The 237,776-nt window shown below is 41.1% G+C and overlaps 4 protein-coding genes and 2 long non-coding RNA genes across 19 annotated transcripts; 4 read left to right on the top strand and 2 right to left on the bottom strand.

Moving 5' to 3' along the window:
• Positions 1-1,314: 1,314 nt before the first annotated feature.
• Ppid (peptidylprolyl isomerase D) lies at positions 1,315-13,417 on the top strand. 2 transcript variants are annotated; one of them, XM_087627065.1, is made up of 11 exons: positions 1,315-1,500; positions 3,270-3,410; positions 5,336-5,442; positions 6,222-6,328; positions 7,860-8,048; positions 8,930-9,052; positions 9,219-9,325; positions 10,410-10,551; positions 12,271-12,357; positions 12,439-12,481; positions 13,171-13,417. In XM_087627065.1, the coding sequence occupies exons 4-11, from the start codon at positions 6,278-6,280 to the stop codon at positions 13,257-13,259; spliced, it is 831 nt and encodes a 276-aa protein (XP_087483191.1). In that variant the 5' UTR covers positions 1,315-1,500; positions 3,270-3,410; positions 5,336-5,442; positions 6,222-6,277; the 3' UTR covers positions 13,260-13,417.
• Positions 13,418-13,885: 468 nt separating this feature from the next.
• Positions 13,886-36,187, bottom strand: Etfdh (electron transfer flavoprotein dehydrogenase). Of its 4 annotated transcripts, XM_087619512.1 has the most exons (14): positions 35,967-36,187; positions 35,664-35,850; positions 31,820-31,957; positions 31,008-31,237; positions 28,669-28,750; positions 28,141-28,259; positions 25,964-26,041; positions 23,107-23,253; positions 21,744-21,884; positions 20,055-20,198; positions 18,214-18,382; positions 15,676-15,858; positions 14,931-15,152; positions 13,886-14,243 (listed from the first exon to the last, which is right to left on the bottom strand). In XM_087619512.1, the coding sequence occupies exons 4-14, from the start codon at positions 31,227-31,229 to the stop codon at positions 14,080-14,082; spliced, it is 1,671 nt and encodes a 556-aa protein (XP_087475638.1). In that variant the 5' UTR covers positions 31,230-31,237; positions 31,820-31,957; positions 35,664-35,850; positions 35,967-36,187; the 3' UTR covers positions 13,886-14,079.
• LOC148006709 (uncharacterized) lies at positions 18,112-20,198 on the top strand. The gene is made up of 2 exons (XR_015675899.1): positions 18,112-19,325; positions 19,441-20,198. It is a non-coding gene; the product is annotated as an uncharacterized LOC148006709 (long non-coding RNA).
• Positions 36,188-36,556: 369 nt separating the features above from the next.
• C2h4orf46 (similar to human chromosome 4 open reading frame 46) lies at positions 36,557-39,690 on the top strand. Its single transcript, NM_001107685.1, is given in 2 exon segments — positions 36,557-36,814; positions 38,194-39,690. Coding segments are annotated over 2 exon segments (336 nt in total). The 5' UTR covers positions 36,557-36,634; the 3' UTR covers positions 38,350-39,690.
• Positions 39,691-45,818: 6,128 nt separating this feature from the next.
• Rxfp1 (relaxin family peptide receptor 1) lies at positions 45,819-166,826 on the bottom strand. 6 transcript variants are annotated; one of them, NM_201417.2, is given in 18 exon segments: positions 45,819-49,847; positions 52,970-53,188; positions 55,360-55,770; positions 58,669-58,898; positions 63,620-63,691; positions 64,772-64,843; positions 67,703-67,774; positions 69,018-69,089; positions 75,769-75,840; positions 79,129-79,203; positions 80,378-80,449; positions 80,537-80,608; positions 83,498-83,569; positions 91,079-91,150; positions 94,941-95,046; positions 99,334-99,432; positions 125,764-125,901; positions 166,532-166,666. In NM_201417.2, coding segments are annotated over 18 exon segments (2,277 nt in total). In that variant the 5' UTR covers positions 166,581-166,666; the 3' UTR covers positions 45,819-49,545.
• LOC108350043 (uncharacterized) lies at positions 166,642-206,358 on the top strand. Of its 5 annotated transcripts, XR_015675901.1 has the most exons (6): positions 166,765-167,060; positions 167,361-167,512; positions 180,202-180,307; positions 182,129-182,266; positions 185,936-186,002; positions 205,185-206,358. It is a non-coding gene; the product is annotated as an uncharacterized LOC108350043 (long non-coding RNA). The 5 variants fall into 5 exon arrangements; XR_015675903.1 differs by lacking the exon at positions 180,202-180,307; XR_015675900.1 differs by lacking the exons at positions 185,936-186,002; positions 205,185-206,358 and having other exon boundaries at positions 166,642-167,060; positions 182,129-182,383.
• Positions 206,359-237,776: the final 31,418 nt, after the last annotated feature.

A 237,776-nucleotide genomic window follows, 5' to 3' on the forward strand; every position in this document is an offset into this window, starting at 1 on the left:
TACCATGACCAAGATAACTCTAAAAAAGATAACATTTAATTGGAGCTGCCTTACAAGTTCAGAGACATGGCATCATCTAGGCAGGCATGGTGCAGGAGGAACTGAGAGTTCTACATTTTCATCTGAAGGCTGTCAACAGAATACTGGCTTCCAGGCAGCTAGAATGAGGGTCTTAAATCCACACCCACAGTGACACACCTACTCCAAAAGGGCCATACATTCTCGTAGTGCTACTCCCTGGGCCAAGCATATATAACCATCACACTGGAAAAAACTAGATGGTAGGAGAGTAACATTTGGATTAGTTTTTACACTCAGACTTTTGTACAACAAAAGAATCATCCTGTCCACCAAAGCTACTCGTTCTAAATATACCTTTTTATTCTTTGAAACAAGGTCTTACTTGCATAGCTCAGGCTGGCCTGGAACTCACGTGGATCCTCCTGCCTCTACCTCCTCAGGACTGAATAAGCACATTCAGCTTTAAGACGTATATTTTACACCAAGCTCATTTGGAAAAAAAAAATAATAATAGCGTGTCCTGGGGTTGGGGATTTAGCTCAGCGGTAAAGCCCTTGCCTAGGGAGCGCAAGGCCCTGGGTTCGGTCCCCAGCTCCGAAAAAAAAAAAAAAAATAGCGTGTCCAGTTTTAACAGAAGTCAAAATCCTCTCAATATCGGCGCATTTGGAGCCTTTGCTGTAGACTGGGTCACTAACAACGTGATGGCCAAATGACAATAACATTGTAATAGTAACAGGACAGTTGTTATTAGGAGCCACAAGTTTATGTCAGACATAACTTTAATCTTTAATCTCTAAAACGCCTTCTCGAAGTGGGCATTAAGAAAAAGAAGAAACCAATTAATTTATACATGTGCTCTCCTGTGTGTATGCTACCACATACTTGTGGAGATCAGATGGCAACTGGGTGCTAACACTTTTTCCTTCCACCGTGTGAATTCCGGGGATCAGACTCAGGTCAAGCACTGTTAGGTGCCGCTGAACCATCTTGTCTACTCAGATTAGGCATTTTTACCCCCATTTTACAGACTTTAAACTAAGTTTTGGAACAGTTACTGGTATAAGTTTCAGTTATTGGCAGTTCGTGGCGGCGCCGAGGCTAGGATGGTTTCTAAATTGTCCACCCAGCGATGCAGCAAAGACCGCGAAACGGCGCAGGGACTTTAAAAAAAACAATCGACCGTCACTCTAGCCACTAGAGGAGTAAACGATTAGGGGACAGGCGCAGAAACCGGAAGGTGAAGACGTCACCGGAAACTAGAGCGCAGCTTCCGGTCGTGCGCAGGAAGTGGGTCTTCAGCGTGTCGCCAGCTTATAACGTAGACGTGCGGTAGAGTTTGAGCCCCTCTCGTGCACGAGGCACTTGTGTCCTGCTTTCCAGCGCCTGCAGTGAAGATGTCCCACCCATCCCCAGCAGGCAAGCCCTCCAATTCCAAGAACCCGCGAGTCTTCTTTGACGTGGACATCGGCGGGGAGCGAGGTGAGCGGCGCGGGTCGGCTCAGCCCTTCTAGCGCTTGGGGCCGCCCTGCTGGGGTTCTTCTTGGCCTGCTGGCTGTTCGGCGGCTCGGGGCCTGTGATGAGAAGGGAGATAGCACCCTGAAACTCACCCAGAGCAAGACCTGGCGTCCACGAGTTCAGATTGAGTCCTCTCCCTTGTAGGCGATGGTCGTAGTTCCGGTGGAAGTTTCTGGAAATTTCTACTTAAGGAATCGTGGCGTCCCTTATGTTTGTCTCTTTATTTGGTCGCATTTCCCTGCAACCTTTGCGTTACCACTTACTATAAAATAAAATGATTTGACGAGTGTGGTGGATAGTTCGGTCCGCTTCTTGGATATGTGCCTGCAGGGTTCTAGTCACGCCATGTGCCTCCTGGTACCTGAAATGCATCGGGAGCTACCAGGTCATTTACATATTAAAGTGACTTATTTGCTTAGTGCTTTTTCCTCATTACTGATTATAGTAGCAGTTTAGGTAGGCTATTTTGCCATCATGGAATTGAGCGCCATGTCTGTATTCAGAGCCAAGAAGCCCAAAGCCAGTGGCTTAATCGGTGGGTCGAGACTCTTTGGAGGGAGGTTGTTAAACGACCCTTTTACACGGTTGCATATCAGATTAGGAGTCGTAACAGTAGCAAAATTAGTTATGTTGAGGAACTGTATTAGAGGGTCGAAACATTGAGAAGGTTAAAGAATAGTCATAAGCTCCTGTGTACTGGGTGAGAACATGTTGCTTGGTAACTTGAGTTGGGCTTGTTCTGAAACATGTCGGAGTTGTAGGCCAGACCTACTGGGATGGGTTCACACACGTTTACACGTGAACTAACTCACTTTGTTTTGTAACAGATTTTATTACAGTTTTGGATTGTTGAGAAGGGAACTGTTTCAGAGGTTACAAGAGGCAGTTTCCATAGAGCAATGAGAGTGGCTTAAGACCTTTCCTGGACTATGTGTTCTGTTAGTTACTTAGAGATTAGAAATTCTGAGTACAGGGCCCTTGAGATGGCTCAGCAGGTAAAGGTGCCTGACCACCAACCCTGAATGCCAGAGATTGTCCCATGATCTCCACCTGCATTCCTCAGCCTCACACACAGAATAAATATTTTTTTAAGTCTGAAAATTATTTCAGTGATTCAGGACTTTAAGCCATTTGTACATTAAATTGTGGTGTCCTTCCTATGCTGCTAATCACCTGGATGCTATAATTGTAATCTTAAGTGTGATGTTTCAAATTTAGATAGTCGAAGCTTTCCTTAGACTAAATAGGAATATTAGAAAAATGACAAGGAGATCCAGCAGTTCCGTGGTTGGGAGATGGAGTTTGTATGTATTCCTGTGGCACTATTCACAGCAGCCAACATACAGCACCCATCTAGTGTCACTCAAAGCATGAAAACATAGTGTGCTGTATACATAGAATATAGCACTGCCTTTTAAAAGAAGGAAATCTTAATTTATAATTTTGTAGTTGAATTTAGAGGATGGTATGCTGAGTGAAATAAGATTACTATAGGATCTCACTTTTGTGGACTCTTTAAAAAGTTGAACTCCGAGAAGTAGCATGATAGGTACCATCGCCAGGGTAGATGTCAGTCAAAGGATGCACAATTTCATTTAAAGACAGGTAAGCAATTCCATTTAAAGAAGACCTGTCACACATTGTGACTACAGTTAATAACATGTGGTTAAAACAAGAACTAAATGACTTTGCAAGAAACTAAACTGACAAGATGTCCTTTTCTTTTCCTTCAGCTGGACGAATTGTTTTAGAATTGTTTGCAGATATTGTTCCTAAAACTGCAGAAAATTTTCGTGCATTGTGTACAGGAGAAAAGGGCACTGGACCGACAACTGGGAAACCTCTGCATTTTAAAGGATGCCCTTTCCACCGAAGTATGTATATGAACTTCCTCTGTCCAATATCGATGCAGATATTAGTACTGCTCTTAGGAATGGAGGAAGAATGTCAATTTCCTGATGGACACTTGGACAAAGTGGTAGCTCAGTGTCATAAAGGCTTGGCGGTGTGCAGCAGGATGGATTGTGGGAGCATACTAAAGTTTCTCTGGGCAGCTCTGCTAACTCTCCTCTTCAAACCATTTCACTGGGAAAGAGAAAATATGACAGATAAATAAGCCGACCTTAAATCATTTGACAGCCCGGGCAGAGTTGTTTGCGAAGTATTGGACGTTTGGTGTCTGGGATACCTTGGAAATGTGTGCTTAAACTATTACCTTACATACATTACTCGCCTGTTGGCCTAGTGGTTAGGTTCAGTAGAGTTCAGGAGCCACATACAGTCATCATTTTGTTTTATTAACTAATGAAAGTCAAGTAAATTCAGTAAATATTTATGAATAAACAAGTAAATGACAGAGTTAGTAATTTTCCGATATTGCAGGGAATTGAATCCAGCTTTTCAATTTTCTTTAAAATACTATTTATTAAGAAAAATGAACCAGGTGGTGGTTATGCATGCCTTTAATCCTAGCACTTGGAAGGCAAAGGCAGGCGGATCATGAGTTCCAGAACAACCAGGACTGTTACACAGAGAAACCCTGTTTTGAGAAAACCAAAAGAAAAAGAAAAAATGAACACTGATTTTTAAAATGTTTTAAACTTGACTTACTTTTGTATTTCATAATGTATTAAAGTATGCTAATAAAAATGTATCTAGAAAACAGTTAACATGGGAAGGGAGGAATGGTAGAACAGTTAAGAACACTTACTGCTTTTCTAAGAGGACCCAAGTTGGGTGCTCTGTGTCCACGTTTGTTGGTTCACAACCTCTTGTAACTATACTTTCAGGGAATCAAACACCTGCCCCCTACAGGCACTGCACATACATGGCATACACATACACAGACTCACATATACACATAAGTAATGCTAAGGAAATAGTTTATACAGTGGATTTAGCATTGCTTATAAAATATAAAAGTTGGCTTAGCTATTCTTATAAAAATCAGTTGGCAACTAGTCACTTGAACCATTTCTTAAATCTAAGGTTAATGATTGGTCTGCACTGTTTTTACAAATGTAATTTATATGAAACATCTGCTTTTTAGTCTTGAATTTTGGAACATGTTAGGCAGAGTATACTGTTACGATTTTTATAAATTTATATATAATATTTTGGGGGTGTTGGGATTCTGCCTGGACTTCTTGGGCAGTTTTATCCCAGGCCTCTCTGTATTTTTGTTGCCATGAGAAATGTAAGCTCTGTACCACTTTGAGAAGGAGAGAGCCCAAGGAGGCTGCACATGTCTACCTCCCGACTCTGTTTCCTTGTCTCTTGGCTAGCTGTGTGCATTATTGCAGTGTACTCCAGTGCTCAGGCCGCTGAACCTGGGGTTCTTTGAACATGGGTGGGCAGTCTAGTCCTCATGAGGGATATTTAGTGTTTATTTAGCAGGCATTACTCAGTAGGTATGTATTTTTTTTCAAGGAATAAGGTGATATTTAAGGAACTCATTGTTGGAAAAGACAAGATTATTACATGTAATAAAATGGTAGTAGAGTTAGCGTAATGATGGAAGCTAAGTCTGTCTCCTGTGTTTCAGTTTAACAGATATAGGGACTACCTTTGATTTAGCTCAGAAAACTAGTTTCTTGAGAGTTGGTGGGGAGTCATTAGTAAGAAGTAACTTGGAGTTAGGCTGTGAGAAATCTTCAAGTAGAGCTGTTAGCTGGGAGCAGGGGAGGAGGTCGGGGCACTACTAAAGTTGAACTTAGGAAGTTATCTTTTTTATTCCTTCATTAGTTAGCATCTGCTTCAGCTACTAATGGTCATATTCCTTTTTTCTTTTTTTTTGCAGTTATTAAGAAATTTATGATTCAGGGTGGAGACTTCTCAAATCAGAATGGGACAGGTGGAGAAAGTATTTATGGTGAAAAATTTGAAGATGAGAATTTTCATTATAAGGTAAAGAAAAAATCTTAGTTTTGCTAATATAAAGACTGTATTTGAAATATACTTGGATTAACATTTAAAATAACTTTGGATGTGGCTAGATTGCTGTCATCCCCGCCCCCTTCTGGTACTAGGACCTCTTATGACAGCCAAATGGTTCATCACTAAGCTCCCCTTTGCCATTTTCTATTTTGAGCCTGGGTCTTGCCTATTGCTCAGGTTAGCCTTAAACTCATCCTAGCTGAGCCATGCCTTGGACTCCCAGTCCCTTTTACTTACCCTTCTTAGGCACTGGGATTACAAACCTGTGTCAGCAGCCTGGTACGGATTGTACTTTTCTTATAAAAGAGACAAATACATAAGCATTTCTAAGGATGTGTAGTACTGGGGCTGAGCTCAGGGTCCTGTGCATGCTAGGCAAAGTCCTCTACTACTTGCACCACATGCCAGTTCAGTATGCATCTTTGATATGAAAAGGATTTAATCCAGTAACAGTTTGCTTTTTGAGATAAGGTTTTATTGTGTAGTCCAGGTGACCTTGAATTTACCATCCTTCTGCATTTTGCCTCCCAAATACTGAATGGCAGATAAGCAGCAGTTTATCCAGTTTATGCCTGGCCAGTATGATATTTTGGCAAAAATAGCATACTTAACTTCACTACAATTAATTTTTATATGCTTCAGTTAAGCCAATGAGTTTTAAGCTTCCATATGGCACAATTGATCCCAGGAAAAATGTTCTCATTATTGTAAGGATGGTAACTTGTGCATCTTTATCCTTGAATTTGAAGAACAACAAAACCATCGCTAATATCCAGGATGTCAGGGGATTTTCCACCTAGCGGATATGGTTAATGTTCGGGGTGTATTGCACCATTCCCGTTTTAAGAACAGACATGTAAGTACAAAAGTAAAGTGATGTCTTTGGCAATGAGGAATATAAACAAGGTAATTAGGGTGATTTGGAAAGAGAATTTCTATTGGTCGGTTCTGTCATTACACCAGAGAGAGCTTGTAAAAAAGAACTTGAGAGGCTGTTTATAATCGTACCTCAGAGTCAAGATTAAAGTACAAGGCGCTGTGAAGGATAATATACAGTTTACCACATGCAAATGCTAAGTATGACTTCGATACAAGTTGAGTATCCTCTACATGAAATACTCCATGTTAGAAATATGCCCATATTATTTGTATTTTGAAATATTTGCATAGATTTTATAGGTTGAGCATTCCTTATCTAAATGTGAAAGTTGTGATTCAGATTTTGTAACACGTTCGAATTTGGTTTTTGGATTATAGATGTTCAACTTTTAGGTTGGCACTAGCTGTGCAGAACAAATTGGCCTAAAACTCTCAGAGATCACTAGTCTGCTTCCTGAGTGCTGGGATTTAAAAGCACATGGACCACAGCTAGCCAGTGTGATAGGAGAAAGATTTAGATAGTTCAAGTCTGTAGGTAGGAGAGGCAATGAGGTTTAAACACTTAAGCTAGGCAAACTGGGCCTTCAGGTGGCAGAAATTTTGCCAGGCTGGACTAGAAATACAGATTTCAAAATGAAGTGGTGGTAGCAATAGGGGAGACAGTGAAGGCCAAGGAAAGAAAGCTTTCTGTCTACTGAGTAGTTAAAGGAAAACACCAGGAAGGCTGTCAGGGATAACAGCTTGTTCCACCACTGCATTGATTAAAAGAAAGGATGCAAAAGGAACAAAACAAAAAAACACAACTTGCTGTGGCATTGTGAAAATTTGGTGACCTTGAAAGCAGAGTCAGATTTGGGTCGATGGGTAGAGGGACACAGGTGGGAGAGTTCTGAGGCACGCACTGGAGGTATGCCTTTCAAAGCCTAAGCTATGTGAAGCAGAAGAGCAGGGACACTGGCTTGACTGGAACAGACTGAGTACAGGCTATTCCTCTGCATTGTCTCTGGATCATTGATTCACCTGAATGAAACCCATAGATTGGAATTATTTTCAATACTTAATCTGAATAACTTGTCTCAATTCAATAGGACATTACTTTCTCAGTTTGGTGAAAAATTAGAATCATAATATAGGCCTATTTCTGATGGTGGGAAGACTATAGGGGTTCTCAGAAAAATAGTAACTGTCACAGAAAGAGCACAGTTAACTACTAGATGTCCTTAGTGTGGCATCTTCATCTTTAAGAGTGATGTGTAAGCATCTCTTGCAGATGGCCAGTTTAGAAACGACCTGCTTCTTGTTAAACTGACATTTAAAGAGTTTTGTTCATTTAAGGTGGTAGTTCTTCACGTAAAACCAGAGCAAAAGGTACTTAACATTTATAAGCAAAGTTGATGTAAAAATAAAGTTTAGTATACACCCCATCTATTTTAGGTGAAAAGCCAAGTAAAGGAAATTCATACTAGGCCTCTAACTTGTTTTTCTTTTAATGATTTTTATCTCTGCAGCATGATCGGGAGGGTTTGCTGAGCATGGCAAATGCAGGCCCCAATACAAATGGTTCTCAGTTCTTTATCACAACAGTTCCAACTCCTCATTTGGATGGGAAACATGTGGTATTTGGTCAAGTAATAAAAGGACTAGGTGTGGCAAGGATGCTTGAAAATGTAGAAGTGAATGGTGAAAAACCTGCCAAAGTAAGTAAAAAGTTACAGTAAAATGAACAGACCAGCTTAGTTACCTGTCAGAGAAATGCATAATTGTTGCCTCAGAAAAGTAGGAAAGAGGTTAGGATACTTTTGCTATACTGGCAATAGGACCTAGATTGGCAACTTTTCTTGAAACTATTTTTTTTTCTTTGAGATCTGGCTTTCCTTGAATTGTCTATTAGTCTCAATCCTTTTGTCTGTGCTAACTTTACTCTAGTGCCAGGATTTAACGACTATGCCCAACAAAGCGATTTTAAGACTTACCAGCTTCAGTGGGATCTAATGAAGTGATCTATGTTAGATTGTTTAAGTCTTCCCATAACCATGAGACTTGTGTGTCAGTAGTAATTAACTATAATACATACCAGAAAGAAGGTAGTGCACTGTTGTTTAACTGGAAGTTTGACATAGAACTTGTTACTTTTCTTGATCTGCTTTTATAGCTTGCATACATTGCTTAATGGTTTCAGGTTATATTGTATTCTAAATGCCCATGCAGCAAGGTGACTATGAAAGACCCATAATGCAACCAGACAGTGCACAGGAATTAGAAATCCAGCTGTTTGTAGGAAGTGTGCCAACCAGTAATACAGGACAGACTGTATCACCCGAGACAGCTTCATGCATAGTGATGTAGTTCTCAACCCACTGTGCTCATAGCACAGTCCCTAACAGTGAAACGCTGTGAAGAGTGACATTGTTGTGTTAGCTGGAATGTACAAGAAAGGAAGTTGCTGTAATTTAGCAGATAGATGTGTCCCTGACAAGTCTGCCACATGAGTAGTAATGTATGTAACTGTGAGCTATGCAGCCTGCAAAGGTAGACTCTAAGATCTCTAGATACTCACTTCAGCTTACTGCTTTTTCAGCTCTGTGTTATTGCAGAATGTGGAGAATTGAAGGAAGGGGATGAATGGGGAATATTCCCCAAAGATGGCTCTGGGGATAGTCATCCAGATTTCCCTGAGGATGCAGACATAGACTTAAAGGATGTGAGTATTTTCAGATGGATACATTTTAATTACTTAAGTGAACTAAAATATTTAGTACTAAAAGCTTGGTTAGCCTATCATGTATATATATCATATATGTTTCATACATAGTGTTAAAGTCACATTATTTACTAATACCCAACATTATTTATGTCCTTTTATACAGGTAGATAAAATTTTATTAATATCTGAAGACTTAAAAAACATTGGAAATACTTTTTTCAAGTCTCAAAACTGGGAGATGGCTATTAAAAAATATGCAAAGGTTTTAAGGTAACAGCATTTTTAACAAGTTTAATAAGTTTAACATTTTTAATAAGTTACTTTTAGAATGTATAAACTGAATTATTATGAACTAAACTCAGAATCGCTCACATTTAGCAAGTTACTTACGTAATGACAGTTGTTTTGAAAGAGTAACATTTCTTGGTGGTGTGGTGCTGGGGAGGCAGAAGCAGGCAGACTTTGGATTGTAGGAGGCTAGCCTGGTCTACAGAGCTAGCTCCAGGATAGCCCCAGGGGGCTACACAGAGAAACCTTGTCTCAAAACAACAACAAAGAGTGTGTCATCGATTTCATGTCCCTCCATGTTCTCGTGGTCCCAGGCCCCTGGCAGGTTAGATAAGCACGCTGAGCTACACTCCCAGCCTGGTTTTGACATGTTGTATCAATACCTTAGCCCCTGCTTTAGGATGCTCTTATAACTACTTCCCCCCCCTTTTTTTTTTTTTTAATCTGGAATAAGCAGTTTCTTTAAGTTGATTCCTTTTAGAGAAAGGAAACTAAAAACTAAGTTCTAGGGAACAGATCCTCAGCTCAACTTCCAGGATCTTTAAACAGTTCTAAATCAGTGTTACATAGCTGACAAAATAACTCCGTGAGTAAAAGCACTTACTAATCAAACCTGGGACCTAAACTTCCTGGAATCCATAGTAAAAGTTAAGTAACTGACTCCCCAAATTTGTTCTCTGACCTACACACACACCACATAGCATTACATAGTTCTTTGCCTCTTTCCATTGAATTCCCTAATATAGGAATATGGGTTCTGTACATAATTATATTGGAAAGCGTGTAATATGAACCTGAGTTGTACATAACTGGTATGGGGGTTAATATTAGTTGTTAGCTTTGGGGGAAAGTTGATGTAAAAAAGTGACCTGGAGAAATAGGGCTAGGAATGTAGCTCAGTGATGGGAAGGTAGGCCTAGCAGGCTCTGGGTTTAATTTCTTGCATCTGAAGGAAAAGCGACATGAAAAAGTTGTGATCTTCAAGGGTGAGATGGACTGTTAATATTAGACACAATGTTGAAGAAGCAGTGTGGAGTTAACTGTTACTTTTATTAATGTTTTCTAGGTACTTGGATAGTTCAAAGGCTGTTATTGAGAAAGCAGATGTATCCAGACTGCAACCCATAGCCTTAAGTTGTGTGCTGAATATTGGTGCTTGTAAATTGAAGATGTCAAATTGGCAGGGGGCAATTGACAGTTGCTTGGAGGTAAGTCTGCATGATTTATTTATATTTTTGTCTTATCAAGTTAGAAAAAGTCCTTAATGTATTTTTATTGCCTAGCACCAAAATGAGACTTGACAAAATGTGACATAAGTCATCCTGTCTCTAGTTTGGATTGCTAGTTCTTTCTGTAAATTCATTAATTTTGCTTTTAATATTGTCACCTGATATGTACTTTGCTTTTATTTATCAAAACATGATTATCTGCTTATTTATTGGTATTTATGAGCTAGGCATGTGAACACAAAGCCTGGAATGATTAAGAATATAGGTATGCGTGTGACCTGTGCCTGTAATTCCAGTGCTGGGGAGGTAGAGGTAGGAAAGTCAGGAAGTCAGAGCTATCATTTGCTGTGGGGGAGACCCTGTTCTCAAAAGCAAGACTAAAGCATGTGTGTGTAGACATGCTTTCTCTTCTGCCTGTGCAGGGTTTTCTGCTTTGCTTTATAACTTGAGACTTAAGTCTTGGCTTTTTTGAAACAGGGTCTTATGTCCTTTAGGCTCACTTGATATTAGGTATTCCTGCCTGGCCTTTCAAGTGCTGGGGTCAAGCACGTTCCCACCATGCTGGGCTTAGCTTATCTTCATTTTGTACCTATTATGTCTATGGCCATGGTGCATGTCCAAGGGTCAGAAGATAACATTTGTGGAGTTGGTTTTCTTTCTGCCCTTAGGAAGAGTCCAGAGATTGGAGGTTCAGGCTTGCATGGAAAGTGCCTTTATCCATTGAGCCATTTTGCTGGCCAATTTTATTTACTTTTTAAAAGCCTGCATCATCAAAAAGCTATGGATAGGACACAGTGGGCAGTTTCTATTTGGCATCCAGACTAGTTACTATTAGAATACATAGACACTGTCCTAATGTAGGCCATCCAGAAAAATTTCCAGACTAAATGTTTTTTGCACATTATTCTTAGAGCATGTATCAGTGCTCAGCAAGAACTAAAGACCTGGATGTGTAGCCTTGTGGAATAGCAGTACTTGTGTAGATTACAAGGCTACCCTGGGGTCCCAGCCATCCCATATCCCTTGCTTAAGTAGGTGGGATAAATGATAAGAAATGTATACACGTATATTTAAAGGGGAACATGAAATAAGGAAAGTACAAAAGAGAAGGTCCACTCTGGATCTCTACTTCTTTAAGGCAGGTAATATTCCGTCCCAAAAAATTCTCACTATTTGCTCTCTTAAGAGCTGTCATGCCAACAGAATATATTGCTTTAAAAATGTTTAGGGGAGATGCCTATTAAAGGTTGTTCATGTTACAGTATAATTGTCCCCTCTTCCCCAGTGTCCTTGGGCTCTCAGATAAACACGTAAGCTTGTTTTCCTCATTACCTATAAACCTAGCTGGACACATACTTACATGGCATTCATGTGATTTGCATACCCCTGGATTTTGGTTTTCAGGAAGTGGTGGACTGTCCTTGAACCAGTCACAGGATTCCAGAAAAATGACTATATTTAAGCTTTTATTTAATTTTTTTTCTTCAGTAGTCTGGGTCCACTTGGGCTAGAAACAGTGCTGAGAACAGCACTCTGGAGACTGATAAGAACCCTATCCCTTTCCACGTCCACTCATAGCTCTCTTCTCATAAACTCTACCTCGTGCTGGCTGGCACAGGTCCTCTAGCTCCAGAGAGTTGGAGTCAGTTGATAACAGGTCTTTTAGATACAAATACTGATGGTCTAATTCTTTCATAGGCTCTTGAAATGGACCCTTCAAACACTAAAGCACTATACCGAAAAGCACAAGGATGGCAAGGATTGAAAGAATATGATCAAGCATTGGTAAATTTTGTTATTGTTTTATAATAATCACCTTAAAAGTCTTAATGTTTAATGATTCTTACATTCTCTCCCCTATTTTAGGCTGATCTTAAGAAGGCGCAGGAGATAGCCCCAGGAGATAAAGGTAAATTGCAGGATTTTGTAGTGACACTTCATTTTGTTTTTCAAAGGTGGATACTCATGTACATTTAACCTTGACAGATATTTTTGTCCACAAAGAGTGCCTCTTGGGGTTGGGGATTTAGCTCAGTGGTAGAGCGCTTGCCTAGCAAGCGCAAGGCCCTGGGTTCGGTCCCCAGCTCCGAAAAAAAGAAAAAAGAAAAAAGAAAAAAAAAAAAAAGAAAAAAAAAAGAAAAAAAAAAAGAGTGCCTCTTACTGGGTTAGGCACCGACTATAGTAAACAGACAAATACCCCAGGTCCCTGCCTTTTGCAGAGCGGACATTCTAATTCTGCTCAGCAACATCCTCGACTTCTAACATGGCTTCGTCCTGCTTCTGGGAACGCTGTTTAGGTGCAGGTTCTACTCCATCAGTGCTAGTCAGAAGGTCAACAGTAAGAAAGGATTCATTGTGATTCTAAAGTTTGGGACATGCCTTCCTTCCTCAAGCTGAATGTGGCTGTGACCAAACATTCTCTGTATTGGGTGTGCTGCAGAGTAGCTAAAACAGATAATGCAGACAAAAGTGACACCAGGTCTAAATAGTACTGCGAAGAGATGCCCAGGATGCCTATTGTCACTACTAGGTTGTTGGTCTTCTTTCCAATCCTTTAGATGCTTTGAAAAGTAATTGTTTCCCTTTTTTCCTCCCCAGCTATCCAGGCAGAATTGCTTAAAGTCAAACAAATGATAAAGGCACAGAAAGATAAAGAGAAGGCAGTGTATGCAAAAATGTTTGCTTAATAAGGATTAAAGTTTCCTTAACTATTATACATTGATTATATAAAGGACAATGTATATTACTGTCTACATAATCCCTGATGTGTTTCCCTTGATCTTTGTCATTGTTTACATAGCAGTGCTGACATCGGTTCCTTAATAAAGTTACGAATTACAGTGAATCTCATTATAAAGTGTTTCTGTCTGCATTTTCACCAAGAGTGGTATCTGGCCAATGTTTAGATTCTAAGAGGACCTTCTAGCCCAGTAGTCCTCAATCTGTGGGTCCACTGGAAAACACAGATATTTTTACTTACGGTTCAGAACAGTAGCAAAATCACAGTTCCAAAGTAGCAAAAGAATAAATTTATGTTTGGGGTCATGAATGGCACTAAAAGGTTGTAGCACTCAGAAGGTTGAGAAGGATGTAACCTGTCACAATTATGTGTATAAACCAGCAGGTATGGCTCTGTCTCAATAAAATTGCTTGTAAGTGTTGAGCTCTGGATCTTCTTTCGTGGTCTACAATAAACATTTGTTTTTATACTTAAAGATTTTAAGTTTTGCAAGACAAATATATTGTAGGAGCTTAGTAGCACAAGTTTCTGTTGGTACTGGAAGGACTTGAAAAGTAAGTAGATGCTCTATTATTTATTTATAAAGTTTTATTAATGACAAATATTTCATGATTTTATGGGACGTTAGATACAAAGTTTTTTACTTCAGTGTTTGAAGGACACTTGTTCAGAAGTTATCCAAACATATGGGAGGTTAGTTTGGCATACATTTACAGTATTCTAGAAACTGGCTGTCAAATGTGCCAGTAAGTGGAGGCACTTGGGCTTTACATGCCATTGTAAGCAGGTCCTCCTCCACCTTCTGGGACCACCCAGTTAATATTTTGACTTGGGTCTTTGATATCACATGTTTTACAATGCACACAGTTCTGAGCATTTATCTGTAACCGAAATCCATCACCTTGTTCCAGAGGAACAAATTCATAAACTCCTGTAAAAAAAATTATATATATATTTAGCTATGCAACAAAAGGCAAATAATGAAAAAGTGAGTGGGTATAAACTAATCACATAAAAGAAGTGCAGCAGTATTCTCTGGGTTAGTTAACAAGCTAAAGAAATTGACTCCAGCCCTTCCTTCTGACAGACAAGTCAAAGATAGGAGCTTATTCTTGAATATTTATCTTCCAATCTCACTTGAGCATACAGTGATTTTCATAAATCTGAGTACTGTTTATTCTACCATATTACTTATCTTGTTTTCATTAATTTTAACTGAAAGCTCTTAGCACTTAAGGGATTCAGTACTTGGGATGAATTTAGTGTCAGTCACTGGACTCGGTGTGGTCATGTCTATACATGTACACGTGAACCATCATTTCAGAACAGCGTTTAAAAAGACCCGAGAACAGGTATTTCTTTTCTGTAGTCCATTTGTATGAGGGCAGACATGAAAGCATTTTGGAGATAGGTCATCCAAAGTGAACCTAACCAAAATCCCTACTATTTTATCATTGTGATTCAGGACATTCAAGAAATGGGTTTCATTTAGGGTGCTGAGCATAGAGTGTTGTGTGCACATGTGTGTGTGTTTTAATGGTCTCTTTGCAATAGGAAGGGAGCATCTTGAACTGGGAAATTGTTAAATGTTTAGGAACAGAAAGAAATTGTTACTCACCTGCAGGGCAGAATCGCTGCTCAGGCCCATCATATATTGACAGATTTCTATTAACAGGTATGCTGTCATCCTTCAAGGTTAAATGTGCTGGCTGGTCATGTTCATGATTAGTACCACTCAGAGCCACAGAGGATAAGAGGTCAAAACTGATCTGTCCGTCAGGTTTTGGATACTCAATGGGTGTACAGTCCTTGGCTGGTTTGAGCTGTTCAGAGTCTGAGCCTTAAGCAATTTTGAGGAAGATGTTTAATAAAGTAACATCATTTTCCAGGACTCACTCTGTGTGTGTGTGTGTGTGTGTGTGTGTGTGTGTGTGTGTGTGTTGGTGATACAGGCAGCTCATGCTGATAGGCTTTTACAATTGAACTTCATCCTCAGTTTCTCAATCAGTCTTGTTATGTGGTCCAGAACTTGGCCTTGAACTTAACTGTCTTGCCTTTACCACTCCATGTCTGGCTTGTCCCCCCACCCCCTGAACCCCAACCCCCAGCATCCAAACAGAACCATATTTACCATGGCTCTGACAAGCAAGTTTAAAATGTGAAGAGGGTGGGTGGAGATGAGCTTAATGAAAGTGTTTGCTACTGAGCAGTGCAGCCTGGGCCCCCAACACTACCAAGAAGGGGTGGGGGGAACAACCCTACAACAAGGTTATATTCTCTTATTAAAAGTACACCTCACACATACATTTTTTCCATATATAGGTACTTAATATCAATACTAGCATTAAGTATATTTGAATTACCTTTATGTTTTAGAGTCCATGGCTCCATTCCTCTCAATATCCAGTAAAATATTCCAGTGTAAATCATCCCTCCATATACCCCCAGGATCCCGTGGCAGGATGGCCTTATATTTCTGACAGCATGTAGCTCTTTCCACACCCAGGATTGCTTCAAATTGTCCTCATACTCAGTTACGTGGAGTCCTTTTATGAAAAACAAATATTAAGTGAAAGATAGATAGTGAGGCTTAGTTTTTAAAAACGTCATGTGGACCCATGCAGAATCATGTCTGAGTATAACAGAATGGTTACAGACATAATTGGGGTCTTGTGGAATAGAGTGAGTCCCTAATCTATTAGACATGCCCACTTTACAAGAGACAGACAGATGATGGTGAGGTGAAGACAGGCAGAAAAGGGAGGAAAGAATGTGTAAATCTAAGATGAGGAAAATTAGAAACTTCAGAGAGCATGCTCCTTGATTTTGAACCTCCTACTGAACTTGTAAAGAACTTGTTTAAAGTCATCTAGTTTGTTAAGAATACTACTAAGAAATCAATCTTTTGGGGGATGGGGGTGCAGATGGTAGGGATTAAATCTAGTGCTTCATGAACACTGGGCAAGTGCTATATCTAGTATGGTACATTTAATCTTTAAGGGGAACAATTGTTTATTAACTGACTTGCATCTTTAGTTAATGGTTTTCTGTTAAAAATTTCAAGGGATTGTATTCCTTTCTTATAACTCTAAATTCCAGGGTCATCTGGTACTATGTATGCATGGTACAGCTACAGCAGGGCTTATGGTCCCATAGGGAATAGTACTTGATGAAAAATTAAGAGAACACTCTATCTACCGTCTGTACTTCATCTTGTCTATCCTGCCTTGTCTAGGTATCTCCTTGGCTTTTATTGGTTTTCTTACCTCTTAACAAGCCCATGTGCTAGATCTTCATTCTTAAGATACTTGAAGGCATAACCAAGCTGTGCTTAACACTGGTTTGGTTTTTTTTTCTCTCTCCAGAGCTTGGGAACAATCAAACCCAGAGGCTTGTTCATGTTAGGCAATCTTTCAGCCATTGAGCTATACCTCAAGTCCCTGACCTGCTAATTCTTAGTTATGTGTAATTCTAAGGACTAGGCTTATATTCACTGTTTGGAACTGAAAATGAACAATCTTTGCTAGAGTTTTTTTCCAGGTGCCAGGATAAATTAAGATAAATTAAGCCAAATATGTAGTGTGTCACATGATGGCGCGTGATAATGAACAGTGCTAAGTAGGAGGCCATCCATGTGCATCCCAATTGGCTGTTTGAACAGAGGCAGAGACCATGAGAGAAGAGGATGTGTGACATAGATGTTCAAGAAGTGGACAACACCAGTGACTGCAATGCGGACTGTGGAAATGAGGTCAACAGCAGGGGGGTGTAGTTTAATTGTAGAACCCTAGGTTCAATACCCAGTACTGGCAAAGAGAAATAAAACAACAAAACAAGCCCCCAAAAAGCAAACAAACCCCAAACTGGCAACCATGGAGCTGAGTTCCCAGCTCCTGGGGGGGGGGGGTCTCAGCAGGAACTTGTACGCATGTGCAGAGACCTACGTACACAAGTGAACAATGATAGTTGATTTTTTTTGAAAGTTTCCTGACCTTTAAATGTGTACTATGGCTTATGCATGCCTAACTCCTACACATTACATATACTGTAATAACAGTAAAAATAAATAGCAAATATTAATAGTAAAAAACTAGTAAACAGTAATAACAGTGAAAATAGTTAATATTTATACATAGTATATAATGTATAAATGTATATAACATATATACTATTTTATAATATATAGGCAAATGATTCAAAGTGAATATAGTATATATTAATTTATAAATTATATCTATTTATATATAAAAGTATATATAATAATAAATACATAACTTACAAATAATAAGGAAAAATGAAATCAAAGAGAAAACTGGGTTTCAGAATAAGAAACTTGCTAGGGGTCATTTTATAATTAATTGATTTAGAGACAGTCTCATTACATAGTCTGGACTGGCATGGAACTCGGAGACCTGCCTGTCTCTCTTTGATTAACAATGTGTGCCACCAGGTCCAGTCAGACGGCCTCTTACTTTACTATGGTGGTCGTAGTTGTTTTCTGTCATAGCAGAGTTGTGATTATGCTTACAATATACTAAGAATAGGTGGCTGATTTTGCCACCTATACTTGGGAATTTGTGTGATACCTTTTTGAATCATCCCATAAGGTGCAGGTGTACCATGTGCTGAAAGGGGACATCACTGGTGCTCTACTTTGGATGTGAAGAAAATGACAGTTAAAATTTCTGACTGTAGGGGCTGTAGAGATGGTTCAGTGGTTAAGAGCACTTGACTGCTCTTCCAAAGGTCCTGAGCTCACAACCATCTATAATGGTATCCAATGCCCTCTTCTGGTGTGTGAAGGTAGCTACAGTGTACTTATATAGATTAAATAAATAAATAAATCTTTAGAAGAAAATGTCTGCCTGTCTTAGTATTTCTTTCATATAGGAGTTTCTCACCTGCTGTCTTTGATTGGAGATTTTCACTAGTTAGTTGCTTAAAAATTGCTTCTGCTGCCAAGCTTCCACTTTTCATTGCTGTGTGGGTACCTTTGATCTTGGGAACATTCATGAATCCAGGACTGCAACCAATTAGTAAGCCACCAGGAAAAGTGAGTTTTGGTATGGACTGAAAAGAAGATGAAGAATAATACATTCGTCAGCTCAAATGAGACAAAACAAACACAAATATTTCAAACCTAAAGTTGTAGGGCAAAGAAGAGTAAACGCCTGGAAAAGGGGTGTCGCAAGGAAGGGGAACAGTCGGCGCGTGTAGGGTTAGGACTGTGGCTTGCTTTCTATTTTTTTTTCCCTCTTCCTATCCCATGCCTGTCTTGTATGGGACAATTAACAAAACAATATGTTTAAAATAACATGCTTTTATTTATGTGTATCTGTCACAGTTCAAACATTTTCTAAGTTTTGGTGAAAATTGTAATTTTCTTTACATGTATTTTGGGAAATGAGTCCATGTCTATTTCAGTCTGGTATGTGGAGGTAAAGAATGTACTCTAATGGCATTACAACGTCTAGGTGCTGCTCTAAGCAACTGGAGCTTTCAACTTCTGATAAAACAACCAGAGTAATAAAGGTATTGGCCAAAAAAGGTGCCACTGTTTTCAGCTTAGCCAACAAAAGTACACTGTCTAGGGAGTAGGAACTGAAGTAAGGACTGCATGGAACATGTACTCAGTTTGAAAAGGATTCAAAGCTTTATTTTAAAGTCATGTGACCTCCATGTTACTTTTCTAATAGATTAAAGGAAACCAAACACCAATTTCTAAAACAGTTTGAGAATCTAGACTATTAGAGGCAGAAGTGATCATGTTTTAAATACAATCCTGAAAGCAGAGATGCTATCTCCTTCCAAGTCATTTGGGCTAGCCTTTAGAGCTGCTTTTCAGATTATCTTATCTGTCTGACTGATACTCTTCATAACAGTACTAACAACTTTTATCTGGCCATTTAGTTCTTATTTCATCATTTCACATATACCCAACAAACATTTCAAAATATTTACTTTTAACAGAATAACCAGAGATAGAATCATAACAGGCCACCTGAAACACTTAGTTGGGATAAACGATTTTTTTTTTTTTTTTTGGTTCTTTTTTTTCGGAGCTGGGGACCGAACCCAGGGCCTTGTGCTTCCTAGGTAAGCGCTCTACCACTGAGCTAAATCCCCAGCCCCTGGGATAAACGATTTTTAAAAGAAAAATTTCCTTTTCAGTTTCCTGGTGTAAGTAAAACAATAAAAGGAAAGCATGAATCACACAGGTTTTTTCTAGTAAAAAGTAAACAAAAGGCCCATGAAAATATCTCTAGAAATATATATTTTGGACACAGGGTCTCACCATTCTTGTCTGGCTTCAAGTTCAAGAAATCCACCGGCCTTAGCCAACCAAGTGCTGAGGTTAAAGTCGTGCACCACCACCCCAATCAAATCAATATAACCCTTTTCCTTTTTATGTGTATGAGTGTTTTGCTGTATGCCTGTGTACCATGTGTGGGCCTGATGTCTGAGAAGGTCAGAAGCAAGTATCAGATGCCTTGGAACTGGAGCTGTGGATGTTGTGAGCTGTGCTACAGATGCTGGAAACAGAACCTCAGTCTTCTGCAGGAACAAGTGTTCTTAACCACTGGGCCATCTCTCCAGCTCTCAATATATTCTTGAAACTAAATTCATGGTATACTGTAATCACTGTGTTTATGCATAATTTATAAGTATTTGTTAAGCTCCTTAAAGTTTTGTCCTATGAAATAAAAATTATGTTCTTAATTTGAGAAGTGCTGGAGGCTACCTGCAAGCCACCTTCATTGAGAGCTCGGGCTCCATAGGCTATCCTTTTCCCACCTTCCAGGGTTGGTCGGATGCTGGGGTGATGCTTCCACCTCTGGAACTCTCTGAATGGACTCAGGTATGGATTCTGATAGTCCAGGCCAACCTTAAAGCAAAACAAAAATTAAAGCAGAGATAAACTACACTGAGGGTAAGAAAGTAAGCAAAAGGATAATTGGCATTTATAACTACAAAAACTTTAAAGATTAAGAAGATCTCAAGAAGCCACTGTGCTTTGGAAATTAAGGTCCAAATTAAAAAAATGATTCTCAATGCATTTGTAAATAAGTATCCACAAGTGGAGTTGTAATTACATAACTTACCAATACCAACTCTACAAGTAAGATAGTAATCCAGCCCGGGCAGTGGTGGTACACACCTTTAATCCTAGGACTTCGGAGGCAGAGGCAGGTGGTTCTTGGTTGGAGGCCAGCCTGGTCTACAGAGAATTGCAGGATAGCCAGAGCTACACACAGAAGCCTGCCTTAAAAACAAAACAAAACAAAAACAAGCAACGAAAAGAGTAATCTATGTTACAGTCGTACTAGGGCAGAATTAAAGTGGTGTAAAAACAGTGGAGGAAGTACAGCTTTTACAGCTGTGTCAGTGCTCAAATTAATAGCTACACCTTTCTCTTTTCATAAGCCTGAGTCACTAGGATAAGTACCACAGGGTGACACACCAAAGCCTGACAACTGGGGTTAAATTATGTACTGAGTGCAGAGATTTAATGATGAATCATGTAAAAGGGTCATGACACTAACCCTTGACATTGCTGTTAGCTATAAGATGTCGAAACTTGATTGTTCAAAATGTTTAAGATATAATTTATTGCTATAGCAATGAAGAGGAAATTGTGATTTGTTTTTGTTTGTTTGTTTGTTTGTTTGATTTCTTTTTTTAAATGGTAGGTTCAGACTGTGGGCCAACTTATTTTTAGTAGCAGCATGCCATAGTGGAAGTGGGCTCTAAAGTCATCAGGCATGAATCCCACCTCTATCATTATGGTAATTTGAATGGAAATGGCTCCTTCAGGCTCATATGTTTGAATGCTTTGTTCTCAGTTAGTTGAACTGTTTGGGAAGGATAGGAGGTGTGGCCTTGTTGGAGGAAGGTTGCAACTGGAGATGGGTTTGGTGATGTTAAGACTAGACCAGGCCCATTCTCTCTCTGGCTTCAGATTAGGGTATAAAGCTCTCAGCTACTGCTCTGGCACCACTGATGTCATGGACTAACCCTCTGAAACTGTAAGGAAGCCTCCAATAAAATGCTTTCTTTTATAAGAGTTGCTTTGGTCATGGTGTCTTCACAGCAACAGAACAGCAACTAAGACAAGGAGTTCCTGTGGCATTTGGATAGACTTATTTAATTTGCTCATAATAAGGATATGCTTCATAGCACACAGGATGGCTACAAAATTGACTGACCAATCTCCACTAACCTTCTAGAACAGTGCCTAGAGTGTGGGAGCTACTAGTATTACAGCTAAGCAAGTTGATGAATGTCTACAGTAGCCATAGAGATTTTACATGCTGGTAAGTTCAAAAGTCAGCTTTCTAATAGAAAAGTATTCTCTCTATATAAAGCTCTACTTTCCACATGGATCACCCTATACCTCTAGTAAAACTTTTTGCAATGGGAGAAAACTTACCACAAAACCAACAGCTACTAGAGGTTCACCTTCATTTAAGTGATAGAGGAAAGAGCCTCCATAAGTATGTCTGTCCAAGGGCCAGCCAACAGTGTGATCTACTCTCCCAGGTTTCCACTTCTTCTCATCAATAACCCATAACTAAAAACAAAACACAGTCCTTGAAGTCTTACAGTATTAATTACATTAATATTATGTAACATGTAATATTGTGTAATATTAATTACATGAAAGCAGCACAAAATTATTTTGGACAAAAATATAATTAAATGATTGTAAGCCAACATAAAGAAATGGTTCATGAAAGTGATGAACCCATTAGCACTTCAAATTAAGTATTTCTTTTGTGACTATAGAAAAGATTATTGAAAAATTTCTGGAGTACTGGCTACTCAAGCATGCCTACTGTTGCGGGAGAGGGGAAAATCAATGGAGTAGCAAACTTCAGAGCTGCCATTTTATCATTCTTCAGCCATCTTACAATAAGATCATTGTTCATTGCCAGCTTTTATTCACAAATATTTATTTACTTATTTTTTCAGTGCTGGACACTGAAATCAGGCTGTCATACATTTTAGGCAAGCACTCTGACATCCCAAGCCCTTTAAAAAATATGCTGGTCATGGTGGTGAGGCCTTTGGGAGTCAGGAAGGAAGATTTTGTAAAGTTCTTAAACTAGCTCGGGATGCAGCTCTGGTAGAAGGTTTGCCTAACACAGTCAAGGTCCTGAGTTTAATTCCTAGCACTGCAGAACAAAACAAAAAACAAGTTTAAAGGGTTAATAGAGTGTAGAATAAATTAAGAAAATATGCATTTGGGCTGGGGATATGGCTCAGAGGTTAAGAGTACTGACTGCTCTTCCAGAGGTTCTGAGTTCAATTCCCAGCAACCACATAGTGGCTCACAACCATCTGTAATGGGATCCGATGCCCTCTTCTGTTGCGTCTGAAGTCAGCTACAGTGTACTCGTATGCATAAAATAAATAAATCTTTAAAAAAAAAAGAAAGAAAATATGCATTTAACTTTATTAAATTATAGATTAATATACAATGAGTATTTCTTGAAATATTTTCACATAATTTTGAATAAATAATTCTTTGTAGGATTTGGCCATTCTATAAGTAGCACATGAGAAAGCCATCGAAGGGAATGTTATGGGAAATATTAAGGTTCAAATATTTTCAAGTTTATGAGGTGCTGTAGACATAATTTAGGCAATCATTTGACCTGTTTTAGTTATAAAGAAACCATTTAAATTAATGAAAAAATTAGAGTAAAATTAAATCAATATTATAAACTACATGATAATACAAATTAAATTCCATCACTTAAGGTTAAAATTGCACAAGCAAACCAGGATACCTCCTTCAAACCAATTCCGTAAGTCTGGGCATCACAGCTGGCCCTCAAATCAAACTTTTTATAAAGCTGCTTGGCTAGGTGTCCATGGCAGCCTTCTGCAAAGATTGTGACTTTGGCATGCAACTCCAGGCCTCTCTCAAATGTTGTCTGAAAAGCAAAAACTTGTTAAAAAACAGTATTTGATAAAATAAGCTAACAACGATTTAGGTACACAAAACATAGTAGACCTATGTACTGGAAGGAAAACTATCAGGACTATTTATTATAAGTGAGTCTAAATTTCCCATCTCTGTACATTCCTGAGTTTGCTTTTACCATCAGAAGCAAAGCAGTAGATTTCTTATGAGTTATGAAAAGAAAATATGCATTAAACACCATATACAATCTAGTTACATCATTTTTTTTTTAAAGAGTGGAAGTGCTGTCTGCATGTACACCTACATGCCAGAAGAGGGCTTCAAATCACCATGAAGTTCTAGGAATTGAACTCAGGACCTCTAGAAGAGCAAACAGCCAGTGCTCTTAAGTGCTGAGCCATCTCACCAGCCTAGTTACATCCTTTTAAGCATTCGACTGCACTCAACACACTCTGCATCTACTTGCTTTATTTACTTTAACCTTTTCCCTACTGTCAACATACAGTATTGCAAAACAAATTTCCCTCTCACTAAAAAATTAATCAAATATGTATGTAGGTATGTTTGTATGTATGTATGTATGCATGCATACATGTATATAAAGGCCAAACATGTTGCATACTTCTGTAATCCCAGACCTTAAGAGGCCAAGGTAGGAGGATTATGAATTTGAGATCAGCTTAGGCCACAATGAAGAGACTACGTCTCAAAATAAAACAAAAACAGGTTACAATTAGAGACTTTTTTCTAACTGCATTTACATCTGGCAGGTGACAGTTACTTAAGAACAATAATTAAGGAAATCCATTATAAAATATATTTTTTTGAGGTGTATGTGTATATAGATATATTATTTATATAATTAATAGGTTTATACCAAAGTAATGCTTCATAGTTATTTGCACATCATAAGTGTATGTATATTATATGCATTATACCAGAAATGAAACATTCATATTTTTTGAAACATTCATATTTTAATGGTCAAATAGATTAAGTTTTTGTTTCTGTCTTGCAGTGAAGGCCAAGCTGCCAGTGAACCCAGAATTCTTCAGTCTCAATAGTCAGAACTACCTCAGTGCTAGGCACACTCAGAGAACCAGCCCGCTTTTCACTTTGATTGGTAAATTGGTTTTTTCTTGAGGGGTGTCTATTTGTGCCATATAATCATATCACAGATAAGCATATACCAATAGACAAGACCGAGTTGACCACCAGACTGAAAAGCTGGAGCTGTTTCAAAATGTCACAGGCGAAAATCAAGCTAAGTAGGATAAAAAATGAGTGGAGCACAGCAGAAACCACCTCTGCTTTTCCCCATGGCAAACATGGAGCAGGAGACCCCACCACATTCTTCTATGGTGTTTTTGGTTTTCTTCTTCTCTCACGGTTTTTCAGTATGTTGACCAGGCAACTTTTGAGCGCTGGGTATCAGCTTATCCTCCTGATTATAGGTATGTGCGACCATGCCTGGCTTCTTTTATACATTACATTCATGTAATATATACATATGTATGTGTGTATTCAGAGAGGAACATGTGTGGTCTTTGTTGTGATGTTGTAACGTTACTATTTGTTATATGTAAATTTCTTTACAAATTTGTAATTAGGTTGTCATAATGTATAGAGAATAATTGCACAGGCAAGCAGCATGGCATGGCTTGTGTGCTTGCCACTGGCTTTCTAAGCAGAAAAACTTACTGGAGGAGACTAGATTCCTAATTCTGTTCAAGAATAGGAGAAAGGGGTTAAGCAATAAGCAATCACCAGGTCTAGGGTAACTGTATGTTACCTCTGTCCTCAAGAAGCCGACCATGTAGTTGGGAGATTAGGTAGTAAACACAGACGGACAATGTATTGTGATGGGAATTTGTGTTTATTCTTATGGTAGGAAAAGAACCTGACAGTTGCAAGCTCTGTAATTCTTTTCTTTTGAAGCTCCAATCTATTTAGGCTTACATAAAACATTCTTTTTTAATCTTGGTTTTCTACCCCACCCCCCCACTTTTAAAACAGAGTCCACAGCCATCCCTCTGCCTCAACCTCCCAAATAGTAGGATAACAGGTACGTGCTCCCATGCCTGGTGCTAGCTATGCCTGTTAAGTTATATGTAGTTTCATTACTGATCTACGTAGTGACTCCTGTGAGTCTGAGCGACTTTTCAGGCTTTGTAGTATGGATTGTACATAGCAGCGGCTGCAGCTAACGTGCACCTGTGTTCACCTGTCAGACCGACGTCGTGGAGGAGAGGAGGGAACCAGTTTTAGGTTTCCCGAAAGATGGCTGCTGTGAACAGAGTGAATGAGACTAAAGGAGTGCCGATGCAGATGACTGTGCTAGTTGCCACAACTTACTAAGTCTCTCATTGAGTGAATGGAATCAAAGCTTTCATGTTTGTTCCACAGGTATATGACTCAGATTTTATCTTTTAAAAATTATTCTTAAACATGTTATACTTGTGTTGAGCTCAAACGTGTCTCTTGTTTTTAAACAATTGTTAAAAATACTACTAAGTATATTCTAAAACCTCCATACTGTGCAGTTTGTAGGAAGACCTAAATACCACGCTTGAGTTGGTTCTTTTTGTTGAGAAAGGATCTCGTATGTAGCTAGCTTAGGCTGGCCTTGAGCCTCAGCCTCGGCCTCCCAAGTACTGGGCCTGCGGATGTGCTCCATGCCCTGCCCTGCCTCAGCACATAGCTGTTGTTCGTAGGCATACCTTTGGTGCACCATCCTTCTGTATTCCCACATCGTTAGTGGCGATTCCTTTCACACTACCATCTTCATGATAAAGGACCTAAAAATGACAAAAACAAACTTAGTATTACCTCAGATTCATATTAACTTTGACATATTTGAAATGATGATGATTACAGTTTATTTTTGAAGCAAGAAGGGTGGGGGAATGTAAATAATCATGAAGCATAATCAAGAAGATGAGAAACTACTGTGACACCCCACTCCTGTTTCCTCTAGAGAAAAATGCTCTCTGGACAGTCAATGCAACTGCACCCTGGAATCATGGGAGTGTATGAACAAAGGAGAGCGGGTCAGGTGGGTGCTGACCCAAGGAGAGCAGCAATGGAGAACGGGGTAGACATGGAACTGAGGTCTGGTTCCGAGCACTAAAGCAAACAATAAAGCCTGCTAACCGTTGGGGATTGGTTCTAATGCGTTGAATTAATTCGGCCCCAAAGTTGGGAGTCTGCATGTCCAAATACTGAAGGTCCTTTCCCCAAATGCTTTTCGATCAATCAATAAAGAGCCAACAGCTAATGACTGGGCAGATAGACTTAAGGTGGGACCTTTGGATTTGTGTGGGCTAGAAATGGGAAGAGAGGAAGGAAGAGTCACCAGGATTGAGGGGAGAGAGTGGCAGGATCGGGGAGAAGGATGGGACATAATGCAAGAGAGAAAGTCAACCAGTCATGTAAGAATTCTGGTAGGTGGCCTTCCCCGATTGGACCTGGAGTAATAGGGGAAGGTGTGGGAGTCTCAGGAGTACTGGACGGGAGCATTTGCTAGCAGAGGACTGTTTAGGCTCAAAGCCCAGCCTTTGAGCTAGCCACAGCATGTAAAAATTAACTCTGTGTGTGTGTGTGTGTGTGTGTGTGTGTGTGTGTGTGTGTGTGTGTGTGTGTGGCGTGGTACCTACGGCCTAGGGGACCATTGGGAGAGGGTGGCTTGTGTGGCAGAGTCACAGCTGGAGCGAGAGGATCCGGCTCACAGGAACTGATTGAAAAAGTTCTTTTTAATTTTTACCACAACACTTCTTACCTCTCACTCTTCTTTCATTATTTCTTCAAAAAAATTTATGTATGTTTCATTTTATGTCTATATTTTATGTTTTGCCTGAATGTTCATGCTGTGCCTTCAGAGGCCAGAGGAAGGTGGCAGATCTCCTGGACTAAAAGACAGTTGTGTGTGCTGGCATGTGGGTGCTAGGAATTACACCGGGGTCCTCTGGAGAAGCAGCCAGTGCTCTTAACTGCTTCATCCTCCCAGCCCTTTCCTTTCTGTTATAGAGACAGAGTCTCACTATATAGGCCTGGCTAGCCTAATGTAGACCAGGCTGGCCTCAGATTCACAGTGATCTGCCTGTCTCTGCCTCATGAATGCTGGGGATTAAAGGCACACCATCATGCCCAGGTGCCTGGCTTTTTAAAAGGATATTTCTTTCTCAGCCTGTGAAAGTAGGGGGATTTTTGGTTTATTGTTCATTGAATATTAAATTGATTTAAACAAATTGTTTACAAGTTCTTTAATGTCTTGAAGACATTGAAGGTTCTTTTGGATTTTCAAATTTAATTCCTTGGGGTCAACAGTTTGAAATGGTTCCCAAAAACTATCACTCTGTGGGAACTAATAGAAGAAGTTTTTGGAATGGAGAATAATCTACACAGGTTTGAACTAGTTCATTCATCATGGTGCCACTTTTGAAAAGGGAAAGAAATGTGTTTGGTGGAGCACGACAATAGTGAGGGAGGTCAAATAACACAGCATGGTGGTTGAAAGAAATGAGAATATTAGCCTGGGAAAGTAAAACCTGGTGAGTAAAGGTGGGGAAAGAGTGAAAAAGACAAGAAGAGTGTCCTTGGAAGGGGGCATAGACTTGTTTTGCAAAGCCACACAGCAGATGATTTCCACTGAATACATGAAAAGATGACCAGGAGTCCACAGAGAGATTCATATCCCCATGGCGTTCAATCACATGACGGGAGCAATAGAAGAAATTCAATTCCTCTTTGGATTAGCATTTTTAGTATTTTCCCCAATTTTGCTATTCTAAAATGCTAAGATTTTTCTAAACAATTTACCTCTGTAAAATTATTGGTTTACTTTTGTAAGAAAGAGATTGTTTTCTATAAATGTTAAAAAAAACAAAACTACACAGACCTCAGCAGCAGCATATCCAGGGTACACTTCAACTCCCAGAGCCTCTGCCTGTTCTCCCATCCAGCTCACGAGGTGTCCGAGGCGTACGATGTAATTGCCATGATTGTTCATCGGAAGACCTGCAATTTTTATGCAATTTAAAACCTGACATTTTATTGCTAAGGCACTCTGATAATCTAATATACTTAATTTAAAAAATCTAACCAGTGTGTACTGCTGCATAAATATACACATTATCTTTTTGGCTATCATGACATTTTTTAAAAGTTTGGGTATAGTTCTAGCTTATTAAAATAAAGTCAATATTAAAGCCTGAAATAAAAAATTCCTCGCTGGCTTTCAAGGCTCTTTTAGAGAGGAAGACAAAAGAACTGCACCCTAGTCTGGCCTTCTCATTAGCTTGCTTAGCCATCTCTGGGCAAGTCCTCCACATTTCGGCTTCTGTGTTCTCATCTGAGGGTTTTCCTCACCGAGATGCAGCCCCTCCAGCCGTGCAAGCCCATGCTTTCGCGACTGTGCATACTCTACCTGGAAGAATTGGCACAGGAATTCTGTGTTTCTCTGTTAAAATCGCAAACCTGTCTTCTGTTACAGGAGTGTTAAGTGGAGCCTGGGAACAAATGAGAACAGGAAGGAGATGATGTTACTTGTATGTTGGGTGAATATGCCTCTGAAAGAGAAGAGAGAAAAGGAACTCCTCCTTTGCTTTGAAAACCTTGTAACTAAATTGTTTTGTGTCTGTTGGAAACAGAAATCCTTTTTCCTTAGAAATGTGTAAGAGTGTCTAAGAGTGTTTAGCCTGCATGTACAGCTGTGTACCTTTATGTGCCTGGGGCCCACAGAGGCCAGAGGTGGCTCTGGAGTTACAGATGGTTGTAAGCTGCCACGTGGATGCTGGGAATTGAACTTTGGTCCTCTGGAAAAGTAATCAGTACGCTTAATCACAGACCATCTCTCTGGTCTGAAGATGGGAATCTGAAAAGCCAACCCATAGCTCTTGGTGGTTTTGAGAGGCCTCTTGAAACATGTCTGAACTGTGTACATCATGCCTCCCTCTCTGTGGGCCTCGGTGCCTGCTGCAAGTTAAAACTCTGCCTAGTTGGAGGAAAAATTAGAAAAGTTGTCCTTTTGGGGATAAAGACATTCGACATGTATGTAGAACTGACAGCTGTGGTGTAGAGGTCTCAAGACAATAAAGGGCTTTGACATTAGAGCTGACACTGCCAATCTAATGATTCCGGTTTCTGATAACCTGAAGACAGAGTAAGTCCCTTTTTAGGGTTTTTGGTTTTTTGTTTTGGTCTTTTTTTTTTTTTTTTTCTTTTGGTTGTGAGCCTAGCCTTTAACGGCTGAGCCATCTCTCCAGCCGGGTCTTTTTTTTTTTTTTTTTTTTTGGTTCTTTTTTTTTCGGAGCTGGGGACCGAACCCAGGGCCTTGCGCTTCCTAAGTAAGCGCTCTACCACTGAGCTAAATCCCCAGCCCCTCGGTCTTTTTTTTTTAAACCATGCTATTTTGGGAAGGAGTGCACAAATCAAGTTTTCACATTATAGTTTATTCCACAAAAAATGAGTGCAAATAACATTTATATACTTATTCAACCTTTATTAAAGGATATTCACAAATATTCTAACTTTGGATGGAGGACAAATATAACTCATCCTACAAAAGAAAAAGTTGAAGTAAGATTTTAACCAATTTCATATTAATTTTGAAAGCAATGAAAACTAACAGAGTCTTCTGGATGGTCATACTTGTACCCTTTTCTGCTGATATTAGAAGAAACCACATTAATTATTTCTTTAGAAAATTGATTTCAGGTGCCAGAGAGTTGGCTCAGTGGTTAAGAGTGCTAGCTTATATAGAGGACCTGAGTTCAATTCCTAGCACCCACAACTATGTGTAATTCAAGTTCCAAGGAGATGCAATGCCCTCTTCTAACCTCTGTGGGCATCAGGCATTTTCATGATACACACACTTACATGCAGGCAAATACTCATACATATAAAATAAAAATCTAAAATAAATTTTAAAAGAAGAAAATTAAACTTTCCTCTTTGGTTTTAGATATTGCATTATCCCAGAAAAGTCTACATAATACTTTACTAGGCAAACATTTAGAACAACAAAGTGTTATATTAGGTAAATTGTTCAAAGAAATTCTCAAGATCATGGCTTCTCATATGTTCAGTATATAAATGAGACATATAGGCAGCGTTATATAAAATAGGAGTTACGTGTTGGAGCGATGGCTCAGAGGTTAAAAAGCACTGGCTGCTCTTCCAGAGGACCTGGGTTTGATTCCCAGAACCCACATGGTGGCTCTCAATTGTTTATAACTCCAGTTCCTAGGGGACGAAGTTCTCTTGTGATCTTCACAGGCACCAGGCATACAGGTGGTGTACAACCATATATGCAGGCAAGACTTTCATATACATAATAAAATAAGTAAATACATACAATTTAAAAAATATGAGTTACTATGTCAAGATATAATTCTGTTTCTTCTTTCTTGTTTTAGATTAGGTCTTGCTATGGAGCTATGCTGGCCTTGAATTCATCAACCTCCTGACTCTGCTTCCTCCATGGTAGAAGTACAAGAGCAATCAACTATATTTAGCTTTCCAGCTATTGTTCATTTGTGTGTGGTGCTGGAAACTGAACCCAGGTCTTGCCATGCTTGCTATACTACTTAGCTATAGGCTCAGGTTCCTTTTCTTTGGTTCTATTTAAGTTTAAAAAAATTAAAAATATATATATTTACCTAACAATTTAAAATTTAGATTTACATGATAAGTGTTTTCTTTATTTTACTAATTTGAAAGTAGAGACAGCATAGATTAGACCTTGTGTAAGAATCATTGTCCTACCCCCTTCTCCTTCCAGTCTGGGAAGAGCTCTTTAAAAGCAGCTGGATCAAGGCAAGCCCCTGAGAGCGTATGAGCTCCTATCTGAGCAGCTTTCTCCACCAGACACACACGGATGTCCTTTTCCTGTTCAGCAGCCAGCTGCTTTAGCCGAATAGCTGCAGAGAGCCCTGCTGGGCCGGCACCAACTATTACCACATCTGCTTCTTCTGCAAATCTCTCCATATTCACTCCTGGGAGGAAAACAGGTTAAAGATAAAGAACAACTCTGGGATTAATAGAACCACATAAGTCTTATGCTGGTTTAGGATACATTAAGATGTGTTTTAGTGTGTTTACCATGCTTAATAGTATAATTTATAGATATTCTCTCTGGGCTGTGCATAATAATTATAGTAAGTATATAATTTGATGAGTTTCAGGTTCTCTTAGGTTCAGTATGTATCTTATTTTGCTTCTCATGAACAGACTTTTGGCTTTGAAATCCACTATTATAAATTTAGAAGGCATGGTGGTTCACACTTATAATCACGACAACTGGGCGGTAAGAGCAGGAGAATCAGGAGTTGAAGGTCATCCTGTTACATTCAGGAGTTCAAGGTCAGGCCACTACATGAAGTCCTGTTCTAAAAGAAACAAATGAACAACAACAACAAGTTTTTACTTATCTAAGCCGTAAGATGTGACACATTTGATAAATCTGGGATATATATTGGATGCTTTTAAATTATCATGAAAAATAAAATATTAATACCAACAAGATAATATAAAATATCTAGGGAAGTCTCAAGAATATTATGAAAACTATGGCCTACCTTCCCATCTTTTGTCTTTTTCCCGGGGATGAATAGTGTAGTGAGTGGTAATCTGAGGTACAGCAGAGGTTGAAGAGCATCTTGGAGCACACAGAGGTAGGCACTTTTTAATTTTTAAGGCATGAAACCACTGATATGCTGCATAAAAATGAAAACAGTATCTTTTTAAAAATTAGTTTCCATCTGTCGTATACTGAAAAGTCTCTCAGCTGAACGAATATTTTAAATAATTGACACAAATCTAAATGGAATGTTTTTTCTTATATGAATGATACAGCTAACTTTTGCTCATGAAGCAAAATTTCAAATCTTAAAATGAGTAAGAGAATAAAATGAATGGCTGATAGTATAATAAAAATGAATGGTTTGGAATTTGAGAGGGATAGTTACTCATTAAATGGTACAAAAATAGAAAAAAACATATGTTTTTTTCTATTTTTGTTTTGTTTTTCCAAAAACATTTGGAAAGAATATATACATTGTTCTTTATGTCAAATGAATTCCATTCAATCCACTGTTTTTGATTGTTTGTTTGAGACATGGTCTTAGATCACCCAGGCTGGCTTGGAACTTGTTAAATAGATGATGCTGGGTTTGAAGTACAGAAATCCACCTGCCTCTGCCTCCCAAAGGCTGAAATTAAATGTGCTTATCACTATACCAAGCTTAATCACACGTTTTTATTAAAAATCTCATAATATTATATAATATACATAATAATTATATATTCACATATTCTTTGATTCTTCCCCTATTGAGTGTGGACTGGACCTTAATAGTTTCTAATAAGTGGAATATTAAAAGAGAAAAACTGGAACTTTATAGTAAAAAATACAGTACTTATAATTTGAATAAAGTGAATCAAATGGTATTTGAATCACATACCATTTGAATATGACCAGCAGAACACTGATGTCACATGCTATTGATATGATGTAATGAGAAAGATTCTTTTTCTTTTTTTTTTTTTCAGAGCTGGGGACCGAACCCAGGGTCTTGCGCTCGCTAGGCAAGCACTCTACCGCTGAGCTAAATCCCCAACCCCATGAGAAAGATTCTTAACCTGTGTGGTACATACCCTCAAAATCCTTACTCTTCAGTCTAACCAGGAAATCATGAGAAACCACCAAATAAGTTTAGATTAAGAAGCATTCACTAAAATGCTTGTATCAAGATCACAAATGACAAGAAGCAGAGGAACTGTCCCATTGAAATAGATGGAGGTATGCTAACTAAAAGCTGCATGGACTAGATCCTGGACCAGAAAATGGCAACCTCAATAATTTTGTAGTATAATAACATTTCATCAATGTCAGTTTCTTAGTCTCGATATTCACCATGATTATATATGATGTTAAGGTGGGAAAGACACGTGGGGACTCTGTATTTGCTCTGCAACTCATCGGAAAGCCTAAAGCAAGTTCAAAATAAAAAGTTAAAGAATGGGGCTGGAGAGATGGCTCAGTGGTTAAGAGCCCCGACTGCTCTTCCAGAGGTCCTGAGTTCAATTCCCAGCAACCACATGGTGGCCCACAACCATCTGTAAAGAGATCTGATGCCCTCTTCTGGTGTATCTGAAGACAGCTACAGTGTACTTATATATAATAAATGAGTAAATCTTAAAAAAAAAAAAGTTAAAGAATACAGTGATAGGTAGATCAAAGACTGAAATACAAGAGCTACAGCTATTCAGATGGGCATGGTGACATGCCTTTAATCCCAGCACCTAGAGGCAGAGGCAGAAATAGGGGATCTCTGTGACTATGAGGCTAGTCTGGACTGCACAGGGACTTCCAGCCAGCTGAGGCAACACAACAAGACCAATTATGCCCTTCTTAACAGGATCAGGACCTTCCTAGTAACAATTTCAATGGTTATATACAAAAAACCTGTGAAATTGTTCGATTTCTATCACAATAGTGAGGTCTTTTCTAACTCGGATTGTATCTTATGATAGTAAGATAGTTAAATAGTAAAGACAACGAGTTTTGTTTTGACCATATAATTTACACTTTCCTGGACATGATGACTGGTTAAGAATTTTCCATGTTAATATTATGTCTTGGTTGGGGTTGTGGCTCAGTTGGTAGAGTGTTTGTCCAGTTGGATCATCAGTACCTCATGAACCAGGTAAAGCAATGCACACTGGGAAGATCAGAAGTTCAAGGTTATCTTCAGCTACATAATATCATAACCAACCTGTGCTATATGTGAACTTGTTCCAAACAAAATGCCCCTCATAACTTTCTGAGACGTGGAGTAGCTGCAATCCCTATTTACAGCAGGTAAATAGAAATTCAGATAGTTTCTTCTAATACCTGTCAAATTTTGAAATAGTAATTATCTCTGAAGTCCTGGAACCTGAGGCCATGGTACATTTTTTCTTTCAATTAAACAGAAAGAAGAAATCTTTCAAATAAAAATTAACCTTATATAAACTAATTTTATCTTTTGGCACCACTTACATGGTTAATATTTTTAAATATTTCAACAAATAGTTTCTCAAGTGATTCCTAGCATCAAGGCAATAAGTACTAAGTTGAATGAAGTGGGAAAAACAGTTGGAGTAGAAGTCTAATGTCTTGTAAGTACTATATACATTTCTTTTGATAATTTTAAAGTAGAAGGGAAACAGATCTCTAGCTTGTTTTGCACGCTAAAAATTATAATATTGCTGGGCAGTGGTGGTGCATGCCTTTATCTCAGCACAGGAATCTCTGTGGATCTCTGTGAGACTGAGGCCAGCCTGGTCTACAGAGCCAGTTCCAGGGCAGCCTGGACCACACATAGAAATCCTATTTCGAAAAATCAATCAATCAATCAATCAATCACGCTGGAATACTTTATTAAGACCAAGATTAAAGCTTTATTTACCCCAAATCATGGGGGGAAAGATATCAATAAGTAATTCAGTTTGAGTTCAAACATACGAACATCATTTTAAACAGTATTTATTATATACTGTAGTTTACCATATACAAGTTATCACTTACATCTGAAAATTAGTAAGTGGAATATGACAAACTTTAATTCTATTATTTATACATCTACTAATTGAATCTGTGGTCTCTGATTTCCACCAGAGACATTTAAAAAGGCATAAATACTTAAATGAGCATGGTGTCTCTCTTGAGACATCTGAACATTTAGGAATAGAGACAGGGTTATGGTAGGGAAGCAAAGTCAGAGTCCACTGAACACAGATCAGCCATACATATTACATACTTAAGCACACTTAGTGTCAACACTAGCAGTAACACTGAGTTATGAAAATGTATCAAACCAGCATTCAAAGAAAAGTCACTGACTGGATCCAAGACTGCATCTAAATTAGGCTGTAAATAGCTCTAAAAGTATAACATATCCTGTGTAATAGATACTTGGTTTGAATATAAAACATATTGTTTAAACAAATATATATATATATACACATACATATATATATACACACACACACATATATATATATTCATTCATTCGTTTAAAAATCCTACAGCCAAATTTACTTCAGTAGTGATTTATATTAAGCCAATTACAAAAGAATTCAAGATCCTCTAAACTTGTTTGAATTAGGGGGTTGTTTTTAAGTAAAAACTTAAAACTGTCATGAAACTGCTTTTAGAAGCACCCTTAACAGAAAACGCCTGGAGTTAACAGGATAATGCAGAAAAATTTCCGACTCCAGACATAATTGTTGATACATGAGTTACACGATATGACAGGCCAGACTTCAATTAAGATTGGACTATCATGGCTGCAAAGATGAAAGTCAGGTCAGAACCAAGGAGACAACCCACACAAGTTTTTCTTTCTTTCCCATTTCTAATAAGGCTGCAGATAATACCTGAGCCTTGGGGTAAGGATTAGGACCGGCATTGGGGGGGAACTCCACCGAGGGGGCAATGTTGACATTTTCCTCTTCTCATGACCTTTAACCTAGATGTTAATTCTGCCAACTGGGGCAACTCCAAGGTCGGCAAGCCAGGGTCCGCCAACAGGCGCTGACGGCATTGACCTTTGCCCTAGTTTAGCTTAAGAAAACAGACAAGGAGAGAGGTGTTTGCAGTACCCCAGGTGTGGCCCCAGTCTCTTTTGTCCCAACTTATCCACCATGCTCCATCTGTCCCCACCAGGAGTTTCATCTCACCAGGGCAGGACAGCTTGGTTAGTCGCACCAACATGTTCAAAGTGACCCGGAGACTTGATCAGATACAACAGAGAGAGGCGGGTCTGTGGCTTGAGGACGGCGCTGGACTTCTAGGCCACGAGGGGCGCCATCACCTGCCAAGAAGCCCCTACTGCTCAGCTTCTGTCAGCCTCTGGGATCTGCTGATCGCCCTTGCTTCGCGGCGTACCCGCCCCTCTTCTGCTTTGCGCCGGCGCCACAGAGGACACGATACCCAGTAAGGTTTCCGGGTCACGTACAAGCGAGGAGAAGGCAGAAGACTCCATCTCCCAGTCATCCTCATCCAGGAACCTAGTGTACGGAAGAGGCCCACACGGTCTCGCATGTGCGCGTGCGCACTAGAAGCATAGCGGGGATGAGTCGCTCAGCATTCTGGGAGTTGTAGTGTTCAGCTCCAGTGTCTCCCGATCCGGACCCGAGGTGTGCGCAAGGAGTGCCTGACTTGATATCTGATTGGCTGTCTGGGAAAATGAAAAGTACTTGTGGTCCAGGGCAGAAACAAACGAGAAGATGGGGCGGGACTCCGTGTGGGAGGAGGCGGAGCCTGTGGGCTTTGGGCGCGAGCGGTCGAAAGGCAGTTGGTGAGGGTTCGGTTGCTCGGTCCTGTCCGGCGGTACCAGCTCAGTCCCATGGCTGATTCTGAGGAGTTTCGGGCTTCTTCGCCACCGCCGCCGCCTCCCTCGTCTCCGTCGTCAGGCGCCTCTTCGTCGTCCCTCAGCATGCCAGTGAGTTTGGGCTGGCGGGGTCCGAGCCGGAGCCACGGTCCAACGGTGGACCCGCTGGAGCAAGTGGAGCTGCAGATCGGAGACGTGAGTGTGGCCGCTGCGGCCGGGAGCTGCTTGCAGCTAGGGTGCTCCTGCCTGCAGTTCTTGGAGTTGAGGGCTAGCCTCGGCTCTCTCCGTCCGCATCTTTCTTTCCTTCTTCTGCTTGCAGTCACCCACAGCACCGCTACCGGGATCCTCTCTCCGCCTCCTTCCATCCTTCGGAACATTTTGAGCAGGGACTTGAGCCTGCGCTTCTTGGTCATCAGCCCAGGGCTAGCTGGTGATGCTATTTATTGTGTGTCGCATACTTGCTCTGTGTTGGACTTGAGTGGACCAGGGCTAATCACAGCCGGCAGCCGAGGTCATTGGTTTCACTGATGGTTAGACAGAACAGATTAGACATCCCTGTAATGCAAAAATTACGGGATTTTTTTTTCAATCTCGAATTCCCAAAAATCACTTCCTGACTCCCAACACATATGACACTGAGGTGGTTGGAGGGTCACAGCGTCACTTTATAAGGACTCTTGAGAGGGAGAGAGGAATGAAGTATGTAGCGGACAAACTTTCTGGGAGAGCGTTGTGGAATAACCACACTAAAGATTGGAAACTAGAACTGGTTGACAGGTTTTTACTGTTTCATCAAAAGAGATGGCTAAAGTGCTGGTCCAGGTTTTTAATTTTTTTTCCCAAAACAATACTGGTTGCAGATAAATGTGTAGAATAAATGCTGATGTGATATAAAAAAGTATTACTTTATATATTTTTGGTGAGGAAAACATTTGATTTAAAAGTGAGTTTTTCATAGCTGTGTGTGATGTTAGATGTTCTGTCAGCTCAGCTCAGAATATCAGTTCTCTGATTTTTTTTTTTTTTTTTGTAGTTCAAAAATAAATGTTCATGGGTGAAAATAGTGGAACAGAGCTATTCTTACCCAGTTGCCAGCAAAAGTGGTTTATGAGGAAGTCCTTTGGATGGCTCTGTTACTTTTAGTCAAGAGGTTTCCAGATTGCCTTGGTGAAGTATACAGGAATTGGGGGGTGTTTTCTGTTAAAAATACTGACTTGTCATATTTAGTGGGTGTTTTTATGGCAGGTATGTTTCCTCAATATGAAATTTTGTTTCCTTGCATAATGAAAAAAATTTAGAGGTTCTGCGTGTAGGTCAGGTAGAGCTATGTGTCTCCCATGTTCTGAGACTTTGGGTTAAAGAAAGAACCAGTGTTTCTTTGAAAATTCCTTCTTTTAAAGAAAAACATGTGGGCCTTTGATTGAAGGTTTTAAGCTATATTTAGACTATGAAGTTAGACGAGATTTTAAAAAAATAAGCGTGTATGAGGTCCAGAGCGTGGCTCAGTGCTAGAGGTTCTGGGTCCTCATACCATAAACAAACCCATTTGACTTTTTTCTTTCATTAAATTTCAGGCGGCATTTTCATTAACTAAACTCCTCGAAGCCACATCTGCAGTATCAGCTCAAGTGGAAGAACTTGCCCTGAAGTGTACAGAAAATGCACGTTTCCTTAAAACGTGGCGAGACCTCCTGAAAGAAGGCTATGACTCGCTGAAACCCGACAACTAATGACTGGCCCAGAAGATGCTGGCACATGGACCGCATGTGTGGGGCTGCCCGACTCCAGACATTTATACTGAGAATGAAACTCTTCTTAGTATTCTTGCTCTGTGAAAGCAGAATACTGAACTCCTCTTATTTGCTTATGCGTTTTCCCTGATATGACAGTGTTTGCCTTAAGTGCTTTCTGCCCTCTAAGCTTCTGTAGTCTTCCTTTATGAGAGCTAATTCCATCAGTAAGTAACTGTCATACTAGAGAGAAGATGACAAAATGCTTGAGTTGGGAGTTGACCCCGGTGTGTCTCTTGAGGCAGGCGATGAAGATTTCAGGAGCATGGTCCAGCCCCACAGACTTCCCTTATCCCAAATCCCACAGCCACCCCCACAGCACTCACTATCTGTGAATAAGACTCGATGAGTATAATTGAAGGAAAAATACTCTTTTTTTTTTTTTTTTTATGGGAATTTGACATTTTTTTTGCCTTGAAGCAGTCTCCCTGTGAAGGCTTCTGTCTTAGTCTCTTGAGGGCCAGGACTTCTGGTGTGCAACACCTTGCCCAGTAGAAAGTTTTGAATTTTGATGATGATTTTAAAATATATTTTTACTCATTCTATGACTATTTTTAAAAAAGCTTTTACTTCATAAAATGAAAACTTTTATAGAATGCATGCTTTTTTTTCCTATTTATTTTTATACTTAACTGCTTCCATAGTTGATATTTCTCTTGTTGGTGTTCTATATGTTCCATTGCTGTCTTTGAAATATCAAATTTATGGCTGTATGCTAGGTATTATTAAATGGAGCTTTGCAAGTTATTTATGTAATTCTAAAGTTGGTTTCCAGTGTCTAACGTTTAACCGTTTGTATGGGTTTGCTGTCAGTTGACCTTAGTGTTAAGGTTCCAGTTTATCTGTACTGTGTTTTATGTATTTAGTGCCATCTGTCTTCAAGCCATGTACTACTTTGATACATAGGAGTTTGAAGTATCTTTGATGTGATGTCTGTGTCGATACATTGCTGTGACTAGAACTCTCACTGGGAGCTGTGGTAGGGGACAAATGGATGGGCAAAGACTAGTTTTGACATAGTCAAAGTGATTTTATTTCTTTAAGATCACACAACATGGGGTTGGGGATTTAGCTCAGTGGTAGAGCGCTTGCCTAGCAAGCGGAAGGCCCTGGGTTCAGTCCCCAGCTCCAAAAAAAAGAAAAAAGAAAAAAGATCACACAACATGTATAGTGTGATTTCTGTACCAAAGAATGCAGAATGCTTATTTCTGTATGAGAAATACTTATATATTCTGAAAATTGCAATTTAAAAAATATATAAAAATAAATGTATTACAAGTAAATTTGTTTATTTTTATTATTATTTAAAATTTTATGAGATAGTTCAATCATACATAAAAGATGAATGATTCAAAGAGTCCCATATATTCCCATGCAGGGTTAAGTTTGTATTTTTATATTTTCAGCTATCCCCTCACCCCCAAGTGTTTGACTCATTGGAACTTTACGTTGCCACCTCTTACACCCTTCCCCTTGTTTTTCTCACCATAGCCACTGTCTCAGAAATGTTAAGTTTTTGTTAATTTTGGATTAAATGGTATTAAGCAGTTGGTGATTTATATCCCGTACCACTCCCAACCCTGCTGAGGACTGAGTGCAGGGCCTTGTGTGTGCTAAGCAGGCACTCCTTGGGCCCTTAATTTGTGTTTTGAAATTTCCTATACCTACAGGTGCTTTGTTTTTGAGACATGGCCTTTTAATGTAGACTGGACTGACCTTGAAGTTGCCACGTAGCCAAAAATGACCTTAAATTCCTACCTTGCCTCCACTTCCAAAGCGCTGGGATTAGAAATTGTCCCCTTTTATATAATATGTGCTTTATTTGGTGAGAAAGCTTCAGGATAATCATTTTCTTAAAGAACTACAATGTTTTTTGTTTGTTTTGTGAGATGGGGTAGCCCTGGCTCCTGGAACTAGCTCTACAGACCGGGCTAACCTTGAACTCAGAGAGCCACCTGCCTCTCCCTCCTGAGTGCTGAGATTAAAGGCATCGCCACTACTGTCCTGAGAGAAACTTTGATTTGGCAATAATTTCATTACAAACTTCAGAGGAAAATTTAATAGTCTCGGTGATGTGAAGTGAACTGTGTCACGGGCACTGTGTTAGAATGTGTGAGCATTATTTTATATAAACTCTTCTGCTCTGAGGACAGTGACATCTGTTCATAGAGCAGGGCATGGAAACTGAGAGAAAACAATTTCCCAGGGCTGGAGAGATGTCTCAGTGGTTGAGAACACTTGCTGCTCTTGTGAGAGGATGCAGATTTTGTTCCTAGCACCCCCATGGTGCCTCATAAGCATCTGTAGCTCAGGTTCCAGATGACCTGACTTACTTTTCTGGCCTCTTTGGACAGCAGAGATAAATGTGCGCATGCACGTGTGCAGAAGAGCTCTTCCTTAGGTCCCTTAAAACCCTCAGTATCCTGTGACATCACATTATTGATGCTTGCTTGTATTACACCCGAGCAGACTGGAGAGAAGTTAAAGTTCAGGTCTGTCAGTTTAGTCTCCTCATGTGGTGGTGTTACAGGTGCTCAGATATTTGGTCTGATTCTGGGCTTTGTTTGGCCCCCCCACACCCCCATCAGGGTATGGTTAAGGTTTAAGGATATTCCTGCCCCCTTTTGTGTGTATATACGTGTATGTATGTGTACAAATGTGAAACAGAGATCAAACCTAAGGATCTGCATACACTGTTAACCCTAGACCCCGAGATTTTTTTTTTCTTTTTTTTTTAAAAGCAGGGTCTCATATATACCAGTTAGCTTCAAACTCTGTATGTAGCCACAGTCAGTCACGGACTCCTCATCCTGATTCTGCTTCTCAAGCGCTGGTGTGATAGGCTGAGTTAAATTTTTAAAAATTAAGCAAATTATATTCAAAGTAAAGTGAACTTCATCCAAACAGGAGAAGACCAAGTAGAGGAAAAGGCCCTCAGGAGGGTTCTGACAGCCTTTGAATTGGACACTGATGACTTCTGGTTTTGCAGTAGCCTGTCAGCTTTCAGACTTGACAGAGCTATGAGTCAGTTCCTTGTAAGTATCTCTTACATGTGTATGTGTTTTTGCATGTGTATATATATACACACATACATGTGTACATGTGTCTTTGGAGAGCTGAGTTACTATCTACAAGTAGAGCTAATATTTGTACAACATTCACTCCCCAGATACTTTTTTGCGAACTTTAAAAACCCATAATGATCGGCTGCTGGATTAGAACTGAGGCTACAGACATGTTTGCTTATTGCAATTTCCATGTTGACATGGATGACCCAAACTATGGCACTGGGTATTGGGGCAAAGAGAAGACCAAGTAGAGGATCTACTTGGTTCCCAGAAACCTTTATGAGATAGAATTAAGAAAATTTGCTGGGATCTTTTTACACAAGAATAGGGACCCCCAAAGCAATTATGTGGTCATGGTGGTGGTATGTGTATGTGAGTTGCCCCATCCGGGGCTTCTGTCTGTACCACCAGGGCTTTTTCGCCACCTCCCCACAGCCACCTAGGGCTTCTGCCCTCCTTTCATCACCAGGGCGATCATCTTTCTCCAGCACCAGAGCTGTGTCTCTATGGGTAAATCTTCTGGGGTCTACAGACTTCCCATCCATCTGTCATGAAAATCTTAGTGCTAGGTCGAGGGACTGCTGGCTTACGTCTGTTCTTTTTTAAATATTATTTATTTTATGTATATGAATACACTGTAGCTGTCTTCAGACATAGAAGAAGAGGGCATCGAATGGTTGTGAGCCACCATGTGGTTGCTGGGAATTGAGCTCAGGACCTCTGGAAGAGCAGTCAGAGCTCTTAACCGCTGAGCCATCTCTCCAGCCCAGGTCTGTTCTTTTTTACAGACTTCAGATTGCTGGGAAGCCAAGAGTTTGGTTTCAGACTCTCAATTTTGAAAGGGAGCCCTAAGATCATCAAGAAGCTTTTCTCCCCTGACCGCCCCATTCATCATATACCCTAACTCACCAGACCAGAAAATGGGCACTGAGATTGCTGGCCTAGAGATTCTTGCCCTGACTGCCCTTAGCAGCAGTCGGTGGTCTACGGCAGCACGGTGGCAAATGCTCTGAGGGCCTTACACTTTAGGTCTTCGTTTTTAGCTTCTCGCCTCCTTCAGGCCTGCTTTGCTCTGCTGCTTGAGCTTAACCTTAAGGACACCCATGACAACTAAAAACTACCTTCATTCTATGATGCCTTCCACCACTGCCTCTTCTAACCTGTTTTATAAATCAGCTCTTCCAAATACCCTTCAGGAAGCTGATCCAATAGAACCTGAGTGCTGCTAGCACTCCTTCCTCTGATGGCGGCTGTTCTGTCCTTATTAAATCTTATTATATATGTATTATGATGAGACAGAGACAGAGATAGATAGATAGATAGATAGATAGATAGATAGATAGATAGACAGACAGATAGATATCTAGACTCAAGGCATGTGAGAAACACACTCAAACCCCCTTACTGAGGGGCTTCACTAAGGATGAAGGCAGTGTGAATTGCTGTCACATTGCATGGCTGACATGTGACCCAAGTTCCACTTCCCTACCTTACACAGAGACTGAGTGATCCTGTCACATATACCCGGCCTCCCTGCCTCTGATATGTTGCATAGGTCATGTTTCCGATAAGCTTGCTTTGTAGTGGTGCAAGGCCTCCCTTCCCTCAGAAACCTTTTTTTTTTTTTTTTAGATCCAATATAATTGCCCACTTAAACATACAAAGCCTGGTACTATCCATCCCTTGAGAACATTAATAACCACCTGTAAATACACAGAGCAGAATCTTAACATCACCTGCCATCTTGTCCTGCCACGGCTTCTTCCCTCTCTCCGTCTCTCCTGTCTCTGTTCTAGTCTCCTCCTCTTCCTTCAAACTTCTCTCCCGCCTGTCCTTCCTTCTCCTCCAATAACAGGCCTCTTTCTATCCTGTACCTGCTCCTCACCTGTACTTTACAAATTCAATGAGAGGTGGTTCTGGTGAAGTCACCTGTCCTTGGGGCAGTGGAATTAGCATCAAAATACAGATAACTTTAGGGCAAACCACAACATTTCTCCCTTTTCCTCCAGTTAAAAAGCCTTTTCACTTACATATAAATTGAGTACAATTTTAGCCATTCTACAATTTATAAAGCATATCACATTCTCAACACCCAGTCCATCACTATATCAGAAAAATAGAACATTTAGTTATCCATTCCAGCTTAAGAAAGGCTTAAAATATATATCTTGGCTAGCTTGTATAGTATCTGATAACTATCCAATAAAATATGTATAGTCAGAATTAAACAGCCTGATAGGCTATGAGACTGTAATCAGTCTTCAACCCCGTCAGAAATCTGAGAATGACCAAATATCTATACACATAGGAAGCCTAACATGGCTTCCAGAACTGAGAGGTTGTAGAGACAAATCTCCACTAGCACAGTCCCCTGTTAGCAACTTGTGAGCTCAAGTCTTCAGCCTTCTGGTCCAAAATCAACTGACAGACTCTTGAAATGCAGATTTTGAAGGGCTGATCACCCTGTCTTGGCAGAGTTTATCAGTCAACTATTCTGCATCATTTGTCCTTTTCTGGACAGTATTAGTCTGCAGATGAAACAGGCAGTTTTGTGTAGTGGCTGCCTAGCCACAAAGTATTACCTCACCTGGAGGTCGAGATGTTCACATTCTTCATTAAATCCACCAAAGGGGAACCGTTAGGAGCAGATATGTCTCAAGCGGAAACCTTTAAGGGGAGACATTTTGCTTTGGCTGATGAGAGTGAAGCTTCCTGCTTCAGACTCAGGCTGTATCATCTGCTGTGGCATTGCAGCTGCTGCCTAAAGGAAAATTCTACTTGGTGTCTCTCTGCCTTGACCCCCTTTTCTCTCCCTTTCTCAAGCCTTTCTCTCAGTTTCCCAAGAGTTTAGTACGGAACTCTTTCTAGAACTGAGTTCCCAAACCAACAACTTTCTTCTTTCAGTGGCCAGGTTGAGGGAGATACAATCATAACCGTACTAGAGAGTCCACCCGTCTAACGTGCAGTTCACTGGCTTTTACTGCAGTGTCCAAGTTCGTTCTCACCTACATTTCAGATTATGTAAACCCAGGAAGATACGTTCAGTTCCACTGCTGCCCCTATGACTAGTGATCTCTACATTACTGCCCATCTCTAAGAATCTACTTATGCTAGGTATGCTATATAAGTGCGACCGACCACTCAGTATTTGTCCTTTAGTCCCTGGCTTCCATTACATCTTCATGCTATAGCACTCATCACACCACCCTTCCCTTCAATGGTAGAGTAACATTCTGCTGAAGTGGGTGCGTCCTGCACTTTGTTCTCCCATTCCTCAGTTGTTGGCACTTGGCTTTCCGTATTCTGGCTCTCATAAAAAATACCGCAAGAAATAGTACGTGAAAAGTACTTGTCTGAGTCCCATTCTTAATTCCTTTGGGTTTGTATCTTGAGGTGAAATAGGTCATATAGTAATATTATTTTAAATTTGTTTTTTTGTGGAAAGGCCAAAATTTTCCACAGTGATTGTCATTTTGCATAGGTATGTATCCGAGTGTGCATATGAGTGTGGTGTCCAAAGAAGCCACAAGAGGGTGTCAGGTCCTCTGGAGCTGGGGTTACAGGTTATGATGAGCTGACCAGTGAGCGTACTGGAAATGAAATCAGGGTCCCCTGGAAACCCAACCTCTCTCCCTCCCTCCCTCTCTCCCTCCCTCCCTCTCTCCCTCCCTCCCTCTCTCCCTCCCTCCCTCCCTCCCTCCCTCTCTCCCTCCCTCTCTCTTTCTTTCTATCATTGGATGCTGATGGCATACTTCCAAGAGCAGGTTCACAAGATCTTTATGGGCACGTATTAGTAACATCTAATTTCTAAACAAGTCAATAATTTTTTTCTCTCAACCTTCTTGATGCCTTAAGGTCTGAACTTAGATGAAGCGGTTTTTCTCCTTTTGTTGTTTTCAGTTTTGCATCGCTAGGAATCCATCACCAAATCCAAAATCTCAAGGAATTATCCCCGTGTTTCCTTCTAAGAGCTTTGGAAGTTATTTTTAGATTAACATACAAAATGATGACTTTAGATATCATTTTCATACATGTGTGTACTTTGTTCTCACCTCTCAACCTGCCAGCCTTAGTGCCTTTGACCCCTCCACACAAATGCTACCTTCTTCCCCAACTCCCCTCCCCATCCTTCTCAGTGCCTCCCAATACTCTTCCCTCTCATGGTTCCCTTTGTAGCTTCATATCACATACATTTGCATGCTCATACATATGCACGTACACATACATACACACACACACATACACACACACACACACACACGGGAGAGAGAGAGAGAGAGAGAGAGAGAGAGAGAGAGAGAGAAAGAAAGAGAGAGAATGAACATATAGTAGTCTGTCTTATTTCATTTAACATAAGCATAATGAAACTTTATTCAGCCACTGAGAGAAAAAAAAAGACATTTTCAGGAAGATGGATGTAACTGGTGATTTCAATGTTAAAAAATGTTAAATAGGATGCAAAACAAACACAAAAATCAGTAGTATTTCTATATACATGTGATGAAGTTACTTTGAATGAAGATTTATACAAAGGCTACTGAATTTTTTGTAAATATATAAATTCTCCTTTTCTTTCAATGAATGTCTAAGCTGTTCCCTTTTTCTTTTTTTGTTTTCTTTCCTTTTTTGGTGAACATTACAATAAATATGGATATACAAGTATCTCTGTGCTATGTTAACAGAGTGCTTTGGGCGTATACCCATGAGTTGACGTATACCCATGAGTTGACGTATACCCATGAGTTGACTAGCTAGATCACAGACTAGTTCTATTTTTAGAAACACTATAGGGAAAATGTCGAGGTCCACGAACTTTCTAATAGAATCTTTATGGTCTTTTAAATGTAGCTTTGGGTTGTCTATATTAATTTCTTCCTGTCATATTTGTGTCCATTTTATTTCTTTTTATTTTTTTTCTCAAGCTGAGACTTTGAAAGATAAATTGAATAAGAATTCTGTAAGTGGGCACTTGTAGGAGGCACAGCTTAGAAACAGGAACGTAGGCACAGGAGAAAGCGTGAAGGAACCAGACTTGTTAGACAGGCGGGCCTATTTTCTTCAAAGGAAGCAAATACCTGGTCACCCAGAAAGCTGGGTTAGGTGTTGTCTGACAACTTGGTGATCTTTTTGTGATTCCATGGAGCCGGCCTTCCTGAATTCCCTGACCCCCACCATATCCTGAGCATTGTGTAGGCCCTAATCCTGAGCCTTGTCTCTCAATGAGTAGAACTCAACTTACAAAGGAGGGTCAATGTACTTTGCATCCTCCATCAATAATCTATCATTACTACAAATCCTTCCTCCTTTGGCCCTGAGCACCGTTTATCAGCCGACCCAATTCATCCTTATCGTAAGGGTCACCGACACTTTGCTACTGCACTAGGGAGCTTCTATGTCTAAATGCCTAAAGCTTCATCGTGATAACTGTCACATGGAAACTTACCCCAAAGTTTTACTGTGCTTAAGTGTGTAAGAAGGATAAACTCCAAGGTCAGGTTCTGGAAGTTTTGACCCAGCACCAGCAAAATTGTTGCTGATTCGCGTCTCACTCTTCTCCTCACATGGATGGTTTACCTGCTGGCCATGATGCTGTTATCTCATTCCCTGCTTTAGAGGAAATGCCTTCATTCATTTCCCACTTAGTTCAGTCACTTACTTATGTGACCTTTATTATGCTAACTTTGGCTCCTTCTATTCTTAGTTTCAACAGGGCTTTTATCATGAAGGATATTGAAATTTGTGAAAGTCTCTGTGTGTGTGTGTATGTGTGTGTGTGTGTGTGTGTGTGTGTGTTAGTGTTTGTTTGTGTGTGTGTGTTTGTCTTGAAATAATCACACCATATCTATCCTCTTCTATTTTTGTGTTATATTAGATTTATTGATTTGTGTATGATGGATTAACAAAGTTACATCCCGAATAAAACAAACTTGGTCATGGTGTGCAATCTTCCCAATCTGTAATCTGTTCTTGACTTTGACTCGTTGGTGTTTCTTGAGAATCATTACATCTATGCTCATCGAGGAATTGACCAATATTTTTTCTTTTATCGTTCTGTCCTCTGGTTTTGGTCAGGGCTGTGCTGGGTTCGTAGAGTATGTTTGCTAGCGCTCCTTCACTTTTCATCTGAGGAACACTTTGAGTAGCATTAGTGTTAGCTTTTCTTCAAAGGTTTGTTTGCTGTGTGGATATAAATTGTTTATACCCTCTTGATTTCATTTTGTTAGGTTACTTTACATATGTCTCGCGACCCATTTAAACAATCAATTGATTGAAACCCAAAGGTTTATTTCTGGACTCTGAATTTGATTTCATTGATCTAAATGCTCTCAGTCCTGCTTCTCTGTCTCACCCCTTTGAGATATTCTGCCTACTGTCCTGTTTCCTCACGATGGCAATAACTTAAAGCAAAGCCACTAGAAAGCTCGGTAGGGAGTGACAGAATAATGTTGGTTCTGAGTTTATAACAAAGCTTGCCTCTCTCTCTCTCTCTCTCTCTCTCTCTCTCTCTCTCTGTGTGTGTGTCTGTGTGTGTGTCTGTGTCTGTGTCTGTGTCTGTGTGTGACATCCATACATGTGTATGGAAGTCAGAGGTTGACATTAGGTGTCTTCCCCAATAGCTGGTCAACAAGCTTTCAGGTTCCTCCAGTCTCTGCCTCCCCAGCACTGGGATTATACATATGCTCTACCACAGCTGGCATTTTTAATGTTCATGCCAAGAATTCAAAGTCAGTTGGCTGTGTATGTGTGCAACAAGCACTTTAGCAATTGAACCATATCATAAGATTTACTTTTACATGTTAGAGACTGGATCATTCTAGATTGCTGAGGCTGGCCTCAAACTTGTTAACCTTCTGCATTTTATTTTTAAGATTTATTTATTTATTTATTATATATAAGTACACTGTAGCTGTCTTCAGACACACCAGAAGATCTCATTACAAATGGTTGTAAGCCGCCATGTGGTTGCTGGGATTTGAACTCAGGACCTCTGGAAGAGCAGTCGGTGCTCTTAACCACTGAGTAATCTCTCCAGCCCCCTTCTGCTTTTCCCACTCCAATGTTAGGACTACAGGTTTGTCTACCACAGTTGGTGACAAAGCTTCCCTTTAATAAATATGTTGTGTTGACTCTCAAGTGTGAAGACTCATGAAGAATGCAAAGGATTCGTTAAATAGCAACGTTTCTATTTTGCAAAAAAAAACACATTTAAAATTGTGTGTGTGTGTGTGTGTGTATGTGTGTGTGTGTGTGAGAGAGAGATGAGCATGTGTGCACACACAACATGCCATGGTGCACAAGTGGAGGTCAGGGGGCAATTTTCTGGAGTGTATTTTCTTTTCTTTTCTTTTTTATTTTATGTGTATGAGTGCTCTATCTGCATATACGCCTGTGTGCTAGAAGAGGGCCTCAGATCCCATTACAGATGGTTGTGAGCCACCATGTGGTTGCTGGGAATTGAACTCAGGACCTCTGGAAGAGCAGCCAGTGCTCTTAACTGCTGAGCCACCTCTCCAGCCTCCAGAGTGTATTTTCTTCTTATACCCTTCCATGGGTTCCAGATATAGAGCTCAGGTCAGCACACTTATATAGTAATCACTTTTATCCACTGAGCATCTCACCGGCCCCTTACATTTTATCTGATGCTGTTATCTTTGAGTATTATAAAACTTTAGACTTCAAAGGTGTTTGTGGGGCTTATGTTTGCTGATATGCACAACAGAAGTCTAGGAGCTGTGGGTAGAATTTGTGGTGTTAATAGTTGAACACAATATGTAGATTAAAAAGACTCTATGTTGTGTGCTCAGCACTTTACCTCCATGCAGTGTGCATAAATGCATGCCAGAAATAGATTTCCTTTCATCTGCTATGCAAATATGTACTAATATACATGCACACATTGTCAGTATGATTACTTCTCTTTGTATGGACACCAGCTACCTTTCTCTCCCTCGTGCCACTATAAGCTAACTTGTCTTAGATACATATTTTGTGGTATTTGCTTCATATCAGCAAACCCCTTTAGAAGCACTTCACAGTATTCTTGAGAATAAGTGGTTTCCAAAGCCAGTTATGAATAAGAATTGAGTCTAGATGACCGAGAAACTAGCGACAGATCACAGGGGTCTGTGAAAGCATCCGGCTTCATGAACTCAGTGGACATCTCCTGCAAGGGCCACATTTCCACCCAGATGAATGATGGAGTGTATGCTTTCTGAGTCCCTTTCCTGTCAACAGACCTCCTTTGTCTGTAGTTGTACCAGAGTTGATGGATCATTTCCTTGAAAGGTCTAGTGGTCAACGTGTAGATAATTGGGTTCAAAGCACTGTTGATAGGCAGGATAAAAATCACCACCCAAGAGGTAATAGTATCTGGAAGAGAAAGATGAAACATTTGAGCATGGTGGCATGCTGTAAGGCATATCTTGCCTCTTCATCTTCAGCCTCTCTTTCCTTTAGTTTAAAATTTTAAATTTTCTCTCCATTTAAAGACAAACCATGTTACTTAGCATTTATCACATTTGCATATGTCTTAACCAGTAGTATTTCTCAGAATATGTAGATTCGTCTTGAATGAATTTCCTGTTTGTTATGTATCTGATTTAATTGTGTTTTTCTTTACGGCACTGCTAGGGATTGAACCAAGGGTGTTGTAAATGCCAGACGAGTACTCAGCTGGCTTCCAGGCCTATTCATTTAAAAAATAGACACATATTTTAAGTCTTGCACACATGTGTGTCTGCATGTGTATGTGTGAGTGATACATGCAGGGACATGTGCACATGTGTGCCAATGCATGTGGAGGCCAGAGGTCAATGTTCGACTTTTCCCCCCCATTTTTCTCCACATTATTTTTTGAAACAGGACCTCTCAGTGAACCTAGAACTCGCCAAATGGGAAAGGCTGGCTGGCCAGTTATTCCTGGGATTCCCTCATCTCTGTCTACTCCCAGTGCTGGGGTTATAGATGTGCTACTAAATGCTTTTCTTTTCAAGCATCTTCTAAACTGAGCCATCTCCTCAGCCTGCAGCATTTTTAGGCTTTCGACCAAATATTTATTTCACTGAAATTTTATTGAGTAGATAGTAAGACCAGCCTAAAACCCCAACTAGTAAGAGCCTGAGACAAGCTAGGTGTGATGGTGGACATCTTTAATCTTGGCACTCGAGGCACAGGCAGGCAGATCTCTGTGAGTTCGAGGCCAGCCTGGTCTACAGAATGAGTTCCAGGACAGCCAAAGCCACAGGAAGAAACCCTGTCTTAAACACCGCCCCCCTAACTCCAAAAGAGGACGAGAACAGTACATGGCCATTCTGGGCTACAAGATGAATGAAGCAACTTAACAGGATGATGCCTCAACATAAAAAATGGGGGAAAAGAGCTAGAGATATATTTTGGTGGTAGAGTTCTTGCCTAGTGTTATGGGCCCTAGGTTCAATCCCTAGAACCACAAATGAACAACCCAAAACATAAACAAACAAACACACACAAACACATACACATACACAAACAAAATCTCCAAACATTTAACTAAATCCATCTTTTTTGGAAGAATAATTCGGATTTGTATGTGTATGTATGTCTGTGGGTACCCGAGGAGATCAGAGGAGGGAGTAGGATACCCAGGAGCTGGGGCTGCAGTTGGTCGTGGCACTGGGAACTGAGCATCTGTTCCCTGGAAGGAGAGCCTAATACTCTCAACTGCTGAGCCAGCTCTGCCACTTTCTGAACCTATCTGAAAAATCACCTTTGCATACATATGGAACTACCAAATACTCAGGTTCTAGTTGTGATATACTTGATACTATTGTCCCTCTTATTCTTCATAAATTGTCAGATTCTATTATCATCACCTGTGGGATCAAACAAAACTAAATTATGCATATATAGATGTCAAAAATGTGAATAAACACTGGACCACATCTGCAGTCAGCAGGGGATACTTGTATATTTTCTGTGATAAAATATGCATAACATAAACTTTGCACGTTAACCTTTTTAAATGTGCGTTTCTGTGGTACTAAGTACATCTATGTTGTAGAGAATTTCTCACCACGGCGGGCCTCAGAGTGTTCTCATCTTCCCAGAGGAAACTGTTCCTGTTAAATGGGGCCTCCTGCCCTCCCACCCTCTAGCAACTGCTAGTCTGTGTCCGCCTATAAATTCGACTATTCCAGGAGTGTCACGTAAGGACATGTGGCCCTTTTCTGTCAGGGACATTTACTCAACACAACATCTTCATGTATAATGCAACACATGCCAGAATTTCCTTCTAAGGGCTGAGGAGAAGGCTCGGTGGGGAAAGGTTCTTGCTACCAAGTCTGACAACCTGAGTTTGATGCCCAGAATATAGATGGTGAAAGAGGAGAGTTGACTCCAGCAGATTGTCCCCTGACTTTCACATGTGTGTCATGGCATGCGTGTGCATGCGTATGTACACACACACACGCACACACACACACACACACACACACACACACACACACACGAGATAATAAATGTAAAGAATCTTTTTTTTTTTCCTTTTTTTCGGAGCTGGGGACTGAACCCAGGGCCTTGCGCTTGCTAGGCAAGTGCTCTACCGCTGAGCTAAATCCCCAACCCCCATGTAAAGAATCTTTAAAAAGACCTTCCTTTCTTTATGGACCTGAATAGAGATCCATGTATACGTTTGCTACATTTCGCTTGTCCATCAGTAGACACTAGATGATCGGTGTACATGTTTGCTACAGTTTATTTGTCCATCGATCTGTAGACACCGCACTGCTTCTGCCTACTAATGCTGCTGTCAACACAGGGGTGCTGATACCTATTTTAGTTCTGGCTCTCAATTCCCTTGTGCGTTTATCCAGAAGTGGAATGGCCGGATTGTACGGCAACTCTATAGCTAATATTTTGCGGTCTCCAGCACACTCTTCCACAGTAGCTGCGCCATGTTCAAATCCTACTGTCAACGCACAAGGTGTCACCCACATATCCATATTCTGTTGCTCAATGTCACAGCCACTGTGATGCCTGTGAAGAACGTTATTTCACAACGCTGTGTTGTTTCTGTTACGTCACACTCGGGTGCAGTGTCCTCTATCATATGTATTGTAGGGAGAAACATTTCTCACATTCTAAAAAGTAAATTCACGATTGGCTAAGTATTGTGTTGTTTTTAGCTGTGGTCGTTTTAAGCGGGCAGCCAATTTAAGCACTGTATATCCTTTGTTTGATCTCTTTGTTTTCATGAGAACGGTGGCACCAGGCATTTATGGAAAGAACTCAGTAAGCACTGCATCAACAATGGAGCCAGAGCCGACATTCCTCTGACTAATAATTCTTTTTTTTTTTTTTTTTTTGGTTCTTTTTTTCGGAGCTGGGGACCGAACCCAGGGCCTTGCGCTTCCTAGGCAAGCGCTCTACCACTGAGCTAAACCCCCAACCCCAGGAGTATTTTTTTTTAAAGAAGAGCACTGTATAGATTTATTCTTCCCAGGAAAAGGTTGTACCTGGTATTTCCACCCGAATCAGTGAGAGAAATTTCAGTATAAAAATGGGAATCCAGCACAATGCATCGGTGAACACAATAAAGAAAAAGCGTTTGGCGAGGATCATCTCCTTCTTCACCTGCTTCTGTATTTCGGTGGCTGTTATGGTGCTTTGATGAACACTGTAAAACATGCTTCCATAGGAGAACACAATGATGATAAACGCCACCAGGTTAATACCTGTTTAGACCATGAAGAATATTAGTAGTGTATGCTAGCATTCTCTTAAGACAAACATGGCTTAGATGTCACTATTAAAGATCACAGAGCCCATAAAGTGGTATTCATTTATTCGTTTATTTACTCTGTGACAAGGTCTTATTGTAGAGTTCAGATGAGCCTTCAACTTGACTAGGTAGCCTAGGCTGGACACCAACATGCAGTCCTCCTGCCTCAGATTACAAATGTGTACCAGATCTTCCTGATCTCCATTTCCAACCACACAGTCTTATCCCCATCACTGTCTCAGATAGCGTCTCAAAGGGCCTTGTCTTTCCTCCATTTGCTGGGGATTCTGCAGATCCTCTGGACCCAGGCTTCCTCTCTTACCCCATCCCTTTGTGTCAGTCACCAATACCAGAGGCACTCTCTACCTAGGCACATGCTGGCCAGTGAGAATCAAATAGGCAATCTTCACTCTCCTTCCTCTTTTGGTTCCAGTTCCCCATTCTCATCCCCAGCCCAGTGCAGACCACCTGCAAGGGCCTGTCTCTCTCTGACTCCACTCTTTGCAAACACTAACAAACCTTGCAGCAGACCCAGCTCCCCTCTTTCCTCTAGTCCCTTTCAGCTCCATCTTCCTTACAGCCCATCCCTGTTCCTTCACATTAGCTCCCCAAACCTAGAAACACATTCAACCTGGGACTCCCAGTGGCCACACTAGGGAGGGAATCAAAAGCACTTCTTACCAGGCAACCCATAGCTGCCACCCCCTTCCAAGATCCAGAAAGGACAATGGAAACCAATGAGTGGAGCTCTCAGTCAACAAAGACAAGACCTGACATCAGTGCATAGAACCATAATGATCTCAAGCCCCGATGTCTAGATGCCAGTTCGAACACGACCCCACAGTCATTAGCAGCCAAGGCACTGTTTCTCCACCAAAACCCAATCACCCTGCTGCAGCAAGTCCTAAAAATAAAGCAATATAGTTGCAGCCAAAACAAGCTGCAATAAAATAGCTATTATGATATGCTCAAAGATTTCAAAAAGGGTGTGACTAAATCTACTAATCAGTCTGTGAGAACACAAAGTAGCAGTAGACGAAATGATGAGAATGGGTCAAGACGTGAAGTAACAAGAGAATCACTGTAGAAAACTGATGTTCAGGTAAAACTGGAAATGAAAAATTTAGGAAGTCAAGCAAAAACTTCAGAGATAAATGTCACCAACAGAGTTGAAGACATGGAAGAGGAAATTTAGGGAATTCGAGACAAGGCAGAAAAAAATGAATATGCTGATCAAAGAAAATATTAACTCTAAAAAAAGTCTAAGCACAAAACATTCAGGAAATCTGGGACATCATGAAAAGACAAATCAATGACTGGTAGGAGTAGAGGAAGGAACAGAAACCCAGGCCAAAGACACAGAAAATGTTTTAAACAAAATCATAGAAGAAAATTTCCCTAACCTGAAGAAGAAAGGGCCTATCAAGGTACAAGAAGCATACAAAACACCAAATAGACTGAACCAGAAAAGAAAGTCCCTATGTCATATAATCAAAACATTAAACAGGAGACCAACTAACATAAACACAGACCTATAGAATAACCCCTGATTTCTCTTAGCAGAGACCAACAGCCAGAAGGGCCTAAATGGATGTTTATAAACTCCAAGAGACAAGTACAGATGCCATTTTGAATTACTATAGCCAGCAAAACTTTCCAGTCAGAATAGATGGAGAAAGGAAAACATCACCCCAATAAAAACCAAATTTATCTATGAAATCCTCCAGAGAAGTCACTAAAAGAGCATTTCTCAACACAAGGGTAGCTACTCCCTTCAGCCTTGAGGATGAACATCCCTTTCACAGGGAGTGGCCTAAGATCATTGGAAAACACACACACACACACACACACACACACACACACACACACACACACACACACACACACACACCCACACACACTGATTTATTACAGCAGCAGCAAAATTATAGTTATGAGGTAGCAATGAAAATGATTCTATGATTGGGGTCGCCACACATGAGGAACTGTCTTAAGGGTCATAGCATTAGGAAGTTGAGAAACACTGAAGTTTGTAAACAATGGAAGTCCTAACTGAGTTTCATACTGCCAGATACTCTGGCAAGAGCTGGAACACAGGAGGGCTTGCAATGCAGGGTTTCTTACCAAGAAAAATTACCACTGAATAAATCTGGGCTCCAGTACTCCCCGTGTCTTCTGAATGAAGAGGAAAACATACTCCATTCGTGCCGTAGTAGTTTTTGAAAAATTCCTTATTGCCAAGTGGAGCGAACGCCACTATAAACCCAGTAATCCAAATGAAAATCAGAACCGCGACTGTTCTGCATTTTCGAGGCCTTAAACACCGAAAAGGATACACGATGCAGATGTACTTTTCCAGTGTCAGAAATGTTAAAAGTAGAACGGACACTTCTGTGGACAGAACGGCCAATGAGCCCATGAACTGACAATGAACACTCTCCATCCACGGCTGTGCGTGCTTCCTGTACTCTCCCCGAAACTTGAGGTCAAAGGCGCCGATCACAAATAAATAAACTCCCATGAGGCAGTCGGCACCTACAAGGATCCGAAGGTTATAGGTTCAGAGAAACACACAGTATGCGTATCTTTACACAAGACATTTTAAATGATCCACTTCTCGATAGGACCAAGGGATTTTCTCCACTTAAGAATTCACAGACTGGTTATATAGCTTGTCAGTAGAGTGCTTGCTTAGCATGAGTAAGAACGGCCAGAGTTCTTACCCTCTGAGTCATCTCTCCAGCCTCCTGAGAGCCGTTTTTTTATTGAAAAATTTTTTTTCGTACCCTAGATTCTAATTATGCTTTTCTCTCCCCTAACTCTTCCCAGATCCTAACCCACCCCATCCACCCAACTCCACACCCTTTCTGTCTTTTTAAATAAATAAAAAAAACCCAAAACACGCACAGAACTAAAAAAAAAAAATCCAAAATATACTAGCAAAAGAATAATAAGACAAAAAAAAATCCAAACTAAAGCCATATGAGACAAAAATCTATAAAAAGACCATTGACTTTGCTGTGTTGCCCAACTATTCCTGCCTGGGGCTCCCCCTGGGGCCTGCCCTGAAGTGTGGTTAATATACCCAAATAAGATTCCACTGGAAAAAGCTAATTTTTCTCCATTGTGAGTATTGACTCTAATTATTTTTTTTTAAACAGTGTAGTTACTCCTTCGGTCTTGCATAGGGAAATTGAATTTGACTCAGAATTTTATAGCTAACCATACAGAGTGGTAGACATTTTGATTCTTCTGATTCTCACATTGCTTGCAAAGAAAATAAATTAGAACTCAGACTTTGCACAGTGTCTGCAAACATTCGGAAACGTGGCCGCTCACAAAATGGTGGACATTGTGTGGAGGACCGCTTTACTTACTTGAGGGGCTACAGATGTAGCCTCAGTTTTGGGACCCAGGCTGTAAATACCCTGAAGTCTGATTTTTTGTTTGTTTTTCTTTGTAGCCCTCATTTAACATAACCTTTTTTACAATCATATTTTAAAAACTTAAAAAAATCAATGCCACTTGGAAGACATTTCCCTACTTACATATTTTAAGCTGTGAGTGAAAGTTATTCTAGTAGCTCAGACTACTAGAATGTTTTAATCTGAACGATTTTACTACAAGTGCGATTGTTGCCTTCCTCCTCTGAATCAACTAAGCAAAGCACATTATGGGCTCACAGAAGCGGAAGCCCCAAACACAGGGCCTGCACAGGTCTGCACCAGGTCCTCTGTGTATACCTTAGTGTATAAATACATCTGCATCGTGTATCCTTTTCGGTGTTTAAGGCCTTGAAAATGCAGAACAGTCGCGGTTCTGATTTTCATTTGGATTACTGGGTTTATAGTGGCGTTCGCTCCACTTAGCAATAAGAAAAATTGTCAAAAACGACTACGGCACCAACAGAGTGTGCTTTCCTCTTCATTCAGAAGACACGGGGAGTACAGGGGCCCAGTACTGAAAAGCGTCCAGCTGTAAAGTCAGTGTTGATGAACTGGACGTACAAACCAATCAGCGGTGCCGCTCTGGGTGTGATGATGTGACCACGGAAAGCGACAGTTTCTTTTTCCTTTAAAATTTTTTCTTTTCTTGAAAATAGATTCTTTTCTCATGCAGTATATCCTGTCATGGTTTCCCCTCCTTCTATTTCTCCCAGGCCCTCTCCACTGCTCCACCCGTCTGGGTCCACTCCCTTTCTGTCTCTCATTAGAAAAGAACAGACTTCTAAGAGATAACAAGCAAACATGACAAAATGAAGCATAATAAGATAAAGCAAAAATTATCATATCGAAGTTGAACATGGCAATCCAACAGGAGGAAGAGTCCCAAGAACAAGCACAAGCATCAGAGCCCCACTCGTGTTCACAGTCCTTAAAATACAGGAGTCCCATAAAAATACTAAGTTGATAGCTGTAATACATACACAGAGGACCTGGTGCAGACCTGTGCAGGCCCTGTGTTTGTGACTTCCACTTCTGTGAGCCCATATGTGCTTTGCTTAGTTGATTCAGAGGGGGAAGGCAACAATTGCATTTGTAGTAAAAACATTCAGATTAAAAAAATATTTATTTATTCTATATTTGTGTGTGTGTGTGTGTGTGTGTGTGTGTGTGTGTGTGTGTGTGTGTGTGTGTGTGTGTGTATCTGTCCATATGTGTAGAGACTGGATGAAAATATTGGATCCCGTGGAACTAGAATTACAGGTGGTTGTGAAGAAACCACTCTGAATTGCCGAGCCATTTCTCCCGCCTCTATGCTTTCTTACTTTAAAAACTGATTTTCTTATGACTAAAGTGATTTGTGCTTTTAATAATAGAAAATGCAGAAATACCATATAAACAAAAAGAAGAAAGATTTTTATATCTCATAATTCTAATACTCATGGAAATTGCTTTCCCTCTTAAATTTTCTTTTAAAATTTATTTATTTATTTATTTATTTATTTATTTATTTATTTATTTATTTATTTTGAGTATGGGTGTGTTTGCTTGCATGTAAGAATGTGTATCATATGGGTAGGCACAGAGGTGTGGACAGAGGTCAGAAGAGGGGGTTGGATCCCCTGGATAGTTGTAAACTACCATGTGGGTGCTGGGATTTGAACCTGAGTCCTCTGTGAGAACTACATGTACTCTTAACTGCTGATTCATCTCCTAGACTCTAGCCTCTTCCTCTCTCAAACTGTGGGCCATGGCTGTCTGTCTGTCTGCCTGCCTGCCTGCCTCTTAGGTGTTGGAGTCTGTGGAGCTGAAGTTATAAGCTGTTGTCAGCCACCTCATGTGGGTGCTGGGGACCCAGCTTGGGTCCTCTGGAAGAGCGGTATGGCTCTCAACCACTGCACCTCCCCTCCAGCCCCGCAGAATTTATTTTCTAGTAGCGACAATTCTGTACAGTTCGAGCCGAGCTGCTCTTTAGCCAGGAAATACTCACAGCAGAGAGACATGATGGACATGGCGTGCAGCTTGTTCTCAGACCTGATGTATGGTCGCATACAAATAACGAAGATGTTTCCAAAGCAGGTGATGGCAGACACGACCCAGACAAAGACTCTCTGGATGATGCTTGCCAAGAGGTTCTCAAGAGAGGAGATCCCATCCGTGTTGGGCTTGCAGCTGCGCACGTGTGGTGCATAGCCACAGTACTGAAATTTCTTAAAGTATCTGGTTACAACGACAAAATCATAACATATACTTAATATCATCCTTGACATAGGTTTTCAACATTTTCTCAGTAGGAAAAGTGTTCATATAAGATCCAGTGGAGGGGTTGGGGATTTAGCTCAATGGTAGAGCGCTTGCCTAGCAAGCGCAAGGCCCTGGGTTCGGTCCCCAGCTCCGAAAAAAAGAAGAAAAAAGAAAAAAAAAAGATCCAGTGGAATAGAAAACATTTCCTTACCAATCATAATTCTTTGTTTTTTTTCCGGAGCTGGGGACCAAACCCAGGGCCTTGTGCTTGCTAGGCAAGCGCTCTACCACTGAGCTAAATCCCCAACCCCACCAATCATAATTCTTTTTTTTTTTTTTCTTTTTTTCCAGAGCTGGGGACCGAACCCAGGGCCTTGCGCTCCCTAGGCAAGCGCTCTTCCGCTGAGCTAAATCCCCAACCCCTACCAATCATAATTCTTAAGTTCAAAATTTATCTCTTAATCACTTGACTTCGTAGTAAAAGAGTGTGTGGGTAAGAACTGCAAGCAGGCATGGTGAATGTATGTTAGACCTGTCTTAGCATAGGCATAAATGCTTAGCTTCTTTATCCAAAGAAGCTCTCTATGGCTATTTCCAGATTTCAGTCCATACAAACCAGTGGTTCTCAAACAGTGGGTTGTGACCCTTTTGAGAGTTGAATGACCCTTCCACAGGGGTCACCTAAGACATCAGAAAATACAGATATTTACATTACAATTTATAACAGTAGCAAAACTACAATTATAAAGTAGTACCGAAAATAATTTTGTGGTTGGGGGTCACCACAACCTAAGAATTGTGTTAAAGGGTATTAGTGGTATAAACACATGGTTATGAAGCTCATATCGCCATAGCTTTGCCACAGCTGATCTTACTAAGCTGCTCTTAGGGGAAAAATTAAATTCTTTCTATTTGCTGCTCCCATGGCTTTTCTGTTACAAAAGTTATTACATTACATTATTATCTATAACTACTAACCACCTCTATCCCTCACACTAGATTTGAAAACATGATGAAGAGTTAAATGTTGAGTGAATTTTTTCATCTATAGACATAATTGCTTGGATAAAGACATCACCTGGATAAAAAAGAATTGCTCTCGTGTCAGTAGCAACACGAACACCACTTCCTGGGCATGTTTTAAATACCAGGAATAAGGCTGGAGAGATGGCTCAGTGGTTAAGAGCACTGACTGCTCTTCCAGAGGCCCTGAGTTCAATTCCCAGCAGCCATAAGTCTAACACAGGGCATTGTTTCTGTTTCCCGGGATTCCTCAGAGACAAGGCTTTCATAAGGTCCTCTGCTTGCTCACCACAGAACAGCCTGGCCAAGAACTGTGTTTATTGAAAAAGATCCTCATAGCTCACATGACCCAGAAATAAGTAAAAGAAGAGCCAGGTGTGGGCAGGAATCATGGGAACAAGAGTTGAATAGTAGGGGTTGGGGATTTAGCTCAGTGGTAGAGTGCTTGCCTAGCAAGCACAAGGCCCTGGGTTCGGTCCCCAGCTCCGAAAAAAAGAAAAAAGAAAAAAAAAAAAAGAGTTGAATAGTGGTCTTAGCCAAGATGCTGAAATAAGCCATTTGCATGCCATCAACAAGGTTCAGGGTTTCCTCTTAGGGTATTTGATTACCCTGAGCCACATGGTGGCTCACAACCATCTGTAATGAGATCTGATGCCTTCTTCTAGTGTGTCTGAAGAGAGCAACAGTGTACTCTTATAAACGAAAATAAATACATCTTTAAAAAAAGTTTTGTAAAAAAATAATAACTACCAGGAATAAGTTCTCCAATGAACTCCATGAGATCAGTGTTAGCAATACCCTAAGAGGAGGTAAATCTTCAAGGGAGGAGAATTGTTTGACAGGAATTTTTCTAGTGATAGTAGAGACTGGAATTCAAACTGTGTCCATCTGCCTTACGGGCAAAGAGTGGTGGCAAAACGTAGACATGACCTCCCTAATGCAAACAGTTGCAGTAGTAAACGATACAAGGTGGAGGCCATTTTGTGTCTTGCACAAGGGCAGGGCAGTTTCTGCTATGCCCATCTGGTTGTTTGCATGTCTCTATGAGCTGTGATGGAGAGTATAAGGAGGGGTGTGCTGCTGCTTCTTGTTTTAAGGGTCTGAGGCTGAATCTCTTTCACCAACAGAACCTCAGTGGGGACTTGTTTGCTAGGTAAGCTGCTTAGCACAGACTCATCTTTTAGCAGTAGTGTCTTTGTTTCTTCTGAGGGAAGCTGTTCTCCAGCCACAGGAATCGTGGTGGGTGTTTCTGTGGAAGCCCTCCCTAGCTCAGGGTAATCAAATACCGTAAGAGGAAACCCTGAACCTTGTTGACGGCATGCAAATGGCTTATTTCAGCAGCTTGGCTAAGACCACTATTCAACTCTTTTTTTTTTTTTCTTTTTTCTTTTTTTCGGAGCTGGGGACCGAACCCAGGGCCTTGTGCTTGCTAGGCAAGCACTCTACCACTGAGCTAAATCCCCCACCCCTACTATTCAACTCTTGTTCCCATGATTCCTGCCCACACCTGGCTCTTCTTTTACTTATTTCTGGGTCATGTGAGCTATGAGGATCTTTTTCAATAAACACAGTTCTTGGCCAGGCTGTTCTGTGGTGAGCAAGCAGAGGACCTTATGAAAGCCTTGTCTCTGAGGAATCCTGGGAAACAGAGACAATGCCCTGTGTTAGACTTATGGTGCAAGGAAGAGTACAGAGTGGTTAAGACACTTCTCAAGTATTGAAAAATTACCACAGTGTGAAGAACAGTCTAGTGCTTGCTATGATAGTAACTCAACCCAAAGTACTTATGAGGCCTATGATCAATGCAAAGCCAGACGCAATGCAAAGAATTCACAAAGGCTATCATTTCACCCACACACTTCCTCCAATCACACTCTGATACTAGGGACAAGATTCCCTGGGGAGGAGTTCTCCCACCATTAATTTGTAACAACTATTTATATCTATTTTAAATACGTGTTCATATATTATATGTTTATTTATTATACATTTACATGATATGTAAACACATAAGAAATAATGATATGTAAAAATAAGAAATAATTGCTACAAATTAATGCACATGTTGTGTAGTATGAGATGTGTGCATAGACCTGACTCCTGTGTCCCATGCATGGTCAGAAAATGGCTTCAGATGTTGATCCTGCCCTTCTACCTTCTACCTTGTTCATTGCTGCACTTTATAGTCCAGGTTATGAGGCTCCTGAGCTTCAGGTTGGATGGTCCTGTCCCTGTGTCCCAGCTGAGATGTCACATACACCACTTGTGCTGGGTTCTACCTGGGTTCCAGGCGTCTGAACTCAGGCACCCCCTCCCCAGCCTTGTTTGTAATTCTTTTATATTACTTAGATACATTCCTGTTTCCTCATCTGGTGGCACTCACACAAAGTGTGTACATCACTATCTTGTCAGGTAAATATCAGCATCTGTGACTGGTATCAGAGATGTGTATGTTTTGTAAGACTGAGTAGACCCCTCTTACATTTGTGTTTCTTGGTATTTGAAATTTTTCCCATAAAATTTTTCCAGAGGGTGGAAAACTAAAATCTGTCCAGATAATGACAAACTTTAGGAGTTAATTATCGAATACTGATGTCTGAGACTATCTAGGCTGCTGAAAAATTCCATAGCCTGGGAGTTTAAACAATAAACATTTATTTCTCAGTTCCCCATGCTGGGAAGTCCAAGGTCAAGGTGTCAGCTTATTAGGTACCTGGTAAAGTGCTGCTTCCTGGCACATTTTTACTATGTATGCTCACAGAGTGGATGGTGCAAGAGAGAGCCTCCCTCCTTCCTTCCCTCCTTCCTTCCTTCCCTCCCTCCTTGCGTTCCCTCCTCCCTCCTTCCTTCCTTCTTTTCTCTCCTGAAGTTTGATACTTTTAACTTTCTTATTTCCGCTTTTTTGTGTAATTCATGGTAGAGGCTTACATGGCTATAGACTCACATGACTATAGGTTCACATGGTACTAGGGTCACATGGATGGTGGTAAACTTGGGTTCTCATGTTTTCATAGCACTTTTCTCAAATGAGCTATCTCTCCACCTAGGATGCCTCCCTCTTCCTCTTTCTCTCCCCGCTTGTGGGAATCCATCAAACCTAGAGCTTTGATGTACTAGCTCAAGCCTTTCTTAAATTCATTTTTGTTTTTTGTTTTTTTTTTGGTTCTTTTTTTTCGGAGCTGGGGACCGAACCCAGGGCCTTGCGCTTCCTAGGCAAGCGCTCTACCACTGAGCTAAATCCCCAGCCCCATTTTTGTTTTGAGACAGGACATCACTATGATGCCATGACTGGCTTTGAATTCTTCATATAGACCAGTCTCACTCCCATCATCTGTCTCCAAGTTCATTAAGGGCGGGATTAAAGGTGGTGTGCTGGGATTAAAGGTGGTGTGCCACCACCCTGGATTTCAATTCTCTTTAAAAGTGGTATTGATGCTGTTCATGAAGGTTCTGCACTGAGGAACTAATCAGATTTTCAAGGCTTCACCTTTTAATAATACCTTCACTTTGGGGTTAAGATCACAACATATGCTTTGGAAGAGGGACACCAATACTAACTATACAGAGAAAAATTAGTAGAAATTGTTAATATTTTATTTATATTTGGTATGGGTGTATTACGTGGGGACATAAAAATTAAAACCAAGGTGAACAACAAGAAAACATCTACTTACATGTGAGAGAGATTTATGAGAGGTCTAAACATCCTTTGTTGGATATTTGAAATTTCTATTCCTTCAAGGCTGCTAAAAATACCAAGTAATAGTCAAAAGAACATATGTTACTCACAGTATAAGAAAACAATTATTTTTGTGAAAGACAATGTAGTAAGATGCCTTTAGTTAACATTATTCTAAGTGAAATGCTCAGACTTAGCTATCTAGACACTTTTATGATTTATAGACATGTATATCCTTTAAAAAATCTTCATAGTTCATGATACAACGCCTAATGCATGCTAACTAGTCAATCAATGTTTGTTGAATAAGAGCATACACAGTATATTCTGGACATCTTTAATTTTTCCAATACCTTTTAAGTCATACTTTTTTCCTGATAAAGTGCTATTTTACTGTAGAATAGTTAGGTAAGATGAACTGAGGCTTATCTTTTAAAGGCAATTAGACATTAAAGAACTTTTGGCCTGTGTGTTTGTGTGTGTGTGTGTGTGTGTGTGTGTGTGTGTGTGTGTGTGTGTGTTTGGAAGTCATGATTTACATAGTCTAGAAAATTCCATTTTATGGTAAACATGCTAATCTTTGTTGTCAACTTGACACACTTGGGAAGAGAGAACCTCAAACGTGGAAACTGCCTCCATCATTTTGGTTAGTGGGTATCTGTGGGGCATTTTGATTATGATTGATGTTGGAGGGCAAGCAAGCCAGAAAGCATCATTCCTCCATGGTTTTTGAGTTCCTGCTTTGACTTTCCTCAGTGGTGGATCGAAACCTATAGGATAAATAAACTCTTTTCTCCACAAGTTGATTTTAGTCATTGTTTTATTACTGCAATGGAGAAGCAAACTAGGAGAGATCCTCTAGTAAATCTTAACCACCCACAATCAATGGAGCAGTGAATATGCACCATACATTCAGAGAACATAAACGCATAATTCAATATCTTAATCTTGGTGCCACAGAGAGAGATAGAGGTTCATTATCATTTAATTTTTATCTTATTAACACATGATATAGGAGCAATAACTATATGTCTACAGTTCATTAAGGACTCATATTTTTGTGGAGCTGGAAATAAAACATAATTAAAAGACACAAGAGCATGTCTGCTATTAGTGTTGAAGTAAAACTGAATATTCATATACTTACAGAGACTTGAGTTTGGCAAGATAATCAAATTGATTTACTTCAATTTTCTGGATCGGGTTATAAGAAATATTCCTGAGTTTAAAAAAGACAGCCATAAGTCATTCCTAAAAATTGCTTGGGCAAAGAAAATATATTTGTTGACTTTGAATGAATTTGAGACATTTACCAAAAAAATTATAGTACGACTCCCAAGTATATTGAAAAATTAAATGTGAACCCTGAGACCATAGAAAAAGACCTCAGGACACTGGCCTGGCAGTGATTTCTTTGGATGTAATTTCCAAAATACAAACAGTAAAAGCAACAGGAGTCAACGAGGGCCGTATCAAACCCAAAAGCTCCACAGCATGAAAGACGCCTACGGCATGGAAAAATGACGTGCAAAGCACTCTCTTCCTTTTCCTCTCTTCCTCTACTTCTTTTTTTTTTCTTTTTTTCGGAGCTGGGGACCGAACCCAGGGCCTTGTGCTTGCTAGGCAAGCGCTCTACCACTGAGCTAAATCCCCAGCCCCCTACTTCTTTGTTTTGTTCTGCATGCACTGTGTTAAGCACAGACTCCACCACTGAGCCACATCCTTACCCCTGCAGGGCATCTATTGAGGATGGATTAACAGCTAAAAAAATAGGGAACTCAATGCAGTAGAAAAAAGACAAATAATCTGATAAAGAAATAGACAAAGAACATGAGTAGATATTTACTAAAAGAAGACACACAGATATATAAAGAAAACTCAGAATCAGTATTCATCAGAAAAATGCTAATTTATTTATTAGAGACAGAGTTTAGCTGAGGATGACATTGTACTTCACTAGATTTGGCCTTGACTTTTGAACTTCTTAACCTCAAGAACAGGGAGCCATGTAAAATTCGATTGGTTACAAATTAGGCAGGCTGCTGTATTTTGTTATAGTAGCAGAAAATGAATGAAATCAGCAGCAGTGAAGGGAAAGATACTCTTGTTCATGGTGTTGGAAGACTCAGTCCATATTGAAGTTTATGACATCGGAGGAGCCCAAGTAGCAAAAGTAGTATTGGAAAAAAGAACAGCGTCAGGGTTTGCACAGTAATCTACAGCTGTGCAGACCAAAGGGATCAACTACAGAGCCCAGGAACAGCCTCACTTAGACAGAATCAGATAACTTTTGACATAGGAGCCAAAGGCATTCAACAATGAAAGGACATCTTTTTAACAGTGTTGGGAAAATTGGATAATCTCTGCAAGAGAATAGAATTAGACCCTTACTGGACAACATACCCAAGCTTACTCAAAAAGGATCATGTGCCTAATGGTAAAGCTATCAAACTAGAAGAAAATACAGGAAGAAAATTCCATCGAGCGGATTTGACAGTGTCTTAGATGTGAAACTGAAAGTAAAGACAATAAAGTAAAAGATACAAAAACAGCAGCGTATTAAAATGAAGGAACGGGGCTGGGGATTTAGCTCAGTGGTAGAGAGCTTACCTAGGAAGCGCAAGGCCCTGGGTTCGGTCCCCAGCTCCGAAAAAAAAAGAACCAAAAAAGAAAAAAAATGAAGGAACACTGTGATAGAGGGAAATGTCAGTCATAACAGAGGGGAAAACACACGTAAGTCCTCTGCCTGTAGGACATAGGACTGTAGGATACACAGGATATGTAAAGAATTAAAACTCAACAACTGCAAAAGGAGCTCACATAAAAATGAATGTAGTGCTTGAGTTCTTTCCCTTAGAAGACAGGCAAGTGACTAAACACGTGGGAAAACACTCAACACTACAGTTTTCAGAGAAGTGAAAATCAGATCCTGAAGGATTCTCAGCTAAGATGGCTGTAAGCCAGAGAAATGAAAACAACAGGTGTTGGAAGGTTGTAGACACCGGGGCCCTGTGCACACACAGAGAGATGTACAATGGGGCAGTTCTAGTGGGAAATACAATTAAACAGAGAGAAGCCAGAACTACCTTGTGACCCAGTCACCTAATTTCTGGGGGCGTGCAGGTGGTCTCTGGTTCAGGATTTTTTTCACCTTACAGCAGTGAAAAAGCAATATACCTCTAGTGGAAGCTGTACTTTAAGGCTGGTTGTATGGTTTAGTGGTAGAGCGCTTGCCTAATATAAATTATTCATCCCTGATTACCGTATTACTGTCTTGATACAGCACTATTGGGAAAGGGAGGTATAAAGGGGTAAATAAAAAGGGAAGTTCCTCGAAGGTCTTTTCTTGGGCTTGCAGAATGTGGTATAGTATAGTGGGTGCTGCAGCTCCCAAGCTATAGACACGCAAGAGCACAGAGTAGATACTCTACAGCGCACTGGCTCCTAATTGACAATGTTGAGAGAGTATTAATATTAAATGAGATTTAAAGATAGTAGTTCTGATTTATGATGCCTTCATTAGGTATATTTAAGACTGCTGTGAGTTAAGAAGGAGCATAGAACCCAAATAACTGAATGTGGACATGTGTTCACAATAGCGTTACTCAAACTAGCCAAAAGGTGGAAGCACTCCAAGTGTCCACGCACTGGAGGATGATTGTACACAGTGTACGAGGTTTTATTATTCAGCCTTAAAAGCAAAGAGAACTCTGGCACATACTATAATACTGATGTACCTTGTTGGTATGGTAAGAGAAAGAAGCCAGTCACAAAATAGCAGCTACGGACATGCGAGAGCAAGAAGGATGGTGGTTGCCAGGGCTGGGGCTGGATGGAGGTGGAGCTCGAGCTTGATGGTTACAGGGCTTCAGAGTTGTACTAAGTTTAAAAAACCAAACCAGACCAAACCAGAAACCTATGGAGGGGAATGTCAGTGAGAGTTGAACAGCAAAGTGGAATATCTTGATGTAACCCAGTGATACAGAAACAGATGGGTAACCCAAGGCTATGTCTATTTTACCACAATTGAAAAAAAAAAACCAAGATAAAGAAACGAAGAAGTAAGTTAATGTCTTACAATTGTGACAGCTCCTTCAGATCCTTAAATATGTTTGGCGGTAGATTTTCAATCTTATTACTTCCTAAATCCCTAGGGAAACAATTGCAAACATGTCATATTGTTTTCTGAAGACTTCCATCACTGGTAGAAGAATCGTTTGAAAACCATTTATTTACAACTTTCCAATAGTGTCATTGGGGAGTTGGGTTAAATACCAGGAGAACTAACTCCTTGGTGTGGGGATTGAACTCACAGCCTTGCTCCTGCTCAGTGTGTGCCCTACTCCTGAGCTCTGCCTCCACACCCATGAAGTCAAAAGGCTTTAAAAGAGGGAGTGAAATAAAAATATTTTATCACGAGCCAGGCCTGGTAGTACATATCCCTAATGCAAACGTTTGAGAGGTAGGAGCAGGAGGGTCAGAAGCTCACGGACATCTTCAGCACTTAAAATGTATTCAAAGCCAGCATGGGCCTAAAAAGCATCTCTCTCAATTTTTAACTTCTATTCCATATTTCATCCTTTTTCTTCCCCTTTCTCCTTTTTTTGTTGGAGTAAGAACACAATCTGAAGCCCCGGGTTTTTTTTTTTCTTCCCGGTTTCTTACAGTTACCTCAAAGCATGCATTTTGAGGTTTCTTTCAGAGGGACACACAGGCTTATACTTTCCTGGGTAGGACATGTCTGTGCAGAGGGGGAGCCTAACATGATGTCACCTTGGAGTTACAAGGGGCTTTCAGCAGCAGTGCCTGTGGAGTGAGAAAGGCTCAAGCTTCTTGTAAACAAGAAAAACTCTCAGTGAGCTTGAATTAGGAGATTATGAGTTATAACAGCAAAAGTAACTTCCCCTACCTACCTCCAGGGGTCAGGCAGGAGAAAAAACGGATGGGAAAGTTAGAAACAGGTATCCTGCCTCTTTGAAGCAATAAAACAGAACAGAGTAGGTTGTATTTTTTTTTTTTTTAGTTCTTTTTTTTTTTTTTTTTTTCCGGAGCTGGGGACCGAACCCAGGGCCTTGCGCTTCCTAGGCAAGCGCTCTACCACTGAGCTAAATCCCCAACCCCGAGTAGGTTGTATTTTATTTATTAACTTTACCCTGGTTTTATTCTTTGTCTAAAGCTACATTTTCTTATCTAGCTTATCTCAAGTATTTGTTTCATATTTTATTTTGTATTTACTTTGGCAAGCTATCTGAATTATTTTGTGATCCATGGGTACATATAATACTGTTTGGAAAAAGGAAATTAATATTTTTAATGCATAAACATTACATGTGTAACTAACATGAAGTAAAACTGGAAAAGAACACTCTTAATGCATAGTTGGTTAGACTTACAATTCATCTAGTTTCTGGAGGTGTGTAAATGCATGTTCATTTAAGTGATTAATTTTGTTTTTCCTCATTACCCTGAAAATTAAAAAAAATACATGTTATTTTGTGGACATAATTATAATACAATTACTAAATGTAGCTTCTGAAAGATATCATAAAATCATGAATATAGAGTGCATTTTCATCTCAAGCTATTTCAAATAGTATGATTGATTGTCCAGTTTATTTATTTAGAAAACAAGGTCTCAACTATGCAGCTCTGACTAGCCTCAAACTCACCATCTTTCTGCATCAGCCTCTTCGGTGTTGCAACTATAGGTGTTTGCCACCATGCCCACCTTCTGTCTGGGTTTATTCTTAAATTTCTCAAATCTTCTAATAGGGACAATATGAAAATGTAATTCAAATTTATACTTAAAAATGGAGAAGGACCTCTTCAGAACAAAAAGTGAGTGTCTTGCAGCTATGAGCACAGGCATTGTTTCAGACTTGCTTCCTCAGCCTGCAAAGTATGTCTTATCTAACAGAACGTTCCGTGCACCACAGACATCTGATTTGCTAGTATATGGAGTTAGGATGGAGCCGCCTAAGAGACTGGCCTGAGGGGACCAACTCAGTCTCATTAGTTTCCCCAAATATGAGTATTTGGAAAACAATATAAATCAGAATGTAGCCATTGCTCTTGACTGCTCATTCCTCTCTCTCTCTCTCTCTCTCTCTCTCTCTCTGTGTGTGTGTGTGTGTGTGTGTGTGTGTGTGTGTGTGAGAGAGAGAGAGAGAGAGAGAGAGAGAGAGAGAGAGAGAGAGAGAGAGAGGCCTAGGGCCTTATATGTGTTGGTCACTTGCTTTACTGCTGATTCACACCCCATCCCCCATCCCAATCTTCACTGATCTCTGTGCTATTCACTAGTATAAATGACTAATTTTGGACATTTAAAAGGGATTCTGGTTGTCTTTGAATCTATTCTTTTAATTTTCTTTTAGCTCAGCATGTAGGATAACGAATTCCTTATGGCATTTCCATATACCACAATACTTCATTTTTATTCATACCATGAGCCCTTTGTCCGCCTCCATCTCACTTGCTTCACTGTTTGTAGTTTCCTCCTTTACCCAAATGGTCCTCCATTTGGCTTTGGTATCACATATCACATGTGTGCTATTACAGTCTTTGCCCTCCTCCTCATCCCTAGATCTCTCTCTCTCTCTCTCTCTCTCTCTCTCTCTGATGTGATTTGTGATTCTGTAGGTTTTTTTGGGAGCTCTCCTGGTCTTAGAGAATTTTCTCATTGGTCAACTTACTCTTGAGGGTTCAACCTCCAGTACCACTTTCTATGAGCAGTGACATCAATCTGTATATGATAGGAATCCACTGAAGATCAACTGAAGACCATTAATGATCATGAAAGACAAAGTGATAAAACTACTTTAAAATTTGCCTTGAAGCTAAACATTATTTATAGTAAATGTGGAAATAGTAAGTGAGATTAAGGAAGGAGTCAGGCAAAGGTGACATAAAGGAGACCCAGGCTAAATACATTTATAGAGGGGGAGGAGAGAACACGACAGTTATGGGGGGGGCAGGGCATTTGGGTGGCTTTTGTGAATGATATAAACTAGGGCCATGTTGGACTCTAAAATGCCTCTTTCAGACTGGCCCATAGACAACTCTCTGGGGACATTTTCTTGATTAATGAATAATGATTGATGTGGCAGGGCCCAGCTCACTGTGGATGGGGCCACCCCTGGACAGGTAGGTGGTCTTGAGTGGTAGAAAATAATGTAGCTGAATTTGAGGCTGAGGAACAAACCAGTAGGAGTGTTCATTCACGGTCTCTGCCTCAGTTCCTGCCTTGGTTTCCCTCAGTGACGGACTGTGACCCTGGAACGTAAGCCAAATGAAAGCTTTCTTTGGGCCTGGTGTTTATCACAGCAACAGAAGAGAAAGTAGGACAGAAGGGGAAGAGAATGAGCAAGAGATTAGATGAGATGAAAAGAAAAGGAAAAAAGGAAAGAACACAAATCAATTTCCAGTAACGTGAAAGCATGACAGCAACAAAGTTAGATAAATGTAAAGAATGTGAATAAAAAGTAATTTAATTAATTAATTAATTAATTAATTAATAGAAATAAAAAAGTTTTGGAAACAGAAAAAGCATCAACAACTTCTCCCAAAAGTATAGAAGAGAGGATAAAAGAGAGGGCAAGGTAGGAGGTGAAAAGAGAAGAAAAGAAAAGTGGACACAGTGAGGTGAATATACAAAAAGGAAGGAAAATAAGTCTCTAACTTATAAAATCAAGTAAAGTGAAAAGAAAAGAATTGGGAAGCATGGGGTGGTGGTGAAGAGAGACAGCCATCAAATGCTAGCTCTGCTTCAGTTTGTGCTGGTGAAGGTGACCCCGGTCCGAGGCATGATGTGTGTGTGACTTAGGCATTGGGCGGGCTGAGTTTGTGCACCATGTTGCTTGTGATTCCCATGGCTTATACAGGTGCTAAGTCTCTATTGGACGAACGTCTGGATGGCTATCAGAACTGTCTTCATTTTGGTCTCTTCCCTTCTTTGCCCACCCAAGCTCTCTGCTGGACACATTTAGCTTTGCAGCTTAGGGGCTATGCGTCTTCTCTCATCCTTCTGAGACTGTTCAGATCATATCCCTGAGAAGCTAATGTTCTAGCAGGAGATGTCTTCCAGGAAAGTTGAAGGCAGAGGAAGCAACTGCAGTGCTGAGGTATGCATGAACTGAGGATAGATACTGCTCCATTTTCTAACCCTCTAAGTATCAGTCTGATGGAGCAATGCAGTTATACACTAAATAATTTTTCTGGAGCTTCAGCATTCTTGACTCTACAACAGGGGACAGTTCCAAATATTGATCTACCAGAAGCCTCCAAGATTCAGGGATGAATACTCCATGCCGAGTCTCTGTTGGTGAGATCTTCTCAGACTCTGTGGGCGGGGCTACCTTTCCCTATCCACATTGCTACCAGAGCTGAAGCTCCTGCTGCCTACCTCTCTCCCTGTCTTGTGGTTGCTATTCCCAGACTTCAGCAATGCCAGACTGTAGGTGATCTTTTAAGATGGTGCCTTACCCACTGCCTCTGAATCATAAAGAACAAGAGAAGAACCTTTCCCTGTTGCTGGCCCATTTGTCAGAAGAATTATGGTCTCACTAAAACCCACAGCTGCTTTTGAGGCTTGTGAGAGCGATGGGCTTGTCATTAGGGTAGAGCTCCCAGACTCTCTGTAGTAAGTTCACCCCGCTTCACTGCCTCCTGCCAGTGATCTGTGCTTCTGAAGCTGTGCTCTGTTGTCTTTCTTCTTTTTGGCATGTTGTATCTTCTCCTCCATTTTCCCTAGCTGTTCAGTCACTGTCTCTGTGGATTTCTGAAGCCCTTCCTTTTTGTGATTGAAATAACTCATTTTTTCTTATATTGATTCTTCTCTTTTACTTAACCCTATGGGGACAGCTTCTAATCTAACTTGACACAATGTAGAATCACCTGGGAAGGAGTTGCAGTGAGGAATTATTTTGATTGTTGTCTTAGTTAGGATTCTCCTCAGATACTCCACACCTCCAAATACTGCCATTCCCTGGCTCAAACATATTTGAACCATGACATTCCACTCCCTGGCCCCCATAGGCTTGTTCAAACATGTGAGTTTATGGTGGCCATACCTAAACATAGTGTAATGCAAAATATATTTAGTATATTATATAATATATAATGCTATATATTTATAGCAGTCTAAACAATATTAAAAGTGCAAAGTTCAAAGTCTCTTCTGAGATTCATCCAATCACTTAACTGTAATCCCCAAAGCAGGACAGGAAACCAGCTAGGCAAACACCCAAAACCTCCATGTCTGATGTGAAGTCTTCAGATCTGCAGTCCTTTTTCATCTTTGTTGACTATAACAAATTTCTTCTGGCCTGGTTCCACTCCCTTGGCAGGTATTCCATGGCTCTGGCATCTTTAGCATCTTGGGTCTCCAAGTGAACCTTAGTTTTACAGTTTTTTATTCCAATGTCTGGGATCGACACATGATCTTTTGTGCTCCCCAAAGAGCTGGTGTCACTTCTCTAGCTCTGCTCTCGGTGGCACTCTAGGTTCTAGTTGACTCCATCCCACTGCCACTGCTGTTCTTGGTGATCATCCCATAGTACTGGCATACACTGGGGTCACTGCAACTAGGTTTCACCAATAGCCTCTCATAGGCTCTCTTCATGGTACTAAGCCTCAACTCCTTTGCATGACCCCTTCAGACCTGGGCTGTCAACTGCAACTGAGGCTGCACCTTCACCAATGGCCCTCCATGGCCTCTCAGTGCCAAGCCTCAGTTGTTCTCCATGCCCCCTTCATACCTTCAAACTCAGTACTGCCTGGGTAATTACTACACATTACCAAGTCCAGCTGCAGCATGAGGTACAACCATGGCTATCTCTGGAATACAACTTCTTTGTACTCTCAGAAAACACTTCCCAGAAGATTTGACCTCAGTGATGCTGGTCTCTTCTTAATCACTGCTCATTTCTTAGTTCTGGCTAACCAATGGTCTCAGTAGTCCTATTTTTGACTCTAAAGACTGAGCCACAAGATCAAAGCTGCCAAGTTCTGCTACTTGGTGATGGAACATACCACCTCCCTTTATTTTGCTACCAGTTCTCTATTTTCCAATTCCTTCACTGCCTAAGCTTGGCTGTCCTGGAACTTGCTCTGTAGATCTCTGGTATTCAGAGATCTGCATGGCTTTGTCTCCTGAGATTAAAGGTGTCCGAACACTCTGAACCTAAACTTAGCTGGATGGGATCTTTTCCCAAAGTCCCTCTCTCTAAATTTGTTATTTTCTAGAACACAGGATTCAGTTCCATTCTACTTCCTGGTGCCCTTTAATACCTGAACCATATATTTTGCATTTTTCCTTTCTCAGCTTGCTTCTTTTCATTAAAACACTTGTCGTAAGAGTGAATTTTAGTAACCACACAACATAATTCATACCAGGCTGTCTTGAGACTTCTTTTTTAAAGCAATTAATCTAAATCTCTTTGCATTAGCCCTAGGCAGACTCTTCATCCAATGGCAAAAAGCAGCCACATTCTTCACCAAAATTCCACAAAATAGTCTCTTGGCCACATATTAAAATTCTTCTCTTCTTAAACATCCAGAGCCAGGCTTCCACAGTTCAAACCACTCTCAGCAACAAAGTCTTCCATATTCCTTCTAGGATGGCCCAGTAAGCTCCACTTAAAGCTTTCTACTGCTTTCCACATCCAAAGTCCTAAATCTATATTCTTCCAAACAAAAGCATGGTCAGGTCTATCATAGCAATACCCATTTCTGGTACCAACTTCTGTCTTAGGGTTTTACTGCTGCGAGCAGGCACCATGACTAAGGCAACTCTTATAAGGACAACACTTAATAGAGGCCGGCTTACAGGTTCAGAGGTTCAGTACATTATCATCAAGGCAGGAGCTTGGCAGCATCCAGATAGGCATGGTGCAGGAGGAGCTGAGAATTCTACCTCTTGTTCTGGAGGCAGCTAGGAGATGACTGGCTTCCAGGCAGCTAGATGAGAGTCTTACAGTCCATGACCACAATGACACACCTACTCCAAAGCTATACCTACTCCAACAAGGCTATACATTCAAATAGTGCCACTCCCTGGGACAAGCATTTTCAAACCACCATGACTGCCTTAGTTAATATAAGAAGACCCATCCTGAAAGTGGGCAGCACCATTCCTTTGGTGTCCTGGGCTGTATAGACATAGAGAGATCCAGCAGAATATTAAGCACACATGCATTATTTTCTCTGCTTTTGAGCAAGGAGGTGATGTGACAAGCTGCCTCAAGTCCTGCCACTATGAATTCTCTGTAATGATGAACTACAATCTGGAATTATAAGCTAGAATAAACACTGTGTCCCCCAAGTTGGTTTTGTGTTTTACTTTATCACAGTAGAAATGAGAAATGGACATCTACCTTCTTTCCTTGAAGTTTAATCTATTATTTGCAGTTACTTAAATACTGTCTTCAATACATGTCTTCAAATACATGTCTTCAAGCAGCCATGTGCTATCTCTACTTATTTAACTCCTTCTATCACTACAGAACATTGCCACCTTCTCCTAGTAACTTTGGACCTAAACTGTAGACACCTACCAAAGAGAAACCCAAATGATATTTTCCATAAAACAGTCAATGCCAATGTCAAATGGTCATTCCTGAAACATATTATGTATGAATAAGATTACATTGACTGAGCAGGTTATATTTATGAGTGGGCTATATATTTATACTAAACAAGATCTATCTCTCTATCTCTATCTCTCTATCTCTCTATCTCTATCTATCTATCTATCTATCTATCTATCTATCTATCTATCTATCTATCTACATCTGTCTAGCTTGGAAATCACTATATAGACCAGGATATCCTCAAACTCTTTGAGATATTCCTCTCCCTGTGGAGTACTAAGACTAAAGTTATTGACTTGTTTTTCTTTTATTCTTGAGATTAGAATGATATCATTTCTCCCTTCCCTTTCCTTCCTCATACCCCTTCTTGTTCTTTTCCAAATTCATATTCTCTTTTTCTACTGATTGTTTCATATATATATATAGTTTCATTATGTATAGATATTTTTACTATTTATCATCTATCTATCTATCTGACTATTATCTAAGTTTCACATAAAGGATTCATTTGGCTTGTAAGGAGAGTCACTATTACTTTAAAAAAGATAGTACTTACAAAACAGTTAAATTATTGCAGGAAATAAAAGTCAAATTTCTTAAATTATGGATTCGGTTGCCTTCAAAGTCCCTAGAACATAAAAATAAAACACAAATTAAATTCATAGACATAAATAAATTGGCTAGGAATTATTTGCTATCAAATAAAATATCATTTCTTTACATTCTGTTTACGATTTGCATAGCAGCTGGGTATACATATATAATATATCCATGCTATATACATGTAGTATTATTGTCTGTCTTCTGTAGCAAGAGTAAAGTGATATGAGGGTCATCATGTTCCCCTTCCTTTTCTTCCTAATCTCTTCCATCTTTCCTTAGTCCCTCCCTGTCAAATTGCTGGTTTCTTTTTCTTTGATTTTTACTGCTACACACACACATATACATACATAAATGTATAAATATGCTCACTGGGGGAGACTAATTCTCCCTCTCTCTCAGAAGGCAATAGCTGCCTGTACTTCTCTGCGGGTGGGACCCTGTGAGAGTTTCCCCTTTGACTTTAGCATGTTTATTAGTGTTATCGTTGAGTGTTGTTTAGGTGGCCATAATAGTGTGGTGTTGAGAGTATAGCTTCCTGTCTATTCTGGGAGACACAGTCTCATGACTGGTCCTTTTGTTTTGGAACTCTTTCTGGTCCCCCGCCCCCTTGTGATATGTTTTTTTTGTGGAAGTTGTGTTGGGCCCGGGCATGCCATGACCAGTTAGTTGTTTTCTGCATTTTGACGGTTGTGTTTTTTTGTGATAGTCTCCCAAAGAAAATATTTAGTTCCTGTCTCCCCAACTTAAGTGTCCTAGAAACGATTCTTAACAGTCTGCCACTGCTGGGAGCCATTTTATTTGCCCTTTCAGACAGTCATATGAGCTTCCCTTGTTCTGCACTTCATGCTGGGGAGCTGCCTAGATATTCCCCTCAAGTGCTTGTACTGTGTGGAGCTGACATCACACGGAGTCTCTTCACAGCATCAGAAGCTACCTGTGTTTTCTTCCACTGCTGGGGACCAAGTGCAAGGCTTTGCATGTAGGAGACTACTGCCCTATCATTGATATATATATATCAATGATATATATATATCAATGATATATATATATAAATGATATATATATCAATGATAGATATATATATATATCAATGATATATATATATAAATGATACATATATTAATGATATATATATCAATGATATATATATCAATGATATATATATCAATGATATATATATATACATATATATATATATATATATTCCTAGCTGGGGTTGTTTTCACATAGCACCTCTCCTTTGACCCCAGCAGTAGGTGGATGGTAGAACTTTGCAGAGCACAAGGAGGAAGTTCCTTCCCTGAACACTGCCTTTAGGTCCAAGGGCATCACACACTTAGTTTAATTGCCAACGACATAAAGTTACTCAGAAGCAACAGTGATTCTTGTAGGGTAAAAGTGGGAGAGCTACTAACACCTCCAAGGAAAACTTGGAAAGCTCTAGAGAAAAACTAGTGTCTCATCAGCACCAAGGGCACTGTTCCTTGCTTTGGGAATCACACTGAAGTTGACAGTGACATAGTGAAATATATCCAAAAGATTGGGAAGATCAAGAATTAAGGGACCTAAACACTGAATACATTGAAGAGGGTGTGTTTATAATGGAGAGTAACTAAGAGGAACATATTTGAAGTCAGGCTGTAGAGTGAACATCAGATTGCCCTTCTGAAGGAAGTGTTCCTCACTCTGTGGCTGCTAAATGCTTAGAGTCGTGCTTCTTTAGTCTTAGTTCAGGCTTTTGGTCTGTTCTTGTTCCTTTTTTAACTAATGGTTATTCATGAATCTACCACCAGGTGGCAGTGTTCTACGACAAATCAAAGTTTACTTTATTAAAAGTTGCCTGCAGCCGCTCCCACCTATAATCTCAACAATAGGAAGACTGGGACAGGAGGATACCTGCTAGTGAGTTTAAGGCCAGCCTGGGCTACATAACGAAAGTTTGTTTAAAAAAATAGTCTCAATTCACATTTTTTTGGGGGAGGGGGGTGGTTTGCTTAGGATTCAACTCAGGACCGTTAGAACTAAGTTAGAACTCAATCCTCAAGCTGTGTCTCCAGTCTCACAGAGCAAACAGTTTTAACCGTTGGCTGCTTCTGTGAGTACTGCTAGATTGTGTCTAGTTACTAAGTTTCTCCTTATTTTCCTGAGTTCATTACTCAGCATGTCTAATTTGCTGTAAACTTGGATACCAAACAATCAACCTTGGAAATTTTCTTACAAAACAGGAGGTAAAGGGAGTTTTGTTGATTTCAGTAGGCAGTTTGTTGATTGAACTTTTAAACAGTAATTTTGGACATTTCTTTAGAAAAACAACAACAACAAAAAAAGTAAAGCAAAAGACAAAACAAAACAAAAACAACAAAAAATCCCCCAGAAACCCAACTAGAACCTAAAACTCACAAAACGCAAAAAACCAAAATACCAAAACCAGATGCCAAACAAACAAACAAATGAACGAAACCCTGGTGGTTTATTTATTTATGTTGTTAACAGGACCCCACTCTGCTCCCCAGGCTGGCCTTGGGCTTGTAGTGACCCTCCTTCCTCAGCCTCTTGCTTTAGCCTCCTAAGATTGCAGGTGTGGGCCACCGCACCAGGCCAGACCCACATCCTGAACAGGCACATTCACTGATTGGTAGAACTCCAATTAGTGGGATGATACTTGTTACTAGGCAATGCCACCATGTTAACCTATTACACAGAACAAGTAAGGGACTTTCTCAAAACATCCCACAGACCACGCTGTATCGTGATTGGTGCTAAGCAGTGCACTCATGACTCAGAATTTAGGGATAAAACTAAATGACTTAGCTTTCTGTATCAATTTAATAGGTGAGTGGTGACAGCAGGGAGAGCAAGTGTGACACACACCATGTGACGTCCCTTCCTTCTGTCTTCCTTCTTCCAGGTTTTAAAACACTTTTCTCTTTCACATATTGCATTTTGATAAAAGTTTAGAGAAGTTAGCCAAAGAGGGTGTTTAATATAAAAATAAAGTAATGTGAGGAAACTTGATACACTAGCTAGCTGTGACAGAAGACCCATAGATAGATGGATAGGTAGGTAGATAGATAAATAGATAGATGATAGATAGATAGATAGATAGATAGGTGGATAGATAGGTAGATAGGTAGATGGATAGGTGGATAGATGAATGGCTAGGTGGATAGATGGATGGATAGATGGATGTACAGGTGGATAGATGGATGGATAGGTGGATAGATGGATGGATACGTGGATAGATGATAGATAGATAGATAGATAGATAGATAGATAGATAGATAGATAGAGGGAGGGAGGGAAACTGACTTACAGCCAGTGCAGCCGGGGCATGTGCTGACAGAGGGGTTTGTCAGGCAAACGGGTGAGGGCATTATTCATCAGCACTCTAAAAAGTAAAGAAACCACGAAAAGTCACATTTTCTGGTTCTTTCCTGTCTCCAGGCAAATACAGTGTTATCATTGCTGTTCAGAAATCTCAAGAGCCCCATGCTACATGTCTTGCCCCCCACCTTTTCTCTGCACGCCCTGCAGTACTGAAGTGCTTTGGTAGTAAGACCATTTCTACATACATTGGTTCTCCCACAAGGAATAGCAATATTAGTCTCCGAACAGAAGCCTGTGCCCATTGGCAGCAGTTGTAGGAGGCTTTTCTTTTGCTGAGGTTGCTGCATGGGAGGGCTGGTGCCTAAGCACACTTCAGTACAGTACTATGGTAGCCTGTGCTGGGTTCTGGTGGACTGGCAGAACATTGTTACAGCAGTCAGACCTATAAGTTGCCTTAGAGAATGTGGTCAAGGTGGTTTTTAGTCAAGAAAGCTTCTTTTAGGCTTTAATAACTATAAATTCATGCTGCTATACTTAAAGTTTTAATGTTTTATTTCTGTCTCTTTCTTCAGTTGGAAAACTTTAAATTGTTTTATTACAATAATTTACTTATTTATTGGCGCGCGCGTGTGTGTGTGTGTCTGTGGTGGTTTGAATAGATATGACCCCCATAGTTGCATGTGTTTGAATCTTTGGGCCATAGGAGGTGTGGCCTTGATGGACCTTGATGGAGGAAGTGTTTCACTATGGGGTTGGGCTTGGTGTCTCAGAAGTTCAAGCCATTTCTCCCTGATGTCTGCCAATCAAGATGTAGAACTCACAGCTCCATCTCCAGCACCTGTCTGCCTGCATACTACCACGTTCCCTGCCATTGCCAGTCCCAGTGAAGTGTTTTCCTTTCTTTTTTTTTTTCTTTTTTCTTTTTCTTTTTCGGAGCTGGGGACCAAACCCAGGGCCTTGCGCTTGCTAGGCAAGTGCTCTACCGCTGAGCTAAATCCCCAACCCCAAGTGTTTTCCTTTCTAAGAGTTGCTGTGGTCAGGGTGTGTCTTCATAGCAAGAGAAACCCTAACTAAGACAGCATGCCTCAGTTCATAAGTAGAGTAGAGAGCCTGTAGGAATGGATCTTTCCACTGTGTAGGTCCTGGGGATTGAACTCAGGTCATCAGGCTTGCTGGCAATCACCTTCTCTCTCTGAGCCATCTCCCCTCCCTGTTTGTCTTAACTGAGTACTTACAACAGAATGAGAGAATTTAGTCCGTAAAATGTGAGTGGGGAAATTCGACTGAGGTGATTGTCTTCAATTATCCTGCCAGCAACAAAAGAACAGAGTTTTGTGTGTGTTTTTAGAACCTTAAAAAGCAGTACAAGGAAACACCACACAAATGAAACATACAGCCATTCCAGTCTGTGGAGATCTTCAAAAACCCCTGGCTTTAGGAAGGTTATTCTGTTGTGACTGAGGTACCTGGAGAGGAGACATAATAGCAGGAGTTTATTCTTTTTGATGTTTTACAAGAAGGAAAGTCACACCTGCCATTGCCTCTCCTATACCAGCTCACTACACACAGCACTTCCTGCCTTTGGACTTCTAAGGGCCCTTATCATTTATTATGTCATTTCTAGCTTTAAATTTCCCACAGTTAGCTAATGAATTGGTCTATACTTTAGTGACCTGCTCTGCTGTCATCTGGATGGGTATCAGCCTGTGATCACTGCTTTGTCTGCAGTGTTGGGGGGGTGGTGAGGACCTTAGGAAGGAGGACTCTGTGTGTCTCCTCTGGTCATTCAGGATGTGCTCTTGTGAGGTGCGATTAATGATGTCTTTCTCTTCCTTACATCGCTGCTTGAGGTGGGTGAGTGTTATGCCATGAGTTCTCACCCCCTTGAGCTGCCTCATCATCGGACAGACCTCAAAAGTGACAGCCAAGATCTTTCTTCTTTATCAGGTAATTATCTCGAGGATTTTGTTATAGTGACTGAGAACTAAAAATGGGATAGTTTTTGGAAGTATATCAGCCTATTCGCTGAAGGACATTGAATCCCAAGAAGCAGACAGGATATGAAAAGAAAACTAGGCAACATGTAAAACCCAGAGGGAAGTGTACAACATGTGGTCACTCATTTGCAGAAGGCACCTGATCTGTAAAGATTAGAAACTGAGGAACAGGAGTGGAGGGTGGGGGAAGGAGGCACAGTTGAGAAGCATCTTGGGTGAAGACATGGTGTTCACAAAGCACAGAATGGGCAAAGTAGACAGAGTATGCAGAAGCAAGAGCCATAAGAATATGAGGCATTCTATCGACTATTAACAGTGTGACCTTGAACATTTACTTCTGGTGAGCTTTAGCTCCTTCCTTTCTAAGACGTGCATAACACTTCCTCCCTCATAGTGTTTGTAGTCACATCTGACACAGATCACGTCATCTGCACTCTGCATATATCACTATGAGAACACTATTTCTGCCCACATCCCTGCTTATGGTTCATTTGCAAGCTGTTCACTTGCCCAGATAAATGGAATACACTGGCACCTCTCCATTATTTATTCTTTTGGGAGGAATTGTTTAGAAAGTCAGGCTCATCTAGCCAAGGCTGACCTCTGACTTCTGAGGCTTGCTTTGAAATTTTTTTAAAAGAATTTTTTTTTATGTATATGAGTACACTGTAGCTGTTTTCAGACACACCAGTAGAGGGCACTGGATCCCATTACAGCCACCATGTGGTTGCTGGGAATTGAACTCAGGACCTCTGGAAGAGCAGTCAGTGCTCCTAATCACTGAGCCATCTCTCCAGCCCCTTGCTTTGAACTCTTGATCCACACACCCCTGCCCGCCAAGTGCTTGAACTATAGGAATGTACAATTATACCTGGTTCTAAGTGGTAGTGGTGATCAAGACCAGAGCTTTGTGTATGCTAGGCAAGCACTATGTCATCCCCGGCTCCCCATTTAAAAAAAAATTCCCTTTTCTTTGATTTTCTCACACCTTGTAGCTGACAACTTGCAAAAATTCCCCAACCAGAAATCTGCCCTTTCTGTCAGGTTTGACTTTGGCCTGTTTGTCTCATATTTTAAGCCACCTCTCTGCAGGCCTGGATGCCATGCAGGCCGAGAAGGACTAAGACCTAGCTTTAGCCATCCATGAACATGGTAGGGCTCTCTCATGAATGCACCATGATTGTGAACATCCATCCCTTCCAGTACAAGATAACCGATCTACCCTTGCACCTCATGCACATCTGTCCTATCCCATCATCTTCGTGTCTCAGAGCCATTCATTGCTCTAGACCAGAAACGACCACTTCTCACAGAGTACCTGTCACTTTGATCCTGACCATCATCAACTGCAGGAGATCAGTAAAATACACTGTCTGTGACGGGCCTCACAGGGAGGTCAGTGGGGACTTCCCAGGGATGGTGTACCAGGCTGTCTGCAGTGATGGACTTCTGAAGCCACACACCACGCTAAGTCTCTTTCCCTTTAAGTTGTTTGTGTGAGGGTGAGGGCAAGGGTGAGGGCAACGAGAACTCTAATGTGGGAGATTAAAATGGTGCGGCTGCCAAAGAAGGGGTGTAGAAGATAGTGCTATAATGGAATAATAGAGAAACTAGAACACGGGGGTGGGGTGAAGGGGTGGAGATGGGAGGGTAGGAGGAATAGAGGGGTAGAGTTGGAGGTCAAGGTACAGGAGGGAGTGTGGGGAGGAGTAACTAATCCGAAGGCCCTTTGAAAATCCATGTGGGAACATATTACTGGAGAAGCCTTCTAAGGTGTACGCATGAAAAGAGTTTGAATGCACTCACCATAGGACGGAGGAAGACAATGTCCTGAGGGGACATCATACACTACCATGTCCCCTGACCCCCGTTCCCAGTACCAGGAATGAGTTACATTTTGGGGGCACTCTGGCCAAAGAGGTTCCATAGACATTACCAAACACCACAGGCTATTGACAATGCTATTAGGTGGGCTCCACTACCTGACACTGAGCCCTTACTGATGAAGACACCACGCCAATGGCATAGAACATGAAGAAATCTAGCTACTCAACCAGAAACCTCACCTGTCCTGGCATTTCCTGTGAGGTTTTAAAATGTATTCCCACAATAGCCCGGAGTCTGAACTATTAGAAGAAAGTGGAGGGAGCCGGTGCCCGAGGCCTCACCTGACAAGTGAAATCAAGGCTCAACCTGAATACCATGTGCTCCCAATCCCACCGTCCCAGGCCCCCTACCACATTGTCCCTTCAGCACTTGCAGGTCCCCTGCTCCTGAGTGGGAGAACTGGTTTGGACTGGAATGGATTAGCCTGACCGAAAGCAGTTGCTCCAGGGAGCCAATTAACCCCAGACTTACAGTTTAGTGAGGCTGTGCAGTCCTCTGAAGGCAGAGACGCTGACGGAGCGAATCTTATTGTTTTGCAGGCACCTGTGACCACCGAGAGTCATCAAAGAGAAAACAATACAATAGTGTCAACTTCACAAGATAAAAGACCCTGGCAATATAATCGGAGGTGATGGTGGCACGCGCTTGTGCCAACAGCCCTGTCCCTGGCGCAGCTGAGATGGTCATTCTCCTTGAGTGTACTTTACTGAAAGAAATTGACCTGAGAGGAAAGGGAAACACAGTGGAATAACTGGCCAAAACTGGTATTTTGCTGTTAAATTCATGTGTGCTTGGGTCAGAGCGTATTTGCAAGTTGAAGCTAGAAACGGAAGTAGCATCAAACTGCCCGCCGAGCCTGTATCTCTACTCACAGGTTAGCGCAGCTGTCAGACCTCACCAGGGAAGTTTCTTTTTGCAGTGGATACTTAAAACTGGTAAAAGTTCCGAGAACATGTGTAGTGGAGCGCTCGGTTGACTGGGATGTCTCCATTACAGCCCAGCCCAAGGCTCAGGGAGCATTGTGGAGGAGGAGCCAGAGGTCTGGAGGACAGGAGTGAAGCAGTGTGTTTGGTACTGGACAAGAAGCTGCTGCTTTGCACAAGACCAAGTCAGACCGTGTTCTAGCGCGGGGAGGGGAAATGAGGGGATCATGAATCCCTGCCCTTAAATGGTAAGGTACTGGCAGGTGATGGCTTCTAGTGGGAGGGAGATGCAGTTTTCTTTAAGAGTGTGGGCCCTGGTAGGCTGACTCTGCTCCAGTGGTTGCCCCCTCCCCCAAGTGTATGGGCAACACAAATTGGACTCAGTGGGTCATTAAAAATAAAAACCACAGAAAGAAGTCACATAGCTGGGAGAGGTATGGAGGTGGAGGTAGACCTGGGAGGACTGTGGGATGAATATGATAAAAAATACATTGCATGAAATTCTCAATTCGTAAAACTACTACAAAAATTTGAAGTTGCAAAGGTACACCGATAGGAGTTAAAGCTTGCCATCTAGAATTTTCTAGACAAGAACTAATGCAGAGAAAAGTACTCACTGATCACATGGTTCCAAAAGCCAGGCTTTTAAAACTTCCTGTTACAGTTATTCAGATTTATATGTGCTCACATAGAACCAGACCAAAAAAAAAAAATGTCCGTTACTCATGATAACACAAATCTTATCGCAACCCTAAATCCTAATAAATCAAATTTAGTTTGAGTACTCTGACACCCTAAACCTTGTTCGCAAAAGCTCTTGAGACAACCTATAAGGAGTTTAAATGTCCAGCAAACTATTGGAATGTCAAGACAAAAACACAGGCTTGCAACTTGACAGCGCATTAGAAGGACTAGGACCCAGGGCTAAGCTCTCCCATTCCGTGCACCGGTGTACAGGGTTGCAGCCCTGTGGTTGTGAGAGACGATGAAACAAAGATGGCGGGCCTATAATCGCGACTACCAATGTTCCGGAGAATGTCTTAAATTTACATATGACTTGTTAGGAGAAAAGAGAGAAATCAATAGGAATGGATGTCAGTTAGTTTGATATTTGATTCAAAGGCATCCCTTTGATTCTACCTGAAAAAATGCAGCTATGGAATTGTTTCACGTGACATGCTGTGGCCTGGTCACGTGGTAGGTAACGCATCTTCTTTACTGATACACAAGGAGCCTTGAAGACGGAGTGCCGTGTTTTCACCTGTACTGAGCGTCTAGTAAGCAGCAGATCGCAGTGTCTGTACGTGGAGTCAAGCTGTGCCTCTAGAAACTGGACGGAATGTTTTATCATTAAGCTCTTTGGATCGTTGTTGCTTGGAGTGATTTTCAAAAATTCAAGAGTTAGGAGTGGAGGCTTAGCCTGTAATCCGAGTACTTGGAACACTGGGCGGGAGGATTTCTCTTAGTTCTAGGCTAGCTGGATCTACAGAGTGAGACTTGTCTAAAACATAAGCAGGGTATGGAGACATGGCTCAGCAGTTGAGGACACTGGCCTGCACAGGTACTAGGCACGCATGTGGTGCACAGATAGATATGCTGGTAAAGCCCCCTTAAAAACAACCAACCAACCAAAACCGTTACCGATGCCATTTAAATGTGTGGCCACAAGGGGGTGCTAGATATCAGGATGAGCTTTTGGACGCCGGAGGATTCAGGGAGTTGTCCTGAAAAGCTTTTTTGTTTTTTAAGCTGAGAAATTCTGAAATGGATTGTCATTTTATTTTCAAACACGAAATACATCTTTCTTCAAGCTATCTGGAGCTTTAGAATAGTTTTGCTTGTATGAAAAAACTAATTTTTTTTAACTTGGTTTCCCTCTGTTTCTCTTTATATTATTAAAAAAAAACAACTTTATTACACAGTTTAAACTATCAGAAAGACAGACAAATCTCTGACAAGGCGAGGCAGGGCCTTGGCCTTTTGAGGATTGCGCCTTTCTTTTTATTTTGCTATGGAAAGATAAAACTGAAGAATTATGTCTGTCATGAGCACATGATGTCAGAAACACAGACGGACATATTTGTGTCTTCTCACCCAGTCAGAACTTACTGAATAACAACAAATTTGTAAGATTTATTGCTTTTGTTGGCTGGCGTTTATAAAATAGTTCTGATAGTTCTTTACAGCAGTAGTTCTCAACCTGTGGTTCACACACCAGATATTTATATTATGATTCATAACAGTAGCAAAATTACAGTTATGAAGTAGCAATGAAATAACTTTATTTTTGGAAGTACCAAACATGAGGAGCTTTATCAAAGGGTTGTAGCGTCAAGAAGGTTGAGAACCACTTCTTTACAACATAACCATGGCAATCACAGGTTCTTCTATTATCAATATTAACTCTTAGGTAAATCCCCAACCCCAACACACACACACACACACACACACACACACACACACACACACACACACACACACACACAAACTCACTAGTGGTGTGTTACAGGGTTGTGAAAAGGTTATAGAGGCTGCAATTCAAGAGGGCTTTACTGAAGGCAGAAACAGAGCTGATGCAGACGCTTAGATGAAACAGTAAATATAGTTGGAGACTTGCACAGTCACAGAGCTGAACTGCTGAGGCGTAGGACAGAGAAGGTGAAACACTAGATTTGGATGGATGGATGGACAGCAATCTGAGTGAATTGTGTCACCTGTTGGTGACTGTGTTGAGCTGAAGTCCTTGGGAATTCTCTGTGTGCAAGTCCCTTGACGTAGCACTGGATGGTCAGACAACAGGTGTAGCTGACTCACTCTCTATTGGTCTGGTGGTTCAGAAAGTTCATGGGTCTTGGCTTCATGCTGCGGTCTGAATATACCACGCACCCACAAATTCCCAAACAACTTAGATAAATTGATGGGTGGTATTCTTTCACTCGCAGAAGTTAAGTTGCTTATCAGTCAGTATCTTGTGGTTTGTGCTTGGCAGGCAGTGGCGTGTATGCACACAGACATGATAGGATTAGTTACCTTCGTTTTTGATGCTGTGACAAAACACCTGACAAAGAACAACTTAGTAGAGGATGAGTTTATCCTGGTTTGCAGTTTGAGGGGTACAGCCCCTCAAGCCAGGGAAGGCAGGGCAGGAAAAGCAGGCGACAAGTTGCCAGCTGTATCTTCAGTCAAGAAAGCTGAGGCAGAACAGGAAATGGGCTACAAAATCCCAGTCATCCATTTCCTCCAGTGAGGCTCCACCCGCTAAAGCTCTATAAATTTCCACTACAGTGCCACCAGCTGGACACCAGTTATTTAAGCACTTGAGCCTAAGGAGGACAATTCATATTCAAACCCCAACCCTGAGGCAGAGTAATCCTGCCTCTGCTTCTGTACTCAAAATGGAACCAACTGCTGCCTTGTAAATCTGCCCTACCAAGGGCAAGGAGTAGTCCAAGGAGCAGTGCAGTGACTTGTATTCTTTCCCTTGGCAAGAGGAGGTATGGAGTTGGGAGTGTGGCCAACCTGTCTTCAATCCTGTAGACGGAGCTATCACCTGGATGCTTGTAGGTGAGGGGTTTGGAGCCCTCTATCCTTCAGTCCTGATCAAGGGAAGTGATACAAATCCATTCAGAACCATTTTCTTCTAGCCAGATGCCTTTCTTGATGGTGATGATCCCAACCTGTCTCATGGTGTCTCTCATGCGCTGGTTTCTTTGGAAATAGGGGATCTTAATTTTGAGCAACATGAACAGATCTGAGCGCTGGTTGCTGCTGTCCTGGGCTGGTTGGCTGACCTCTCCTGGACTGAGGTCTTTTCCTGGAAGCGCTCCCACTGTTTCTGAGGAATGGTTGGGCTCGGTTCACTTTCTCTTCATTAAAAACTTTTCCTGGAAAGAGCTCCAACAATTCATGGATAAACTTTTCAGAGGGCACTCCCACTTCAGCATCTCCTTAGACAGGCCATTTGCTTGATTCTCTGCACATTTCAACTCTCTTATCAGAGACTCTCACAGAGCAAAGAGCCCTGATTAGCCGCAATGTGGTGAGTCATCCACATTGTGATGAGGACATCTAGAGTACACCCTGAAATCTCATCCACAGACAACCCTCCAGGAGAAGCTGCTCACATGGATTGCCATGAGCAGAATCACAGGTGTTTTGCTTGGGAGAAGGTCCTTGCAAGCGGGAGGAGGTAGCTCATGGCTGATGCTTGGTCATCTGAGGACTATGAGATGCCAGCATGTCCTCTTAGAGGCCAATTTGATGTATATTGTTGTATATGTCCTGGCTGAACTCTTTACTATCATGTGTATGTGTCAATCAAGTCCACAGTTTTTCTGACATGACTTTGGAAATGAAGTCTCAAATCCAGAGGATGGACAGAATAAGAAAGTGCTACCCCTTCCTGCCTTAGTGCTGGACTCAGTCCTCTTCAGGTTCAGTCTGTTCCAGGCTGTGCAGCTTGGCTTACTGGGGATATGCTGATGTTTGTAATGTGTTTATACTAACTCCATCTATTATCTTAAGAAAGTACACATCTGTATTAATACACCAAAATGAAATCAAGGTGTCCCTAGGCAGGAAGAAGTTCCAAGATGTTTTCTTAACAGTATGCTTCAGGGACAGAACATCTAAGTTCAATATGTCAATAATTATTTATGACTAAATCATAAAGTTGATCTAAATCATATGGAGATCACCTTGGCTAATGTGGATTTTGAGAATGCATTCATGAAGCTCACCTGAAGAGAGTCAAGCATGTACAATGCTGATCAAGATCAAGATAAAGAATGAACTTGCTGAACTGAACTTCCTAACATATGGGAAAATCCTGTGGCTGTTTGAATGGTAATGTACCCCATAGGCTCACAATATTTGAATGTTTGGTCATTAGGGAGTGGAGACAGGGTTTAAGAGGTGTGGCCTTAGTGGAGGAAGTATGTCATTGCAGGTTGGCTTTGTGGCTTTAAAAGCTCAAACCAGGTCCAGTTTCCCTTTTGCTGCCTGTGGATCTGGATGTGGAACTCTTAGCAACTTATCCAGCATCAAGTCTGCCATGCTTCCTGCCATGATGATAATGGACTAAACCTCTGAACAGAAAGGCAGCCCCTAATTAAATGATTTCCTTTATAAGAGTTGCTGTGGTCATGGTGTCCCTTCACAGCAATAGAACACTAAGACAAATTCTCCACAATTTAAACTTTTTTCCCTTAAACCTGTGGTGCTGCTTAAAGCCAGTGTCTTGCACATACTGAGCAAGTGTTCTCCCCCAGAGATACATCCCTTGCTCATTATTTAATAGTGATAGTGGATCTTGCTGAAGATCATCACATCTTTTAAAATTCTTTTAAAAGATTGATTTTATTTTTAGTTATGCATAGGTGTTTGTGTTCATATGTGCATACAAGTGGGTCTCCCTAGAGGCCAGAAGTGATGGATGACCTAGATCTAGAGTTATAGACAGTTGTGAGTGGCCATCTTGAGCTAGGATCTGAACTCTGGTCCTCTGAAAAAGCAAAACTCACTCTTAACTCACTCATATCTACAGTCCCTAACTCTCCTTATTTTCTTCTTCTCTTCCCTTCTTCTTCCTCTTCCTCTTCTTCCTCTTCCTCTTCCTTCACCTCCTCCTCTCCCTCTCCCTCTCCATCTCCCCCTTCTCCTCCTCCACCTTCTTCTTCTTCTTTCTACTTTTTATTTCTGTGTGAATGCACACACACACACACACACACACACACACACACACACACACACACACACCATGCGGTATATACAGGTGTCAGAGGATGACCAGGGTTGCTGTCAGATCATCAGACTCGGTGCCTTGCTGGGTAGTTTTATTTTAATAAATCTCATTTATCTCTCTATCTCTCTGTCTCTCTATATCTATCTATCTATCTATCTATCTATCTATCTATCTATCTATCTATCTATCATCTACCTATCATCTATCTATACTCTAGAGAACCCTGACCTGTTGGGGTACAGAAATCACCTCACAAACCACATGAACACCGATCTCAGTCAGACTGGGATAGTTTATTGAGCATATGCCCCAGGACTGATTGTCCAGGGCCAGGGTCCAGATTCAGGAACTGAACTGTGACCCTGAGTTAAGGTTCTACAGGGCTTTTTAAGCCTCAGATCTATAAACGTTTGTGCCACATTATTCCACCAATCAAGATTTAGGGATAGGAGGATTTCCTTGGGAAGATGTCTTTGTTGTACACTTATCCTGCTCCCATTGGTTGGGATATTTGACTGTGGCCTACCTTGTCTAACATTCATGTCTTAACTTGACAATCAGAATGTCAGTTACATGTACATGTTTCTTTCGGCCAAGTAGAATGTTGGTTCCCAGGAAGTTCTTGGGAACTTAAACTTTACTTGACCACTACACAAAATGAAAGTCTTATTCTAAATAATTTCTTATATTGATTCAGATGCCTCACATATTGGGGTCTATCCTAGGGGCAGCTTATACCATTAAAGCTTATACATAGGTTCAGGAAGTGCTTTTGGGTTCAGGTCCATGCTTACTGTGGGTAACTATACAAAACACTTCTATTTACTTCTATCATGATTGGTTTTCAAGGGCACAAAACATAACAATATATAATCAACTTGGCATTATATATTCTACTGTTTTCTAATAACAGTAGAAACATATGAGAAAGTTTCTTTATAATGGCAGGCTAGCCAGGTAACAGTTAACTAGACCTTAGCATTCCATCTAGGCCTTGATGTTTTACCTAGGCTGATATGACCAACACACACTGAGCCATCTTGATTGCCTTAAGTTCAGCACACCTTTCTTTGAGATGATCATTGAGCTGACCCATGACAGGAGGAGGCAGAAATAAATACTTACTTCCAGTCTGTGAGGCATGGTGGAGGAACCACGGCACACATACTCCTGTTTGACTAGGGATAGTTATCTGAGGTTTTTCTAGACTGTCTCTTAAGAAACACTCAGAATTTTTACTTGCAAGTCTTTAGCTAAGGGATAAATACTTTCTCCAGGTGGGATTGTTAGACTTAATATGTAGTATGATGCTGTTACAGAAGTAACAAGAAACAGGTACACAAGACTGAAGGTTCACGGTAAGCCCAGAGTTAGAGTTTTCCTTACAGCTTTTGGAGGTCATGGTACTTCCTGAAGCTGTTGGGAGGGAGCGTTCTTATGAAGTTCCATTGCAGGGACCTGAAACACAGACACAGTTCAGTCTTGCTGAGTGGCTTTTCACGTTAACGTCTTACTTCTAATTATAATACTGACGCTCTTGGGCTGGAGTCTGAGCTGGATGCACTGTTTTAATGCACTGATATTGGTTTAATGATGTATTTTAAATGAGTGACTCAGAAAGCCTGACTAGTCACGCTTTCTCCAAGTCAGTCTGGGAGGCTGAGCCACCACTAAATTCTCTCTCCTCTCTCTCCTAGCTTACCGAGACTCACTTTTCTACCAGTGTTCTGATTTAGCTTCCAAACCAAAGTCATTCAGTGTTTATATTGTAGAAAGATAAATTGTTAAATACTTGAATTGGTTTAATTACCTAGGTGAAAGTTTGGTTTGCTCTTAAACGAGTGTTTATTCATCCATCCATCTGTTCCTTCCCTCCTTCATATATCCATTCTCTCAATAAATGCCTGTTAAGCTCCCACCATGTACTTCTGTAAGAAAAACAGTATCTCTACCCTTTATGTGGATGACTAATGATATCTCTTGTCTATAAATTAGAGGATTCTCTCAGAGAATCCCCTAGGGATAAGGGGGAAATTTGTTGTCTGTTGTTATTTGTACATGGCTGTTTCAAAGTGATTATTTCAGTGTGTTGGAAATTTTGGAGGAAATCTAGGAAAATATGGAGCTGGTACGTTTTCCCTTTTCATGTGAGGGTAGGACTCCAAAAACTGTGCAAGGAATTACATTTAATATTCCTAAAAAGGGGTACAAGTGAGATTCTATGAGAACCTCCACACACTCTTAAGTGGAATGGTTTGAATACAGGTAGGAAGGTTCTTTAGGAACTTTCAAGAAAGCTGGATCCTTATTAACACATGCCCAGGGCTTCTAAACAAATTCTTTCTAAATGATACAAGTGAAGAGGGGTGGATATTATTTTCATTGGTTAAGAAAACCCCACATACTTTCATCTTGCCGGATATCTTTATATTTTGAATTTGGATGTCCTGTTTGGTTCTTCGCAAAGCACTCATATACAGTGTGTGCACGATGTATGGAGGAAGCACGAGCCAGAGCTCTGCCTTTTACTGGTTATGTTCGGGGATCTAAAAGTCAGCTCTCAAACAGAGTTAACATTTATTGAGCTGGAACAATGTATAAATATTTATAGCTATCTGTGTTTGTTCACCTCACTCTTTAGCATTTATGTGAAATGTCTTTAAAAAGGCACGACTTCCACAAACACTCATTGGACAATTAGTTTCTTTGATACTTTACTTACACATGACTTAGGCCATTTCTGACACTTCACTACAATAGTTGCAGCTCAAGATCTGGAAAAACTACCTTATTAGTGAAACGTGTGATATTTAGTCTTGTAATGCGTTTGCAGTAAAGCTCAGAGCTTACCCCCTTCTGGAACAGAACAGACAGACTGGGGCAAGGTATGAAGGTGAGCCAGGGATCTGCGAGAAAAGTCTATGTGATGACTGGAATCAAGGGGTTTAGTCAAAAGTACAAGGCAATGCTGTCTGGCTATGTCTACCAGTATATATAGAGTCAGAGCTGCAGTGATGTGCGTGCATGCGTGCGTGTGTGTATGTCTATCGGTATATATAGAGTCAGAGCTGCAGTGGTGTGTGTGTGTGTGTGTGTGTGTGTGTGTGTGTGTGTGTGTGTATGTCTATCGGTATATATAGAGTCAGAGCTGCAGTGGTGTGTGTGTGTGTTTGTGTGTGTGTATGTCTATTGGTATATATAGAGTCAGAGCTGCAGTGGTGTGTGTGTGTGTGTGTGTGTGTGTGTGTGTGTGTGTGTGTGTGTGTGTACAGTCTTGATATGAATTCAGAGCCTTGTATATGTTAAGCAAGTACAATATTACTGAGTCAATACTTCCAATCTGATAATACTGTTTTCTTTTCTCTTTTCTTTCTTTCTTCCTTTTTCTTTCTTTCTTTCTTTCTTTCTTTCTTTCTTTCTTTCTTTCTTTTTCTTTCTTTCCTACTTTCCTTTTTTCTTTAAAAATAGCCAAATGCTATAGATTTTAAACCTCTGAGCATTATACCTACATCTACAAATGCCTGTTGAATATCTACCGAGTCACCCAGTAAAGTTAAATTGGAATAAGCAATGTAACGTTGGTGTCTTGATCACTCACATTCCCTGGGACCTAGCCCCCCCCCCCGACCCCCAATCTTCCATCTGGAACCCAAGGCAGATGCCCGGAAGCCACTTTACAGTGTCTCCACCTGTCTTCTTGTAGAATATGATCTTAGGTTTAGTTTTTAACTCTCCCTCCCTCCCTCCCTCCTTCCACCTCCCCTCCCTTCTTCCTTTCCTTCTTGGGTTAAAGCTGGCTGGTACATATCTATTTTTGTGTATATGTTATACATATGTGGCCGGAACATTTCTTTTTAAATTGAATCATAATTTATCTACGGCATTTACTCTGTGTCCCCCACCACCATCCCTCTAGCGTTCTTCCTCTGTTCCTTTCTTTCATAAAGATTAGTTGGATTGTGGGCAAATAAAGTCCAGTATTACTTGTGGGAAAATGAAAAACTGAAGTTGGCTTCATCAGACTTTCCTTTGGCTTTTCCAGTAACTCGATGCAAGCAGTGGCGGTGATAATTATCTCTCTCGAATTAGAAATGAATTCAGAGAAGCTCTTCCTAGGACCTCTGTCGGTTTCTTTATGGGAACCATTATTTTTTCCCTAGCAGGACTAATTACTATGATAAGCTTGGGAGGTGAGGAAGGAAGGCCACTAAAGGAGGCTTCCTCTTCATCTAGGAAATGTCATTTCCTTCAGAGAGCAAGCTTTTGTGGATGTCTATCCCCAGGTTCTCAGTTTCTGTTCCCAGACTGAGATTCACTGGGGACACCCAGATTCTGTGAACTTGATGGGCTCTGCTATAGCTCCTTTACCTGTGTGCCAAGCATCTGAGGTGCCGTGTAGGTTGTTTGAGAAAGGCAAGCCTTGCCAACACCTGTATACTCAAGGGTTACGCTTACTGTGTCTGTGTGAACCAAAAAGCCAGAGTCACAAGATATTAAAACACACGGATAAAGAACCCATACACAAAAAACCCAAAGCCCAACCAACGCAATAAAAATGCACTGAAGCTTCTATATTCCATTGAGTTCTTTAAAAAAAAAAACTGGATCAAAATATGTGTTTGTGTGCTGCTGAAGTCTGGTTCAGTCAAAGAACCATGACTAGAAACTTGGCATCCAAAATGCTGAACTCAGCAGGACATTTTTTATTCAACTCTTTCTTTTCTTTCCTATAGGTAAGTTTGAATTGCTTAGGAAAAGACCACAACATCAATATGCCTGCATCAAAATGTGATTTAGAAGTTAATTTAAATGTGAAGTTCTGGGAATGTTTTTCCAATTTATTTTATTTGTTTCTCTTTATTTGTACACAAGATTACACAAAAACTTCTTTGCTTGTAATAAATTCTAAAACAGCTCTTGCAGTAAGCATCAAATAAAAATTCTGCGTAATGAGAAAGCTGTGAGTAGTATTTACTTAGCCTTTTTCCCACCCAGTGGCAGTTGAAATGGATGGCGTCTTTTGCTTAGATGAAATACTGTGAGTAGTCAACACGTCACAGAGTTGTTTATGCAGTAATTTAAGGTGAGGTCCAATATTTAAAAGTATTTCTAGCCATGTGTGAAAAATTCATTATAATTGATTAGGGATGAAACCATCTTTGAACCAAAGTGCACTCTTAGTGATGACCCAGTGTTAGTCCACGAGGTTCACCGCAGCCTTAAGGACGAGCCAATTTTTGCTACTTACATTACAGTCACATTGGAAGAAACTGATGGGACAGCTCGTAAATTGGCTTCGTCACAGTCAAGTTCTAGATCTCGGCACAAACAATGCATGGGCACAGAGCCAACCACTGAACAGAGAGGAAGCGGGAAGGAGTAATGAAGTGAGGGGCCAGGGGGAAGAGGGGACGAAGAGAAAGAAAGGCAAAGCCATGAGAATATTGCCTACTATGAAAGTATATCATGCTTTACCTAAGCACTTGGGTGAATGCTTTAAATTAAGGTTCCACAGTTTGCTCTGAATTTAAGGTCAAGACCAGGCCAGCCTAGCATTAACCTTAGATAATATACACAGTGAGGATCTCATTTTTCTTTCCTTTTTTCCTGTTTTAAAGATTTTTTATTTGTGTTTGTGTTTGTGTGTATGTGTGTGTGTGTGTGTGTCCATGGGTGCCCCAGAGAACATCAGATTCCTTGCAGCTGGTGGTTACAGGTTACACACAGTTGTGAGCCTCTGCTGATGCGGGCTGGGGAACCAGACTCTAGTCCTTTGCAGGAGAAGCAAGTGCTCTTAACCACTGAGAAATCTTCCAACCCTCATCTCATATCTTTGTTCAGATAATGGAATGCTGACTAACATGGGGGTAGGGAAAGAAGGGAGTTTCCTGGACAGAATTGCTCACCATCTTTTAAGTTTTCTCTAGATATAGGAGATAATGAAATGGCTTGCATAGTGAGGACTAGTGATCAAAGCAGGAACAGAGAAGCCCTATTCCAGGGCCCACCCATAGTTTTTTTTTTTAATAGAGGATTGACACTTTATATGTTGCAAAATGGGTGGAATCTGCTTCTCTCACCAAAGGGAGAAGTGATTGCATATGCACATGCGTGTATGCATGTGTGGCTGCGTGCGCACGTGTGCGTGTGTTCGTGCGTTCGTGCGTGTCTTTCTGTGGAGGAGGAAGCTTTATGTCCATTTGAAAGCTTCTGTTTGATAAGTATTGAAAGTAATAAATAAAACCTTTGGTGGAAACTAAGTAATTTTAACCAGAAGCTAGCAAGAAGGAGACATAAGCACTGATAGGCTTTCATCCTTTTTAAATGGTTTTTCTGTGTAGTTCAAGGCTGAGAGCACAGAATCCTGGCAGCAGCTCCTGTTTGACCTGCTTAAATGAGCTATTATTGTTTATAAATAAGCAAGTGTATGTAAAGCATTGCATTTTTACTGTCTTTGAAAACGTTGGCAGACATGGATACACATATTCCTGGTTGACAACAGTTAGAAGTGGTTTCTCCCATGCATAGCAGCAGCACTGAATATTTATAGCTGTAGCTGCTGCTATGTAGTTCCCAGGAGTCAATAGATGCAGAGCGCAACGCTCACTGTCTTGGTAGTGTCCATTCCACAGCAAGCAGAAACCACACTGTAGGAGTTACACAGCTTCTTACAAAAGCCGTTAGACTACTAAGCTATGTGAACGGCGGGGCTCTAGTAGATTTTAGACCTTTTGAATCACATCCTTAAGATGTTCCAGCACCACAAGGTGGCCAAAAGTATACATCCCATTCTTCATCTTCCCAACACCCAATATCAGAGAAGATGGGATGTGCAGAGAAGTATTCGTCCCACAAATGAAGTTTTGGGAATTATTCAGCCTATTTATGACAAAACCACGCATCTCAATATTTTAAAAGTATCTTTTGAATAACTCCTAGATTCTGCTATGCTCCAAAGTTGTACCTGTTCTGTAGAATGTGGTGACACTCATGCATTTGAGAGGCTGAGGCAGGAGGATTGTGGGTTCAAAACCATCCTGCTAGTTTAAAATTGTATTAAAAATGTTCATTTGAAAATTATAACTGGGTTAAAAAAGATTACTCCATGAACAGGTCAATGCTTATAGCCAATGGATAAACAATTTCTCCCTTCAAATCCTTCGAAGTTAAACTTTTATTATGCATTGCTATAATGCTCTCCACTGCATTTCTCTGAAGAGGTAACTTTAAAATATAAATTGCTCACATACTTTCAAGTATTCAAAATGTTTTTGAGCTGATCTTGGGTTCATTTCTAGCAAGACTCTGACATGAGAAAAGTGTTAAAACAGGAACCTTAATTTAAGTTTCACCCCACTGTTATTTCATGTACTGCTTGAAAATATGTTTAATTCAGCAATTGTAATCCCCACTCTCTCTAAGGAAATCTAATTAAAAATTGAGCTTTTTGATGTCTTCTAAGCATCAATAAAAAATTACCTTTGTATTGATCTCGGCCTATCATTTATTGTGCAGTGCCATGCTTCTTGAATAATTACTTGTGATAAATCCCTTCCATAGTGACAGGGTAGGCAAAACAGGGTTCTTTCGCTGACTCTCTCTGCTTTGCCCTACTGTTTTTGCTTTGCAAACTATAGCATGAGCTCTGAAAGCTGGCATTTCTCTCCTTGACCTGAATGGTGTGAGCTTTGGATGCAGCTGCTGAGTTCTCTTCAGCAGGAGTCCTCTCCCTCTCCCTCTCCCTCTCCCTCTCCCTCTCCCTCTTCCTCTCCCTCTCCCTCTCCCTCTCCCTCTCCCTCTCCCTCTCCCTCTCCCTCTCCCTCTCCCTCTCCCTCTCCCTCTCCCTCTCCCTCTCCCTTTCCCTCTCCTTCTCCCTTTCCCTCTTCCTTTCCCTCTTCCTCTCCTCCTTCTCTCTCTCTTTTCCCTCTCCCTTTCCTCCCTCTCCCTCTCCCTCTTCTCCTCCCTCTCCCTCTTCCTCTCCTCCCTCTCCCTCTTCCTCTCCCTCTCTCTTTCCTTCCTCCTCCCTCCCTTTCTCTCCCTCTTTCATTTCCTTTCCTTCTTTCCTTCTTCCTTTCCCCTCTTTCTTTCCAGTGTTTTTTGAGACAGTCTCCACTGTGTGGTCCAGGATGGCCTTGAACATCAGATCTGCTGCCCATGCTTCTGGTGCTGCTCACATTACACCATTATATCATTGAAATTTTTATGTTTGACATATGTGCAGGTGTGCACTATTAGATCAAACTGAGCAATTTCTTATGAATCTTTTATTTTTGCTATTACCCTTTCTTTTGCCACGTACACTTGCCTTTTATAACTTGTTAATGTGTTAATAACTTAATTCTGCTAATAACTATACTTTAAATTGATAAAATATTTTTGGAATATGGTAAGATATAAGATTCAATTCAATTTTTTTGAATAGGGTGAGATGAAATTTTAATTTAAGTATAAGAAATGAAAACTAATATATAAAATACAAATATGAAATTACATTTTAAGATAGTATATTTAATTTATGTTTTTGTATTATATTAATAACAGTGCTATGCCTTTTACATTTTAAAAAAGATTTTAGTATATTCTTTCAGCAATATTAGGAATTAAACCTAGAATCTCATACATGCTAGGCAAGTGCTCTGCCAGAGAGCTACATCGCCAGCTGAACTACTGCTTTCTGATGATCAAATTATTTGGTTTCCCACCTTTGAGAGGCTGGTGTGATGCGGACAAAGGTTTCTGGGCAGCTGTATGATTTACAGGAGAGATGTGCACACCATTACATTGGGCATTGTTGGTAGCCTTTTAATCTCATTTGAGTAGTGAAGACAAAAGCATATTATCAACATGAAAATCTAAACTTTAAATTTTTGGCAGAACAACAAATTAAAGAATACAGCAAAAGAGCCGCCCCTCCTCAGCCCTTGGCTTATGAGTATAGTTTTGAAAATTATAGGTCCAAGGCACGCATGTATATTTGCAAAATTTATTAACTGGACACACTTTATTTAAAAGGAATTACTTTAGTACATATTCCTGATTGAAATCATAATGAAGCTACTCTCCAGACTTCCTCCCTTCCACACCCCAGGCAGTATCTGCAAGTGTTCAGCAGAGATTGCAATAGTGAGAGCTGCAGTCAACAAGGCTTTCAAAGGGCTGCAGCTTGGCGCCATGGCTGGAGACCAGGCACTTTTTCACTTGTAGACATTAGGACCTGGGCAACTGGTCTGCGCCTCCACTTCCTTGCTTTCCCTCACTGCACCCCGATACCATCCATTTCCCAGCCCTTCCATATCCACTTTCCACCCTTGTAACCTCCCCCATGAAAAGAAAATTAAAAAAATAAAATTAAAATTAAAAAAATAGAAAAAGGAAAAAAAATAGACCGGGATGGCAAAAAGGACATTATATAAATTAGCAACCCTGACTACTGACATTGACTTTGTTTGCAATACCTGATTTGATTGATTCCTGGTACGCTTAAAAACAGCATTCCAAATTGAAGTTTCCTTTCTTAAGAGGCCTGCAACTTGAAAATCATAATTGACTTTCAAAAACAAAATGTTGTATCCAAAAGGTAGAAGAATGGCGTCTTACCACGACCTCATCAAAGGGGAGACTCAGCTGCTGTGGTTACTTACAGCATTCGGAAGTTTCTGCCTCAATGGAATTTGTGGAAGTCAGTTTGTAGTAATTAGCAAAATATTTGTCCAGTTGTAGAGACCACCCATTGTTGTCTCCTGAAATGAAAAACCCGATAGAGAAGAGGTTAAAAAAGAAACGCACCGATATATTTTGTTATCTTGGCAAAAATTGCTCCTCTGAAATAAGGCAGTGAATCTCGAAGGTAGTTTGTTAATTATCCTCAGGGACTTTCTACAGGTGTGCATTTCTGTCCCCGGTCGGAGGCCTAGGGTGGCCCCAATCTCCATGTTTATCAAGCTCTGTAGTAGCTTCCTGCAAAGTTTACCACACCTGAGCCAGCAATAGTCAGATATGCTGCAGTGCGGTACACCATTCTTCATGTCGTTTTATGTTTCCCTAAACCACCTTCATTAATTGAAAATGATTCTCGGAATGTACAGACATATCATCTTCATTCGTCTAGACTGGTTTTGGAGATGTATAGACAGGGATAGGTGGCTGTGGTGGTTTGAATAAGAACGGCTCCCAACCATTCATGCTTAGTCTCTAGTTGGTAGGTGGTTTAGTGGCCTTGTTGGAGTAGGTGTGGCCTTGTTGGAGTAGGTGTGGCCTAGTTGGAGTAGGTGTGGCCTAGTTGGGGTAGGTGTGGCCTAGTTGGAGTAGGTGTGGCCTAGTTGGAGTAGGTGTGGCTTCATTGGTAAGCAGTTTAGTGGCCTTGTTGGGGTAGGTATGGCCTTGTTAGAGGAAGAGTGTCACTGGGGGTGGTCTTTGAAGTTTCAAAAGTCTCTTTATCTTTGCCTACTGACTTCAAATCGGGATGTAAAGTCCTTAGCACTGTGCCTGTCTGCTTCCCACCACGGTGATCATAGACAAATTCTATGAAACTGTAAGAAAGCCCCTAATTAAATACTTTTATAAAAGTCGCCTTGGTCATGATGTCCCTTTATAATATTAGAAAACCAAGATGGGCAGGATGAGTATATTTAACACAAGAAGCAGCAGGCCGGAGAGGGGTCTCAATTGGAAAAGTGCGTGTGTATAGACACGACGAAGGGCCTGAGTTTAGTTTCCGGAATCCACACTAAAACACCAAAACCAAAACCAAGATTAAACAAAACAAATGGTGACATATTCTTGTAATCCCAGTGCTGGGGAAGTGAAGACAGAAAAGCTGGCTATAAGGAATAGAACCGACTCAAGAGAAGACTGTACTGCAGGCAGCAGAGCTGGAGGAAGCCACCACGGGAGTCCTTCGGAGCCCAGACTGCTCTATCAAGAGCTCCAGAGGCTGACATGGAACTGTATGCTTTGGCATTTGGCCTGTTGGTCTTTGTCTTGCTCTGGTCTGATCTTTTCCTGTCATGCACCTTCTCTGTGGAGTGGGAACAGTTATTCTGTGCCATTGTGCATTAGAACTCATCTGTAACTTTATAGAAGTTCATCTTTAAGGCATTGGCTCTAGCTTAGGAAGACTGGACTTTTAAATGATGTTGAAACCGTTAAAGCCTGTGTTAGGGTGAAGTTGGGATGGGAGCATTCTGTATTATGAGATGGCCACGGGTCTACAGGGCCTAACAGATATAATTAGGTGTCAAACTGATAAGGTGTAAACTTGTGATAGTTTATGCTGTCAACTTGACAGATCCCTCCAGCACTAAAGACACAAGCTTCTGGGCACGTTTGTGCGGGATTATTGGATTGAGTTAGTTGAGGTGGGAGGACCCCCACTAGAAGTTCACAGAGCTACTACAGAACTAGGTTAGGGCTCCAGACTGAATAAAAAGAAGTAAGCTAAGTATAATAATTTATCCCCCTTTGGGCGCTCCTTTTCTCCAGCATTGAGGACTGAATCTATTCCTGCCTAAGGGGTGAATGTTCTACTAGTCTCAACTCTATGCTTCTTGTCTATGGATGCAATATGAGGCTGCCTCAAGCCTCTGGCCACTGGGACTCCCTCCCCTTCTCTAACGAACTGTACCCTTGATGTGTGTCAGCAATAAACCTGTGTTCTGTTAGTCACATTTGCCAGGCATTTTATTGAAACAAGAAGACCCTCCTAAGACTTGAGCGTCCTCTCACTGAGTCCTCTGAAGCTGTGTTAGGAAAGGCAACCTTGGTTATATGAACAAGCAGACTGGGGTAGAGGACTAGCTTGGTGTGTGTGTGTGTGTGTGTGTGTGTGTGTGTGTGTGTGTGTGAGCGCGTGTGTGAGTCTTTGGGTTGAATCTATAGTACACATGTGTCTGTCAGGTTTTGAGGTCTGTGTGGCACTAGCATTTCCTTTTTTCTAGGCTTGGCGGTTTGTTGACTCCTTTGAAAACATTTAATTGAGTAGCACTGAAACATTTAGGAATTGAAGTTTAAGTTTATTACTATTAGACTTGAGGGAAGTATTGAAATTTATGAAGTGCTAGCAAACATTTTCAAAATAAATTCATTTTTCAGAGTACCAGTGAAAAGCATTGAGGTGTTATTATGTATTTATGAATAAAATGTGGAAATAGGTGGCTTACTGGTCTCTGCTGATATTAAGGGGCTGCTGTTTCCTCCTCTTTTTCCTCTTCTTACCCCCTCTTCTTTGCCCTTTCTTCCCCTCTCTCCTGACTCTCCCTCTTTCTTCTTTTGATGGGGTACTATAGACCAATCCAGGGACACACACACACACACACACACACACACACACACACACAGTAGTCTGCTTGTTCTAAGAGCCAAGGCTGTTTGCCTGTCACAGCTGCAGAGGTCTCAGTGAGAGGATGACCGTGTCTTAGGAGGGTCTGCAGTCCTGACCTTTCAGGCTGCAGGGCCTTGTGAACAGTGGACTGGGGCGCTGCAGCTCACCTGGTCAGATATTCCCATTCAGAAGTGGTGTAGGGGTGGGGCTGAGGGAAGGCAGGTGACAAGACAGCTCTCTGGAACAAGGGGCTGTTTAGTAGGTGACATTTCCTTGCTGCCGAGAGTGATAGGCACGGCAGTGACTGACACAATGTTATTTGCAGCACTTCTTTAGCAGGTCCTATATTTAACTTGGTGTTTTAACAAGCGGACTATTTTAAGTTGTCACATTTTTACTATACACTGTGGAGTGACTTAGCATCATGGGCTTGGTGCCCTTTCCTGGTTATGCGTCTCGCATGACTGCCCTCTTGCCCTTCTTCTGTTTTAAGGAATGCCGCGTATGTGATTATCTTAGTTTCCTTACTGTAGCTGTGTGATAAACTATGCCAACAAAAGCTAATTAAAGAGAGAGCTTAGTTTAGCTGACAGATTACAGTCCATGGCTTTTGGGGGAAGTCATAACCACACAGGAACTTAGACATCCTTGTCACACTGCACTGAATTTGTCCATGTCACTACCGGCCAGCTCTCTTTCTATGTCTTTACAAGACCCAGAATACTTTGCTAAGGGTATGGTGTCACTCCTGTTAGTCTAGTCTAATAACCCCCTATGATCATGCCCAGAGAACTATGTATCAGACAGCTCTAAATTTTGTCCCAGTGACAATTAGCATTGGCCATTACTGCAGGCTTTGCTGCAGCAATTTTGTCAAACAAGTTCAAATGGTGCAGTTACTCAACTCTTGTTTGTTCAATCTTTCTTCTTTCTTTTCTGTTGTAAAAACGACCTCAATGGGGCTTTTGCCAAGACACCATCTTGTACCAGGTGAACTGTTGGGGGCAAGGGTGGTGTCATAGACAATATTGACCCTGTAGCAGGTGGTGCTGAAATGTATGGTCCCCATGAAACCCACCACATGCTGTCTGCCTCATAATCAGTAAAAAAAAAGTCTTAAATAGTTACACTCTTTTCATACTTCTTTATGGAGCCATGGGGATGGGTGAGCGTAGAGCCAGCCATCTGGAAAGGGATGGCAATGCCATCTATTATTGTCACGATTACCATGAGTGGTATGGGGAGAGGGGTGGAGTCCATGGATTTAGAGATGGGGAAGCCTGCAGCCCGAATAGTGGTGGGAGAACTGGATACAGATGGGCTGCTCAGTGAGATACAATAGTTAACCATGGTGTTGGTGGCCCCATGTTCATTTCACTGAGGATTCTTCCCTTTCAGCAAGAGTGACTGTCATGCTGGTGACCTTCTCAAAGGTGACATTCTGGGCAGCATGCACCATTGTGGAGGGGAACCCCTGCATGCCTTCTGATCACTTTGAACTCCTTACTGTCATTTTTAGTGACTCCTGCAGCTGAGCTGCTGTAATGATAAATCCATGATAAGCTCATGAATAAAGAGTTTTGCCTTTAAACCAACTGCTGTGTCTGGGGCAGAATCCTTGACACACTGAGTGGATGCTTGAGGTTGGAATGGAGCCACTCCTACTCTTTCTCGTTCTCATTCTTACTTCTTTTCACTCTTTTCCACCTCCCCCCACCCCCCAGGCACACACACATACAGAGAGCAGCGGGAAAAACAAAAACAGGTGAAAGTGAGGTCAGACCAGCTGCAAGGAATTTTTGACTAGCAGAAGCAGTGCAAACCTACTTATTCTTCTTGAGGTCAGAACATGTATTTTGTAGAAAGTTATTTTTTAAATAATGAAATATTCACAGAACCAAGCCTCTTGGTAATTAGTTTTTACCTTCTCTTGCTTGCCAAAGCATTTTCTCCTTCCTAGCCTTTACTTCCTCCCAGCAGAAGGCAGGCACACAGAACACGAGACATGTGGCCAGAATTGCAAAGTTGGAGTTAGCATTTTTAAGAGAACAGCTTTTTAGTATTATGTATTTCTATATTTCAACTCATATATGCTTGATATTTTAAGGATACACTGTTTTTCATACATTAGTAAGTATTGCAGGAATTTAATTTGCTGCTTTTTTGAGAGGAGATCTAGGGTAATCTACAGAGTACTTTATATTGAAAAAGGAGTTTGGGAGAATACTCACTGAATGGATGGAGTACTTACACCAGTGAAAGAAAACCCAGTCTTCTTTATGCTAACAGAGCTTGGAAATCAAGACACTTACCAAGAACATTGATTCCTTTTTACAGTTCTCATCTATTTTGCCAGTGTGGGCCCTGGGAACCTGCATTTTCTATAACCTGGCTGAGTTTTGGGTCAAGTCCTTGGGAAACAATTTGATATTAACGTATTTACAAAGTGAGTCAATCCTTTGATAATGATTGCCTTTGCAGATAGTATTCTTCTCACAGGGTCATAATGGGGAGTAAGGCTGATGCCCTGCATAACAGTCCAACAGGGGAAAAGGAAATCTCGATGTTATTACAACCTAGTCCTCCTTGAAGTTTGCAAATACTTCTACTGAAAGAAGTGTAGTAAAAAATAAAACCCCCAAACCAACCAACCAAGCAATAACAACAAAACCCAACCAGCCACCCATTGACCTGTTTCATGTCTAAATGCAGTGGACGGGAAGCATGAGCACCAACCTCCACCTCCAATGAGAGGGAACCAGACAGTCTCAAAGAGTTAAAAAGAACGAGAATGAGTTGTACAAGGAAATGAAAGAGGAACAAACTCTTGAGTGAATTCCAAGAGAATACAATCCCTTGAATGACAAAAGAAAGTCAGCATTAGGATACGAAACAAGAGGTAGAAACACCAAAGAAAAACTGAACTGTAACACTGAAGAATACTATGAGCCAAGTGAAAAAACTCAAAAGAAAAACCTCATCTGAGCTGGAGAGATAGCTCAGTGGTTAAGAGTGCGTGCTGCTCTTCCAGAGGACCGGAGTTTGACTTCTAGTCAGGTGGCTTACAACCATTGGTAAATCCAGTTCTAAGGCATCCAATCTTTATAACATTCTGAAAAGAGAGGATTTTAGAATCATGAACATAGAAGAATGATGAGAATTTATTGCAAAAGGCATGAGAAAATAGTTTTAATAAAATTGTAACAGAAATTTCCCCAAATCCAGAGAAAGAATGCTCATCTAGGTACAAAAGGCGTTGAAGACACCAATGAAGCAAGATCAGAAAAGAATTTTCCCACATCATATTAGGTGAAGGACTAAATATACAGAATAAAGAAATAATGTTGAAACTTGTGAGAGGAACACAGAACCACATATAAAGTCAGGACCATCCTAATGGCAGCAGATTTCTCAAACAAAACAAAGCAAAACAAATCAAACCTTTAAAGTTAAGGGGGCTTTGAATGATGTTATTTCAAGCTCTAAAACACAAAAGCCAACCCAGACTATTATATTCAGAAAAAGTAGCCATCTTAATTGAATGCAAGAGAGAAAGTTGCCCACTAATGATAGTCTGCTATACTCAGATAGGCGCCTAACCTAATTGTCACCAGAGAGGCTTCATCTAGCAACTGATGAGACCAGATGCATAGCTCCATAGTCAAATGCTAGGTGGAGGCAGGGGAACCCTGCAGAAGAGGAGCAGGAAGAAAGGGCTCCAAGAGGCTCCAAGAGGCTGAAGTAACAAATATGGAGTCAGTATGGTTCTGAGCTAGATCCTCTACATTTACCTTAGAGCTGTGTAACTTTGTGTTCTTGTGGGACTCTCAAAAATGGGAACAGGGATGTCTCTGACTTTTTTTCTGTGCTTGAGAACCTTTTTCTCCTGCTGGTGGCCTCTTTCAGGCACCTTTTTCGATATGAGGGTTAACAAGTCTTATTAGATCTTGTTATGCCACAATCAGTTGATGTCTCTGAGAGGCCTGTTCTTTGTTTTTGATTTTTTTTAAGGAAAATGGAAGAGGAGTGGATCTTGGAGTGAGGGGAGTGAGTGGAGTGGGTGGAGAGGGACTGGGAGGAGTGGAAGAGGGAAACCATTTAGAATATAATATATGAAAGAGTTAAAAAAAAGAGATCAGGGAAGAAATGAATGAAATGGAAAGGAAAAAGACAAAACAAAGAATCAGTGGGACTAAGACTTACTTCTTTGGAAAAGACAAGTTAAGATTAACAAATCCTTAGTTAAACCTAAAGAGAAAGGGAAGATTGAAAATAATAAAATTAAATATGAAATGGGAGATGTATCTTAAAAATGTATATACCACAAATAGGAAAACCTAAAAGAAATAGACAGATTTCTAGACACATATGACACATTAAATTAATCCGAGACAATTTAAAGTGAATCTGCAAGCAGCAAGACTAGGATATGAATAAAAAATTTCACAAGCGAGAAAAGCCCAGGTCCAGATGGATTCCCTGCTGAATTCCACCAGATCTTTCCATAACTAACATATTTGCTTATCATTCTAGTCTTGACTAGAATAGGAAAGCTACCAAACTGCATTCAGTGAAACCAGTGTTATGCTGATATCCCCCTAAAGAAACAAGAAAAAGGAAGAAATGATAGACCAACCCTGTCTGATGAGCACAGATGCAAAGATTCTCAACAAAGAAATACTTGCACATTCGATTCCAGAGCACATGGAAAGGTTCTTCACCACGACCAAGTTGTTTTTAACCAATTAACAGTCTTCAAAAGATAAAATACAAATGTCCAATAAATATTTGGAAAAATTTCCACCTCACCAGCCATCAGAGAATGTACACATCAAAACTGCTTTGAGGTTCCATAGCACACACCCAGTTAGAATAGCAGTCATTAAGAAAACAAATTAACGGGTTGGGGATTTAGCTCAGTGGTAGAGCGCTTGCCTAGGAAGTGCAAGGCCCTGCGTTCGGTCCCCAGCTCCGAAAAAAAAAAAAAACCAAAAAAAAAAAAAAAAGAAAACAAATTAACAACAAGTGCTGGTGAGGATGTGAACAGAAGGATACATTTCTACTCTGCTGGGGAGGGGGGATGAAAAGTCATCTGTCTATTATGGAAAGTACTATGAGGTCTCTCAAATCAAGAGAGCTACCATATGCCTCAGTTACACCATCTTGGACGAGTAGCAGAAGGACCTCAAGTCAACATAACAGAGATGCTTGTACATCACTGTTTACTGCAGCACTACTCACAATCACTGAGTTATAGCACCAAGGTTAGGTGTCTATTCACAGAGGACTATATAAGGAGACGTGGTTTATGTACACACTGGAACTTTTTTAACCACAAAGGAGAAATGTGTCACGTGCAAGAAAATGAAGACACATTTTTTTTCAGATAACATTAATGAATTAAGTCACTTGCAGAAAGACAAATATCAAGACTTTCTTTCACATTTGGTTCCTAGAATTTATATAGATACATGAAATCACACTTGTATTTTTGCTGTGAAAGTGGAAGTGAAACTGTCTAGGGAAAAAGAGTAAGGAGACAGTTGAGAAAACACAGCATGGGAGTTTGGGGAGATGTGTTCAGCACACAATATACACTGGTATGAAAATGTCCTTCTACAACACAGTTCCACCTACAATCAATATACATAAAACAATGAAACATATATTAAAAGCATATAATATATAATATAATATATATAATCTCCTGGACATCACAGGTCAGCATATAGAACACTCGAGCATACTGGAGTTTTCCCTCCAGGTGTGTGGCTTGACATCAAACCAAGGCTTACTGCTTCTGCACAATATCATAAGATAATATATGATATGCCACTAGCTTGTGAAATGAGCAAAATTCAGAATTCAATGTGATTTTTTAAACCAAATGTAAATCACTTTCACACTGTTGTAAAGTTGAAAAGTTGTAGCGAACTGTTGTACTACTTGTGTGGGCTCCTATATACTTCGGAAGTCTCCCCTACATACTTCAGAGGTTGCTTCTGGGTTCTCTGATGTTTGGATTTCTATTTAGACATGATGAGGCTGGAACCCTGAACCTTGGGTACATGGTAAGTGCTTTATAGTTTTGGAGCACCCAACTCTTAATTTTGAATAATCAAAAATTGAAAGACATATTCCCACTGGAGAGGAACCTAGAACAAAGCAGGGCGTGATGCTGTCTCATGTTAAATGGTCTGCTCCTTCATTAAGATGGTGGAGTACATCTGATCGTCTACAAAGTGTCCACCATACTGGCTGATGAGCAGGTAGGGGTTCACCAGTAAGGTCTGGACTTAGGCAAACCAGAGCGTTCTCGGTGCTCGCATAGTCATTCAACATTCAGCACACATTCATGGAAAAGAGTGGAGCATCATTTGCTAAAAAAACCTGATTATCCTTAAAAAGAGAGATGCTCCAAACTACTGGAAGGAGCCTGGGGTTGTAGAGTGCCTGAGTTCAGCTGTTTGTCAAAGCCGCTGTGTGGAGTCTCTTTGAATTTTAACAAGAACAGTAGTTTGTTGTATGGGATGAACATGCTTCTGTCTGTGGTCTTGGTGCCACCAGAGGCAAATATTTGAAGACGGCAAGGAGTGTGCCATTATCCTGGGTAGCTTTTAATGCAAACTAAGGTCACAGAAAAGAACTACCGCCCCTCACTTCTTATCTAGTAAGATGTGTTCTGAGAGGAAAACTCCGTGGGGATAGCCTAACCTGATCTTACGTATTATGTTTAAATACTTTCTCTTGATATAGGTTTCATTTTGTTGCCTACACTGGCCTCAAATGTCTGGGTTCAAGTTATCTTCCTTCTTAGTTTTTCGGGTATCTGAGACAATAGCTGGGGGCCCCTGTTACATAAACACAAACATACCGGAAGTGAAAATCGGGCCGATAATTCTAAGCCAGGGGTTCTGCCACTTATACTTTCGAAACTACTGAATATAAAACCAATTAGTTTTGAACATAAAATACATGAATATATGGTAGGCATGGTGGTGCAGGACTATAATTCTAGCTACGTAGGAGGCCAAGTTAGTGGAGACCAAGTTTAAGGCAGCATAGGATGCAGAGTGAGGTCACAGCCAGTCTGGGAAACTTAGGGGGTCAGGTCTCAAGACAAAAATAAAGGCTGGGTCATAGCTCAGTGAGAACGCTCACTCGTATTAGTCCACAAAGATCAAGTCTCAGTCCCACAGAAGATTCAAACACCCAAGCACAAATGTACATTAATACCAGAATCATGACAAATGTCACTTACCCTCCTTTCCTTTTAACATTAAAAAAGACAAACTACTAACTTTAGCGTAGGACCCAGAAATGGGAACTGACTCCTGCTCACACTGCTGGGCACAGCTGTCCTCCCGAGAGCAGCATTAAGAGGCTTATTTAAAAAGTTATGGAATATTTAGTGTTTCTGAATTTTAAATCCAGGACAAATTAACATTAAGAGTCCTTGAATATACTTCTGTTTTCTAATCCTATTAAAAATATATATCATCACCATCACACCCCAAAATAGACGCTGTTTATCTAGTTCTCATAGATTAGTAAATGCCAAGCCAGCATCAGAAATACACTCTGTGGTGTTAAAAGTTTTTCTTCTCTAAGATTCCTTGCTCTCTACCCCTTTCCTGTTTTAAGGAGCTAGACTTTCACACTTCTATTATCTGAAAAAGGATGATACAGAAGCTCAAAGGTTCACAAAGGAATTAAATTCCTGGAAATTTATTTTCAAATGCTTAAGTCTGACCTTTGACAATGACTTTGCAAGTACATTAAAGAGAAGCATTGGGATTTTCTGGTCACAAAGTAGACAACAAACCTAGGCCAGAAAAGGACAGTTTAAGGGACCCCCATTTCTGGGATCATATTTTCCCTACAGGATTCTGGAGCAGGGTGCCCTGGGATCATTGCACAATTGTTGAAGAGCCTGGCTTGACCTTGGAGCCGCAGAGTAGAAATGGCGACAAGGACTGCGGCAGGTGAGCACCAACAGGACCACAAAAGTTCTCTAGGGGCACAGCTGTCTCAGTGACAATGAAATGTTTCCCTTCATCCCTGGAGGGCTGAGGATGTCGGCGAAGGAGGCTGGTGTGATGGTGTCTGTGACAGGGTAGTGACTATTCAGAGGTGTTTATGGCAGAGGACCAGATTGATTCTTGCATATCTTGGGGGAGGGGTCTGTGGTTTCCCATGATGACAGCCAGTCAGACCTCTGTCCCTGTGGACTCCGGTAGAGTATCTTGGCACCACAGAGATTCATGAGCTCAGCTGGAGTCCCAGTAGAGGGGAAACGGATGAGACTTTTAAGTGGTTTCTGTCTCTCGGAAGGGTGGAAGCTTGTACAACCTTTGCACAGAGAAAGGTTTGCATGAATAAAGATTATTATTCGTTTGGGAATGTGAGCCGACTTTCCCAGTTCATGCATAGTACAGGCTTCAGCTTCCCCACTTGAGAGGTACCGAAAAAGTTCCTTTCTCAAAGATCGTCAAGAGGATTAAGTGAGGCAAAATACAGACTTAGAATCGCATTTTATATTTAGTAACTATGGCAAAAACGTCAACTCATTCTTGCCATTTTAAATTTGGAGGTATAGCGAATTTCTCATGTATTACTTTTCTAAGAAGAAACCTAAAATACTTTCCTTTGAAAAAATTTTAAAATGTTTTATGTATCATGCAAGGGGAGGCTCCATCATCCAATTTAAATTGTATGGGCAGGAGATTTGTTTGAAGGCACATTCACATATGATTATCATATAATGAATAACGCGTGGGTATTGTTCTTCCACCCAGGCAAAAGCAGAATGTGGGAAGCTTCTATGTTTGGATAAGTGACCCTCAAAGGTCCACGTGCTAATAGAATCTTGGTCCTTAGCCCATGACGTTACTGAGAGGTAATGGAACTCTTAGAACTGGACTGATGGGGAATTCTAGGCCATGTGGAATGGTCCTTGAAGGGGACCCTCGCCCATTGGGTTCTTGACCATGAGCAATTTCCTGACCACATGCCTCTGCCATTACATTCTACCTTGCTGTAGGCTAAAAGCAATAAGGGCCAAGTGATCATGAACTGAAACCCCCCAAGCTCTGGTCCCAAACGAGTCACTTTCTGTTAGCAGACTGATTATCTAAAGTGTGTGTTAGAGTGATGAGAAGCGATCACACAAGCCAAACAGTTGGGATGGGATTCTGACGAAACTGTGTTACCAGGGGACTTACATAATCTTTCTGCATTTTTAATTTTCTTTATTTATAGAATGGATATATTCCAATATGTCTAATTACAGTGCGGATGGAATGCAAGGAGTCACATGAAGAACTTATATTGTGTCTGGCACACGAAAATACTCAGACATAGAAGATAATTTAGTTATATCTCTTATTAGATAAAATCAAGTACTGCCAAGAGAGTAAGAAGAAAGATAAGAAAGCTATTCAAATATGAGATCTCCAGAGCATAGAGATATTTCCAAATAAAGTGTGTTATTAAAAACTGATGTGTAGAGGGAGGCGGAAAGGAGAAGGAGTTGAGGTAAAATCATCCAAGAGCTTGCTGAGGTCCAAGTGTTGACTGTCACCCAAAGTTCTGTGTGTTAAAATCTTGGTTCGAATAGTGCTGCTAGTGGGGTTTTTATGTGGTGGAGCTTAGTTGGAAGTCTACAGATCCTTGGGTATGTAGCCAGGAAGAGGACTGTCATCTCTTTTTATATTTTACTTTCTGGACATGAAGTGAAGAGTTCTACTCTGCTATGTGCCTCTCTGCCCAGTCCATCAGTCATGGACCAGAACCCGGGAGCTGTGCTAGGACTGGTATGTGAACCATTTTTGAGTCAAAGTAAACCTCTCCTCTTTGTAGCTTAGTAATGACTTTTCTTAGGAACTGGTTATAGGGCCAGGAAGCTAACACACAACTACAATAGAAGTTCCATAAACAATCATCCCTTTGTGTGGAGCTTCCCCGGGAAACACAGTGCAGTTTTCTCTCTGGTGTCAAAGCTGACTTCTGCTTACCGATAACTTGTTACTTCACTTTTGTGTGTATGCTTGTGAGCAGGAAGGAAGAGAATTCACAAGTGAACTCACAAAGATCTGTTGTACTACATATTAATTTTTGCATGCGTGTGCCCAGTAATGTTATGCTGCTAACCTTTCTGGCTGGGGACAGCTGGCTATCCAGGGCCCAGACAGTTCTCAGAGAGAACAAAGAACACAGCTGTGAGAAAGGCTCACGACCGTCTAATAATGAGAAGTATACTTTGCCCAATTACGTGTGGAACAACCAGTCTGGAGCCAAAGTTGCTCATCTATTTGGTCCACGGATAAAGGAGACAACTTTCTCTGCCTGAAACATCCAAGCCTAGGTACAAGGAGACCAGAGACCACCTGGTAGGCCTTGTGGAGTCCTTTGAAGTTATCCAACCTTAGCTTGTTCAGTTTGCTTTTCCTTTCCAATGGAGCTCTCATCAAAGACTCTGGTCTAAGGCTTTCCCTTTCTCCTGTCTGTCCCCTAATCACCTTGATGTCTTTCCTGGGTGCTCTGTGTGGGGACCTCTGCTTCTTGTTTCTATGAATGTAAGGAATATTCTTCTTTATTCCTAGCCTGTGCCTCCCTTGTGGCTATGTATGACTAATCATCTCATAAAACAATGTAGAGTATCCAGAAAAAAGTTTCTCAAGTATAGGGCAGCTATGCATGAAGAGAACTTATCTTCAGAGAGATTATGCCATGTGCAGTAAGGTATACAGTTGACTCATTGGAAATAGTGTCTAGACTACAGATTGTGTTCATCTGGACTGGGATTCAGTTCCACAGAAGGACTATCTTTTCCACTTTGTGTCTCCTGCTTTGATTGCTGTAGTAAATTTCTGCAGTTTGATGGCTTGAAACAATAGAAATGTAATATCTCATGGTTTTAGAGGCCAACGTCTAAATTCATGGTGCTAGCAGGGTTACTCAGTCTCCCCAGCCTCTAGATTTTCTCATGCCCCTTTGGGCTGTGACTTATTTTTGATGTGCTGGCAAAACTCTAGCCTTTGCCTCTTTCTGCCCATGGCTACTATACTTCTCTAGTCATTTTCTCTTTTTTGCAAGGGCGCTCTTATTGGCTTAGGGTTCTAGCCTAATGATTAAATCTGAGCATGGTCTTGATCCTTGTCTTTATTGTCTTTTCAGAGACTGCCTCTGTGTAAGGTCACATTCTTAGGTTCCAGGAGGACAGACAATTTTGTTGGATACTGTCTCCCTACTGTACACCATTACAGATATATTGGAAGAGTTTTCATCCCATTTCTTCTATGGCTTACAGAAATGCTAGCGTGGAAACACACCAAAAATGCCTTCATTCCCTTTCCGTGGATGGCTGAATGGCTGTAGAGGTGTAGACAAGGCAAGTGATGTTCAAAGAGCAAATCTAGCAAGGACAGGCATGATGATTTTGGCCTGGAGAAGAACTGGTCTCCACAGTGGAGGGAGCAGCCTATCTTGGAATGAGATGGTGTAGCTGAAGTGGGAGGGTAGTGCTTAGTGTATTGGCTCAGCTTGTAAAACATGAGGAAATGTTGGAAATGCAGAGCTCTTTCAAGTGGAAATGTAGTTGTGGTGAATTGATCACACACACACACAGACACATACATACACACACACATAGACACATATATACATACATCATATACATATACATACATACCTATATACAAATATGAGATTTGATACACACACACACACACACACACACACACACACACACACACACACACACTTGCCATGTGGGCCTTGCATGTGTTAGGCAACTGATAGGTATTTGATGCTATTTTAACTTTAAACATGTACTACTTATTTGGCACGCTGTTTGAAATGAACATAACATGATTTCTACATGAGAACCATCAACGAGAACCATCAACATTTTGTAATTAAATTCCTTTGGTGTTTACCCAGGCATGACCTCCCAAATGTCTGATCCTCCTGTCTCAAAAAAGGAAAGGTTTCCCTGCTTTGCAACTGACACACCAAATTCCTGCTCTGATGACTTTGGAAGTTTGCTTGGCTTGTACTCAGAATGTGTTTATAAAAAGTCTCAGGAGAGATGAAACTGTATTAAGTGGCACATGGTAAAAAGTACAGAAACTATATGGAAACCATGTTAAATACGTGAACTTGGAGAAGCATGTTTTTCTATCTGAATAAATAAATTATGTTTACTTGTAATTAGACATTAATTATATAATTAGACAATAATTGTCTAAGTACATTACATATGTAATATCCATATTCCTTAAATGTTTAGAAAGATGGGATTCTTTTCCATCTTTAACCTCAACTAAAAGGTTATAAATGTATTATTATTATTATTATTATTATTATTATTATTATTATTATTATTATTGGCTTGAATCATGCCCATGAAAATGTTCAATGGTTTAATGTTTTAATAATTTTTGTATCAGGCGCTTTATTCTTGAGACTTGGTTATTGTTTTTGTTACTCTTTTTATTGTTGGGATGAAATTCCTGATAAAAATAGCCTAAAGAAGGGAGAGTGCATTTTGTCTCACAGTTCAAGGGAGTGACTCATGGCTTGGGTGTCATGGCAGAAGACTGAAGGCGCTGGTCACCTTGCATCTACGGTGAGAAAGCAGACAAAGATGAACATTGGTGCTTAGTTTCCTTTCTCCATTGTATTCAGTTTGAGGCCCCAGTCCATGTTACGGTATCCACACAGTTGGGGTATATCATCCTCCCTCAGTTAGCTCAGTCAAGAAGCTGCCTCACAGATGTGTCTAGAAATTGCCCTCTTGGTGATACTAGATTCTTTCAGGTTGACAATCAGGATAAACCACTGCAAATCTATCTCTTGTAAGCTTGACACACAAATATAACACTTTGAAGCCACTCCTGCTTTTTGTACTCATAGGTTCATGAAAAAATACATCTAGTCCAATTACAAAAGTCTCCCACAGTTTTTAAACAGTTCCAACATGGTTTAAAAGACCAAATTCCAAGTCTTGTCTGAGACTCAAGACAATCTCTTAGCTATGACCTCCTATTATAAAAAACGAACAACAATGCACACATTTAATATGCAGTGGTACAGACTAAACATTTCCATTCCAACAGGGAAGAATGGGGACATGGAAAGGGAAGGTGTCGTGGTTTGTATATGCTTGGCCCAGGGAGTGGCACTACTAGGAGGTGTGGCCTTGTTAGAGTGGGTGTGTCACTGTGGGTGTGGGCTTACAACCCTCATCCTAGCTGCCTGAAAGTCAGTCTTCACTAGCAGCCTTCAGATGAAGATGTAGAATTCTCAGCTCCTCCTGCACTAGGCCTGTCTGGATGCTGCCATGCTCCTGCCTTGATGATAATGAACTGAATCTTTGAATCTGTAAGCAGCCCCAATTAAATGTTATCTTTATAAGAGTTGCCTTGGTCATGGTGTCTGTTCACAGCAGTAAAACCCTAACTAAGACAGAAGGGCAAACCAAATTAGATCAAAACCCAGGAGGCAAAACTTCAACTCCTGCAACTTACTCTTTGGCAACTAGGACTTTTGACCAAATCACCTGGGCTCCAAAGGGGTTTATTAGCCCTGTCTCTCCAGCCACCTGCAGCATACATATTCTTTCTTGTGCTGGCTCTACTCTCTGCCTGTAGCTTTTCTTGGTAGCATCTCCAACATCCTGGAGTCTCTGCTGCAATGTAGGCTTTACCTTTCCAGCTTCATGCGACTACTTTTCAGAGTCTCCTTACAGGGATTCCAACCCTGGCTCATGTTGGATGGCTGGGTCCACTTTTAGGATCTTGCTGCAAGCCTACATGACTCCTTATTCTTGCAGCTGTCATGCCTATAAAATCAGTACCACACAGATGCTGCTGCCAAATTCTGCTGCCAGCTCCAGGTGTAGTCTGGCTCCCTTCAACTATAGCTGTAGCCATGGCTGCTGACTCTGAGGTAATTCTTTTTTAGGGGATTATTTTGGAACAAAGAATTAAGTATTCTTAGTTTATGCTCTCTCCTTCCAGATTTGTGTTTTACAAGTTGGAAGCTTTACTGGGTAGGATCTTGTCCAGGGCACATTTCCCATTTTTCCATTGCAGAACATGATGTTTATCTTGTTTGGTGCCAATCAATTTACATACTAAAGTGCATCTGCTATACTTTGTCCATAGCCTCAAATGTGCTGACACTCCTTTCCTTGACAGATTCAGTTTCTGTGTCTTTCTTCTCTCTTTCCCTGTAGATTTGGGCAAGGGAGTGAGGAGTAGTCATGCCACAGCCTGATCTGATCCTTTGCTCACCCAAAAGTCCATTACTGTGGAGTTCAGCAGAGCTCTGAGTGTTTTTATCATAGAGGTTTGAGAAGAGTTAAGACTGGGACACAGGCAGAATGAAGTCAAAATCTCTTCCAAAACTACTTCTAACCTTGTCCTTTTGAAAAACTTAGGAACTGGGTCTCCACTGTTCGCCTTACCCTTGGCATTCTGGTCTCTTAGCCTCCCATCAGATTGGCCCCTCAAGATCTGCTCACAGTGGTCCATGACTTCCTAACCCTGCACTTGCACACTGTTCTGCATTCCTCCACAAAACTTTTTAAAGCCTATAAACCACGGGTCATGTTAATCACAGCAAAGATGCCACTTCCTGGCACCTATTTTCTGTATTAGTTACTTTTAAAAAAGTAGAGAGAGAGAGAGAGAGAGAGAGAGAGAGAGAGAGAGAGAGAGAGAGAGAGAGAGAGAGAGTGTGTGTGTGTATGTGCCCAGAAGGAAAAGCAGATCTCCTGAAGCTGGAATTACAGGCCGTTGTTAGACTCCTGGTGTAGGAGCTAGGATCAAACTCTGGTCCTCTGGAAGACAGAGCAAGTGCTCTCAATTGTTAAGCCAATCTCGATAGAGCCTGTATTAGTTATCGTTAAAGTTCATTGCTATGACAACATGTCTAACAAAAGGGGCTTAAAGAAGGAAGGGTTTCTTTTGGGTCACAATTTGAGGGTATAATCCAACTTGATGTGACAGGAATCACAGCAGGGGTCTGAGCAGCGGGGTCATGTTGTACTTATGTTCAGGGAAGAGAGAGATCGGCACTCGCGCACACCTCACTCCCTGCTTATTCAGTCGGAGCTTCAGACATGAAAAGGTAATTTACATGTTTAGGATGGGTGATCTCTCCTCAGTTAACCCCATCTAGAAACTCTCTCATAGGTGTTCCCAGATGTTTGTCTCCCAGATGATTCTGGATCCTGTCAAACAGGCAATTTTAGTCAGTCATTACAATTACAGACCAAGCTGGATCCCATCTCACTGAGACCTGCCTGCCTCTGCCTCCTGAATGCAGGAATTTTACATGATATATATGCATGTGCATAATAATATATATTATTTTGCACAGTTGGAAATATATCTAATATGGCTTCATCAAATATGCATGGAGTTTATATATTCCAAAAAGACCAAATTTCTGGTTTAATTTAATTAGCATTAGCAAGAATTTAAATATGGACATCTTAAAAATGAGCAGCCTTGGGAGCCTAAATTATCCAGATACCCGAAAAAGAAGAAAAAGAAAAAAAAAGCCACAGCCAGCCAAGGAAATTAGAACAACGGGAGTCAGAAATAACTCAAGTTCCTAGTTTTCTCACCTGACTGTACAGATGGTAACGAAATTCCACTGCACTTCCTGAGCATCCCTGTCTACTCCAGCCCGGACAGATAGCAGCAATACATACTGGGACGGCTCAGAGGTGTGACCAGAGTTAGCATTTTGACATGACACAGGGTAGCATTAACTTGGGGGTAGGGCAAATGTTTTGTATTTATCTTATGCTAAACATCTCCCATATGACATCTCATTTAATCCTCTTTAAAAAATTGTCTCCCCCCCTCGTGTGTGTGTGTGTGTGTGTGTGTGTGTGTGTGTGTGTGTGTGTGTGTGTGTTTTACTCTTAGAGGAAGTCAGATCCTCAGGAGCTGGAGTTAGAGATCTTTCTGAGTCATCTGCTGTGGGTACTGGGAATTGAACCTGAACTTGGGTCCTCTGCAAGAGTAGTCAGTGCTCTTAACTGCTAAGCCACGCTTCCAGCCTTCATCAAACTCTTTCTGCAACCTGTGGCCACAGGCATTCTTTTATTGCCTTTATCCAAAGAAGAGAAGAAGGGTCGCTCACCACCCATCATATCATCATGAAGTAGAAATCTTGGAGACTGAGTCAGCTGTATGGAATACCTTATTGTCTTTGAGCTACTGCCTGGGGAATCTGAGGAAAGCACCTGACTAAGGGTTATTACCATAAGGACTGTTACTTATTGTTATTATTTTCCAATATGGTCTCTTTAAGGTTACCACCAAAGTTGGAGCTCCCTTTATGCTGAGGATCTGTTTTTATTGGTGTATTTGAGCCAGCCACCAAGCTTCTGCTTCCTGAAAGCATTCCACTTCATGGGACTTTACCTAGGACTGTGTCTCAATAACGCACAGGTGCAGGGAGAAGTGGCTGGCAGCCTGCAGACCACCTCTACATTTTTTCAATCTTTATTAAATTGGGTATTTCTTATTTACATTTCAAATGTTACTCCTTTTCCCGATTTCCAGGCCAACATGCCACATCCCCTCCACCTCCCCTCCTTCTATATGGGTGTTCCCCTCCTCATCCTCCCCCCATTACTGCCCTCCTCCCAGCAATCACGTTCACTGGGGGTCCAGCCTTGGCAGGACCAAGGACTTCCCCTTCCACTGGTGCTCTTACTAGGCTATTCACTGCTACCTATGAGGTTGGAGCCCAGGGTCAGTCCATATATAGTCTTTGGGTAGTGGCTTAGTCCCTGGAAGCTCTGGTTGGTTGGCATTGTTGTTCATATGGGGTCTCAAGCCCCTTCAGCTCTTTCAGTCCATTCTCTGATTCCTTCAACAGGGGTCCCATTCTCAGTTCAGTGGTTTGCTGCTGGCATTCACCTATGTATTTGCAATATTCTGGCTGTGTCTCTCAGGAGAGATCTACATCCGGTTCCTGTCAGCCTGCACTTCTTTGCTTCATCCATCTTGTCTAATTGGGTGACTGTATATGTAAGGGCCACATGTGGGGCAGGCTCTGAATGGGCGTTCCTTCAGCCTCTGTTCTAAACTTTACCTCCCTATTCCCTCCTAAGGGTATTCTTGTTCCCCTTTTAAAGAAGGAGTGAAGCATCTGCATTTTGGTCATCCTTCTTGAGTTTCATGGGTTCTGTGCATCTAGGGTAATTCGAGCATTTGGGCTAATATCCACTTATCAATGAGTGCATACCATGTGTGCTTTTCTGTGATTGGGTTACCTCACTCAGGATGATATTTTCCAGTTCCATCCATTTGCCTATGAATTTCATGAGCTCATTGTTTTTGATAGCTGAATAGTATTCCATTGTGTAGATGTACCACATTTTCTGTATCCATTCCTCTGTTGAAGGGCATCTGGGTTCTTTCCAGCTTCTGGCTATTATAAATAAGGCTGCTATGAACATAGTGGAGCATGTGTCTTTGTTATACGTTGGAGCATCTTTTGGGTATATGCCGAGAGAGGTATAGCTGGGTCCTCAGGTAGTTCAATGTCCAATTTTCTGAGGAACCTCCAGACTGATTTCCAGAATGGTTGTACCAGTCTGCAATCCCACCAACAATGGAGGAGTGTTCCTCTTTCTCCACATCCTCACCAGCATCTGCTATCACCTGAGTTTTTGATCTTAGCCATTCTCACTGGTGTGAGGTGGAATCTCAGGGTTGTTTTGATTTGCATTTCCCTTATGATTAAAGATGTTGAACATTTCTTTAGGTGTTTCTCAGCCATTCGAAATTCCTCAGCTGTGAATTCTTTGTTTAGCTCTGAACCCCATTTTTAATAGGGTTATTTGTTTCCCTGCGGTCTAACTTCTTGAGTTCTTTGTATATTTTGGATATAAGCCCTCTATCTGTTGTAGGATTGGTAAAGATCTTTTCCCAATCTGTTGGTTGCCATTTTGTCCTAACAACAGTGTCCTTTGCCTTACAGAAGCTTTGTAGTTTTATGAGATCCCATTTGTCGATTCTTGATCTTAGAGCATAAGCCACTGGTGTTTTGTTCAGGAAATTTTTTCCAGTACCCATGTGTTCGAGATTCTTCCCCACTTTTTCTTCTATTAGTTTGAATGTATCTGGTTTGATGTGGAGGTCCTTGATCCATTTGGACTTAAGCTTTGTACAGGGTGATAAGAATGGATCGATCTGCATTCTTCTACATGCTGACCTCCAGTTGACCCAGCACCATTTGCTAAAAATGCTATCTTTTTTCCATTGGATGATTTTGGCTCCTTTGTCAAAAATCAAGTGACCATAAGTGTGTGGGTTCATTTCTGGGTCTTCAGTTCTATTCCACTGGTCTATCTGCCTGTCTCTGTACCAATACCATACCGTTTTTATCACTATTGCTCTGTAATACTGCTTGAGTTCAGGGATAGTGATTCCCTCAGAAGTTCTTTTATTGTTGAGGATAGTTTTAGCTATCCTGGATTTTTTGTTATTCCGGATGAATTTGCAAATTGTTCTGTCTAATTCTCTGAAGAATTGGATTGGAATTTTGATGGGGATTGCATTGAATCTGTAGATTGCTTTTGGCAAAATGGCCATTTTTACTATATTAATCCTGCCAATCCATGAGCATGAGAGATCTTTCCATCTTCTGAGATCTTCAATTTCTTTCAGAGGCTTGAAGTTCTTATCATACAGATCTTTCACTTGCTTGGTTAAAGTCACACTGAGGTATTTTATATTATTTGGAACTATTATGAAGGGCATTGTTTTCCTAATTTCTTTCTCGGCTTGTTTCTGTTTTGTGTAGAGGAAGGTTACTGATTTATTTGAGTTAATTTTATACCCAGCCACTTTGCTTAAGGTGTTTATCAGTTTTAGTAATTCTCTGGTGGAGCTTTTGGGATCACTTAAATATACTATCATATCATCTGCAAATAGTGATATTTTGACTTCTTCCTTTTCAATCTGTATCCCTTTAATCTCCTTTTGTTGTCTGATTGCTCTGGCTAGGACTTCGAAAACTATATTGAATAAGTAGGGATAGAGTGGGCAGCCTCATGTAGTCCCTGATTTTAGTGGGATTGCTTCAAGTTTCTCTACATTTAGTTTAATGTTAGCTACTGGTTTGCTCTATATCGCTTTTACTATGTTTAGGTCTGGGCCTTGAATTCCTGTTCTTTTATCATGAAGGGATGTTGAATTTTGTCAAATACTTTCTTAGTATATAATGCAATGATCGTGTGTTTTTTATCTTTCAGTTTGTTTATATAGTGGATTACGTTGATGTTTTTCTGTATATTAAACCATCCCTGCATCCCTGGGATGAAACCTACTTGATCATGATGGATGATTGTTTTGATGTGTTCTTGGATTCGGTTTGCCAGAATTTTATTGAGTATTTTTGCGTCGATATTCATAAGGGAAATTGGTCTGAAGTTCTCTTTCTTTGTTGTATCTTTGTGTGGTTTAGGTATAAGAGTAATTGTGGCTTCATAGAAGGAATTCAGTAGCGCTCCATCTGTATCTGGAATAGTTTGGATAGTATTGGTATGAGGTCTTCTATGAAGGTTTGATTGAATTCTGCACTGAACCCGTCTGGACCTGGACTCTCTTTGGTTGGGAAACCTTTAATGACTGCTTGTATTTTGTTAGGAGTTATGGGGTTGTTTAACTGGTTTATCTGTTCCTGATTTAACTTCGGTACCTGGTATCTGTCTAAGAAGTTGTCCATTTCCTCCAGATTTTCAAGTTTTGTTGAATATAGGCTTTTGTAGTAGGATCTGATAATTTTTTTGGAATTCCTCTGATTCTGTTGTTATGTCTCCCTTTTCATTTCTGATTTTGTTAATTTGGATACACTCTCTGTGTCCTGTCGTTAGTCTGGCTAAGGGTTTACCTATCTTGTTGATTTTCTCAAAGAACCAGCTTTTGGTTCTGTTGATTCTTTGTATAGTCCTTTTTGTTTCTACTTGGTTGATTTCAGCTCTGAGTTTGGTTATTTCCTGCCTTCTACTCCTCCTGAGTGTATTTGCTTCTTTTTGTTCTAGAGATTTTAGGTGTGCTGTCAAGCTGCTGATATATGCTCTCTCCTGCTTCTTTCTGCAGACACTCAGAACTATGAGTTTTCCTCTTAGCACAGCTTTCATTGTGTCCCATAAGTTTGGGTATGTTGTACCTTCATTTTCATTAAATTCTAAGAAGTCTTTAATTTCTTTCTTTATTTCTTCCTTGACCAAGGTTATCATTGAGTAGAGCATTATTCAACTTCCATATATATGTGGGTGTTCTTTCCTTATTGTTATTGAAGACCAGCTTTAGCCCATGGTGGTCTGATAGCATGCATGGGATTATTTCTATCTTTCTGTATCTGTTGAGGCCTGCTTTTTGCAATTGGTCAATTTTGGAGAAAATACCATGAGGTGGTGAGAAGAAGGTGTATCCTTTTGTGTTAGGATACAATGTTCTATAAATATCTTTTAAGTTCATTTGATTCATAAGTTCTGTTAGTCTGTCTATGTCTCTGTTTAATTTCTGTTTCCATGGTCTGTCCATTGATTAGAGTGGGGTGTTGAAATCTCCTACTATTACTGTGTGAGGTGCAATGTGTGCTTTGAGGTTTAGTAAGGTTTCTTTTATTTATATAGATGGCTTTGTATTTGGAGCATAGATATTTAGGATTGAGAGTTCATGTTGGTGGATTTTTCCTTTGATGAATATGAAGTGTTCTTCCTTATCTTTTTTGATGACTTTTAGTTGAAAATTGATTTTATTTGATATTAGAATGGCTACTCCAGCTTGCTTCTTCTGACCATTTGCTTGGAAAGTTGTTTTCCAGCCTTTCACTCTGAGGTAGTGTCTCTCTTTGTCTCTGAGGTGTGTTTCCTGTAGGCAGCAAAATGCTGGGTTCTCATTACATATCCAGTTTGTTAATCTGTGTCTTTTTATTGGGGGAATTGAGGCCATTGATGTTGAGAGATATTAAGGAATAGTGATTATTGCTTCCTGTTACATTCATATTTGGATGTGAGATTATGTTTGTGTGCTTGTCTTCTCTTTGTTTTATTGCAAAACGATTAGTTTCTTGCTTTTTCTAGGGTGTAGCTTGCCTCCTTGAGTTGGGCTTTACTATTTATTTTCCTTTGTAGTGCTGGATTTGTAGAAAGATATTGTGTAAATTTGGTTTTGTCATGGAATATCTTGGTTTCTCCATCTATGTTAATTGAGAGTTTTGCTGGATACAATAACCTGGGCTTGCATTTGTGTTCTCTTAGGGTCTGTATGACATCTGTCCAGGATCTTCTGGCTTTTATAGTCTTTGGTGAGAAGTCTGGTGTAATTCTGATAGGTCTGCCTTTCTATGTTACTTGACCTTTTTCCCTTACTGCTTTTAATATTCTTTCTTTGTTTTTTGTATTTGGTGTTTTGAATATTATGTGACGGGAGGAGTTTCTTTTCTGGTCCAATCTATTTGGAGTTCTGTAGGCTTCTTGTATGTTTATGGGCATCTCTTTCTTTAGGTTAGGGAAGTTTTCTTCTATGATTTGGTTGAAGATATATACTGGTCCTTTGAGTTGGGAATCTTCGCTCTTTTATACTTATTATCCTTAGGTTTAATCTTCTCATTGTGTCCTGGATTTCTTGTATGTTTTGGACCAGTAGCTTTTTGCGTTTTACATTATCTTTGACAGTTGAGTCGATGATTTCTATGGAATCTTCTGCTCCTGAGATTCTCTCTTCTATCTCTTCTATTCTGTTGGTGATGCTTATATCTTTGGCTACTTGTCTCTTCCTTTGGTTTTCTACATCCAGAGTTGTTGCCCTTTGTGTTTTCTTTATTGTTTCTATTTCCCTTTTCAATTCCTTCACCCGTTTGATTGTGTTTTCCTGTAATTCTTTCAGGGATTTTTGTGTTTCCTCTTTAAGGGCTTCTACTTGTTTACTTGTGTTTTCCTGCATTTCTCTAAGGGAGTTCTTTATGTCTTTTTAAAGTCCTCCATCATCATGATCAAATGTGATTTTAAATCTAGATCTTGCTTTTCTGGTGTGTTTGGATATTCAGTGTTTTCTTTGGTGGAGAATTGGGCTCTGATGATGCCATGTAGTTTTGGTTTCTGTTGCTTGGGTTCCTGTGCTTGCCTCTTGCCATTAGGTTGTCTCTGGTATTACCTTCTTCTGCTATTTCTGACAATGGCTTGACCGTCCTATAGGCCTGTGTGTCAGGAGTGCTGTAGACCTGTTTTCCTGTTTTCTTTCAGTCAGTTATGGGAACAGAGTGTTCTGCTTTAGGCATACAGTTGTTCCTGTCCACTGGCTTTCAGCTGTTCCTGTGGGCGTGTGTCCCGAGTCCACCCTTCTGGGTCCCTGTGCACTGGGGACCCTGATGGCACTAGTTGTTTTCCTCTAGAGTCAGAAATGTGGGCAGAGCACAGTCTCCTCTGGTTTCCCAGGCGTGTCTGCCCTTCTGAAGATCTAGCTCTCCCTTTCACGGGATTTGGGTGCAGGGAGCTTTTGACCGGGTCCATTCAGATCTGGGTGCAGTCTGGGCTGCAGGGCTCCTTGCCTGCCCATATCTTCCTGTTCCTAGAGTCCCTATACAGTTTCCTCTTGGGCCAGGGATCTGGGCAAGGGTGGGCAGTACTGGCGGTCTCTCCTGCCCTGCAGTCTCAGGAGTGCCCACTTGTCTAGGCGATGAGCTCTCTCTCCTATGGGATTTGGGAGTGGGGAGCTGTGGGCTGGGATTTCCAGGGTTCGGGAGCCAGCTAGAAATCGGAAGGGTCTGGTCCCAGAGGAATTTTGCCTTTGTGTGTCTTGCGTCTACCAGGCAGGTCACATGAAGCAGAAAAGTTTGTCTTATCTCTGGTCTTGGGCCTGAAGTCACTCCTCCGGGCTGGGTTTCAGCTCTCTGTGAGGGCAGCAACCAGAATGGCCTGCCCCTACTTCTGGGTCCCTGTGTGCAGGGGGCACCTCTAAATTTTAATCTCTAAGAACTGAACAGTATTTGGGTCTTTTAGCAAATGCTGTTGTTTAAAATGTTTGCTGCCCTCTAACTCAAAGAGAAGAGTAGCTCTCACTTGTCAGTTTAAGTGTCTACCAATGTAGATGGAGTGTTCCAAGCTGAGTTCTGAAAATACAACCAGAATGTATTAAAACAAAACAAAACAAAACAAAACAAAACCATCAAAGCCTGAGGCTGGAGGGTGTGGTCCTCTAGCTGACTGCTTGCCTTAATCAGACCTTCAGTTGCATCCACTTGGCAAGTAATCAAACAGAGGGTAACTGTCACAAAGTAAGAGAAAGTGCAGCTTGCTATTGGCACCTTAGCCCAGGCAAGAAACTCAGTCAGAGGAGGCTTAGGAAAGGAAGGTGAGGCCGTTGTTAGCACTCTATGGACTTGGCTATTGCCCTGGGAATCCCCACATGCAGAGGTTAGGTGAAAATAGTTACTTTGTACCCTCTTAGGAAGATGACTTAGTTTTGTTTATGATTATAGGATTCACTGACAAGAATTGACCTGTTGATCCTGGGCTCACCCTGAGTTTCTTAGTGAGCTCCAGATCAGCGTAGGCTTTAAGGTGGACCTTACTTCAAAACAACAAACAGGCAAAAGCAAATAGAGCAGCTATTGAAGCAAATCAACTCTCAACATGTCCTCTGACTCCAGTTCTCCTCCTGGTTAGAGCAGCCCGGCCTTGCTGGCTGGGACTCAGCTCCTCACTTACCACAGTTGTCCTCATCAGCTTGGTTCCCACAGTCGTCCACGCCATTGCAGTGAAGCAGCTGAGGCAGGCACTTACTGATGTTCCCGCAGGGGAAGGAGCCAAGGGGACAACTGACATCCTGTGCATTTCCAAGTGTGACTGGGGAAAGAGAGAGAAAAATGACAGCTGGAAAGGTTAATACAAATGCAGCACCCAAGGTAGGTCCCATCACAGCTCCCACACATTTGTCCCCTGGTCTGGTTAGTGTAGAAACCTGGCATTGCCATCAGCAGGGACATAGCTGCTTTCCAGAGCCTCTGCCTCACTTAGAAACTCTTACCAGCTTCTTTTCCTAGGATCTTCAAGTGCTAAAGTGGTGAGGATTGAACCTATGACCTACTGCATGCGAGGCAAGCATTCTACCACTAAACTTCCAACTCCCAACTCCGGCAATGTTTTCTTAGCTCCCCTTTTATCTACAGAATGTTCATACTTTGACTTCAGTTCTATTCCTCTATTCTATAGAAAACTTTGTTTTGTTTTGTTTAAATCAAGAATTTACTGTATCTTCCCTATGGACTCAGAATCAAGGCTGTTCTGGTTTGAGGGCATTGAGAGGCATGCGCCCTCTGCTCATTTTTATAGTGAATATTCCTAAGTGTGAGACCCTGGCAAGACTGTGCCTGGGTGTTGGCTAACTCCCAGCTGCTGCCCTGGCAAGGGCTGGTCTCCGTTGGAAGGACACAACTGAACAAGTCAATAAACGATGCCCAACTGAGAGGTACACCAAGAAATGAAACCTGAGCTCTCATGGGCATAGCTGCTGGGATATGTATTTTGGGCCTCTGAGAAATGGGTCTGAGTAAACTGACAGGAAAACAAAGAGGAGAACCAGCACTGCAGGAGGAGGTAGGGGTGTGGGGAGAGATGAGCAGGTGTGTGTGTGTGTGTGTGTGTGTGTATGTAGGTGAGTAGGTTTAGGCTAAGGACCAGGTACCTTAACAAAGGTTCTGAGGAGCACAGTGAGCAGACATGTGTGGCCTAAGCTGACACTGAGGAGGCAGACAAGGGAGAAGACTTTGGGCTTTATTTAAAATGCAACAGAAACAGAAGGTGGACCTTGCCCTTCAGCTAGGGAGGGCATGAACTTTCCTAGCATTCTTTTGGCTGCTAGAGCTCAGTCATGGGTCTCAGAGGGTGAGTATGGGCTCTAGACTGCTGCTGAGGAGACAGTGGTGATCCAACTAAAGGATGACGGAGTTATAGCCTAGGCCAGAGTCACATTTCACACACACAGGTAGAAGGGACAGTGGAAGTAGCTGGAACAGCTAGGGGCCAGGCTGCACCTTTGTTCAGTCTCCTGGAACATGATGGACTGCGGCGAGACATGTGGCACATTCCCTCTCAGTTCTGTCCTTCACCTGAGCCTCGACATGTGACTGCGGCTTTCTTACTCAGCATCACTTTTTAGAGACGCAGAGACTCAGGGCTCACCAACTGTCCTGCTTCCCAGTCTCATCCCTTCTCTAGGTCCTGGGACTGCCCTGCCTCCCTGGCACCATCTTCTCTCTTAACCCTTTCCTTGGAGAGCTAGAGTCCAGTCTTGGTGAAATTCCTGCCTCAGACTATACTGTCTTGCTTCTTGGTGAGAATCTGCTCTTACTAGGTAAGTATTTATTTATCGAATGGTAGAAAATTAGTTACTATTTGAAATCATGTTTTTGGAGATAATACGTTCTGAATAATCCAAACCAATTTAAAATTAAATGACATATACCTCTATGAGCACATAATAAAACAAAGAGGACTATGGGAACTTTGGAATTTCAAAGAGATGGGCATATTAATTTGCCCCGATAGACCCTAACTTAAGCCAAAAGGAGTTAACTCAAATCCTCTTATGAATTTTTTCATCTTATGATGACTCAAGGAAGAGAGAGGTACACTGTAACAAAGTCCCTGACATTGTTTGCCCTTTGAGTGGTTTGGAAAGGGGCATGCTGGGTAAGAACATTAGAGATGGAGACATAAGGAGCAACATCTGTCCATAGATACTTGGAAGAGAGTGTATGGAGTAAACAGGGAAACTCAGTGCCTTTGTCTCGAAGCTGGTGAAAGAATAGAATAGAAAAGGTCCAGATACTTAAGAACATTTGTTTACCCTATTCCGACTTTGAAGGGTAACCACATAAGTGGGTAAAGTAGATTTTATTCTTTAGAGCCGTTTCCATTGTACGCAAACTAGAGTGGAGGGATACCTTTCCTGTAGGCTTCCACGTCCACACAAGCAGAGCCTCTTCCACCATCAAAGTCCTCCACTAGAGTGGTGCATTTGTTAGACAAGATGAACAGACACACATTGCCTGTCGTTTGCACCATGGTTCATTACTGGTCTTGACAAATGGGATTTTGGCAAACGTGTAAATGTGTATTTACCATAATTGTAACGCTGTGACATAAAACTAGACTCCAGGACCTCGCGTCTGGAGAGATGGCTTTGTGGCTATAAGCACATTGCTCTTACAGAGGACCTGAGTTTGGTTCCAGGCAGCCATGTTGGGTGACTCACAACTGCTTTTAACGCCAGCTGCAGGGAGATCCAACTTGCCTCTGTGGGCACCTGCACTCATGTGCGTTCTCCCAGACGACGTACACACATGCGCGGGCAGCCTCCACCCCCATTCCCCAGAAGAAATCTGGCAGAGGAATCGTAATGCCTGGGTCATATACTGTGCTGTGAATAGCGCTCTCACAGGCAGTTATCTTAAAATTCATCAGCCCATTATTCCCCCAACTATTAATTAAACCACATTAGAAACTTAGGACTGTATATCCCAGAGCAGAGATATCAAACGCACATTTGTGTTGACATTGATTTTTAATAACTTCTTAATTAAACTTTAAAAACTGAACTTTAAAGATCAAGATTAAAAAAAAAAACAACTCCTTTGACAACAAATCATCAATCTCCAACCCTGGCAACTGCTTAAAGTTTTAGCTGCATGAACGTAGCTGTAAGTTCATGCTGCTGTTTTGAATATTCCGGGTCACTGGCTTTGGCGACTACTATTTTTTTCTTTTTTCTTTTTTCACTTTTCCATCTTTTGTATTTCTTTTCTTTTCTTTTTTTTTTTATTAACTTGAGTATTTCTTATTTACATTTCGAGTGTTATTCCCTTTCCCAGTTTCCGGGCAAACATCCCCCTAATCCCTCCCCCTCCCCTTCTTTATGGGTGTTCTCCTCCCCATCCTCCCCCCATTGCCGCCCTCCCCCCAACAATCTAGTTCACTGGGGGTTCAGTCTTAGCAGGACCCAGGGCTTCCCCTTCCACTGGTGCTCTTACTAGGATATTCATTGCTTCCTATGAGGTCAGAGTCCAGGGTCAGTCCATGTATAGTCTTTAGGTATTGGCTTAGTCCCTGGAAGCTCTGGTTGCTTGGCATTGTTATTCATAAGGGGTCTCAAGCCCCTTCGAGCTCTTCCAGTTCTTTCTCTGATTCCTTCAACGGGGGTCCTATTCTCAGTTCAGTGGTTTGCTGCTGGCATTCGCCTCTGTGTTTGCTGTATTCTGGCTGTGTCTCTCAGGAGCGATCTACATCTGGCTCCTGTCGGCCTGCACTTCTTTGCTTCATCCATCTTGTCTAATTGGATGGCTGTATATGTATGGGCCACATGTGGGGCAGGCTCTGAATGGGTGTTCCTTCTGTGTCTGTTTTAATCTTTGCCTCTCTATTCCCTGCCAAGGGTATTCTTGTTCCCCTTTTAAAGAAGGAGTGAAGCATTCACATTTTGATCATCCGTCTTGAGTTTCATTTGTTCTAGGCATCTAGGGTAATTCAAGCATTTGGGCTAATAGCCACTTATCAATGAGTGCATACCATGTGTGTTTTTCTGTGATTGGGTTACCTTACTCAGGATGTTATTTTCCAGTTCCAACCATTTGCCTACGGAATTTCATAAAGTCATTGTTTTTGATAGCTGAGTAATATTCCATTGTGTAGATCTACCACTATTTTTTTCTTTTATGATCTTTTTGTTGTTGAAAGTGCCAAGGTTAAGCCCAGGGCCTCTGGATGGCTGAGCATGAGCTCTGCTGCTGAGACAAACTCACAGCTCACATCTTATCCCTTAAATTTATATTCATTGACGAATACAGAGTTTTCATGACAGTGCCATGAAATTAGTCTATTTCCTTAACATTATGATTCAAGAGATACACTAGAAGCCTTAGATATTACGTTACAAATAGAATGTAATTAATATTTTATTAGATTGATGCTAACTCAGAATTTTAATTTGTCAAACTCACAGAGGACTTGCAAATTTAGGATAAAAATCTTTTTATTTCCCTGAGTGTAAAGCGCTCACCTGACATTACCTTTAGACACTTTGATGAATATTCCCTCCAAGCAAAGACATCCGCCCACGGCATGACTCAACCATCAAAATCAGATTAACACTGATTTACTGTTCCCCAAGAATCTTCAGTTTCTGTTCAAACTGTGGCTTCCAAATATCTGTTAAGCAAAGGGGTCTAATGTGGACTCATACCTTGAAATTATTTATGTCTTTAGTTTTATCTGGAACCACTCTTGTTGCTTTTAAAAATCATCTCTGTGTGTGTGTGTGTGTGTGTGTGTGTGTGTGTGTGTGTGTAATGTGGCTATGAGTGGGCATGAGTACCACAGCACATGTATGAAGGTCGGCAGACAACTCTGTGGACTCACTAAGTAGGTTCCAGGAACTCATCTGGTGACAAGTGCCTTAACCTGCTGAGCTGGCTTACTGCCTCCCCCAACTCAAAATTCGCCATGTCTGGCCCTGGTAACAACCTCAAGCTGTCTTTGATCCTCTCAAGCCTCAGCAGAACTCACTGTTCTCAGAGGACTTCCATATTTTCAAACACTGAATGATATTTCAGAATCATCTATTTTCCTTGCGGCAGCTCTATAATCCACCTCGTCTCTGAGTTCTGGCTTCTCCCAGGGTTGGATTATATTTAGAAGCCAAGACAAAGACTCTGGGTGTACAAACTGCTACTGGGATGTCGCTGCTGCCAGTGTCCTCAGCAGACAGACTGGGACTGTGTGGTTAGTAAGACCTGCGCACACAAGCACCTGCATTCACTTATCAGTACGTCTCTCAATAATGAACTATGTGCACCTCTCCTACTCGCCCTGACTCCTGTGAAGTAAGACTAAGTCTAGTTTCCTCCTCTTAAGTTTCTCTCCCCACTTTTCTAACAGTGAGGAAACGGCTTTCTATTACTTCAGTATAATTATCCTGACAACTTCCCTCCTCTCTGATATATAAAAATGCAAATAACCATTGTCCTTAGAAACACAGATTTTCTGTGGTAGAAATGAGATGGTGAGATACATTAATTATTGTCCCACGATACTGATTGATTTTGCATGCTTTTATTCCACCGTTTTTTATTAACTAAGCTCACCCATCCCCCGCAGTCTCCTGAATTACCTTGGTTCTCTTATCAGTAAAGGTCTTCCAGACAATTTTGAAGCTATATCGTATGACTCATGAGTTTCATCTCTTATTCCCCCCAGTTCTTGTTAAAGTATCCTTTAACAGGTCTGGGGACTTCCTTGGAGTTCCAAAGTTGATATTTTGAGCTGAAGGCATTTGGGACTCAGCAGATGGAGAGATATGACATCTCAGAGCTCATTTATCTGACTAACGGCAGAATCTGGGAAATAAAGCTGGGGTTGACTCTTTCTTTGGGGCCAGTCTACTTCCAGGAGAGAGGACAAAGGTAAACCTCCCATTAAGTTCATTTCCTAGGGGTGTTCACAGCCCCTTAGTGGTTTGAATAAGAATGGCCCTCAAAGCTCATCTATTTGAATGTTACCAGGAGAGGAACTGTTTGAGAAGGACTAGGAAGTGTGGCCTTGTTGGAGGAGTGTGTCACTGGGGGTAGGCTCTGAGTTTCCAAAAGTCTCTGCCAGGCCCAACGTTTTCCCCCAGCCCCCTGGCAGCTACTACTCTGCCTTTCTGCTCCCCACCATGATGATAACGGACCAACCCTCTAAACTGTAAGCAAACTCCAATTAAATGTTTTTTTTTTTTAATAAGAGCTTCATTGGCCATGGTGTCTTTTCATAGCAATAGCGCAGTAACAGAAATAGTCCCAAGCAATGGATAGAGACCCACATCAAATCCACACGCATAGAGATATCACAGACTTTCCTATTTACTATTTGTTCTCTTAAAGACTTCTTTGGGAAACCAGTTAGAAGGACAGGTGAATGAGGCCCTGCCCGCTGAATTGCCTAGCTCCCTGGATTTGGTCCTCCAAGACCCATTCTATTACATATTCTTCAACCTCTCAAACAAATAAAAGACCTGTATGACAAGAACTTCAAGTCTCTGAAAAAAGAAATTAAAGAAGGTATTAGAAGATTTGAGGAGTTCCCATGCTCACGGATCAGTAGGATTAACATAGTAAAATGGCCTTCTTACCAAAAGCACACAACAGATTCAATGCAATTCCTATAAAAATTCCAACACAATTATTTTAGAACTTGAAAGAACAATCCTCAATATCATATGGAAAAACAAAAAGCCTATGATAACTTAAAAAAATCCTGTATAATAAAAGAACTTCTGGAGGTATTACCGTCTCTGATTTTGAACTGTACTATAAAGCAGTAGTAATAACCACATGGTATTGGCATAAAAACACACAGGCTGATCAATGGAATCAAATCAAAGACCATGAAGTAAATCTGCATATCTATTGACACCTGATTTTTGATAAAGAAGCTAGACAGATACAATGGAAAAAAGGAAGCATCTTCAACAAACAGTGCTGGTCTAACTAGATGTCAGCATGTGGAAGAATACAAATAGACCCATATCTTTCACCCTGAACAAAATTCAAGTCCAAGTGGATCAAAGACCTCAACATAAAGCCAGATACACTGACCCTGATAAAAAGAAAAAGTGGGGAATGATCTTGAACACATTGGCACGGGAGATATCTTCCTGAACAGAACAGCAATTGGGCGGGCGCTAGGATCAACAACTAATAAATGGGACAAAGATGAAATGCGTCTGTAAGGCAAAGCACACCATCAAAGGACAGAATGGCAGTCGACAGAATGGGAAAAGTTCTTTATCAGATCCACATCTGACAGGGGGCTGATATCAAAAATATATAAAGAACTCAAGAAACTAGACATCAACAAACCAAATAATACAATTAAAAATGGCGTACAGACCTAAATGGTTAACAGAAGAATGTCAAATGGCCAAGAGCACTTAAAGAAATGTCCAACATCCTTAGTCATCGGAGAAATGCAAACCAAAACAATTCTGAGAGGCCATCTTACATCTGTCAGAATGGCTAAGATTAAAGATACAAGCGACAGCTCGTGCTGGTGAGGATAGAGCAAGGGGAGCACTCCTCCATTGCTGGTGAAGAGCAAAACCTGCATAGTCACTTTGGAAAGCAATATGGCAATTTCTCAGAAAATTGGAAATTAATCAAGAGCCAGCTATACCACTCCTGGGTATATTCCCAAAGCATGCTCCACCGCACTACAAGGCTATTTATCCAACTATGTCCAGAGCAACTTTATTCATAATAGCCAGAAATTGGAAGCAACCTAGATTTTCCTCAACTGAAGAATGGATAAAGAAAATATGATGTATTTACACAATGGAGTATTAAAGCTATTAAAAACATCATGAAGTTTTCTGGCAAATGGATGGAACTATAAAAGATTATCCTAAATGAGGTTACTCAGATCCAGAGAAACATGGTATATACTTATCTATAAGTGAATACTAGCCATAAAGTAAAGAATTACCATGCTACAATATAGAGACCCAGAGAAGCTAAATAAAAAGGAGGGCTCAGGGATAGCAGGGGCACCCATGAATCTCACTGAGAAGAGGAAACAGAAGAGACATCGTGGGTGGATGGGGGGGAGGGGGTGTATGGAGTAGGGGACCGAGTAAGAGATCAGGAGGGATCAGATGTGGGAAGAATGGAGGGAGAGAGTACTGGGAGAGAAAATGGAAATTGCAGAGTATGTCTGGGACAAGCTAGAAATCTGGGCCAATGGAAACTCCAAGGAATCGAGGGTTACCCTAGCTAAGACTCCTCAAAATGGGGACTATGGAACCTGAACCAGCCATCTCCTATTACCAGTCAAGACCTAGCCTCAAAAGTCTCAACCTACAATTTGTCCTGCCTGTAAGATATGCTGGGGTAGAGGTGGAGCAGAAATTTTGGGAGTGGCTAACCAATGACTGGTCCAGCTTCAGACCCATGCCATGAGAAGCCCACTCTTACACTGACCGCCCAGAGGACCAGAAGCCAGAGGTTGGATAGCCCAGTGATCTATGATAGAACCAAACAAATGTAAAAAAAAGCCAGTGAAGTGATTTCTAATAATATTTTACTATACTCATAGATTGATATTTAGCATAATTGTTATCAGAGAGGCTTCATCCAACAACTGATGGAAACAGATATAGAGACCCACAGCCAGACATTATTTAGAACTTGGAGAATCCTTTGGAGCAGGGGCAGGAGCAGGAGGAGGAAGAGCAGCAACAGCAGCAGCAGCAGCAGCAGCAGCAGCAGCAGCAGCAGCAGGAAAAGGAGGAGGAGGAGGAGGAGGAAGAGGAGGAAGAGGAGGAGGAAGAGGAGGAGGAGAAGGAAGTATTGTAGAAGTTAGAGAGGTCAAGGACACCACAAGATCCTGAACCACCAACCAGGGAGCCTGCATGGGACTGACATAGGCCCTCCACACATATATTACAATTGTGTAGCTTGATCTTGTAGGATTCCTAACAGTGGGAGTAAGAGCTATCTCTCAATCTTTTGCCTGCCTTTCGGACCCTTTGTCCTTACCAGGCTGTCTTGTCTAGCTTTAATAGAAGAAGAGGTGCCTAGTCTTTCTGCAACTTAATATGTTATGGCTGGTTGATATGCATCTATGCCAACCTTCTGAAGAGAAATGAAGGATGAGTGGATGGGGAGGTGGGAGATGTGGAGGAGTGACTGGGGTGGGGGGAGGGGCACTGTGGTCTGATGTAAAATAAATAAATAGTATGTATAATATATAAAAATAATATATAAGGGGCTGGGGATTTAGCTCAGTGGTAGAGCACTTACCTAGGAAGCGCAAGGCCCTGGGTTCGGTCCTCAGCTCCGAAAAAAAGAACCAAAAAAAAATAATAATATATAAAAGATCTTTTCGGGCAAGTGAGCTGGCTTAGTGTGTAAGACACTTGCCATCAAGCAGGATGACCTAGCTTCTATCCTGGAACCCACAAAGGAGTAGGAGAGAACCACACTCGCAAGTTGTTCTCTGACAATCACATGTATGCTGTGGTATGAGTATGTGAACACACACACACACACACACACACACACACACACACACACACACACACCTCTGTACTTGCTTGTCTGAGATGAAGCTCTGCCTGACTTGTACCATTCTCCCTTTAAAGGATATGTATATTTTCTCTCTTTTGGTTTATTAGATTTTTTTCTTAAAAAATTATTTATATGTATGTGTGTACGCCTCTCTACCACATACGTGTGGGTGCCCAGGAGGCCAGGAAAGGGTGTTACTGGATACCCTGGAACTGAAGTTACAGGCAGTTGTGAGCTGCTCAGCCATGATGTAGATAAAATCTTGGGTGCTCTGGAAGAAGAATATTATTTTTAACCACTGAACCACCTCTCCAGCCTTTTAGTTCTTCTCCCCCACCTCTCTTTTCTTTTCGAGACACAGTATTGCCCAAACTAATTTTGAGCTCTTATCCTTTTACCTCAAATTCCCAAGTACCCATGGTTATAAGTAAGCATCACCATGTCTGGTTCTACATGTGCACTTTAATCAGAAAAAAAATGAAACAAAATATATAAGCAGAGTGGAAATGCTTAAGAAAGGTTGACATTTGCTATATTTAAAATGAATTTTATTAGATTTTTCTAGAGTTTTAAGCAAACATTTCAGCCATGTAAAATAAAATTAGTTTACATATAAGATTTTCCCCAAACAATAGTTCAGTATATTTGTGAAGGGGACTAATTGTTGGAGCTCAGTTCATTCAACTTAAGCTGAACTTTGTAAGTTAGAAAGTGAAGGTGATTTCCCATCTTAAAAGGTTATGAGTAGAAAACAGGAAAGTTTCAAGGGAAGAAAGCATTTAGATTTTAGTATGCATAATAAACGCATTATTTTTAGATGTAAGTGTGGCTGGCACTGCTGATTTGCTGATTAAATGGCAACTCCAGAAACCCTGCCCCCTCCCTTCCTCCCCGTGAAGAGATTGGAAAGAACACCTGTCCTGGCTTTCTTGCTTTCAGGCAGCTACATTGCATTGTTCTCGCCACTGAGACTGCATGGGCTCCCTAGGAAGTTTTAGATGTAGCTTTCCTGAAACAAGAAACAGATGACACTGTTGCGATCCTTCCCATATTTCAGCCTCCAACATGAGATGGTACGCAACCCAAGCACAGCAGCCTTCTTACAACTGTGACTTCAGCTCTGGCAAAACCAAGGGAACTAACAGGTGCTGAGACACGCCCAACCTTAGACTCACTTGCCCATCAGACTCCTTTCAATGAGAAGAATGAACCCTTTCATTTTAGACCATGATAGATCAGATTTTTTCTACTAATAATCAATGACCTGGGTAGGTGGCGTACGCCTTTTATGTATCAAGCTTCTCGACACTTGGGAAGCAGAGGCAGGTGAATCTCTGTAAATTTTAGGCTGGTCAGTTTGGTCTACAGAGTGAGGTCTAGGATATATATATATATATATATATATATATATATATATATATATATATATATATATATATATTGAGGTCATGACTCAAATCAAACCAAACCAAGCCAAGCCAAGCCAAGCCAACCAACCAACCAACCAAACAGACAAACAAATAGAAACACAAGTGTCACCCAAAGACTATACATGGACTGACCCTGGGCTCCAACCTCATAGGTAGCAATGAATAGCCTAGTAAGAGCACCAGTGGAAGGGGAAGCCCTTGGTCCTGCCAACACTGAACCCCCAGTGAATGTGACTGTTGGGGGGAGGGCAGTAATGGGGGGAGGATGGGGAGGGGAACATTCATATAGAAGGGGAAGGGGAGGGGCTAGGGGGATGTTGGCTCGGAAACTGGGAAAGGGAATAACAATTGAAATGTAAATAAGAAATATCCAATTTAATAAAGATGGAGAAAAAAAAAAAGAAACACAAGTGTCTTTTTTTCCACCAAGTTTTCTTTCAAAGGTGTAAAGTACCAGATTGGCAATGTATTTGAAGGACAGCAGGACCATCAGGGAGACACTGAAGTAGCAGGAAGTTGTAGAGTTAGTGGGTGGGATCCTCACTGGCCTGGTTTGATCAGGAGGGATTAGAACTATTGCATCATGTACATAAATAAAGAACTATTCAATAAAAACGTAGTTTACAATAAGAAGAAAAGGAACTATTACATCGTTCCTGGTGCCTAGGCAGATGGAAGCAGAGGGACACGGTGGCAGACTGTGGGCCTGGGATGCGTGTGTGCTGTGCTCTGGGCACCCAGGATGGGCCCCAGCCCTGCAGCCTCAAGTTCACATTCTCCACGGAAGCTGGAGACAGGCAGCTAAAGGAGAACATGGACCCTTCTGCTTCCTGCCGACACCACGCTAGCATCCCAGGTTAAGGAGGGGAGAGCTTATCTTTCCTCCGAGGGAGAAAAGATGCACTAAATATCAAAATACTCTGCAAGTTTTATACTTGGTTTTCCATGAATGACTAGTCACAGTCCAGTTCTGAGGTTCCTTCGGCCTGATACAAATTTCACCCGTCACCTAGTTTTATGTATCAAGCTCATGGCAATTCAATAACAACACCGAAGCAGAGGAAGTCATTTAGCACGACTGTAGACTTTTATAGGAATGTTAATTTTCTACTGAAAAGACAACTGCATCTTGACTGGATTCCTTCTGTCCCAGTTGGCAAGTTATAATCTTGCCCTTTGTCTTAGAAAAGAAAAGCAACCTTTCTTTGTTAATACACAAGCCATTAATTGAGAATTTGCAGCCTTTTGTTTCATCCTGGAAGCTGAATTGTCATACAGGTATTTGCAAAGCGCGCCTGTCCCTGGTGTGGTGGAAGGAAAGCAGTGAGTGTCGGGACTCCACGGACAGGAGGTCCAGCCTTCATCTGCCACTTCCGTAGCTCCGTGAACTTATGAAAGCCTCGACCTTCGCTTTCATTATGTGGGAAATCAGCAGTCACGGTAATTAAATGGCTTTCCTTCACGCTAATGGTCCCTCTGCTGCTTGATGATGTACCATATAGTTAATTCTAGGTTCAGTGTACGGAAGAGAGAGTGCGGTTTACCTTTCTGTCTCCCATGAGCTTCTTCTGCTCTTTTTCATCCTTGTTGATCACTTTCCCACTCTTATCTCCATATTTATGTTTTACATTTGTGTGTGTGTGTGTGTGTGTATGTGTGTGTCTGTGTGTGTGTGTGCATGTAGGTGTGTGTAATAGTTAAATCTTGATTCTACTTACGAGAGAGACACGCACTGTTTGTCCTTTTGAGACAAGATGATTTTATTTGACATGCTGATCTCCAGTTCCACTCATTTTGCTGAATTACACAGTTCCATTCATCTAGTTGATGTTTTGCTTTATCCATTAGTGGTCTGAATGTATACTTTGGCTGCTGTGACTAGTATTACAACAAACATGGAAAATATCAATGTTCAGGTGTCTCTGCGGTATGCTGATGGTTCCTTTGTGTATATGCCCAGGAGTAGAATAGTTTGTTCATATGGTGATTCTATTTTTGTTTTTCTGAGGAACTTCCACAATAATTGCAAGTTATTTCAGTTCTTATTTGCACTAAATAGTTGAGAATAACTATTTTAATGGAGTTGAGATAGAATCTCAAAGTAATTTTAATTTGTAGTTGCTTGATGATAATACTATTGAACATACTTTTTCCCCCAAATACTGGTTAGTCATTTAGCTGTCTTTCTTCCTCTTTTCTCCCTCCTTTCTTCTTTCCTTTCTCTCTCTGACTCTGTTTCTCTATCTCTCCTTATCTCTGTGTGTCTGTCTCTCTGTCTCTCTGTCACACACACACACACACACACACACACACACACACACACACACACACACATATGACAGGGTCTCACTAGCCTTGAACTGACAGAGATCTTCCTGATTCTGCTCTTGAGTGCTGAGATTAAAGGTATGTCATGTTCACCCATGCCCAAATGTAGTTCTTCTCTTGAAAACTATCAAGTTCATTTGCTGATTTGTTTATAGGATATTTTTAGATGTTTAATTTTGAGTACTTTTTAGACTCTAGACACAAATCTCCTGGCAGGTATCTCTCCTGTCCTATAGGCTGTCTCTTTGTTGGGAGCGATGCCCATGAAGCCCTCCATTATTGATGTTATTATTATGGTTAGAATTAAGTATGACTGGGTTCATGGAAAATCCCCAGCCAGCTGCAGAAGACTAATACAAATCTGGTGGTCAGGATGAATGATATGATAAAGCTAAAACCAACATCCTGCTGACTAATAGATATGACAAACCTGTGACCTTTCTGACAACCTGTCAACATCAACCTACTCCCTGACCATATGAATATTGTGTCCTTGGCCTGCATAAATGTTTCTTACTTCCCCCTCCCTCTGTTACCCATGTTATGGTATAAATCCAGCCTTGGGGAAAAATAAAGTTGTTGCCTTGATCAGACTCTTGTCTTGGCGTCCTTCTTCGCATCCCTTGTCCCCCATTCTTTTCCAGGTACCCCCGGACCCCTCGTTAACTGTCCTGCAGGACCTGACATCTCCTCACTCTACTGGGTGTTACTTTCACATGAGAAAGTTTTTTCCTGAATCTTTTAAGCCTTGTCTTTCTTGGGAGTTCTTGGAGACTGGGTAGCAGTTAAAAGAGATGAACAATCATGACTACTGATTATCGAGTGAGAAACAAGGAGGTTGGTGGGCACCAGCAATTTTGTTTTTGTTTTGTTTTCTGTCTGAGAGCAAGTTGCTGCCATTTTTGTGTGATTGCATTGTGTCCCAAGGTCTGTGTGAACTGTGTATGCATGGAGAGAGAGACAGCAGCTGGGCTCTGTGGAACTCTGGAGTCTTTTTACTGAGTGTTGGTGTGGTTCAAAGGCAGAAGCTGGAGAGCAAGGGTCGAAAGAAGGAACACTGCCCTTTGCTTGTTTGACTAAATGCTTGCTGTCAAATTGGCAACAGCATAGACTCCTTTCTTGATATAGCCATATATCTTGGACTTCCAAAGTAGACCCAAGACCAACAGCTCTCCAAAAATTCTCCAGACTATCAGTATCATATAGAGACAGCTGAGATATTCATCTCCATCAGATGCAACTTCCAGATTCTTGACCGCTCTAGTATGAGGCAGCCATTGTTGGACTACCTAGACTTTATTATGTAAACAAATCTAATACATCCTCTATCAGTTAGTAATGTTCCTCCAGAGAACACTGACCTTGTCCCTCAGTAGGTCAGAGATCTTCTGTAGGATGCCTGCCCTACTTGAGAAGAAGAAATGCTTAACAAAGAGGCCAAGAAGAGCTCAAACACACCGCTCTTCTGTATTTCTACCCCACCCAGTCTGCTTCTCTTAGGTCAGACCTTTTCTAGGCAATTACATTTCCATGAAGATGTCTATATGTCAATAAAACAATAGACAAATTATTTTACAGACCAATTCCCTTATGATCAAGATACAAAATTTCTCAATAAAATAATTGCAAACCAAATATGAGAACACATTAAAAAAGATTATCTTAAAAAAAAGATTATCTTCTGTAATCAAGTAAACTTGATCCCAGAGAGGGAGAGCTGGTTCAACATGTGTATATTCATAAATACAATCTACCTCATAAAGAGACTGAAAGACAAAAACCACACAATCATCTCAGATGCAGGAAAGGCCTTTGACAAATCCAACATACCACCATCCAAAAACTCTTGGAGATACTAGGTATAAAAGGGACATACACAATATAATAAAGGCAATATAAAGCAAGCTCACAGCCAATGTCAACCTAAATGGATAGAAACCCAAAGCATTTTCATTAAAATTATGAACAATTATGTCTACTCTCTCCCCATCTATTCAGTAAAGTACTTGAAGCACGCACGCGCGCGCGCGCGCACACACACACACACACACACTCACATACAAACCCACAATAGCTAAAACAATCTTGAATAATAAAAGAACTGCTGGAGGTATCAGCATCTCAGATTTCAAGTTATGCTACAGAGCTATAGTAGTAAAAACAGCATGGTATTGACATAAAAAGAGACATGTTGATCAATGGATCTAATCGAAGACCTAGACATAAGTCCACACATCTATGGACATCTGTTTTTTGACAAAGAATTCAGAAATACACACTGATAAAAAGAGACGGTAAGTCCAACAAATAGTGATGGTCAAACTGGACCACTGAATGTAGAATCCAAATAGATCCATATTCTGCACTAAAGTCAACTCCATGTGAATCAAAAACCTTGATTAGGCCAGGCATGCTGAATCTGATAGGAGAAAGCGCAGGCTAGTTTTGAACTCACTGGCACATGAGAAGACTTTCTGAACAGAACACTGTTAACACAGACACTGCAATTAATAGATGGGACTTCATAGAAAGCTTCTGTACAGATCTTTACCAATTATATATCTGACAGAGAGTTAATATCTAAAATATATAAAGAAACAAAATACTGGATATCAATAAAACAAGGGTTGGAGGCCTGGCTCAACATTTAAAAGCTGCTTTTCCAGAGAACCTGAGTTCAATTCTCAGTACCCACATGGCAACTCACAACTGTCTGTAACTTCAGTTTCGTGGGATCCAACACCCTCACACAGACATACATACAGGCATAAGACCAATGCACATAAAATGAAAATAGATTAAAAAGAAAACAAATTAGCTAATTTAAAAATGGGGTATTGCTGGGTGCTGATAATGCATGACTTTAACCTAGCACTGGGGAGGCAGAGGCAGGCAGATCTCTGTGAGTTCAAGGCCAACCTGGTCTGCAGAGTGAGTTCCAGGACAGGCAAGGAGAAATCCTGTCTCTAAATAAATAAATAAATAAATAAATAAATAAATAAATAAATAAGTAAACGATAGATAAATAAATAAATAAGCAAATAAATGAACAAACAAACAGGAGATAATTCTTAGGAGAGGAAGCACAAATGAGATATGTTCAACTTCCTTAGTCATCAGGGAAATGCAAATCAAAATTATTTACACCATTCAGGGCAACCAAAATCAATATAACAAGTGATGAAAAGATGTAGTACAGGAAACTCTCATCTTTTCGTGGTGGGAGTGCAAACTTGTACATTCACTACAAAAATCAGTGTGGTGGTTCCTCAGGAAGCTGGGAATAGATCCAGGTATACCAACCACTCTTGTACCTATACCCAAAGGATTCTAACTTGTACGCCAGAGATATTTGCTGAATCATGTTCTTTGTTACTTTATTCATGATGGCCAAAAATTGGAAACAGCCTAGATGTTCATCAACAGATGAATGGATAAAGAAAATGTGACACATGTGCACAATGAAATATTGCTCAGCTGTTTAAAAAATAAAATTCTCAGGTAAATGCATGGAACTTAAAAAAAAACATTCTGGATGAAGCAACACTGACCCCAAAAGGCAAATATGGTGTTTCTTAAATGTGGATTTTAGCTTTTAAGCCTTTGAAAGGCATGCTACAATCCATACAACCTCACAAATTAGGTATAAAGTAAATGGTGTGTGTGTGTGTGTGTGTGTGTGTGTGTGTGTGTGTGTGTGAGAGAGAGAGAGAGAGAGAGAGAGAGAGAGAGAGAGAGAGAGAGAGAGAGTATCTCCCAAGGAGGGGAGGGGACTGGAACAGAAGGATTAGATAGGGATGATAAATGAAGAGGGAGTCAAGGAAGAAAATATGGGGAAGGACAACTAATACTGAAAAGTCCAACACTAATGTTGAGAGGTCATATGGAAACCTACTATGTAGAAGCTGTACACACACACACACACACACACACACACACACACACACACACACACACACAGCTACTGAGTGAATTTTCAGGTGCCAGAAATGAGTTCCATCTAGTTGAGTTGTTGTTGTTGCCTGAAGGGGCTCTATGGAAATGCTCGGACAACTCAGGCTATGCCAGGGCTATTGGTTGCTCTCCACAAATTGATGGTAAGGCCTTATTGCGGAAGATGACATTACACACTTCATTCAACGTGGAGAAGTCAGGTTGGTGCCTCACGAAAACCTTTAGCCCTATTGACTAACGTTCATGGTACTGTAAAGTACTCTCCATGTTATTGGTGGGGAAAGGTAACTATCGACCTAGCCACAGACCTTGCAATATGCAATAGTATCCTGCCTGTAGGCTAGAGACCAGTGGCACAAACATTGTGAGAGTAACCAAGCACTATCTGATTAGATTTCAGGCTCACTCCATGAGATGGAACCCATGCTGACACTATTTGGATGGCCTGGAACCTATATCTTGATTGACCATGGGCCTGGGGAGAAATCAATAGTATTGCTCTGCTGAAGGAAATAGCAACCAAACGACTCCTAAGAACATTCTGCTACACCCACAGGTCAGTGTCTTGCCACACCAGCATCAGAGAAACTCTCTTCTGCAGCAGATTGAACTAATACAGAGACCCACAACCGGACACGGCACAGAGACTGAGAGACCTTGGAACACTCAGTTCTGAACCGGACGTCTCTATCAAACCCTCCCCTTAGGGTTCTGGGATCTGTGGGGAAGACGAAGTGAAAAGATTGTAAGAGCCAGAGAGTATGAATGACATGAGGGAAGCAGACATTTCCAGACACAACCGTACTGACACACACATGAACTCAGAGACTGTGGCAGCATGAACAAGGCCTGCACTGGCTCAAGTCAAACAAGGGTCCATCACGTAGAGGGGATGTGGACACAAGCCCCCATCCCTAACCCCAAAGATGTCACCAATCGACATCATCATTAGTTTTTCCCAGAGGTGTCTGGGACTGGGTATATAAGCCACACTTAAGGGTAGACCCATGGCTAGTAGATGGCCAACAAAATTCTTACTTTTTTGAGTTTTTCTCGTATAACATTGCTAGGGCATTAAAAAAAGTCTAGCTAATCTTATGATTGTGTGTTTTAACATTCAATCCTGTGTTTCTATATGTATGTATGTATGTGTTGTGTGTTTATGTGCATTTCTTGTTCTTTTTCTTTCCTTTTTTTTTGGTGTCTGTTTTCTAAAGAGAGAGATCAAGGAGGTAAGGCAAAGAGTTGGACAGGTGGGGAGGTAGGGAGGGTTTGGGAGGAGATAGGGTAGGGAAAACAGAGATCGGAATATATTTACCGATTTTCAATTAAAAAGAAAAGAAAAAAGGTTTTTTTCCCTCTTCTTTCCCATTTTACTTAGATCCCTATCTCTTATATCTTCCTTGTATGGATATGTGTGGCAGAGTTCCACACCAGTGTCTCTGAGACTCCTGTTGGCTTAGCTTTAGTCCCCATAATTCCCTGAAGGTAATGTCGACCCTGTGGAGCAGTCCAGGATGCTTTTAGGCCTAACTGATTTTTATTCTATGTCCTCTGGAGTTCTGTCACCTTCTTTTAGCTTTTCTCCCCTGTATTTTCACCAGCCACCCATTTGTGTCATTAACCTGTCTGGCTCTGTGATACCATCACTACAGCCCCAACCTCTTACTATCTCAGTCTGCTGCAGCTGAAGACAGATTCTTACGGCTCTTCGTCCTCTGTGTACAGAGTGAACAGATCTGCTCTGAGCAAGCACAAGTTACCTTCTCTTCTCTCTCTGTTTTTTCATGTCTGTGATGTTATGAACTCGTTTTTAAGAGTTTAGGATTAAAAAAACCCCCTCAATTGTGAGATGTCCCACATATTAATCCAGGCTCACCATTTGTACAACAAACACACAGATACCCCCATTTTCCAGTACAGAATAGCTGAGATTTATGTGTTTTGTGTTTATGTATTTCTAGCATGTCTCAGGCTGTGGCATTTTTATACCACCAGTCTCATTCCGTTCCTTCTCAGTGATGTGGCAATGGGCAGTTTCACCAATTATGTCGCTGGAGCAGTCAGGAAATAAGATCCAAAACCAAGGACACTTGAATTATATTTCTTCTCAATACCTTTTCACTTAACACTTAATCTCCGCTCCTACTGCTGCATCCACCATTCCAATCTGCACTAGCTCATGTCCAGGAGACAAGAAGGTAGTGTCTTTCTTTTGTTTATTGCTTACCTGATCAGCCATCTTGACAACCTTCTTTTTCCCTAAGGAATGTGTCTTCAATAAATTATCATTAAATTATTAGTAGTATTATTACAATGCTGGAGTTTGAATCTAGAGCCTTTGCACATTCTAGGCAAGCACCTCACCACTGAGCTATGTCCTTAATCCTTATTTAAAAATAAATATGTATTTCTAGTTTGTGTACATTTGTGTATGTCGTATATGCATTTGCGATATAATGACAAAGAGTAGAATGATTGAATTGTTTGTTTTTTCATTTAAAATCCATGCGAGGTGGTTTCTAAATATATAACACACTTTTACTACTTAGTGATCGTGCTTTATAATAGATCTGAAACAAATTCATCCTATTGAAGTGTTCACATGCTGGCTTGTAACTTTCCTGCTCCATTACTCTGGTACCCACCATTCTGCTCTCTTCTTGTGCTCATCTGACTGTTGTAAGTTGGATTCACCAGTAAGACTATGCAGATGTGTCTTTCTGTCCCTCTCTTATTATACTTGCAAAATGCCTTCCAGGATCATCCACATTGTCACAAATGATAATATTCCTTATTTTAACTTTGTAAGTTTGTTTGTTTGTTTGAGATAGGGTTTCTCTGTGTAGTCCTGGCTGTCCTGAAACTCACTCTGTAGTCCAGGCTGGCCCCAAACTCACAGAGGTCCACCTGCCTCTGCCTCCCAAGTGCTGGTATGAAAGGCACACAACCCCACCACCTGGCTTCAAGTTCATGTTTTAAAATTGTAATTATTATTATCTGTATTCATGATATGTGTGCAGGTGCAAATGTCATGGCTGTATCATGAGGTCAGGGACAAACTTTGAGGAGTCAGCTCTCACCTTTACATGGGTTCTAGGGATAGGGCTCAGTTTGCCAGGCTGTAGTGTAAGCACCTGTACCCACTCAGCCATCTCTGTAGCCCAAGATTTCATCTCCTTTTAAAGCTATGTTTTCCCACGAGCTGTGAATGAACCATCAGGACTGCTTCCCGCCTTTAAAACCTTCTGGTTCTTTTCATTCATGTTTCGCTCTGGTAGGTGCATATTTTTTCATGTTTTGTGCATTTGTCTTAGGTAAGCAGGCTGAGCGTGCTCCACGCCTGTTTTACTTTATCCTTGTCACAGCTGTCAAACATGGTTAACAGCGTCCTGATTTTACGAGTCCACAAGTCACAGTTCAGAGACGTAAACTGCTCTGGGGCCTCAGAACTTGTCAGTCAGGAAATAGATTTAGACTTAGATCTCGTTAAGCCTCCTTTATGTCATTCTTTACATGTATGGAATGTCTTTGTCTCCCCACCCCCCAGTCTTATCCTTCAAGAATCAAGAATAATTTTATTTTCTAATTCTTGCCTAATTATTTTCCTGTAGATGCTCTTTCCACTCTCTGAAAGCTTTTGTTGCAAAGAAAGAAGTCTGTGGGGGTGCACCCCCATAGAGGCAGGGAGAGGGAGGAGGGGATAGGGGGTTTGTGGAGGGAAACTGGGAAGAGGGATAGCATGTGAAATGTAAATAAATAAAATAACCAATAAAAAAAGATGTCTGTTTCTTTTCATTTATTTTCTCAGGGATTTTAAAGATATTTCCCGTACAGGTCCAAAGTGAGGGTGGGGAATCCTGGATCAAAACAAACCTTTTATTATTATTTCTCCACAGAAATGTTGAAGGTGTGAACCCTAAAGTCCTGGTGCACGGCTCATGTGGAACACTGACTTCCTTGAAGGCAATGGCTTATGGGTATAATTTCTTGTAGAATATCGAAGATTTGAATTTTATAAACATGAAGGATGTGGAATGGCAAGGGTAGAAAGGCCCATGATGCTCTAGGGTTGGCTGAACTGCTGACTTGAGGCTCCCACAAGTGTGTGAAAAAAATCTGTATTTAAGTTACTGCTGCTTGGTATTTCTCTTTGTTACATCTAGAATGCGTTCTCAACCAATCTTGAGGGGATTGAAGGCAATCAGATTCCTTCCTTGAGGAGGAAAAGGGAGTGTTCTTGGTTTTTTTTTGTTTTTTGTTTTTTAAATAAAAGACTCCTCAAAGCCAAGGCAAATAGTTGGATTAGAGAGGATAATGCTTTAGAAATGATGCTGTGTCATGACTACATAGTAAGTCTGAGAATTCTATCTTTACAATTTAGAGGACTGAATATCTTTAAGTAATAAAATATCTAAGTCTATTTACTCTTTTTTAAAAAAAATAGTGCCTATTTTTATTATAGAAGTGAGTAGCCATCATGAAGGAATGCTGGACAACTTTGAAAATTATTCTGTATACTGCATAAATAACTTATCTGAAGTCTCTGGGTTTTGCAAGGAAAAAGAGGAGATATGTTTGAAATGTTTGCTTTGCTTTGTAGAGACAAACAAATGGAAAATCATTCATAAAGCATGAAAAATATCAGTAAAATATCCTTAAAGTCTCATGACAGATCCATCGCAGTTCACTTGTCAAATTTCTAAGACGATGACGACATCACAGACAGACTTATTTTCCACAGTTTCTCTGAGTCACAGTGCTGCTTTTTATTTCACTAGCCTTTTGATTTTCAAGATATATTTAGACCTGGTTTCCATTTTTCTTTACAGGGGAGGATAAATAAAATTTAATAATATAAAAAATGATGCTGTGGGCTGTGGAGATGGCTCAGTGAAGATTTTGCCATGCAAGCATGCAGCGTTAAGATTGGATTCCCAGCACTTACATAAAAGCTTGGTGCAGTAGCATATGTCTGTAACTCCAGCATTGTGGGGAGATGGCCAGAGACAGTGCGTCCTTTGATTAGTCTCACCTCATCAGTGAATGAGAGAACTTGTTTCAAGAAATAAGGTGTGGAGTGAGTGAAGAAGACACCCAATATTGATCTTTTATCTCTACAAACATAAACGTGTACACACCTTTAGCTGTACACACATGTACACAGAAAAACTGCCACTTCACAAAATAATTTGAAAGCAAGAGGAGGTGAGTGATGCTTCACAGTGAACATTGGCTGAGAACTATTAGAAGACCATGGACATGGAAAGCGGCAACTCCCATGAACCATGACTTTAAAGGTAAATTGAGGCAACTGTGAAGAGTTGCTAGAACTCAATGTGTAATTTTCCTTTGACTAGTCTTAGGAAAGTTTAGCAGTGATCTGTGTTTCCAGTGGATGTACCTTTAGCTCTGTGTTAAAAATGTGCTTGGACCAGACAAACTCAAACTGAGGAACATTGCATTATGTACTGTGAAGGAATTTTAATCCAGCAACATGGTTGCTCCTACAAGAGATCACATACCTTTAAATCCTCAGGATGGGATATAGACATGCCCTTAGCACACACCTTTGATTCCAAACAATGAAGGTAAAGTTAGTTTTTAGGAGGAAGCATCATGTTTGAAACTGATGTCTAATTGAGAGGCAGACAAAATGACGAATCAGAGAAAGATTTGACAGAATAGGATATGCTAAACTCTCAGGAGAACAGAGAGGAAAGAGAGGCTACTTAAGAGAGAGCAGCATAGATGGAGAAAGAGGAAGGAGTTTTACCAGGAGAGTTTGGAGAGAGAGAGAGAGAGAGAGAGAGAGAGAGAGAGAGAGAGAGAGAGAGAGAGAGAGAGAGAGGTGTGAAGGCAGAATGAGCAGAGAATGATAAGGAAACAGATTAGAGCATATTGCCAGGGTTAGTATGAGACCAAGCAGAGCGATTCAGTCAGAAGCTGAGAGAAGCCAGTTTGAATCAGTCATCTAAGAGAGACGCTTGGGCCAGAATAGTTGAGTTGAACCAATTAACCAGAGTTCAGAAAACTAGAAAGGGTGAGCTTACTCAGCAGTAAGACTCAGAGGCTGAACACATTCTAGGCCTAGATAAGGTTGTATGGAGGCTAGAAGCTTCCAGGACTAGGCTTAATTTGGAAATGGGGGCCATAAGCTTCCAAGATGACAATTATGTCTGGCAAGTGAAAGGTACTTTTATAATATGCAACTGCCTCTATCCTGCTCCATAGGCTGAGAATGTCACATATAATACAGGGCTAGGGCAGCTGGTGAAATATGAAGATGGATTTTACATTAAATAGTATTACTTTATTAATACTAAATTTGCAGCACTTAGTAATTGTATGGAGGCTAAGATAATATAATTCTTAGAGACAAACGCTCAAGTGTTTAGCCATTAGCAGTCACAATGCAATTTACTCTGAAATCATTCAGCAAAGAAATGCATGCTCAGGGGTTGGGGATTTAGCTCAGTGGTAGAGTGCTTGCCTAGCAAGCGCAAGGCCCTGGGTTCGGTCCCCAGCTCCAGAAAAAAAAAAAAAAAAGAAAAGAGAGAGAGAGAGAGAGAGAGAAAAAAGAAATGCATGCTTGGTGAGCGATGAGATCAAGTATAGTAAAAAGAATTCAGAAGAAATAATTTTAAATATTATTTCCAAATGTATAAAAAAGTTCAAAATAAGTTTGGTAAAGTTTTTTGAATGATCATTTTACTGGAGGCTGAAAGTGGTTTTTGCAAAGTTTTCGGATTTTCAGTGTTTGGAGATGCCTTTACTGCTTTCCATGTCGAGTTTGGGTTGTGCAAACCAGCTTTGAGAAAATAGAAAATGACCCAGGCATTGTGTGTGTGTGTGTGTGTGTGTGTGTGTGTGTGTGTGTGTGTGTGTGTGTGTAGTTCTCTGAGAATTCTGGGTATGAAACAGAAAGACTTTATATTCTAGGAATATTGTTCATAAGATAGTTTATTTCACCTTGGAATGTGTGATTTTGGAAAAACCTGTGAGAATGGGACAATCTCAAAGGCACAGGACGTCTGCAAGAACTAGATACGATGTGCAGTGGAGACCTTGGCTGCGTGTCCTTGGGTTATATAGGGAATTGTCTACGGCCAGGGAATGCCTACAGACCACAGGTTAGGTGGCCAGGGTCTCTTTAGGAGTCACATGGTCCTACTATTCTCTTAGTGATGCCTACTAAAGGCTTACTTTGAATCTGTTTCCTATAGCTACTAACAATTATCAAAAGCAAAGAGGCTTATTTAAATGTAATTAAACACTGCATTTTCCTGCTTTTACCCTCTCTTGGGATTACTCTAGTCTCAGACAGAAGGAGTGGCTATTGTTGCTCTCCACACTTGAAGCAGGATCCCTGCATAGAATGACTGGCTGCTGTGACTGTGACAGTTATCTGAGAAGTTTCCAGTTGTACTATTGTGTTCTTTGTATAGGATTTAAAATCACACACACACACACACACACACACACACACACACACACACACACACACACACACCACATTTTTGGTTTGGTTTGATTTGGTTTCAGACAAGGTGTCCAGCAGTTAATGGTTCTCTCTCTCTCTCTCTCTCTCTCTCTCTCTCTCTCTCTCTCTCTCTCACACACACACACACACACACACACACATACACACACACTTTTTTTGGTTTGATTTGGTTTCAGACAAGGTGTGAGTTGAGCCAGCAGTTAGGAACACTGTCTGTCTGTCTGTCTGTCTGTCTGTCTCACACACACACACACACAAACACACTTACACTTTTTGGTTTGGTTTGATTTGGTTTCAGATAAGGTATGAGTTGACCCAGAAGTTAAGAGCACTGGCTGCTCTTTCAGAGGACCTGGTTTCAATTCCCAACACCCACATGGTGGCTCAGAATTATTTATAATCCAACTCCAGGGAATCTGATACTCTTTTCTGGCCTTTACAGCCATCAGGTATGCACATAGCAGTACATACACGTAGGCAAAGCATTTATCATGTAAAATAAACATAAAAATCTTAAGATATTTTTACTTGTCTTTATTATGTGTGAGTTTCTGCCTGCCTGTATGTATGTGCACTGCCTGCATGCTTGGTGCCCACAGAGGCCAGCAGAGGCTGCTGGATCCTCTGGGGAGGGAGTTATAGGCAGTTATTACTCTGCATTCTATTACACATGTAGCTGCCATTTGAGTTTGGGGACTGAGACCTGTGTCCCTTGCAAGACCAGTATATTTTCTTAATTCTAAACTGTCTCTACAACCTCTGAACAAATTCTTTAATGTGTATTTTAGAAATTAGGTTTAATACCTCCTAGGTATTAGGTGCAGTTAAGTGAAATTAAGGTATAAAGGAGCTACTCACTGCTGCCTTTTTCTGAGTACAAAGGTTAACTCCCTCTGTCTGCCTGCCTTAACTTCTAGGTTAGTTATATTGTAACTAAGAGCTATGCTAAAATCACCTTTCAGGGACTCCATGCCAACATCAGGCAAACATCAATCCGTAAAATTATAGCACCATATGTCAAATACCTGCTGTCACACATGGTCCCCATGGAAGGAAAGGACCTCTTTCCTACCACATAGAGATTACTGACGTCTTTGATCTAGTCTTATAAACGTCTACCAGGAACTAGCCACCCTGTAAGCTCTTCGTGAGGCACCTCCGTTCCTCTCCTGATTGCCCCGTAATGAACATGTCTTCTAGTGAGCACTTAGTTTACGTTGCTGGCGTCATGGCCTCCTTTCCCTGTCCACGCTGTCACCTCAAATTAAGAGTGAGACTTGTGATGGCGGCGCTTGCTGATTCAGGTCACCAGGTTAAGTAGTGAGGGGGGATTTATTTTCTTCCCGTTCAGATATACTTTGTTACAGTTGTTGCCATCTGGCCTTGCTTTGTGTGACTGCCTGCTAAATACCCATCTGTATCCAGATCACAAGACCATTAAGCCGGTTAGATACGCACCTGTGGTAGGTAGGAGGCAACACCATCCCTCTATAATTACTTTTTAGGGAGAGGAGTCTGATTCCTACATATTCTATTGTGAGGGAGGAGGTTGTTTTTTCAAGACTGTATTTCTCTGTGTAGCCCTGGCTGTCCTGGAACAATCTCTGTAGATCGGGCTGGCCTCTCACTCGCAGAGATCCACCTGCCTCTGCCTCCCGAGTGCTGGCATTACAAGTATGCCACCACTGCCTGACTCCACACTCCTGTACAGAAAATGACTGGCTTTTCTCTGACCCTCTGAGTCATTTTGCCTCCTCTTATTTTTAGGGTTAAGCAATTCTTTTTCTCACCTTTCATCTAGAGAGCTTTTGTTTACAACTGTTATTAATGTGTCAACTCCCCTTCTCTATCGTGTCCCAGTGTGGATAGCCAAGCTGTCTGACGAGGAGTCTTCTCCTTAGCGGCTGGCTTTCTACTCAGCCTCTTGCCAGCATGGTCATCACACAGCAGCTAGAAGATTCTTCAAAACCTGAGATCATGAAGTGTCCTAATTCCAAAATTCTCCTGGGACCTTACTGTCCTTAGAATATCATTCCACCTTTTCACCTTTACCCTGCGTCGTAGATGAAGAGGTCACAACTGTCCGTTGGCTTACCTCCTTCCCTCTTTCCCCCAGTCTTTGCAGCATTATCCACTCTGTGTTCTCATCTTGGCCCTACTTCCAGGTCTTTGAGTCAGTCCATCTGTCTGGATATCTGGATTATCACTACCCGGATCCCTACAGAACAAAGAGTTCTTCTCATAAGTAGCAGTTCCTTAGGAAGACTGTCTTGATCTGAAGCTAAGCAGGTTGGGCCTGGTTAGTACTTGGATGGGAGACACAGTTGAAGATCATTCTAGCTAATGTTCCCTACCTACCTTCCTAGTTACTATTCTATTCCATTGTGTTTCTTTTCTTTAGGACATATTACCATTGGGAAATTTTTGTGCTAGCAAGATGGTTGGTTTTGCTTTTTGGCTTGATACAATGTAAATAAAACTAGGAAGAGAGTCTCAATGAGGAATTGTCTAGGTTGGGCTGATTCACCGGCATGCAGGTGAATGAGGAAATTTCTTTCTTAAAGTTTAAATTTTTATTTTGAGAATTTCATACATGTTCTGTATTTATGTCCTTTCCATCCCACCCTTTCTCCTGTTCAAATTCCCCTTTGTCCCCCCACTGAAATTCATCACTTTCTTTTCTTTAAATAACATTGTTACACTGGGTTAATTGAAGTAGGGAGTCCCATCCTGAATGTGCCTTGTGTTATTTCATGGGCTTGGCCCTGGACTGCGTGAAAAGGAGAGGGGGGAGCCAAGCTCAATGGTGGATTCATTAAGCCTCTGGTTTTGGCTGTGCATGTCATGTGAGTACTGCTTCTGGTTCCTGCTGTCTTGACTTTCAGGCCATTGCAGCCTGGCATTGTGAGTCAGAGAAACCTTATGCCCTTAAGTTGCTTTTGTCAATGTATTTATAATGGCGACAGGAAATGAAACTAAGACAATTAATTAGTCTACCTTCTGTTAAGTATCCTTTCTAGAATGTATATACCCATTGGTGGAGGGCCTTTGTGGTATTGACCCCCAATGATTTCTTAAATGACTTTATTCATGTTAGGCATACTGTGGTAAACTCAGAGGTGAAGGAAAGGAGCATCAACAGTCAAGTATTTGTGTACTTAGAGCATTTAGGACAGAACTTGAAAACTGCTGTGAAGTTCTCTATAATATGCATAGAAAGTATCCCTCTATTTCACCCTTTACCAGTAAGGACTGAATTTCTAGAAAAATCCCTGATGTTTGAGATTGGTGCAGTCAGTCAGTGGGTCCTTGCTTCCTCAGAATATGTTGCCCCTCACTGGCTTCTCAAAAACCCTATGGCCCACAGATTCTCTCTATGGAATAACCAGACTAAGGAAACGTATTTGTGTTTTGGCTGTTTTTGTTTGTTTGTTTTGGAAGGAGGTGAAAGAAGAATAAAGGGAAAATAAGGGCAGAAAAGAGATAAAAATGAAATATTTTAAATTCTGACGAGCTCTTGAGTAAAGCCAGTCATAGCTTCACCATAGCTGTAGCTGTCACCAAGTGATGGCTAAAAATCCCAGAGAGGCTGGACGTTTATAGTTTAGAACACTAAATACATTGCAGTAATCAAGGGGACAGAGCCCAACTTTCCTATATTAGCTCAGTTCCTATACACTGGAGTGGTACTTGTGGTGGTTTTGAGATCTTACTGCCCCCTGGCATCCAAGTCTCATGATCCCTAGTTGTTGGTAAATGTTTAGGGAGGATTCGGAGGTGTGGCCTTGCTGGTGAAAAATGTGTTACTGTGGATGGGTGTGGTGGTTTGAAAGAGAATGGTCCTCATAGGGTCGTTTATTTGAATAGTTTGACCCTAGTTGGTGAAAGTAGGAAGAATTAGGGGCTATGGCCTTGATGAAGGATGTGTAGCACTAGGTGTGGATCTTTGGGTTTCAAAAGCCCACATCATCCCCAGTCAGTTTGTGCGCTCACTCTCTATTTCCCTCTCTTCTCACCGCTACTCCCCTTCTCTCCCTTTCTCTGCCTCAAGCTTGGCTTGAGGACTGAGCCTGCAGCTAGTGCTGTGGTACCATGCTTGCCCATTCTCGGCCATCCTCCTGGCCCCGATGTTCATGGGCTCGTCTTCTGAAACTCCAAGGCCCAATAGACTCTTTGTAAGTTGACTTGGTCACAGTGTCTCACAGCAATAAAAAGGTAACTAAGACAGTGGGCTTTAAGGTTTTAAAGGACTCCAGCCATTTCCAGTTAGCTCTCTGCCTTCTGTCGGATTGAGAGGAGAGCTCTCAATTGCGGCTCCATCTGCTAGCCACCTGCTGTGTTTGCTCCACCATCATGGACTCTAATCCTCGGGAATGCCATGGTATTTTAACACAGAGAAAGAAAAGTAGCTATGACAGTATGTGCTGTTTATAAGAAATGGTAAAATGATATATTCCCCATTTAAGAAATTTCCTTAGCCCACCAGTGTGAACTTTATTTAGTTCACTAATTTCAAGACTCCAGAATATATTTCATCTCCTGCTTGTGTCATTTTGAGATCATGCACACAATTGGCAAGTGTGTATTTAATTTAGACCAGCAAGTGATTCACCCACTAGAGGAGCATGACTTAGTTCAGCTGAAGGTGAGTCCCTAATCTTCATAAATATATCAAGGCAGCCCAGACATTTCTAACGGATCTATATTTTTTTGTCCAGTCACATGAGAAGCTATAGTCAATGTTATATAATGTGCATAGTATTCACAAAAGCCCGCTTTCAGATATATTTTGGCTACATTATTAATTTCCCGTGAGAATGATACGATGCCTTTTCTTATTTTAAAGATTTTCTTCAAACTAATTCGTCTGCGTGACTACAGTTGTGCAGTTTTATGGAAATTAAAAACTGTGCAGAGTGAGGGCATTCCTGGCACATTTTGAACTGTGCAGTTTCAACTTTCGGGCCCATTATATCTCCATCTTACTGGAAGAAAATACATTAAAAACATAAAGAGGCCCTAGGAGACATGAGACCAGCAACTGCATTGGTTGGTCTACTTTTCCAGCAACTTAGTGCAACAGTCAGGTCTCTTTCAAGGAGTCTGTCAGGGCTTCCCATTCTAGCCCATTTTCTTTCAACTCACAAGAGCTACTTTCTGAGGCAAACATTTCCTGATATCGTTCTGTGAAAAATGTCTGCTCCAACTATTGATTTACTGCAGTCTGAATTCCGGAGTGTGGTGGTCAAGGGCCTTCATGATCTGGTTGCCACAATCTTCTCCAGCTCTCTTCAAGCAAGCGTCTCAGCCTTTCACAAGCTACTGAAGTTCTTGTCATTTTCTACAGCTGTCACGCTGTCCCGGAAACTTCGAATATGCTATACCACTGCTATTTGTGTAGTTTCTTCCTCCTTCTGTGGGAGTAATACCCGGCAGATCTGAACTGACTGCGGCTTGCTGGATCAGCTGAACAAAATGACAGATCATGCATATAACTGTACAACATGTTTTTGGTGTTGGCATGGGGAACAGGAATTAGATGATCCTGAGTTCAAGTCTGAGTATTTTGTGAACCTGTGACCTAAGCAAGTTCACATATCCTTCTGAGACTTTGCCTTGCATTAGGAGAGACAAGGCTCTATATACTACCTTCCACGGTTAAACGAAATATTACTTGTGTTGTCCTTTAACCAGAACTTCAATAATGTAACTGACTGTGCCACAACTTTAGTAAGGTCAATAGTTCATACCAACAGCCAAAGTGCAGTGACTTTGACCTAGCACGTTTGTGTATTTAAGTACATAGAATAAAGAATATTAAAACTCATATTAAAAACTTGCTGTGATTTCCCCAGTGCCAATGTTAAAGTAGAATACATTCCTCAGTGACTAATCAGACAGCCTGGCTTTCAAGTGAAGGAGATTACCATATCAGATCATTCCTTGCTCCTTTCAATTATGCATTACACATCATGTTGCTTTAGGGACTTCATTGGAAAAAATGTATAATAAAATTAAGAAATAACTCAGGTTATTATGAATTTTCGATACTTAGAGTAACATTTCTGCATTTGGTTACTTTATTTTATAATACTCTGAAGAGTATTGTTAGAAAAAAGGAAAAAGCATATACAATGCACATTTTTTTTATGGCTTCAATATGGAACATCCTCTCTCCCCCCTGTTTCTGTTTTAGAGGCTTGGACCTCAGGTGTTGGTACTATCTGGGAGGCTGTGGAAGTGTTGGGAGGCAGGGATGGAGGAGGTATGTCACAGGGGAACTTTGAAGTTTCTATCAGTCTCTTAAACTTCTGCTTGCTGTCTGAAAGGTTGCTGCGAAGCAGCTCTGACACACACAGTCCCATTCCCATGGTGTTCTGCCCAGGCACAGGGAATCAATCACCTATGGACTGAACCACCTGAACATGTGGGCCTATTAAATAATGCCTCCTCCCAAGGTCTTCCAGATATTTTAATCCAGACGATACAAAAGTAAAACTGACTCAGAAACTTGGGAATGGGAATTGAAAATAAAATTTGCATGCAGAGTGGGTAACTGTAAACAAAGGTAAAGTAAAGGGGACCAGTTTGAGCAACCATGGTGATTGAATGAGAATGGTCTCCATAAGATTATATATTTGAATGCTTGGTCCCCAGTCAGTGGAAATGTTTGGGAAGCAGTAGGAAGTGTGGCCTTGTTGGAGAAGATATGTCAACAAGATGTAAGCTCTCAGCTACTGCTCAACACAAGTTATGTCTGCTGCCTGAAGCCATGCTCCCTGTCACAATGGATACATACTCTGATCCTCTGGAACCTGTAAGTCACATTAACTCTTATGCGTTGCCTTGGACATAGTATCTCTTCACAGCAGCTGAAAGGCCATTAAGACAGACAGAAGAATGGGGAGAAATGGCATCTAAAATGATGTAGGATTTTGAGTCACGATATTTGAGTTTGATTTGAGTAGGTCAAACACAGTTTTTGCTTCTCAGTAGAGAGAGATGCTTCTTTGCCAAAGTGAGTAAACCAAAACCATTGTGAAAGTTTTGCAGATTTGGATTTTCTTGTAAAATCTCACAGAGTGGGGGTTAACATGCACAGTCACTGGTGTCCCCTGGTCACTGCTGGGACATAGCTAAAACTCTGGTGCTATGAGTTCATACTTTACCCAGATTTTTTCATTATAATTGTATTTCAAAGTACTCTGGCTTTGTGGTTACAGCCCTTACTGTCAAATGCTCTCTGACTTTATGATACACCCCAATGTGGTTTCTTTCATAGATCAGAACAGGGCTGTGTGGTTACTCTACAGAGAATCATTCTTTAACCCATTCTAGAGGCAGAGACAAACCATTCTGGGGAAGGATGTGGAATAGCAGTTGTAATAACATCGTCTCCAATGTGCATTCCTTGGTTTAATGCCCACTCTGGACCTAAGTCTTAGCCTTCCAGGAGGCCTTGTTTTATACCTCAGAGCTTTCTCCGTGTCTACATTTGTCTTTCTTGGTTGTGCCATTCTTTATTTTCCCTTCCTCCCATAGTTCACTATCTTGCTAAATTTCAGTTTCCTTTATTAACGCCATACTTATTAATCCATCCATTTTTATCTCTTCAGGCCTTTTTTGTGTGACTATGTTGTAGTTAAAAATAGGGGAATGTAATAAGGATGGTACCTGGCATTGGTATTTTCCTCTCTTCATACTTTACTAAGTCAAGTTTGTGTCTATTTGAATTTCTCTATTGTCGATTATGAACTCTTTAAGGGAAAAATAAGATTGTCTAATTCTTTCTGTGTGTGCCCACCTCTTCCTGCTTACTAAATAGTGAGAATAATTTTGGATCTGTCATGTATGTTAGCACAGAAACTCAAAAGCAGATGCCCAAGAGCAACTCAGAAGCAGCATTTGCATCTTTCCACATTAAAGTGGATTTGGTGGCCAAATGCTACTGCATTGCTTCTGGCCAGGGCTGGGGTGAATTCAGCCGTCCAGAATACCATTGAAGCCAAAAATAAAATCAGTCTCCTCTTCACAGACTTAAATTGGGCTGTTAGCTCAGAGGGTCAGGGGTAAGAACTACAGTCAGAAGAACAGAAATAAAAACATAAATTTAACCGAGCCACTGCAGACCTCTTTGGACCTTAACACCAGGGGAAAGCTCGGAGAGATTAGGAGAAGCTGACAGAAAGCATGCCTAATAACATCACCTTCCGAGGGTTGAAATGTGTGAGAAAGTAGAAATATTTATAAGCCACGAGGCCATTTGCAATTTCTAACAAATTAGCCACAACTGGGAAGTAAAAATGCTCAACCAATCTTCTGGACCATTCAAAAAGCAACAAGCGTTTCCAGGCCAGTTTGGGAAAACATATTAAAGCATCCACAGCCAAGAAGTCACAGCAATACAATAGCAGCAGTGAATGAGAAGAGCAAGTGACAGAAAGGCAAAGGGCCGCCTTGCGAGGGAATGTGGGGGCAGAGATCTGTGCTCAGCCCCTGAAGCTGGCGCCCGATGTACCCAGAACTCCATCACCTACTTCCAGTAACAGATCGGAAATATGTGGCCTGGATAGAAACTCCCGGAGAAGCATCCCATGGCAGCTTATTTGATCTAAGTAGATCAAGTTATGTACATTTTATTAAGATCTGCAAGCTCATATTCATCTCTAGCCCATAATGTTTCAATTTCAAACCTATCAAGTCAGGTTTATCTGTTTAAATGGGTGAAGCTACAGATACCTGAAGGATAAGACCTTCCTTATATGTTTGGGGAAAATGTTGGAACTAATTTATCAAACAGCTGAAAACATCAGCCCCAATGTGTACGAATTCAGATAATGTGTGAGTGTGCATGTATATGTGTCTGTGTGAGTATGTGTGAATGTGTGTGTGAGTGTGCATGTATGTGTCCGTGTATGTGTGAGTGTGTGTGTGTGTGTTTGTATTTGTATGTGTATGTGTGTGTGAATGTGCATGTATATATGTCTGCGTGAATATGTGTGAATGTGTGTGTTTGTATTTGTATGTGTGTGTGTATGTTGTGTGTGTGTGTGAATGTGCATGTATATGTGTCCGTGTATGCGTGTGTTTGTATTTGTATGTGTGTGTGTATGTTGTGTGTGTGTGTGAATGTGCATGTATATGTGTCCGTGTGAGTATGTGTGAATGTGTGTGTGAGTGTGCATGTATGTGTCCGTGTATGTGTGAGTGTGTGTGTGTGTGTGTTTGTATTTGTATTTGTATGTGTATGTGTGTGTGAATGTGCATGTATATATGTCTGCGTGAATATGTGTGAATGTGTGTGTTTGTATTTGTATGTGTGTGTGTATGTTGTGTGTGTGTGTGAATGTGCATGTATATGTGTCCGTGTATGCGTGTGTTTGTATTTGTATGTGTGTGTGTATGTTGTGTGTGTGTGTGAATGTGCATGTATAGGTGTCCGTGTATGTGTGAGTGTGTGTGTAAGTGTGTGAGTGTGTGTATTTATATGAGTGTGTGAGTATCTGTGGTGCTGTAAGTATGTGTCACACAACTCTTCTGTAAAAATTTGGATTCATGAGCTGAGTAGGCTTAGGGATCAATTGAGGAGAACATCTCACTGTGGATACTTTATTAGGAGTCACAGTGAGACTAAGGAAAACAGTGGCAAATTAAGACAGAAAGGGGAAACCAACAGTTCAGGAGCAAGAGAACATGTCTGATAAACACCCATAATCTGGGAGGAGGTGGGAGAGGAAATGAACAAGCACACTGGGCAGCCAGGAGGCCTCCATGTTAGGGAGAAGTGAAGAGGAACAGAACACAGAAGAAACAAACTTCAGGAGGCTAGACAGTAGCCTGGGATAAGAGCTGGCTTGTCAAGAGTCCATTTCATCCCAGTGCTTGTATCCCAAATGCAATGACAGTCTTACCCTGTCTAATGAACAAGAAGCCAGATGTGACTGAATGGGCAGTCCACTACCAGTGTAGGATTAACAATGTCACAAGCCATGACTCGTCCAAGGCTGAGGTGGCTTCCCAGAACAATGAGGACTCACTGCACGCTCCTCAAGCACCGTTTACTCCATACAAAAGAGGAAACACATTATCTACCTCTGCAAACTGGGCTGGAAAGGGGACGAGAGGACCAGAGTGTGTTTAGGTGACGCTGTGTGTCAGCAATCTCTCTGCTGTCCAAACGGAATGGTACCAGATACAAGTGGGAAGGCAGGGAGGTGACATTCGTTCTGCAGGGAGGAAGGGTCTCGGGGAGCTGAGATACACAGCAGTTCAGTGCCTATGCAATACTGAAATTGGAAAAAAAATAGTGACTCGGGGAGATGGAGAACAGAGGCTGCCATTTTTATTAAAAGGCCTGACTGTAAATATGGCCTTGGGGAGGTTGGACCAGAGCCTTTCTCATTGGCTGTGAGAAGGACTGGAAGTGTTTCTTCACCAGGCAAGTGCAAGGGAAGTGACTACATTAGGGCAGCATGCTGGCTATGTCATAACATTTGAGGCTAGAATTTTGGTGGATAATAAATTTAATAACTTCAGTCTAGATTATTTCTATTTTTAGGTGATATTCCGCCCTTTAGTTATTTCCTGTCCTTTATGGACAACGTGTTAATGGGCAACTGGAGAGCCATGTTTAGAAGTGAGCCAAGATAATGAAAAGAAGAGAAAAGCCTTAACTTCTTCCTGTGTCAGAGATGAGTGTTATCCTCTGAAAGCACTATATTTCTGACCAACTCAAAGAAGCTTTACATTTATAAAACTGAAATTAAACGAATACTTATGGAATTGCCTGAGGCAGTAGCAGTTCACTTGAGATTTAGGCTCCAGACAGCAAGAAAGGAAACTTCACATTATTTCTCCTTAAGTGAATCAAATGAGAGTTCAGGGAAAAGATGATTAGGAGATCTCCATGTAACCAGATGCTATAATCAGCATAATTGTTCATGGTTATGCAGACTCTCAGCTGAAGGGCCCACACGCCCTCTAAGAAAACCATCTAATTACTTAAAATGCCGGCTACCTCTTAAAAACAGCAAATCTCGCCACTGAGGAATGAATGGGCCAGAGCCTCTGCTGTCCCTTTCTGTAGTTAATCATGAGGGTGATGTTTGGCTTTCACTGGGTGGACCTGGAACTGAGTTTGGGAAGAGGCCAGGGGTAGAGTTCTACATTGTTACATGAATACTGTCATTTTTGAGACAGGATTTAGGGAGTCCGGAAGAACCATGAGGAGAGACAGGCAGGAAGGGACAGGTGCCACAGACAGAGGTAGGGATGCTGCATGGCCCAAAACAGCCAGTGAGAATTCTGGGAGCCCTCTTCTCAATGATGAACTCTCAGGAAGTTTTTCATTATTTCCGAAAGATACATTCATTATTATAGAAACACGAAGAAATGAAGGACTTCAGTTAATTCCGATGAATATTGATTCAATTATGAAGTGAAATCCACTTAGCAACAGACACAATACTACAGAACGTAACAACTTAACAAGAAAATATCATTTTTTTAATACAAAGGAGAGAAGAGAATGCTTTATATTGCCCTCTTTTTGTTACCTGATTTTTTTTTTTTTTTTTTTTTTTGGTGTATGATGTTGGAGATCAAAACCTAAATCTGAAGTTTTTATAACTTGCTGTTGCCTATGAACAACGAAGAAAAGGGATTCCTGGTGTCAGGAAGTGGAGGTTTTGGATCTCTCTGCATTAGGTAAGAGAAGGAGCTCCCAGGGCTGTGGAGCTAGTGAGGGAGGACATAGCCAAGGAGGAGGGAGCTGACACAGGACTTAAGCGGATGTTGATTGGCACTTGCTATGTGGTCGGAAACAAAAGTGTTTTCTCTATATACAAGTTGTCAACATTTGCGTCCTAATCCATTTGCTGCTGGTATGCATTGATTGGTTTATAGAGCCTCGCACCAACCCCGAAGAAGAGATGGGTGGACATGAGGGTGGACTGGCCTGACCTCATCCTACGTGGTAGAAAACCTGGATTTCTGGCTTCCAGACCCTGGGCAGCTCAGGTTCTGAAGTGAGCGCTACCTAATTTGTGTGAAACGTGACCACGTAAGCCAGACCCGGGTGTCTGAAAAGCACCTTTTCATTTTAAAATACTGTAATTTTGGAAGCATTAGAACCAAGTCACACTTTCCTGGAAGAGTGTTGTTAAGGAGACAGACTTGGATTCAAGTCTCTTTCGCAACATTTTTTAGAAAGCAGAGCCCAAGGACGTACTGGAGAGACTTCCTCACTTCCTGTTTTCTACTTTAAGGTAGGAACATCTCATAAGTTATGGGGGAACCTGAGATGTTTGTGGACATTTAACAAGGTTCCTTGTTCATGGAAAGCTCACAGTGGATGGAAAATATAACCACAAAGCTAGAAATTAAATTGTTGAAATGCTAATAATCTTTTTCGTTAAAAAAGAAAAGAAAGGGGTTGGGGATTTAGCTCAGTGGTAGAGCGCTTGCCTAGCAAGTGCAAGGCCCTGGGTTCAGTCCCCAGCTCCGAAAAAAAGAAAAAAGAAAAAAAAAAAAGAAAAGAAAAAGACGAAGGTTGGTTAACTGAACTACCCTACCCACCCCCAGGCCCTTCAGTTGAACAAGTTTGTTTTGATGTGTGCCATTGTGCTTGAGTGCCTATTTACCTCACAAACATAATTTGCTACCTTTTTTTTCAGATGGTAACGTACTTACACAGATTTATTAATTTTCTATTTAGTGGAAACTTAAAGATGTAAGTCTAAATGGATTCAGAGTGGGAACAGCAGCAACCTGTAGCAACTGACCTTCACAAAATTGGCTTAGAACATTATATATACTGTGGTCTGTGCATTGGTAAGTTTATCCTCCCACGTTTGGACATGGGTAAGTATGTCCATGTGGTCTGCTTTAATGTCTTCATCAAGTTTTTGCGGCTTTTGTGGGATGTCTGTCTTTGCCTTCTTCCTTAGAGAGACGGTAAGAAGTTACATGGAGCAGGGGATACCTCTAGGGCAAAGACCAGGCAGTCTGCTGAGTCTCCATGGAGGTCTGAAGCTGAGCCCTCCGCGTCTGGGCCACTCCTTTACAAATCGAAGTGGATCAGGCTTGTTTCTGAGGCACTCCATTTCCCCCTTACTTATTTTGTTCTAACCTAAAGTATTACATAAAACCATTATTTTGCTTGAGATATTGTTTAATGTGTAAGAAAAATCTCTTGAAAGGATTTATGATACAACACATTCTGAGGATGGTTTGAAAATGTATAATTCTGAAATAACCATAGACTGACAAGAACTTTGGAAAATACCACAGTGGGTCACCCCAGGCCCTTTGCTCAGCTTCCTGTGATGGCATAACCTTACATAACTTAACTAGTATCAAACTACAGATTAACTTCGGTTTCTTATGACTGAAGGATAAAAGGCCAGCTCTTCTGAGCCCAGATCAGCTTAGGTGTGTCACTGAACAGGAAATTCTGGGTTAAGGTACTGCTATCGTCACTCTGTCCCTTCAGAGCAAGGCTGAAGGTTACACTTTATCCTATTGCTTATTAAAGTATCTGGCATTCACTTGCATTTTTAGTTAACACATGGCCGATAGCTCTACATCTATAGGGAGTTTTGCTGTTTTCAAGGCCCAATTATTTGTGCCACCTCTGCTGAGGATGCTCATTGTCCAGGGATCCAAATCACTCAAATCTTGACATTTATTACTGTGAACCTTGTGACAAGGCATAAAATGTCCTTGGGTCTTGCTGAATTGGTTTTACATGATCGTCACTGTGAAGATTTACTATTTTTTTCCCTAGCAAAGCCTGAATGAATACATGAGCTCTGGGAAGTAGATAGGATAAAATATTTGATTGCCACTTGACAAACTAAGGTTCAAAGGTGGTAAATTAATTGCTGAGAATCATGGAACCAGGACATAGCCCCACAGCTGCACATGGCAGGATGGTGTCTACCATGATATTAAATAACCTTTCCAAAGTACCAGAGGTCAACACAACCCAACACAACCCAGCACAACACTGCACAACACCACAACACTGCACAACACCACACCACACCACACCACACCACACCACCACAATACAATATGGTATAACACAACACAACAACCAAACAAGCCAAGCCAAGCAAACCGAGTAAATAGAGCAAACAATCCACAGCTCAGGGCAGCAGTGGAGGGTTAGGAGCCTGGCCTGATGTGTGGCTGTTGATGTCCTTTGCTGATGCCCTTTGCTGTGAGCACAGAAACTGAGGTGGATTTGAGTGATGGGCTACAAAAGGTGGCTGACTTTATTATGGGTTATTATTTGGGGGGTTCTGCAAAAGCTCACAAGCTCCTTCCAGTTGCCCAGATAGTACAGTAATGTGTAACATCTGTGTGTCACCATGTTGCCCTCAACCCAGGGGAAAGCATGGGATGTTGAGAATTTGGAATGTGCAGCTATGCCACTATTTATACTGTTTTTTGGGTTTTTTTTGTTTGTTTTTTTATTTTGTTTTTTAAACCTAAAGAGGACATAAATGTAAAAGGAAGGAAGGTTCTGGTACCATCATTATCCTTATCACTTTCAAAGTTTTGCTCATGAAAATAACTTATTCCAGGGTGGTGGTGGTGCACGCCTTTAATTCCAGCACTCGGGAGACAGAGGCAGGTAAATCTCCGTGAGTTCAAGGCCTGGTCAATAGAGTGAGTTCTAGGACAGCCAAGGCTACACAAAGAAACCCTTTCTCAAAAAAAATTTAAGGAAAGAATTTAACATGGAGAATTTTTATAGCCTGGAACTTCTTTAGTATCACATCAGTCAAAATTCCTTGTTAACCTGCTCCGAACACATTTTATACATCTTAAGTTCTTCCTACTAAATCACCTGTTATAAAAGAATTCCCCTGGATCTGTCAGTCTATGTCTATGCACCTCCTTGAGATTGGATAGGAAATGTTAAAATTGATCATTAATTCCAGTGGGCTTTTGCTACAAATGTCAAAAGCCCAGGGATAGTTCGTGTGTGTGTGTGTGTGTGTGTGTGTGTGTGTGTGTGTGTGTGTAGCTCTGATACCTTAAGTACTGGGTTATAAGTAGAAAGATCCAGGCTTTTATTATGATTTTTGGTTTGAGGTTTTGTTACCTTAGATAAAAGTATGAATGTCACAGTTAGGATTGACATATAGCAAATTAGGAGGAGAATAGTCTCAGGGATTCCTACTCATTTCTCTAGTTTTTAGATTGTCTCAATCTTTAACTATTTAGTTGCACTGTGGTCAGAGGAAAAAAAGGAGAAAAATATCATCAAAGTGTAGTATATGCAATCAGAATTAAGAGATTTAAGATGGACTGTGACCCCGAGAAATTCAGTAGGATATCTTCGTATAAACACCATGTTTGTAGAATTTCAAAGACAAAAAAATATATATAAACATGCATGTGCTTTAAATTTGAGGATCCTCACAACCCTCCCACAATCCTAATGTATTAAAGAGACTCGGAAACTTTCATTCTGACCTGGGGTTGGATTATTTCATTGTTCCAAAAAGCATAGATGTTTTCTTAACTCAGAGAAATGATTTAATGAGGTATAATGTATGACAACCCCCTTTCTAGAATTTTAAACAGATTAAAAAAAAAAAAGAAAACCCATGACTTAATATTCAAAGGAAATTCGTCATTATTGTAAAAGTAAAATGACTTTTTATTTGCTTGGGTCCCTGTGGTTTTCATTTCTTGAAGCTTTCCCTTGCTTTTCTTTCAAGGAACAGTGCAAAAACCTGGCAAGAGAGTTACGTGGCTACATCTCTCTGTGGATGCCCACCCGAGGCAGCAATGTGCTACAACCTCACAGAAACAAAAAAACATTAGGACCTCTCAGGGAAGGGGCACAGAACTTACAGATTCTCTTTAAATACTAAAATACTGCTTATCAGTGATAAAAGTTGGCTGTAATAAAGCATAGATTTGTAAAATATGTTAGTTTTGCTTAACTTTTGAGTCTGACAAAGATATTCCAGTACAAACATCAGAAATTTACTAAGAAGAATGATTCTAAAGTGAGCTTGCAATTTTTATCAGAGCATGCATTTTAGTTTAAAAGCATGAACGTACGGAATGAACATTTGTACTTGTGACTGTTTCACAAAGCACTAAGGCACATAAAATTAGACGCGGAGCATACTCACAATATCGTCCAATAATGAAGACGCAGAAGAAGAATGGACCAGATGTCATTTCCTTCTTTCTGAGCATCTAATTAATGAAAGATAAAACGTGGTCTTGGATAAAATGAGTCGCGCACAGCTCACAGTGGTTGTGCTATTTCTGTCTGCAGTCTTAGCAGCTATAAGGCAGATCTCTCTCTCTCTCTCTCTCTCTCTCTCTCTCTCTCTCTCTCTCTCTCTCTCTGTCCCTCCCTCATTTCCCTCCCTTCCTTTATCCCTTTGCCCCTCCCTCTTTCCTCTCTTGAGTCCCTTTTCTGAAAGTCTTACTATCTTTTTACACACACACACACACACACACACACACACACACACACACACACACACACGAGGGGTTGGGGAGAGAGAGATATTAGTGGCAAGGAAAGTTTCTGAGAACACATAGACTCTGTTTACGCTAAACATTTTGTTTCTATGCTCTGCAAAGTCTCCACATACATACATAGACACTGACTTGATCAAAACCATGCTGTTAGAAACAACTTGAACTGAGGTAAATCCCAAGCAAAATAACATTTCCCTCCCCTCTGTGAATGCTTTTGTGGCACACTATAAAGGAGGAATTAAGGTGTGACTGCAGTGGCATTTTAAATCTGTATGGAAATTTGAGCAATAGATATGGCTCAAACAAAAACATAAAATTTACACATGTCAAAATCCTTTTGTACCCCTGGATTTTACTTTAGTAGAGACCTGGAAATGCTGTGACTGAACTCTAATGTCTTCCTGGGTCCGAGTGCTAGGGATTCTGACACTTTGGGGCTGACAGCTGTTATCTGGACCTGGTTTTCAGGAATCAGATTCCTGCCCAGCAACACGGCTCTGCAGCTCCACACAGGCACATGGATGTGTGGCACAGGCCCTAGAGCACAGCAGGTAACTACCAAATGGCAGCCATTCATGTGACAAGCTTTACTCTGTCCTGCATGGGAAGAGGAAAAATATGTAAGTACAAAGCATGTTTCTCTGAACAGCGTTCTGTCATAGCCAGAGTATACAGTTCTTATTTTCTAGAACTAATGATTATCATAATCACTCAAGGCTTTGAAAAGGGATGGAGAAAGGAGGGGGTAGAGGAAATTCCAGCTAAGGTGAAGTGTGCATGAAGCTACTTGGGAACCTATGATCTTGAACCCCAATACAAAAGATAAGAGTGGATTTTAGAACACGTGCTATATGTAGGAACTGGAGGGGGGTTATATACCACCAGCCGAAGATTAGGCAGGGATGAGGGCTGTGGGTAAGGGAATGGAGGGATAAGAGCTGTGTTAACCAAATTAAGAGTATAAGAGTATATGAAGAACCCTTATGGAGCCCACGATACTAGTTTGAAAACTAATTAAAACTGCAGTCTTAGCAGCTAGCACTCTCTCTCTCTCTCTCTCTCTCTCTCTCTCTCTCTCTCTCTCTCTCTCTTTCTCTCTCTCTCTTTCTCTCTCTGTCCCTCCCTCATTTCCTCCCTTCCTTTATTCTTTATTCTTCTGTCCCTCCCTCTTTCCTCTCTTGAGTCCCTTTTCTTACTATCTTCTACACACACACACACACACACACACACACACACACACACACACACACACACACACCAAAATCCAGGCAGCAGTAGCAGTAGCCTTCAAGTCCAGCACTTAGCAGGAAAAGGCAGGTGAATCTTTGAGTTTGAGGTCAGCCTGGTCTACAGAGGTTCCAAGACCTATCTATTCTGGAGTTTGAATTGAGGAAACACAAATGCATAAAAATGCTTTCCTCAGAGGACATGAATTTTAAAAGAAAACCTGTGTTACTTGAGACACATGTTTCCTCCCTATAAGTTATTGGTCAGGAAGGCCCAGAGGCACTCAAAAAATGCTATTGCCATTGCTCTTGTAACTGGATGGTAAGACTCTTTTGCTTGAGACACCCACACTTTGATTATAAGGCACAGAGACACAGATCTTGAGCTGAGCAGAAAACATTTCACATTTCTTATAACAGCAACAGCTGTGCAGGCTACTGGGGAGAAAAAGCATACATAGTCTTATCTAATACCCTGTCTGTGGTAATACTGACCTGACAGACAAGATGTGCCCATTGGTGCAGTGGTGGCAAGACTGTTTTTTAGGATAATCATTTACTCTCTGATTGGTTTGAGGTCTGTTACACAGAAGGGAATTGATACTTGATAAACTCAGTCAAAACTCATGGTCATAATTTTTTTCTATGAAATAAATTACTTCTACAGGAGAGAAAAGGCAATTAAAATGACTTTTGGGCTACTATTTAGAGATAGGTTTCACATATTAAAGTCAGGGAGACAAATTCTTTAAGAGTCTATTCTCTTCAGACATTGGTAAAAAATTCCTTGGGTACAAAATTGCTTCTGGTTGAGAATTGCTGTATTTTAGTTATATAATCTCTTGAATAATGTTTAGATATTATGTTTTTGTGTTTTTGAGGCAGGGTTTCTCAGTGTAGCTCCGAGTGTCTTGGAACTCACTCTGTAGAGTAGGCTGTCCTTGAACCTGGAAATCTGCTGCCTCTGCCTCTCACGTTCTGTGATTAAAGGTGTGTGGTACCACTGCCTGGCTAGACTTGTTTTTTAATGTCTGATTATTGACATCAAACTATTTTTACATAGACTTTGCATTAAAGTGAATTTTCTTGTCTTACAATTTGAAGAAGCTTGTGCGTGCGCACAGACACACAGACACACACACACAGAGACACACACACACAAACACACACTGAAAAACAAAACAAAACGAAAAGAGATGGAGTAGATTCTTCCTCTTCTTCATGCTCATGCTGGCTGATTACAAACATGCTTGAGTGGTATGATAGTCTAATGGTGCCAGAGTCTCTGCACTGTCCTGGTTTTCCATTCAGATTTAGTGCCGATGTAGGTTAATAGAACTATGTCCTTTCTTGTCTCAGAGCTTCCTTATGAAGCCTATGGAAGCACTCTGAGTAATAGCAAAGCCCCCTGCTTGAAAATTACTCCTTGTAACAACCCAGGGAGTCAAGCAGAAAAGCATTTTGTCCAGTCACACTTCTATCAGTTAGACCTGTGACACTCCAAGACCTGTTCATCCCTCCCCACCTAAAAGTCACCATACTTTTCTGCACCTGTCCATTACTACCATGTGCAACAGGAAAGACAGCCATTTTGTTAATTCTTTTTGATTGTAGACCCCAGTTTTCCCAAGGTCAGAAGCTCATGAAATCTCACTCAGAGTTTCATGGGATAGAGAGTCCATAATCCACTAACCACAAATGAAGAACATTAAGTACAACCCAAGGGCAAAGGAAACAATCTGTCAAATTGTTCAGCCCATGGTTCCATTTCTATCATGACAGCTGCCAATCAGTTGAGACTCTTGAAGTATTCTTCATTAGTAAGTTCCACAAAAGACAATTTTAGCTGTCTTAATTGAGCATCAATCGAACTATTCCAAAAGGAGATGACATTTGGAGAACGATATTGACAACATTGCTGAACATGGAATTGGATGGAGTAGTTAATAGGTACAGAGATTTCTAAAGATGTTTTATGAAGAATTCAAGTAAATTTGTCTTTGATAGAAAGTGACCAGAAACATTATTATTTCAGAAAATTATCAGTAAGTGGAAAACCAAGTCCTAATTCATGTATTACCAAATGTCCCATTGAGGGACATAGCATGATAGTAGAGTTTAGTATCCTGCAAAATTAATAGTATGAAGAGGACAAGGGCAGGGCTAAAAAGCATAACTGAATCTCCCTCTGCGTGTATATGGATGAGTATAGAGACATGTATGTATCTGTTATTTATCTACCAATTATTTTAAAGTAAATGAAAGTAATTGGTATTTAAGTACAAATTCTGTGAAGACTTTAGAATTATTAGCTTTGTCTTAATTGGTTTCCTCATCTTCCTACGATAGACTCATTCTACTTAAATTATGCTCATCTGACTCGAGACCAACAGTATGGTCTTGGATATGACTGTAAGCAGCAATTTGGTATATTGATTAGGAGCCTCCATCCAAGATGGGAGATTTTTGATCTTAGAAAAAAACTGTTATATAATACTAAGTTGTTGTAGTTTGATGTGACTGTGCAGTGTGCAAACAAAAGACATTAGAACGATCAGTATTTTTTCTTTGAGTCACCTTACTATGTACTCAGATTAGCCTCAAACTCACAATCCTACTGCCTTACAGACTCCAGAGTGCTGGTATTGCAGACACACACCACTATAATGGACTTAGAGAATTATCTTAATTGTATTTAATCATAAGAATAGTTTGACTTTAGAACAGGGATGCCTAATAGAAGTAAACGTGAGCTATATATACACAATTTTAAGGGATTCTAGTACTTATATCAAAGAAGTAAAATAAAAATCAAATGACTTTAGTTTTAATGATAAATTTTATTAAGATCAACATACTCAAAATATTAATGTTATTCTGGCTACATGTTTCTTATAGGCTCATATGTTTAAATACTTGGTCCTTAAGTGGTAGCATTTCTTTTGGGAGGTTGTGAAATCCTAACAAAATGGGACATAGTTGAAAGAAGTTCTTCATGGGATAATCAGACCTTGAGGATATAGCCTTTCCTACTTACTATCTTATCTCTGATTTCTAAAATGCCCAGATGTAAGGGATGTGAGCAAGTGTCCATTGCTGTAGGCTTGAGGGGGTCTCCTCCCATCATATTTTTTCTGTTGTGAGAGACTGTACCTAAAAGTATGAGCCCAAATCAATATTCTCCCTTGCCTTCCTTCTTGTGAGGTGTTTGGACACTGTAAGAATTAAAAATAATTAATATACAAAGAGGAGGAGGGGGGAAGTGAACATGACAGCTCAAAACACATTACAAACATATCTGGAATTCTCAAAGAAAAAGTGAAAATATTATACTGAAAATCAAAGCAATAAATACACAAAATTGGTACCAGATATAGAGTCTTTGCTCTGACTACCTACTTCACTGTGTGATTTATAAGTCTTTGGATCTAATTTGTGGGAGGAATGTGGAAGACTTTAGACCTGACTGCTAGAGAAGTCCTAAAGTGCTGTAAGCAGAGATTAATGGGCCATTAAGGAGGAAACTCAGAAGACCAGGATGCTGATAAAAATGTGAACAGTAAAGACTGGTCTTACAAAATTGGAGAGAAAAACAAAGACTCTATCAGGAACATGACTAGATGTCACTCATCCTACATCTTGACTGCATTCCGTGAATATCCCCCCAAAACTCCAGTGACAGTAAACTTAAAAGCAATGGACTAAACTTGCTTAGTGGAAATTCCAAGACAATAAATAATTCATCTAGTGGCATGGTTTCCACTGCATTTACTCAGATTTCAGTAAAAGAGATTAAAGAAAATGGAACAGAAGATATGAAAGAAGTTTTTGGTAAGGGAAGGATTTAAACTTGTAGGCAGGACCTGTGCTGACAGAGTCTGTCTTATTAAAGCGATTAGTGCAGTTAAGAAAAACTCATACTTTGACCCAGTCAATGAAGAACTGAAGGGAGGAAACATATCTGCAGTTTTCATTAAAAAAAAAAAGAGTGATTGAACAAAGAGATTCTCCCCTAAGGACATCCTTCTTAGCAGGACTTCCTAGAAAAGTCTTTTCACAGGTCAGCTTTGAAAGCACACAGAGACCATTGCAGTTGTGGTCTAAGGGGGCTAGGACACTTGTCCAGCTATCAGCAGAAACTGACATAGTCCATATGGTACTGCTTTTGTAGGCATGAAAACTGTAAGAGTTGGAGGGTTATAGAGACTTGCATTGAGGTTCCAAAAGGTCAACAAGGTCAGGCAATATGAAGTAAGGTATGATTTCCCTATAAGAGCTCCTGAGACAGCTACATGTGAAGCTGTAAAGGTGAAACAGAGACCCCATACATTGAAGATGCCTGTAAGAAGCCCATTGAGGAAAGCTGAATGTATCAGGAGGAACTGGACTGAAATAGATAGATAGGTAGATAGATAGATAGATAGATAGATAGGTAGGTAGATAGATAGATAGATAGATAGATAGATAGATAGATAGATAGATAGATGATACATAGAGAACAAGCATGTATGTTGCGGGCAACAAAGGTAGGAGAATGGGCTACAGAACCCTATTTGCAGTCCAAATGACTCCATCATGATCCCACAGATGCCAGACATGGGCTTTGAGGTTTGATTTTGTCCCTCTGAGTTTTGCTCTGATATTCTTTCAAAGATAGTATTTGATCTGTTCTATTGTATTAGAAATATGTAACTTTATTTATTTATTTTCATTGAAAATAGATTCCTCTCTCATACAATACATCCTTACCATAGTTTCACCTCCCTCCACTCTTTCTAGATACTCTTCTCCTTCCCTCTCCCACAGATCCATTTTTCCTCTGTTTCCTCTTCAGAAAAGAGCAGGCCTCTAAGAGACAATATCCAAACAGGACAATGCAACCAAACAAGATGCAGTAAGTCAAGACAAAAGCCATCATATCAAGGTGGGACGAGGCAACCCGATAGGAGGAAATGAGTCCCAAGAGCAGGCAAAAGAGTCAGAGATCCACATCTGTTCTCATGGTCAGGAGTTTCACAAAGCCAAGCTCTCAGTCATAACATGTTCTCAGAGAACCTGGTAGAGACCCACGCAGGCTCCATCTTGCTGCTTCAGTCTCTGCACACATAGGAGTCCTGCTTAACTGATTCAGTGGACCATGTTCTCTTGGTGCCCTCCTTCCTCTCCGATTTCTATAATATTTCTTCCCCTCCTTTTGAGGAAGGGACTTGAAGGAGATCTCCCATTTAGACACTTTCTGTGCAGAATGTCTGGCTGTGGGTCTTTGCACCCACTCCCATATGCTACCAAAGGAAACCTCTCTGTTGATGACTGGTTAAGGCACCAATCTGTGAGCGGATTATCATTAGGGATCATTTCATTTCGTTTATTTTATTTTATTTTATTTTTTGATTGTTCTGTTTAACTCTACTTTAGGTTTCTGCTGTCCAGTCTTCTCTTCCTGACAATCCAGGCAGTGTGGAACATGGGCTCCCCCTTGTGGAGTGGCCCTCAAGTTAAATATTGGTTGCCCACGCCCACAAGTTCTGTTCTACCATTGCCCCAGCACATCTTTTAGGGAGGACAGATTGTAGGTGGAGGGCTTTGTACCTGTGTTAATGTCCAGGTTTCTTTTCCCGTAGTCTGCAGAGTACCTCCCTGCACCAAAAAGTCTAGCGTGTAGGGGTGAAGGCTCCATGCAGGCACCAACTGGACCCCTCAACAATCAATGGGATGTCACTGTCAGTTTTCAGAGATCAACCCTCTGTCCTTGCATTAGCCTGGATTGTTTGGTGACCTCCCAGGACCCCTTGGCCAACAACTCAGCCTAATGCAACCCAGTCCCACCATTGGGAGCATTGCCTGGCTACAAAAGATGGCCAGTTCAGATTCGGTAAACATAACTTATTTGATAGAAAAATTTTCCATGAGATTGGCTTGAGTTTAGAAGAAGCATTGGACTTATGGATAAGTTGACAAAGTTAAATGTCATTACATAAAAAAACTTGAGTAACAACAATGAAAGCTACTGTTTATTTTCACGACCATTTTATAAATATAATGGGGTTTTAATATTGCAAAGTCAGGAGAGTCACCCTTTAGACACTAAACAGCTCTTTAAATTGAATCCATTTCATTTCATTAAGACGGTCACAGTGTATTTCTCTCGTTGCCCTTCAGATGAGTAAAAACTTCACACCACAACTATGAGCCGCATTACAGAAACATCTGCTCTACTCCAGGCTCAAGTGGTGATGGAAGTCTTTAAAAATAAGGACAGAGCAGGGTGTGGTCACACATGCTTGTAAGTCCAACATTTGGGAGCCTGGGTGGAAGAATCAGGAGTTCAAGATCACTTATCAGCTCTTTGGAAGGCCTTTCTTTTGACTCTCCTGAAAATCTATGTCTGAAGTGGACATGGAAAGATGGGCCCTCTTTGGAGACTATTGGATTCAGGGCATTTTGTAAGCAAATCTACCAGTCTCATAGTTTGTTAGCTAGACTGATAATTTTTGTAGTAACCCACACTGACTTTTACTTTTTCATTCTAGTTAATTTCCCATGTCAATAGCTACTCAGTACTTCCTCAGTTTGGTCCTGTGGACACAGCTCTCTGGTTTACTGTGCTGTTTCCTTCCTTTCTGTCTCCTCATTTAATGAACTCACTGGGGGGGGGTACCTAGCCTCCATTAGGTTGTGGTTAGACAGTCAGCTCTTTTTTTTTTTTGGATATTATTTTTATTTACATTTCAAATGTTATTCCCTTTCCTGGTTTCCTGGACATTAGTCCCCTATACCATCACCCTCCCCCTCTTCTATAAGGGTGTTCCCCTCCCCATCCACCCCCCCTTCCCACCCTCCCAACATTCCCCTACACTGGTAGTCCAGCCTTGGCAGGACCAAGGGTCTCTTCTTCCACTGGTGCCCAACAAGGCCATCCTCTGCTACATATGCAGTTGGAGTAATAGGTCAGTTCATGTATAATCTTTGGGTAGTGGTTTAGTCCCTGGGAGCTCTGGTCGGTTGGCATTGTTATTCTTATGGGGACACAAGCCCCTTCAGCTCTTTCAATCCTTTCTCTAGTTCCTGCTTTCAGTTCAGTGGTTTGCTGCCAGCATTTACCTCTGTATTTGACATGTTCTGGCTATATCTCTCAGGAGACATCTATATCCAGTTCCTGTCAGCATGCACTTCTTAGCTTCATCAATCTTATCTAGTTTTGGTATATATATATATATATATATATATATATATATATATACATATATATATATATATATATATATATATATATATATATATATATATATATATATATATATGCCACATGTGGGACAGGCTCTGAATGGCCAGTCTTTCAGTCTCTGCTCCAAACTTTGCCTCCATATTCCCTCCTATGAATATTTTTGTTCCCCCTTTTAAAAAGGAGTGAAGCACCTGAAGTTTGGTCATCCTTCTTCTTGAACTTCATGTGTTCTGTGGATTGTATCTTGGGTAATTCAAGCTTTTGGTCTAATATCCACTTATCAGTGAGTGCATACCATGTGTGTTTTTCTGTGATTGGGCTACCTCACTCAGGATGATATTTTCTAGTTCAGTGAATTTGCCTATGAATTGCATGAAGTCATTGTTTTTGATAGCTGAGTAGTACTCCATTGTCTAGATAGTCAGTTCTTTTATCTTCTGTACAGAGTCAGTGGTTTAATTAGGAGGAGGTTCAGGGATGTGCTAACAGGTGGTCTGATCCTCTTAAATTTAGGGAGTGCTTCAGGGACTTTTAGCAAATAATATAATGACCCAGCTTGCTCTAGTTCTTATCAAAAGACGCCTTTTAGTTGACCTTTGTTAATAAATAAGTTTTCCGTTTTATCTTTTACTGGCTGTGGTTCAGAAGCAGTGTAAAAGAGTTGCTTTAAATCATGGACTTCTGAGTTTGTAGACTTCAAGTTTGCTATTCTTAAAAAAATTATTCGTTATTGCTGTCTGTGTAAGGAGGTACAGGGGCATGCCATGATGTAGATGTGGAGGCAAAGAACAATTTTGTTCAATTTGTTTTCTCTTTCTACTTTTATGTGGGTGCCAGGGATCCGACACAAGTGCCATGCTTTACCCACTGAGCCATCTCCCTCTCCACTCCCTTTACTAAATTGGCTAACTGTTAACAAGCTTCTTTGGTTTTGTAAATGTATGTGAGCAAGGAAACTAGCATTCATCATTAAATTTGCGTGATCTCTAGTCCTAGGATTATAAATCGATCAGCGTTGTCTGCTTGCCAAGTTGTCATCGGAAACAATGTCAATAGATACCTTGCCATGCTTAACAAGCTCACTAGTCTCAGGGCCTGCTTCCGGGGTGCTCTTCCTGGCTGTGACCAGCCTTGATGCCAATACTCCCTGTATACGCATTTTATGTGCATTATTTTATAACACATCTTATAAATGATGTCATATAAGGGATAACGCACCAAATCTGGCCCCTGTCTTTCCAGTCAGTTAGCATATGCTAGGCAGGGACACGCTGACGGCTGGCCCCCCGCTTCCAGCTTACTTCTCACATTATGCTCAGTCAGAGACTCAAGCTGATAAGACTCTGGCTGGTTACCCAGTTCCACGGTTCTGTGTAGGGGGGGAAGGTGACAAATAATGCCAGAGGCACAAAACCCAGAGGCGACTGTTTAATCAGAGGCTGTCTCATTTGCATTCTAATTAAGATTATGGTGCTCTTTCTTTTTACTTGAAAAGTTCACCAAACAGTATGTCAAATAATCTTTCCACAGTTTCTTTGATCTAATCTCTACCAAAACCCCCTCTACTTTATGATTACACACCCATTCAAGCCTCTTGCTTTGTAGTCTTTGGTTTCAAAGTATATGGGAAGTTTATGATAAAATATCACATACTAATGAACATTTCTACAAAACTCTGAAATACCTTTGAAATACTTTTGAAATATTGTTATCAGCAATGAAATATGCCTCTGTATTACATCTTTTAAAAAACATCCTATTAGTTCTTTAAGAATTTTTATGTGTTTTGATTATATTCATTTCTCTTCACCAAATCTTCCCAGATATGAAGGGATTTTTTTAAACTAATAGCTAATAATAATAACCAATAACTAAGTTACTGGCTTTCCAATCTGGGACAAAGGCGTCTTATAATTTTTCACCTGTCACTGCTAAACATTATTCTCACGATGAAGAGAATGAAGGAGAAGCTACTTTGAGCTAAATGCACATGGCAATGCCCTGGGATTGGATACAGGTTGCTCCCAGTCACGTGTTCCAGGGTGGAGACAGTGACATGCACTTCCGCAGTCAACAACAGAAGAAAGGCACAAATCAGGACATTTCCTAAGCACGTCGTTAGGAGCATTAGGCTGGCAGGTCACAGCACAGTGTGGAGAACTGTGTGATGGGTGCTAGAGATCACCTGGTGACAATCCCAGCTTCTGGGGTGAGAGTTAGATGTCTGTTAATACGTTCCAAAGGCTTTACCTGACTATTGAAAGGAAGTAGGTCAGACAGACACAGAGGCGCCTATTAATGGCTACTGAGATGGATAAAGATGACCCGAGGTAATGTGGGTTGGGATCTGAAACATTCTAACTCTCTTAACACCAGAGTTGTAATCATTATCACTCGTCCCTGAAGAATCTTTTAGAAAATTATACTTCATTACATTTATGAATGTATGTATATGGGAGGGGCTTGGAGTGTAATGCCACTGTACATATGTAGAGGTAAGAAGACAACTTGAGAGAGTTGAATTTTTTCCTCCCCCTGGTCAGGCTTAATGGCAGGTACTGTTATGGAAACTCCGGTCCACAGTTTCCTCCCCATTCCACAATTCCCCCATGCCAGCTGCTTGACTGTGTCATCCTCTTCCCAATTCTGCATTAGTTGGATTAACTGGAGGGCAGGTGGCAGGAATCCAACTCAACCGAGGTCCACAGATCTACCTGGACTCTGCTTATGACTCCCCATTCTGGATCTTTAACCTTTCTCTCCTAATCTCTCGATTTCCTGTTTTCTCTTAGCCTAGAATCCCTGTGTGCTTGGCTAAAATGGCTATAGATGAGCTCTGGTTTTTCTCTTTTCGGCTCTATGCTCATCAGAGCAAGGAAACACCTTCAGGGGTTCTCAAGAACTACTGTTCTTTGACTAGGTTATAATTTTAATCTAAACTAAGAATTGTGTCTAGGGTATCATGATCTTACTGATAGGAGATTACATTATGAACCATTCTTGATTATGAGGCACAATTGTAAATAGTCTAATGGCCAAAAAGTTGGAGGTCAAATGTATGGTTTAACCACTGTCCTGAAGTTTCCTAGGCCAGTAGGTATAAAAGGAGACCATACTGGGTCTGAAAAAGAAATGGGACATGCTAAGAGTTAGTGAAACAGGGTGTGTTGACTCACACTTGCAAACCTAGCACTAGAGACGTTGAGGCAAGAGGATTATGAATTTGAATCCAGCCTTGAGTACACAGTGAGCTACAAGTCAGCCTGGGATAGATAGCAAGGTCATAAAAAAATGAAGTAATACTGAGTAACAACAACAATAGAACAGAACAAACCAAGGTAACAGTGGGAATAATAGGTAAGAGAAGAGTGATGTGGGGAGAGAGGTAGAGACTAAGGGAAAGAAAAAATTAAGGGAAAACCCTAATAGCAACAGAGAGATCATCAGTGCAAGTAGAGTGAGACCACTGTCCTGCACTGTAGTCAGTGTTTATGTCACACAATGAATGAATCTACAACCATCGCCACAGACTTCATGCAAGTGCTGTTATCACTATGTTATTAACTATGTTACCTATACAATCCAGCTTATGATCTTTCAACATGAAGACAGACAGGTTCTGTTATATTACATTTCCTCCGGTGAGGAAAGGCTCTTCAGACTCTACTAATAAAACAGCTTGTCAGTGTAAGTAACCCTGGTTGTGAGGACAAAGACATGTCTTCTATTTCTCAGTTAATCTTTAGATAGTTCTAACTGGAGCTCCTAGGATATTTCATCTATGTCCCAGATAACTTTCTATTACTCATGTTTGGGTACCAGGCAGTAGCCATAGAAACCTCTCATCTATTATTGCTTCCAGAGGTTAGCAGTCCCCTTCACACAACTGCATCTGATTGTGAAAACGCTAATGAAGATAGATTCTGGGTCCCTTGTTGGTATTACGTTCTCAGAACGCTCTTCATTTTCTAAAATACAAAGTGAGATTTTTTTCCTCACAGCGTGTCTATCTCTAAGCACATCAACTAGTCACACATCTTACCATATTATTTATATGTTTATACGATGTAAGTGTTGGAACCAGGTGAGGCCGAAAGGGGATGCCAGGTGCACAGCAGCTCCAGTCATACCACAGACAGGCAAGTCATGGAATTACTCCAACAAGGTATTTCATTAGTAGAACTTGTGGTAGGAAAAGTAATAGAATTGTAATAGAATGTAATGTAACAGAATTGATCAGTCTTCATGTACAAAGTCGTGAGCTTGATTGAATAGCTTTATGCTTTCTTAGTGTGATGGCAACCATTGTGCTGGTTGTAGTCGCAATCCATGTGTGACATAAACACCACATGGTCGGGGGAAGTCAAACTAGAAACACCAAGAGAAAAACTGAGGCCTGACAAAAGCTTAGAGTGTTGAATGCTGACGTCCCCTGAATGAGAAGGACAGAAGGGAGAAGAATTGGGCCCCAGAATGGGGCTCACGGGGTTGATTTAGTGTGCTGAACCTCTTGCCTTTGAGGTTGTTTTTAACCAGCTGGTGAGATCTTGTGGATAAGATCTGAGTTTGAGTACCCAGAGTGATGGATGTGGAGGAGAGGATCTGGAGAACATGGTGCTGTACTACAGGATTAGGAGAAACAGGTTGGCTCTATGATGATGGATGTAGGCGCTTCGTTCCAGGGTACTCAACCGATGGCCAACCCTACCCACTTTCATATCTATCATGGCCACACACACATTGCTTTCCTTCGTGTTAATCAGCTGTTCACCAACTCCAACAATTTATTCAGTTTGTTAATTTAAGCCAAATAGCTTGTAAGTCCACACAGCACAGTAGTACTTTTTATATTTTTCAGAGGAAGAGAGCATCACTAAAACAAATTTCCTGGAGGGGTTGCTGCTAAGACCATGCCTAGTTATTAAGTGAAACATTAAATCCTTAAAAAGCAACCTCATCAAAAGGTATGTCACAACAACAAAGGCATTCTTTTTATCTTCCTTAATGGTGCAACTGAAGGAAGAGATTTCAGAGAGCTAAATACTGGCAGACAGCAAAGCAAGCATGGGTTGTCAATTAAAAAAACCCTGCTTTGGTAAATATACAAATATATGGAGTGTGAAATCAATTAAACCTAAATTTAAACATGCATACTTAGTAATTTGCAGTTTCGAATCCTTAATTACTAAGTGAAAATACTTCCTTTGAATGTTGACGTACAGCATACAATTTATGAAACTAATATTTAGTACAACTATTGCAATTACATTATCCTTTACTTTCTGTGTAGTAAATATTTAGTTCTCTCAGGTGTATTCATATTTTTTCTAGTTATTTTACTAGAAATGGTAAGCGCTACTTTGGACTATAAATCTTAACATGTGGTTTCAGCCTAACAAGAAGTATATATACATAATTGGCAGAAATCATAACTTTGTTATTATTAATCTCCTTAGAAAATTTACTTCATATATAAAGCTTATTTTTAACGTTTTGGAAAAATCCTTAAGTATGAATGAAAACAATTTTTAAGACAAAAATCTTATTATCTATCTTAGGCTGTCTTGAACTTGTAACCTTCCCATCTCAGCTTCTGAGTGCAGGGATGATAGGTAGACACACCACCACACCTGGCTTTGTGAAAGTAAAATTTAAATGAGTTTTTATTTTAATTCAGTATAATTTTTTTAATTGTATGGTACATTGAACTGAAAAAGCTCACACTCTTTCCAAAATTGCCAAGCTAAAAATAAGTGGCTATGCCTAAACTTCTAAACATGAAGACAAAAAAGAGATTCAGTGTGCTGATGCTAGGCATACATTTGAGGTTTAAGAATGCATGCTGGGGCCAGAGAGATGGTTCAGCATGTAAAAGTGCTTTCTGAACAAGCCTGCCAACACAAGGCTGAGCCCCAGAACTCACAAGGTAAAAGCACAGAACTAGTTGCTAAGGTGTCCTCAGAATTCCGTACCACACTGTGGTGCTCTCGGTAACCATAATAAATAAAATAAAAATTAAAGTCCTGAGAACAAAACAAAGCAGAATAGTTACATGACTGTTACTCAGTAAAATTCACTTAAGAAAACTCACGAGGTCAGAAGATAAATTTTAGAGTTTGAGGTATGAATGTTTTCATTCTATTTAACAACGACTGAAAAGATTATTTCTTTTATTTATTCTCTCATGTATTACATCCAGACCCCAGTTTTTCCTCCCTCCTCTCCTCACAGTAACCCCCTCCACAACTTCCCCCTCATAAGCCACTCCTTCTCCATTTCCCTTCAGAAAAGGGCAGGCCTCTTAGGGATAACAACCAAATATGGTATAAAAAATTGCAATAAGACCAGGCACCTCCCCTCATATGAAGGCTGGAGGAGACAATCCAGTAGGAAGAAAAGGGTCCCAGAAGCAGGTTAAAAACTTTAAAAGACAATCTCCTCTCCCACTGTTAGGAGTCCCACAAAAAGACCAAGCTACACACCATAGCCTGCATGCAGAGGGCCCAGGTCAGACTCATGCAAGCCCCTGATTGTTGGTTTAGTCTCCGTGAACCCTATTTATCTGTTTTTTTTTAAATCACAGTATTTGTTCCCTTCTTGGATCTGACAGTTATTACTTTTGTTCTTAGAGAAGCAATGGACCCAGTGGTGTGTGGCTTAGCATTCTCCTCTGTTAGTCACCATACTCATTCATGCTTGGGAACCACTGGCGTAGAAGGGCTTGAGATCTTTCTGATGTTGTTTGTGTGATGAAATGATAATGACAATGTTATTTTTCCCCCCAGGTTTAGACTCTGCTGTGTTTTGGAGCAGAAAGAGTCAACCTGTTAAGGGATATCTATCTCCCAGGCCATCAGAAAAATATGAATGATTTCCTTGTATTGTTTTGGAAGTCTGGACTTTGGAGATGAAACCACAGTGATGTAAGATGATCACAGAGTCGATATGTGTATTTCATTTCCAGAAAAAGATACTTTGAAAGTGGTTATAAGCAGTCACTGGGTTTGCATCAGATGATATAAAAGTGGTTTGGTTCCTTATTTTTATGTCTTTTATGTGCAGACATTGAACCACAAATCATAATGTCTCTGTTGTGAACCTTTGAGATCTGCTTACTGAAGTGATTTTGAATATTCAGTATAATATGTTAGACATACTCACTGCTCTGTATCCTCAATCTTCAAAGCTTATTTACCTTGTATAACTGACCATCACCTGTCTATTCTCTTTCCTGTCTCCAGCTCTTATTACATTTTTCCCAGTTTTATAAGTTCACCTATTTTAAATTCTGCATGTGACATCATATAGAAATTGTCTTTCTGAGTTTGACTTATTTCACTTATCATGATAGCCTCTACATCCACCCAGACTATTGCAAGTGGCAGAATTTTATACACTTTAAAGGCTGCTTAATAACTTACTACTATATACATAGTTCCAATTTTCCTCATCTATTTATCCATCTGATAACAAACTTTGACTCTACGTTATGTGAGAAATGGAGACCGTGTGTGAGCAGAAGAGACACACGCACATATATGTCTTCCATCCCTTGACACTCCCTTGGCCTAAAGCCACAGAGATGCACACATGATGCATGGGAACTAACCGAAACCCAATGGGAACACAAACACAATGTCCCGTTTATGATGGAATGGGGAGTTGATAACCCTGAGAGGTATGCTCTCCCTTAGAATCAGAAATGTCTCAAAAGTGAACGGTGGCACTCTAAGAAATATGATAGCCACAAACCACCAGCATGTTCCTCGCTGTTCTTGTGGCTTCTTCTCGTCATAAGCTAACAACTTGAAAAACGTGACACAAGAGGGAGTCAAAAGCGGAGCTATATTGGGCAAGGCAACACACATTTAGAACCATAGCACTGGGGCAGGGAGAGTGGAGGGCCCCTGGAGCTAGTGGGCCAGATGGTCGAGCCAAAGTGGCAAGCTCCAGGTTTGATGAGCGATCATGTTTCAAAAAATAATGTTGGCGCAGCTGGAGAGAAGGCTCAGCAATTGAGAGTACGCGCTGCTCTTGAAGAGGACTCCAGTTCCGTTCCCAGCATCCATATGGTGGCTCACGACTATCTATAATTCCTGTTCCAAAAAATTGAACACCCTCTTGCGGTCTCTGTGGGAAAAAGCCTGCATGTAGGCACATAATAATTCATATGAATTTAAAAAAATGTAAAAGAAGATGGAGAGTGAGTGATTGAAGAAGACTCTTGAGTCAACCATTGACCTTAATGTGCAAATACACACAAGTATCTCACATACATGAACACATACGTGTACAAAAGGGAAGATGTTCATAGTTTCTTGTTTGAGTCTTTCCCGATTTACCAGTAGACCAAAGAATGTAGTAAGGAAGCAAAAGTCAAATCAGGGCTTCATGCAATGTTTGCTTTGTTTTCCTAAGAGCAAAATGAATATTCATGTGTGAACCATGAGATACAAATTTTATAATTTTGATGATCTTGCATGCAAGGTAAATGCTCTTATATTTAAATTTTAAAACCGGAATTGTGTAATACAAGGATTAATGCCAAAATTCATGTTAACGATTTAAATTTTTAATTTTTTCTTTCCTAGGATAACATTAGCAGACAATAAAATTACAGCATTATAATAGAGACACACAGAGAAGCTACATATTAACTTTATATATGATTTTATAATATATTATCCATGGTAGAAATGTTAATGTCCTCCTGTTCTCTGGAAAGGAAGTGCCAGACTTCCCTGCAGCACCTGGTCCGCAGGTTCCATCCTGGCTCTGTCTCTGCTGTCACAAGGCAGCGCATAGGTGCCAGTGTCCATCCCTTCTTAAGAGTTCATATAGAACTCAAGTTAATAAAAAAAAAAGAGTCAAAAAAAAGAGTTCATATAAATATGAGGCTGTGACTTCTGTTTTTTTTTCTTCCAATATGAAGTTGAGAGCTGTTCTTTCAAGATCTGTAAAAAAATGTGTTAGAAATTTGATGGGAATTGTGTTGAGTCTGTAGATTCTCAATGGGAGGAGAGGCCCTTGGTCTGTCAGGGCTGATGCCCCAGTGTAGAGGAATGTCAGGACAGGGAGGTGGGAGGGAGTGGGTGTGGGAGCGCCCTTACAGAAGCAGGGGGAGGGCAGATGGGACAGCAGGTTTCTGGAGGGGAAACAGGGAAAGGGAGTAACATTTGAAATGTAACTAAAAAATCCAAGAAAAGAAAAAAAATTATAAAAAGAAGCTACCCAAAAGACAGTTAAAAAAAAAGTCCATTTTCACTCTCTTAATCCTACCAATCCATGAGCATGAGAGATCTTTTTATCTTCTGAGATGAGATCTTCTTCAATTTCTTTTCTTCAGAGACTTGAAGTTCTTGCCACACAGGTTTTTCACTGGCTTGGTTAGAGTTACATCAAGATATTTTATATTATTTGTGGCTATTGTGAAGAGTGTTGTCTCCCTATTTTCTTTCTCAGTCTGTTAATTGTTTGTATAAAGGAGGGATACTGATTTCTTTGAGTTAATTTTGTATCCAACCACTTTGCTGTAGGTGTTTATCAGCTGTAGGAGTTCTCTGGTAGAATTTCTTGGGTGATTTATGTATACTAACATACCATCTGTAAATAGTGATACTTTGACTTCTTCCTTTCCTATTTGTATCCTCTTGATCTCCTATAGATGTCTTTTTTTCCTCCCTGCCCCTCCTACAGTTGTCTGATTGCTCTAGCTAGAACTTAAAGTACTATACTGAAGAGATAAAGAGAGAGAGCTTTGCTTTGTCCCTGGTTTTAGTGAAAATACCACTGTTCCCAAGAGCATTCATTTTAGACAAACCTTTGAACAACTAATAAATTGAATGGGATATTACATAGCAGCCTACCATGCTCAAGGGCCTGTGTTCCATGTGTAAACACACACACACACACACACACACACACACACACACACACGGGGGTGCTGGTGGGGGGGTTGGAAGAGACAGAGATCGACAGAGACAGAGACAAAGACAGAGAGGCAAGCAGCTTTAGTTTCTAAGCTCTCTGGTTACAAAAGCAAACTGTTATTACCCACATGTTTATCACCTGGTTCACTCACTACCTCCACCTGCACCTTAACAACAAGGGTTGGATACTTTTCTTTTTCAGAGTTGGGGGCTGGGAAATAAGGCCTTGCACCTGTGAGGCAGTCACTCAATGTTAAGCTACTTTAAATGTTCTAAAAGCAAATTCGAATGTTGTTGTGAGCCCTGGTAAGGGGACATGTGAAATGTTTGGCCCCCAAACGATATTTCTTTTAGCCTTGTAATTTATTTAGGACAAATATTAGACATGACTTTAATAATAGTAAGGAAATGTCTATTTTAATCGATGACTCGTTCTGTGACTTTGAGGAATAAGATACTTAATTGGAAGTGAGTCGAAATTACTTGTGTTCTTTTTGTTTAAAGTGACTAGTAAAACAAATTTCCTCTTTCTTAATGGACTCTCACAGTGTCTCAATTAAGCACCCCAGGTGGCTTTCCAGTATGTGACCTGTTAGGAGGACATCCTCCACTGTAACTGTGGCTTTAGGAGTCGTTAATAACTCTGTGTCTTTTCCTCTACAGAGTACAGTGAAAGGATAATGTCTGTTAAAAGTAATTGCTGGTAACAGAATCCAAGGCTGACTATCAGGTCTGTTAACTTAATTTGTTTGGTGACTTTGCTGCTTAATTCTGTTTTTCCTGCTTCTGCCTCATATTCCACAATGGCCCCATGACTCTATTGTTACTTGAAATATAAGGAAATACACTGGAGATTTTTTTCTCTTTTGTTTATTTAGCCATTTAATTAGAAACATTTAAGGATGAAACTTTAAAATTTTAGAGAGTCTTTAATGCAAGGCAATGCATCTTTCATTGAACATCTCAATTGATCGTTTGTTTTGCTCCAAGCACTCAGTTTCAGGGTTCCTGCCCTTACCAGGGGTTTCATGTCACTGGAGAGCTGCAGGAGCATGGGTGGATGAACTAAGGGGTCAGAGAGGGCCTCGCTTGAGAGCTGACTTACTAGTACCCTGTGTGCTGGAAAGTACTCTCTCCTATGTGGAGCAGTCCTACTTTCTTGCTGATAACTTCCCAGGCTTCTGCTTTGCTCCTGCTTCTGCCTCAGGGATTTCATAATCTTTAGGGCATGTTTCCTGGCTACCTTCACTTCAAAATCAAAATCTCTGGCTCAAAACTTTTTGAAGAGCCAACTTTTGGGGCTCCAGAGAGTACTGGCTGGATGCGGGCACTCTATTTTGTCTACTTTCTGATTGGGCTCGCTGTGGGTGAGATGCCTCATGCTCTTGCCATCACTACCAAAGACTGTGACTGCTGCCGTGCATTTCCTGTCATGACCCGCTGAATCCTCACGGGTGTATCCTCACACTGTAAGCTAGACTAAGCCCTTCCTTCCTTATGTTGCTCCTTGTCCGGCATTTGATCACAGTGACAAGAGAAATAACCACTACAGAAAACTGGTTCTTGGGAAGTAAGTGATTGTGATAAACTTGACCACATGGTTCACAGGCTTTCAGATTGGTTAGTGGAGCTATGGGGGAGAGTTTGGGACTGTGGGCTGGAGAAGCTTTAGAGTGGTGTAGGCAGAGATTAAGGGAACATCCTGCTGGAAGTTTGGAAGACCAGAAGGCCAAGAGAAATGTGGACAGTGGGGGCCTGCCTAATGGGGTTTCAAAGGGGAACACATACCATACTGGGGACTGATAACCCGGCAAAGAGCTTGTCTCTGCCTCAAAAGCTTGAGTGAGACTGAATTTAAAAGTCAAAGGCTAAGTTGTTCGGTGGGGGAAGTTGAAAGACAGTCCAACATTCAGGCTATCTTGTGGTTACTGCTCTCTGATTTCAGTCAGATGTATGTTGAGTGAATGGAACAGAAAGACAGGAAAATGTGGAATTTGGTGAGGAAAGAATATGATTGAGTTAAAAGTGGAATCAGCCCAAGATAGTTTGCATATGTTTCTGGAGACAGCTGGGAAAATGGGAGGTCCTGAGTCTGACAGAACAAAGGTAACGGCATCAGGAGCTCAAAATAGAGCTGAACACAGAGCTGCAGTTTTGTGCGTTTAGGCTTCAGTCTTGCTTTAGGCAAATCTTCAATCGCCACCTGCCTAATCTTCCCACCTCAATGGGAGTGTTCACTCTGTGACACTGTATATTGAAAGTATGGGACGCATACTTACATATGCTTATAAATTTGAAGGTATTTGGTCCCCAGTTGGTAGAACTGTTTGGGAAGGATTAAGAGGTGTGGCTTATTGGAGGAGATGTGTCACTGGGGGTGGGCCTTGAGATTTCAGAAGCTCATATCATATTCTCTCTCTCTCTCTGTGTCTCTGTCTCTGTGTCTCTATCTCTGTCTTTCTGTGTCTCTATCTCTGTCTCTCTCTGTCTCTCTCTGTCTCTCTCTGTCTCTCTCTGTCTCTCTCTGTCTCTCTGTCTCTCTGTCTCTCTCTGTCTCTGTCTCTCTCTCTTTCTCTCTCTGTGTGTGTGTGTGTGTGTGTGTGTGTGTGTGTGTGTGCGCGCGCCTATGCCTTGCACTTGAGACTAAGGTCTCAGCTACTGCTCTGACAACAGCCATGCCTGACTGCATGCTCACTGCCATGATAGGCATGGATGTGCTCTCTGAATCTGTCAGCTCCAAATAAACCATTTTATAAGTTGCATTAGTCATGCATCTCTGCACGGCAATATAAAATTAAGTAAGAGCTGGATGTGGTGGTGCATGCCTTTAATTCCAGCACTCAGTAGACATAGGCAGGTGGATCTATGTGAGTTTGAGGCTAGTCTGGTCTGTGGTGAGTTCCAGGACAGCCAGAGATACATAGTGAAAGCTTGTTTCAAAAATAAAAGAGAAAGAGAGAAAAAAAAGTAAAAGGTAAAAGATTTACCACTTTTAGGGGATTGAAAGAAACTTCAATCACTCACAGTGCTTAAGTGGGTCCATGAAACTTGAATGGAGGTCCCTCTTTACTTTCTTTCTGTTGTCAGTTTCAGTCACACATCTTTGGTCACATGAAGAACTTAGACCCTTGTCCTTAGCCCAGCACTACTGCTATGTGTATTTTCTTGCCAGCTCTATACACTGCTTGTCCCTGAAGCATTCCTTAAGAATGTATGGGAGGAGTGAACTAGACTATGGGGGGAGGACGGCAATGGGGGGAGGGTTGGGAGGGGAACACCCATAAGGAAGGGGAGGGGGAGGGGGATGTTTGCCCGGAAACCGGGAAAGGGAATAACACTTGAAATGTATATAAGAAATACTCAAGTTAATAAAAAAAAAAAAAAAAAGAATGTATGGGAGGAACTCAAACTACTTCAGTGTCCACTACGTTTCTCTTCCACTGCTGAGGCTCCTTTGCATAGTATAGCTTCAGGAGCAACAGTAGCATTCACTGGGGTGGAACCCCACTCTTCCTACTCCCAGGATCCATCCCAGCTCTCAGTCACCCATTCATTGTGACTCCTGTTCTGAGACTTCACCCTAATTGTTTACATGTGGATCTCTCGTGCCTATCTTCAGGAAGAGGGAGTAATAGAGCCATCTTGAAGGACGTGATCAATGTTTGAAAAAACTTTTCAGAAAAACAAGTCCATTTGCTGGTTTGGGATTCCCAGTAAGCACTGAGGCTCAGTCAGTTCTCAATAGAGGGAAGTGTTCCCTTTCTCTCTCTAAACTTCTCATGAAATAGTAAGGGTTAAGGTAGTATCGTGTTGCAATTTTTCCCCCTAACCTGAAGCCAGTTATTAAATTTCTCATCGCCTTCTCATTGACCAGCGAAATGGATTCAGATTCTTTAATTTCCATATATTTGCATATGTATGACTATCCTTCGCCTCTTTCCAATATTTTTCTCATACATTTTAATGTCTAATTTCAAACTAGATGTTGAATCTTGGTAATTTTGTCAATTCCTCAATTAAATGTTCTTTTGGGGGGTCTCTCATGATAGAAAGGAATTAGGGTTTAGGTTTATATAGAACACAATTAGGGAAAGACGTTTCAGGCCATGTTACTGGATGTAAAAATATCATATCACAGACATCAAGTTTAGGGAATCAGTATATATGGGATTAATAATGATAGAAAAGTGTAAGGTCAATTATTAAGCTGAGTTCTAACTGTATGCAGATCAGTGATTTTGAGGGCCTTGAGAATGTCTTAATTAGTAAGGATTAGTTAGTGAAGGAATGTGCTGTAGAGACAAGCCATTCAGCCTTTTTTTCTTAGTCCTGATTGTTATTTGTGCAGTGATGAGCCTTTTCTAATTTTCCCCCACAAGCAATGATGTTAGGTCTGACTCAGTTTCCACAGCAATTTTAGTTTCCTTATGTTCCCCACAAGATTTTACTAAATCTAGAGTTTCAGGAAAGATTTAACAATGAAACATAAAATCATCATTATGGGCATTACTTCAATAACACAACGTTTAAGGGTCTGCAGAAAGGCACTGGCATAAATTGCTCTTTAGAAGAGCGTGACTGAGAGAGTTATAATATCATTCTGCAGAAAGTGATGATGGGAAGGGTGAGAGTAAGTTTTGGGCACAAAGAAGAGCTTCATTAGCAGAGACAGTCACCATGGATAGTGTTACAGGATTTACTGAAGGGACAGACAGATGCTTTGGTGCCAGAGAAACAAGAGGGTATCTTACATTTATAGGTATCTAGAGAAAGGGATGCTCTAAGATGAGATACAGCTTTTACTAGAAGGAATATGCTAGCTGGAGGCATTACTCTTTGGAGGTATTAACTGAGAAGTAAAGCTGTAGCTAAAGGTCATCTTGGGCTGGACAACAAGGTAACATTTGTCTGTAGTGGCTGAGATGGAGCAGGGACCCTTGTTAGTGTTTGCTGCTGGACCTGCAAAGAGACAAGTCCAGCTGTAAGTAGGTGTGGTTAGCTTTCTTCCAGGATGTCACATCTGCTCTCTTGGAATGGATGTGTCCAAAGTTACAGGACTAAGAGAAGATTGTGAATAAAGTTATTACACATTTTTATTGTTTGTATTCTCATGTCAAAATTCAAAATGTTATCATCTCATCATAGGCAGGATTCTATGTTCCAATCCCTGCTTTTTGTTCCTTTTTTGTGTCTATGTTCTTATCTGTGTCTTTGACTCCTTTCTTTGTCTGCTGTTACTCTGTGACTATGGTTCTTATCTGTATTCATGATCCTATATATGTCTAGTGTTCCAGTCTGTGACTATGTTTTTATCTGTGCCAAAGGTTCCTATATGTTCCTATATGGTTTCTTTCTGTATTCATACTCCTCTCTGTGTTCCTTTCTGTGTCTATGTTACTATGTCTATTATTCCTATCTGTGTCTATGGTTTCTATCTCTGCCTGTGTTCCTGTGTCTCTGTTTCTCTGTGTTTATGTTCAGTCTACAACTATGGTTTCTGGTTTCTCCCTATGTCTATAGTTTCTATATTTGTCTCTGTTATTATCTGTGTCTATTATTCCTGTCTCTGTCTATGTTTCTATCTATGTCAATTGGTCCTATCTATATATATTTTCTTATCCATGTCACTTGGTTCTATCTGTGTCTATTGTTTTGGTCTATGTCTATACTCCTATCACATAATTAGGAGCACAGATAAAAATAGAAACATGGACAAGGATATGAACCATAGACACAGGCAGAAACAATAAATACAAAGGAGAAGGTAAACCCAGAAGAAACCATAGACATAGGTAGTAACATAGACACAGATAAGAACATATACACAGATAGGAACATACACAGAGATAGAAACATAGGCACAAATAGGGAGATAGACACAGATAGGGACATAATCATGGATAAGAATCCAAAGCACAGACAGAACCCATAGGCACAGATACAATCATAGACAGAGAGAGGAGCAATAGATGCATGTAGAACCATAAACAGATATAGGAACAATAGGACAAATAGAAATAATATATACAGATAGGAACATGGACACATATAAGAGCACAGGCATAGATAGGAACTATTGACAAAGATCAGAACAACAGACACAGACATAAACCATAGTCAAAGACGGAAGCCATACATACAGATAAGAACATAGATGTAGATAGGGATCATAGACACAAATAGGAACAATATATAAATATAGGAGCGTAGACACAGATAGAAGCACATGGATAGGAAAGTAGATACAGATAGAAACCATACACAATAAAGATAATGGACTCGGATGGGAACATAGACACAGGAAGATAGACACAGATAAAAATGCAGACACAGATAGAGGAGGTGTAATGGATAGATTTTTAATCCAAGCCTAATCTGGGCCATGACTTCTGTTGGAAGTCTATATAAGAACATGGAAAATGGAAACTTGCTCTTTGTCTGGTTGCCCTCACCTTGCTAGCAACTCCATTCCTTTATTGGCATTAGAACTTACTTCTTTGGGATTCTAGCATATTCTGAAGGCTGCCTAGTGCAGAGCCTAATGCACTGAGCAACTACTGGATTCTTGGATTTTCCATTCACTGGTAGCCAGTGTTGGACTAGTTGGCCCTCAGCCTTTAGGTCATTCTAATAAATTATATATATATATATATACATATACATATACATATATATATATTATATATGGGTGTGTGATAGAGGCAGAGAGAGACAGAGATAGAGACAGAGAAATAGAGAGAGATTTATTCCATAAGTTCTGTTACTCTAGACAACCCTATTATATCAGGCATTCAAAAATTCTTCAAAAAACATAGTCGATAGATATAATCATTATAACTGTCATTTTCTACAAGGATGAAACATTTATTGAAGTTAAGGGACACAGCGGATACAGTCTACCAATAAGCAGCTTTGCAATCATTCTGTATATTCTAGTTTAAGGGTCAATTATTTTGATTCTTTTATGGCTTTATTATTTTAGTCTTTCCTGGTACCATAGGAAGTATAAGCTTCCTAGATCTGATACAAGATCTAACTTTTACTTTCTTTATGAGTCAATTATCTTAGTTTCTTTCCTGTTGCTGTTATAAAGCCTTTCAACAAAATCAACTCATAGAAGAGTTTCTCTCAATTTGTAGTTTCCAAAGGCATAGTGTCTATAATGGCAGAGAAGGAATAGCATGGATGCAGAGGCAGGATGCTGAGGGTCACAGGTAGGAGAGAGAGAGAGAGAGAGAGAGAGAGAGAGAGAGAGAGAGAGAGAGAGAGAGAGAGAGAAGAAAGTTTCAAATCAACCCCAAATGATGAACTTCCTTCAGCAAGGTTGTACCGCTAAAGATTTTATATCCTTCCTGAAAAGAGCCACCAACTGGGAACTAAATGCTCAAGCTCATGAGGTTATTGGTGAAGTTTCTAACCAACCATCATGTTTGGCCCCTCACTCCCATATGGTCACTTCATAATACAAAATACATTTGTCCCAACTTTAAAGGTCCCCATTGTCTTTAACAATGTCAACAACACTCAGAAGTCCAAAGTCTCTTTTGAGGTTCAAGGCAATCTCTTCACTGTTATCCTCTGTGAAATATAAAAGCAAATTCTATTTTTCCAACATAAAATGACACAGTTCTATTATACACCCTGGACCACAGTTATAGCAGTTTCCGTACACTGAAGCAATTGCTTTCTTGGAGTAGAAAACAATTCAGGGGCTCTTTCTCAACTGGGTAGGGTCTTGTCTACTGTTTTAGTGTAGAGCAGGTATCTTCTTTTTAATGGTGCTACCTTGCCTCTGTTCTGTAACCCATAGCTTTGTTGTAACAGTGATTCCCAGTGCTCTCTTTACAGACTGCACATTTAAAGCCTTTCTTTCTGTGACACTTGTAGACCTGCATAAGAATAATCAACAGTAACTCCACCACAGACTTAGCATTCTATTGTCTTAAAATAATCCATTCTATTTTAACTTAGCCTTGTGTAAAATTTCTGACATGGTTATAACAATATAGACAGATTCTTTGCCAAAATATCACATGAATGGATGTTACCCTTGCCCCCATCTTGGAATCCTCTGAACCAAGTCTCTGGTGTTCCTATAATTCTCAGCACTACTTTTCACAGGCCATTACTACAATGGTTTGTTAAGCTACATCATTCCATTGTTTTTCTAACTAAAAAAAAATACTCCTCCAAAACATGACATGATTAATTTCTTCACGGATACAACTCTATTTTCCAGGTATCAGTTTCTGTATTACTGACTGTCTTATCAGTATTCTATTACTGTGAAGGGACACCATAATCGTGACAAATCTTATAAGAAAAACCATTTAATTGGAACTTGCCTAGTTTCAGAGATTTAATCCATTATCCTCATATGGGAAGCATGGCTACATACAGTCAGACATAGTAGCTGAGAGTTCTAAATCCAGATCCAAAGGCAGCAGGAAGAGAGTGCTATAGGCCTTCGCTTTGCTTTTGAAACCTCAAAGCCCACCCTCAGTGACACACTTCCTCCAAGACCACATCTCCAAATCCTTTCAAAAAGTGCTACTTCATGGTATCTAAGCATTCAAATATATAAACCTATAGGTGTCATTCTTACTCAAACCACCACATTCTACTTCTTGGTTCTGATACGTTTGTAGCTACATTATAATGCAAAGTGCATTTAGCCCAGCTGCAAAAGTCCTCATAGTATTTCGCAGTTTAAACACAGTTTCAAAGTTCAAAGTCTTGTCTGAGACACATGACAATCTCTTAACTATAACCTCCTGCAAAAATCAATAATCAAACAGCAGATCGCAAAACTCCAATATACAATGGCACAGAAGATTACATTACCATTCCAAAAGAGAAGAAAAGGAGCGCAGCGAGGACATATTGGTCCAAAGCAAGCCAGAAAATGAGCTGGACAAACTCCAAAGTCTGCTTCTCCAGGTCTGATATGAAAGCACTCTTCAGATTTCCAATTCCTTTCAGCTTTCTTCATTGCAACATACTTCTCTCTCTTGGGCCGATTCCGTTCTCTGTTCCAGATCTCCTTGGCAGGCATCCCATGACTCTGGCATCTCTTGGGATCTCCAATGAAATCCAGGCTTCACTTTCATAGCTCCACACAATGGCCTCTCTAGACCTTCATGCATGGACATCCTGACACATGTCTGGCTTGAGTGGCTTTCTTAGCAACAGAGATTGCACAACCTCTTTCTTGTATCCTTGACTCTGAGGACAAAATTATGTGGCCAAAGCTGCCAAGTTCTACTGCTTGCTGGGGCTGGAACAGGGCCCCCTTGCTCCATTTCATCAGCTTTCTGGTTTCAATGGTCTCCTTTTCTGCTTAAGCTTTGTTTTAATTTTTTACAAATTGTAAGCTTAGCTGGGTAGAATCTTGCCATGAGTTTTCTATTCTCTCTCTCTCTCTTTTATTTTTTTTTTCATTTAGCATCTGGTATTTTTTTTCCTTGAGAACAGGCTTTAACTCTGCAACACTTCCTGGCACTCCTTTCCCCCTCAAACTATACATTTACATATTTTTTTTGCAAAACTTTATCCTTTCCAAGACCACATAAGAGCTTACGTGACCCATGATACAGTTACTATATGATTATAACCACATGACATAGCCTATCTTGAAATCTCCTCTGACAAGGCCATTAGTCCCAAACTCTTCAATTTAGCCTCAGGGAGATATGTAGAACAAGGGCAAACAGCAGTCATATTCTTTGCCAAAATACTACAAGAATTGTCTCTAAGATACTTACTAGTATTCTTCTCTTCTGGAATCTCGTGAGCTGGGCTCTCATTATCCACATTGCTCTTCACACCACTGTCTTTCATACTCTTTTTAGAATGGTCCATTAAGCCATTAAGTGTTCCACTGCTTTCCTAATCCTACTTCCCAAAGTCCACATTATGACAATAAGTAGCATTGTCAGGCCTGTCACAACAATGCCTTACTCCCTGGTACCAACGTCTTAGTGCTTTACTGTTGTGAAGAGACATCATGATCATGGCAATCTTATAAAAGAAACTATTTAATTGGGGCTTTCTTACAGTTTTAAAAGTTTAGTCCATTATCCTCACAATGGGGAGCATGTCTGCCTACAGACAGCCATGATAGCTGAGAATACTAAATCTGTATCAAAAGGCAGCAGGAAGAGAGAAAGCCTTTGGGGCTGGTGTTGCTTTAGAAACCTCAAAGCCCATCTCAGTGACACACTTCCTCCAACAAAGCCATACTTCCTAATCCTTTCAAATAGTGCTACTCCCTGATGATTAAAACATTCAAATAGATGGGCCTGTGGGTCATTCTTATTCAAACAACCACATTTTTTTTTTTATTAACTTGAGTATTTCTTATATACATTTCGAGTGTTATTCCCTTTCCCGGTTTCCGGGCAAACATCCCCCTCCCCCCTCCCCTTCCTTATGGGTGTTCCCCTCCCAACCCTCCCCCCATTGCCGCCCTCCCCCCATAGACTAGTTCACTGGGGGTTCAGTCTTAGCAGGACCCAGGGCTTCCCCTTCCACTGGTGCTCTTACTAGGATATTCATTGCTACCTATGGGGTCAGAGTCCAGGGTCAGTCCATGTATAGTCTTTAGGTAGTGGCTTAGTCCCTGGAAGCTCTGGTTGCTTGGCATTGTTGTACTTTTGGGGTCTCGAGCCCCTTCAAGCTCTTCCAGTTCTTTCTCTGATTCCTTCAATAGGGGACCTATTCTCAGTTCAGTGGTTTGCTGCTGGCATTCGCCTCTATATTTGCTGTATTCTGGCTGTGTCTCTCAGGAGCGATCTACATCCGGCTCCTGTCGGTCTGCACTTCTTTGCTTCATCCATCTTGTCTAATTGGGTGGCTGTATATGTATGGGCCACATGTGGGGCAGGCTCTGAATGGGTGTTCCTTCAGTCTCTGTTTTAATCTTTGCCTCTCCCTTCCCTGCCAAGGGTATTCTTTTTCCTCATTTAAAGAAGGAGTGAAGCATTCACATTTTGATCATCCGTCTTGAGTTTCGTTTGTTCTAGGGATCTAGGGTAATTCAAGCATTTGGGCTAATAGCCACTTATCAATGAGTGCATACCATGTATGTCTTTCTGTGATTGGGTTAGCTCACTCAGGATGATATTTTCCAGTTCCAACCATTTGCCTACGAATTTCATAAACTCGTTGTTTTTGATAGCTGAGTAATATTCCATTGTGTAGATGTACCACATTTTCTGTATCCATTCCTCTGTTGAAGGGCATCTGGGTTCTTTCCATTTTCTGGCTATTATAAATAAGGCTGCGATGAACATAGTGGAGCACGTGTCTCTTTTATATGTTGAGGCATCTTTTGGGTATATGCCCAAGAGAGGTATAGCTGGATCATCAGGCAGTTCAATGTCCAATTTTCTGAGGAACCTCCAGACTGATTTCCAGAATGGTTTTACCAGTCTGCAATCCCACCAACAATGGAGGAGTGTTCCTCTTTCTCCACATCCTCGCCAGCATCTGCTGTCACCTGAGTTTTTGATCTTAGCCAATCGCACTGGTGGGAGGTGAAATCTCAGGGTTGTTTTGATTTGCATTTCCCTTATGACTAAAGATGTTGAACATTTCTTTAGGTGTTTCTCAGCCATTCGGCATTCCTCAGCTGTGAATTCTTTGTTTAGCTCTGAACCCCATTTTTTAATAGGGTTATTTGTTTCCCTGCGGTCTAACTTCTTGAGTTCTTTGTATATTTTGGAAATAAGGCCTCTATCTGTTGTAGGATTGGTAAAGATCTTTTCCCAATCTGTTGGTTGCCGTTTTGTCCTAACCACAGTGTCCTTTGCCTTACAGAAGCTTTGCAGTTTTATGAGATCCCATTTGTCGATTCTTGATCTTAGAGCATAAGCCATTGGTGTTTTGTTCAGGAAATTTTTTCCAGTGCCCATGTGTTCCAGATGCTTCCCTAGTTTTTCTTCTATTAGTTTGAGTGTGTCTGGTTTGATGTGGAGGTCCTTGATCCACTTGGACTTAAGCTTTGTACAGGGTGATAAGGATGGATCGATCTGCATTCTTCTACATGTTGCCCTCCAGTTGAACCAGCACCATTTGCTGAAAATACTATCTTTTTTCCATTGGATGGTTTTGGCTCCTTTGTCAAAAATCAAGTGACCATAGGTGTGTGGGTTCATTTCTGGGTCTTCAATTCTATTCCATTGGTCTATCTGTCTGTCTCTGTACCAATACCATGCAGTTTTTATCACTATTGCTCTGTAATACTGCTTGAGTTCAGGGATAGTGATTCCCCCTGAAGTCCTTTTATTGTTGAGGATAGCTTTAGCTATCCTGGGTTTTTTGTTATTCCAGATGAATTTGCAAATTGTTCTGTCTAACTCTTTGAAGAATTGGATTGGTATTTTGATGGGGATTGCATTGAATCTGTAGATTGCTTTTGGTAAAATGGCCATTTTTACCATATTAATCCTGCCAATCCATGAGCATGGGAGATCTTTCCATCTTCTGAGGTCTTCTTCAATTTCTTTCCTCAGTGTCTTGAAGTTCTTATTGTACAGATCTTTTACTTGCTTGGTTAAAGTCACACCGAGGTACTTTATATTATTTGGGTCTATTATGAAGGGTGTCGTTTCCCTAATTTCTTTCTCGGCTTGTTTCTCTTTTGTATAGAGGAAGGCAACTGATTTATTTGAGTTAATTTTATACCCAGCCACTTTGCTGAAGTTGTTTATCAGCTTTAGTAGTTCTCTGGTGGAACTTTTGGGATCACTTAAATATACTATCATGTCATCTGCAAATAGTGATATTTTGACCTCTTCTTTTCCGATCTGTATCCCTTTGATCTCCTTTTGTTGTCTGATTGCTCTGGCTAGAACTTCAAGAACTATATTGAATAAGTAGGGAGAGAGTGGGCAGCCTTGTCTAGTCCCTGATTTTAGTGGGATTGCTTCAAGTTTCTCTCCATTTAGTTTAATGTTAGCAACTGGTTTGCTGTATATGGCTTTTACTATGTTTAGGTATGGGCCTTGAATTCCTATTCTTTCCAGGACTTTTATCATGAAGGGGTGTTGAATTTTGTCAAATGCTTTCTCAGCATCTAATGAAATGATCATGTGGTTCTGTTCTTTCAGTTTGTTTATATAATGGATCACGTTGATGGTTTTCCGTATATTAAACCATCCCTGCATGCCTGGGATGAAGCCTACTTGATCATGGTGGATGATTGTTTTGATGTGCTCTTGAATTCGGTTTGCCAGAATTTTATTGAGTATTTTTGCGTCGATATTCATAAGGGAAATTGGTCTGAAGTTCTCTTTCTTTGTTGTGTCTTTGTGTGGTTTAGGTATAAGAGTAATTGTGGCTTCATAGAAGGAATTCGGTAGGGCTCCATCTGTTTCAATTTTGTGGAATAGTTTGGATAATATTGGTATGAGGTCTTCTATGAAGGTTTGATAGAATTCTGCACTAAACCCGTCTGGACCTGGGCTCTTTTTGGTTGGGAGACCTTTAATGACTGCTTCTATTTCCTTAGGAGTTATGGGGTTGTTTAACTGGTTTATCTGTTCCTGATTTAACTTCGATACCTGGTATCTGTCTAGGAAATTGTCCATTTCCTGAAGATTTTCAAATTTTGTTGAATATAGGTTTTTATAGTAAGATCTGATGATTTTTTGAATTTCCTCCGAATCTGTAGTTATGTCTCCCTTTTCATTTCTGATTTTGTTAATTTGGACACACTCTCTGTGTCCTCTCGTTAGTCTGGCTAAGGGTTTATCTATCTTGTTGATTTTCTCAAAGAACCAACTTTTGGTTCTGTTGATTCTTTCTATGGTCCTTTTTGTTTCTACTTGGTTGATTTCAGCTCTGAGTTTGATTATTTCCTGCCTTCTACTCCTCCTGGGTGTATTTGCTTCTTTTTGTTCTAGAGCTTTTAGGTGTGCTGTCAAGCTGCTGACATATGCTCTTTCCTGTTTCTTTCTGCAGGCACTCAGCGCTATGAGTTTTCCTCTTAGCACAGCTTTCATTGTGTCCCATAAGTTTGAGTATGTTGTATCTTCATTTTCATTAAATTCTAAAAAGTTTTTAATTTCTTTCTTTATTTCTTCCTTGACCAGGTTATCATTGAGTAGAGCATTGTTCAATTTCCACGTATATGTGGGCATTCTTCCCTTATTGTTATTGAAGACCAGTTTTAGGCCGTGGTGGTCCGATAGCACGCATGGGATTATTTCTATCTTTCTGTACCTGTTGAGGCCCGTTTTTTGACCAATTATATGGTCAATTTTGGAGAAAGTACCATGAGGAGCTGAGAAGAAGGTATATCCTTTTGCTTTAGGATAGAATGTTCTATAAATATCCGTTAAGTCCATTTGGCTCATGACTTCTCTTAGTCTGTCTACATCACTGTTTAATTTCTGTTTCCATGATCTGTCCATTGATGAGAGTGGGGTGTTGAAATCTCCCACTATTATTGTGTGAGGTACAATGTGTGTTTTGAGCTTTAGTAAGGTTTCTTTTACGTATGTAGGTGCCCTTGTATTTGGGGCATAGATATTTAGGATTGAGAGTTCATCTTGGTTGATTTTTCCTTTGATGAATATGAAGTGTCCTTCCTTATCTTTTTTGATGACTTTTAGTTGGAAATTGATTTTATTTGATATTAGAATGGCTACTCCAGCTTGCTTCTTCTGACCATTTGCTTGGAAAGTTGTTTTCCAGCCTTTCACTCTGAGGTAGTGTCTGTCTCTGTCTCTGAGGTGTGTTTCCTGTAGGCAGCAGAATGCAGGGTCCTCGTTGCGTATCCAGTTTGTTAATCTATGTCTTTTTATTGGGGAGTTGAGGCCATTGATATTGAGAGATATTAAGGAATAGTGATTATTGCTTCCCGTTATATTCATATTTGATGTGAGGTTATGTTTGTGTGCTTTCATTCTCTTTGTTTTGTTGCCAAGACGATTAGTTTCTTGCTTCTTCTAGGGTATAGCTTGCCTCCTTATGTTGGGCTTTACCATTTATTATCCTTTGTAGTGCTGGATTTGTAGAAAGATATTGTGTAAATTTGGTTTTGTCATGGAATATCTTGGTTTCTCCATCAATGTTAATTGAGAGTTTTGCTGGATACAGTAATCTGGGCTGGCATTTGTGTTCTCTTAGGGTCTGTATAACATCAGTCCAGGATCTTCTGGCCTTCATAGTTTCTGGCGAGAAGTCTGGTGTGATTCTGATAGGTCTCCCTTTATATGTTACTTGACCTTTTTCCCTTACTGCTTTTAATATTCTTTCTTTATTTTGTGCGTTTGGTGTTTTGACAATTATGTGACGGGAGGTGTTTCTTTTCTGGTCCAATCTATTTGGAGTTCTGTAGGCTTCCTGTATGTCTATGGGTATCTCTTTTTTTAGGTTAGGGAAGTTTTCTTCTATGATTTTGTTGAAGATATTTACTGGTCCTTTGAGCTGGGAGTCTTCACTCTCTTCTATACCTATTAGCCTTAGGTTTGATCTTCTCATTGAGTCCTGGATTTCCTGTATGTTTTGGACCAGTAGCTTTTTCCGCTTTACATTATCTTTGACAGTTGAGTCAATGATTTCTATGGAATCTTCTGCTCCTGAGATTCTCTCTTCCATCTCTTGTATTCTGTTGGTGAAGCTTGTATCTACAGCTCCTTGTCTCTTCTTTTGGTTTTCTATATCCAGGGTTGTTTCCATGTGTTCTTTCTTGATTGCTTCTATTTCCATTTTTAATTCCTTCAACTGTTTGATTGTGTTTTCCTGGAATTCTTTCAGGGATTTTTGCGATTCCTCTCTGTAGGCTTTTACTTGTTTATTAATGTTTTCCTGTGCTTCCCTAAGTGTGTTCAGGTCTTTCCTGAAGTCCTCCAGCATCATGATCAAATATGATTTTGAAACTAGATCTTGCTTTTCTGGTGTGTTTGGATATTCCATGTTTGTTTTGGTGGGAGAATTGGGCTCCGATGATGGCATGTAGTCTTGGTTTCTGTTGCTTGGGTTCCTGCGCTTGCCTCTCGCCATCAGATTATCTCTAGTGTTACTTTGTTCTGCTATTTCTGACAGTGGCTAGACTGTCCTATAAGCCTGTGTGTCAGGAGTGCTGTAGACCTGTTTTCCTCTCTTTCAGTCAGTTATGGGGACAGAGTGTTCTGCTTTCGGGCGTGTAGTTTTTCCTCTCTACAGGTCTTCAGCTGTTCCTGTGGGCCTGTGTCTTGAGTTCACCAGGCAGCTTTCTTGCAGCAGAAAATTTGGTCTTACCTGTGGTCCCGAGGCTCAGGTTTGCTCGTGGGGTGCTGTCCAGGGGCTCTCTGCAGCGGCAGCAACCAGGAAGACCTGTGCTGCCCCTTCCGGGAGCTTCAGTGCACCAGGGTTCCAGATGGTCTTTGGCTTTTTCCTCTGGCGTCCGAGATGTGTGTGCAGGGAGCAGTCTCTTCTGGTTTCCCAGGCCTGTCTGCCTCTCTGAAGGTTTAGCTCTCCCTCCCACGGGATTTGGGTGCAGAGAACTGTTTATCCGGTCTGTTTCCTTCAGGGTCCGGCGGTGTCTCCGGCAGGGGTCCTGCCGCTCCTGGGCCCTCCCCCACGGGAGCCCAGAGGCCTTATACAGTTTCCTCTTGGGCCAGGGATGTGGGCAGGGGTGAGCAGTGTTGGTGGTCTCTTCCGCTCTGCAGCCTCAGGAGTGCCCCACATTTTTTTTTCTATTGCTGTGATAAAGCACTTTGATAAAAACAGCTTAAGGAAGAGTTTATTTTAGCTTACAGTTCTGTAGGGATAGAATGCGAAGGACTGATACTTTGGCAACAGTAGGAAACAGAGAATCATACACAGGACACAGAACATCAACAACGGTGAGGCTATAAACCCCTGAGGTCTGCCCCCAGTGATGCATTTATTCTACAAGACTATACCTCTCAAAAGCTCAATAACTTCTTTAAACGGTACCACAACTGGGGAATCAAGTATTCAAATACATGAGTCTGTGGGGTATACTTCTTATTCAAACCTCATTAGATATTTTATTATATTAGATGTTTTTATTATAGCAACAGAGAAAGAACTATCATATCACACACACACACACACACACACACACACACACACATTTCTAAAACCTGTAAAAAAAAATTCTATGGGAACATAATCCATAGTTGTTAGGGTCCAGAGCAGATTACTCTTTGGCCATGTCCACCTGCAGAAGCTGCTCTTTGATAGGTACTGTAGCTGTAAGGATATGGCCTGTTCCCTACTAAGAGTCTGACTGTAAAGCTCTAAGCACCCCTAATAGATTCTCAGGTGCTCAACTTCTAAGTGAATGACTGGTTCATTCTCAGTCCCCCAAGGCAGTCTATAGACTTCTGGTTGACAGATTCTTTAGGATATTAGAGTGTCAACACATGTTCTACCCATTTAATATGTATACATTAACTATCTGTGTTTCTTTCCTTGATCCTCCATATATTTTTGGAATCAAACAGAATTTCCCTAAAATTTCCTTCATTCTCCCTTCCTGGCTCCAGCTCTTGCTGGGAAACCTTTCCCCTTTCTGTAAGACCTATAAAAAGAGACCCCCAGTGTGCCTCGTGGACTTGAATAGCCCTACCCTGCTCTCTGTCTTGCTATGGTGCTGGGGCCTGAACTGTCACTGGGGTCTCCACCACACTGTTGTCTGGATTTCTGTATATATGTCCATAGTGTTAATAACTCTTCTAATAAACTTTTTACCCCTAAAGGAAATCATCCTCAGTACCTTCCATGAATTTCAATCCCAATACCATTCAATAATTAAAAATTAATAAATAAGGAGAGCTGTATGTGTAATACAAGCCATGCATTTTCATGATCCTATGTTAGCTTTAAGGCTACCTATGGGATATTTTATGTGTGTTTACAAGGAGAAATGGAAAGTTCTGCTTCTTGTCAAAATCAACACAGTTGATATAGATGAACTAGCATCAGCTCAGAGCTTTCACTTGGGCCAATGCTTGTTATAGCTGTACTAAAGTTGATTCCTTCAAATGAACATGTCCATTGTTCATGAGAAATCCTCAAGTTCTCAGGTAAAAGACACTTGCATTGGGCTCCCTCTCCTGTGAACTGCTATGCTCGTTTGTAGCCATTGGCTGACTCAAGTAGCCCATACTTTCTTTCAGGCCTTGTGAGAAGGTCTGGTTCATGCTCCATCTCTGTCTATGTGAATTAGTGCTGCTCTACTCTGGGGTTGGCCGCACACAGCACATTTGAAGCCATAAAATGCGAAGTATTAAAAAGCAGATGGTTTCATTTACTCTGACTCGGAGACTCTTCTGGAACATACCTTTAAACAGCTAAAATCTTTATTGTGAGAGGATAGAAATGTCAAGACACACAGTCAAAGATGCTTTTAATACCCATTGAGCATGTAAGAGAATATGATTTTTTTTCTTGTAGTCTCAGAACTGTGGCTAAAACCTGAGCTGAGAACACATGACACTAAGATTCTCTAAGCCACTAATGGCCATTGGGGCTTACTACATGACAGTTGTCACCATTACTTATCACTAGTCACCCCAACCACCCCATTTCTTCGTGCTTTCCCAGAGTTTGAGGGAGGGTAAACACTCAAAATTTACGGCTGATGCTTTCCTTTCCTTGCCCTCAGAGGAGCCAGTAGAGCTTTTCTGTCCACAGAGCCAAGTGACTCAGTCTTAATAGCATCCTCATGCAGATTGGGGCCATCTTGGGAAAGCAGAGATTGCCAGCCTCTCCCTCCAAATATTTACTTAGGTGCAGAATCTTGAAACATGTTCTGTTGCTGAATATATGATTTACTTCTCAACTTTTCTCCTTTGCTTGGGGAAGAGATGGGAGAGTGTATCTGTGGATCTGGACGTTTTGACACATACTTGTAGTGAGGTAGGAGGTAAGCTGTTCTGTGGAGGGGCTCCTGGAGATTGAGAAGGTTTCCGATACAGAAAGGCCTAGCCTGAAGCTTCACATGCACGCCATTGATACATATATACCATATAGGAGGTCACCACAGTCATCAAAAGTCAACCTGAACCAACCTGATCAGGGATGCCTCCTAACCAACACTTCAGACACAACCACACAGGGAAAATTTCATTGTGTATCTGAGGTCCTGGTCTCTGGATCCAGAGTGGCAAATGCTTGTCGCAAGGGAGAAATGAAGGTAGTCAGAGGTAAATTATATGCCCTCCTACTCTTTAGACACTGTGGTTGAATGGGGTGACATAAGGGAGTGGTGTCTAAAGGAGCTCTGAACTAGGTATGACACCCAGTTCTTAAAAAGTATTAATATTTGAGTTATCATTATTGAAAATGGTGGGTTGCTTTGAGGACAAATGGCTGCGGAGTCATCCTAGGATTTTATGTCATCCAGCTATGGAGGCTAAGCTATCAGCAGTTCTGGAGCTTATACCAGAAGACAAAGTCATTTGGCATTTAAAGTACAACAAATTGTGATGCATTGATGAGCTGTGTGTTTAAACTGGACATTTTTTTTCTACGAGCTTCCATGCCATTTTCTTCATGAGAAGGACTGTAGTTACTTTTAGATTGTCAGTAATGTCTGGCCCATATACCTGTTGATTATAAAGGATATGTGTGTATATAGCAATATGCTGTATTGCTATAGTACAGATGTGGGATGTTCTACAAAGACTCATGTTATTAGTAACATCTTGGTTCCTAGCCCACAGGACTGTAAGAAGAAAATTATTTGGAAATCTTCCTAGTCTTATTGGAAGTCCATTGTCCAGTAGCTTCCTCAATATCCTCATTCAAAGCCTTAAAGTTTTAATTGTCTAGACAATAATGTAGTCTTTGGAGTTTCTTATGTATAAAATCATATCATCTGTAAAAAGAGATATTTTGACTTGATTTTTCCTATTTACATCATTTTTATTTCCTTGTCTTATTGCTCTAGCTAAGCTTTCAAGTGCTCTACTGAATAGAAGCAGAGAGAGTGACACCCTTTGTCCCGTGCTACGTCTCGCTAGCAAGAACGACGCGGCACACACAGGATCCTTCTGCAGAAAAGCTTTAATGCGTCTTGAGAGGGAGAGCATAAGCTTACAATGCGGAGACCCTGAGTGAGGAATAACCGTCCCTTATATAGGAAACTATCCTCGCCTAGGACGTGTCACTCTCTGACTGGTCGCTGCCAATTATGCCAGATGACGTACCAAAGTGTACGTGTCCCTTTGAGTAGGGAAGTTACCAGGCGCCTGTGTATTGCCCTTTTTACTAGGTGCGTCCTGCCGGATGCCGGCGCCATCTTGTAATGGAGAATGTGAGGGCAGCTCCTCACAACCCTTGTCTTGTCCCTGATCTCAGCGGGAATGCTTTTAAACATTTTTCATTCAGCATGGTGTTGGAAGTTTGTTGCTTTCATTATGTTGAGGTATGCCTCTCCCTTTACTCATTTCTCTACCACTTTTTTTTATGAAGAGATGCTAGATTTTGATAAAGGCCTTTTTTGGGGTATCCTTTGAGATTACATTGTGGTTTCTGTCTCTGAGGCTGTTTATGGATGAAGTATATCTATTAAGTTATACATGTTGATATACAGCCACCCAATTAGATAAGATTGATGAAGCAAAGAAGTACAGGCCGACAGGAGCCGGATGTAGATCCCTCCTGAGAGACACAGCCAGAATACAGCAAATACATAGGTGAATGCCAGCAGCAAACCACTGAACTGAGAACAGGACCCCTGTTGAAGGAATCAGAGAAAGGACTGGAAAAGCTTGAAGGGGTTCGAGACCCCATATGAACAATAAAGCCAACCAACCAGAGCTTCCAGGGACTAAGCCACTACCTAAAGACTATACATAGACTGACCCTGGACTCTGACCTCATAGGTAGCAATGAATAGCCTAGTAAGAGCACCAGTGGAAGGGGAAGCCCTTGGTCCTGCCAAGACTGAATCCCCAGTGTACATGATTGTTGAGGGGAGGCGGTAATGCGGGGAGGATGGGGAGGGGAACACCAATATGGAAGGGGAGGGGAAGGGGTTAGGGGGATGTTGGCCCGGAAACTGGGAAGGGGAATAACAATCGAAATGTAAATAAGAAATACTCAAGTTAATAAAGATTTTTAAAAAAAAGTTATACATGTTGAACCACTTTGCGTTGCTGGAATGAAGCTAACTTGGTCATGAGGAATGATTTTTTTTTTGTACGTGATCTTGAATTTGACTAGCAAGCATTTTACTGAGAATTTACATCTATGTTTATCAGGGAGATTGGTCTATACATTTTTATATATGTCTCTTTTGAATTCTGTTTTCCTATCTTATTCTGACCACTGTCTTAGTTAGGGTTACTATTGTTGCATTAAATACCAAAGCAACTTAGGGAAGGAAGGGTTTATCCATGCTACAGTTTACTAGCAAAGGAAGTCAGGACAGAAACCCAAGTAGGTCAAGAATCTGAAAGCAGGAGATGATGCAGAGAAACAATTCACAGACCATATAAAGCTCAAGAAGAAGGAAGACCAAAATGGGGATGTTTCAGTCCTTCTTAGAAAGGAAAACAAAATACTCACAGAAGGAAATATAGGGACGAGGAGTGTTACAGGGACTGAAGAAAAGGTCATCTAGAGACTGCCCCACCTGGGGATCCATCCCATATATAGCCACCAAACCCAGTTACTATTGCTGATGCCAAGAAGTGCTTGCTGACAGGAGCCTGATATGGATGTCTCCTGAGAGGCTCTGCCAAAACCATAATGATACAGATGAGGATGCTTGCAGCTAACAATCAGATTGAGCACAGGGACCCCAATGGAGGAGTTAGAGAAGGGACTGAAGAAGCTGAAGCTGTTTGAAACCCCATAGAAAGAACAACAATATCAACCAACCAGATCTCCCAGAGTTCCCAGGGATTAAACCACCAATCAATGAATACACATGGAGGGACCCAATGGAGGATGGCATTGTCTGGCATCAATAGAAGGAGAAGCCCTTGGTGCAGTAAAGGCCATTTCCCCAGTGTAGGGGAATGCCAGGGCATTGAGGTGGGAGTAGGAGTATCTTCATTGAAGCAAGGTACAGGGTTAGGGGATGAGAGAAGGGGGAAGGAGGATAACATTTGAAATGTAAATGCATAAAATATCCAGTGAAAAAAGAAAATTGCTGCTTACTGGTTTGCTTTCTATGGCTTGCTCAACTTGCTTTCTAATAGCACCCAAGACCACCAGCCCAGAGGTGGCACTACCCACATGCCCTACAGGCTTGCTTACATCCTGATCTTATGGAGGCATTTTCTCAGTTGAGGCTGTCTCCTCCCTGATGACTCTAGCTGCGTCAAATTGACCTAAAACTAACCAGTACAACTGACCACTTGTCAGGTTGACATAGAAACACATCACTTTCCAATTAGAACCTTTCCTTTCTCATTTATTCCCAGGTGTACCACTAATATTAATATCACAATATAAGACATAAATACCTTTAAAAGTTCCCCACTATTTACAAATTAAACTAGTTCAAACCAGTTCGGTCTCTTTTAAAATATCAGCTCTTTAAATATCCAAAATCTCTTTTAAAAGTTCAAAGTCTTTCAGCTGGGGGTTCCTGTAAAAATCAAAATTAAGTTCTTCCCTTTTTCTTCAAGAGAGGAGGATCAGGGTACAATCACAATCTGAACGAAACAAAACCAAACTCCAACAGTGTAAATAACTTGATGTTCAGGATCTGTGATTGACTCACAATCTTCTTGGCGCCTCCAAAGGCTTGGGTCACTCCTCCAGCTCTGCCCTCCGCAGCACACACGGCTTGTCTTCTAGGCTTAGGCTGGTTCCACACCATTGCTGTTGCTGTTCTTGGTGGTCATCCCATGGTACTGGCATCTCCAAAACTGCTGGGGTGCCTTGCTTCAACTGGGCTGCGTTTTCAGCAATAGCCTCTCCTGGGCTCTCCTCGGGGTCTCCAGCACTGCCATACAGCATGAAGCCTCAGCTGTTGCACATGGCCCCTCCACGCCTTCAACACTAGAACCACCTGGATGACTCTTACACTACCAAGTTCAACTGCAGCATGAGGTACAACCTTGGCCGCTTCTGGGTCAAAGCTTCTGTGTACTGACCCTGAGAAACACTTTCCAAAAGATATCACCTTGGTGATGCTGGTCTCTTCTTAATCACCACTCATTCCTCTGCTTCAGCTAACTAGCATCAATTGTCCCAGTAACACAAAAGTTTCACTCCGATGGTGCTGGTCTCTTGTTAATCAGGCCTGACTCGGCCTGACTTTTGATCCCACAGTTGACCAGAATGACAGAATCTTCATTCAAACTAGCAAATAGCCCCTGATAGAGTCATCAGATTTCCCTCTGAAACTTCAGAAGCCAGACTCCCATCATCTGCACTGTTCTCAACATTCTTATCTTCCAAGCTCCAATAGAACAGCCCGCTGAGATCTCAGTTCAAATGACTCTTTTAGTCCAAAGTTCCAAATCTTTCTACAATCCTGTCAGGTGAAACACAGGCAGGCTATCACAGAAATACATCACTTCCCGGGTCCAAGTTAGGGTTCTTATTTCTGTGACGAAACACCATGATCAAAGCAACTTGAGCAGGAAAGGGTTTATTTGCCTTACACTTCCACATCGCAGTCCATCAGGTCAGGTTGGGAACCTGGAGGCAGGCACTGATGAAGGGGTGCTGCTTACTGGCTTGTCCTCATAATTTTTCTCAGCTTGTTTTCTTATAAAACCCAGTACCACCAGCCTAGGGATGGCAGCATCTACCATGGCCCGGTTGGGAGGTGGGCTTCCCACGTTATTCCCTAATTAAGAAAATGCCCCACCAGCTTGTCTACATCCTGGATCTTATGGAGGCTCTCCCCCTCTTCAGAGACTCTAGCTTGTGTCAAGTTGACATAAAACTAGCAAGAACAAGAACCTTCTTCTTTCATTGGGCTCTTTGTTTTTGTTTTCTTGAAGCATTTGTGCATCTTGTCTGAGCTGTGTAAACAGTTAGAGTCATTCTTTTGAGTTCTCTGGAAGTTCTTGAAGGTCATTCTCACTGAGGCTAATTACTATGGGATTAGTAATTTTTGGAGGAGACGTTTCTGTTTTCATCAGGCCAGTTTTGTTTGTATACTATGCCTGGAGTTCGCCGATTCAATGTCTTTCTTCTTCTCCTTTGTTCTTTTCTTTCTTGCTTCCTATCTTTTAACTTGTCACTGTTCTTCTTTCAGTGGGAGGATTTCTGAAAGGATTTGGTAGAGAACTAAGTCATGGTAAGCTTGAGCCGTGATTTTCCTCTGTGAGGCTGGTACTCAGGGCCATAGGCTCTATTCCAAGCCTTCTGATAGACTGCTACTGCCTGCACTAACAGTCTCTGGACCCTGCCTCTGCCGTCCTCTGGTGTGGCTCTATGCCCTACTCTGGATCAGCTCAAGCATGTTTCTGCAGCCTCGTACATGTGTTGAGTATTTTCTTGTCGCTCCATGTCTTCCCCTCAGTCCATGTCTTCCCCTCAGTCCAGTCCATGTCTTCCCCTCGGCCCATGTCTTCCCCTCGGTCCATGTCTTCCCCTCGGTCCATGTCTTCCCCTCGGTCCATGTCTTCCCCTCGGTCCATGTCTTCCTCTCGGTCCATGTCTTCCCCTCAGCCCATGTCTTCCCCTCAGTCCATGTCTTCCCCTCAGTCCATGTCTTCCCCTCAGTCCATGTCTTCCCCTCAGTCCATGTCTTCCCCTCAGTCCATGTCTTCCCCTCAGTCCATGTCTTCCCCTCAGTCCATGTCTTCCTCTTGGTCCATGTCTTCCCCTCAGTCCATGTTTTTCCCTCGGTTGGCTCTAACCCAGACCCCCAGCCTCTGCTGCATGTTGTGCAACCTCTTTTCTTTTCTTAATTGCATTTTTATTTACATTTTAAATGTTATCCTATATCCTGGTTTCCCCTACAGAAATCTGCTATGTCCCACCTCCTGCATCTGTGAGGGAGCTCTGTCACCCACCCACCCACTCCTTCCCACCTCCCCGTCCTGACCAGTCCGCACATTGAATCAAGCCTTGACAGGAGTTGTGCAGCCTCTTACATCTGGGTTCCTTGCCATGGTCTCCTTGGCCCACACTTTAACACGACTGTGGTAGAGGGAGAAGAAAGTTCTACATCCATAGTTTTTTCTGTGAGTTTGTTTAATTCTAAAGCTATAGTATAAAAGAATCAATGTGTACATATGTGGCGATAATTTAGTTATCTAATTTAAAGAAAATATTTAAAACTGTCAAAATAAGACATTAAAGAAAAACTATGTGTTAAGATATTAGGGTTGAAAGAGTAAATTGCTTGATCCCCAGCAAGTACTAAACAGAAAAGCAAAACAAAACAAAACAAAAAAACCAAAAAACAAAAAGAAAACTTAACCCAATGTCATTTTTTCTCAGAAATATTTGATTTGCATTAGAAATGATCATTCTTTTCTTAATTTCCTTTTGTTCCATATCATCTCTGTCTCTCAGCTAGAGTTTTTATTAAATCAGGACTTGAATAGACAGAGAAAGGGGCTGCGGATGGAGCCCATTGGTCTGCTTCTGGCCTAGCATGATCAAAGCCTTTGGTTCATTCTCACAACAACATGAACAGTTAACAAACCCAAGGCAGGACCTGGGACACAGTGTGCATATGACTTCTTCATTGTTTTCCCTACAGAATGAGAGCAGGTGAACTGAGATTCAGATCTATCTCCTTTGAGAAAAGCATCTTTAGTCTGTGGCTGTTCGTAGCAGTCCCTGCTCACATTGAGTGACAACTCTGGGCTTCTGAGTTGGCGACTTTTGCTCCCCCAAACCACACCTAGATGCTGTCTGGGCAAGGCAGCTCATGATACACTCTGTAACAGAAACATTGGCGTCCATTTACCACATCTTAATTTCTGGAGCCGAATTTCATGATTGTGTGGGTTTCGAACAAATGCAAAGATTTGAAGTCAATATTGATCCCCTGGAGTCCTTTAGGTTCTGTCCCATGGATGGTTGAATGGAGGAATATTAGAAGGAAGTCACAAGTGGGTATGATAAAAATAACTTCTACACTGTGGACACTTGTATGAAATTAGATTGAAGCCTATGTTTAGACTGCATTAGGTTTTCCTACAAAAGCATTTTTGCTTAAAATATACTTAATATCACACACACCCTTAACTTTAGAAAGAAAAAAATGTTGGATGAACAGATTACTCAGTGTCTTCACATACTGGTACACAAGATACCCTTCTGAATCCCTAGGACCCAAAGAAAACATCAGGCTACACAGATCACCGCCTCCAATGCTTCTGTGTTTTTTTGTGATATTTAGATAACACCTGGCTGCTTCACTTTGCTCTTGCTTTATTTCTAGTCATGTTTTGATACTTTAACTTCTCCAAGTGCACGTGTATAAGCCCACTTAAAACCAGTCTCAATGAACTGCTGGAAATATGGGACTCAAAAACTATCAGTCAGCCAGACATGGCCATGCATGTCTTTAATCCCAGCACTCAAGAGGCAGAAGCAAGCAATTTCTGTATGTTTAAGGCCAACCTGGTCCACATAGTGAGTTTTAGTATAGCCAGGGCTACATAGTGAGACTCTATCTTAACATCATCATCATCATCATCATCATCATCATCATCATCATCAACATCAACAACAACAACAACAACAACAACAACAACAACAACAACACTCAAAGAACTACAATCATGAAATATAGCTACATTCCAATGCCCAGGTGACATTTATATTATATTTAATATGGCAAGTGATATAAGATTGTCTGATTGTCTTATTTTTCATTTTAGAAAATGTACTTTTAGAAAAAAGTATGGGGAAATATGGAATTTTAAAGTACATTTTCGGGGTTGGGGATTTAGCTCAGTGGTAGAGCGCTTGCCTAGGAAGTGCAAGGCCCTGGGTTTGGTCCCCAGCTCCGAAAAAAAGAACCAAAAAAAAAAAAATAATAAAGTACATTTTCTTAAAAGTAAAAATGTTAACAAACAGAAATAGACATTCTTTAAAATGTTGCTTTCACAACAATAGACATAATATATCTATAACTTAGAAGATAATGACAATTTGTTAAATTAATATGTAGTTAAATAATGTATATCATATGGCCATGGAAAATGGTATTGACTAAAATGTATTTAGTAAGTGAAAATGGCAATATGATCTTTTGATTAAAACAATACATGTATGTGTAGATCAGTTTTGATGCACAGAAAGTTCTGGAAACATATACATCAAGGAGTCTCTGAGTTGTTAGAATTATAAATATTTAAGGTTTTTATGTTTTTTCTTTTACAGTTTGTGTTTTTTCTTTACATTTTTAAATCACAATAAAAGCCAATTATTTTAATTAAACAATAGTGAGCAGCTTAGAATTTTTTTTTTTTTGGTCCGGAGTGTTTTCAGAGGCAGAGGAGGGAAGAATGGTGGCTACAGCCAGCTCCTGCTAGTCTGCCAGAGTGGGGATTCATGGTTCACAACCATTGGCAGAGTGTGGGGCACACAGCTCTTTGATCTTCAGCGCAAGCGTTCCCGGGCGCCATTTATCTCTTCCTGGTTAGTGTCAACAGAGAAGACGACAAGGCTAGACACCACCTGCTCAGTGAACCTGCTTTGATTTACCAGAGATGGAAATAAAGTGATTTTTATAGATGTATCCACCGAAATTTGTCATCAGTGTTTGATCTTCCTAAGAGTGTTGGGAAAGAACGATGACACAGAATGGTCATAAGAGCCACTTTTTAATCCAGCTGTAGATTTAGAACGAGAAAACTTAAACTACCCTAAAGCATGTGGCCTGTTGCACAGACTTGGAATGTGGAGAAGCAGAACTGTTCTCTGTCAGCAGGTCCTTCGAGTCCAGCCCGCAGAATCGTCTATCCTTTTTTTTTTTTTTTTTTTTTTGCTTCCCTCTGATTCTTTTAGAGTGCAAGCTTGTAAATTATCTGTCTGGAGTTGGCAGCAAAACCCAAAGCTTCTATTTCCAGAGAAGAGTCACTTAAAAAAAAAAATGTCTGGTCATTCGTCATTTTCCAGAAATAGACAAGAGGTTCCAGAAACATTTGGGAACATTCTAAAAGTGCAGGTTGCCCCCAGTAAAACAGAGCTGGGTTTAGGGTTGGCGTCTGAGCCACGTGGTGGCTGTGAAGTGAGGGCGGCCATTTGGAAGGGCTGAATTGTGTCCAGACTGAGAAAGGCTTTACAACTCAGGTGACCTCTCAGTGTCTGTGCCCCATATGGTCGTTAAGTCAGTTTCATGGTAGCTGGTTGATGCTATTTCTCTGCTGGCGAAATGAGTCAGTTCAAGCCAGATTAGATAATACTAAGTGCGGGTTTACTGTGGGGGAGGGGGCTGGCAAGTTCATTGGCCAGGAAAGTTGCCATGGGAAGAGAGAGAGAGAGGGAGAGAGAGAGAGAGAGACGGAGAGAGAGAGAGAGAGAGGGAGAGAGAGAGAGAGAGAGAGAGAGAGAGAGAGGCAGAGAGAAACACAGAGAGACAGAGGAGGGGGAAGAGAAAGTGCAGAGAGAGAAGGAGATAGAGAGGGAAGAGGGAGAAAGGGGAGGGAAAAGAGGGAGGAGGGAGGAGAGGGGAAAAGGAGAGGGAGAGGGACCAAAGAAATCTGGATTATATAGAGAAGAGAGACTGGGGGAAGACCAGCCCAGTCACTGAACTGGAAAGTTCAGTATTTGGGGCGAGGAAGGGACTGAGGGATACTGGGAGAACCTGGAGGCCAGGTCTGCTTTGATATATAAACTATGCATCTCAGTCCCAGATCCGAATCAAACACTTGTGGCATTGTCTGGTTTCCAATAGCTATTAAGAATTCTGAGGAAAGGACTACATTGTTGCTCCGAGGGTCAAGCTTTTCACTTTCTCATGTGCCATGAACAGTTGTTTATTGAGTTGACTATTATTATTACTATTTTTCCTTTGCTCAAGTAAAGAATCGTCCCTGTAAATTTGACTGTTTCTTACAACCTCCGCTCTAAACACGATGGTTGAAGTTGGCTTAGTGTAGGTCACATGACTCAAGAGGACTCAAGGAGACCTGAGGAAAGTGAGCAGTGGGGGCTGGGAGTTTTATATTTTAAACAGGAGCTGTACTCTGGATGGCTCATGTCTTCCTTTGGCTGTTGCCATATCTAGACCTGCTTTCTGGATCTTACACAGTTGTCTCCGGGCACATGGGGTGGGCTTGAGAATGCATGAAATGAAGGGAGCAGAGAAAGAAAGCCAGGGGGTTCTTCGATGTCTTGGTTGGGTCCCTGCATCCAGCAGCCCCACAAATGAAACTCTCTGGGGATTGACTGTTAATTTTTCGTGGTACTTTGACTGAACTTGGGCCTTCAAACATGCCAGGCAAGTGCTCGCCACTGAGCTGTAGCCCATCTCTTTTACAAACAGGTTTTAAGTTCTCAATAGCTCGTGAGAGGGTTCAACTATATATCGAGGCATTCCTTGAGTTTCCGCTTCCAGCCTCTCAGTTACCTGGGGCTACATGTGTATGTCACCATGCTCAGATCCTTGGGGGAATTCTTACGAGAGGTAATAGACTTTGTTGTTGTTTCAAACAAATTGCAGAACGTGTTTACCTGCCGCTAAAGTGTATCCCGACTACTCAACTTTTACTGTAGGTTTCAGGAAAACTGGAAGTTAGCTATGTTCCTCTTATGTTCCAGATGCAAAGGGCTTCTGCCTCTAAGACTGTGGGGTGCAAATACAGTGTAAAATGAGATGGCCACCCTGCTGGCATTTTCCAGCACCGTGAGTCTGGTAGTTTCTCCACCCTAGGTTCTGGAGTGGAATGAAAAGACTGAGCCAAATCAAGAGGTAGAGTTTGACGGGCTCATGTGATTGAGCACTTGGTCCCCAGCTGGTGACACTGTTTTGGAAGACTGTGAAAGTTGAAGAGGTGTGGCCTGGCTGGCCATGGAAGGCCCAACCCTGGGCCCAGTCTTGCTCTCTCTGCTTCCTGCCCGCAGTGATGCTCCCACAGACAGCTGGGGCCACACCGGCCACCAGGCATCCCTGAAGCTGAGACAAAATGACACAAAATCAATCTCTCTTAAGCCACTTCTGTCCGTTTTCTTCCCTCATGATAAGAAAAGTAGCTAATACTGTGAGTAAAGCATGCTAGGTGGAAGAAACAGAACTGAGAAGCACATGGTGTAGACAGGCAGCTGAGGCCATTCACCCTGAGGCCTGGCCTGAGACAGATCATTGTTCCAGGAGAAGCCAGGAGGGATGTGGGACTAGAAGGGCTCAGCCCTGGGGACTGAGCTAATGAAGATGAACAGTTGCGCATGTAAGAGAGGGGGAGGGAGAGGGGGAGGAGGAGAGGGAGGGGGTGGAGGAGGGAGAGGGAAGAGGGGGAGGGGGAGGGGGAGGGAGAGGTAGTGCAAGTTTGACTGGAGCCCAGATTTATGGGTCTTGAAACACAGATACAAGATTATTATGGTAATAAGATTCATTTTTATTTATTAATCTATACAACAAATAATTTGCATATTTATTATTAAAAGCTTATTGAAGCCCTTCCAATACTTTGGGTAGTTCTTCTCATCAGTGGTTAAAGGGTATTGATGATTAAAATTTTAGAAAACTTAACAGTAAATCACAATCATGATTCTAAATAGGACATTGCTTTTTCTTTCTTTCTTTTTTTTTTTTTTTTGGTTCCTATTAAGCCCTAGCTTCCAAATCAAAGATGTCCTATTGTACCATGCCTGGGGAAGGGCATCTTTAATCTTTTATAAAGGTTTATTTTATTTGACATGTCTGAGAATTTTGCCTCAAAATTGGACAGGCCTCTGTGCAATATGTGCACTCAGTGCCTGTAGAGGCCAGAAGAGGGCGGCAGATTCCAAGGAACTGGGGTTACAGTTGGGTATTAGCTGCTATTTGGGTGCTGGGAATAAAATCCGGGTTCTCTGCAGCAGCTCTCAACCACTGAGCCAATTCTCCAACCTCTGCCGGGCGAGCGGTGGGGTGGGGGGTTCTTGAATTTTAATGTGATTGGGTCCTGTCTGCTTCCTGAGAAACATAAGAACTTAAAATTGGCAGAGATTTGGGCGGTAGATATGAGCAACACACACACACACACACACACACACACACACACACACACACACACACACACCTTCCCAACACACTTCATCCAACCTTGGACAGATACGTACAGACTTGTGAAACAATGTTGGTTGCACATTCTCAGAAACAAAGAAACAGGGCTGAAAGTGCACTGCCCAGTGACCTGAGATCATAATCCACTCAACACGGGCGGAATGAACTGGGAATGCTCTCCTTTTGCCTTTTATTTCCTGGTTAGGGCTTTGTTTATGAAAACACAAGTACAATGGAAGGTCCTGTCAGGAGCGTTCTGTCGATGCTGCTAACAAAATTAGAAACAAATAGTTTTGGATCTCCTGCCCTGGTCAAGGGATTCTAGGTGAGGAAGATGAAGCAAGAGCACTTTTAACACCAGAGATTTGTCAAATCTATGTGTTAATCACAAAATCGGATTTTTTATGTATCTGTACCAAAGTTTAAGCTCAAATCATCTAAGATAGGGCTTTGAAACACAAGTGTGGCCTTTAATGTTTCAGACTTTTTTACCCATTTTAGTTATGTGCATGGATGTGTGTCTACATGAGGCTACATGCATCACATGTATGCCGGTAGCCACAGGGGCTGGAGGATATAAGGTGCCCTGGACTGGAGTTACAAGTGCTGTGAGCTATTTGATGTGGGTGCTGACTACCAAACCAGGGTAGGTCCTCTGGAAAGGCAGGGAGTGTTTTTAACCACTAACCATCTTTCCAGTGGTTAATAACCTGCATCTAATCTTTATCATCCTTTGTAAGTGTGCAAGCAATATATGAGGTCCCATTGGAGCCCCTTGTTGATACTGCTAACAAAACTGGAAACAAATGTTTTTTGATTAGGAAGCCTTCCTACAGAAAATGATACTACCGTACCAAGTTTACCCTTAGGAACCTATTATTGAACGTGTTTACAGTTTGTTTCAAACTTCATGGCAATTTAGAAGTCCTCTGCATTATTGATAACAAGAAATGTATTGAATATAAAAATACTTCTAAAAACAAAACAACTCTCATATAGCTTATATTTTCTAATTACCTGTTCTAGTCAGCCCCAGAGTATTCCAGCCAACCCTAGAGTATTCCAGCCAAACCTAGAGAAGTCCACTAGCTCCAGACTGCTTTTGATCTTTCTCTGTGGCGGAACTTGCAGTCACTCCCTACAGAGTGTGTGGTGAGAGGGCCTCTTTAGGAATCCAGGTGCACTTCTCTCTCTCAGTCTTGAGTAGGGGTCTCCCTCAGCCTTTCCTCCTCTCTCCCTCCCTTTCTCCCCCTTCTCTCACTCCTTTTCTCCCTCCCCAGTTTCTTGCTATATGGTAAAGGCTTGAACCCACATTTGTGATCCTCCTCCCTTACCCTCCAGGATTCTGGGATACAGGCTTGTTTTCACCACACCTGATAGCTGCTTTCTCTTCATAAACAAACTTATAACCATATTTCAAAACCATTTTGTTTTACTTCCTGATAGGCTTTCCTAACCCTTCTTCTGAAAGTCTCCTTTCTGCACAGTATAGAGAGATTCCCACACGCCCTCAGTGGTCTGGTCCTCCAAGCGTGCCTTCAGGGGTTGGCTCTTGGGTGAGGAGAACGTGAACGTCTTAAATGTTGCAGTGCTCGGTGACTCCCCACAGCCTGAAACTATGCAGCAGATATTTTTTCTTTTTACTAATTATTTCATTTCACTGGAGAGAGGCAATTAGGAAAAAATATCTAAGAAATTATCTTTAGAAGAGTAATAATTTTAAAATGTCAAGAAATACTATTATAAATTTTAAAATATGTAATTCATTGTATACATTTTCCTGTTCAACTTACCTATCTCCAGGAGATGCAAACTATTATTCCATACTCTCCTCTCCCTCCCTCTCTCTTTCTCTAGGTATGTATGCACGCATGTACATAACACTAATGTATTTATTTTTTATGACTATAAATGACATAGACTCCTTCAATACAAGGTCCTTGTCCAACTTACGACTGTATTTCATGTAAGTAGGTCACACCAAGGTCTCAAAAAACTGTGCATTGACCCTAATGTTAATTTAGACTCTGCCTCTGACCATGCTCCATGTAGGCCTACCCTTTCCCAAGCCAAGCTTCGTGGTAAGTGGTTGTGGGTTTCTGTGAAGGATGAGACATCATTACCAGAGTCTACAGCATTACATCATTGCTCCAGAGATACTGTGCCCTTGTGCCAGGGTATAGTTCAGCGAGTGAGCTCGGAATGTGAAAATCGACCTAGGTTTGGAAAGGGGGCAGTGAATTATGACTTTCAAATGGAGAAGCTACTGTCAGCGTCTCCATTGCTCCTTCTCATTGGAAGAAAAAGGGGGAAACTTTCTCATCTTCTCACATCATGCAATGTATTCTTTCATTTGTTCTGCCTGGGCTAACGGCAAGACTACAGCAAAACAATGCTGTGTGCAGACTGCCTTGTTCTCCTGTCCTACCGCAAACATTCAGAATATGACAGCTCACTAAAGTGAGGTTAGGGAGCAGAAAGGGAGCAGATGGCGTTGGAACCTGCTGTACCTGGGGCTGCTGTCTTGAAGATGATTTTGTTCTCCTGTGTACAGTTAGTGCATAGGATGCTGACCTTCTCCACCCTGCTTCCTGGAACCAGAGCCCGGCTACCTCATCACATCTTCCATCTCCAGCAGAAAGCACTGGGGATGAATTAGATGAAGTTTTCAGATGAGGCGAGACTGAAGTAGGGAGCGAAGTGGCTCAGAAATTTATAGGGATAGCTTTATTTCCAGCACAACAGACTTCCAAACAAAATATTTAGGAAGAAGGGAACTGGGCTTCTTAGAATCTGGAGTAGCCCATAAAACCACTGAAATAGAACAGAATTATTCCCCTCATAAAGTCAGGGTAAGAGATTTGTTGCACAGATAACCTGGCATTTAAAGCACTGTATTCCATGTTCTGTGATTATAGTCATGTGTGTACCATGACTCAGATAAGCTCTCCGCTGAGCCAGTGTTCTTAAGAAAAATTCAAAACTCATGTAACAGCAGCGGCTGAAAGGTGTTCCCGTAGGTAAATAAACAATAAGTCTTGCCTCAGGTCGCTGATGTTTAATTCTCCAACATAACTAAGCTCACTTAGAGCCAGATACTATGTTGTCTCTTAACACTTGAGTATATATTGCTTTCTGCAATATGGTTTATTTGGATAGGTAGTTGTAACCTGCCTTTAAATTTTAGAAGATGATCAACAAGCCACATTTCCAGGAAGACTTTCAGTTCATTGCTTTCTTTGGAACGAATATCATGGCCAAGTTTCTTAGTATAGAGAAAGAACACTTCTCCTTTCAAGGCAGATCAGTTTTTCAAAGGAAAATACCTTACCGGCTATTAGCCTATCATATATTGATAAATAATTTTGTATGTTGCATGAACTAGAAACCCACATAGAATTCAAAATCCATCAGACAGCATCATTTAGTTGTTCCTATGTCAATGTTCTTTTGTTTTGTAACTTTTAACTGACTGTTTTCTACATTGGGAAATAAACACACGTGCGCACGCGCGCACACACACACACACACACACACACACAGAAAGAGAGAGAGAGAATAACTTGTCTTCTAAGTTCCATATTTCTTTTTAAAACATTTTTATTGACTCTGAATTTCACATCATGCATCTGAATCCCACTCACCTCCCCATCTCCTTGTATCCACCTTCCTCCACTCACAACCTCTCCTCCAAAAGAAAACAAAAAATAAAATTAAAAACCACCACTACCATTACCAGCACCACCACCACCAAGTCTCGCTGTGGAAGCTGTGTTTGTTACCGTGTGTCATGTAATCCATCCTTTTGCCTAAACAGCGTTACTAGTAAACATTCATTGCGATGAGTCATTGGCCTGGTTTGACCCTCTGGTTTCTGCTACACTGTCAATTCTGGATCCTCCCCAGGATGTCCTGTTGTTCTCCTGACCATGGAGATCCTGCGGCTTTGAATCTGCAGGATTGGCCCCTTCGTGTGCTCCAGCAGTTCATGCATGGATGGGGTGGATGTTGGGGTGAGCCAACTCAAAGCCCTGAACTTGAGCCTGGGTGGTAGCGGAGTTGGTCAGCTCCACCACACCCCTGCCACCAGGGCCAGCTCTCCCATCTTCTCAGGTGATGGGGTGAAGTCAGATCAGTATGGTGTGTCTCCAAATCAGAAATATCTGTACGGCCTTGACGGTAACTTGGACTGTGGACATCCACAGCAACCCCAGCTGCAACAGAAATATGAACCCAGACATGGTCCTCAGCAGTAACTCAGGCCAGGATGTCACCATGGCCGGACAGCTGGCCGCACAGGCCAATCAAATCAGTTTGGTCCTTGGCATCAGTACAGTCCCCAGACATCAATATAGTCTCAGGCAGCAGGCCAGACCACTGACATCCAGATGGCTTTCAGTGTTAGCTTGGGCCACAGACAGCACATATGCCAGAGGCAGTAAGGACATGGACTCAGGCAGCCCTTGACACAGCATGGGCCTACCATCAATGTGGCCTCAAGTGGTTGTGTAGGCTCCTCACCCATTTTGAGTTTCCAGTTTTACCTCTCCACAGCTCAGGAACCATGTGGCTTTGCTTTCTCTGCAATCTCTCCATCGTGTACCCCCTCTTTCCCATCTCTTGGGCACATGGTCACTCATTATAGTGACTCTGCTGGGGTGGGCATTTGAGTGTCTTTCTTCCAGTCAGCTAATTCATCTTTCTTAAAAATTGTTGACACTGGGCTGGACAGTTGGCTAAACCATTAAATGCATTTGTTGCTCTTGCAGGAGACCCAGGTTTAATGCCTAGCATTCACATAGTAGCTTACAACCATCTTTAACTCCAGTTGCAGGAGATCTAATGCTCTCTTCTGACCTCCAAAGGCATGAGGCACATACATGGAACACATACATATATGCAAGCAGAACATTTATTCACAGACTTAAAGAAAATCTGAACATGTTGGATGTGAGTGAAGAATCCCCAGTCATCACCCTGCAGCAATGCATGTAAGGAGAGCCTTGTCAGAAGTCTCAGCTGAATTCAGCAGTTCAGGTGAAGAAACTTCAAAGGAAGAAGTTGATGGTGGTTCTTTGTGCAGGGATAACTTGGGGATGTCCAGGCATCTCCATGCCACTGGCTGATAAGTATACATCCAATAAGAACAATTCAAAGGCAGATCAGAGGAAGTCCTCCAGCTAAGCATGACATGATCCTTGGAGCCAGTGGAAACGACACCTTTTCCTCCACCTTGTTGCACTTTGACATGATATTGTCTCCACTATTGCATTGTGCTGCCATATTTATGAAAATTGTGGCTGTTAAGTATTCCAAAGCTTTGCTCCCAGGAGATGGTTTTAGTAAGTCTGAGTCACTTTCTTGTGCAAAATATCCTAGTGTGCTTTCTATAGATATGATAAAAGCCAGGACCAAAAGCAAATTGGATAAAGTGGTTTATTATAACTTCCAATTTATAATCTGTCATGAAGGGAAGTCAGCGCAGGAACTCAGAGCAGGAACCTAGAGGCAGGAGCTGAAGCAGAGACCATGGAAGAGTGCTGCTTAGTGGCTTGCTCCTCATGGCTTATTCAGCTTGTTTCCTTACACAGCTTAGGACAACCTTCCTAGAGATGGTGACACCTACAAAAAGCTGACCCCGACCCCAATCAATTACTAATCAAGATTTGCCTATAGGCCATTCTCATAGAAGCATTTTTGCCAGTTCCCTCTTCTCAGATGACTCTGGCTTGTGTCAAAACAAAACAAAACAAAACAACACAAAACAACAACAACAAAAACTAACCATGCACATGCATGTGGGCACACGCACACACAACACACACACACACACACACACACATACACACAAACCTAGTCAGCACAAACATGGTAGATACAGATTTTGAAAAGACAATAGTAGTTTTCTCTAACATGGTTCTACATAAAACCAATCACGAAAAGAATAAATTCTCTCAAATAGTCACCAAGCTTCAGAAGGAAGAAATATTTGAAGATACATTTAATTTTTCTTTAACATATAATTCTAAATGTGGCATTGACAACTTTCTAAAACTTTTTGAGTCTGAGATTTTCATGCTTCTTCTTGTCCTTCACTCCAACCTCCTCTGTCTCTTTCCCAGCCTTGTATCAACCTGTTTGAAGGTGCCACGCCTCCTACCCTTCCCCTAGTCTTATCTGCCATGCCTTGGTAAGGACCCAGATTCCCTCCTTCCTGTGGACTCTCTCAGCCCCAACTTTTAACCCAACCCCCTTCCTTCCTGCTGGCCTCCCAATACCTGCACACCTTTTGTACCCCGTCCCCGCAGTAGCTACTGTCAGGAACCCAGGTAGGTGAATCACATTATTCTTCCTGTCCTCCATTCTGATCTCTCTAGTCGTGCCCTCAGTCCAGTAACAAACCGCTTACGGCTAAATTACACTTCTTCTATGCTCATCTAACTCCTAGAATTTTCTTTCTCCTCCTAGCCTCTGAAGAGTCTTCTTGTCTTCTGGCTGACACTAATACTTTGCCCCATCCTCTTTCAGAGTCCCTCATTGACCCTAAAGAGTGAGCTAACTCCTCTTCTTCGGTGGCTTTCCATCATGCCTCCACTGTGATTCTGCTCTGGGACCCTTCCTCATAACTCTGTCACTCTCCAAACCTTATCTTTTAAAAACATGGACCAGGCTTAAAACCTACCACACAATGCCTTCATAATGAAGCTATCACGCAATGCTTCCTTCTCAAGACTTCTCACTCACCCTGTAGCAGCCCGGTCTTGCCTGTTCTAAAACCAGGAGACTCCTACCCGCTGGCCTAGGACCTCAGGATTAGTAATGGGGCTGTCATTCCTATACACTCAGAGATGCTCAATCCTTAATTCTTGACATTCCCACACCCCCTCTCTATGTTTTACTTTATTTCTCTAGACAGTAAGGACACATATTTACCATCCATTTACACCCAGACTCACTCTGCCTTCACCTGGTAGGACCGTGACACTGGGTCCCTTAAATAAAAAAGCTTCAAACCTGAGGCTCAATTACCCACCACCCTAAATTGCTTTCAAGTGTAAAGGTCAACACTTGCCTTTTCCTAGAGCTAGAGCAGTGGTTCTCAAGCTTCGTAAAACTGCAGCCCTTTAGTACCGTTCCTTGTGTTGTGGTGACCCCAACCATAAAGTTATTAGCTGGAACTTTGCTACTGTTATGAATTGTAATGTCTATACTCTCTGGAGATAGAGATTTGCAAAAGGGGTCTCAGATTGTGAACCACTGAGCTGGAAGCACAGGTTTCAATAAAAAACAAACTCAAAATGACCATGCAGTTGTTACTGACATAAAAATTGCTTTTTTATTCGTCCTTTATTCTCAATGATGATTTAAAATGACTACTTTTTTTCTATGACCACTCTCAATACGCAAGTTTTAATAAAGATTAAAAAGACTGGATGTTTTCAAAGGGAAAGAAAAACAGACTGTTTATGCAAGTTGTGGGGATCTGAGGAAGTGATTTAATGCATGTGGGAAAATGAGACAAAATGATATATATTATGTTAAAACTTCAAAGCTCCAAGTTTAAGATCAACAGAGTTCTGATAAGTTATTAATCTCTTCTCGGTGACAGGAACACTGGCTACTAAAGCTCTTAAGAAAATAAAATTATCATAGTCACAGGCTCAAAAAAAATCTTAATTTCCTTTGGTTATTTTCTTTTCTTTTTTTTTTTTTTATATGTCTGTGATTTTAAAACTCATAATTTTTCACATAAACTTCAATTTTGCCATTAACTTAATATATATTTTCCATTTTGGGAATTCTTTTTTTTTTTTTTTTTTTATTAACTTGAGTATTTCTTATATACATTTCGAGTGTTATTCCCTTTCCCGGTTTCCGGGCAAACATCCCCCTCCCCCCTCCCCTTCCTTATGGGTGTTCCCCTCCCAACCCTCCCCCCATTGCCGCCCTCCCCCCATAGACTAGTTCACTGGGGGTTCAGTCTTAGCAGGACCCAGGGCTTCCCCTTCCACTGGTGCTCTTACTAGGATATTCATTGCTACCTATGGGGTCAGAGTCCAGGGTCAGTCCATGTATAGTCTTTAGGTAGTGGCTTAGTCCCTGGAAGCTCTGGTTGCTTGGCATTGTTGTACTTTTGGGGTCTCGAGCCCCTTCAAGCTCTTCCAGTTCTTTCTCTGATTCCTTCAATAGGGGACCTATTCTCAGTTCAGTGGTTTGCTGCTGGCATTCGCCTCTATATTTGCTGTATTCTGGCTGTGTCTCTCAGGAGCGATCTACATCCGGCTCCTGTCGGTCTGCACTTCTTTGCTTCATCCATCTTGTCTAATTGGGTGGCTGTATATGTATGGGCCACATGTGAGGCAGGCTCTGAATGGGTGTTCCTTCAGTCTCTGTTTTAATCTTTGCCTCTCCCTTCCCTGCCAAGGGTATTCTTTTTCCTCATTTAAAGAAGGAGTGAAGCATTCACATTTTGATCATCTGTCTTGAGTTTCGTTTGTTCTAGGGATCTAGGGTAATTCAAGCATTTGGGCTAATAGCCACTTATCAATGAGTGCATACCATGTATGTCTTTCTGTGATTGGGTTAGCTCACTCAGGATGATATTTTCCAGTTCCAACCATTTGCCTACGAATTTCATAAACTCGTTGTTTTTGATAGCTGAGTAATATTCCATTGTGTAGATGTACCACATTTTCTGTATCCATTCCTCTGTTGAAGGGCATCTGGGTTCTTTCCATTTTCTGGCTATTATAAATAAGGCTGTGATGAACATAGTGGAGCACGTGTCTCTTTTATATGTTGAGGCATCTTTTGGGTATATGCCCAAGAGAGGTATAGCTGGATCCTCAGGCAGTTCAATGTCCAATTTTCTGAGGAACCTCCAGACTGATTTCCAGAATGGTTTTACCAGTCTGCAATCCCACCAACAATGGAGGAGTGTTCCTCTTTCTCCACATCCTCGCCAGCATCTGCTGTCACCTGAGTTTTTGATCTTAGCCAATCGCACTGGTGTGAGGTGAAATCTCAGGGTTGTTTTGATTTGCATTTCCCTTATGACTAAAGATGTTGAACATTTCTTTAGGTGTTTCTCAGCCATTCGGCATTCCTCAGCTGTGAATTCTTTGTTTAGCTCTGAACCCCATTTTTTAATAGGGTTATTTGTTTCCCTGCGGTCTAACTTCTTGAGTTCTTTGTATATTTTGGAAATAAGGCCTCTATCTGTTGTAGGATTGGTAAAGATCTTTTCCCAATCTGTTGGTTGCCGTTTTGTCCTAACCACAGTGTCCTTTGCCTTACAGAAGCTTTGCAGTTTTATGAGATCCCATTTGTCGATTCTTGATCTTAGAGCATAAGCCATTGGTGTTTTGTTCAGGAAATTTTTTCCAGTGCCCATGTGTTCCAGATGCTTCCCTAGTTTTTCTTCTATTAGTTTGAGTGTGTCTGGTTTGATGTGGAGGTCCTTGATCCACTTGGACTTAAGCTTTGTACAGGGTGATAAGCATGGATCGATCTGCATTCTTCTACATGTTGCCCTCCAGTTGAACCAGCACCATTTGCTGAAAATGCTATCTTTTTTCCATTGGATGGTTTTGGCTCCTTTGTCAAAAATCAAGTGACCATAGGTGTGTGGGTTCATTTCTGGGTCTTCAATTCTATTCCATTGGTCTATCTGTCTGTCTCTGTACCAATACCATGCAGTTTTTATCACTATTGCTCTGTAATACTGCTTGAGTTCAGGGATAGTGATTCCCCCTGAAGTCCTTTTATTGTTGAGGATAGCTTTAGCTATCCTGGGTTTTTTGTTATTCCAGATGAATTTGCAAATTGTTCTGTCTAACTCTTTGAAGAATTGGATTGGTATTTTGATGGGGATTGCATTGAATCTGTAGATTGCTTTTGGTAAAATGGCCATTTTTACTAAATTAATCCTGCCAATCCATGAGCATGGGAGATCTTTCCATCTTCTGAGGTCTTCTTCAATTTCTTTCCTCAGTGTCTTGAAGTTCTTATTGTACAGATCTTTTACTTGCTTGGTTAAAGTCACACCGAGGTACTTTATATTATTTGGGTCTATTATGAAGGGTGTCATTTCCCTAATTTCTTTCTCGGCTTGTTTCTCTTTTGTATAGAGGAAGGCAACTGATTTATTTGAGTTAATTTTATACCCAGCCACGTTGCTGAAGTTGTTTATCAGCTTTAGTAGTTCTCTGGTGGAACTTTTGGGATCACTTAAATATACTATCATGTCATCTGCAAATAGTGATATTTTGACCTCTTCTTTTCCGATCTGTATCCCTTTGATCTCCTTTTGTTGTCTGATTGCTCTGGCTAGAACTTCAAGAACTATATTGAATAAGTAGGGAGAGAGTGGGCAGCCTTGTCTAGTCCCTGATTTTAGTGGGATTGCTTCAAGTTTCTCTCTATTTAGTTTAATGTTAGCAACTGGTTTGCTGTATATGGCTTTTACTATGTTTAGGTATGGGCCTTGAATTCCTATTCTTTCCAGGACTTTTATCATGAAGGGGTGTTGAATTTTGTCAAATGCTTTCTCAGCATCTAATGAAATGATCATGTGGTTCTGTTCTTTCAGTTTGTTTATATAATGGATCACGTTGATGGTTTTCCGTATATTAAACCATCCCTGCATGCCTGGGATGAAGCCTACTTGATCATGGTGGATGATTGTTTTGATGTGCTCTTGAATTCGGTTTGCCAGAATTTTATTGAGTATTTTTGCGTCGATATTCATAAGGGAAATTGGTCTGAAGTTCTCTTTCTTTGTTGTGTCTTTGTGTGGTTTAGGTATAAGAGTAATTGTGGCTTCATAGAAGGAATTCGGTAGGGCTCCATCTGTTTCAATTTTGTGGAATAGTTTGGATAATATTGGTATGAGGTCTTCTATGAAGGTTTGATAGAATTCTGCACTAAACCCGTCTGGACCTGGGCTCTTTTTGGTTGGGAGACCTTTAATGACTGCTTCTATTTCCTTAGGAGTTATGGGGTTGTTTAACTGGTTTATCTGTTCCTGATTTAACTTCGATACCTGGTATCTGTCTAGGAAATTGTCCATTTCCTGAAGATTTTCAAATTTTGTTGAATATAGGTTTTTATAGTAAGATCTGATGATTTTTTGAATTTCCTCCGAATCTGTAGTTATGTCTCCCTTTTCATTTCTGATTTTGTTAATTTGGACACACTCTCTGTGTCCTCTCGTTAGTCTGGCTAAGGGTTTATCTATCTTGTTGATTTTCTCAAAGAACCAACTTTTGGTTCTGTTGATTCTTTCTATGGTCCTTTTTGTTTCTACTTGGTTGATTTCAGCTCTGAGTTTGATTATTTCCTGCCTTCTACTCCTCCTGGGTGTATTTGCTTCTTTTTGTTCTAGAGCTTTTAGGTGTGCTGTCAAGCTGCTGACATATGCTCTTTCCTGTTTCTTTCTGCAGGCACTCAGCGCTATGAGTTTTCCTCTTAGCACAGCTTTCATTGTGTCCCATAAGTTTGAGTATGTTGTATCTTCATTTTCATTAAATTCTAAAAAGTTTTTAATTTCTTTCTTTATTTCTTCCTTGACCAGGTTATCATTGAGTAGAGCATTGTTCAATTTCCACGTATATGTGGGCATTCTTCCCTTATTGTTATTGAAGACCAGTTTTAGGCCGTGGTGGTCCGATAGCACGCATGGGATTATTTCTATCTTTCTGTACCTGTTGAGGCCCGTTTTTTGACCAATTATATGGTCAATTTTGGAGAAAGTACCATGAGGAGCTGAGAAGAAGGTATATCCTTTTGCTTTAGGATAGAATGTTCTATAAATATCCGTTAAGTCCATTTGGCTCATGACTTCTCTTAGTCTGTCTACATCACTGTTTAATTTCTGTTTCCATGATCTGTCCATTGATGAGAGTGGGGTGTTGAAATCTCCCACTATTATTGTGTGAGGTGCAATGTGTGTTTTGAGCTTTAGTAAGGTTTCTTTTACGTATGTAGGTGCCCTTGTATTTGGGGCATAGATATTTAGGATTGAGAGTTCATCTTGGTTGATTTTTCCTTTGATGAATATGAAGTGTCCTTCCTTATCTTTTTTGATGACTTTTAGTTGGAAATTGATTTTATTTGATATTAGAATGGCTACTCCAGCTTGCTTCTTCTGACCATTTGCTTGGAAAGTTGTTTTCCAGCCTTTCACTCTGAGGTAGTGTCTGTCTCTGTCTCTGAGGTGTGTTTCCTGTAGGCAGCAGAATGCAGGGTCCTCGTTGCGTATCCAGTTTGTTAATCTATGTCTTTTTATTGGGGAGTTGAGGCCATTGATATTGAGAGATATTAAGGAATAGTGATTATTGCTTCCCGTTATATTCATATTTGATGTGAGGTTATGTTTGTGTGCTTTCATTCTCTTTGTTTTGTTGCCAAGACGATTAGTTTCTTGCTTCTTCTAGGGTATAGCTTGCCTCCTTATGTTGGGCTTTACCATTTATTATCCTTTGTAGTGCTGGATTTGTGGAAAGATATTGTGTAAATTTGGTTTTGTCATGGAATATCTTGGTTTCTCCATCAATGTTAATTGAGAGTTTTGCTGGATACAGTAATCTGGGCTGGCATTTGTGTTCTCTTAGGGTCTGTATAACATCAGTCCAGGATCTTCTGGCCTTCATAGTTTCTGGCGAGAAGTCTGGTGTGATTCTGATAGGTCTCCCTTTATATGTTACTTGACCTTTTTCCCTTACTGCTTTTAATATTCTTTCTTTATTTTGTGCGTTTGGTGTTTTGACAATTATGTGACGGGAGGTGTTTCTTTTCTGGTCCAATCTATTTGGAGTTCTGTAGGCTTCCTGTATGTCTATGGGTATCTCTTTTTTTAGGTTAGGGAAGTTTTCTTCTATGATTTTGTTGAAGATATTTACTGGTCCTTTGAGCTGGGAGTCTTCACTCTCTTCTATACCTATTATCCTTAGGTTTGATCTTCTCATTGAGTCCTGGATTTCCTGTATGTTTTGGACCAGTAGCTTTTTCTGCTTTACATTATCTTTGACAGTTGAGTCAATGATTTCTATGGAATCTTCTGCTCCTGAGATTCTCTCTTCCATCTCTTGTATTCTGTTGGTGAAGCTTGTATCTACAGCTCCTTGTCTCTTCTTTTGGTTTTCTATATCCAGGGTTGTTTCCATGTGTTCTTTCTTGATTGCTTCTATTTCCATTTTTAATTCCTTCAACTGTTTGATTGTGTTTTCCTGGAATTCTTTCAGGGATTTTTGCGATTCCTCTCTGTAGGCTTTTACTTGTTTATTAATGTTTTCCTGTGCTTCCCTAAGTGTGTTCAGGTCTTTCCTGAAGTCCTCCAGCATCATGATCAAATATGATTTTGAAACTAGATCTTGCTTTTCTGGTGTGTTTGGATATTCCATGTTTGTTTTGGTGGGAGAATTGGGCTCCGATGATGGCATGTAGTCTTGGTTTCTGTTGCTTGGGTTCCTGCGCTTGCCTCTCGCCATCAGATTATCTCTAGTGTTACTTTGTTCTGCTATTTCTGACAGTGGCTAGACTGTCCTATAAGCCTGTGTGTCAGGAGTGCTGTAGACCTGTTTTCCTCTCTTTCAGTCAGTTATGGGGACAGAGTGTTCTGCTTTCGGGCGTGTAGTTTTTCCTCTCTACAGGTCTTCAGCTGTTCCTGTGGGCCTGTGTCTTGAGTTCACCAGGCAGCTTTCTTGCAGCAGAAAATTTGGTCTTACCTGTGGTCCCGAGGCTCAGGTTCGCTCGTGGGGTGCTGTCCAGGGGCTGTCTGCAGCGGCAGTAACCAGGAAGACCTGTGCTGCCCCTTCCGGGAGCTTCAGTGCACCAGGGTTCCAGATGGTCTTTGGCTTTTTCCTCTGGCGTCCGAGATGTGTGTGCAGGGAGCAGTCTCTTCTGGTTTCCCAGGCTTGTCTGCCTCTCTGAAGGTTTAGCTCTCCCTCCCATGGGATTTGGGTGCAGAGAACTGTTTATCCGGTCTGTTTCCTTCAGGGTCCGGCGGTGTCTCTGGCAGGGGTCCTGCCGCTCCTGGGCCCTCCCCCACGGGAGCCCAGAGGCCTTATACAGTTTCCTCTTGGGCCAGGGATGTGGGCAGGGGTGAGCAGTGTTGGTGGTCTCTTCTGCTCTGCAGCCTCAGGAGTGCCCACCTGACCAGGAGGTTGGGTCTCTCTCTCACCGGGTCTGGGAGCAGAGAGCTGCTGCGGGCCGGGATCCGCGGGTGTGGGACTTCCGGTAAACACAGAACGTGCCCGGTTCTAGAGAAATTCTGCTTCCGTGTGTCCCAAGCTCACCAGGCAGCTTTCGTGCAGCAGAAACGTTGGTCTTACCTGTGGTCCCGAGGCTCAGGTTCGCTCGTGGGGTGCTCCCCACGGGCTCTCTGCAGCGGCAGCAACCAGGAAGACCTGTGCCGCCCCTTCCGGGAACTTCAGTGCACCCTATTTTCTAAATCTAGACTTCAAAGTGCCTCTCATTGTTCAGAAAACATTGCTATCGAATCTCTACCTACCCAGTGCTCTGTCCAAGAGGAACAAGTGTTCCTGTTTCTACCCTAGGACTATCTTCTGGGTCCTCAGTCTTGTCTTCCAATTTGTTCCCTTTCCTCCCAAGATATTTCCGTCTAACCTACAGATGAGTGTCTACGCTTCAGTCACATTGATAACCTTCAGGCCTTATTTTTGCTATGGTCAGAGGTGTGAATCCAGTTAAGCTCTTTGTGGATTTATTAATCTTTCTCTATAGCAGGGATGTCAATGCAGATTACAGACAGTGCTCCTGCTAACATATCTAAAACTTCTGTCTCTTTTTGTCAACTTTAAAAAGCATTACGCAAGGTTTAGGGAGTTGTGACTTGGATCCATCTGTCACAGCTCAAATGGGCTCTAAGATCCCTCGCCCGAGACAGGCCAGCAGATTTCTAGCATATGTCTGTGATAAAAATCCTCCCGGGTCCTTTCTGTCCATAGACTATATCTGTCCCAGTAGATTTCCACTCAGCAGACAGACATCATGCAGAGATCAACTTTAGCTCTGCAATCGCTCATCTTCAGCCTCAGGTGGTCCTGCAAAACTGCTTCGTCCTTTACTCAGCGACGGTAGGAAAACTTCTTCCAGGAGAGAATTAGTGAAGTAATCCCGCTGCGGCCGGTGAAGCAGATGCTTCTGATGGAATTTCCTAGTGTCTCTTATCAGCTGCGGCTGACTTGAACCCCTGCCTTGGGCACACGTTCCAGACTCTGTTCTTCTCAAGCTCACAGACAGAACGAGGTATCCAGAGGACTAGCTAGCATCACACAAAAGCCTGGAAAGTTAGGCCCAGAGGGGTCCCCAAGTTCACAGTGCTAGTGACAAAGTCCTGAGCAGAAAAAAAATTACAATAGATAAATAGAGGGATTTTTATTGGGTAAACGGAGGCCTAAAGGTGGCTTCCTGTTTGCTAGAAGCTGCCCTTAAATCACCAGAAATTTCCTTTAATCTGCCCCAAATCGGCATTTCAGGAAAGGGCATCTGGTTCCTGTCCAGTCAATTCCAACAGCACCTCCACCCTGTTGGTCGTCACATGAAATGCACTTTCTTTCCCACCATTCTGCTCTTCTCTGGGTCCCCTCTTTTCACCCCAGAGATAGCCTTGGCAGCCTGATCCCCAGTAAGCTTTTCCTTCTGCCCATGGGTCAGTCCAAGTCAGTGACTTCTCTGTATCCTCACTTACAATATCAATGTAACTAATCAAAGAAAAAACCATTCAATAGCTCTTTATTGAATATGAAATGACCAGTGTAAGATTCTACAGTTAAAAGACAAATTGAATATTAAGTAAACATGAATAAAAATTTTTGACTTGTGCAAGTTCACCCCAAATCAGGCTTCTGTCCCAACAACAATTCTTATTACCTGACCAGCTCCCTAGACATTCTGCCCTCAGGACTTCATAGCCATGATGAACTGAGTGTACCCAGGAACTAGGAGCCAAAAGGAAACCTCTTTCCCAAGGTTACTGTTTTCAAGTGTTTTTCTTAAAGCCGTGAAACAGCAAAGGCATACATTGTGCAGTATCTGTTCTCCTCAAGTTGGTTTCTGTTGCTTGAAATCAAAAGGGACATAGCTAACAGATGATCTGTGCTAGAGCGAAGCCAAGCCTATGTTTCCAGTTGGCTCACATTGCCAACGCTCTTACCTCTGCAAAAACCTGAAGCAGAGTAAGGTAGAGAAGTCCAATGATTAGATATTGATTTATTGAGTGATTTGCTTGAAGCACTGTTTGTACTGTGCATCGGCCAAGCGTGACTTCACTTGCTACCTGGAACACAATGTCCTGGAGGAATAGCTGGGACAATGGGTCATTGTCCTTAAAGCCTGCTGACTGCCACTTATGCTCTGTAAAACCTTGCTTGCTTTCCTGACCCACCTTGTGGTTTTAGGGTAGGAAATGAGACTCCAAACTGGACCCAGCGTCGAAGCCTTTCTGGAGCTGTGCTGGCTTTGGTCCACGTGCTTACTCCAGAAACATTCCCAAAGCATACCCAGGAGCCTGCGTCTGCATCTTTAGAAAACTGGGAAAATCCCAAGACTGTCAATTTTGTATAATTCAAGTTCCCACAAAGCACTGGACTCTAAAGTCTGATGCATTTTGGCAGAAAGACTATTAGGTCTTTGGTGCTTTCTGAGTTGTTTGTTTGTTTTTGTTTTTTAAGTTTAAGATAAGAATTGGATCAGAGGAAGACCCCAAGGACATAGTAACTAATATCAAATCCTAAAGCTACTCATTTTAAGGGTTTAAAAAAAAAATGAAGCAAATTCCTCCTTTCAACAGGCCACCCACATTTCTGATTTCATAGTTTTTCTTTCTCCATAAGGGTCTAGTACTGTTTCTGTACAGCTTTGACTGACAGTATCTGATTGGGGAAAGAATGAGAGTTAGGTGGGGCAGAAGGGGGCGCAGGGTGATGCAGTGGTACCTGCTTTTTGTTACAGAGGAGCAGAGGAGGGTGGGCACGAGAACTGAGTCAGAGCCGAGTAACACTCACATGGGGAAGGAGCCACTTGCTTTCTCCTTAGTCTTGTCCTCCCCTGGGCAGCAGAGGATGGAGGTCTGTTCTCTCGGAAGAAATAACAGAAGATGAGAAGAGACAAGTCGCCGGGCCTGGAACACGTAGACACACTTGAAAATGATTCTGTAAGATTCTACCTCAATTAAGACTGAATTACTAATCTCACACTCTCCTGGAACCATATTTGAGCAAATTCAGACCTCAGAAAAAGAGCCTGATTAAGAATGAGGAACTCAGGGGCATTTGTTTAGATGCCAGAAAACATCCATAATAAACAAAACATAGCAAGTAAATGGCAGACAAAGGTGGACAAGTAGAACTGTTTCCAGAAAACAAAATGCTAGACAATTCTTAGTTTTAGGAACCACTTCTAAGTGAAAGGAATGAGTCTCTTGTAAACAGGAACTAATTACACACTTGGGTGTGAGAGGAAGTGCAAGGTCTGCCCTCTCACACAGCAAAAGGTGCATAGATCTTGATAGAAGTACTGAGGGGCTCCTGCTGGAATTCCTCCTGCAGGAAGTTATTCCTGAGTCCGCAGGATGGACTAGGGAGATCGTATTGTAGAAAAGTAAAGGGTAATGAATATATATTAATGATGTAATCATACAAGCTCCTCTTTGCAACTGCTGATGTTATCATTTATTTAAGCAAAGTCACCAGTGAGTGCTCACATCTTTAGGAGAAAGTCATCAGAGAGCTGTATCATAGTTAAAACAAAAACAACGATGGTGAGTCTGATAGACAGGGCCTTAGCCCAGTTATCAAACTCAGCACACCGACAATGGAATAAGCTAGGAGTCTATGGTTTGTGGTGTGTAATAACAGTCCACCAAAATGAAAAAACAAGCAGATCAAGGAGCCCGGGCCCAGGGCTTCTTCTTACAATTTAGACTTAAAATTTGTACAGTTTCTCACATTGTAAGTCTAAATTCCAAAACTCACGAGAATCAGTTATTGAGAGTTATACACGGAGGAAGAGAGTTGTACAAAAGGAAGCAGAGGGATTGAACCCAAGGGAAGTATGGTTGACGCCCACTCACAGACGCAAAGGCACACGGGTCACACAGGTGGCACTTACTCCTGTCACAGTGGGAACTCACTTAAAAATCACTTTGGCCAGAGGGTGAGGGAATGTTAGCAGGGATGAAATTTAGTTACAACATTTTTTGGTAGAGCATTTTGACAGCGTCCCTCAATCAAAACTTTAAATGGCTACCTGTCTCGAGACGTCTAGGCATGTGTTGTAAACATTCACAGCAAGCGTGTAAGATAAACACACAAGGATATTAATGATGCCCTTCAATTTTGGTAGGAAGATACTGAAAACAGTCTTTAGAGACTGTATGAGAAAACAAAGATTGAGCAGTCGGGAGAGAATGAGAAGTGGTATTTAATTTTTGCTTGTGTCTTTGCTGCTGTTTTGAAGACAAATCTGTCTGTTGAACCTAATTTAATGAAATTGATGTTCGTCCCAGACAGACCTGATGGACATCGTAAGAATCATTCAGAAAAGGTCAGACTCTCATCCTGGGAAGAGTTTTCTTCGTGACATTTTTGAGCCCCAGGCCCAAAGGTAGAACAGTTTTTGTTTGTGTGCTCTTATAGGCAAGGGAATTGTCTGGGAACGGGGTCCCTGATGAGCTTCTCAGAGTGTGGTCTGGGAGGAACAGAGTTAGGCAGCTCAGTAACAGAACCAGGGAAGACTGCACACAAGCCGAGAAAATTAGATTGTCCTCCTTGGCTCTGTAGCCTTGAAACAACATCTTATCAGGTGGAAAAATTAGCGTTATCCAATATTGAGGTTAACCCTAGGTGACTGGACATCTACAACTGGTGCATTAAACATTGAAAAGAGACGCGCTCACAAGAAACCGTGACACGTGTGTTGTCTGCTGCTCACAGAAAGTCTCACAGGTGTGCAAGTATCCAGTAAGAAACTTCCCTGTGTTTCCCACCTCCCTGCAGGATGCACACAGATCTATAGGAATTCAGTGAGACTGATTTTACGTTCCCTCCCCTCAGAGTTAAGAAATATGTCTCATTCTTACGTTGAGGTGAACAGATTTATTGCCAAGACACTCTACATGGAATATCACCTTTAAGTGTGGGAACATGGGAGAATAAAGTGCCCTGACGGAGGGCAGGGCACGACTCTAAGCCTGTAAGTGAGACGATTCTGCAAAGCATCTTGCCTTGTGATGAGTGGGCACGTCCAACTTCCTGTCTTCAGTAGAATTTGTGTTGTGATTTTCCACTAGGTGTTTCAGAACTGAAATAAACGTGGTCTCATGTCCGCACATCACCTTTGCCCAGTATAATTCCTTACCCAGGGGAAAGGTGACCTGCCTCTCAGCAGTCTGCCAGGGAGAGTTAAGTCTGTAAGATTCCACGTTCACTGGACGCGTAGTTACAGCAAGTGCTTGACTTAATGAGCCCACTGGGGAAACATTTCAGCCTCTTATTGGAAAAAGGCCTTCGAAAATAACAGGGCAAATAGTTCCAGGTCTCAGTGACCTGAAGCGTCTAATTAAGCTAAAGAATTACTAGTGCATCTTTGAGAAAAATGAGGCTATGCAGCCTGATGAGTCAGTGGGGACGCATGGCCATGTGGTCAGAGAACAGTGTGGCTTAGCCGTGCCCTGGCTGTTGGTGGCATTCGGCAAAGACACACTCTGCACTTACATACTTCTAACACATGTTTATTTGTGTTGTCCCCGCCTTACAGGAAACTACACGACGAAGTCCAAACACCAATCAAAGGATGGGGAAAGCAATCATTGAGAGACAGATGGCACATAGAGTTAGAGGCACAGCTGGGACATAAATGATTCGGTAGTAATTTTGAACACATGAACGCTCATGATACAGTCACTTACAGGCCACATATGTGGAGGAGGTTAGTTGCAGGAGAGAGATGGCAAAAGATATCAGCAGTTTCCAAGCAGTTCCCGAATTTTCAAGCAGGCGTACAGTGCCCTCTGGTGGTCAAGCGTGAAACTGCATTTCCATATGAATAAATGATTAATAGTCCTTAAAGATTAAAGTTGGGCAACCAGGTACCTGATATTATGAGAATAACTCATTCTAAGCATTTGATTGAATTTTCAATCATTAAAGTTGAATGGCTCATCTTAGAGGCGCTCCAGTTTTATAAGCTTTTCCACCTTTGACAGTGGCTCCAAGGAAGACATGGGTAAGTGCATCAGGCTGAGACCCAAGCTGTCCTTTCCAGGGCTAGGACACCGTGTCAGCAGATGCACATTTGGTCCTCAGGAGGATGACACACGTGTCATTTAGTGAGCAGTAAATAGAATCAAGTAGAAAACCTGGATCTTTTTAAAAAGATTTATTTACTTTTTTAAAGATTTGTTTTAAGCATGTGAGTACACTGTCGCTGTCTTCAGACACACCAGAAGAAGGCATCAGGTCTCATTACAGATGGTTATGAGCCACCATGTGGCTGCTGGGATTTGAACTTGTGACCTCTGGAAGAGCAGTCAGTGCTCTTATTCACTGAGCCATCTCTCCAGCTTTTGACTTACTTAACGTATATTGGTGTTTTGTCTATATCTATACACCAGAAAGAGGCCACAAATCCCATGAGACTCTAGTTACAGATGGTTGTGAGCCTCCGTGTGGGTGCTGGGAACTGAACTCAGGGCCTTTGGAAGATCAGTCAAAGCTGAGCCATCTCTCCAGCTCCCCAGTTCACACGAGAGAATGATGCTCAGCCTGACAGGTGTTAGAGCGTTTTTCCCTCCCTGCCGAGTGGTTTTCAAGATAAAATACTTCCATGCATGTATCGATGACATTTTGTTTAGATTTATTTATTATATATAAGTACACTGTAGCTGTCTTTAGACACACCAGAAGAGGGCATTGGATCTCATTACAGATGGTTGTGAGCCACCATGTGGTTGTTGGGATTTGAACTCAGGACCTCTGGAAGAGCAGTCAGTGCTCTTAACCACTGAGCCATCTCTCCAGCCCTTATTTCTTGTTTTTAATCATCATCTCACCGTTGTTCACAAGCGTATGTAACTTCCTTATCTTCTCCATTATTTACAGATATGAATGCATGCCCCGTTATCAGCTGTGCGTGGCTGTATGCATTCTCGAGTTCTGTCCTTCTACTCTGTGAGTCTTTAGGATCCAACCCACACTGCCAGGTTTATGGCAGTGAGCATCTTATTTACTCTCTGTGTCAACTTGCTGGTCCACTACTTTGTGATGACTGGAGGGGATTTAAAGGTTTTCCAGTAGAATAGCTTCCACACACTGTATAATCGTGTGAGTCGTTAACAATGCCAAGAAAATGTAAACTCTCTGGACTTCATAATGA

This window comes from Rattus norvegicus, chromosome 2, assembly GCF_021556685.1.
Source record: "Rattus norvegicus strain SHRSP/BbbUtx chromosome 2, alternate assembly SHRSP_T2T, whole genome shotgun sequence".
Taxonomy (NCBI): Eukaryota; Metazoa; Chordata; class Mammalia; order Rodentia; family Muridae; genus Rattus; species Rattus norvegicus.

Coding starts and splice junctions, on each gene's coding strand:
- Ppid (XM_087627065.1), top strand. CDS start 6,278: ATGGTTAATGTTCGGGGTGTATTGCACCATTCCCGTTTTAAGAACAGA. Junction 9,053..9,218: donor CAGACATAGACTTAAAGGAT/GTGAGTATTTTC, acceptor CCTTTTATACAG/GTAGATAAAATTTTATTAAT. Junction 9,326..10,409: donor AAATATGCAAAGGTTTTAAG/GTAACAGCATTT, acceptor AATGTTTTCTAG/GTACTTGGATAGTTCAAAGG.
- Etfdh (XM_087619508.1), bottom strand. CDS start 36,000: ATGTTGGTGCGACTAACCAAGCTGTCCTGCCCTG. Junction 18,383..20,054: donor TCAATGAAGGTGGCTTGCAG/GTAGCCTCCAGC, acceptor TCTTCTTTTCAG/TCCATACCAAAACTCACTTT. Junction 15,153..15,675: donor ATGGACTCTAAAACATAAAG/GTAATTCAAATA, acceptor AAATTGCTTAAG/GCTCAGACTCTGAACAGCTC.
- Rxfp1 (XM_087619517.1), bottom strand. CDS start 166,598: ATGCTCAGAAAGAAGGAAATGACATCTGGTCCATTCTTCTTCTGCGTC. Junction 75,841..79,128: donor ATGCCCCGGCTGCACTGGCT/GTAAGTCAGTTT, acceptor TTTATGTTCTAG/GGACTTTGAAGGCAACCGAA. Junction 53,189..55,359: donor TTCAGTGGTAATTTTTCTTG/GTAAGAAACCCT, acceptor TGGTCTAAACAG/GTATTAACCTGGTGGCGTTT.